This window comes from Lemur catta, chromosome 9 (genome assembly GCF_020740605.2).
Source record: "Lemur catta isolate mLemCat1 chromosome 9, mLemCat1.pri, whole genome shotgun sequence".
Taxonomy (NCBI): domain Eukaryota; kingdom Metazoa; phylum Chordata; class Mammalia; order Primates; family Lemuridae; genus Lemur; species Lemur catta.
This window is the reverse complement of record NC_059136.1, coordinates 45,486,230-45,774,587: the sequence shown is the minus strand read 5'-3', so window position 1 is coordinate 45,774,587 and position 288,358 is coordinate 45,486,230. Positions and strand designations below refer to the sequence as shown.

The 288,358-nt window shown below is 34.7% G+C and overlaps 1 protein-coding gene across 2 annotated transcripts; it reads right to left on the bottom strand.

Annotated features, from left to right (window-relative positions):
* Positions 1–46,380: 46,380 nt before the first annotated feature.
* On the bottom strand, positions 46,381–286,308 carry TRPS1 (transcriptional repressor GATA binding 1). Of its 2 annotated transcripts, XM_045561540.1 has the most exons (8): positions 285,376–285,513; positions 248,717–248,788; positions 241,697–241,854; positions 237,560–238,497; positions 223,250–224,379; positions 207,327–207,930; positions 50,802–50,924; positions 46,381–47,559 (listed from the first exon to the last, which is right to left on the bottom strand). In XM_045561540.1, the coding sequence occupies exons 3-8, from the start codon at positions 241,731–241,733 to the stop codon at positions 46,498–46,500; spliced, it is 3,894 nt and encodes a 1,297-aa protein (XP_045417496.1). In that variant the 5' UTR covers positions 241,734–241,854; positions 248,717–248,788; positions 285,376–285,513; the 3' UTR covers positions 46,381–46,497. The 2 variants fall into 2 exon arrangements, with proteins under 2 accessions (XP_045417496.1, XP_045417498.1); XM_045561542.1 differs by lacking the exons at positions 248,717–248,788; positions 285,376–285,513 and adding an exon at positions 286,170–286,308.
* Positions 286,309–288,358: the final 2,050 nt, after the last annotated feature.

Below are 288,358 nucleotides of genomic sequence, written 5' to 3'. Positions count from 1 at the left end.
CTAAATCAAACAGCCAGCAACTGGGCCTGAGACAAGGACAGAGGTCTTTAAAATTCATGTCACATTCTCCATCCCTTACATTGCACTGACTTTAGATTAAGTTTAAAAAATTCTGACAAAAACCAAGGATATACAAAGAGTCAAATATAAATATTAAATAGAGTTACTATTTCAGAATATTGCTAAAATTTGGATGTTGTCAACATTAACCTAAAAGATTGCAAAACAGTGTACTCATCCACGTAGAAATGTGTTTTATAAATTTAATTCTTAGTTTCTTTGATTGGATAAAGCTATAAGATTATATTTTTAAAAAGGTTTACGTTCTGGGTGCCTCTTTTTCTCCTGATACCGATAATATGGCAGCACACAAAACTCTCAGAAAAGTTTTTTAAAATACTATGTTGCTATCTGAGTTTTTAAAATCCAAACTTGGAAAATAAAATGCATAAAGGAAAAAGCAGAGGGAAACACATTTGTAAATAACCTGGAAACATGAAGAAAAGAGATCAAGCTGAAACTGAGTATCCAGCTGTGTAAACACATTTAGATATTTTTTAAAAATCTCAAATTGATGGTATTCATTGGGCCTCCCCACTGCCAAAATCATATACTTCACATTAATTCTTCTGTGATTCCACATCCTTTCCACACTGCATCAGTCTAAACTGTCTAGCTCAGATGGAACCACTCGAATTCCATGAATGTTTTTGTTTAATCATGTGGACACTGTAAACTGTTGTTCTTGGTCATAAACTCTACTCTTAAGTAAAAATAAGATTTTTGAAGATGAAAGATTGAGGTGCAGGTGTTAAATATTTGCAAATACTCCCATTACTCCCAGAGATTGAAATACAAGTGGAGAAGTGGGGCCTTCATTAGATTCAGTTCAGGAAAAGAGTACTAAATTCTACTATTTGAAAAGGAAATGATTTTCGATCAAAAAAATAATAAAATAAAATGACTGGGATTGAGATATTTGAGAAGAGTCCTTTACTACACTGAAAGTCAAAAACGGTTCTAGCTACATGTTGAAATTCCTCTTTCAATTAAATTAAATTGATGATAAGAAGGACCCACACAGTGTCTGGCATGGCAGTACGGGTTAATTTAGACCTTCATTGCAACCTTCATAATGATGTTGGGAACACTAACTTTGATAAAATTGATTACAAAGCAAATTCACATCTGAGTGCTAACAGGTGTAACCACTTTAATGAATCCAACACCTCTCTCACCTATCACTCTACTTTGGTCAACAGGGAAGTGCCCAGTGAATGCTAACCCATCAAATCCAGGAAAAAGCCTTGTTTGCAAATTGCAACAACTTTATTTTCGAGTTTAATTAGTTGGCTTAGAATTACACTTTTGACACTAAATATAGTTGAAGTCACAGTATTGATTTACCACAAATGTGACTGTGAAGCCTTTATTTTACCTATTTCAGGTGGAAGATTTCTGATCTCATGATTCATTAGGTCCATTCTGGCATACAAACAAACATATTCAATAAAAGCAATCACCTTATTGATCACACAAAAGTAGGATTTCAGGAGTTAGTAAGCAAAAATTCATAATTCCTAGTTAAATTTAAATTTAATTGTTTATTACTATTAAGTAAAAATTTTTAAGAGACAGGGTCTCACTATATTGCCCATGCTGCACACTGGACTCGAGCTCTTGGGCTCAAATGCTCCTTGCACCTCATCCTCCCAAGTAGCTAGGACTACAAGCACAAGCCACTGCACCCAGCTCAGCAAGTAATTTTTTAGTATATATCCCACCTATGTATCAGTTATACTTACACTCAAACATTATTCATCCTTTGTTGCAAATTCAAATGTAAGTATGTGTACTGTCTTTTATCTGACGACCCTGCTCAAAGGCATCACAATAACCAGTACTTATAGCTATAGACGATGTAAACTATTGGAATGAATCTATTCATCCCAGAAGTGTACTTTCTTAAATTGATAAAAATTCAATTTGCCTCCTTGTTATTTCATATTTGTGATCAAAGGGGACTATTAGATGATTTATTTTATTAAAATAATAATAATGAAATCTATTTATCTTTTGAAAGGCATAAAAACTATTAATTTTTTTAAGAAAAATAAGGAAGGAAGGGTAAGAATCTTTGCAATGTAATGGTATCAAGAAAATAAAAATGTGGAAGTTTATGCCAGAACTAAGGGACAGATGGTTACAGAAAGTAAAGTTAGTTGCATTTGTTTAGACACATACAATATTTTGCCATGTAATATGTATTTCCATATACAAGTATTTAATTTTCCCCCAGACACTAAAATATGGAATATCCATAATTAAAAGTACATATATACATAACGTATGATATAAGTCATGTTGACATACTCGGATCCATATTATTTAAATACCTTTGCTCAAGAAATAAGCATTATAAATCAAGAAAACAAAATACTTTATATTACACGACATCTAAGAGTAGCTACCAGAATTGTAAATGTAATAGGCAAAAAAAAGAACCAAGAAATAAAAGTTTATCAAATATAATTTCTAGTCAAAAAAAAGTGTACTATCTCTACAACCAACTCAAGTATATGTTATCAAGTGGGCTACTGGTGTCTAATTCCATGGTACCCTCACTGGAGCCTTATGAAATGCATGCTGGCACTTAGAGAATGGGAGGGGGAAGCATTTACCCAGCAGCTCTCATCCCCCATTGGTCAAGGGTGATCATGTAGACATTAACTCCACCACATATGTAGGTTGTTCAACCATGTATAAGGGCCAGTTTTAAAATCAAGTCCTAGGTCTTTAGACATCCATTTGCATATATTTCAAATTAAGATGATTTTATCCAGTAATATGAATATGTTAGACTAAGTAGATGATTATTTAAAGATTTTTTCAATTATGATTCTATAACAAGTGTATGAATAGTGGTCTTAATCAGAGGAATAAAGAAAAAGTAAATTGGGTGCTTTTCCCTTTTATAAAACAATGAGCAGATTGATTTGACAAACCTGAACTGCTCATTCTAAAGCTGGGAATACAGAATCTAAAATGGCTTGAAGTAGAAAATATATTTTCAAATCCACAAAATTTATAATTATAGTACTTCATAATAATTCTCAAACTCTGCAACTTTCTCAGAAATCAGAAGACATGTTAGCATGCACATAAAAGCTTCTGCTTTTAAAGATTAAATTTCAACTGTGGTTTAATGATGTATTGACAAGTGTCTGCATTTAAAGGGAAGTCCATGTTCTTCATTAAGATAAGAGAAATTACAGGTTCAAGTATAGATAATGACTTATTCTAATAAAAATTATGATGTTTATTACTAATCTTCTTCATAACATCATCATAACAACAAAACAAAGCTAGCAATGCTGAATACTTATCTGCTAAATATTTTACATTATTCAGTTACTCTTCACAGTAGCCTAATGTAGAAGTTTTGTACCTATTTTCCCTATTAGGACACCAAGATTCAGAAGTATATCAGGCACTCTTTTTTCACAGTTCCAAATCCTCCTCAACTCCTCGTTCTCCCTCCTGCCTAACCCCCCTACACATACTCTGGAACTTTAAAGTGGCCCCCACTTTACTCCATCTACTCCTGCAGAGACCAGTTCCAGGAAGGCTTTCACCATCTTCACACACCACCTCCCTTCAGGCTTCTACCCTCTGAGCTTCTCCAGTGTTGTAGTGGGACCCACTGTAATCCATGGGACTCTCACTGGGGCAGCCTACATGCATGGAGAGTTCATGTTCATGTGCTCACACTTGATCACTGGGGGAAGAGAGCTTTCTGACATACATTCTATAAAACTTTAGTGAGGGCCTCATTGGATTAAGTATTATTCTGTGGGCCACTGGATAACACATGTGTACTTGAATTGGCTTTCATTCTTTCACATTTTTTTCGCTCTCATCCTTTACTCCTCTTCTTGAGATCATATTCTAAATAAGCCACCTACAGACGAGCTTTTGTCTCAGGTATACTTTGGGGGGAACGGAGGCTAAGGCAAGAGACTGAACAACATTCCCCAGGATATTGAGCTAGTAAGTAACCACAGTAAAACTGACTCCAAAAGCCTAAGTGAGTAAACTCAGTAAAAACCAAGCTATTCTAGTTCTTTAAAAATATAACAATAGCATTTTGATTTTTACCACCTCCTATATTAATTCTCTGTAAATTCTCATGAAGAATGGACACATTTTTTTCATACATCATCATAATAATACAAAATTTAGATAGTGCACTACACTTACTTCCACCATCCCCAGCGTCACCTGCACATAGAACATGGCACTTCACACTTCTTGGGCTAAACAGAATAACCTTCCTCACTTTCCCACCTTCATGTCCTACCCTAGCCCCAAGTTATCCTTGGAATGTTAATGACAATGAGCAACTTATGAACTTTGCATTTAACTGTTGCAGAATTTAGGTCAAACATATGCATAATTTTCCTCCTCCCACAGTCCTCTCCGTCTCCCACATTACTACTTTCTTAGTGATGGGTGGTTTCACATAATGGCATGCTCATCTCCCAGAAGAGAGATACCCCTGTTGAACAACATCCCCTAGCACTTCAGTAAGCAGAATAGGATAGTGAGCAAAACCATTAACCAGGAGTTTAGACAGCTGAGTGTAGCCTTGTTTCTGCTTCTAACTACTTATTTGACTTTGGATAAGTCACTTGAACTCTCTAACTTGCCAGGAATTGTTCAATCTGATATAGCTTCTCTTCAAGAATTAAAAGTTGCCTTTAGAAAGTGACAAGCAGAATGGTAGATGCAATTTCTCACTGATTTATTTCCCCCATGTGAAATTTATACTAGCAATGACTAGAAACTCATGTAAGAAAAATTGAACATACATAATCAAGCTTGTTTTCTATTAAATACAAAACTATTTAAGTACAAAAATATAACTATGGGGAAAATGATGACATAAGTATAAATTTTCTCTAAGTGTTGAAACATTTATCAAATAATTCACATTTTCTAATGACTTTGAGTTTGCCAATTTATAAAAGCAGTCTCAGTTGTAAACTTGTAGATACAACCTGCTCAAGTGAACAAAAAATCTCAAGGGCAATTAAAATACAATGAAATTAATTTTTGTGTCTAATGTCTTATCTAGTTCAAATGTAATTGGTTTTAAAACTACATAATAAATTGATCTTGCTGCTTTTAAATTCAAACTTTTAGTACTATTTCATTATTTCTAAGTAATCTTGCTAATTGACAAGATTACTGACTCATTCAAGGTATGTTTTAAATCCACACTTTTTTTTGTTTGGCTTTGTTTGTATTTCAAAATATTATCGGGGTAAAATTGTGGTACATGTTTTGATTTTGTTTTGTTTGAGTCAGGGTTATAAGAGTGCCCATCACTCAGATAGTGTTCATTGTACTGATTAGGTAGGTTTTTGCCCCTCCCGTCTTTTCCTCTCCCCCCTGCTTCATTTCTGCTGAGTTTTACTTCCCTCTGTGCATGTGTGCTCATTGGTTAGTTCCAATTTAATAGCGAGTACATGTGGTGTTTGTTTTTCCATCCTTTAATACTTCACTTAGGATAATGGTCTCCAGTTCCATCCACATTTTTGCAAAAGGCTAAATCCATCCATTTTTAAACTCATATGTAACTTTTTAAAATATTGTCTGTGTTATAATTCCCAAAATAATACAGATCTCTTTTTGTACTTTAGCAAATGGATCTGTTATTCCATGTGTCACCATATAGGTGACAGAAATACAGAGATGAATAAGATACAGTGCCTTACTTTAAGGAGTTTACAACCCAGTGAGGAAAATAAGCAAACAAACAAAACCAAACAAACAATGAAAACCCAGAAGACTGCAACATTGATCCATTTAATTAGTATTCATTGAACACACAGTATTTGCCAGACACTGTTCTAAGTACCAAAGAGAGAACAGTGATCTACAACAATAAGAACAAAAAATCTCTACTGTCACAGAGCTTGTTATTATCACGGGCGGAGAGAAACAACAATAACAACAAAAAGGTAAAACATACCATATGTCTCGTGTTAATGTTAATAAATACTGCAAAGGAAACCAAAACAGAAGGAGGGAGGGTGAGAGTTTTGGGGTAGTCAAGGAGAGTGCTGAAAGGATCACATTTGAACAAAGACTTGAAGTGGGCAGGGAGCTAGCAAGGGAAATGGCCCTGCGGCAGAAGCATCTCCGATTTGAAGAAAAGTCTGAGGTGGCTTGAGTGAGTAGGTTGGTTGGGCAAGTGAGGAGATTAGCAAGAGATGAAGCCAGTGAAGTAATGGGGCATCATATCAAGGGTGCCCTTTTGGTGACAAGTGTATTAGTTATCTATTGCTGCATAACAAATTATCCTAAAACTTAGCAGCTTAATCAATAAATATATATTATCTCACAGAGATTCTGTGGGTCAGAAATCCAGGGGGAATTTAGCTGGGTGCTTTGTCTCAGGTTCTCTCAGGATGTTGCAGTCAGATGTTGGCTGGGGCCGCAGTCATCTGGAGGCTTCACTGGGACTGGAGGATCCATTTCCAGGTTGGCTCACTCATATGTCTGGCAACTTATTACTGGCTCTGGTCTGGAGACCTCAGTTCCTCACCACGTGGGGTGGATGTGTGTCCTCTCAACAGGGCAGCTGGCTTTCCCAGAGAGAGAGAGTGATCTAAGAGAGCACAAGGCAGAAGCCACTATGTCTTCTATGACCTCTTGTCAGGAATTGCACACCATCATTTCCATAGTGTCCTACTACTTACCTAGTTCAGCCTTATTTAATGTGGAAGGAAACTACACAAAGGCATAGATATCACTGGGGTCCCTATTATAGGCTGCTACCCTAGCAAGGAATTTGGATTCCCTCTGCAGGGGATAGAAAGTTATCAGAATATTTTGAGCATAGTATTGCCATAACTCAACTTCTAAAGGGATTACTGTGGTTTCTGGGCTGAGGACAGATAGTAGTAGGACAAGGGTGGAACCCAGGAGGTAAGTTAGGAGGCTGTTAAAATAATAGCAGCAAGATGGAAGACTAGATGGGAGTAGGGATAAGGGGGATGGCAGTAGTAAGTTCTGGTCATATTTGGAATCTAGAGATGTTTTGAAGACAGATCTGATAGGCTTTGTTAATGAATTTTATGTGGGCTATAAAAAAAAAAGGGTGTCAAAGATGAACATAGGTTTTTAACCTGAGCAACCAGAAATGTGTTTATTACAAAGATTTATTAGACATTAGGAAAGTGCAGAGATGGGCTAACTACACAGTCGAGGGGAGTCAGAAAAGTCCTCCAGGAGGAGATAAGTCTGAATTTAATGAATTTATAGGAGGTGGCCAAGCTAAGAGAAGAGAGAAAAGAACCGGAGACAATAGAACAGCATAAATAATGGCAAAGAAGCAAAAATTATTATGGTGTATGTACACAGAAACAAAGTAATTCTATGCTTCTGGGGTACCTTTTACAAGGTATTTGCTGGGAAGAAACTTTTATATGAAGTATATCTTTTCCATTTGATCAATTAAAAATATTTTATTTATTACACATCTACTTTGTGCCAGGCACTCTGCTAGCTGCAGAGGATATAATGATAAACAATTATGTTGTTTCTGAATAGGGTGTTGACGGTAGAGATGAGATGATTAGAGCTTTCTAAAAAATGGAAAAGAATATACAGATGTTGGCAGTGGTAGCTCCTGAATTTTTTTAAAAAACAGTTAGAAATGTTGATAGAAAGACCTTGTCTGGAAAACATTTTTTGCCTAGCCAGAATACCTTTTTTACTTAGATAGTGTACGTATGAGTGCATGCTTTGGGAAGAGAATGACAGATATTACTGAGAAGCTAAATAACCCCAATTCCATCTTGGAGTCACCACTGGATGGTTTCTGACTTGCACAGCTGAGCAGATATCGATGTCATTTAGTGAGGCAGTGCACTTTGGAAGAGGCCAAGCTCAGGGTGCGTGAGACACCATAAGTTAGATTTGGTGTATAAGAAAGGTCAACATGTAGCCCTTTACTACATAGTCCTTTAATCTTTTGTAGGTAGTTAGTAGTTAAGTAAAAAAGAGCCTATAATATTTTAGAGTCTTATAAAATAAACACACTTGATTCTTAATAAAATAACACTATATGACACCACTATTCTGACAAATACACTCTTATTTACATTGAGAAAAAAGCAAATTGACCTGTGCTTTCAGGATAAGTTGTGTGCTATATGTCTTGTCCACATGTGAACTTGATGCTACTGATCTACTTTCAATAAAGCATACACTTCCCATATATCCAAAAATAGTGATGGATTTATAGTAATTCACCAACAGTTTTCCCCAGCGGTTGTTGAGAGACGTGATAGTCCAGATAAAATCTCAAGCCGTGGACAGAACATAACTAATTAATCTAGGTGTTGCTACAATGTTGAACTGCTAGTTTTCTCTCGTCACTTGCTACTACTGACTTGGGACTTTTGGGGATTGTCATCTCCTATATAACATGGTGTATGTAAAAGCTGCCTAGTTAAAGCAAAAAAATTGACAAAGAACACTATGATTTATACAAGCAAAAGATTAATGTTTATGATCAGAAGAAATCACTTGCTAAATTTCCTTCTACCTGATAAAGAAGGTAGATCTTAGATCCTGGAGAGTCTTTTATTTGCTAGTAGCTTCCAGTATTAAGTGATTGGTGGGGAATTACAAGATTAGAAGAGCCTATCAAATTAAGTTATTCTGAATAAGGGAAAGAGAGAGAGTAAAAAAAAAATGTCCCCTGGGAGACAGGAGAATTTTAGAGGCTGTAAGGATAAAGGGGAGGAGGGGGTCATAAGAGACCAAATCTGAATCTTGATTTGGGGAGAGGAACAGACTGTGAAGGAGAGTTTAGGAATGAAATGCTATATGATAGGTGCTGTAAATCTTCTTTGGTCTTTCTGCAAATTCCTCAGTCAAATATTCAACTCTAGTGCCTTTTGGAATCAATTTTTTTGTTTTTGGGGATTAAGTGTTAAGTCCTGCTCCGTGCAAGTCTTGCATGGGCAAGAACAGCCTGGAGCCTGCTCCTGGGTCCAGCCCACATCTGTGGAGTTCGAATTTTCACCTGCCACAGAAAACCTTTCCCTGTTTGCCAGTCTCTCCTTAGAAATTGGACTCTTTTTGACTTATTTCTTTCTCTGAATTCTTGATTGCTGGTACCAATCTGCCTCCGTTTCTCCCCTATCCCTCTCATACTCCCAGATAGTTAAGCTCCTCTCCTCTCTTCACCTAACTCCTAAGTATTCCTGTTGTCTGCTCCTAAAATACCATATTCAGCTCCTGTCTACTCCTTGTCCTAATGAGGCTGCTTGCAACCCAGTATGGCTTCCTGGCTCTCTGTGATCTGTAAGCCGGCTCCTTTCTATGTCCTAGAGGCAGATTTAGCCAAAGGAACTTACTTAGAAGATGTATGCCACTGGATGGAATGTTTTTACAGTAGTAGCATTTTAATTATAATATTTTCTATCTCATTATTATATTAGTATTACCTAACATTATTATAGATAGCATTTATTGTGCTTACTAATCTGCAAGCATTCTGTCACTTAATTCTTAAAATAACTCTAGGAGATTAGTATTATTAGTACTATTTATGCATAAGGAACCCAAAGCCCAAAGTGGTGAAATAATTTGCCCCAAATTACAAAGCAGATCCAGTATTCTAACCGAGGCATGCTGATGCCAGACTGCAATTAACCATTACCATGTCCTAATCCATATTTAGCCATCTTTAAGATTCAAAAGTTTTAACAATAATTTCATTAAAATATAAAATACAGAAAAAGCTTATGTTGTCCTTTGCTTTAATAGGTACAAGAGAGATCATACAAACAGGATTAGACAGACTTGAAATATCATAAAAGAATTCTCAATAAATTGAAAAATAAGCTTACATTTTTATTGTTATGAGAAAATTCAAAAAGCTAAAACTGAACCACATGGGTAAAATGTAAAAAGTGAAAAACAGACATTCATAATTCAGGTTTTCAGCTATCAAAAATTTCATTTTAGACTGGGTATTGTAAACTATACCATAATGTCTTACAAGAACAAAGAAAAAAAGTTTTGATGACCAGGGAAAAAGTGAAGTAAATTTAAGTACAGTCAGCAGAATGAGAAAAACCAAGATCAGAAAAAAATAAAAATAAAAAAATAGAAGAAGAAGAAGGAGAAGAAAGAGGAGCAGGAGTTTATCTAGAAGCTTTTAAGTTCAGGAAAGCCTGAGGAAAGTGGCTCTGGTAACATTATTAATAGTGACAAATTGACATCATCGATTATGAAATTAATGGAGGTAGGAAGAACCTGTCTCTGAGCTTTTATCCAAAGATTTCAAATGTTTTCAAAGAGTCCCACGGTCAATTCTTTCAAAAGTGACTGATAAATAGAACATAATAAAAGCACAGATCAAGACCCTGTCAGCCAACATTCTGGGATCATGATGTTCTCCCCAAAGGATGGCCTCTCCACCCTGATAGGAGCCTAAAAGCTGACAGCCACAAAATATGACACTGCCTCTTCTGATCCCAAGGATGATGCAGCTCAGCTTCCAATCTAGCTTTTCAGTGATTTCCTGTGCAAAGAGAAAGTTAGCGTGGCAATAAATAACCTATTTGCACATAGCCAGGGAGGACTATTTGACAACTGGATGAATAGAGACTATTTTGAACATAGAGGAAAAATGACCCTTCATCGAGAAAAGACTGATAAATGAGTTGCTCACACTGGACTTGGTTAACATTTAAAAAGTAGGAACCGCATGAATAGATCAGTTGGTGGTTAGACATAATCTTCAAACCATCTGTAGTGTCAAGCTCTGAAAAATCTATGAGGGACAGACAGCAAAGCGAAAGGTAAAGTGGGGTATGCATGGCACGGGAAGAGCAGCTAGTGTTAACTGAGCTCAGTTTGAAACAGTGGGATGGTAAGATTTCTCTTGGTTTTCCAATCGAGCCTAAAATGACTTGGCTAAATACAGTTCAAATAGGAAGATGTCTCTTTTTTAGCTCAAGTCAAATCTCAATTGCACATGATAAAGAAAACAGAACAAAACTGAAACTCAGGCTAACTCACTGTTGTTCTCCATTGGATCTAGTCTTAAGAAACAGTCCTTAGGCCATCTGTCTGGGAGGAATGAAGTGGTGTGAGAAACACTGGTTTTGGGGGACTCTTTGGGGAAGGAGACAACCTAGTTTAAAAGCCTGGAAGTCTGTGGCTAATATGCTGGAACAATGAATATTCTGCAATTAAAAGTCGGTTTAGTAAAATTCCATTCAATGCTCATGTTTGGAACCAGATAGAACCTCTTGTAGGCTTTCTGCGTGTAGGTAGAGATTCCCACTGACTGTGAGCACAATCTGTCCTCTATTAGGCACCATAGATGCAGCTTGACTGGAGCTCTATAAATGTTCTGAAAGATTTGACCTTGTGACATGGAAAAGGAATACTGTATTTAGCAGTATGTGAGTAGTCACGCACCCCATAATGCTCTTGAAGAGATATAAAATACGAGTGTGTTTAACTAAGGGACATGATGACCCTCACTAATAGCAAAGAATTTTATAATGAGACATTAGTGAATAATATTATACTTATTAACAAAGATAATGAGAAACATCCTTACAAATAGTGCAAAGCAAGAAAATGAGGATTGTTTAAAATTTCCCCCCAACACCCTCCTTCCCCTCAACAAAACACCTAAACCTTTGATTCAGGATAACTGGAAAGCAACATTCTGAACCTTTGGGCAAAGGGAATATAGAAAGAATTTGTTAAAGTTAAAAAAAAAAGAGAGAAGAGAAAGATCTGACTCTCATCACTATTGATGAGAGCATAAATCAAAATAGACTTTCTGGAGGTCAATCAGGCAGTGTTTTGAAAATTTAAAATGTGCTTATTCCTTGACCAATAATTCTACTTCTAAGATTCTAACCTAGAGAAATATTTGCAGGTGTGCATAAAGGCATGGACAACACTCATTTTTATTATTTATTAAGCAATTGAAAAATTGGATTCAAACTAACTGACCAAGGCAAGTCACAAAGTCATGCTCAGGTTCAACAGGGGAGGGATGCACTAGCAACCCATACTAGGGCCCCACGAGGAGGGCCATGTTCAACAAGCTTTGGATAGTAGTGCAGCGCACAGTTCAGTGTGATTAAACTGGCTTCTCCTTCCTCCTTTTCTGCTTCTTAAATATGTACAAGGCTGAGCCCACTCACAGCCCAGCACTCCACTCTGGCTTCCAAATACTCCTCTCGTATCCCTCCACTCTCCCCTCTCCTCTCCTTTTTCCCCCTCCTATCCCTCCATCTCTTTCTTCCTTCATCTCTCTCTCTCTTTCTTTCTCAGACTCTCTCTCTCACTCTGTTCTTTCAGTTAGAGCCACAAACATAAAAGACAACTTAACTTTCTTTGCTAAAAACCCTCGTTTACTACAGCTGGGTCAATTCAACCTCAAAACCTCTCTTTAATCACCTGCCCCCAATCTATCCTTAATGCACTTCTCTCCACCCAAGTGCCTCCAAACCAACTTCATCGTCCTATGTTCTTCCTACTATAGGATCTACTTGGCATCTGGAATTACCTTTCTAGAATGTTAATCCAATCATCAGTTTTCTCCTTAATGTTCTCTGAGTCAGATTTTCACCTAAGGATAAATCCTTAACTCCTGAAGGAGATTTTTAAAGCTGTTTGTGATCTGTTCACACCCAACACGCTTCTCTCCTCTAGGGTGGCTGCTGGATTTCAGACTTCACACTGCAGTAATATCAAACTCCTTACTGTTCTCCAAATGTTTTAAGCTGTCTTTGTTTTGCAACTGTCATATCCTCTGCTTGAAGCACTGGCGCCTTCGTGAGGAACTCCTTATTCTGTAAGAATCAGCACAACCGTACCACATTTAATCTGCTGATATGCTCATGCTATTGTCGGTGTACCCTTAAAACTTTAGGTTTCTCACTGCCCCAGCATTTATCACAAAAGTTTGTAATTGGTGATGTGATTGTCTGCGTTTCCCATAAAGCATGTGCTACTTGAAAGCAAAGATTGAATATTTCATCTTTGTATTGCAATTTTGTACCCAGCTCAGGACCTCAGATGTTTAAGAAATGTGACAAACACCTTTAAGTCAACTGAATCTGTGTACTTACCTCTTGACAGATAAGTGGATTCTTGCATAGGATCGGAGGCAGCTGACATCATAAAGGCCTGATCAGAGCCCTGGCCCCCTTGGTCTGGGTCTCTGATCTTCTCTCCTTCCTTCAGGGTTGAGCTGCAACCTAAATAGGTCTCCCTGGATCAACATATCTTCAAGAATGGCCACTATTTAGAGACATTGACACTGAACCTCCATTGCCCTGGATAATTAAACCTGTGCTGATAAGCCCTGAACTTTCCCCTTCCACTTGGACACAGGCCATTTGCTCTCCTTGGGGTTCACCACATCAGCAGTTTAGGGTGCTTAGCTTAATACCGCTTCTTGGTCCATTGCCCTCACATAATGCCTAGGACCTGACCCAACTTGGGGCCAAAGTCATGCTTCTACTTAAAAAACTAATGATTTTTTTTCAATCCATAAACACTGTAAAATCAGAAAGCTTCCTCTTGAGAAACTAAGCTTGAATATAGGCCCAGAATTGGGAGCAGTTTTGTCACACTTTCCTGCAAATATCACCGTCTTAAGGGGCTGCATTTTAAGCGACTCCCTCCCTTTCCAAAAATTCAACTGCTTTACCCAGTTGACTTAGTTTTAAAGGGAATCATCCAAAAAACTTTAATAGCAGAGCCTTATGTTGATATTCAGCAATCGAATGTGGTTACTCACCAAATCTGTCTGCCTTAGCTGGGTTTCTTTCCTATTATCTGCACATCTAAAATCTATAAGGCTACAAAAGTAAGTGCTTCCTAGAAAATAAAGAATTCCTTGTTTTCAGAGTACCAATATTCAGGTTTGACAAGTATGTATGTTTCCTTAAGTGATATTTTATTAATAGCACAGGCTTATCTGATGTGGTGGTCAGAATAATAGCTCCCCAAAGATGTGAATGGCTTAATCCCTGGAACCTGTAGATACGTTACTTTGCATGGCAAAAAGACTTTGCATGTGTGACAAATTAAGGATTTTCAGATGGGATGATTATTGACACGCCTGGATTATTCAGGTGGGCCCAATATAATCACACACATTGTTATAAGAGAAAGAAGCGGGCAGGAGAGTTTGAGAAGGAGATACAATGGCTGACGAGAGGGTCAGAGTAAGATAGCGTTTTAAAGCTCCTGCGCTGCCGGCTTTGAGCATGGAGAAAGAGGCCGTGAGCTAAGGAATACAGGCAGTCTCTAGAAACTAGAAAAGTCAAGGAAACAAGATCTCCAACAGAGCCTCCAAAATGAACGTAGCCAAGGTGACACCTTGATTTTAGCCTACTGTGTTAGTCAGGGTTTTCCAGAGAAACAGAACTAACAGGAGGGACATATCGATAGACAGATAAGAGGGGGTTTATGAGGAAAATTGCCTCATGCAGTTATGGAGGCTAAGTTCCACAATAGGCTGTCTGCAAGCTAGAGACCCTGGGATGCTGGTGCGGTTCAAGTCTGAAGCCCTCAAAACCAGGTAAGCCAATGGTATAACTCTCAGTCTGAGCTCTTAGAATCCAGGAGGCCTCTGGTGTAATTCCTGGAATCCTAAATCTGGGCGGTGTGGAGTTCTGATGTTCAAAGGCAGGAGAAAAGTGTATCCTAGCTCCAGAAGAGAGAGGAAATCACCTCTCTCTTGTGTTTTTTGTGTTTTTTTAAGTGACTATATTTGTGGTACAGGTACTCCCCAGGTTACGGACAACCCACCTTATGGTGTTCCCTACTTATGAATGGGCTCCCAATAAGGATGATTTATAATTAAATAATTAAACGAATACATTGAAAACTAGTTTCTTCTGTACATGTGAACAAACCCGCATAGCGTAAGAGGTTCGTGAGTGCAGCATCTTTAAGCCAGTGGCTGGTCTCCTTGTTTATATGGTCACTCACACACAGAATAAATTTTGTCTTAACTTTTTAATTTGTTTTTGTGAGTCTGGTTTACCCTTATGACCATTCTTCCAAAGCGAAAGTCCACTGCAAGACCAAGTGAGCCTGCAGCGAAGAGACAGGTGATTACAATGGAAAGGAAAGTAGAAATAAGTGTTGGGAGAAAGGTCAGACTCCATCATTCATTGGGAAAGCATTAGGCTTCACTCGCTCGACTATCGGAACATTATAAAGGATAAAGTGAGAATAATGGAACATGTGAAAGGCAGTGCTCCAATGAAAGCATCAATTATTACTAAGCAGCATAGTGGATTAATTATTGAAATGGAAAGGTTATTGATTTGGTTAGGAGATCAATATAAATAGAACATTCCTATTAGCCTAGGAATTAAAAGAACGAGCACAATAGTTTCTATAACTTATTATTACAGTACAGGGGTATTATTATTACAGTATCACATTGCATTATTATTACCACATAGGAATCATTATATTAAGATAGTATTGTTATTATTATTATTAGCATATATGCACTGTGCATCAGGGATCCGAGCTACATACAAATCTGACCTAAAGACGTTCTCAGGAAAGTATCTCCTCGGTAACCCAGGGAGCAGCTGTAACCTGTTACTTCAGCAATAGGAAGCTAATACACCTGGTTGTTGCTTAGAACTAACATTCAACAATAAGTAACAGAAACCTGGGCACCGTGAATTAAACACATAAGCAATTTTTCCTCCTCATATTAAAAGCATCTAAAGTTTGGTAGCTCACAGGCATAATGGTGCCTCCCCTAAGTCATCAGGGATCCAGGCTCCTCCTGGCTTTTACTGTCTCCTGTGATTTCCTATAATCTCAAGATGACTGACTGAGTTCCAGCTACTGCATTCACATTTTAGGTCGCAGGAAGAAGAGAGAGGAAGAAATGCTCAATCTCATAGTGTGAGAGCTGTTGAGGAATCCCACACAGTATTTTCACACCATTTCATTGGTCTGTATGCGGACACATGGCCACACCTAGCTTCAAGTTTAGAAAACAGTTTTCCAGGTGGGGACATTGCCCAACTTCTCTGAACTACCACTTCTAAGTACCTTTGCAGATACTACCCTTGCACAAACACATCCTTTCTTGCCTAAATTGTTCAAAAGCTTCCTATCTGGGTCCCTTGCTTATCCCTTACCCATTTACAGTCAATTTCTAAAAGTAGTCAGAGTGCTCCTTTTGAAAGCTAAGCCAGACCATGACTCATCAGCCAAATGCTCTGTAATGACTTCCTATTCTCTTAGGGTAAATCCCAATTACCTTCACGATCGGATACCTACCTACCCCACTTCTCAGGTCTTGTCATCTACACTTGCCCCCTCTCCCTCTCTGTTCCAGCTACAGCAACCTCCTTTCCTCGGATTTGCCAGGCACACGGGCATCCTCGCAACTCGCTTCCTCAGCACTTTCAAATCCTGCTCAAATGTCAGCTTTCCAGAGATGCCTTCCCTGACGACTCTCCTTGAAAAAGCAGTGTCTCCACCCCCAGGATTTTCTAACCTTCTTCTCTACTTTATCTTCATAGCTCTTATTACTGTCTGACATAGTTTATATTTTGCTAATTTGTTTGTCTACTTTGCTGCCCCTATTATAAAATGTACGTTCCAAGAGGGCAGAGATTTTTATTTGCTTTGTTCTCTTGCATATCCTTGGTATCTAGACCATCATTATGTACATGAGGGAAAGATGTATATTGGGAGCTAACTAGCAATCTCTGCCATAAACTTTTATTCAGTTGTTGTAGGCATATAACCACATCTAGCTGCAAGTAATATAAAGAGTGGTATTTTTTTTAACTCCCGCAGTGATTCATATATGCAGCCATGTTTGAGAACCATGTTTCAAAAGTATGAGGATTGTTTGGCTGTTGTCCCTTTGGCAATCCCAATGTCTAGAAGAGTTTCTGTTTTTCTCCCTACCTTTGCCTCTTTCTCTGTGTAGAGAATCTTCTGGGCAGCAAAACCAATAAAGTTGGGGATGGAACTTGGGGATGGAGGTGGAGCCTGTTAAAAGCTCTTTAAAGAAATGTCATGAACTTAAATCAATCCAGTAAAGAATTTAACTAAGTAAATTATGAGGCATGATGACCTGTAATGACAAGCCCATGATATTTCCGCTTTTACCTTCTCTTTTGTGTTAATTACCTTACATTTGAAGCAGGACCACCATTACTTGGAAAGCATGGTGATCTGATTTTAATTTACTCTCTTAACTCATTTTTTTTTCCATCAAGCCCATACTACTCTTGTTTGTGTTGAAGAGAAAAGATTAAAGAAGCAGTTTAAGAGACTAAAAACTATGGTCTAGCCCCAGGCTGGGGCCTGTCTGGCCTGCTCTTCCACACGTGGGCTTTCTGTATTGAAGGATTATACCTCTCTGTGACTTCTGAAAATGGGCTTTTTCTCACCCTAAACATCCTAAAAGCAGCGGTGAAAATAATCTATTCCTCTTGAAACACAAAACAATAGTAAAAAGTTTATCCCCTTACTTTCTCAAAGTTTAATTTTTTAAAACTCTTTTATGGATTCTAGGAGGAAAGGTCACACATTATTCCAGTCATGTAATCTTGCCTATTGAATAAGATTAAATTTCTCTGCTACCAAAAAGGCATTTCTTATCATCTATAGCAGTTATGAATTTCAGTCAACAAATTCAGGCAGTATCATATTTTTTTTTCTGATGACATCCTGATGTAATATGTACTCCCTTCTTGCCGGTATGGCAGAAACTTTGACTTATTTATCTTGAGGTTTCTACCATCCTCAGACTCCTAAGTTTTGGGCCTTTTACATGGTACCAAACATTTGGTCAGATGAATTCTCAAGCCCCTCAGGTCTGCAGACGACCTGTACTGGAAAATGCATCTTAAAATCACTGAAGTAATCCTGCTGCCTTCCAGGTTTGTTAAAGCAAGAAAATACCTGAGAAGCTGTCCACATAGCCGTTTACCTAGACATACCACACCATTCAGCCATTTCTGAGATCTTAGCACTAGCCCTCTACTCTGCTGAGCTCAGACGTACGTACAGAGTTCCTGCCTCCAGGCTCCTCTGATGTTTTGCCTCTGAATACCTCTGCTTCATCTCTTCTCTACCCAGGGCAGAAAAATACACTTCTTTTGCATGCTTCAAAGGCTTCAAGCAAAATCTCCTTAACGGATTGACACTTTTGGAAACCCTGAAGCCACCACTTTTTTCTACTTTTTGACATGTTGCTTTTTATTTCCTAAGGCAATGAGCTCACTATTTACTTGAAGAAGAAGAAGTGAAAAAGAGAAGCACACACACACACACAAAATTCATATTTCAAAAATGCTATCCTCCTCCAAAGTAGATGGTAAAGCTTTCACATAAGATTTTTTTTTTCATGAAACTGGTAAAGTGTTTTTCAGTACTAGTTTTGTATCTAGATATGGTTTACCCATGTTGTAACTCCTAAGGAATGTATTTTTAAATTTTTTATGTGTTTATTGTAGAGATAGGGTCTCGCTATGCTCCCCAGTCTAGTCTTGAACTCCTGGCCCCAAGTATCCTCCTGCCTTGGCCTCCTAAAGTGCTGGGATTATAGGTGTAAGCCACCGTGTCTGGCCATATTTTAAAAAATTGTATCTTTTACTTACACTCACCCTCATTTGAACTTCAGAACCTATTGTTAAGTATTTAATAAATATTTTGTGAACTGGAATGTAAAGTCAATTTTATATACTCAAAAAGCAAAGAGGGGAAGATGTAAATAAGGCTGAAAAATCCAGATGTGATAACAGATGGATAAGTTATATAAAATTTATACTAACGCTCAGTTATTCAGTGGGTAACTATATTATTTAATCAGGAATTTAAATGATCAACGGAATGGTGCACTTTCTATATCAATATACACTAGTCTGAAAAGACATAAACATCTGTCTACTAAGACTTAGCAAAAATGGGTTATCATTTCCTAAATTGATTCTGTTCAGATAGTAGATGAGAAGGGAAATAAAGATTCCAATAATGAAAAAAGCTTAAGAAATGCTGCATATTATACTTTGGAAATTTCAAGTGCATATTAACATATCTAAAACCTCTGTGGGGCAAAGAGGAAAAGCTTCTCCCTTTATAATCAGAAGGTTTGGTTTGCTGAAAATAAAGTGACAAAAGGCAGATTAAAAGGCAAAAAAAGGCATACAAATTTATTTGAAAATGCACAGCACAAGGAAATAACAGGAGAAGGATCATCCAGTAACCCAGAGAGGTCCAGATGCTTACATGCCCTTTTCCATATGGGAAGGGAGGATGAAGTGTATAAGGAATAAATAATTTTTAGGGGGAATGAATAGACCCAATATTCAGGCAATGGTTTGTAAACGATTTGGGGGGAATTAAAAATGGGGCCTAAAAACAAACAAAAGTTTGGGACAAATTTTGTCTGGGTTCTTGGTGTAATATTTAATTTTTAGTCTCTTCCTGTGGACATGAGTTTTAATCTTCTCTGGTTAATAAAATTTCAGAAAGTGATCAAAGGCAATTGTGTTTCTCTGTGGTGGGTCTCGTTTCCAAGTTGATAAGGGAGATTTAGACAACAGCTTCATCCTGTGGTTTGGGAAAGAGGATTGACAGATTTTGAGGGGAAGGGAATCAGAGACCTTGAAGTTGCTGCTTCAGTTCAGCATGTCAAAGCACCATATTTGGGGGTATCATTTTCTGAGCACCAACATTCCCCTGTCTGAAACTTCCCGTAAAGTTTTACACACTAAAAGCTGAGTCGAAGGCTGTGAAGAGAAAAATCAAATTAGTTGGGTGGCAAAGTATCCTATTAAAGCAGTCTCTCATCCCAGGAATCAGTCCAATTAAACAGCTGTGTCTCACTTTTTAAAAGCTAACTTGCAGGTTGGCTCTCAAAGCTAGCCATCTATGTATGCTACAGTCAAACAAATCTTTAACAAGAGACATCTCTATAGAAACAGAAGACTACTGGGAGGCGGAGGCGGGAGGATTGCTTAAGCTCAGGTGTTCAAGACCAGCCTGAGCAAGAGCAAGACCCCATCTCTACTAAAAATACAAAAAAAAAAAAAGCTGAGTGTGGTGGTGTGCACTTGTAGTCCCAGCTACTTGGGAGGCGGAGGCAGGAGGATCGCTTGAGCCCAGGAGTTTGAAGTTGCTGTGAGATAGGCTGACGCCATGGCACTCTAGTCTAGGCAACAGGGTGAGACTTTGTCTCCTAAAAAAATAAAAAATAACAAAGATTAATGTATGGAGTGGCCTGTAAGCTGGTCTCTTTAAGCATCTAGAGGATAGTCAATTGAGATTAGTGGCATTCTGACAGATTTTTCTGATTTGCAGTTTGCATGTACAACGTTTGTCCAAACATAAACTGTTGTGATGATTTTTCTTCAAAGCCAAGTTGTCTAGCTTCAGCCTCAGAAAAAAGACAGTTTTAAATTTCAGTGATTCCTCCTCAGAAGGATGGGAGAAAAAAATATTGAAAACAGTTTGGAGACACATAGCCAAGTATTAGAGGAAACCATAAGAAATTCAGATCTAATTCAAAGTGCAGGTAAAGAATAAAATCAAAAACAATGAGCTGGAATCTAATCACAAGTGAATACCTCTCTTCTTGACGTCCCCAAAATATCTTGAGGTACCTGGGCCTTCCAGGAGTGATACTACTTACCCACCTTTAAGGCACTCATGTGAACTGCGTATTTAAGGTATCAGGCCAGTTTTTACAAGAGTGTTTTTTATCGGCTCCATAAAATTCAACCTTAATCACTCAAAGCAGTCCCAATACCTCTGAGGAGTTGTTCTGCAGAAAAGAAAGCTGTTTAACTTAGCGTTTTTCAAACTTATTTGAACATACTATATATATACACACACACATATATATATATATGTATATATATATATTTATGGAGGGAATGAATAGTATTTCTGTTATTTAATGGAACACAAACATTCTGTTAAAAAAAGCTTTGGGGTAATTTAATTTTAAGTCCATTATTTTTGCTTATCTTCCATTTCTTTTCTTAACTGTTCTTTAGTAACTAATCTTTTACCACAGAATGAATTTTTAAATGAGGAAACTGATAGTTAAATATTTGATGGAAATATGATGTGCAACTATTGCTTTAAAATACTAGTTTTTAAAAATGTATGTGTATGTTTGTTTATCCAAGCTAATGTCTTTTCCGTTTCTCCCTCCTGGTTTCTATGTACTCAGAATGAGTACTTTTTTTTTTTTTTTTTTTTTTAACACTCACTGGTAAAAGAAATGCCTTCATACTAAAGTTTAAAGACTTTGCAATCTTCAAGTATTTTTGAGATATTTGAAGCAAGCTCCTAGAAGAGACTACAAGAGATAGCTCTGGTTTGTTTGTTTTGGTTTGGTTTTTTAAACCTAACTATTGTATTGCAGACCAAGAACAGATCATGCGTCTTTCAGAATCCTGGTCAAAGAGGCCAGAAGGGAAAGCCAAGTCTACACTATAATGGAGCTGAGCTCCCTTTGGTCATTCACATTTTAATGAGAGTCAGGTGCCTGGATATACCTTAGGTTCCTGATAAACAGCCAATTTCTTCCCAATAAGAGCACTTCTCATCTCCACTTAAGCTTTCCACTTTGGCTTATGGACAAGTGAATTTTTTCCACTCTTCCTCCATCAAAAGAAGGGAGCTCATCTGATCAGTGAGAACCAGATATCCTCTGGGCCAAGTCCGAGGAGTGGGTTACTCGTCAGGCACAGAGAGCATGTTTGGCTTTCTGTCTTGGGGACTATGTGTGTCCTGTATTTCCATTCTCCCAAGTGTAGAACAGTGTTTCTCAAACTTTGATATGCACTAGAATTATCTGGAATACCTGATAAAACAGATTGCTGGGCCCCATTTCTAGAGTTTTTGATTCAGTATCTTAAGAATGTGGTCCAATAATTTGCATTTTTAATAGGTTCCCAAATGATGTTGATATCATAGACCCTGGAACACACTTTGAGAACCACTGTATTAGCTGGGTGTGGTGGTGTGCACCTGTAGTCCCAGCTACTCGTGAGGCTGAGGCAGGAGGATTGCTTGAGCCCAACACCCGATGAATGTTGTTACTATATGTGCACTTAAGTGTTGATCATTTAAAAACAATTCGATGATGAGTACGTATGGTGCTTGTTTTTCCATTCTTGGGATACTTCACTTAGTAGAATGGGTTCCAGCTCTATCCAGGATAATACAAGAGGTGCTAGATCACCATTGTTTTTTGTGGCTGACTAGAATGCCATGGTATAAATATACCACATTTTATTAATCCACTCATGTATGGCACTCGGGTTGTTTTCACATTTTTGCAATTGTGAATTGTGCTGCTATAAACATTCTAGTGCAGATGTTTTTTTTAAAGAATATCTTTTGTTCTTTTGGGTAGATACCCAGTAATGGGATTGCTGGATCAAATGCTAATTTTACTTGTATCTCTTTGAGGTATCTCCATATTACTTTCCACAGAGGTTGTACTAGTTTGCAGTCCCACCAGCAGTGTATGAGTGTTCCTACCTCTCCACATCCACGCCAACATTTATTGTTTGGAGACTTTTTGATGAAGGCCATTCTCACTGGAGATAAGTGATATCTCACTGTGATTTTGATTTGCATTTCCCTGATTAAAGATGTTGAGCATTTTTTCATATGTTTGTTGGTCATTCTTCTGTCTTTTGAAAATTTTCTGTTCATGTCCTTTGCCCACATTCTGATAGCGTTGTTTGATTTTTTTTCTTGCTGATTTTCCTGAGTTCTATATAGATTCTAGTTATCAGCCCTTTATTGGATGTCTATCATGTGAATATTTTCTCCCATTCTGTAGGTTGTCTGTTTGCTGTCATGATATTTTCTTTGGCTGTGCAGAAGCTTTTTAATTTGATCAGGTCCCTTTTATTTCTGTTGTTGCTGTGATTGCCTTTGGGGTCTTCTTTATAAATTCTTTGTCTAGGCCAATGTCTATAAGAGTTTTTCCAACATTTTCTTCTAGAATTCTTATAGTTTCATGCCTTAGGTTTAAGTCTGTTATCCACCGTAATTTGATTTTTGTGAGAGGTGAAAGGTGTGGATACTATTTCAGTCTTCTAAGTGTGGCTATCCAGTTTTCCCAGCCCCCTTTATTGAATAAGGATTCTTTTCCCCAGTGTATGTTGTTCTCTGCTTTGTCAAAGATTAGATGGCTATACGGGTTCTCAGTTCTGTTCCATTGCTCTATGTTGCTGTTCTGGTGCCAGTGCCATGCTGTTTTGGTTACTGTAGCCTTGTAATATAGCTTGAAGTCTGGTAAATTGATGCCTCCCAATTTGTTCTTTTTGCCTAAGATTGCTTTTGCTATACAGAGTATTCTCTGGTTCCATGCAAAGCATAGAATTATTTTTTCTAGATCTGTGAAAAATGATGTTGATATTTTAATAGGGATTGCATTGAATCTGTAGATCACTTTGGGTAGTAGAGACATTTTAACAATATTGATTCTGCTGACCCATGAGCATGGTGTGGTTTTCCACCTGTTTACATACTCTCTTATTTCCTTCGTCAGTGTTTCATAGCTCTCCCTGTAAAGGTTTTTTACCTCCTTATTTAAATATATTCCTAGCTATTTTATTTTCTTTGTTGGTATTGTGAAGGTATTGAGTCTTTGATTTGGTTCTCAGTTTGACTGTTCTTGGCATATAGGAATGCTACTGAACAGAACAATATCAAGTACCAAAATTGAAACAGCAATAAGAAAACCTTTCTAAAAAGAAAAGTCCCAGAACAGATGGTTTCACACCCAAATTTTACCAGAATTGCAAAGAAGAACTGATGCCTATCCTGCAGAAATTATTCCACAACATTGAGAGGTAAGGAATCCTCCCCAACACATTTTATGAAGCCAACATCACACTTATACCAACACTAGGAAATGATGCAACAAAAAAAGAAAACTACAGACCAGTATCCCTTATGCATATAGATGCAAAAATTTTCAACAAAATCCTAGCAAACCAAATTCAGGTGCTTATCAAAAAAAATAATTCATCATGACCAAGTGGGCTTCATCCCAGAGATGCACTGAGATGGTTCAACATATGCAAATCTATAAATGTAATACACCACATAAATAGAAGCAAAAACAAAGAACATATGATCCTCTCAATAGATGCAGAAAAACCATTCAACAAAATTCAACACCCCTTTATGATAAGAACACTTAACAAAAGAGGCATAGACAGGACTTACCTAAAAATAATACAAGCCATATATGACAAACCCACAGCTAACATCATAATGAATGGGTAAAAACTGAAAGCATTCCCACTGAGAACTGGAACCAGTCAAGGTTGGCCTCTATCACTGCTTCTATTTAACATAGTGCTGGAAGTCCTAGCCAGAGCAATCAGACAAGAGAAGGAAATCAAGGGTATCCAAATGGGGGCAGAAGAGGTCAAACTATCTCTTTGCTCATGATATGATCTTATATCTAGAAAATCCCAAAGATTCTGCCAAGAGACTACTGGAATCGATAAACAAATTCAGCAAAGTCTCAGGTTATAAAATCAATGTACAGAAATCAATAGCATTCCTATGTGCCAACAACAGTCAAACTGGAGAACCAAACCAAAGACTTATTTATGTCTGAAACATTCTTCATTTCATCTTTGTTTTTGAAAGATATTTCCACTGGTTATAGAACTCTAGGTGTTAGTTTTTTCTTTCCTTATTTTAAAGATGTTATTCCATTGACTTCTACGTATATTATTTCCAAAAAGTCTATTGTCATTCTTATTATAATTGTACATAATTTCTTTTATCTATGGCCTTTTTAAATATTTTGTCCTTTATTTGTGTTTTTAAGCAATTTCATTATGATATGGAATGCTGTTAAGTTATTTGGAAACAGTTCAATCCTTTCAGGTCTTGCTTTTAACCAAGTATTTAGTCTAGGGTTACAAGCCTTTTCTCCACTACCAACACGAAACCTTTCGGTGAACTCTATCTTGTACCCCATGAATTATGAGGTTTTCCAGTGAGACTGGTGAATACAGGAACTATTGCCAACTCCCTAATCATTTCAAATGGCTGTTTGTCTGTTCTTGGGTAGTTTCTTCACACGTACATGCTGATCAGTACTTAGCTGATTACTCAAGGAAGACTCTCTGCAGATCTCTAAAATATTCTCTCTCCCTCCCTCGGTGTCTCTCTCTCTTTCTCATTCTTTCTCTATTTCTCTCTTCTCTGGTACTCTGCCTACTAAATCTAATTGCCTTGCTATCCTTGGACTCTCAGCTCCATTTCTTCAATTCAGGAAATCTTCTGGGCTCTGCCTGAGTTCCCCCTCCCTACCCCATGGCCTGGAACCTCTCTCCAGGTGGTAAGCTGGGGAAATTGTAAAATTTGCCTTGTTTGTGTCCCGTCTCTCAGAGATCAATGCCCTGGTATTAAATTAAGTAAAAACCATTGTTTCATATATTTTATATACTTTTTAAACTGTTTCAGTAGGGAGGGTAAATTCAATCTCTATTATTCCATCTTTGTCCAAAGCAAAAATCTCAGAGCTCAAACATGTGGGTCCAAAACTATACTTATCCCTTTCTGTCTTTACTACTATTTCCCTACCAAAAATACACAAATTGTTGTACAACCTATCTTGGTGAATAGCCCCTGTGGGGTTTAGTTGGCAAACCAAGAATTCTCAGAAATACTCTTGATTTCTTCATATTCCTTACCCTCCAAACTAGTTATCAAGCTCAGTAGATTCTAAAATTAGCAAGGTCTAATTCACATACCTTTAGTTTGCCCACTTAAAGTGCACAAGTCAATGGTTTCTAGTATATTCGCAGAGTTGTGCATTCATCACCGCAGTCAATTTTAGAACATTTTCATTACCCCCAAAAGAAATGTCAAACCACTTAGTCATTACCCCCAATACCCTCATTCTCCATCATTTTTTTATTATAGCCATTCAAGTGGGGATAAGGTAGTAACTTATTGTGATTTTGCTTTTCCATATGAATGATAATATTGAGCATCTTTTCACGTATTGTCCATTTGTATATCTTCTTTGGAGAAATGTCTATTCAAATAAATTGCCCGGGTTTGATTAGGTTGTTTTTATTCTTGAGTTTTAAGAGTTTTTTTAAATATATTCTGAATAAAATAACCTTATCAGATATATTATTTATAAATATTTTCTCCACTTCTGCAGGTTTCACTTTTTTGATGGTATTGTTTGCAGCACATACATTTTTCATTTTTATGAAATTCAGCTTATTTTTCTTTGATTGCCTATGTTTTTCATATCATATCTAAGAACCATTGGCTAATCCAAAATAATTTGCATCTAAGATTTCTTCTGAGAATTTTATAGTTTTAGCTTTTACATTTAGGTGTTTGATAGATTTTGAGTTAATTTTTTTATATTGTGTGTGGTAGCAGCTCAACTTTATTCTTTTGCATGTAGATATATAATTATCCTAGCATCACTTGTTGAAAAGATTATTTTCTCATTTATTTGTCTTGGCACCTTTGAAAATTAGTTGATCATAAATGTGAGGGTTTGTGTCTGGATTCTTATTTCTATTGCATTGATTCAGATGTCTATCTTTATGGCAATACCTCACTGTATTGATTTCTATAGCTTTGCGATAAGTTTTGAAATTAGAAAAGCATGAATCTTCCAACTTTGTTTTGAATTTTTTTGTTGTTGCTATTCTGAGTCCTTTGAATTTTCATATGAATTTTAGGATCAGTTTGTCATTTTCTGCAAAGAAATCAGCTTGGATTTTGCTAGGAATTGCATTGAATCTGTGGATCAAATTGTGGAGTATTGCCATCTATTAAGTATTTCAAGAACATGGCTGTCTTTCTATTTATTTAGGTATTCTTTAATTTCTTTTAACAGTGATTTGTGGTTTTCAGAACAAAAATTTTATACTTTCTTTGTCAAATTTATCCTAAATGTTTTATTTTTTTGATGCTACTATAAATGTAATTGTTTTCTTAGTTTCTTTTTTAGTAACTCATTGGTACTGTATAGAAATACAATTTATTTTGTATATTGATCTTGTATCTTATAACTTTGCTGTTTTCATTTATTTCATGTATTAGCTCTAATAGTATTTTAGTGAATTTCTTGGGATTTTCTATATACAAGATCATGTCCTGTGGTAATAGAGAGATAGTTTTACTTCTTTCTTTCCAATCCGGATACTTTTATTTTCTTGCCTAATTGACTGACTTGAACTCCAGTGCAATGTTGAATAGAAATAGCAAGAACAAATAACCTTGTCTTGTTCCTGAGTTTAGGGGAAAGCATTGCCATCTTTCACTGTTAAGTATGATAATGGCTGTGGGTTTTCATAGATGCCTTTTTTAAGGTTGATGAAGTTCCCTTCTCTTCCTAATTTTTTGAGTATTTTTATCATGAAGTGTTGAATATTGCCAAATGCTTTTTCTGCATTTATTAAGATAATCATACAATATTTGCTCTTTATTCTATTGTTGTACTATATTATATTAATTTGTTTTTGTACAGTGAACTACTCTTGCACTTCTGAGAGTCTGGTTGCAACAGACTCTTAACTGGTTTTTCTTTCTCCCATTTCAAACCCTATATAGACATCATACTATTAGAAGTATCTTAATAAAATGCAATCTGATTTAGTCACATTTTTGCTTAAACTCCTTCAATTTCTCTTTATTGCCTTTAGTATAAAACCCTAACTCAGCATGGCATTGGATATTTATTGATATGGCCTACCAGAATCTTCATCCTGACTGTTCACTACTTCCTCCCTCCCAGCACTATGAACTACTTGTTCATCAACACAAAATTTGCCTCCAAGTTTATACCTTTGCACGTGTGTCACCTGGAATGATTTTTAGCATTTTTGTCTAGTTAATTCCTAGTGATATATTGCCAAACCTTATTTTACATCTGTTCTCCTCCTAGAAGCTACTTTGGATATTCACTGCCCCAATGTGGAATAAATGCCTCTCCTCTTCAATTTATTTTTTTCACAGTATTTATTGTGTCACATTAAGATGATTTCTTTACATGGAAGTATCTGAGGGAGACTGTGAGCTCCTTGAGGAAAGTATCATGCCCCAAGCAATTGGTTTCTGCTGCTCAGTCAGGGCCCAGACTATAAAATCTGTTGATGTTCATTACCTACATGTATGTACAATGGATGAATGATTGCATGGTATAATTTAAAGATGCATAAAATCCCCAAATATTTACCATTAATCTTATCACCTCCATGGAAATTCTCTGTATCATTTATTGCAATCCTAAGTGACTATTTGCTTGTGATATATTTAATATCAAATCTCTCACAAAAGCAGGGGCCATTTCTGCTTTATTTACCACTGTAAACCCAGAACTTAGCACAGTGCCTTTATGTAAGAAATCCTCAATAAATACTCATTGAATGTACAAATTAATAAATAATTATTTGTTTGCGTAAAAACTATAATGATGTTATCCTATTAAAAAATACCATATTTGAGGGAGGTAAAATATTAACAAATACTTCACTATCATCTTTCCCTCCTCAGATTAGGTGGGATTAGAAGAGTCGGAGTTCCAAAATAATTAGTGCGATTTATATAATGACAGTAACTTCCTATCCCGTTCTAAATAATTTGTCTAAAATAATTCTTTATTATATGAAATAGGTATGATTATTTTGATAACCATTACTGCCTTGTCATTGACTATTTCTGGTTAGTCTCCCTTTTGGGCATGGGGTAAGACTGTACCTTGGAGCCCCATGTGGCCAATGAATCGTGAGTGTAAGTCATCTGGGTCACTTCTGGGTGAATACACTTGCTTGAGAGAGAGCTTTCTGAGTGCTTTCTCCTCCAGCATGGCAATTGGCAATATTCCAGATAGTGACTGCTATATCTGCCTAGGTCCCTGAGCCAAGAGGACATAGAGCTGAGCCCCCAGTTGATTAAAGATGAGCATGGGATGTTAACAAGAAACATCCTCTCTTCTTTATGAAATTAAGATGCGAGGATTTTTACTGTAGCACAATCCATATCAGTGTGACAGATCAAATGATCTTCTCTATTTAGAGACAAGGAAACTGTGGGTAGAGAGTGTGCAACTAAATTGCTTCTGTCACGTTATCAGGAAGCAGCAGAAGTGAGTTTGCAGTCAGGCAATCTGGCCCCAGAATCTGCACTCATAGCCCTCTGCTGCTCAGTTCTGCGTTGACATTAGCCATCTACTGGCGGTGACACTTCTCTCACACACAGAAACAACAGCTGCGTGCATTCAAAATGAGAAGTGGATAATAATATAAAGAACCTGTTTAATAGGGCCAAACCTCAGAGAACCATTTTTCTCTCCTGATTGAGTATTCTGTCATTTTAATGGGACAATCATAGTTTCACAAATCATTTAGTTAAGACAATTTCTGGGATAATTACCTTGTCAGTTAAATTTAAAAATATTGAAATTAAGGTTGAAGTTTGAAAATTACTCACAGCTTTTGCTTTCTCCTTGTTTTATAAAACCACCGATAATGTCCAGAAATATGTGAATACCCTGATACTGTAAACCTGAGATCAAATGAAGTGTAATCAATTTTTCACAGTGGTTAAAAAGGCCCACGGAGAAAAGCCTGCTTCAGCTGACTACAGAATCCGGGTCTTGTTATTATAATATAAAATGACTTTAGTATATTTGCCAAAGTAAATTATTCAATAAATTTTTAAAAACTGATATTTTTTAAGTGACTCATTTTTGATGCTTTTAACATTAATTCACATAAAGTGTTTATTATTCAATACTAAGCATTTTACCATAGGAACAAAAGGCAAGAAAGGACATTAAGCTGCTGGTCTTCTTACTTTCCCCACAGTAGAGCAACATAACATGTAAACCCTTTCAGGAAGGGTCTCGGCTGCACCATGCAATACAGAAGCCACTAGCCATATGTGTTTTTTGTTTTTTTAATGTAAGGAAAAGAGAAGCACAGTCATACTAACTGCGTTTCAAGTGTGACTCTCATGTAGGGTGACAGACTATTTCAATACAACGTGAATGAAAAGATAGTCATATGCCAGGAAGTCCAGAGGAGGGGACTTTTCTGCACTCTCTTCAGGGAAGTCACGCTAAGAGGTAATTTCTGATTTTAGTCTGGACAGTTCAGCAATGAGAAAGGCAAGTGAATTTGGGAAGGACACTCAAATCAGAGGAAACAGTACAAATAACGATACAGACTTAAGAAGTCCTTGATGCGTTTGGAAAATCAGAACCAGTTTAGTGTTACTGGGGAGTGATGAGTGATGAGGCTGTTCAGGTGAAAGGGGGCAGCCATTGAAGGCTTCACTGTGCACAAACACTGGTGTTTTAGTCTGTAAACTAGGCAGGAAGCATGAAAAGTCTTAATGTAGGTGAATAACAAGGTCAGATTTGCATTTTATGTTCACCTGGCAGCTGTGTAGAAGCTATATCCAAATAGGAGACCATGGCCATGACCCTGAAGAAAGATGTTTCAAATGGGGCAGGAATAGGAGATGCAGAGGGTAGGTAGCAAATTAGAAAACTGCTTAGCAAGTAAAATGAGTAGGGCTGGTTCAAAGATTGGACAGGGGGGTGAGAAAAGCGAGACAGAGCTCCCAGATTTTTATGATGATAATATTATCTACTGATGTCATTTATTATAGGAGAAGATGTGTAGTTCCCATAATACAGATGATCAATAAGTGTTTTTCAACAAACCCGAATCAATTTTGGATGAAAGAAGTAGAAAATTATGTTTTAATAAACCCCTGAAAACTAACAAATTTTTATCAATGAATAAAAGAGAAAGATTGTTGAGAAGTCATACTTTCTGTCACTCACATCCAGATTGCAGAGAAACTTTGGAGGGAATTTTTGTTTACAAAAGCATTCCTATCATTTCAGCTGGTAGAGGCACATTATAGGACTTTGGTTGATTCTGTAGTACCTAACCCGTACGGTCTGTGTCTTAGTGCCTCTGTGCTACTGTAACAAAATATCATAGACTAGGTGGCTTGTAAACAGCAGACATTTATTGCTCAGACCTCTGGCAGCTGGGAAGTCTAACATTAAGACACTGGCAGATTCAGTGTTTGGTGAGGACTCGCTTCTTAGTTCACAAAGTGTTCTCTTTTCATTGTGTCCTCCTGTGGTGGAGGGGTAGAGGGATCTCTCTTCGGTCTCTTTTCTAAGGGAACTAATCCCATTCATGAAGGCTGTGCTCTTATGTCCTAATCATCTCCCAGAAACTCTACTTCCTAGTATCACCTTGGGGGGAAAAATTTCAACACATAAATTGTGGAGGGAAGTTACAGACCATAGCAGCCCACAAATAGAGAACAAACTTGGGTTTGGCAGTTTCTCCTTTGCACATTTTAGTGATACAGATTGCCCATCTGCATTCCCAGTCCTTGGTTAAATAAATCCAGTCCTTGACCCTTCATGATTTGATCAATAAATATTTATTCAGTGGCTAATATACTTACAATAGATACTAAATCTTAAAAACAGAAAGCGATAGCAAAGGGTTTTATTCCAAAATAATTCCCAAATGTTAGTTTCTTTTTTTATTAAAACCTCTTTCCCTAGTAGACATTTTCAGTCATTAGCAAATTATTCCATTGAATCTAAAAACTATTTATGAATGTCTACTATTCCTAGATACAGTGTTATTAAATTAAGAACAAAGAAATGAGCTCCGTTCTTGCTGATCTTGATGATTTTAAATAATCATTCTAATATATTTTTACCTCCTCTTCCCTTTCCTGACCTCTTCTGGTAGCTATATAAAAATGTTTTCTGAAATAGACCAAAGGCAAGTAGTTGGAGAAGAAATTCATTGGCAATTAGCACCTGTACCATCAGTCCCTCATTTAAAAATAATTACTAGAATTGTAAAGATAGGTATAAATAATGGTGGGTGGGAGAATTATTTTGTGATTTCCTAAAGAGAAATATAGCAAATATCCTCTGCCCAAAAGTAAATTTTTGGTACACTTCTTGATGTTTTGAAACAGAAGGAAGCTACAGTGACTCATAAAACCTTGGGTGAGAGCAGAAAAGCTTTTGTCTGAATTTTAGAGTCTGCTGTGACACTTCCATAAGGCATTACTCACTTGGAAACGAAAAAATGACATATTTATATTGTCCTATAAATGTACTCTGACTTTCCTACTTTTAAATCTTCACATTTTTTCCTCATTATAGCACTTCTTAAAATTGAGCATAAGCTAGAAGTAAGAATTTTTCTTGAGTAATCTGGTATTTAAATTGTGGATTTAATTTTAATTATGTCTAGAAAATAAAATTCATTCATTATTTTCTTTAAGAAATACATTCATGTAGTTTTATATAACTGTAATTCATAACAGCTCACAGGGAGAAGTTAACTTTCATTTTTATAAATGAAAGTTATGAACTGATACAAATGTTTTAATACTTCTTCAGATTTTTCTGTTTTGTTAAGAAAACATAACCAAATTTAGAAATAAGGCAAAAATGATGATTGCTTGACCTTTCAATGTCATACTTGACATGATCTAAAATATTTCTTATCCTAAGGGTCATTATGCTCTCTAGGAGAATATATTGTGATTATTTTACATCTCTAAAAAAGTTATCTTGTAGAAAACTGATCACACACAGATGATTTTATGTCCAGATAGATGTAAACAATTTCTATCTAATAATGAAAATAATTCAAAAGATTATGATCATTGCCTAGTAGGATATGAACTATGTTGTATCTAGTTTAGCAATCTAATTTCAGTGTCCATTCTTTTTCAGTCTTTCCTATTCTGTTTTGAACCAGCTTTGCCATATTGCTGGTTCCCTCATTAGTGAGTTAATTACAACTTTTGCATGTGCTCACTCTCCCTGTGAGAATTATGGTGTTGTATTTATGTTTTTTTATGTGAGAATTATATTTTTTCCATCTTGAGAGTTACATCTCAACAATCTAAATCTTAAATAATGATCTATTTACCTTATGATGGTACGCCATACATAAGGATCTCATATATAAAGATGTCACACATAATCAACAAAATTTCTAGAAATGTTTATAGATAAGCAGATTGATTTAGTCATTGTGGGAAATAGAAAATTAATGGGTGTGTAGAAGAATTTAATTTTTTTGTATGAAAAAATCTGTATAGAAGCCCTGAAAAGCCAGCCTTGGCTCTTGAACTTATAGTAAGATGATAGCCTAGATTGTCCTAGTTGCCTGATTTATAAACTTCGAATATTTGGTAAGTGATAATGGCTGCTGATCCTATATAAACTGACTTGCCACAATGCAAAGTAACACCAACCATGTATTTATTAATATTTCTATGAATAACATAGTTTACAAACAAACATCTTTACTGAGCAAAGCACACTTTGAAAAAGGATAACAAAGAATCTCTTTGATGGTTGATTGAATCATGCATATTCTTTATTGGTACTCAAAATTTTGATATTATGGGACCTATTTATAAAAATTTTCCAAGATTTCCCTGAAAATTGTCCCCAAAATAGAAGTCAGCATCTTGAAACAATTTGTAAAATTGTGACTTTGTTTTTTGTTGTTATTTTTCAAGCCACCAAGATCAAAGAAATTTAAAACAAAACGTGATGTATTAATGCTTAAAAATGTTGATTTTTATTTCCTTAGTCCATCTTGAAAGATCAATTATTTAAATTCATCATGAACAATGGTGTGTGCCAACAGGCAATACTCTTTTCCCTGGATGTTTATACTTTTAAAAATATTAAAAATATATTTCTTTGTAAAATAACATTCTAGGACTATGGTTAAATATTGATACAGCTTCATTTTGGTGTTAGTCTTGAAAAAAGTTTTTGTTAATTATAAGACATTTTAGAGTTTGTTTTTGAGGTTAAACTGGTTGGGATAGGAAGGTTAAAAAGAGGAAGATTTAGTGGCTTTTATACTTCAGTGCAAGTGAGCATAGTCTGGGAAGCAGATATTAAGGAGTGGGCTTAGTTAAAATGACCTCTTCATTTTTCAACTTAATTAATTGAATTGATACTTTACCCACAGTGTGTTAGGGTAAGGCCATTGATTGTAATTAAAGGACATGCTCCTGGAAGTTGAAATAATGTTTAAAATGCCCAAGAAAATGGTCCATCATCAAGAATCCAATGTCCTAAATGTCAAGTGACAATCCATTTCTTTCTGGACATTGAGATACTAGTGAGGTTACAGTGTTTGAAAGCAAATTAGATGGTGCAGGACATGAATGGTATCAAATGAGGAAGGCTTGCCTATGCTTTTGCTGCAGACAACTTAAACCAAGTTAAAGCTTAACTGTTGTCTTTAGAGTGACTGTCAGGGAAATCAGGATCAGCTGGTATCAATTCAGAAAAAAACAGATTTTCTACTGCATTTGGTAATGCTGAAGGCCCAATTGCTATCTTGGGTCAGTAATGTAAGAATACCAGGCAACCTACTCTAATTGTGTTTTTCAATTACGATGAGCATTTGTCATTGATGATGAGGTCACTTGCCTTAACTTAATGTCTGCATGAATGTAGAAAGTATGATTGATGGCTTACAATTTAAGGAGCAATACATGGTAGGAAAAGCTAAAGAAATTTCATTGTCTAAAATTTCTGTAAGTCATTGAGGTTCACTTGATTTGGGCTTTCAAGTTTTGAGTTTTACTTTATTAGATATCTAAGATAAGATATCTTTCCTTCAGCACTTTTTTAGGAGTGACTACAACTGTTATCAAATAACAAAGCCTTTCTGATAAATATATTATTTCATTTTTTAAAGTAACAGTGATATAAGAGATATGTTTCTCCCAAAATTCCAATAGAATTAAGATAATGAGAAGGTTTTTCTGTCAAGGGTACTCAAATGTATAATGAAATTAAATGCAATAACTAAAGCATCATAAAGTATCCCCAAATGAGAAAAGGTTTATAACAAAGCAACCTTATAACTTAATTGACTGTACCTCTGGGGAAAGATCAAGAGTATGTACCAAATTTTAATTCTCTTTTGTGTCTTTGATAGCCCTTGCACAGTTCTGAGTCTAAAATCAGTACTCAGCAAACATGAATGAACTCATTGAAAAAATCAGCCACAGTCACAAAGAACATGTATAAAAACCTGCGTTTTATTGGGCGCATCTTCTGGAATTTATAAGATGGTATTAAGAGAAACTGAAAATGCTTTACTTCCTATGGTGGTCTGTATTAGCATAACAAAAGTACATGCTGACTTTTTAAAAATATAATTATGAAAATGAGATAATATTTTGGACTAACTAAATAAAATGAATACATTGGGGCAGATTTTTATAGAAGTAATTTTTAAATTGAGGTTCAAATACCACCTTCAGTTAAGTGACAGTTTTTTCTGACTTTACCCAAATATTCAAATGCCTTTGGATATAACAAACAGTATTGACTTACTTATTGTGTACACTGCCTAGTTTCTGAATGGAGTGCTTTGGAGTTCTGAATGGGGTAATAAACAGAAGAGTAATGGCACGAGAAAAACATTTCATCAAGGAGCTTTCAGGGACCTCACCATCACATCCATGCATGTACCAATATCTGTGTCCCTGCAGTCAGAGCTGCCACCTGTGACTATGAATGTGAACTATTCATTTCTTTTCTAAAGTCGCCCTCTGCATTTGGTCATTAGATCCTATCTCCTTTCACCTGCTCACCTATTAAAAAATATAACTCCAACTATTTTCTGCCTTCTCTTTTGTGAGATTAATAAGTTGCTCTCTACTGCACCATTCTCCTTAGCAAAAGAACATGCTCTTATTTCTCCCACACTAAATGAAAACAAAAACAAACTTTCTACTAATTCAATGTCTCTTGCCAGCTATCACACCATTTTCTGATCACCTTTACAGCAAAGTCCCCCAAACACTTTTTTTTTTTTTCCTGAGACAGAGTCTTGCTCTGTTGCCCAGGCTAGAGTGCTGTGGCATCAGCCTAGCTCACAGCAACCTCAAATTCCTGGGCTCAAGCAACCCTTCTGCCTCAGCCTCCCGAGTAGCTGGGACTACAGGCATGTACCACCATGCCTGGCTAATTTTTTCTATATATATTTAGTTGTCCAGATCATTTCTTTCTATTTTTTTAGTAGAGATGGGGTCTTGCTCTTGCTCAGGCTGGTCTCAAACTCCTGAGCTCAAATGATCCGCCCGCCTTGGCCTCCCCGAGTGCTAGGATTACAGGCCTGAGCCACCACGCCCGGCCATATCTGTATACTCAGTTCTCCAAACCTTTCTTCCTACTCGCTCTTAAATTTATTCCATCAGGCTTTCACACCCACCTCTCCACCAGAATTGCTCTTGTCAGTATACCATTGACCAGGGCCAGCTTCATGGGCACGTATAAAATCCCCCTAATTTGCCCTGCCCTCTGCAGTTGCACAGGGCCCTGTCTTTAAAAGGGTCTTGAGCTTTGTTGAATGCTTTGTCACAATCTTGATATTTTTAATCCTTAAACAATGGGGCCCCACAAATGATGGAACATGCTTTGCCAGTGACCTACATGTTGCTAAAGCCAGTGGTCAATCCTCTATATGTATCTGCTACGGTGTGGATGTTTGTCCCCTTGAAACCTCATGTTGAAATGAAATCTGATCCCCAATGTTGGAGATGGGGCCTAAAGGGAGGTCATGGGGACAAATCCCTTATGCATAGACTAATGCCCTTCCTTGGGGGTGAGTGAGTTCTCACTCCATTAATTCCCATAAAAGCGGGTTGTTAAAAGAGCCTGGCACCTCCCTCCCCTCTCTCTTGCTTCCTCTATGATCATGTGATCTCTGCGCAGATGGGCTCCCCTTTGCCTCTGCCATGAGTAGAAGCAGCGTGACCCACAACTCCCCCACCAGAAAACTTGCAGGTGCTAGTGTCGTGCTTTTGTGTAGCATGCAGAACCATGAACTAAAAACATTTTTAAAAATAAATTAACCAGTCTTAGGTATTCTTTTACAGCAACACAAAGTGAACTTAGACAGTATCCTACTTGACCTATCAGCAGCATCTTATAAAGTCAATCACATCCTCCTTTTTGAAAAACTTCTGTTTTACGTGGGTTACAATATACCTTACTCTCTTGGTTTTCCTTCTATCTCACTCCTTTTTCTTGATTTCTTTGCTAGCTTCTCGTTTCCTTGATTTTCAAACACTGGGCTTATTTTTTTGTCTATTCACTAGCTAGATGATCTCAGCCAATATCACAGTTTTAAATACCATTTATATGCTAATGACTATCCAACTCCCTGCTCACCTCTGTCTACTTGAACTTTTTGTTTCGATCTTAAATGTAGCATGTCTAAAACATAACTTGTTTCCTTTCTAACATCAAACCTGATCTACCAATAATCTTCCCCATCTGTTTATGGCAGATATTCTTCCAGTTGCTTAGGCCAAAAATCTTAGAATTCTCAACCCTTTTCTTTCTCTCACATCCTGCATTCAGGCAATCTAGTTTGTTTCACCACCAAAATGTTATCTGGATTTTTAAAGTACTTTTCTGCTTCTCTCTTCTCTTACAGAGGTTACTGAATAGCTTCCTCTCTGGTCTCCTTGCAACTATCCTTGTCTACTTACCTCCCATGATTTATTCTAAGAATAGCAGAGATTGGTCCCATTAAAACATAAATCACGTAACACTCCTTTGCTCAAAACACTAAATTACTTCCCTACTCTAACAGAAGCTACAATCTGTCTACTGTAGAAACTGGCCTACAATATTCTAAATGATCTGACTTCCTGCCACCTCCATGCTTTATGTCTCTGTGTGCATCTCTAAATACCTTCCCCCTCCTTCACCCAGCCCCAGCTGCATTGTTCTCCTTGTTCTTCCTCCAATTTACCAGGTGTACTCTCTCACCTTAAGGCCTACTCTCCTTGTCCCCTGTTTTAAGTTTTGGCTCAAATGATGCTTACTGTTTATCATACTGAATATGATCCCATCCGTCCCACCTTGCCTTAACACTGCTTTATGTTTTTCCAGAGCACTTATCATTTTCTAACATGTAACGTTATTAAGATATTTGTTTACTTTGTGTATGTTCATTGCCTGTCTCCCTTCCATATAGGCAGGAGTTTTGATCTCTTTTCTTTCATTGATACATCCCAAATGTCTGGACTAGTGTCCAGCACATAGTAAATGTTCAATTAATATTTGTTGACTGAATGGATATTGTTTAATGAAGCCTTAGTTTGTACTATATATCAACACCAATGAACAACACAATGATGGCAATGATAATATCAATGGAGAAAAAAATCAAGGTAATTATAAAAATATAATTATCGAAAATACACTATAATATCCAATCATGCTTGACAAACTCACTGTTGTATACATATTCTTTTAAAAACACATTAGTTATATTGAGTAATACATACTATATAGAAAGAAAATATCTAAGAAAATTTAAGCTTTGAAGAAAATACTATTGGTTACATATTAATTTCAAAAACTAATGTGTAAACGTGATAGGCATTACTTTCACATAAGAGGTGGTATATGTTCTGAGAAAAAGTCTGACGTATTTGTGGGTTTGGGTTCATATATATTCTAGGGAAACTGCTTACACGTTAGTGCTTATGTGGTTTTAGCTTGGAAATTATCTTTCTGTTTATGGATATAATTTAAGCAATTTCTATTATATTTTCTTTCTTTTTATAACTCTTATTATCCCAGCCTCTCATCCTTACCTGAAGATAATAGTTAATATTTGTTAATGATTTTTGTTTGTTATTATTAAGCAGGAAGTTGGGAAAAGAATCAGCTGTTATGTCATGTAGTATGTTCTATATAAGCACATTTATGAAAGATAGGATTACTGACATCCTTAATATATTAGAGAACAATATTATAAAACTAGAAATAATATTTAATTTTAAAAATTACTTATTTTTAGAGAGAGTTTTAAAATTATTCCTTAGTATGAACAACTATGACATGAAAAATCCCTTTTCTCCCCATCTACTGTTATGCTTTTTTTCTGTCCTTAGCATTTCTCACTTTAAATATGACATGGAGAGCAGTGTTAATATAAGGGCATCTTGGGCATTAGTGGACATTAACTCTAGCTACTTTTAATAGTTTCTGACATTTCTTTGTTCATGAAAGGGTAAATTTGTTCATATCAACATGTTTAAGAACAAAACGAAAACACAACTCCAACTTACAAAGCTGGAGAACAAAAGTATAAAGTAATTTGCAGCATGCTGAAGAAATAGTTTATTTCTCTTCTTTGCTAATGTTTTTAGTGTTAAGCAAATTTGGCTCTGAAGGAATCAGGCAGGTGATGCAGCCACGATACCTTCGGGTTTCCTGGTAGAGCTAGACATAGGCTGGGACCTGAGACAAAACCCAGAGGAAAAACAACTAACCTCAGCCCTTAGCCCAATTTCTTCCCTGCCAGTTATCAGAGTTCACTATTGTTCAAGCTCCAGGGGTCACATTCTGGCAGCCTAGGGCTAGAATTTATTCTGAACAAGTGTTTTGTTTGGCTTTCAGTATTAAAAAAAAAAAGTCAGCTACAAATGCAAAAATTAGGAGATTTCATATAAAATTCCCTTTGTCTAGTTTTACTTGAAAACTGAAAATGTGGTAACACAAGTCAGCATTCCCCCTTGGCAATATTCTTAGAGCTGAGAAAAGACTACTTTTATACATAGGGATTGAGCTCTCCAGCTTCCTGTCACCACCCCGCTGGCTTCATTCATGTAGGCTACTTGCCTGTTCCTTCTGTGTCCTCCTGTTTTCCTTTTTCTGACCTTTGCTCTGCCCTCACAGAGATGGGAGACCAAAAGGTGAGAACAGAGACTGACAGTGGTGAGTTACTCACTTCTCTCAAACAATGGTAGAAAGCTGATGGCTACATATTTCTCCTTTAATGACATTCTGACAGTCCTAAGTGAAAGCAAAGTGTATTCAACATTATCTGAAGGGTGGTCCCTGATGGAAGAATCAAATCTATATAAGGAAAAGCAATCACATGACATGTTATTACTACATTCTTATCCAGAGAACGTTGCCTCCAGCTATGCAACAAGCATGGTACCATTATGAAAGCCCCTCAGAAACTCTGCTTATCTTCAAAACACGGGCAAATCGGAAAGAAAAAGGGAGAAAAAGTGATAAAAGGATTTGTTCCTTAATTTGGGCTCACAAAAATGAAGAATGAAGATTGTGCAAGGAGGGTAGATACTAATTATTTTAAAACTTTCAAAACAAATCTTCTGAATCAATTAATTACCCATATGCTCTGTGTCCTGCCCTTTTGTGGTTTTCCTTCTGGTTAAAAACACTCAGGTGAGTCCTCATGTTTTCTTATGTGGATTGCTTCTGCCTCTTTTCCCTTTCACGATCATCCTTCAGGAAACTTGCTCTGATTAATTCAATTTTAAGCAAACAAGGTATTTGACATGTTAATTGAAATTTTTGGAGATGATTTATCAGGATCTTCACATCATGTTCATGTGAGTGTATTGATTTCAATCAAAGTTAAGCTTCATAGGTAGGAGTTTTTACATATTGTAACATAATCATTACCCAATACTCAACACTCAATATTTGATACTCAATGTTTTTGAAATAAACACAATTTTTATTAATCTTTCTATAGAAACTAGTATAACTGTATATATATATATTTTACACAAATCTACCCATAAAAGATTGGTTAAGGAAAAAAAAAAGCAAAGCAAGACCAAACAAGTTGAGAGAATTCAGGCTTTATCAATCTAAGTAATATTTAAAAAATGGTGATTTGATTTCACCATCTCAATTCATCAGAGCCTGTCTATATGTTACAATGGTCTGTATTTCCTGTTGCTACATGGATGAAAATGAATCCATATAAACCATACCAACACCATTATGTATAACTGGTGGTAAAACTTTATTATTCAAGTTTAGATGTAACAGACATCTTTGCTGCCTGAAGATTGTTTGCATAAGAAATACACCAAGAACATGTTTGTGAGTAGAAATGAACATGCACTATGAAAACAAAATAAAATGAAAAAATTTCATGTGTTGTAAGAACAGAATTATTATAGCCAACATTCTAATATTCAGATCAGGACTACAAATTGAATTCTTAGCAACATGAAATCATTCCATATGAAAGACATTTTCTGCTGGTGAATATTGCTGTAAGTTAATTTTACATTGGCATTTTGAGATGTTTCCCACTCCCCTCCCTCCCCCCAAATTATCCATGTTATTGTCAAATAGTCCATCCTAAGGAATTTGGCATTTGTTATTGAGATATTTGCCTTGTTGGTAGCCATTAAGAAACTATGGTTTTTATCAGCCTTGTAATAGTGTGCCTCTTCACAGTCAACACTATAGCTGCCTATTTAGGATATTTACAGCTCATCTTTAACACAAATGACCCCAACCTTTCCTGGCCCATGGGAACTGAGAGTTTAAATAATCCCCTTGGCCACATAATAATACTTGACACTCTCATAGTGCCTTTCAACCAAGGATCGCAAAGTGCTTTACAAACAAGTACTACATTACCATTATTATTATTATTACTATTAATATTATATTTTTTCCACTTTACAGCTGAGGAACCTGAGGCACAAAAAGAAAAAGTGATTTGCTGCAGTTCATATACTGAAAAAAAAAAAAAAAATCGGGGGTAAAACCAGGATCGAGTTTTGGGACTTTTGGGTTTTGAAGGACCATTTCTCTGATGAAGGCTAAACATTATTTCTATGGTAAAGTTACTCTTGATTTTTGCTAGTGTAGGACGGAGTGCAGCTTTCAGCTCTACCCTTCCGTTCAAGAGAACAACGTGAACATACATTATCCAGTTTCCATGTGTGGATTACTGTTGAATTTCACATTTTCTTTATCCCTAACTTGATTCACTTCTGCCCTAGGATCTTCCTCCAGAGGTTCTAGTTACTGCAATGAAACGGAACGCTTTCTAAAGAACCAAACCACGATCAGGAACACATGAGTCCGCTGTCTGTGAAACAGCAATGGAAAACCAAAAGTAAGTGTTCTGCAAAGGAAGCCATGTCTCTGCCCTTGGCCAAGTCTTTCTTTGGGAAAATAACACTCCCCCTCAAAGTCCTGATATGTGTCTTTCTATCCTCTTCTCATTTGCAGTTGCCTGCTGATAGAATTCAACCTAACAGTACCTACCTTTGGTTAGCATATTTAGTTTCATACTCAGGTTGCATTTCAATTCCTTAGTTTTCTCCTGTGTCTAGGACAGTCAGCAAGCTTTCACCTGCTTGCTTGCTCACCAAAGATGCCTTGAGTTGGTTTTTTCATTTTTCTTTTTGCCATGGCCCTCAACCCAAAGACAGTAACTGTGAGCTCATCTCAACTTTAGGCAAAAGGCTGGCATACAGCACAGAAGCAGACCACCAGCTTCTTTACTCCAAGTTTCCACCGCTGGATGGCAGATATCCCTTCTGTAGAAATGCGTTAATTTCATTAACTAAACAGGCAGGCAGTTCACAGGTCTCAAGGCAGGTCACTTTGTGATGTTTTGCAGCCACACAGCAGGAGGCTAATAATTTAATAGCACTACCCAGACTCTTCAATTTATTAAGAAAAACATATTTCCTCAGGCATTTTAAAATATATATACATTTAATATTTTTTGGAGCTGTATTTGCATTAGATCATAATAGATTATGTGCACATGTGCAATCATAAACATAATGTGCTACCACAGGCTTCAACAAAGAGCTATTAAAGATAATCACTTTTATTCCCCTCTCTTTAATATTACCTTAGAAAAGAATCCCATGCTTGTTTTCTCTACAATCTACCTTTACTAAAACAGAACAGTTTAGAACAGAACATCACTATCTTAAAAGTTGATTAAAAAAAGAAAAACATCTCAATATGTCATGTAGAGAGTATTGGGCACACTCTTTTCCTCTCCAACTATAAAGTTAACGTTTAGAGCTCTATCCTTTTATCTTATACTTAGAGTCGTGTAGTGTCTCTCTCAATCCACAACCTTCTGAGGTGGGCTGGCTCTTCATGATTCTTCTATCCCAAACAACAGAATGAATATAGGACGTGTGAGAGTGAAAACACATAAGGTTTGTCCTGGTTTAAAGTTTGATCCAAAACTTAATTCAGAATATAGGCAAGTAATTTTAAAAGACCGTCAGTTATGGCATACAATGTTAGCTGGCATACAGTTTTTTATCATAGGGGAAGCCTTTTCCAAGAAAGAAAATTCCTAAACAATTGTGAAAGTCCTCACAAAAAAGGTTAAGTACTAAATATCTCATTTAAAATCACAATTTAAGACGAAATGATTCAGAAATTTTAAAACAAAACAAAAAAAATTCTATTGTAATATATTTTGAGGGATGGAACAAAGGCTTTTATAAGTCAAAAGTAAGAAATATTTTAGTGTTATAAATTTTTGTCTTTTTTTAAAAAGCCCAACCTCTTCTCCACCAAAATATGTATCATAATGAAAACAAAGATGAAAATAAAATAATTAATAATAAATGAGTATGGAATAAAATCTATCATGTCAATGCTATCCAAAAGTATTCTACTGAAAAGTGGACTGACCATAAGTATTCCAAGAATAGTGATATGTATTTTCCAACACTAGTCATTACTACTATGTCTGAGGAAAAAAAATTGCATGAAAAAAAACAAAGGCATACATGCCAAAAATGAACAGCCTATTGGTTTCTGACACACTGAAGAAACTGCATAATGAATAGTTTTGCCCAAAAAGTAATACCTGTAATATTACCCAAGTTAACCAAACTTCTGCTATTTTGCTGATTTGAGCAGTCTACAGAGAAAATGTTACTTGAAGGGATTGCCATAATGCATTTTATTATTTTTATTAAGAAAATTAAATATTGTTATTTGGGAAATCATTTTTTAAGATCTTTAATTGTCACCTTTCAAGTCTGGCCGTATATTTTGAGATGCATCCATCAAAATTCCTAAGAAAGATAAATTACATCACATAATTTAAAAGTCAAAGCTCCTTATTCCACCTCTTTATTTCGGTTTATGTGAATCTTAGAGCTACGCGACAGGTGAGATCAGAATAGGGCCCTTTAAACAATGAAACTGAAGCAGAGGACTTAGTCCTGATTTCTGTCTCTTGCTTTCTTTTTTTTTTTAATATGCAAACGAAAATGCAAGAATGAAAATGACAACACAACATCAAAAAGACATTTTTAACTTCATTCACTACAACAGTCATGAACTGGTTGAACTCTACCTGCCATCCAACTTTAAGAAAGGAAGACCGGGCACTGTGAAAAAGAAACAAAACCCAAACAAAACAAAACAAAACAAAATACAAAGCAACTGCAAATTAATGTAAAAATGGAGTGCAAATGCGACTACAGAATGCAATAAAAACATCAGTGTTGCAGATTCCCGCAACACTTATCAAAATAATTTCTGAAATGTTTCATCTGAAACATAGACAAAGCAATAAAAAGAAGATATATGTTTATCATCTTAAGCATAACAATGTGAGTTAAAAGCTTAAAAATTAAAAAAAAAAGTACTTGGAATGAATAGTGCTACCCTTTTTTTCCTAAGTAGGCATAAAAATATTTTCATTTCCTTGTTTTCCATACCATTATATCAAGAACTTTCATTTGTTTCATGTTACCGTTTACAATTTTAATGCACACACACACACACACACAAAAGATATCTACTGCAATAGAAATAGTTGCTTCATTACCTTGTTTGCTACATTTGCAAATGTAAACAGCTAGGCAGAGCCAGAACTGACTCTAATGCATGATGGAATATCTTTGTTGCATACGTACACTGTAGAAAATAATTATTCAATATGTCAGGCACCATTATTTGAAATGTAATACATTAATATTTACTAGAAAAATAAGTTTTTTTTTTCCTATTTGTTCTCCCAACTTCTTTAATGAAATAAGTTAATCTGACAGTGCATCCAGTAGCTTGTAATATCTTCTACATCTCCGTGGCAAAAAATAAACTACTGGTTGGGACAATATAATGCAAATTATTAAAGTCAGTCCTTGTACATACATCCTTGTAGCAAGCATTGAGGCTCGACTAACAGCACCTTTAACCAATTATTTAATGTTCAGTTATTTAGCCCTATTTCCCTGAGCAGTTATGCTGAGGAGCTTTCCCTTCATGAATAGTTTTTACAAAGCCTTAAGTATTAAAAGTACTATGAAGACATACTTCTAAGAATCCTATTTAATGCTACTTAACTAAACCTGTGTACATCTAATGAAGGGATTGACTGGTACATATACCAACTGTCAGTCTGTGGTAACGTAACCTTAGACGTTGCCTGACCACAAAGTTTGGAAATTATATTTAACCGAAAGAAAATAAATAAATACAGCAGGTTACCTTGTGGAGAAATACCATGTGTTCTAAACAAATTAAACCCATGGTCTGACATCTGTATCCACCCATTCCTTTGAACTGAGGGGATGCCTTTAGTTACAATGTGCCAAGTGAGATTAGTGACCAACAGGAGGCTTAAAAAAAAGCCAAAAAAAAAAAAAAAACAAAACCAAAAAACCAAAAAAAAAAAAAAAAAATCCAAACTGATTCCTCACATACAAGAAAGAAATATCTGGCTAAAATAAAATTACTACATAAGCATCAAGGACATTGTTTTTTAAAATGGATATATATGGACAAATGAACCTAAATTGCAAACCAAAGGACTACTGAATATTTGAACACCTAAAGGACAAAAATACCAGAGAGGGTGTGCATGTGTATGTACAGGCAGGGCTGGCCAAAAACAATGTGCCACCATCTGTCACGTTTCTTGCTGCTCTCTAACCAAGCCTAACCACAGCTCGCATTTCTTGGTAAAATCTGAAACATGGTCAAGGAGAGGAGACTGATTTGAGAGGGTGCTATTTGCCTTGCAGTGCCTTTCATTGCCCTGGAGATCCAATGTCTCCTAACTTGTCTAGGATTTCATGATACTTATAAATTTAGACAATTTGAGTTTTTGAACAAATGGGCCAATGGCCAGCCCAATACTGTTTTAGTATCATAATATGGAAACCCTTTCAAATTCTAGACAAACATTAATTACAGTCTGGTGATACTGCTTATGGATTATTTCCCCAGTACACATTAGCCAAGATGATTTTGACTTATCAGGCTTTAAAAAATGATTGTGCACCATGTTCTATTCTTTTTCACTGACCATTTGTCTCACTTTTAAATCTTGGTAACCTACTCATCAAAAGAAAGAATAATAAAAAGAAGGGACTTTCATGTTGGATAAGGCAGGCTCTATGAAGTATTTTTTTAATAGGTCTTCATAAGACATTACAAGCTATTGAATTCCCATCAAGAAAACCTATTTCTATTTAATTGTGCTAAGTGCTAAGGTTTTACTCTTTAGGTTTTCCATTTTTTTCCACTTGTGCATTGTTCCTATGCAGGCCCCTCTGGATATGTGTTGTGAAGTCATATTTGTCCGTGCAAAGATGCTGGCATATGCTGCACTGGAAAGGTCCACTGTCACCATGGCAACTCATATGCAAAGCATACATCACTTCATCCAGAAAGACAATGCCACAGTGCACACATTTTGTGGAAAGTTCATCTTGAGTACTTCTATCAACTTTCTCTGTTTTTACTACATTCAAGGGACCTTCATTTTTTACATTTGGTGGTGCCTTTGTTTTCTCCTTGGAGGCACCATTTGCAGTTGGCCCAGGTCTGGAATGCTTGATCGCCAAATCTAGAGGAATGTCATTGTCTGATCCAACAGCTGAAAAATGAGGAGGCAGATTGAAGGTGGGATAAGGCACATAGTTTTGGCAAGGATTTGGTAGGCCAGGCACGTGACTCAAGTAGTGCGGATTCCCAGGAACGGAGAGCTTATATTTACTCCAGAACCGCAGCCAATCAGCTTCACTCTGGAAGTCATTATGTACAAAGGGAAGTCCAAAAAGTGGGTACTGGTATTTTTCAATTGGGCTGCCTGGTGGTGAATAATTTGGGTGTTTTGCAGGTCTCATGTACTTTTCTATAGGACTGCCTCTCTCAGAACTTCCTTTCCCTTCAGATATGGATGAACTATTTCCTGGATCTCCAGTACTTTCCTGAGGACTTTTTATCTGAATGTGCAAAGGTTGCATCCTTTTGTGAATATCCAGAGTTTGGCTGACCAGGACTGGCTGTTGAGCAGGATGGCTTTTAGTCAATGAACCCTGGGCTTCGTATTTACTTAGGCTTGGGAGTGGGATTTCTCTCTGGTGACTCTCAGCTAAGTGATCTTCTGACCTCCTCTCTAATGGGCTTCCATTGACTTGCTCCTCACTGCTAGCTCTCTGCTGTTTGCTGAGCTGCTCAGCCTGAAGTGCCTCTGGGTTAAGGCGCTTTCTTGTTCTTCTCCTAATAATCTGCTCACCGTTGTTTTGTTTAATGATGTTTAAAGGCCTGGGAGTCTGCAGAGAACACACACAATATATAAAAGGAAAACATTAAAAATACATTAAAATGCATTAAAAATTCCTCACAAATATAAGCCATGCTGAAGTTCAAAGGAAGGCTAGGCTTTACGCTGTAGATTTACTAAATCTCCTCCTTTTGCCCTAAGCAGGATCAGAGGAAGTAACCAAAGTGCACTATTTTAGCCTAATTAAATCATGTCCATCTTTGCAGGGGGGACTGAAAACTTTAATCTACTTGAAAACAGCCCTTCCAAACTCAACAGATTTGGGGATTGCATCATTTCGTGATAAAACTATGTAGAAAGTTACTTGAAAAAATGGAATTTTTCTGAAATATTTTTCAGTTTTTGAGTTGTGCATTAAAATGTAAACATAGCTACATGGAAGATACATATTGATGACAACAGTAGAAAAATATGCATTGCTATGGGCTGAACGAACTCATCCATTGAAGTCCTTGCTCCCATCGTGACTGTATCTGTAGATAGGGTCTCTAGGAAGAAATTAAGGTTAAATGAGATCATAAGGGTAGGGCCCTAATCCAATAGGATTGTGGCCTTATAAGAAGAGGAAGAGAAAGAGACCTATCTCTACCATGTGAGGGCACAGCAAGAAGAATAGTAGTCAGGAAGAGAGCCCTCACCAGAACTAAACTATGCTGGCACCCTGATCTCAAACTTCTAGCCTCCAGAACTGTGAGAAAAACTTCTAGCCTCCAGAACTGTGAGAAAAACAAGTTTTGGTTGTTTAAAGTTACCCAGTCTATGGTATTAATATTTTTTTATGGCAGCCTAAGCTGACTAATACGTGCATGCTTCTGAATAACTGCAAATGTGAATATAAAATATTAATACGGCAGCATAAATAATCAGAGAAACTGACAGAATTATGAGGAAAGATATCAAGTAATCAAAGCCACATAGGAGGGATTTTTCCTCTGACTTTTATTTCTCTTCCTTTAATAATATTTTATATTCACTATGGAAGATTTTACTTTTTAATAGGTGAAGCATTAGTTTCATGTCGAAAATCTAAATTCATCTGTAGCCTTGGTTCAAATATCTCATCTGTCACTCTGTTCTCTACTTAAAGTGAATGCTGACTTTTATTCACTTAAACATTACATGATTGGTATTTATGTACATGTTCAACAGGTGTTTATATTATATGACTAAAATCCATGGATAAGACTATAATAGAAACTTTACTTGCAGTAAAAGCTCTGACTTTGATTTATAAAATCAAAAGAATTAGTTTAATAATTTAATGCATATATATAGATTAAAAATTTAGGAAAATCTTTACATGGGCTAAAGTCTGATTTTTCTAGAAGTTATTGAAAGCAGGAAATAACTGCTATGTAAAATATGAATAGAAACAGTATGTAATTTGTGAATTATTCCTAGAAAGGATATACTTTAATGCAAGGGTACTCCTTTAACATATTTTTTAAAAAAAGTACAACTACAAATCCTTTTTGGAATATTTCTGTTGTCACAAAGATTCTTTGAAAGAAGTAAGATAACACACTTGTTACTGAAAATTTATTAGTTTCAGAGAGAAAATGCCACATAGCTTGGCTATGCCATGTGTATTTATTTTGTTCAGAATGTTCAGGTTTACAAGGAACTTATATTAGTTTTATAACAATATGCAGTATATAATCTCTATACTACAAAAAACCCTGAAATTTACATCAATTCCTTTTTTAAGCTTTTATAACTTTATACACATTTATGTTTTTGACATGAAATACGAGCAAAACCTTTATGTATTTCAATTTATATAGTTTTACAAAAACTTAAAACTAAAACTATCTTGCTTCCAGAGAGATGAATACTAGAATAATTTTAGAAAATAGTTTATATCACAGTGGTTAAATCACCATAACCTCACAGAAGAGTAGTTTAATTAATTCTTGGCCTATGATTGTCCAGAGTTCAATTAAAATCATTAATGTCAGTACTCATTAAATGGAAGCTTATTGCTGTGCTTAAATGGTGAAGGTTAAAAAAAGTAAGGTGGAATGTGGTGGTGGTGATGGGAGAATCTTTCTACTAGTTACATGCCAGTGACTAAGGTTTTTACAGTTTACTACCAATTAGCATTGTTGGCAGCAAGGATTTTTTTAAGAGTGCTTCCAGTGGTCCATTTATGAGGATGTTTTGTTTAAAATTGTATTCCCTGTAGTTGTAATGTATTCACTGGCTTGTGCTAAGAGCTATGGTAAAATGCTAAACAAAATGAAAAAGGCACAGGGAAATAGATTTCTGTTTACTAAACGGGGTATTCCTGTTTTAAAGTCAGCTCTTGTCAGCAGATAAACTTTCTAAACTTAAAAAAATATATATTTCAGGAACTCAAATGCATATTCAGATGGGGGATTTGTGAGTCTAAATTTTGTTACAGAATTCTAAATAAAATTTTGGGGAAAGTAATTCAAAGGATCTCTCTGAGCAGATAAACTTTCTAAACTAAAAAATATATCTTTCAAGAAGTCAAATGCATATTCAGATGGATTTGTGAGTCTAAATTTTATTACAGAATTCTAACTAAAATTTTGGGGAAAGTAATTCAAAGGACCTCCATAAGCCGAACCCAGCCAGAGATGTTAAAAGGCAAAGCACATTTGCACCTTACTCTACCCTGATGTGTGTACTATTTAGGACCATGGGTGTCTCACCCAAATACCCACCGGAAGCATTGCCGAGCTCCACATGATATTCTTTGGTGCAAGATCAGTTAAGACCCACCCTCTGAATGTGTCCCTCCAGCCCTCAAAGCAGCCAAAACAACGCTTGCAAATTCTGAAGGTAAACTAGAAAATATGAATTCTTTCCCTGTATTTTATACTGAACATAGAAGAGTTCTTTCTTTTTTTTGAAAAAAACTTTGTGTGTTTTTGAAACTTTTAAAAAGATTTTTCCTTTCTACCTAAACTAATTTCACCGAATTCTGATGACCATTAGTTCAACTATCTGTTATGCGAAGTTCCCAGAAATCAATCATTTTCTCTTTTATATCAAAAGAAGCATAATGCATTACTAATGACCTTAAACGTATCTCCCCATAACATCTAAGCCCCTTTCTCCATAAATCACATGCACACTCAAAGTGACTGTATTAAACAGCCCTGCGGGGGCAGACACTACAAGCCAAGGAATGGGACTTATCACGCTACAGACCAGGCAGCACTGCTTTATAAAGTTTTTCCTGAAACTGGAACAAGTTCTTACCGAGTGAAGCTTCTGGTAGAGGCCACACGCGTTGCATACATATCCGCCATTTGCATTCTTTCGCCAGAGAGAGGTCTTTGTGGTCAGGCAATTGGCACAAAAAACACCGGAGCCTCTACGCCTCTGAAACAGAGGGAAAAAAACCAAGGTCAGAGGTGAGTCACATGATCAGTGGAGTTAGACCAAATCAACCCAGGAGTTTTGTCTTTAGACTTGCAACAATGACAGTATAAAACCACACTGCCCATAATGAGGTCAGGTTCAATTGTGTTTAATAGGCACCACTGATTTTCATTATAATTAACCCTACAGTGATGGATGAGGTGTGTGGAACACCAAAGGCTTTTCACAGAAACAGCTTTAACTTTTTGAACTTTGGGTTTTGTGCCTTTAATGATGGCTCCTAAATGCTGAACCCTAACATATACCTTCTAAAAATGTCAAAACAAAAGCCAAAAAGACAGAACATGGCAACATGTTTAATATACTTTGCAAAAGGAGGAGCACATGCTACCTGAGCTTTAAAATACAGTCAAGCTTGGCACAAAAGCAGCCTATGCACCATTTAAAATTAGCCCTGATTTGTGTGTTTTTGTATGTCATTCATGTAACAGAAGTATTAAGAGAATATAAGATGCTCGATTCTGGTCTTTCGTTTGCAATCGTAAAATCTGAAAGAGAACGCCCTCTATTTCCCAAAGCTGAGACGGCTCGTAGAAAATTCAGCCAAGGAGAAGTACAGTATTACTAATGAGAATCCTTACGAGGTGCCTGCTTAAGCTAGACAACATAGTCCCCTCAATGGCTATTTATTTTATTAGACTTAGACTTGGAAATCACAAGAGTTTCCGAATACAAATTGATTTTAGTGGCTTAAATTCTGTTATCAACAGATTCAAAAATAATCTAAAAATATTTAAAAGAAGATCATTAGTATTACTTGTTCCATTCTTGCTATCAAGGAATGATACCATTAAACTTCTCATTTACACAAAAGTCAGGCTGTGTTTGTAGGCACAGATACTAACAGGCAGGAAATGGAATTCTTTTGCTGAAAAAAAAAAAAAAAAAAAGCCTGAATTGCAGCGCAGCTCTCCTTTCTCTAGGAAGCAAAGCCTTTAATGATAAAATATGCATGTTAGATAAGCAGTGGAAAAAGTCTTGCTGGAACCTAATTTTATTATAAATTAAATATTACAAATGCTGTAAGTCAAAATTTCAGGGATTCATAAAATTTAGGCAATTTATTTAACTCGAGTCCATACTGTAGAAGAGTGGTCTCCCTGCCAAGAAAATACAATGGTTATAATTGTACTCTGATACATTTCAAATGGAAAGCTTTCTGCAGACATAATTTTGGCTTCAAGACTGGAACACTTTCTTGGCACTGAAAGGGCATTTGATTCATCGGGTGTTTCACAATGTATCACTAAAAAGACCTGGTGAGCAGCCAGTTCCCTATAGGGTAATTTTTCCATCCAGATGCAAGTGCTATCAGAGGCCCTCGTCAGCTAAACTAATTATGATCTTGCAATTGCTGATGCCTGCTCACTCTAACATTCGACATCCTCCATTAATCATCAATACAAGGAAAATGAATGAAACATAAAGAAATGAGGGCTGGTAAGCTGCACAGCCATAAAAATCTGAAATGAGAGCAATAACTTAACAAGATTGGGGGAATGTTTTTAGTGAGCACAAAGTCAGGCTAACAATTGCCCTTTTAAACCAAGAACACGATTTCATTAGTATAGCAGGTTGTGCTACTTTAGGTGATGTAATAAAAGCTAGATTTTCACAAAGATTATCTCTGGCTCCCCTTTTTCTCCCTCCCCACACCCAAGTCAGAACCAGGAATGCATAGAAAGTGTCTAGATCTCAGTAACAGCAACATGGAACACTGGGTGTCAGTCCACAAGTCCCGACTGGAACCTACTGCAAAAACAGATTCTCCTGCCTTCCCCAAATCAGTGAACTATCAGAGGTTGTGTTTATCAAATATTCTGGGGACCCCTTTACACAAAGTAAGCTGGGAGCCTAGTTAGGTTATCATGGTGACACTTTCCTGGGACCATCCTGTCATTTTCCTAGGTCTAAATAACATATTTGGCAAGTAAACACCAACTTGATCCACACAGAGGCAAATTAAACGTCCACTCAGAAACTAACCCACATATATGGCTGAGGCTCAAATGTGAATGTGTAACCATTCACTCCAGCCTGCTTTTCTTTGCTTATGCCCTGGGTGCTTGACACAGCATGCCAAAGTGGGTGTAATCCTGGTTTCAGTGAGCATTTCAAGCCTTGCACAATTTGGTGCTTAATTCTTTTGCAAAGAAAATACCCTTCATTAGTTAGAGGGAAAATCCTGCTATTACACCACTGGTTTCCACAGGCATATCTTGCTTTAAGCAGCACTTGTACTCCAATATAGTTTGCTACCTTTTAGGCAAACAATATATTTTTAAATACATCAGGGGTACTTTGAATTGACTTACTCAGAGTCAGTTTAGCATAGAGGTTAATAATCAGATTTAAGTGTCAGACAAACTTGTATTCAAAACCTGTCTCTGCCATTTGCTAGGTGCAACTTTGGGCAAGTCACTTAACCTCTTAGTTCTTAAATTTCCCTCATCTTTACAGTGTGAGCTACTGTGGTTATTATGTGGATTAATAGATGCAATTAAAACAATGCCAAAGTTGTAGAAAATGTTCCATAAATTAGCTATTTGTCATGGAGTTCAATTGTGATTTCTTTTGTATGCAAAAAATATTTTGTTAGCTTTGTTTTTATCCCCTTGATCTCGTTATAAACATTTGAGATATGCTTAAAATATATGGTTGTATTATTAAATGTATTTCATTTGTACCAATCTCATCAAATATGAGAATGGAAAGTTGAGTCAGAGTGAAATATCTAGGTGTTCACACATGAATTCAATAGGAGCATGCTTGTGTGGGGGTGGAGAGTGGGAGGTAGGTGAGAAATTTTTCACACACAAAGTTACCTCACCTCTAAACAATTTTAGCACGTTTGCAAGCCTTGTAGAACCTTATTTTTGGTGCACTCAAAATTTCTGGAAGCAGCAGGGAAGGTGGGAGAAGTGGATAGTGTCCCTAGCTGTGTGACCACAGGACCACATCTCTCTAAACCACAACACAGATGAGAGCCCCGACCTGGTCACACTGTGTACCGTGTAACCTGGTAGGGGACACAGTAAGGCATTTCCTTTGAAGTTATCAACATCCTCAGCCCAGTCAAGGGCAGAGGAGCAGTCTGTTGCCAAAGGAATGTGGAATAAAAGCCTCCCCTGCCCCATTTTTAAAAAACAAACGTCGGTCTTAACGAAAAAGAAAAGCACTAAAGACCTTATTTCATTCATAGTTTACCCTGGATGACAGAGTTTTAAAATATTTTGTCATTCTCCTTTGTACTATGCTTATTAAAGACAGAAATCATGTCTCCTAACAGTCATTGAAAATTCTATATAATAAGCTCTAGGACAGTGTTCTGTCTTGAGAGCCTAGTCATTAACAAAGTTGAAAATAATCTTGCTTGCTATTACTTTTATCATTTGTATTCACTCCTATTTTTAGAAAAAATAATTTTTAAATCCCTTTTAAATGCCTTGCATTCAGGTTGACAAATTTAGCTAGAGTTGAGCAGAGATGGCTGATGATGTAGAAAATAAAGTCAAGAACATTACTTGTCTAATCCTACATTCGACACTTATTTTGGAGAAACAGCTGATGCCAGGTACTTGCCAGGTGCTGAGGTTACTAGGTCAGGTAGAACAGGGCTCAAGTTTTCCTTGATCTACATCATTATAGTCACACATTGCTGATGAGTCTACGTGTGTATGTGTACGTTTAAATAATAAGTTTCTCCTTTTCTTACAAGCTGTTTTTAAGAGATAATAACAACTCGTACCCCTGTGACCTTGTGCAGGAGAGGGGAGAATTATGAGTCATGTGGAGAAGGTCAGTGCTGGGAGAGGAAATGTAGAATAAGCCACTACCAGATAACACCAATTGGCATTCCTGAGAAGCATATTTAGCACAAATCTTATTCTCTCAAACAATAGCTTTATCTCCGATAAAAGGTAGCAACCTGTCCGGCAGCCATTCCAACAGGTTGGGAAGTAGAGCCCCAGCCAGAAGCCAGGCACCAGTGCTTCTTCAAAGGAGAGGCAAAAGGCAACAGGATTTTATGCTGAGCAGGATGGGCAAATACACATATATTTAACAAGCTATAGGAGGAGTTCATGAATATTTATGAAGGGGACTCATACGCATGTCATTGTGCTTTATCTCTCCCATTCCATCCTGGCTGGGAACTCAGTTTTAAGGTGTTTCTGGGCTCCTCTTGGCCTAGAGGGGGTCCATTCAGTTAGCAGAGGGCTTACGATTTTATTTTTAGTTCACACTGTCCACTTACCCATCTAAAGCCACAGACAGTAGTTGAGTTCTCTGAACTTCTCTAAGTGCACCTTCTACTTCTATGGGGGTTCAGCAGAGGCAAGAGTGAAGGACATTCACATGAAAACCCAAATTTATGTGAACTAAACATCAGCTCAACTAAAAATTTCTACAGAGAAAATTCTAGAATCAACAATTCAAGAAAATGATTGATTTTTTTTGCACTAATTTTTTAATACTTTAACCAGTAAAGTTTAGGTTGCATTCGTGTTGCCTTCATGCCATTTCTGTTGGCTGGTAATTTCCTGTGAAAAGGAAGGATAATGGTAGGAGCAGTTAATTGCAAGGAGTTTTAAGGCCAATAATAATTGAGGCCTCCTCTTCAGATCACTTGTTCCCTTTCCACACCTCAAACGCATTATAACCACAATACAGATTTTCACAATAGCAATGTAGATGATGCATCTGAACAATCATCCATGCCAGAATTTGAAATAGAAAATGACTCACCTACCTTTCAATATAAGTACACTTTAAATCAACAATTCTTTTTTTCCTGATTTGGAGTATAACAAGAAATATATTAACTGCATAACTTTTTAAGACAAAACAAAACGCCTTTGGTCTTTAGGTTCACAGTTAACAACTATATGAGTGTCAAGACAGTGACATTCTTCTCAAAGCTTCCAATTCTAGTTTTGCTTTTGGGTGGCTTACATCCTCAGTCAGTTACACATTACTATGGGCTGAGTCTTGGCACATCGGTAGATAAACCCAGATGTGACTTGAGAAAAAAAAATTAATTTTAAATGGGTTCAGCTGTTTTTATTGCTTATTTTATTTTATTATTTGAGGATCAGCCAAAAATACAAATTTTAAAGTGTCCAAATTTCATTAACAAAGAACTGATTTCGTCTGATTAATAAGTAAATTTGAATTATTTATTCAAGTGGCTTAACATTTAGAGACATGGATCTTTATCTCCAAGATATTGAAAAATCTCCATTGCTGAAGGAATTTGTGCAGAAATGATCTTTTATAATAGTTTTCTATGAATGAGAACCATACTGAAACCGTGTAATTACATAACAAACCTTGATAGGCAGAGTATTTACTCACATTTTTTATGGTTTTATATCTTAGCCATTTTAAATAGAATCAATCTGAAATTTGATATACATGATGTTAGTATGGATGTACCTCAAACACTTTTAACTCTTTAAATATTTCCCGTGTTTATTTGATTATGTCAAGAATCCTTTGCAAACTTCATTTTAGGGAAATGCATAGGTGGCTATAATGGAAACTTCTGGTACAATTTTGTAGTAATAAAATTTTAGTGGTAAATTTAACTCCATTTAGTTCTGGGAGTAATTACTGAGTGACCACCATGTGCCTGCTACTGTGCTAGAAGCCAGGGTCACAACGTTGCATAAGACAAATATGGTCTGCAATTTTGCAGAGTTTCCAGTAGAATCTGCTCAAAACATACTAAGTGTAGAATTAAAGTGACACAAACTCAAATTGTTCATGAATATTGACAGTTTAGGTCATGTAAATTACATGGAAACTTATCTGAAGAAACCAGCATATTTCCCATGAATAAATCTCATTTAAAGGCTGAAAGTTATCTAATAATCAAAGGGCTTACTTTCTGTGCTGCTTTATAAAAATGCATAATAGTCTAGTCATTTCAGAAACAAGTTAAGACTTGTTTATTGTCACTTTAGTAATAATGTCCTATCAATAACACTGCCCTATTATCTACCAATAGAGTTGACATGAGTTAAATAATGTATTCATAACTGTCAGGTATCTATTCGACATTCAATAATTGTTGAATAAATGTTGAATGCTATTTTAGTCCTTATCACTATCATTCACCACTAAGGGACATTAAAAGCCATATCTGTGCCCCCTTCTCCCCAAAGTAGAATTAACTGGCTATTGGCACAACAAATATGTAGAATGCTGCAGGTAAAACAACTTAAAAATGATGGTGGCTTGTAATAAACACCTTTAGAGGAATAGCCAGAAAACTCACCAGACGCACAGGCTGGCCGATAGTTTAACAAGAGCTGGGGAAGAACTCTGCCAAAAGAAAGCAATAGTTACCAATATCCTGGCTGCCTGATTCCAAATAAAATTGTGAAGAATCAGTTGAAATGGGCTGTACAGCAAGTCTATGCCTGCTTTCAAACAGCCCTCTTTGCCCTCAGATTTCCTGCCAGAAAACTGAAGGGACTCTATAAGGTTCAGCCAAGCACCCATCTTATAATCACCGCAGAGCTTGGAAACAAAACCTGTTTACCCTGCTTATTAAGTTCACTTCCTCAACACATCAGCAATGATAATGGAGACCAGTGTAAACTAAACTGACATCTCTGACTGGGAGCAATGGAACGACTTCTGTTCCAGGACGTGAGGCAATACATGCTGTAGTAATCATACGTTGTACCCAGGTATGAACTCACCTAACACTTATCCCACTGACACGTCGCCACAAAGGGAGCTGCCCAATGTATCAGGGAATGCTAGTGTGCTAAACACATCAGCTCCGTCTCTTCTGAGATGCAACTGGTGACTCTTGGAAGTGGGACAGCAGGAAACCACTACTTCCCAATGTATATCCCACTCTTTAAATTATTCACACAAATTCTTCAAATCTGAGGATTTCAGAAATTTATCACAGATATAAAACCTATTTCGCAGGTCTGAGGACCCCACTGCCCTTCTTTGGCTTACCTCGTATTTGGTAAAGGAGTAAATCAAACATCCAATATCATAATCAAATTATATAACAGAATCAGGGTTGGAAAAACCCAGGTCTTTGGAGCTCTAACCCATACTGTTTCTGTAATAATATTCTGCCCTTACAGCAAGTATGCATTTGGATAGCTAAAAATATGGTTGAAAATTTATGTCTGCACTGTCTTTTTTCATTCCACGTGAAAGTCATTATTGTCAAAAGAACTACTCAAGTCTCTCACTGCTTCTATTTCTGCCACCATGTATCTGTTTTCACCTTTCCTTCAGCTACAACAATGGTTGGAAAGTTGTTCTACAGGGACTTTCTCCTATGTCAGTGCCAAAATCCGACACTGGAAGGAAAAAATATAATAAAAGCCTTTTTGGAGGCACAGTGAAACAATTTTAACACCTCCTAAACAAACTTCAGCTTGAGAGTACAAGAGTTGATACTTTTAATAAATTTATCACATATTTTATATATTTAGAAAACATATCTATTATGGGAATATTTCACATTACAAAAAGTAAAAATCTCAGTGATAAAGTAGAGAGGCCTATTCTAGAAAATCCCTAAAGTCCAAAGGTCTCAGCTTCTAGGCATTTGAGAGTCAGTTATTTTATTTTATGTATTAATGTTATATATTGAGGCCCGCCTTTATTATATAATGATAATCTTTATTTTGAAATAAACAGAAAATAAAAAATAATAAACAATGTTTTTCATATTACCTAACAGATAATAACTGGTCCATGAAGTCTTACCATGCTCAAGGCAGTTACGTATACTTCAGGGTTTCCTCACGTTCTTGGGAATCATAAAATCTTTTGATAAACTTTATGACACTCTCCTTAGAAAAAGTAAACGTGTAAAATATGTCACAAATAACCTTAGGATGTTCAAAAGTATGTCCTTCACAAAATGTATGCAAAGATTTCACATGGATCTGAGTGACCACCGATCCCGAGGTTAAGAACTCCTCACATATATTTTTCCAGTTTAGGTTTATGGTGAATTATTATTATTCTCCTATTACTGATGAAGTAAAAGAAACAGAATAGTTGTTTGACTTACTTATTTAATATCAAAAAATACATCCCGGTCTCTAAGTCTAGGTAATGAGATGGGACCGTATCCTAAAAAGCATTTTTGAATCACTTATCTGCTAATCCTCATTGGACTACTTTTTGTCCTTTTTAAAGGAATCACCATTGTACATCTAATATTTGCAAGATAATATGCTATAGGCTCAGTCTCATTATCTGGCATTTTCAAAATCATCCTAAGAGGCACATTATTATTTTTCATTCCCCCCACTTCACAGATGAGAAAACTGAGGCTTACAAACAAACATTTTCCAATTGCTGAATAGCAGGCGTAAGATACAAAGCCAGTTCTTTCTCACTTCAGAGCTACAGTTCTTAACCATGTTCCAGGCCTTATTATTATAGGAGACTGGGGAATTTTTACCAAAAATATTTCACCGTAGCCTGGCTTTAAAGAATCCTTATCCCTTCAAACCACCCTATAACAGCTGATTGAAATTATGCAAGTTTTGCGGTATCAGAAAGAAATGACTCATCCTTGATCAGATATGGCAACGAGATGTTTTGAGGTTGACAGACAGAGTCATAGCCAGAGGAACAGAGCATTTGGCTGATGGAGAGACAGTGGAAGGGGGATGGGTGTAATGCACGTGTTTTGATCCTGTCAAAAAAAAAAAAAATATATATATATATAAAGAGTATGTGAAATAAACCTCTGCTCAAAAGCAGAAGTTGGTGACACCACTGACTTAGCCTTTCATAATGCCTTCTGCCTAGGAGGTTAGCTGTGAACTAGGGTCTCTGTTTTTGCACGAGATGTGGTTTAGAGATGCAGCAGGAGAAATAGTACTGGGGTTTTGATATGTTCTGTAAACATACATATTCAGGTAACAACTCACTGGATTTTCTTTATATTTTTGTATGTTCCTAGGTAGAGAGCTTTTGCAATGTTTGGTGTCATTGTTATTCAAGATAAAATACTGCCAATTCTTAAAGATGAGGTTATTTTACCAAATTTCTCAAGATTCACATAATATAAAAATATTTACCATTATTTCCCCTTAAACTCTCTCCCCCTTTTATATACACATATTATATATAAAAGTTTATGTTCTTCATCTGCCTGTGGAGTTTACTTTTATACTTTTCATGTGAAATATACTTTTCATTTCATCACAGAACAGGAACGACAAACATACTGAACTCTAAATACTTTTTGGAGGAAATCAAATTGAGAGGATTTAGTAGACATCAGATGTTAAAAGATAACATTTAGTCTGCTCAGCACAAAGATGGTAACTACTGTTATTTCCATGTGAAAAACAATAACAAAAACTTACGGGAATACATAAATATACAGAGGTACAAAACAATTATTTAATAAAAAGAGTTAATTAAAAAAATTACAAATGTGTCAACAAAAGGACCCTGATCCCAAATATGCAATTTAGTCTAAATGTTTAACAGACTATATTGGGAATACTTCTTGTACCATTTCATTCTCTATAATTTTTAAATACACAGAAGGGGGGAAATGAACGAAAATCACCCTGCATTTCATTTAACTTTTGTATTTAAAAATTAATTTAAAATGTTATCTCATTTTTATTCAATTTTGTATTTCCTCAGGACACATAAAATCACAAGTATTTAAAGACACCTTTCCAATGATTAAAATACTGCCTAATATGTTATGTCATCATTCAAATGGAAGATGTGTCTTTAAATAAAAGCTCTGTGACTGATATAGGTAAAACCAAACATGAGCAGATAATTTCATTACAGAGGTACTGTGCAGACAGGGAACTCTAAGCTGATTTTTAATGTTTTAATAACATGATTTTTAAAAGACTACTTGGAATTATGAATTTCCTTAACAATCATGATGTAATTTTGTAATAACTGAAATCTTTCATGGGAAAACTGCTTCTTCAATAACTCACCCAGTCAATTACACAGGAAAGTCCTGTAATAGGCTGCAAACCACCCCCCCCCAACCGCCCCGTCAAATAGCTCACGTACACGACTTCCTTTTCAATTACCAACTTGTCTGCAGTACCATCTGTAAAAACGAACACATACCTTATGCTGCCAGTTTTTGCTTTTGCACGTCCATTAGTGGGACTGGCTGCAGCTGCTCAAGAAGAAAGCAGCGATTGTCTTTGTTTGTTGTGTGTGTGTGTGTGTGTGTGTGTGTGTGTGTGTGTGTGTATTCCTCCTTCAGTACCACCGTACTAGCTCAAGGTAATACATTGTCTCGGGTAGGGAATTGCACTCAATAGTCTTATTCGCACCCGGCTGTCTCTGTGATCTGGAGTTTATTAATCACACTATATCACATACCAAAGCAAGAACCACCTCATTGCATCAAGCATTCTCAAGACTACCCCTCGGTCATCCATGCTAAAAAGAACTGCTAAAAAATCATTTCGTACTTTGACATTTTGTACATCAAGCGGAATATCAGGAAACCAATACAGAGATCTGGCAGCCCAACTTGAGACACAAAACTCCTGGTGAGTGAGATTTTACTGCACGAGACGGGCTCTGAAAATATAACACTGTAACTTTTCAACAACTTTATTTTCCCCTGGTTCATGTTTATATTCCTTTTCTGTTGATATTATTTTTTCTGTAGATGGACGTTATTAAAAGGGTCACAATCTCTGCAGAAGATGTAAATAAATTACAGCAAGATATTACCCACGATTAATTTTTAAAAGTGATCTGCTTTAAAGAAACATTTCTCCCTATTATGAAATAATATGGATTCAAAAAAAAGAAAGGAAAAAAATTATCAAGCTCTTAAAAAATGCTTGGGAAAAAGACTCACAGAGAAGCTGAAATTTAAAACACAAAAGAAATAAAAGGAAAACAAACAAAAAATGGCGTTACGACTTATCCTGTGCTATGTCACATTTATAAATTTATACCAAATATATCAAAACTACTCTTCATCATAAGAGATACTCTGTTGTTAGTGTGTAAGCTTAGTTTTTAGGACATTAGAAAGCCAATTCTGCCTCAGCATTTCATATGTTTAATTGTCTTAAATCACCAAATAGCTCTCCTTTCTCAGACCTTAGGTATAGCAGATAGAATGCCGGATTCCAATTATTTACATGTGCGAGTAACCCTCAGGGGAATAGGGGCTTCTGAAGAAAGACCTATTTTTCCTTTAATCTTTACAATATCAGTGTGTTGCACACAGTAGGGAGTTAATTAATTGAATTAATTAAATCAGCTTAATTCAACTGACTTCGATCAGAAGAGAAGCTACTGCTAATTTTAATAAACAGCCATTCCATTAAAACGTATGTGCCTACATGTGTGTGTGTAAAACAATACAAACATGCTGTGACTGAAGGATTGTACTTTAAGCATAGCTTTATTCATGACATAAATGGCAGTCATTGTTACAGAAAACAGAACTTAGATTGAAAGCAGTTTCACTTTTGTGAAATGCAAAAGAAAATTAATATATTCTGGCCCATATTTAGATTATATATTCTATGACAGGAGAGAAAAGAAACAGGCCTTGTTTGCTTCAATTTCTTAGCAATTTGCAGAACTTGCAGAAGTGGCATATGTTGGTATATGTATTTGTGTATGTATTTATACATATACATACATACGTACACTTACAAATGACTCTATTGCAACATTTTCAGCACTCCCATGTAGTGAGATGTTCTTAGTTATTTTTATTTTCATTAATGCAATATCATATTTTATAAGGGGCTAAAATACCAATTATACTGTTAAGAAATTCCATGAGTTTCCTGCAGAGTTGAGAATAAATATAATTAACTATTAATATATGTGAACTGTATATAAAAGACTGAAAAAGAAATGAAGTGATAGATTACATGGCAGAATGTCTTATATGTCAGCCTAATAATTATTGACTTTAATAGGTGAAAACTAAGACATTGGTACCTTGTGATTCCTTTTTATTGCCAATTTAGTTTTATTACTATGTTAGAGTTCTCTCAAATCACATACATACTCAATTAACATAAATATAATTATGTATGGAAGACTATTTAATGCTATGCTTGACATGTATCAGGCATACAATGATCATTAAATTCCTTTTTCCTCTCTTAGTTTCAGAAAATATTGAATAATTCAATAAATATTAGATTTTGGAAGATAATGACACATATATAACTCAATATCTATATTTATGCACATACGAACAAAATGTATACAAAGGGGCTCATATTTTTACAACATAAAAAATGTGTGGATGATGACCCTAAAACTCCATTATGTAAATGACTATAGTAATAAAAGTTTATAACATCAACCATACATTTAAAAATATACGGATATCTCTTTCCTTTTTTATTGCTCTCCTATTTTTTACTGCATTCCAAAAGACCTTTAAGGCTTTCAATACGTAACTCCATTTGGTGGTGAGTTATTTTCTTTCAAGAGATTCATAAGTCTATCAAGGACACATATTTCTCACCCAAAAACTAAGGAGAAATCTGGGGGAGGAATCAGTGTGCTTTGAAATTTTCTAGAACATAAAGGAATGCTTTGTAGAACCTGCCCACTTATGCATAATATATTACTCATTTCTAGCTGCAGGAAGTTTTCTTCTTTCGTGTAGTGTAGCTACATAGATTATGCACATAAAATGCAACAATGAATATTTAATTCATAGATTACACACAAAGTCAATTCACTTAGATTTATATAGATCTAGACTAGAAATCTTTTCATAAGAATTAATTTTGGGCGCCAGTTGCAAACATATGCATAAATTTTATTCCATTTGGAATTTGACTGACATTCCCTATTTTATAAATATATATGCAGGTATATATAGTTAAGTACACACGCATGCACACAAACATACATTTAAAATATGCAAAAAAGCATACATTTCCTTTTCAAAAAAAGTGGCTTCAAGGTCCTCTCGTTTATATATTAAAAAAATTCAGGGCTGATGGTCTTATATTTTAAAGTGTCAACTTCTTAAAATGGAAAGTCATACTTATTCCCAAGTTAAGGTGTTATATCTGACTTAGAAGATAAAATGTTAATTTAATGAAAAAGTAGATGTAAAAAAATATAATAGCAGAATCAGTAAATCAATGAAAGTTATGAACCAGCAGGTAGCATTTCATGAATAATTAATTTATGTATGATTTTGAAATATTTACAGATACTACATGCTCCAAAATGTTGTATACTTTCCAAAGGAAAAGTTTAAGTGGCTATATCTGACTTAGGTCACCTTTGTTTTTCTACTAATTGTCTAAGATTTTATTTAATTAAATTGACTATATATACACATATATATACGTATACATAGATTAAATGCATATATACATATATGTATGCATACATTAAGTGTGTATATAAATAAATACATTTATATTTAGTGTGCCTATGTGCATTTTTTTGGCAAAATAAAAATAAAATTAATTTAAAAATTTTTTTGAAGTTTTATTTTTTATTTTAAATTCATCCCAAATAAAGGCAGTAGTTAAAAAATAAACAGAATGGACTGATGGGTACCAGACTAAAATTCAAAGCAATTCACATTAAATTAAAAAATCAGGTAAAGAAAACTATGCCTTATACATATAAGTCACAACTTGCTAAGAAGAAGAAAATCACCATTAGCAAAGGTTTAGCTAATTAGTCAATCTAATGCAGGACTTTTATGTGTATAAGTTTACAAATTTCAGAAAATGACCAAATTATTCCACTTATATCATTAACTTGACCCCTTCCAGGATTTGACCTTCCTAATAGATTTGTTTTATAAGATATGACATCGTTAACAGCTGTGCTATTCTTTCTCAGACTTGAATTTTTTTTTAAAGGATGAAAATAGACTGGATTTACTAAAGCATGTATATTCTCTGGTAACACTGGGGGAAGGGAGGGATAAGAAGTGGAAAAATAATGTTGAGTTCCTATTCGAGGAAGTCACTCTGAAACTCAGAGAAGATACTGAATTCTTATAAACATTTGTGGCCAATTAAAGAAATGATATATAAAGAATTAAGATATCACCCTTATTAATATTATCAATAAATTAATATAAAGAGGTATGATTATTAAAATGGAGAAGCAATACATTTGACTGTTCTGATCTTCAAACTCCCACCCACTAAATAGATGTCCTTATATGCTCATTGCAAACTGCGAAATGTTTAGTCTGGTTAGTAAAAGCCCTATCCAGGTTTTCACTTTTGAAAAGCAAACATAAATCAGGATTAAGTTAGGCAATTTCAGGGGGAAAATTATCCAAATTTCTTAAATGATACACTAACTTGCAGGCACATTGGGAATTTTAATCTAGCCTAAAAATACCTCTATATAGATAATATTTAATGTTGCAGCTAAATAATAAGTAGTTTTACTTAATCTGAATTCTGGTTTTATTCAGAATTCTCTATGGTAAAAAGCAAGACTGGATTTATAGATGGCCTATGAAGGGAGTAAACAAATGTTTAATTAGTCATGATCTCTACCCCTACTCAATTCAGTATCAAGTTTAATCTTGTAATGGTAGTTATGTTTAAGTGTTATTTTTCTACATTGGCTCCACAAGGCCTCTTGACGTATAATGCAAGAAAGTACTTCAGACAAGTAATAAATTGTAGTACAGTACTAAAAGCACCTATGAAAGCTACTCTTAATTTCAATTACACTTTTAACACATTAATTATCTGTTTATCTGATTACTGCTTTTGATAGGTCCACCCATTGTCCTACATCCCAAGCACACCGTTCTTTTCACTAGTGGAGGCATTTGGAAAAAAAATCAGACAACGCTGTTTCCAGTGTCTCTGGGATAATTGTTACCTTTCTCCTTTTCAACTTTAAAAGAAAGCAGTGTCTATTTTGCTCAAGGCAGCTGTTTAAAGCGCCTGCTGTCAGAATCTTTTCAACCTGAGGGGATTTAGAATTATTTAAAAATGATTATTGTATCACACTAAACCTTCTATTGCTGTTAATAATTGAGCATGTGAAATGTCCATACACAGCATGATAATTAACCCAGGTGACATGTATTCAGACTCACCTTGGTGTTTATGTATATACATAAACATATATTTTACATGGGGGATTCTAAATGGTTTATTTTGACTTAAGAAAAAAATAAACAAATCTTTCATGCAGAGTGTAAGTCTGAGATACAATTATTAAAATACTTGGCTTTACATTTACAGATCTGAAATTTGTATTTCAAAACAAATTCAGAAAACAATATTCACTTAAAACAGAGAGACTTCTGGAAATTGATCCATTCTTTTACTTTATTTTACTATGCAGTAGCTATTGTAATACAATCCCTGAATATTAGCAGAGAGGTTTTACTTTATTAGTCTAAAAAATCATTTATGTCAAACTATTATAACATTGGTAATATCCTTAGATTTTGTAAAAAATCATCTTTATCACTTAAAGTTCATAAAATTAAAATCAGTATTTTGAAAATATATTTTTTAGTTCCTAGTTTAATGATTAGATTTACTTCTCTTATCAGAGAAATTTGTAATTTTTAGCTTGGCAATATTGGCATAATTTTCCCTAAGAATTACAATTAAAATGCATTTTGATCCTAGCCATAAACATTGGTTTCTTTTAGCTGCCTTCTAAGTTGATTTAGATTTTCCTTAGCAACGAATGCACAGCCTTCTCTACCCCTTTATTTCTTTAAATGTTTATTACCTGTTGAAAATTTCTTGGCTTGTAGAAGTAGCAGGTAGGAAAGGAATAACCTAACAACCTAAATGCCTGATATTTAATCAATAACCAAAGGATTTTCTCTTTTAGGAACTCATTGCCTTGTAAACTCTATCTCCTCTTCTCTTTTAGGATAAGAAAGAATACTCTGCTTCCCACAAAATCAAAAACTTTGAGTCACTACAACATATTGAAGAGCAAGAGAAACGTTCTTATAAATTGTAATTTATTATCTACTATGTTTGAAACAATTGCTAATCGGTTTCTATTATACAAAGATGGCAAGGCCTTTGAGTTTAAACTCATACTTCTACTTTCAAAGCTTCTCAGAGGTATGTATGCAAAATATTCATTATATTCACTATATGGTTTCTCTGAGTAATAGAAAAATCTACTTTCCTGGGAAGCCAATCTGATTTCTGGAAAGAGGTAATATTTATTCAGAGTAAAGTCAATGAAGAAGGTGGAAGAATAACTTTGGTAGTACCCAAGGATGATATTAAACTATACAACCACAGTATGGCATGGGTACTGACTGATCAAAATCAGAATTAGTGCTGGCTATAGCGCAGGAACAGAACTCTAGAGACCCTTTGTTAGGTCAGGTGCTACTCTCTTATTCCTGGGTGGCAGCAGTTCCCAGGGAGTCTGCAGGGAGGAGTTAGGGGACTCAGGACATGAAAAATCTGTAGGAGACTTAGGGTGAGGCCTCGTCAATAGGGATTGAGGTATTCTGACTGGGTTCAATATTATTTCCAGTAGTGTCACTTTAAGTAAAAATCAGATGTGACTAACAAAGCACTGGTGTGATCTCATGGCTCAAACAGCAGTGCTGATCATTATGCTAAAGAGTTACAACAATGTTCTCTCCAAAGTCAGCAAAACCTGAATAAACTAGCAGCTTTCTCAGGTGGTGGTTTTGAAAGTCTGCACTCACTTAGTATAAGTTCTGGTATGTTTGTTTATAAACGTCTTATTACTTTAAATTATCGCCTCATGTAAGAAAAGTCCAGTGCCTTTGAAGTGTTTATAATTTTGAGGGGAAGCAAAATAAATATACATGAAGCAATTAAGAGACCGATGCAAAAAAAGTAGACGTCTCAATCCTAGGATTTTTATGATTTTTATGCTTCTAAATGCTACAGCAAAGAGAAACGGGAAACATACATGGACACCCACACACACAGCTTAGCCCATGCAAGTAGGTGGTGAGACTCAAGTAAGTTCCTAATCATTACTTGTCACTGTATTTTTTAGTTTCTTTTGGTTGCTTGTGGCAGAAGATACAACCCAAACTGCATTAATATGAAGGAAATCTTCTGATTCATCCAGCTGAAAATGTAGGAAAAATTCTGACTTCAGACATAGTTTAATTAGGTCAAAAATATCCTGAGATCACAATTTCCCTCCCTCTGGAATGTATTTCTTCTACATAGATCCCAGCCTCGCTCAGAGCCCTGGATGCATATGGCTGCACATCTATTGCCGTATGTTCTATTGAACAAGTTAGGAAGAATTACTGAGTCCACTTTCCTGATAGCACAACCCAATGTCCTCAAATAGCGCCTTATTGGTGAAACTCGTCATGTGCCTGTCCCACTATGGCCAGGTGGACAGAATGCACAGATTGTCTCCAGTCTATAGTAATTTCTTAAACTTAAAAAAAAAAAAATGTTTATTTTAGAGATGCGGTCTCACTATGTTGCCCACACTGGCCTCTAACTCCTGAGCTCAAATGATCCTCCTGCCTCAGCCTCCTGAGTAGCTAGGACTACAGGCACACACCCTCTGCACCTGGCTTAGGTTCTCAAACTTTAATGTGTGTTACCAATTTCCTGGAATCTTGTCAAAATGCAAATTTTTATTTAGTAGATATGGGATAGGATCCAAGACTCAGCATTTCTAACAAGCTCACAGTCTGAATAACAAGAGGATGGAAGGCATACACTTTGGCCCTGAATCTAGGGTAAAATCAACTTTATTTGAACTAGATGAAATAAAAGTGAAGGGGTGTGGATTCTCAAGAGAAAATTAAGGGAGGTTATCAGAAGTAAAACAGTAAAAAATGAAAAAAAAATAAAATCAATGCATCTCATACACATACACAAGGTGTCAATCTTCTGCATGTTATCTGTCTAAAAGAAGAGTCTTTTATAAGTAGAGCATCTGATAATACTGATGATCACATTGCCACAGTCCATCCATGCCATCTAGTATTTTCTTTGGTTTGAATAATCCTTGAAAGAGTCCATCATTATCTACACTTCTCATGTAACTGTTTTGACAAAATTGATCCATGCCATTTTCTTTTTTCTACAAAAGCCACACTATGAGGAAGTAGTATAATGGTCACTCTACTGCACAAGAGTCTGTTTAGACGAACTTGGCAAAACCTTATTGGCACAAAAAGCAGGGACACCCCCATGACAGGTGCCATGGTCAACTATTTGAGATTCCATCAATGCCATTTCCTTAGTTCACAATGAACTTACAGGATCTGTTTGGAAGGTCCACAATAAAAGCCCTTGTGGTCAGCTCACATGAGAAAGCTCTCCTGAAGGTTTATCTGTACTTGAAAGGCCAATTGAGCTTTCAGTTGTCACAATGACAAAGGTAGCGTCAGATTTTTTTTCTGAATGCATATATTTACATCCTGTGGCAAATATCAAAAAGTATTTAATGGGCCAATAATTGTTCCCATTGGCACATGTCAGAAAAATAATTAACAAAAGTTATCATCCTTATCTTCCAGAAAGGCTAAATATCTACATGAACAAGAAGGAAGACTTGTCTTCTCTTCTATGAGGTCTCTAAATAGGACTGGGGGGGCGGGAAACATGTACCTTTTCCAGTAGTATGTCTAGACCTACTTCATATTTATATTGTAGATATTAAATTAGCTACTATTAATTCACATCCTTATGGAGATAGTATACTCTTATTTGAATTAGCATGAGACTGACTACTTTCTGTTTCAGATTCTTAAAGAAAAGCTCTGAGTTCCATTTTCTTCTATGAACTAAAGGCATCTTATAGCAAATGAATTTTATAAATGTTTTATGAGGTTATAACATGGCATTTTTTTCAACATCTAAATAAGAGCAAGTCAATGTCATCAAAAAGATGCACAGGAGTCAAACAAGACAATAGGAAATGGCACAAGATTTACTTACTCCCTAAAGCATATAAATCTAGCACCATGAAGTCTTAGATGCACAGGGCTGCTTAAGCATGAGGGCCATGGCAAATTAAATGTGATAATTAGGTGATATTTACTTGTAATTCATTTATTCATTTTTAATGCCATTCATTGAATATCTTTCCTGTGCCCAGTGCCATGCTAGATGCTCTAGCTATAAAACACATAGCTAGACACACAGCTATTAAAGACATGACCCAAGGTCTCAAGTTCCTCAGTAACTACCAGGGAAGCCACATAAGCAAAGACCTGGTAAGTGCTCTATCAAAGCCATGTACTAGCTTCTGCTTCAGCAGGGAAACAAACGAAAAGAGCAAGTGGCCAATCATTCTGAAGGGTTATGAATATCATGCACATGGAATGCCTTCAACTATGCCAGTAACATAGTAGGTGTTCAATAACTTAGTTTCTTCCTTCATATATATATGTGTGTGTGTGTGTATGTGTCACACACACATATATAAAGGGGGAGCAGAGAGTATTAGCAACACACAAATGACCTTTAAGGTCTCTTCTAGTTCTAGGACTCCAAGCATAGTTCATCTTTTTCTAGATGGTCTGGAGTAACCTCATGGGCTTTGAGACTCACATTTTCCATTCTTTTTTCCATTTATCATTTATAGACTACTCAAGTTCTCATCATTATACACTGGAAGTTCTAAGGAAAACTAAATAAATTCACAATAAAGCAAGCATTAGATTTATTTGTTTTGCTAAGCTTTGACAGTCAACAATGCACCTGAGTAGGAGTGTGGATGACAAGTACCGTACTGGCTTCAGTCATGCATTTTTCTGTAAACTAGGAATGGGGCTACTCACCTGCTCTATCCCTGGGGCATGGGGGAGGGGTGGTGATTCTTGCAGGATAGTGGTGTTATGATTTTCATTTCCTGGCATAACACAGCGATAAGTGCAGGAGGCTGGGAGTTAGGAGACCCACATTCTAGTGTTATTCTACCTGGGACTATTTTTTGACTAGAACAAGTTAATTGATTCTTCTCTTTCACTATTTATACCTTGTTTAGAAAAGGGGAAGTATTAATATAATCTCTGCACTGCCATTTACAGTGATACTAAAAGGATAACAAATTAGAACATGTGAAATGGACATGAAAGTAAAAATCATGTTACAGAATCAAGGGATTTTAAACAGGATTAAATGGAAAGAAACTGAACTGGTTGAAATGGCAAAGACAAACAGCAAAATTGTGATGGAGTCATTAGTTTTTCAATTGGCCTGCAAGTTATTTTCCATACTATCCTCTACAACAAATTTAGTTAACTATGTAATGTTCTTCAGATTTTTACAAAGTTTGTTTTTAAAGTAAATCATCAGTAAAACTGAAATTTATTTTAATAGCAAAAAAGTTATATTTAAAGAGCACAGTTTTTCCTCATTAGCCACAGGGGACGTTTTGTACCCTGTTTATGTTATTATTAGCACTTTGCAGCTAACAAGCAACTTTCAAATACTGCTCTGCAACAGCTGTAAAACTAAACCTTCCAGCCGTTTGTCCCTTCTGCTGAATGTCCAGAAATGCAGTGTTATGACATGCGAGAACATCACCCTAACTTCCTTTAAACTGAGAAAGCTCAGGACAGTAGAAAACGAATTGAATCAACAAGAATCTTTTCCCTTACTGTATACAGTATCTCACTCTCTGATTAGAGGCCCATGGCACGCTTGCAGAGAGAGCAACAGCTGTTTTCTTTCTTTTCATTCCCTACTCCTATTAATGTTATTTCAATTGTGTTATGGGCTGCACTTTAGATCTAAAAAGAAACATTTCATTTTATTTGAATGTTTAAATGATTAATGACCCTCTAGTGCAGTTGTCTTCTCATAATTGCCACAGAGTAAGCTGCGATTTACTTTAAAAATCCAGACCTCTGTGTACTAGGGAGAGCAAACGATAGCTTGGGAATTGGCCACGATGTTGAAAATTCATTTTTTTTTTTTTTTTAGTTATCATACATTTATTTTTAACATAGCACCCCAGTTTCACATCATGTATATTTCCCAAAGTTGAAGATCCTTAACTTACTTTCATGTCCTAGTAATCTATGTGGGCGATTTCTTAAATTTTTATGTCCATGAAATCAAAATTTTATTCTGGAAAAATCAGGGTATTGCTGCACCTTCTTGGTTAAGGGTTAGGTGCATGTCTGAGAAGCAGAAAACACAAGGAGAGAGAGGCTCACACCAATAGGAAGACTGGCTGAGTCCAGCCTCCATGTTCTTCAAAAGGAATTCTTGCATTTCATCCCAGAGCAGCACACAGCTGTACACCAAAGGGGAAGGAAGTAGTTACGTGCTCCTATCGTGTAATCAGGAAAAGGTGCCTGTAAGTAGTAACAGGACCATGTGAGTCTAACGTTTTTTGTACAGCTCAAATCCTCATATCCCAGTGAGAGTCAGGACGGCAGCCTACGTTAAACACATAACTCTAAAAATATAGATGTTTACATTTTTATAATGGAAAAAGACACGGTGTTTGCTTTCCAAGGTTTCAGCAATAAGTCTTACAATAAGTTTGTATTGCTATCCTTCCCTTTTTGTAAAATACAAAATACATTAAAGAATAAAGATTCTAAGGCATTCCTGCACAGTATATATAGTCAGACATATGTAGAATTTGGTAGTAGGATAAAAACCGACATTATCAAACCACAGTGCCTGAAAGTCACCTAGATAGTACTTGTCAGTTTGTTGTGCTTTTCTTTTTAAGTCTTCTGGCTAAAATGTTTTCTGACTTTTGTCTTGGCCAATTTTGGGCCACACTGAATGTTAAATAAACTATTATTTAATCAAATACAGGCATATTAGTCTCACTCCTGCTGACAACTTCAATTAGAATATTTTTGCTTTGTTAAAAAAAAAACCCTCATGATCTTTAAACTGTTAAGGCCTCCGAACAACATCTGGTAACAATTTTTGATATATCCAACCATCAAACTTCTATCTCCGTGAAGTGGTTTATCCAAGATTTGTTTTAATTAGGCCGCCTTTCTAACTTCACGTGGCTTTCAAAAGGCAGAATCACTCAGATGTTTTAAGCTGTAAACTTACTGAAAGGTTCAGAGGCTGTAATTAGAGCTTCACCAAGGTGGACTATTTCTGTTTATTAGCTAGATAGCTAGTTTAAATTCAGCTGCCTCTTAAACAAGGACACTAAACTATTTCTAATTTTAACTCATGGGTTTTTAATTTTATAAAACCTATAGTTTCTCCTTAACACCTTACTCTTTTTGTTGGTGCTCACATCAAAAGCAGTTTTGGTCCAATCTTTCTGTAAGAGCCCACATTCAAAATACATATTGCTATGCTTGACTAGCCCTAGTTCAGTTCTGAAAGTTTTCCATTTAAGCAAAATCCAGTTTAGAGAAACCTATCACTGGGAAGACAAGATCAGATAGAATAGCATATATTTGAACAATGAGTATAAAAATAAATCTCTATTTGTAGATTTCTTTTAATAAAGCAACGTCCCTCCATCAACCATAGCATCCTCTAAGATGCTGTTTTAGTACGAAATTACACTTACCCTGGGTGTTCGTTTTTTAATATATTTGCTTCATATAAACCTTTGGGAGTATAAAAATCTCCACTCATTTATTTGTATCACAGGCACAGATTAAAGGCAAAAAGTAATGTGGAAACTTAAACTATTTATTTTATGAGGTAACTATTTTAAAATCCACTGGGAAAATAATGAAAAATGGCCTCATTATCCCTGTTTTTTGGTGAACCAGGGTTTATACTACCAAGATAGGTCTCCTAACTGTAGTGTGTGTGTGTGTGTGTGTGTGTGTGTGTGTTTGAGGTGGATGCTAGCCTGTGGCTTTTCTCCACAAGTTTTTGATGTTATTCCCTTTGAAGCACTAGCACAACTTTATAGCTTTTTATTATTATAAAACTTCTTCACAAATACAGAGGTTTCTCACCACAGTTCACAAAGCCTAAGAATGAACCCAGAGGATCACTAATATTTTAACTTTTCTGGGTAAAAATGATTGTAGTGAAGTTCATTATTTAGTCTACGTGATGCAGTGCATGTGGATTTGGGAACACTTGGAGAGCTGACTTCAAATGTCATATTTAGATTCACTGGTATTTTATAAAGAGCCAAATTGTCTGAGTAGATGACACAGTGTAGGTGGCAACAAACATTTTTACCCATTGATTTTCTGAAGAAAAAATACATCCAATTTTCTATTTTTGCTTGCAGAAGTGTGGGAGAAAAGTATGTATGAATCGTTATCTAAAATTTGAAACTGTAGTGAGACTTATATTACATTTGAAAATCCACTGATTCTGTCTATGGCAAGAAATAGGGGGCTTCGCTAATATAAATGTAATGTATACAAGGATTTTTTTTCTTATTGTAAATCAGAATTATCTCCCTGGTGAATGCAGGGCTATTCCCGGGCAGTAAGTGTATGTGTGTGTGTATGTGTGTTTATGTGTGTTTAGGGGAGGGAAGAGGTTACACAGTTAGTACAAAAGAAAAACTTACATTAGTTAACATTTAAAAATCGGGTGCTTTCACATAAAAATCCATGCTTTTTCTAGGCTTCATTGATAGTAAAATCTCCTCCTACTACGTTCATTTTCTCAGCTAGCAAGACATAGCTGAGGTTGTTGTGACTGCCCCCTCTAGAAGGCGTCTTTGACACTTCACCACAGACCTCTCAGTCTTGATAGTTACACAATTTACTTGGCTTAAACAATCCTTTAATTTTGCTATTATAACTTTCAAGTCTTTTGATATTAATTATCCTAGGCCTTGTCTATCTGCACTGCCTTGATGATCTGGAGGTGCTGGAACCCAACTGCCTGGGTTCAAATCCTGCCTGCAATGCTAACTAGCTGTGTGACCTCGGGCAGGTTGCTCAGACTCTCCTTGATATATTTCTTCATCTGTAAAAGGGTAGGTACCGACCTGGCAGGTTGGCAGGAGGAGTAAGGAGTTAATTCAATGTTTGGATAATGTTAAGTACTCAATAAATGTTAGTTATTTAATATTATGGTTCCAGTTTCAGACTTCTGTCCTTTCCTCATAATCAAACCCAGCAGTCCTACACCTCCTGTGACTGGCTGACGATGTCATTTGGAGGATTATCTAAAATGTATCTCCGTGTCTAATATATCTGTAAATTAATACTTCAACTTGAACATTGTTACCTTTCTAAAATACAGATTTATAGTATCCTCAATATAGATCTAAAATATAGATCTTCCCTCTCCACAGATATTTAAATCTCCCTATCAGAGAACAATAGGACCTATTGCTCTCATCCCTTCCCAGTTTGTTCTAGTTTAACATTTACCATCTTATGTTCCATGAAGTCCCTCCATCATCATTCCTGTGATCCATCCACATGGGATCACAGGCCATGTACGTAGACACTGTATTTGCCAGTTCATGTTTTCTCTGACAGGGACTGTGATTCCTTCCCACCATGTCCAGCGCCCAGTACAGTACATGGAATCGAGTGAGTATGCAGTGATTTTTTGTTGGACACATGAATGAATCCAACTGATTTAAGTTCTTCTGATCCCACTTTTTAGGTCTAGCTCAAACCAGTTCTCCTAGCTCCTCTTCCAAGATATCTCTGTCTCTCTTATATTTGCTTATCACATTTTATTGGTAGTTCTAACATTTTCACAGTATACTTTTTCTATAATGTTTGTGAACATGACTGTATGTCCCACTAAACTATGAGCTTCTAGAGGGCAGAAGGTTTTTGTCATTTTCCAAATTACCAGTGCTCAAAGAATGATGCTTCATCGTCTCTCAAAACTCAACAATTGTTTAAATCTTTTATCCACAACTGCCTTCTTCCTTTTCCCATTATTCAGTGTAACTCCACTGTCTTGAAATTGACACCAACTTCTTCCACATCCGATGAGTCACTAAGTCCTACTGATTCTTCCTAGTGTCAATGTTTTCCTTCTAATAGGAATAGCTCCCTGCACTTGCATCTTTGTTTGCCCATTCAAAGATACCATTTCTAGGTTAAATTTCTGAAGACAATCTTAATTATATCACTTCCTTGTTTATAACCTTCATCTTTTTAAAACCCAGTGAGTAAATTCCAAAATCCTTTGTTCCACATTCATAAGACTCTTCATAACCTAGATTCCTCAATTACCCATCACCCTTCTCTGAACCCTCCCAGTCAAACTAGTTTACTCCAAGTTCCCTCAAACAGACCTTGCACACTCCCCACTCAGTGCACTTCATACATTGTTCTCTCCTCTCAACTGGCGAAAACCTGTGTAGCCCTTGAGCCTGGCCCAAGATTCCAGACGTTATGAAGCTTTGAATGTTAAAAGTCAGCTTCCAGGGTTTCTTCAAAGGGAAGTGCCAGGGAATTTGCTTTATTTCTATCATGCTGTCCAAGCCTACCCCGTCAGCTAAATAAACGTATTTTTTCTTCCTACTTATTATTTTCTACAACATCCAAAAAACCTCCTTCCACTGAGTCCTGTTGAACTACTTCCCTACTCTTATCAAACACTTTGAATTATATTCTTCTAAGTTGGTCCAGTGATGTTGAAACTAAATTACACCAGATTTCTCCCTCACTTAAGAAAACAAAGAGAGCCAATGAGGAAAAACAAGTGTGTGTTCCTGCACGAGACTGTAAATTCTAAGAGGCAGGAAGCTGTGACTTTTAATTGCTCAGAAAAACTTTGTTCACTAAAGTGAGAAGAATTATGTGACTCAATTTATAAATTTAAAAGGAGGCACACTAATTTAACTTAAAGAAAATTTTGTTTCAAAGTATTGCCTTAATAAAAGGCTAAAATGGTGTAAGGTGAGATGGAGTAACCAGAGAAAAATTACTAAAATAATACCTTATTGCGGCATTGTCACAACAAATGTAAGAAACTCACCTGTAAGGATCAATGTGCAATGGTTTTGATATAAAATGTAACATATCATTAGCCCCAATTTCATGTGTGGCTACATTTATGAAAAGATGAAAAAATACATTATGAATATATTTATTATGAAGGTTTTTCCATTAAGTAAATTCAATTCTTTTCTGCAGAACTTGTTTTCTTCCAATCACCGATCACTTCTTAAGTCTAAGTGTGGATACGAGCACTGTGAAATGCACCATTTCGGTTTGCACACATTTGGATTTCCTGATAAGGTGGATGCGGGTATACGGGCTGCAGCTTATTTTGACTTTGCAAAGTGTTTCTTTGCAGAGTTCATTCAATATTAAGGATGTGTGTAGCAGGAATGTTTAAAACATCCTGATAAGTGTGTTCCCAAGCTATTTTAGAAAAATCAATTGTATAAAAAGGAATGTGATGTGTACAAATTACTCCTATATGTTTATTACTCTCTTTGCTTCCACCACAAGAAAAGATTTTCTTTTCTATCAGACCAACAAAAAAAAAAAAAGAAAAAAGAAAAGAAAAGGCTGCTTCCTCCATCTCATGCTTTTCACCTGTGCCAGCTGCTTCCAATTACCTGCTTCCACCTGCAGGACCTTGTGTAGTTGTACTGAGATTGGTTCCTGTTTCAAAAACAACCACACAACTGACCTGGGCCTGAGGCAGAAGGCTGCTTCAGTTAGGAGCAAGAATCTTGCATCAATTTCGTTTCCTGCTGTTTGTCCTCGGAAATTCTTGGTTCCCTACTCTTGGCCTGGTTTCTGATCAGTTGTACTTTTCAGTCCCTGATATGTGCATCTTCCTAATTTCAGTCCTACCATGCATTCTCTATCCATGAGTATGTCAGAATCCTTGAATGTAAAAATAAATAAAAATATAGATGAAGATCATGACACGGCAAAAGTTATGGGGATTACAAAACGTCATTAAAAATGTATTATAGATTGGGCTGTATTCGATTGAGGTTACCTATTTAGGCTTCCTTTCTTCCTTTCTGCTCTACTCTGATGTCTTTATACATTTCAAGTTCAGTCTCCATATCTGTTTTCAATGTTTAGTCGTGCTCTGGTATTATATTTGGGACAACAAATTTCTTGATCTATAATAGTGTTTTTCAGAGTGTGATCCATGTATCACCCTTATCAGAATCACCCAGGAGTACTTGTTTAAAAATATGGTTTCTTTTACCCCACCCCAAGACCCACTGAATCAGAATCACTAGTTGTGAGGTCCAAGAATCTATATTTTTTATCAAGGTCCTTTATATTAATTTCCAGCCATGCTCCAGTTTGCGAGTCAATTCCAGTCTCTTAACTTCAGTTGTACTATGACCTTCTGCTATAAGTTCTTTATCAAATTTATTGACTACACCCTCTGTCCCATCCTTGTTCCCAAGAATCTTAGTTGTGTGACTGAAACATGAGACAAAATGGAGCTTCTCTGATTTGCTACTGAACATACTGGAGAGTAATGAAGTTTCATAGGTAAGAACATTGTTTAGCAGTTGAGACAGATTTTTCCATCTATATATTGGTTTATTTTATTTATTCATTAACCCTACAAAATAAAAATAAAAAACAAGTGCCTCCTTTATGCTGTTTAGAAACTCATAGGCTCATGAACTTTGGAGTGAAAGAAGAAATAAAAACTATAATAAAATAAGCTAAAAACAATAAAACATTATGCCCAGGTATAAACGTGAGCACAAATGGTTATCAATCAAATCCAGTTGGGGTTCTTATTGGATTAAACCAGCCTAGTTTAATTTTTATTGTAATCTTAAATTCCAGGTTTCTTTTTAGAGGACAAAATTACAATTATACTTTAGAAATAGTTTGATGTTCTTAGAATGTCATATATATATATATATATATATATATATATATATATATGAAACATAAATGTCAGTAGTACCATTCAAAAATAATTGAGCAGATTTAAAAAAATGTACAAGTATTTTAACTGTTAACTTTTGTGATTAAATATTTACAAGAAAAGGAAACTTATGTTCAATGTCACCTACTATGAAATCACTGTACAGAGATCTGAGTCCATTCACTTACTTTCATAATTGTTGTCAAGTTAAAATGTATTAAACCTTTGAAAACAGAAACTAAAATGTCTCAACTTTCCAAATCACATAAAAGAGAATACATTTTATGCTTGCTTTGCAAGCCTCTGATGTCTTTTCCTTTCAAGTATACTAAATTACTGACTTGCCATGATGACTAACATAAAAGGACCAAGTAAAATACTGTTCACTTACTGAATAAGATATATAGACTCATTATAACAAAGTACAATTAATTTTCATGTATATAAACTAAACAACAATGCTAGCAAGAACCATCTTAGCCATGCTCCAAAGCTTTGTTTAGGAAGAGCTCAAACAAAAGCAAGTTCACAGAATTTCATCAGTATTTTATTCTTTCCTATCAACCACATTGCTCATATTGTTTTAGACATTTTCATTATTCTTGTGATGTTTGAGAAATGACAAAATTAGAGAAGAGGAATCTGATAAAGATACGGCATGGCACAAAAGCTATATGGATAATTGCCTTCACAAATGTATTTCAGTTCTCATCTCTTCTAATTAGCCTCATTACCATACTTTAAGACAGACTAGCAGTCACTCAAGACCCTGCTCTTTCCTGTCAGAACGAGTGCTGACAGCCAAATGGACAACATATGGAAAAATACTCTCTTTCCGGCTATTCTTCCATGCTCTTTGGTAGAAAAGCCAGGCCAGAGAAAGTTTCCTAAACTCCATCCTCAAATAGGTGTCTCTAAATCAGAAATACAAGTGCCCGAAATGCTTCCCTTCATCCTCCACCTTATCATAACTTTGGGAGTTTAGGTTATGCATTTCAACCATTTTCTATGGCAGTTTGGACCATTCTTTAAAAAATTTAGAAGGCACACTAATTCTGCTAGACAACTTTGCTTTTTGAACCTCTTTACCATTAAGCAACTATAATGAAACTCCGATTCTTGGATATCCCATGTGATTAATTTGCCCTTCATATAACTGTGATGCCTCCTGAAATTCCTTCCTAGAGGCTAAATGTAAGGACTTCATCGATTCATTGATCACCCTTTGAAAGTGAGTTATAAATATTAATTTTAAAAAGTGTCAAGCAATCCTTCATTGCAACATAACTGTCAATGCACACTCATTTGCTATAGGAAACACACTACGGAACCATATATATTCTACTTTCTAATTAATTTGCTTTTATTCTTATTTACTTTTATTAAAAATAAAATCTGACAGTATTTAAAAGGTATATTCAACTTATTATAATTTTGGAAAAGGTCATTACATGGTTACATTGGTCATAATTATTACAATGTGATTAATTTCCTCCATTGTACAGAAAGCAAAATATTTCAGTTATTTTAGTGTAAACAATTTAACTCTTCAGGTCTTCTGTAGAACCCTGCTAGGCCATTTGTTTAGACAATCACAGGTACCTTTCTTTTTCCTGATCACTTTTCCAGTTCTCCAAAAGAGAAATTTGCTAGATTTTATTATTTTGCCTTTGCAGTACAAAACCTATGATGCAACCTCAATGGCAACAAAATCAGGGAAATGGATTTTCTGCACTTTGCAGTTTGGGGAAACTAACAGTCCATTCGGCGTGACTGAAAAATACCCTGAAGGCCAATATTTACTAAGCATGGCACACACACACAGGAGCCTTGTTAAAAATCCACAACAAATCTCTCATTGCAAACAAATCCAAAGGCTTCAGAGCTTCTGCAACTGTCTGAGTCATGTTGATTCTGACAGCAGAAAGCTGCTTTCTTACTAATCCAGCAGCTAGCTAGAGGTCTGTTGGCCCCACACCAAGATTTCATGATTTCTTCTCTGTATTCTTTGCTACATATTCCTTTTGTAAAAATCTACCAGAGATGAAGAGCATAATACTATGATGAAGTTTTCTTATCTGCCTGTTTAATATTCAAACAAGTTTGATAAATACCAACTAGGTGTTTAACTTAATCAGGCCAATAAAGGCATAGATAATTAATGCTGGGTTCCCATAAGACTGTTGGAAGAAAAATAATGGTCAGCAACATTTCCAAATAACAGGAAATACTTTGAGCTTCACACATAACACTTTAAAATGCATGTTGCCTTCCATCATAGATGCCAAAGCAATATGTGATTTAACACACACACACACACACACACACACACACACACGTGTGTGCAAATATCTGGAAGAGGAAAAAAGTGAGGGCGTTTCTTGTATGAAAAAATGAAAGTACATAGGAATGTGATGTAACTATACACATGCATATCCTGTGCAGAGCCACGAGGCTGTGTGCAATGGACAAGTCTGAAAAGTATGATTCCAAAGTTTTCTTGCAAAAATTTGATCATAAATTTAGTGAGTTATTTCTGAAATCTATTTCTTGCACCCACCTATGCAGCCTGGGAAACATCTGTTCTGATCGTGATATGGAGCCAGAAAGTAAATTCCAAAGCCAATGAGATTAGATGATCAGTATTCAGAATCCTTCTGCAACTGCAGGAGCTGCTCTGAATGGCACAGGCCTCACCGACCATCTTAAATGCTTTGAACATGCTTTTCATTCTTCACGCTATTTAACTTTCAAATGCCTTACATTCCATTTCCAAAAATTAGATAATACAATTAAGCGCCAATGATTTTGTGGGGACCACTTAAACAAAAATCACTAGCTGATGCTCTGACTCTTTTAAAAAATAACTTTTAACCCTGAACTGGAAGTAACAGTACACACATTTTTCTTTCCTACCTCTCCTTTTTACAAGCCTAGAATCTTGCGGCCTGAGAAGATCAGTGTCAGGAACTTCTTTCTTCTCCAGTTATAAACTGTAATTCATGTGACACCCATGCATCCCTGAACACCGAATATACATGAAAAAACGGAGCAGTGAAAAGTGGTTGCACACACATGTGCCTCATTCTTGCCTCCCCTTCAATAAAAACAAATTAACAGCAGAGCCTTGGGACAGCTTTTTAGTGTTCACACCTTACAAAAATTTCATAGATCCATAACACGTCCTTTTGGGAACATAAGTTATATGTGTTTGAGACCGTTATGAAAACCCACAAAACAAAAGATAGCGATCAGAATTCTAAGGGCACAATACAGATGAAATTTTTTACTGTTACTCCAAAGGTGTACAAAAGCGTGATTTGAGTGACCCCCAGCATTCAGTAAATTATTGCCTAGTGTATTATTCTTCACATTCATACTTTTAATTTTATTTACAAGGAATACATGATGTAATATAATTATGCAAAGAAGTTAAAAATTTGTATATTGATGTTAATTGATATATGTGCAATGCTCCACGTAGGTGAATGGTGCTCTGTAGATAAACGTGTGGCATGCTGTGATCCTACCACTTCTGAATAGTATAGAATCCAAATTTGGTTACATGCCTACTTAAACGTATTCTCCTTTACTACTCATTTCTCATTCATTCAACATTCATTGTCTTTTTTAAATTAGTACATTCTATGTACCAGACATCGTGCTAGGTGCATCATCTCGCATTTTAAATAGCGAAGGGGGATCAAAGGAAGAAAAGTGACCTATCTCATGCACTGATACCACATTTCAAACAGGAATGGAACTGACGAACACATGAAAGAAACAGGCAGCAAAAAATGCAACCACTTTCGCCAATAAATACTAGATCATTTAAGGGAAGTCCCTCAAGAGTTACTGCTTCCTGATTGATGTAATCCTAACCACAGCCTGTGGTCCAAAAATTGCCAATCAATCATGTATACATTACAGGAAAAATTGGGTTAACATGTCTGCATGCTGGTGCTTCAATGACATTCTGTTCAACCCTGGCACAAGATACCCTTTGCAGAAAATCAGCCCGGTGGTGTATCGTTCATTTGTTTTCACCTCACCATTTTCTTATGATGTATAGGCAATGAGCCTCATGTGGCCTTCCTAATCTGAAAATGAGCCAAGAGAAAGAACGTGCTCAGAAGTGTTGAAAGAAAGGCCCATTCTCTGCCCAGGGAACTGCATCTAATACAGGAAATGAACACAAGTTTGCTGTAAGCTGTCCAGCTTCTGAATCAGCTGTTCCCCACTCAGAATCCCTCTCCTTCCCCCACCCCCACCTCGAAAACCTAAGCACTAAAAGCCAATATTAAAGTTTTGAAAAATGTGTTTTCCCCTTCTTCTCCCATGTTCTCTCAAAGCTGTGTAAATCTAACTTGAATAGTAAACGGCTTTATTTTAACAAGTGTGAGTTATCAGAGTTCGCATATCAAATTAAATCCAATGAATTCTGGACTTGTTTTAAATTTCAAGCCAGAGGCCCTAACTCCCTGCATTTCACTTGGCGGCAGGCCAGACTTAGTAATAAAGTGCTAAGCAGAAGACAGGAAATACTAGAGAAGTCGAACAATGTTATGACAATGTTTATAACTTTTACAGTCAAGCCTCGCTGCACATCTGCACAACATCAGACTCTGGTCAGACCCGCAGAGAGGAAACCATTCCTTAGCTGGCAGAGCTTTGCTCCAGCCAGATGTTATCATTTTACTGGTATCTTTTCACCAAACAAAAAAAATATATATTATATATTATATATTTACATTTCTGAGAAGGAAATGGGGAGGGGTCTCTTGTTTGGAAGAAATGGTATGTCAAATTAATTCTGTCTCATAACTGATTTATTCTGACAGATCTAAGACAGTCTGCAGACAATGGCATCTTTCCCTTTGATGTGATAACGTTCAAACAACAACGTTTGCGGTGGGTGTGTATGTGTGTGGGGTGCCTTGTTTGATGCCATAGACTGAAATACAAAGGAATTTTCAAGTACCACAGCCTTGGGATGCTTGGATAGGACTCAGATGCCTGTAAAATTAGGCAGTCACCTGACAAGTATTTATATAAATGAGATGACATTAGTGGTATTTCCTTGAGCACAGATGTAACGTAAGAATTTATCATTTTAGTTGAAACTGAGGAAACTAATATCTCTTCTACCTAAATCATTTCAAGAGCCTGACATATAAAATGTCACATCACCATCAATAATGCTCTAGATGTATCAGTATGAAAATAGATGTTTAACTAACCTAGGCTAACATGAAACAAAAAACAAAAACGTTCAATGAGTATCTGGAAAATAGTAGCACTGGCAAAAATATAATTTTACCTGTTCTCCACCCTCAATTTCTAAACCCAAAGTTGGATACAGTCACATCAGTTCAGTGTTATGTGGCAAAACACAACACACACACACTCAAGCAAACTAAAATTCTGTCCACAATTTTTGAAGCCATGTCTCAATTGTGCTAATAGAATTGTCTGTATTTGCACATGAGTGTGTATATATGAGCATATGTGTGTTTGTATATGTTATGTGTCAATATCTCAATGCCTCCTGTCCTATACCTGCCTTCAGACAATTCATCACGAGTCTTAGATAAAGATGAAAGCTAGTTCCAAATGTGAAACATGTCACTGGCTTGGCATCCTGGGAAAGCCATATTAGCTCTATCAACAACTACTACTGGATACATTAAAATGAACGTGGTTTTCAAGGAATTCTGTATCTACTATGGTGTCAATTATAAAAAAGACTGCCAAATTCTAAAGTGCCCAAATGATAAACAGGCAATTGATTTGGATGAATTTGACTAGATACTAAGTGCAAATCACTGTTTATACAGGGAAAGTTTTCATTGTGGTATGCACATTTGGCCTTGCCCAAGGTGGCACACTTGAAGCTTCTGGATGAGAAAAATCTTTACTTGAAAGGGAATTTATTCACTTGGCCATTCAACTTGAGTTAAGCTGAAATAGGCTGTGAAATCCAGTGGTTTCCACACTCCTGTTTATTAGTCTCCACTTGATTGCTTTTAAAAAAGCAAATATATGCCTGGGCTTCATCTCTAGGTCAAGAGTTCTATGATGGTGCTCTGGAAACTATAGGGAACTGGGGTTGACTTACCTACTTTTTAACCTCCCCAGACCCCACGATTGTGCAGCGTGGATGTGCACTTACGCTGGCCTGAGATGTGCTGCACAGCATGTCTTGTTGGGGCCTTTGGTACCAGTCATGCTGGCTATTCAATACAGTATTTTGAATATCACCCTGGACACAGCCATTCAAATTGGCTGACCTAAGAAAATTCAAATAGTTTTCTAGTACTGTTTTAAATTATTCCACTTATACTACTGTACTTCTATGCTATGACTGTTTGTCTTTTAAGTTTTTCAAGTTTTTTGGCTTTTATGCAAAATAAGCTCCACTGTGTATAAGTTGTTTTGACATATTTAATTCCACAAGAGAATTTGAACCACTATTTCTTTCATCAGCATTAACACTAATGCAATGATAGAATGATCTATTACTTAATATTTTTCTCTGAGCCCAAGATACTGATGCTTGATTAACCTCAATCTGATGGAGTGATATTATTATCGCTGTATTTTGATGGATTGGATTATTTGTAAATTCTGCAACATTCCTCATTAACTCTATCAGTTGGAAGCTTGTGGAGTTCAATTTTATGTCATTTTCATGAAATTTACAGAATTATCTTGAAATACAGAAACCTTTCAAGAAAGATTTCTATATAACACAGTATAAAGATGTTAAAAGACCCTGCTTTCCCAAAATTGTTATAATGTATGAAATGTAAATCTTTCATAGTACAAACATTTCATCTTAAAACTTTGTATACTTTAAAAATGTAACTCCCCAAATTTTTCATAATAATTCATTACTAGATTGTTGGTGGAGATATAAGTGAGGTCTCTATCAGCTGTAGGCTTCCAGATACTGTATGGATTTTGTTTTTCTTTTTAAGAACTCATGATATCTTGATCAAATAAAACACTCTCACTTCCTGCCCAAGTTCCTATGTATTCTCAAAGGGTCTGAGAATTCATTTCTAACTTAAATAATGAAAAATGTCTGTTGGTATTGTCACATTACCTTTCTTGCATTTTAAAGCATATAATATTTTTTATAGTGTTCTCATTGCTCAGTTCCTAATTTAATAGACACACATTGCCACAAAGGCTAAAGAAATTTAAATAATGGTGGAAAAATCTCGGGTTGTAGCACTGCCTGCATCAGGCTTAATTCCACAGAAGGTGTGCACCTCTGCAGGGCATTTTGTCCAGGTTACCTGAAAGGTTACTATTTAGTAATAGGAGGTTCACATTTTTAATGTTTGCTAGGGTTTAGCATGTATTGCCCAATAATAGAAGCTATAATTTGAGTGCATGCTAATTACTAGTTTACCTACATTGTTTCTGTCATTCTCAAACTTTTTATAGCGTGAAATCATTTTTTTGAAGCCTTGAATGGATGTCCAATGTTTATATTTAAGTATAATTGAAACTGTTAGGGTAGGTCCGATGAAGTCTCAGGACTCCACTGGACTTTATGCAATGAAGATAGTTTTGGGGAATCCAGGCTGAACACCAATGTATTATTCACAAACTTAAACAGGTGACACTAAACTCATTTTCCAGATTTTGAAATAGAACTAAGAGACTACATAATATACCTAGTAAGAGGCCATGACCAGCTTCAAACTAGGGTCATATTTTTTTTTTCCAAAGACAGAATTATTTTTTTTCTGTGTAATATAGCTTCTTTTTGAAAGAAAGGAATACTTTCTTATACAGTTTCCAATATATTTACAAAGTACTTTTGTAAATAACTGCAAGCTTTTCTATTAGGCAATGTATGACCAAATTAGGCAAGCTATGATGAACCTCTGCATAGATCTTATTTTTTATTGTCTCAGACTTTGTGTTAACTTCTCTGGGATCCCCCTATTACTTTGGAATTTTTAGTCCCTTTCTTTCTTGAATATTCAGATTTCATATTGCTTTTTTTTCCTGTATTCTTACTCTGACCCAGAACTTGAATTGTATTTTAAATGTGTAATTAACCTACAAGAGATTGTTAACTTTTAAGATGTTTTCTACATACTATTCTATAGGATTCAAGGATTAAGAATCAAAATATTTTAGAAATTAAGTGAACTTAACATCTTGTCTAAACTATTCACTTTGTCAAATGTCATCTTAAGATTTGTACATTGGAAAATTGCCTGGAATACTTCTTTAGTATATTTAGGAACAAATAAGTCATAAAAATACACAAATACAAAAATATATAAAGAAATAAGAAAATATCTATCTTTTCTATTTTATTCTCTCAAGAAAACCCAAAGAAATGTGTATGAACATACTTCTTTCTTTGAAACAATAAAGTCCTCACCATTTTAGGCCATTTGGTTCAAAATTTATTAAGAAATTTGCCAAGAGAATGACTTTTCAAAAGCTTAAGTATAAAATACAAAGAAGTATATATTTCCAATAATTGCTCTGTTCAAATCTGTACAATCCAGCATCCACTAATGAGCAAACTAATTTGCTCATTTAACAAGTTTTTACTGAGGGTGTATGTGCTAGGGACAGAGCAGGGAACAAACTAGACAAAATTTCCTGCTGACATTCTAGTGAGAGAGAAAACTCACTATTGAAATGTGGTGAAGAAAACAGATTGCATAAAATAACATTGTCTTAAAAGCACCACAAAAACAAAAAGTGGGGTATGAGTCAAAAACAGTTTCAATGCAAAGATGAGGAAGTGAGTGGTTAATTTGGGCTGATTAGATAAAGAATAGGTAGCCTTGTCCATCCACAGATGAATGGATAAACAAAACACAGTATCTATACATAATGGAATATTATTATACACAGCCTTAAAAAGGAAAAAAATCTGGCATATGCTGCAACATGGATGAATCTTGAGGACACTACGCTAAGTCACAAAAAGACAAATACGGTATGATTCCACTTATATGATTATTAGAGTGGATAATCATAGAAAGAGAGAGGAGATGGCGGCTGCCAGGGCCTAGAGGGAGGAGAAAATGGGAAGTTTTTATTTATTTGGTACAGAGTTTCAGTTTCAGAAGATGAAAAGTGTTTTGGAGATGGTGCTGATGGTTGAATAAAACTATGAATGTATTTTATACCACTGAACTGTACACTTCAAAATGGTTAAGATAGTAAATTTTTGGTTATGTGTATCTTACCACAATAAAAGTAACAAACTAAAAAATACATAGGTAGTTTTACTTTAGAGGTCAAAAACACAGAAACACAAATAAAAAAACAAACTAAAATACCACTGAGGCTGGCCAAATTCCCCATTTATAGACATGGGAATGGTGAATGGTAGATTGGCACCCACTGGGGAAGGCGGGGCGGGGGGAGGCGTCCAGAATGGCACAGTGAGGGAATTGGTGCTGACTGCTTTAAGCCAGGAGAGCCAATACAGGGTTTTCAGTTGGACATCTGTGTGTTAGGTATATACATCTGTGTGAAGCGTGGAATAGAAACTGGAGAAGTAGTAAGTACAGTCCCTTTAGGAAGCCCATAAGGTTCTGATGAATAAGCAGGGACAATGAGGTGACCAAAAGGAGAGGTCAAATTCAAGAGAAATTTTGGCACTAGATGAGGTCATATAACCTCTAAGTTTCTTTTCAACCCTGATGTCCAGTGAGGGCATGAGAGGAAACAGAAGGGGGATACTCAAAGATGGGATTCCCTAGGGATATGATCTGGTAGATAACAGAGTGACTCACAAGAGGCCGTGCTCTTAGATTGTTTATAGTGTTCCAAAAATAGAAGCACTATTCAGTTGCTCAGAAAAACTTTTTGGGAAACGGGGTATGTTATATTTGAATCTAAATCTCTCTTAAGTAAGTACTTAGTCTAATTTAAAGGTGGTGCCATCGGTGCAGCCTTCTTATTATTCATAAATACATCTAATTTCTAATTATATCACTAACAACAATTTGAAGTGACCAGTTGAACCAAATGGTCCAAGTCTGTCCTGTGAACAGTTGCTGTGTAATTCAGTGCACTTTTGTGAGTCTCTCTGTAAAAAGACAGGGTTGGGTGCATCACATTGATGGCCCTTTTATTCCCAATAGGCTATGATTCTAGAATGGTTTTACCATACTTTCATTCAAATTTTAACAATACCCTTGTAGGAAATTAATCAAATGTGACTGAGAACAGGAGTAATGATTTATTTACTAAGCATGTGGACAACACCTGATATGGCATCCAGCACCAGGGAAATGTATTAGACCAGAGCTTAGAATCAGCATGGCAGGCTACAGTATTCAGTGAACCACTGTGGCATGTCGTTTTTATGGGGAAGGTTCATAATTATGTTCTTGTCTTTCTGTTTCAATAGGAAAAAAAAAATTGGAAATATTTGTCATAGTTACCTTTTATTTCTTTGGATCCAAGTTAATATTCTGCATTATATTTTGAAATTCTTAAAACCAATACCTCAAAAAGTGTCCATCGTATATGATTAAAGAGCTGTTTTGTTTTTCCACAATAACTATCTATAATAACTTTTAGAAGATATTAGATATCTTTAATTCATTTCTAAAATGGCTTTCTGGAAATGAAAACACACCTTGACTATAAAATACTAGATCTAACTTATATGTCAAATTTTTGTTATCAATTTTCTATACAGCCTTCCTTGCATTATTTCATGATATTGATGATTCTAGGATTCTCAAATAAGCCTTTTTTATAACAATTTCAACCATGATACGCACAAAAATGAGATGCTAAATCCCTTTTTGTTTATGGAAGGAAAAGAGTAGTTCTCCCCACTCCTAAGTCCAGATTATTTTTAAATATGCAAAAAATTTATTTTTCAAATTCTTTACTTTTCTTTAACAAAGTATAAGATAGCAAAGATAATACTTTAGAGAAGTTATTATAAAGAATAGAGTACTGATTAACTATGGCAGACATTTATAATTCTATTTTAATACAAAATCATTTATAGATAATTGAAAACTGTCATTAAAAAGACAATAAATCCTTTAACAACTTTTTAAATCACACTTTTAGAATACAGTAAAAGTGAGAAACATTAAATTAATTGATAGGGCTCGATTTAAAAAAAACTATTGAATTATTAACACTGGCTTGTACTTTTTCAATGCTTATTTATTTATTTATTTATAGAAACAGGTTTCGCCACTGTCAGTGCAGTGGCATCATCATAGCTCACTGCAACCTCGAACTCCCAGGCTCAAGTGATCCTCCTGCCTCAGCCTCCCAAATAGCTGGGACTACTGGAGCACGCTGCATTGCCTGGCTAATTTTTTTATTTTTGTAGAGATGGGGCTCTCTCACTATGTTGCCTAGGGTGGTCTAGAAATCCTGGCCTCAAATGATACTCCCAGTTCAGCCTCCCAAAGTGCTAGGATTATAAATATGAGCCACTGTGGCCAGCCTCAACACATACTTTAATTCAAGCTAACTATTCAAAAAGTAAGACCAAGTATTGGTACTATCCAATGAACAGATTAGATTAATTTGTAATTTATAATAAACAGATGGTTAAAAGGCTAAGCTCCTAAAAACTTCTTAAATATCCATCTATTGCCTTGTTTACATTACTACCTTACTTACATTCCCTTCTTTGTCGTAAAAAGTAAAATTTTAGAGCAATGTAAGATGTCAGAATATCTGAATTTGAAAAGGGAAAAGAAATTAAAACACTCTAAGAAGAGTTAAATATATTCCATGAAAAACTTTTTAATTTTCAGAGACAGAAGAATTTATGTCCAGAAAAAGAGATGACACCTGCAATACAGCATGACTGCATTACCTTCAGAATGCATTACAAAACATATTAAAAATCTTGTCAGCAGAACTCAAAGAGTAAGTTGACTGTTTATGGTAATAAATAAACAACAGTTTACTTCAACTAAATGTTTTATTATTTTTATATTATGTTATTTCTAAAGATTAAAACAAGGAAAGACACACATTGCACAACAAAGTAGAAAAACGGGGACCAACTCAAATGTATTACTCATTGTTCATATAGTGATTAATTGTTTGAAAAACTTAGGGCAATTTTTGATGAATGGAGTTAGTCTAGTATACAGTTTGTTCTCTTTTTATACTTTATGAAGAAAGAGAAAAATGAAGCCCTAAAGCTTTCCAAGTGTGTGCCTTCGGTATAATTTAGTTTTCTTTTTCCTGGCCTACAACTTTAACTCCAGCATGGTAAGATCCTTAAAATGTCACTGTGAGTGCAACAATCAATTAATTTGTTGACATTGGTCCTCCAAATGGATTTTAAGTCATTGTAAATCCATTGGTCAAAATAAGTACTTACTCACTACAGGTATTGATTCATAACTAAAGAATGAATTTTGTTCACAAGACTTATAGATTTTAAAAGTTGCCTTTTCATTTTTAACCAGTTCATATTTAAGCACAGCTTGCAATGCACTACCTTCTATTTTCCAAAGTTCCAATAGGTAATACTTCTAAGATGGCTTCCCATTCACCTAAGTTTTGAGCCATTCTTCACACAGGAGTGATGCCTCCAGACTGACACAAGGTTGAAGAATTGAGTAATTTTCTTACCATGATAATGGGTTTGGAGAATGACAAAGTTAAACGAGAAAGTTAGGGAGATAATAAAACTATGATCCCCAAAGACTATTAGATTGCTGATTTAGTGATCTTCTAAGTGGAACTGCCTGCCTGAAGTTTTAAATTGTGAACAGGTGTTTAGGTGTGCAGAGTTCTCTTTGCTTTTAATGTAGTTACACTATGAAATCCCTATACATTACTTTGACTGTTTCCCATATGTAGAGCATAATCAAATTCAGACTATTAAGTTATTCACATGTCTCTGAAGTCAGGACTTTGTCAGCATATTGGGTTATACAAATGAATATCTATGTCTTTTCTGTAGACCAGTGAAGAAAATGAAAATTGTCCAAAAAGATGGTCAATCACATACAGACATCTTTAAAAACGGTACATATGTAATATAGAATCATGTATGTAGTAAGTATGTAATAATGTACTTGAATAACACATTTGTGAGTTCTTGTCAAGGACAGATTTAGCTACTCATTAATGACTGGATACTTTTTCAGATTTAACATTAAATTACCAGGAAGATATTGAATAAGTAAGGACCTCTTTCTCCTTTGTTTACTGATATATTTCAAGTGCCTAAAATACTGACTGACACATAGCGCTCAATAAATATTTGATAAGACAGTGAATGAATTTCAAATAACGTATCCTGAAATATAATCACCTGCTCAGTTACATTTATGATCAACCAGATTACAGATTAAAAAATATTTTTTTTGAAATGTCACTATTTTAGTTTATCTAGTACATAAAATCTCACACAGACACACATACCATAGCAAATTCAAAACATGATAGCTTACTGAAAGTTCAATGAAAAGTCCACAATCAGATTAAGGTTGATATTTGGACACTAACTTCAAGTTTCTGTGGAGTTAAAACCAAAAATCAGGTTTGTTTTTTTTTTTTTTTTTTTTTAGACAACCTTAGAGCTCATAAAACCTCTAAATAATAGATAAATATTTTCTCTTTATTTTCATATGGTAAATATATTAGGGATTATATTTACTATTGCAAGAAAATTATCTTAGAGCAGACTTTTGCTGCTAGATTACAGTAACATCCTGTCTGCAGAGAAAACATAAAAGCAGCCACTCACATGATATAGAAAGAGTTTTTTCCTTACAGTTAAGCCTCATAACCATGACCATGATATTCAATTTTTACAAGCCTCAAAATTGCTTTGATTCAAAGAAAAGTCTACAGAGCGGCTTGGACAACTTACCCCTCTTGTCAAAACCTTTGTAGGATGCATTCATTTAAGCAATAACCAACCATTTATTGATCACCTATTATATTCTAAGCCCTGGGCATACACATATGAGTAAGACATAGTACCTGACATTGGAATAAGTTTATCTCATAGTTGAAGCTAAATTATGAAATAAATAATTAAATTATGGCCAAATATCTGTAGCCACAAAAGTATTTACAAGGCCCTACAATAGCATAATCATTGACAGTTTTGCCTAAGAGATTGAAGGAAGGTTGTCTCACAAACGTAAGAGTGACAAGGCTGAACAAGTAGCCCTATCAGAATTCTCTAAGCATGTCATAAAATAGGATAAAATATCTAGAAATTATAGGTAATAATAGTTACTATATAAATACTATCTATTAAGAACTCTCTCTGTACCAGGCACTGTGCTAAATGTTTTATATATGTTAAGGATAGATGACAGAAAGATAAATAGATATAAATAGATACACAGATACATATATACACACACACAGGTAGATAGTTGATAGAGATGATAGACAAATGATAGACCATCAATTACATCTTTTGTTAAGGCAATCAGTAGTTTGTATTATAAGTATTTGTTTACACAAATGCTTTCCCTCTAAAGACCATGAATCCCTCGTGGACACTGTCTTATTCGTCTGTGTGTTCTCAGTAACAGCTAAGGTTTCTTCCCCATGGTAAGCACGCCATGAAGGTTTCTTGAACTAATGAACACCTGAACCAACTATCTTTGTGGTATCTCCCAAGTCAATTAACATTTCTAAGCCTAAGATCTTTTTCAATCTAGTTGGTCTCTAAGGGCCTTTTGAGTTAAAAAATATTATGAAGTTTTCTCTCTGTGTTCTATATTGAGCAACTGATTTCTACAAACCTCAGAATACGGTTGTTTCAGGCTATGACTAAAAGCTGTATGCATATCCTTTATTCTTGAATTCACCAGGTCCAGGGTCACAAAATGTTGATTGCCTAGAGGTCCAGATCTATTTTATTTGCCTTACATTTAAAAAATTTATTTTGAACACACGAATACAAAAATAACATAATAAAAACAAAACCTAACAAATTCAAACATTAAAACAACATACATAAAACAAACCCACATCAAATGGAGTGGAAGCCTCCTGTTTACCTGTCTCTGATATCTTTCTTCTTTCTCCTTTCCAAGAAGTAACTACCATCCAAAATTTAATGTGTACCTTTCCTATGTCAAAAGAGCAAAGTCTATGGCTAGAAATGAATAAAATTCATAATGAGGGTATTCTGAGGAAATATGATCACACTCTCAAAGTCACAACAATGCCCCGGGTGATAATAACTGACTCCCAAGGAACAAGACAGTTCCCAAGCAACTCCGGTGCCTAGAGAGGATGGCAAAGAGATGGTTGCAGATAATCTATCAGTTACGGGAACAGAAAAATCATTGTGACCAGTCATCACCTCTTCATACGATGGCTTACACTAACAGACTGAGAATTTATAGTGTAGCAAAGGGCAGTCTACTGCAGTAGTTACTAACTGAAACTTGGACCCACTGTTGCTGTTTTTTGACCTTGGGCAAGTTAGTTAACCTCCCTCACACATCAATCTTTTAGTCTATAAAATGGAGATGATGATGGTATCCACCTTACAGCGTTGTTCAGAATAAGTGAACTCATGAATGTAAGATGCTTTAGAAGATATCTGGCACATGGTGAGTGCACAGTGTTAGCTATTTATTAAATTTTAGGCCCACAAACAAAATTTTACAAAAGGAAGAGTTATTTCCTTCTCATCATCTTCAAAAGCCGATCAAAGGCATGCAAATGAGAAAAGAAACCATACTTTTGGAGTCTTCTAATCACTAGGGATCTATATTTTGTAGCAGTCCTATAGTGTGGGTGTTAAAAGAAGAAAACCAGGGAGCCCTGTTTCTAGTCTTTGTTCATTCATTTGGTGCCCTTTTTGAACACCTACCAAACACCAGTCAGTGCCGTAGGCCCTGCGGATATATAACATGGTGAAGATACATGGGACGCTGACAAAGAGGTCATACATTAAACTCATAATTGCACCAAAATTTGTCAAATATAGGATCTCTCTTTGCTACAACAAATGTTTTAATTGCTTTGAGTTTCCACTTCTCATCCTTAAAATAATTGCAGTATTACCTACTCCTTCTTGTTTATGTTGCTGTGAGATGAAATAAAATCATTACTATGACAGAACTTTGTAAAAGCTGAAACAACATCTGAGCCAATGTGTAAATGATATTAACACTTCCACTTGGCTTCTGGAAATAGATTTGTGAATAGGTCTAAGTGAACCTATCAAGGCAGGGAATGGATCATGGAAGCTCCGTGTCACAAAGCTTAGGTAGAAACCTATTCCATGAGTACAATTTTCCTAAACATAAGCGTTTAAAAACAAAAGCTGTATGTAAAAATTAAATTAGTGTAAGCAGTTTGAAAACTGTAGAAATGTTCACTTCCTTCTGAGAAATGTAACTACACTATCTTCAGAGGAAGCGTGAAATAAAATGCAATGTCTTTTGCACCCTCCTCGTAAATTCTGTTTGTCTAAATTCTTAGACACAACAATGACAGAATTCATGTAAATACTCCTAACCTTAGAGGTCAGATTTGGGGATCTCATGGAGTGGTGCAAGAGAGTCTGGCCAGCTGCTGACCAGTCAGCATGGGACACCAAATATCTGTCTCATGACTGGTCAACACAGAAACCATCACTATTTGCTCTGCTAGAGGAGCAGGTTAAAAATTGTTTCACTGTGTTCAGCTCTCAATTAATCCAAAAAGAGTTAAATTTTAAAACAAGATTAAATTTTAGAATAATTTAATGGATTAATATTGTAAAAGAGAATGTCCCCAGCTTGAATATTAACTTTCAATTTTCCTTATTTCCTTCCCTTAATAGAAATGTAATATTAATGATAGCTGATAAAGTACATGTTTTAGATTTTGTTTCAAAGCCAATATTTAAATAAAATACATAACAAATATTAACACTGAAATTAATTATATCCATCTTCCCATAAACTAGTTTACAGCTTAATGTGAATTACCTTGCTCCCCAATTTTAAACTTTAAGTATTGAAATTGCTTGCACGTGCTCAGGGCTTTCCCCTCCTTACTTCTATATAGTTAGCACCTGGGAGCTGTTTATTATGAAAGGCAAAATAATCAAATAGCTGTCCTGATATATTTTTTTGTACTTTAGAGTCAGCTAATTCATTAATTTCCAATTAATAAAACAGCAAAAACCTAGCAATAAAACATGGATTTTCCTACTCTTAAGTAAACTTGCTTTTCATTACAACATGTTTTATCCAACTGCTTTGTCCACCCTAACAATCAATATAACTATAGTGATACTATTTCCTATGTTTTGACTTTAGACAACGCCAGGTTACTGGGTCAAGTGTTCTGTGACCTGCTTATCGTTGGTTATTCCTGGATAGAATTCAGTAGAAAAATTCAAAAGCTATAATGATGAATTGACATCAGTGCGATGTAAGTGCACTCAAACTATTCGGAACCCATTTGAACCCTGATAGTGCGGTTCACTATTTGTGCTTGTCTCACTTGGGGACACTATTCTAAGTAATTTTTCATATAATATAAAGGGTTAGGTATGAAAAATTAGCATTACAAATGTCACATTTACTTCCAGCAGGAAATGTGCAACAGTATGTGACAATACTGAATAAAATGTTGAAACATGTTTTCCTTTTGTTTTACTTTACTCATTTTTGTAATACAACACTGGTTACTGGAAAATGCCTTACAGCTTTATTCAAAACACATGTTCAAAGAATTGAATGAAAAAACTTTGACTCTCTCTGGAACATCTAACCGATATATCATTTGTGTGCCTTAAATTTTTTCTTACTGTCAGGAACACTTTTATGTCTTTAAGATTTATTTAAACTAGTTTATTATATAATGAAGCTTGTCAGATCATAGGAACAAAGTCAAACAAGATGTGCTATATCAAAGTATAACATTTAACATATAGATTTAAGTATACAATATCAAGTACAATGCAATCAAGCAAAGTTTAATCTGAAAATGCAAATGTTTCAAATTATTAAAGCCACATCTGTCCTTTGAAGCACAATTTAGACTGTTTATCAAAAAGCTATGTGTAATTATTCTCTCCCACCCCAGACTTTGTAACAACGAACTTTTCTTAAGAACTTTTCAATTTTGCTTTAGAGTTGGGATTTTAAATATTTAACCACCAAAGAATATAAGAACACAAATGGAAAATTAAAAATCTTTACAATGTGTCCTATTATAATTATGTTTTGTTGGTAGATCAGGGTAATATTTCAAAAGGCATTACTCCATGGTTTAAGAAGAATTCTAAATGCCTTTGGAAATAAATTTAACATAGTTTCAGCATCAAAAAATGTATGCTTAAACAGATTATTAAAATTTTTTAATAGAAAGCTTTATAATACACTTGGCTATCTCTGTCTTGGCTAAGAGAAACCATTAAAAGCAGCATTTTAGCTAGCAAAAAGCAATTCTGAAGTACTAGGGAATTAGGATAGAGCTTTGAGTTTTAAGTACTTGAAGTTCTCAAGCTTTAAATTTATACAAAAAATAAGGTAGTCTCTGTTGTATTCTCTTATGTACAGCCATATGATCTATAATATTGTCTTAAACACATCCACTGAATTATCCACTGAAAAGATTCATAAACTGTCCTAGGCAGTATTAAGTCTGAACACCTGAGAATGAAGTGAGTCATTGCAATATTATTCTAGAGGACACCTAATTTCTGTGTAAAAGTATGATCTTTCATTGCACACGTAAGAACTGAATATGACATAAAAACTTTGGGCTCTTATTTACAAAATCTACCTAAATATGAGGGCTCATTTTATCTTAGATTATAAAGGCTTACATCTGTTAATATTAGTCTTGTTATAAATCAGCAATAGCTTATAAAATTAATTGGAGTGAAGTTTAATTAATTCATGAAGTTTAAAATTAGATATATATTTTAAAACAAAAAATACAGAGCAATTTATCACACTTGAAAGTAGAGAGTCATTGCTTGTGACGCCAGAGCATGATGGCTTCCTAAACAAACGTGAGTAGTGACAAACTCACAGTAGCACGGACTCTGCTTACGCACTCAAGCTCAGTCCAGAAATTTCAAATTGCTAAAACCATAAATTCTCTCTATATTATCTCCTCAACATGTTAGGTTTAATTTATCAATTATAATCTGGCTTCAGTAATCAACATGGGACAGAGGGAAAGTAGTGGCCAAAAAAAAAAAAAAACCAGACAACCCTTCTGCTTGACTTAGAACAATTTTTTAACAGATTTTTATACTTCTGTGACTCCATAGGCAAAGCAAACATAAAAACTGGTTGACAGCACTGATTTTATTTTATTTTTTACAGAAAACAGTGTCAACAGTTTCATTGAAAATCTAAAGGGAAAACATAATTCTGCAATATTATAAACTCTGTCATACTATACCAAGAAAAGGAAATTGTTGACAAACATAATAGAGATGAGTACTTTATTTCCTTTCCCTAAATGTTTAAAGCACTTGAGAATATTTCTGAAACCTTAATGAAAACTCTTCAACAAAGTCACGAAGGGCTTTGAATGAAACACAATCCAGTTTCAACATGAGAAACAATTAGTATGCCAAAGAGCTTATGTCCTAGGAAACATATGAATTCACAGAACCCTTCAAGACAGATAGTGGCTGTGGATGTAGAATCACTATGGATAAAACCGGCAGGTTAAGAAGGGAACAGGATGAAAGAGAACAGGAGGGCAAAGGGCTCAATTGACACATACGCATTTTAGTAGTGACTGCTCTTTTCATTTCCCTCTGATTTTACAAATGCCCAGAGGCATTTCTGCAGTGGAACATCTTTGCAAATCCTAAAAATAAAGTAATAAACTTTAATTCCTCAACTTTCATAATATTTTGACAGATTCTTCCAACTTTAATTTCCTTTTTGTAATGGTAGTGTGATTTGCATTATGTTACATTGCTTCATTTTGCCATTAAAAAAAGAGTTAATCTCTAGAGAACTGCTCTGGAAATTATGCAGTACTTTAATAGACATCCCCTCAGAATTGAATAAAAATAATTTTCTCATGGTAATCTTATCCTGTAATGGTTAGTAAGATCTCACCATAGACCTGTATTTGAAGCCAGGCTTGAATTTTTTTTTTATAGAAATTTTCAACGATATTCCCAGAACAGGTTCTTATTTCTCATGAAAATCATTTATGTAAAGGAAACAAGCAGAATAGATTTATTTAAAATTTGGGGAAGTTACGAAACCAAAAAATTGCATTCGAAGTTGCAAGTTACTTGATTCCTTCATATAGAGTGGCAGTGTCCTTTCTCCTTTCCTCTTTAACAAAAGCTGCTCTAGCCTGTGGAAGGCAAGTGTTATGGCAAAACCCACTCAATGACAAAAACTGCTCTAAGAATGCCGCTTTGGAAGGAAATCAGTGGTACAGAGGTGTGAACTCTTTAAAGGAAGGAATTTGGCCTTTTGTTAAAAAAAAAAAAGGTTTATATCTTTTAATTTGCCTTTTGTAACAAGTAAAGCTCATTTATTCTGAACTTTTCTATGACCTGAAATTCCACCTATTGGCTTTCATATACTGATATGTGAGTGTCCAAGAGCCAGGACAGAGAATAAGAGACATTAAAAAAAAGTAGGCTAGAAGAAGTGCAGCACTGGAAATGATGTTAACAGATACAAAAGGGGATAAAATGGAATGTGATAGCTGGCAAGCTATAAAGTCACTAAGGGAAATAAGTGTTCAACAGGGTAAGAAACCAACCTCGAACATAAAATTTCTTATCACTACTCTGACCTCGCTGTGTAAATAACCCCACGCTTCTAGCACACCTAAAACTTCTCTGCTATCTAATTAAAGAGTATAATCATTTTTCCCCAGACTGATCACAACTGAGCTTCCTTCTCTGACTGCAAGAAAATTTCCATAACCTTGGGCACTACAGAGATGTTATCCAAGTGTAGTCCCGCCATAGGACATACACAAGAATGGCTGAGGCAGCTTCCTCCGTAGCTGATGTTTTCTAGAGCTTTCGTGCCTATGGAAAGCCCCCATGAAGAGTCCACTGTTCCACACTTCACTGACAAGGAGTGACAAACTAGAGCACTGTTTTTGTTTCTGAGTTTAAATTTCCAAAATGCTAATAACATGGTAATTTATGTAACTATAACTCATCAAGATCCATATATATATATTTTCATGTTTTTAAATAGTCAACTTTCAATTATCTTCAAAGGATCAGATGCCCTGCAGTTTATTTCGGACAAATCATCTGTTTTATTGTTTCTGACCTCGTTACCTACTCTGCTTAATTAAACGGTTTATTTACATAAATGGGATATTGGTTTAATCTAATCCAGGATTTTAGGAGGGAGAAATGCTTTAGGAATAAAAATAATTTTCTTTGTGTATATGAACAAACAAATAGTACTTCTGTATGAATGTTGATAAAAATTAACTCCCAGAATAAAGTGGAAGTAGGGATAAAACTGATTAGAGAGACAGGGTGGAAAAAGTGGGTAATTTCCAGCCTTTCGTGAGTCACATATTAACTCTGTGGTTACTGTGTCTCAGTTATGGAGAAGGTTAGAGTTACTCTCTAATGAACAATAAAAACCCTTGCCAAAGCCAAATATAAGTGATTTTGAAAAAAAAAGTTTTATACTTCCCAACAGCACAAAAAAACACACAAAAAAAAAAAGAAAAGAAAAAAACTGAAGAGAACAGAGTGCTGACTGACTACTCTACCAGAGCATTCTTTTGAGAAGCAGAAGTAAAGCACTTGTTATACTGATCCCCCCCCCCCCACCCCAACAAACGTACATGCACACAGGGAGCAACTAGGAACTGCAGAACTCATGATACATTGTGGAAAAGGGATATACGTAGTCCATTACTTGTTTGCTTAAAAGTAATCAGACTTTAGTTACATACACACACACACACACACACACACACACATGCTAAACAAACAAAACTCCCAATTGACAAGATGAAACAGCGTGAAGTGGCCCAAGATTCTTACTCACAGTTGCATAACAGGCTCCTTGATCTGCAATATGCTTGGCAGCAATAGCATGAACAGATATTGTGCAAGTTACAAATTAACTAGGACGTCATTAGCTGGTGATAAGAAGACAGAGCCTGGTGTTGTCTGCAGTAAATTAGCCAAATGGGAATTTTTTTTCCCTAGCTATGGCTTTTCCCATAATGCCCAAATGAATATTGCCACAATCATATCATCACTTCTCTTTCAAAAATATCAATGGGTTTTACTCAGCTTTTTTTGTTTTTGCTTTTGTTTTGTAAAATCAACCACTGCACCACATCAATGCTACCCATTGGTTACAGCTGAAGTCTGCTTCCTTTGAAAGCTTTGAGAAAAATAAATCTCTCAAATAATTTCATAAAAGATTATTACTGAAATCAGAGTGAATATTTCCATGTCCAGTCTTGTATGTGCCTTGGTCTTTGACAGCTAGATTACCTCTCTGATTGAGCAACAAGGACAGGATTTTAAAGGACAATGTCTCTTTACTCTTTGCTTTTCTAGCCACAAAGAACACTAACTTCAAGAACTTTTTAAGGACTTCTCATTGATACATTCTCCTTTTTATTGTTCTAGCAGCATTATTGCCGTTTCTACTTTAAAAGTGCAATGTTCTATGGATCAGAGACCTTAAGTCAATGTCCTTTTCCGTCTTTCACTAAGACACTGAATGAGAAATGATATATTTCTATGTAAGATCTGATAGCTATCCAAATTTGAAAATATGGAATTTTGTTTACATATCCATGGATTCCATTTATTTAAGCACTCTAATGTGTGTTTTTAGATATTAATAATACAACTGTATATGTTGGTATACAACTCCATAAAAGATTGTTGCCTATATTATTGTTGCCTTATCTGTCAATTTTATGTATATAATATGAGCAGAATAAAAAGTACTTATATATTATTATAATCAGATATTAGTTTGGTTTAAAAAATAAGTTCCTTCGTTTTGTCTGGCTAATATGGTTTTGCCAAAGGCCAGTCATTTAAGGTGTGTTATCATGACCACTGAAGTGGAAGAATCTTTCTATTAAATACGACAATAGCAGTATATCATTTAAGAACAACAAAAGGTAACCAATAACCAAATGGGTAATAGGTGGCTGCCAAATTAAAGGTAATAACTAACATATCTATGGTTCATATTCTCTGTGCCACAAGATGTGAAAATACATTCAGTTTTGCTACTTTGTATTCTGGGGAAAGTACCTTTCAGATTGTATTTTAGATTGTTTCAGATATCTTAAGCTTTCCTTTAGATGGAGTTGATCTTTAGCTCAGTTTCTAACTTTTCAGAGCTTATTTCTAGGCGTAGAGTCTTTGCTTTAACAGTGGGCAGCAGTTGTCTCCACAACATAATGTTCTGCTCCTGTGATTAACCCAAATATCTCATAAAGATGCAGCTGACTTGAGCCAGGGTCTATGGACTCCAAAGGCACTAGGTGTATTTGTTTGTAGAGCATGATGCAGCTTCATGGGAAGTCAGGTCAATCAAAGTTTTCAACACATATCTAGCTTATCCTCAGGCTGTAGGGCATACACTACACATGACATTCCCTTGTAGTTACTATGGGTCTTTTCTGCTGTATTTCTTCACATATTTAGAATAGTAGGGAAGAAAAAACAAAAATCAAAGCATCCTTAATTAAAGCATTCAGGATGATAACTGACCTTTCACTTGTGTTGACCAAATGGTTTATGCTTATTTCAATCACTGCCATTTATCACCCTTAATTAGCATCTACCCAATAAAACAGCTCACTTCTGAAGTATATTAATTACTGTTTTATGACTTTGGTTCCCATTATGCTAGCTATACAGCAACAATCATAAAAATCATGGCATTTTCAGCACAAAGGGGAGTATATGTTATGTGTGATTCATGTAAGTTGCATTAATACTCAGAGGAGAGGTCTGGAATAAGCTGCTTCATTCTGACTTCATGCCCTAGGAGTTGGTTCAATTTTCAGAACTAGAAGCAAGTTTTTCTCAGTGAGACAAGGAAGGGAAACTTTCTGCTATGTGATTTTCCAAATCATTGATGTTATGAGTGGCAAATCTGAACACCAAAGGAAGACTCCAAGTTTAAATGAAATACACTGTTCTACAAATTTTATAACCATAAAATGCAGGGACATTCCCTTTTGTGATATTTGTGAGTAATGAGGAGAATTTAGAATCATTTATTTCCCTGTTATCATTTAAATGAATGATTTTAAATTATTTAAATGATTTGATCATGTGGAATACTATACATAACAGAGTCTTCTGTAATATTTACTGACAATTGTTCCCTCTGAATTGTCAAGCGTGTAATATTACACAATTTTACTAAAATCACTATTCAAAATTCTGGTAGCTTTGGGGAAATAAATGTAAACTTTCACTCCCCAAAAAAGAAAATAAAAGAGAAACAATCAACTGAAAAACTTTAAATTACTGAAACTTCTCAGAAGTAATTAAAAAAATGTATTTTAAAAATCCTTTCAGAGCCTAGAGTTTATCTCAGTTACTGTATAATCATAATGATAGAACCTCAGAAGTTCTGCTACTTGACTTTAAGACTATAAATGAATCTACTGTGACCATGATAAAATACTCTGAGATGGAGAGATAGATGGATGAGAGGAAAAGATAAAGAGAAGACTTTCTAGAGGAGGAAAATTCACAGTACTCTGAAAAAGCTCTTTCTAGAAAGTCATACTATTACAGAATTGGCTGGTGCATTTTACTTCTCTTATACTGCAGTTTAAATTTTTCTCTTGCCATTATCAGTGAGAAGAGAGAATAGATTACTGTCCTATTAGAGCAGTGAAAGTGTCTGTATTTAAAAGCAAGCAGAAGTGTGTAATATATTAATAATATACAATGGTATTGCAAACTAATCAGCACCTAAATTTTACTTAACGAAATATGAAGAGAAAGTATTTGTTATTTATATATGGAAAGTCAAGGCTAATTTTCAATTTCAAGTAAAGAAAATTTAGAGAAGCAAAACAAATTTGAGGAGGGGCAGGTGGGAGTATTTTTCAAGCTGTCCATGTGGATTTAATACTCTACTTTAAAGACTAGAGATAAATATCCTGTTTGCCCATAAGTTATGAAAGCAGCAGACCATGATCCTGCAGGCTTCTCTGGTCACTAAGAAAAAAGAAAAAAAAAAATAATGGCTTCCCAGAATCAAAAGAAAATTAAAATTAAATATAGAATGAACTTGCTTTCTTCCTGAACTAAAATATGGAAAAATAAGGACAATAACTTTTACTGCAGAATGTTTTAAACTCTAAGTGCATAAAGCAGAGGATTAAGTGGAAAACCAGGTTCACAAAATGTATAAATGGTATTTAAAAGAGTGCCATAACAAAAGGCATTATTTTATAAACTTTTGTTACCATAAGACCCAAATTTAGTTATGTTAGTTATTTACTATAAAGTTAGCATGGAGGTGAGTAACTTCTAGGGATATGGGAAGGTAATTTTATTATATATTTTTGAATTATAGTAATATATATATTTATTACAATAAATAGAATTATACACATACATGCACACCTCCTTCACATTTTCCCTTCTTGTAAAACCTGAATCACTTTCTTTTGCGATTGGTTAGTGCCAATTTGAAATTCTTCTTGGAAATGATCATAACTGCATAAGCCCCTTTAATTTACTGCACAAAAAAATCAGAAGCCTGTTAAGGTTCATGAAAATTGAAAAGAAAGCAGTTCAGTCTCAGTAAATGCATGGTTATTTGGTGAATACGTAATTTTTTATAAGGGAAGCATTATTCTAAGATTCTGTTATTCCCACTTTAATGATATGGGAAGCTTATTAACCTGGGAATAATAAAATTACATTGCAAACCACAGACATATACTTTAGTGGTGCTATCGTAACAATTATAATTTAATACTAGGAATGTGCCTTATAAAGAAAGCATATTGGAGACACTCCATGTAATTCTTCACATTATCAATTGCTAATCAAAAGTAGTCACCTATTTCACTTCTATGTGGAAAGAGTTCTACATCCATCACCTTTTCCACATTTGCCATCTACGACGTTTTATGCTCTAGCTCAGAGTTCAATAAACTTGAAACATGGAGAGTTAAAAAAAATGAAATAAAGCAAACAAACAAAATTGTAGATTTTTAAATATACAGTACACTTTACCACAAAGGGGTGTCCAGAAAATATTTTTATTTGTTTAAGTATAAGGAAAATATACATAAAATATTGTGCCTGATTCATAAATAACTATGAAACAATTGATGGCAATATGGAGCTCAAATTGGGACTAGTAATTAGCACAGTAAAATATCAGAGAAGGAATTATTTCCCTAGGAAGCATGGCAGGCTCCCCACTCCTGAAGTTTGGCCAACTAATCAACCTTCTATTCAACATATAGCTGGTGGCATCTCTTTTGCCTCAGAGTTTCTATTTTTGAAGAAAATCATATTGTAACAAACAAGTAATTCTAATTGAAAATGCAAGGAAGAGCTAGGAGGAAATTTGGTTTCTGCCTAACCAGCAAGTAGCTCTTGGTTTACATAGACTTTGCAATTTTAGGTCCTCAATATTTGCACAAAATTATGAATTATTATAAATGTTTGAGTTTCAAAAGGACCAACATGATCAAGCTAAAGACAGAACCATAAAAATATTGGGAACCACAGCTGATACGATGATGCCCTTGATTTCCAAAGGCTTAACAAGGAACAAAGACTACTACTCTACATTTTTGAAAATGCCCTTTAAAAAAGTTCTAAAAAGGACTTAACATGCTTATATGCTTGCTTATTCTCTAGCTAATAAACATTACATATACAATAATTCCTTCACATATCCGCATTTCTCAAAAACACAATAATTGTAGCCTTTATCAAAAAGTCACATAATAAATTAAGCTTAAATTTTATGGTCTTTATTTTATGTTCACCATTATAGAAATACAGTAATATCATGAGGTTAGTTAGAACAGTGTCCTCAGCAGCCACATCCTATCATAGGTTAAAAAAAAAATGAAAAAAACATTTGAATGGATTAAGAGACATGTGGTACAGAAATATCAGTGTGCTACTTACCATTTTTAGATACACAATAGAACAAAAAGTAATTAATATATGAGAAAGCATGAAACTCGGAAGAGTAACACATTTATAATAAACAAGTATGTCATAGACAGAAAGTGACAAGAGCATTAAGGAATGTATTTTCTGAGCATAAAATAATTAGAATTGTGCCAGAAGGTACCACTATCCTATTGTAATATTCAAATGGAGTATGTGCCATTAGCTCTGGAGTAGTAGGGTCCCTTTACATCTTGCAGAGGCCCATAAGTGTCTAGAACTGCCGCTGTATCTTTACCTTTTAGGAGAAGGTTTTGCAAGAGTCTCTCAAATATTATTCCACTACTTCTTTGTAGCTGATTAGAAACTCCAACTGAGGAATGAATTGTAAATTCTATAGCACAGAGAAGACTTTCCAATCTCCAACATAGGTCAGTGTGGTAGATACATTGATGCTTCTCCAGCTTAGACTGGCAATCTTGGACCAAGTCATGTCTTTGGGGTGTAAAATACCCACTATCATCTCTTTAGTCTCAGAGTTATGCAGCAGTAAGTCCCATTATAGAACACAGCCTCTTGTTTTCTTCTTTGTATCTTTAGTCCCCTATATCATATAGCAGAGACTCAAAAAGGCAATAGGATCTTACTACACAGGCTGTTTCTTCAATTTTCATTCTTTTTTTCATTTAACATCATTTCATTATCAATAAAGATAGATCCATCTACACTGTCTTTTTCACGTGTGCACAGTTATCCATCCTATGGTATAACATGGTATGTTCAGGCAAAACCATGCTGTCACATTTTGATTCTTCCAATCTTCCTCCCTCCCTACCTCTTTTCCTTCTCCTCCCTTTCTCCTTTCCTTTCTCTAATATAATCAATAGTATGATGAACATACACATATTTGACATTTCTTTTGACTAAGTTATTAGACATGGTCCTGCTGACATAAAAGTATGCTGATATAAAATTCTTCTCTATATTGTCAAGTGAACCTCCAAAAAGATATACCAATTTACATCAAAGTACTCACTAGCCCATATCTATGAAATATGATAGATAAAATTTCATTTTTATTCCAAATTTATACTCCTTTCATCAATAATGAGGTTGAAACTCACTTAATATACTTATTGGCCATCTGTATTTCTTTCTTTGACTTTTATTGACTCAAGTTTTAGTGACAAATCTCCATTTTTCAAAAAAAATGTTTTAAGCACATTGTAAATTGAATCATAAAGGCTATAAATATTACTAGCCTTTTTGCATTGTTTGCTTTCCCTATGCTTGCTTGTAGGTAAAGCAGTTAGATTTTCAACATGAGCACAAAGGGTGTGTTAGAAAATTCTACTTTAAAAATGTCATTCAGCTAACTTTCAACAGTTTTTGAACACATACTATGTGCAAGGCATTAGTGTTTTGTGGGGATAAAATAATAAATCAGGCATGATTTCCTGATTTGGCTTTATCTTTTCAAGCTAACTTCAAAAACATTAAAAAAATAAGTATACTACTTTACATAGTCAATAAATTTATTATTAAAATAATAAGTACTTGTCAGTTAAACAAATATTAATTGAGCACTTAGCCAAGACTATGATTGAATTAAATGTTTATCTTTCCCTATGTAACTTGTAGTCTAGCACAGAGGTACAGTAAGCCAGATATAACTATAATTCAAGTGAGAAAATATTAATGAGTTAAAGACTACTTTCAGTTGGAAAAGTTCTGTAGAAGAAATGGTATATGACCTGGAACTGATATATACCAGCAATACATAGTGGTCTGTATAATGAAAAAATAAAATATAGGAAAAATTTCTTTTCCCTACTATCTAATCCCAAGAATGATAATAATCAATGGGGTAGGGGACCCAAATTCCCTATAGAAATCTCAAAAAACAAACTATGATTTCCATCAATTTCTTAAAAGAATTTGGTCTTTTATAAAATCTTGTGCCTAAATATACTCCTTTTCATATTAATATCTCTACATTTAATGATATCAGAAATCTATGACAGCTAGGATATCAGTAATGGAGCAAACGGGTAGCAAAGAAAAGTTCTAATATACAAAGCTGTAAACTCGTTAAAGATTTTGCTTTTAATAAATAATTGAAGTCAGAAAATTGAGCAACAACAAAATGAAATAAACCTCAAATATATTTCTTAGAAGATTCTCCCCCCCAAAGCATTTGATCCCAGCATCAAAAAGTCCTTAGAAGAGTGTTATATGTAAAAAAGGACTAGATAATTGTACAGTTCCCAGACAGTATGATGGTTTTTCACTTCCCAATGAAGCAGTGGCTAGACACATTTGGGTGGTGGGAGAGACCAAAGTTCATAGGGATTTAGTTATATTCATATTTATATACTCACATTACATAGTATTTACTTTAATTTGCTTTATGTATATGATGCAATTCAAAGATGTTCATTGATTTTCTTTTGTTCAGACTGAAGATGACTGTGGAAGTCAGACAGACCAAAACTGCACACAAATCCCAATTCCATTTAGTAGCCTGCGATGTCAGGAAATTCTCTGAGGTGCTCTGCCTAATCTATAGCTTTTCAAAGGATATTAAATGAAATACTAAACACTTAGCAGAATGTCTGGCATAAAGGAAGAACTTGATAAATCATAGCTATCATTATCAATAATTTTAAACACAAGTAGAGAAATCAACATTAAAATGGCTATCAGAGCGTCTCTAATCTTTTATTATACAGTATATAGGGGACAATATCAGTTTATAGATTATACTGTGCGATGGGTGAATTTCAATATGAAGAATATGTTGAGTTTTTATCTGGCAAGAGATTGATTTTATTTTCCTCCCTTTATTTTACTTTATCTTTTATTCTACTTAATGCTATATAGATCAGAACTCTATTAGAAGACTACAACAAATTGAGAAACACTCTCTCTCAATGTATGACCTCTCACTGGAAAATACGTGCATGTGAAGGATGGCATATATTATATTCAGGAACAATTTTTACACACATATATCTCTATTTTTTAATCCTTTTCATTAACAAGTTTTAAAATGGAAGGCTTCTTTTAAAAGATTCCTTTCTATAAATGATAATACTTGAATGTGATGAACCTCTTCTGAAGTGCCAATCTAGCATAATAAGTTAACAAGACTTGCTGTTGTGTAATTTTTCATGCTAATGACTCGATTCAATACGAACACTAAATTTATGTGCATGTCAGCCATTAAGTCGACAGAATTATTAACACTGGTTAGAGAAGAGGTTTACTACAAAATATTTAAACATGTTTTAGATAAAATTAAAATACTAAATGCTACTCTCCTCTTTACCATTACAGAGAGAAAGTATTAGTATTATCCTTTGCAATTTGTTGATATTCTTTCCTATAAATATGCTGTTGATCTTTTTCCAAGTACCAACCCCTTTTTCAAGTATCAAGTGATGAAACACTCAGAAAAAGGTAATGGTTTGGCAAATAAGATATATACACAGATTTGACTTGTTTGTCAGTTTACAGATCAGAAGTTTTAGGTTTATAAATAGCTCTTCAAAAGGCTGGTTGCCACCAAGAATTAATGAAACTAAGAAGCAAAGTGTGACCTAGCCAAGTACTATTCATCAAGCATACGAAGTTTAAATTTCAATTTGTCTCAAAACGTTTGTGGTGCTAGCTAAAGAGCATGTAACACAGTTCACCAATCCCTCATTTTACCACAAACAATGCTTTGATCTTAATCAACCTCACCACTGTTCTGCAACAATTCCAATACCCAGTAATTACATTACTTACGTGTCTTTAAAAATCACAGGGGTTTAGAATATTCTGGAAGTGAAGTAATATTGTTTCATAATTCAAACACTAGAGAGCCTCATCTAACTGTATCAGATCATCAAAAAACTAGGGCATAAAAACTATTATGGGAACTCTGTTCATTCCCAAATCTGAGCAACTACTTTCAGTGTTTGAAGAAGCTCCTATCTGCTCATCTCAAATAAAGGGAATAACTATTTGAGGAACAGAGATTGGCTATGTTTAGAAATGCTTTCAGGAACACAGTGGAAACCTGGACAAGTATATCTGCTGAGAAAGTGATCTTTTTTCCCCCATCTGGGTTTTTCTAAAATGTTTCGACATAGCTCGCGTATCAAACTTTTGGCTTAAGGCCCCAATTATGAAAAACTCTACTGAGTACCACATCAGATGAGGTGCTGTAAAGGAGCTATGAAGAATAAAGAGATGAAAGACAGTCCTTGTGAAATTTCAGTATGATTAGGAAGAGAGTATAATGGCACAAATAAATTAAATGCAGGGCAGGATAGGACAGTGCTTTCAGATGTCTCTTGTAAAATGCTAAGGGAGTACAGAGGAGGAAAGGAATCCTTGAGGTGAAGGAGATACTGGAGAAGTGACACCAGATTCAGTATCAAGAGGCTTAGTCAGATCCTCAAACTGACATATTTCACTGGCCCATTCCCCAAATCAGGTCATTAGTTTTGCTCTTTGAATAAGAGCATTTAATGACAACTAACCTACACAAAAAGATAAAAGTCAAGTGATTTCAAATAAGGGTCACTATGTGTATGTTTAGACATTTAAAGTCATAGCTTGCCACATTTTGGTGATGTATCATAAAGATGGAACCTAACCTATATATGAAAATTGATGCTACTGAATCATCACTGAACATGCAGGTCAATTTCGACTTTGCAAAATGTTATGGTTACAAATAAGTGAATTACTTGTACTTTACAAAGCAGTTTTCCTTGCTTTAAATTACTAAGAATATCTAGAATAAAGCAAGAAAACTATTAAAATCATAAGCAATGGCTATATCTTCTCTTGCAAACATCATAGTAGCAGGAGAGCACAGCTCCACCCCCACACTTTTAAGTCAAAACTGAATAAACATGGGCCTTTTATTGTGTTCCTTAAACCCCAACAAAGTTGGGATACATCAATTTGATAGAAGAAGGAAGTCCCTAAGGCAAGGTAACTCCTTTGAATTTTTTTCTGGCTCTTTTCATCAAAGATCAGATCTAGAGAGAGTAGGAAAATAGCTTCAGTTGACCATTAACATGGTTACAGCAGCAAAAGAAACAAGAATATAACTTCAATAGCCAGGATCCATATCCTGTGGGCATTTTAGATAAAAGAACTTCATCTTCACTAAAACCAAAATGCACAGAAAGCCATGGGAAAACCCAGAAAGAAAATTAATATAATTATTTCCATGTGATCAATATAACTGGTTATATAACTTATTATCTTCTGTATTAAGCAGTAGCAATTTGGCATTTTCATATGAATATTATTTAACTGTCTTTGTAAATGCATATACGTTGCTATTCCATATAAATAAGTCTTGCCTTTTGGGGGACAGAGGCTATGCCTTATTTATCTTTCCATTTCCAGCATGTGACACAGATCCTGGCACAGAATAAACACTCAGCACCTTTCTGTTGAATGGATAAATTGAGAGACGAGGTAGGAAACTATCATTGTTGGTGACTATAATATCCTAGAAATCATGTTAGGTAGTTTACTTACGTTTTTTTATTTAGTTCTAAGTATGCTACGACAAAGAAATAATTATCTCCATTTTACTAATGAGATTTAAGCTCTGAGAGGTTAAGTAACTTGCCCAAGCTCACACAGCTAGTAAGTAGCAGTCACTATTTAAATTCTAGCCTGTCTGATTCCCAAACATTTGTAGACAGATACTGCAAGCATGTGTGAAAAAGCACTACTTACCTCTGTTCTAAAATTGTAAGTCAGCTAGAGGTACCCACACATATCAGGTTGTAAATTTGATCCATATAACTAAATATAGCAAAGAATTTACACTATAATCAGCTCATAGTAGCCTCAAAAAAATGAGTGATTGTCTGAAAGGCATAAAAATGACACAAACTGGATTTCCTCCCGACAGGACACTACAGAGAACAAGAGGGTATTTCTTGGTTCCAAACATGCTTTCATAGAAAGGTGTATGTTTATCTCATAGTTGCTTTGTAAAATATATGTTTCTCCCATTAATCACTGTAATGCTATAACTCTGGAGAAAAATATAACAATCTTATTCTTGTTATATAATTGGATGAGATATCATAAATAAAATATTTAGAATAGCAAAAGCATCTCTTTTCATTAAAACAAACCAACAGCATGTATCTCAAAATGAGGCAGACTGCCTCCAAACTAGAAAGTCTAAGCATTCTCCCCATCTTAATCACTTATAACAATGCCGTATGTCTTCATTAGCTTCAGCCTGAAATAAAGTTCTGGCAGAGAAAATACAGGTGAACACAGTATCATAATATGACTATTATATGCATTTAAAACATTTAATATTAAATATTTAAAGATTTTAAAAAGTTTAAGTATTCAATATTTCATATAGATTTTCAAATTTTAGTCTTGTGACACTAATCTGAGAGAGGCAAATCAAGTATAACGTCCCATAATAGAAGAATTATATTAGTACTGAGATGCCAAAAACCTCTCGAGTATGTCCCACAAGAGGCAAATAAGGATAAGAAGTCAGTTGTCCTTTGTCCTTTTTCCTGTCAGTTCTTTAGTTTCTTGCTTCTATGTTTGGAGTTTATCATCTGTTTGGTAATGTATTATAAAAGTATTCTTTCTGAGAAGGTCAGTTCAACTAAAATAACTTTACAGATTACTTCTTCCCTGGAACCCCACCAACTCATGTGGGATCCTACAATGCCATATTCAAAATGTGGCACAAGGGGAAAGATGCTATGTTAATTTCCCAATTTTATCTCATTGATAGAACATGTAAAAACTTCTAAATTCGTACTTGATGCAGTCTCAGAGATCTTCCAGAGTATTGATTGGATGAAGAATAAAATATTCTTCTACCACAAATCTTGAAGAATCAGTTGTCCTGAGGCATCACCTCTACAATTACAATTCCTTCTGAGATTATGGAATCTGGAACTCCTTGTAGTAGACAGAATTGTAAGATGTGCTTCTGAGATTCCTGGCCCTTGGGGTACACACACCTTATGTCAGTTATTTAAAACACTGATTTAGGAACTGCTGTGAAGGGATTTTGCAGATGGAATTAAGCTCTCCAATCAGTTGACTTTACAATAGGAGATTAACAAGGTGAGCTTTATCTAATCAAAGAAGCTCAGAATGAAGAATTTTGTCTGGCTGGTGTCAGCGAAGAAGTCAGAGAGAAGTGCCTCACCTGGCCTAGAAGAACGCAAACCACATGACAAAGAATTGCCCATAGGAGCTGAGAGTGGTCGCTGTCCAACAGCTAGAAGGAAAATGGGGACCTCAGTCCTGCAGCTACAAGGAAATAATTCTGCCACCAACCAATAAGTTTGGAAGTTGACTCTAAGCCAAGATGAGAACCACAGCTTTAGCTGACACCTCAATTTCAGTGCAGCAAGACCCTGAACAGAATGTCCAGTCCTGCTGTGCCCAGTCTCCTGACCCACAGAAACTGTGAGATAGTAAGTTTGTGGTATTTTAACCTGCTAAATTTGTGGAAATTTTGTTATACAGCAATACAATATATGCCTCTTTAGTTTTTCAATGTATCCCATGCTCCCTAAATCATCTTATGTATAAGCAATGTATTTATTATAAATTACCAATATATATCATTGATACTACATACAGTCACTCCATGAGGGCAAATAACTTTGTCACAATCCCTGCCAGAGTTTACTGTGGGGTTGAGGGAGGAAGGCACAGATACAGGAAACAGTTCCATGAAAACCCAAATTACAGCCTGAGTCATAAGACAATTTTGAGCTAAGACATGATATGAATTAGGAGGCTTATCCTAGTAGAAACTGCAGGATGGACAGGAGACAGGATAGCCAGAGAGCAGGAAGACCAAGTGGTGACCAAAGGCACTGAATCAAGGAGAAGGAGTGAGAATTCTCATGAGCGGTCAGAATGAAAAAGGCAAAATCAGGCATGACACATTTGAAGGTAGACTAGATTAAATTATCTTTCTTCCTTACACTGTTACAGGTGTACCTCATTTTATTGGGCTTTGCTTTGTTGTACTTCACACATATTGAGTTTTCCACAAATGGCCAGTTTGTGGCAAGCCTGAGTCCACCAGGGAGTCCACCAGTGCCATTTTTCAAACAGCATGTGCTTGTGTCTCTCTGTCACATTTTCGTAATTCTCACAATATTTCAAAACTTTTCATTATGATTATACCTGTTATGATAATCTGTGATCAGTGATCTTTGACTATTATAATTGTTTGGGGGCACCATGACCTGTACCCACATAAGATAGGAAACTTGATAAATGTGTGTGTTCTCACTGCTCCACCAACTGGCTGTCCCCTCATCTCTCTCCCTGTCTTTGAGTCTATTCCCTGAGACACAACAGCACTGAAATTAAGCCAATTAATAACTCTACAACAGTCTCTAAGGGTTGAAGGAAGAGTCTCAAGTCTCTTACTTTAAATCAAAAGGTAGAAAAGATTAAGTTTAGTGATGAAGGCATGTCAAAAGCCAAGATAGGCTAAAACTAGGCCTCTTGCACCAAACAGCCAAGTTGGGAATGCAAAGGGAAAATTCTTGAAGGAAACTGAAAGTGCTACTCCAGTGAACACACAAATAAGAAAGCAAAACAGCCTTATTGCTGCTATGGAGAAAGTTTTAGTTTGATAGAAAATCAAACCATTTAAAAGGTGAAAGATTTATACGATCTGAAGAGAAACCAGAGTATAATCAAACCACTTAGAACATGCTTTTAAGCCAAAGCCAAATCCAGAACCATGGCCCTAATTCTGTTCTATGAAAACAGAGAAGTGAGGAAGCTGCAGAAGAAAAGTTTGAGGCTCGCAGAGGTTGGTTCACGAGGTTTAAGGAAAGAAGCCTTCTCCATCACATAATAGTGTAAGGTAAAGCAGCTAGTGCTAATGGAGAAGCTGCAGCAAGTTATCCAGAAAATCTAGCTAAGATAACTGATGAAGACAGCTATACTAAACAACAGAATTTCAGTGGCAACAAAAACCACCTTCTACTGTAAGATGATGATGTCATCTAGGACTTTCATAACTAGAGAGAAGTCAATACCTGGCTTCCAAGCTTCAAAGGACATACCGACTCTCCCGTTAGGTGCTAATGCAGCTGGTGACTTTAAGTTGATGCCAATGCTCAAATTTGCCATTTCAAAAATCCTAAGGCCCTTAATAATTATGCTAAACCTACTCTTCCTGTGTTCTATAAATGGAACAACAAGGCCTAGATGACAGCATATCTGTTTACAGCATGGTTTACTGAATATTTGAAGTCTGCTGTTGAGACCTATTGCTCAGAAAAAAAAAATTCTTTGCAAAATATTGCTCGTTGACAATGCAGCTGGTCAACCAAGAGCTTTGATGGATATTTATAAAGAGATTAATGTTGTTTTCATGAGGGATAACACAGTATCCATTTTGCAGCCCACAGATCAAGGAATAAACTTGACTTTCATGTCTTATTATTTAAGAAATACATTTCATAAGGCAATAGTTGCCATTGATAGTGATTCATCTGATGGATATATGCAAAGTCAATTGAAAACCTTCTGGAAAGGACTTGGCATTCTAGATGCCATTTAAGAAACACTGGTGATTCATGGGAGGGGGTCAAAATATCAAAATTAACAGGAGTTGGGAAGAAGTTGATTCCAACTCGAATGTATGACTTTGAGGGTTTTAAGACTTCATTGGAGGAAGTAACTGCAGATGCAACAGAAACAGCAAGAGAACCATAAATAGAAGTGGAGCCTGAAGATGTGACTGAATTGCTGCAATCTCATGATAAATCTTGGATGGATGAGAAGTTGATTCTTAAGGATAAGCAAAGAAAGTGGCCTAAACATTGTTTTGTGAACACTGGTGAAATGACAACAAAGGATTTAGAATATTACATCAACTTAGTTGAAAAAGCAGTGGCAGAGTTTAAGAGGGTTGACTCCAATTTTGAAAGAAGTTCTACTGTGGGTAAAATGCTATCAAACAGCATGGCATGCTACAGAGAAATCGCTTGTGAAAGGAAGAGTCAATTGATGCATCAGACTTCACTGTTCACTTATCTTCAGAAATTTCCACAGCCACCCAACCTTTAGCAACCACCACCCTGATCAGTTAGCACCCACCAACATCCAGGTCAGACTCTCCACCAGCCAAATGATTATGACTCATTGAAAGCTCAGATAATTGCATTGCATTTTTTAGCAATAGATATTTTTAAATTAAGATATGCACATTTTTTTAGACATGATGCTATTGCACATTTAATAGACTACAATTTAGCATAAATCCAACTTTTATATGCATTGGAAAATGAAACAAATATGTGTAACTTGCTTTATTTTGATACTCATGTTATTGTGGTGGTATGAAACCAAACCCACAGTAACTCTGAGGTCTGTGGAGTTAAATATAATACAAATATCAATCTAAATATGAATAAGACAACCAGTACATCAGCCATTTTTAAAAGAGCTCCTCCAGAATATTTTAAAGACTACATTTTTCCTTCTCACTCAAGATAACTTTGGATAAATCATTACCGAAAGGCAGAAAACATATAAGGATAAAGTAAACATTTGTATAATTCAGAATTTAAATAATCAGCTCATAACTAGTTGAAGCTTATTATAAATGTGGTTTGGTTATGTATATTTCAATACTTTAAAAATGTTCTTGTAAAAAAGCAAAACATATACTCTTTTTAGCAGGTCACAACTACTTCTATTTATTATTATTATTATTTTTCTGTCTTCTAAGAGTACAGCTCTAATAATTTTTATACTCCCACCTCATCATAATAACACCCTTTGTCTATTAAAAACGATCTATATGACTTAGTTTGGCCTTCCCAACCTCAATATCCTGGCCCCATTGTTATCCAGACTGGAACACGTAACTGATCTCAAGTGAATTACATGGTATATACATTTTCATTTAGAAACAGATATAATATATGGGCTACTAATAAAATGTTAGCATGTTTCATCACCGTATATGAGAAGATATTTTCTCGTATCATTTTTGTGTAGCCACATTGCCTAGTTACTCCCATTATACAAAAGCAAAACTAAAACTCTGATTGAATCCTAGTCTTAAAAAGCAGCAAGCTTTTAGGAAAAACAAATTAAAGTGTTTTTTTTTCCTCTGCTTTATAAAAAAGACACAGAATTCTTCCTGCAGCATCCAGTCTTTTCCAATTAAAAAGTTTTATAGCATACCATTGTCTGGCAGAATTTGGTTCAGCTATCACATATTTCTTGGTTTACTAATAAAGAGTTGAAGTTTTAAACATTAATTAAAGAGCGTACATTTTGTTTTCATTTATTTGTATCAAAAGATCAGGAATTATGATGCTCTGAGGCCACATTATGTTCTAATTTCAAAGCAAAGAGTGGCTTTAGGCAGGATGAAAAAATATGCCTATGACATTTTGGAAAGGATGGTAAATGTTATCAGAAATACACTTTATTAGAGTTCCTATTAGCATGAATTTGGCTTTTTAAAAGAGCTCTTTTAAAGTTATGACTTCCTGAAACACATTCAAATCAGTTTTATAAAAACATTCAAGGAACAAGTATATAATATTTTACCATTTTTTATGTCTCTGGTCATATTCAAATATAAGATCCTTGATCCACTTGATTTTTTAACATGCCATTTCTTATGCTATACATAAAAATATATTGTGTCGTTTGTGTCCTTCCTTCCTTTGTTAAGAAAACAAAAGTTACTGATCCTCCAATGTCCCATTTCTACCTAAATGTGAGAGTAGAAAAAACAAGAATGAAATAATGTCTGTGGTATTTGACTGATGGTTATCTCTTTCATTCCATTTTGTTTTACAATTGTATTTTTATATAGATATCAGTGCAAGGCACACGCAGAGATTCTGTCAAACAAACTTTTTATCTTACCAAGACAAGGGAATTTTACTGGGGCAAAACTAAGTTTTACAGGAAATTTTTAAACGTCTCAGTCCTCATAAAATTCAAAAATTTTAATAAGCAAGATAGTAAGACTGTGAAATAACTCCTTGCATCCCAATTTTCCATAAAGTGAAGAAAATTTAAAATATCTTTAAGAGTAGAAAGAGGTACAGTTAAGTATGCCATAAAACTTGTTGAAGTTCTTTTCAAATTATAATTCACACCTTAAAGTCCATACAAAATCTACTATATTATACACACGTACATGTAATACATGCACTTCTGCATGCATGCAAAGATAACTTTTTCCTAATAGGGCTAATGAATAATATTCTAACAATCTGGAATTTCAGAGTACAAATCATACTTCCACTAGAAGCAGCTATAAATTTAGTAGATTAAGTAGTATGTTTCAGTCTTTTATTTTGTGTCCCTCTGAGTCAAATGACTACCTTTCTGCTGTGATTTCTTTTTTCTGTTGTTGTTGCTAATATTCACAGGTTGATCTGCCCAAATAATCCCATTGTCTCAGACCACAGAATTAATCTCATGGACTTTGAAACTGTGATTATCCTCTTAAGAATCTTTCCTTTAAGTTAATATCAAGGACGAAAGAAATATTTTTCCAGAATTTTGGGGGTTGGTTTGTAATTTTGTAAATTGTAAAGCAATTGTTCCTCCATTCAAAGTAAATCCAGGTTAGAGGATAGCTCCTTGAATGCAAAACTGACGGGATCCTTTGCATTTAAATAATGTAATTCTACAATTATCTGAACACACAACATAAAGGAACAACAACAACAATAAAAATACTGAAACATATACCCTGAATTCTGATTTTTCAGAAAATTCTTCAATTTTTTACTCAGGATGTCGGTTTATGGTGACAATTCTCTTGTCTTCTGAAGTGCTAACTGGGAGATAATGTAGGCATCTGACCCTCTACCTTGTAATAATTAGACTTTGCCAAAGATGGTTCCAGTTTCCCTCTTGTGCAGTTGTTACTCACTATTGCCTTTCTTTTTCTCTTTTGGAATGTCACAGGTAGCTGATGTTGCCAGATTTTATCTCCAAATAAGAGAGAAGGGAGTTATTTTCATTTTCTTACATGAGATTTAAATTCTAAGATATTCCTCTAGAAAAAGCAGCGATAATATGTACAGACTAGTAGTACATTACATCATTAATCATTTCATCTTGAAGTACAACTGGCTTGCTTTTGTCCATTTAGCTTTGGGTTGAACATGGTATCCTTCCCTATCCCATTGCTAATAAAAAGGAATCATGGAAAGCCCAGTGGTTGAGAACACAGTAGCAAGGAGGCCACTGGAATCATTATATTAATAGAATGATAAGTATCATGATGACAAGTTAACCAAACCTAAAATGCAACTAAGAGTAAATCCATATACAAACTATTAAGAGTTAATTCAAATTTTTATGATAAATGAAATTTGGAAATCAAATATTTTTGGTATAACAGTTATTTTTTGTAATAAAACTTTCATAAATGAAATATACACAGGAGGGCTTGATGATTATGAAGGGTTAAGGGTCTTTTAATTTTAAAACAGTTCCCACTTTGCTTCTAATGTATATTTAAAATTTTAGGCCAGGCGCGGTGGCTCACACCTGTAATCCTAGCACTCTGGGAGGCCGAGGCAGGTGGATCACTCGAGGTCAGGAGTTCGAGACCAGCCTGAGCAAGAGTGAGACCCCGTCTCTACTAAAAAATAGAAACAAATTATCTGGCCAACTAAAAATACATATAGAAAAAATTAGCCGGGCATGGTGGCGCATGCCTGTAGTCCCAGCTACTCGGGAGGCTGAGGCAGGAGGATCGCTTAAGCCCAGGAGTTTGAGGTTGCTGTGAGCTAGGCTGACGCCACGGCACTCACTCTAGCCTGGGCAACAGAGCAAGACTCTGTCTCAAAAAAAAAAAATTTGGAAAAAAAAAACTACTGAGATGAGAAATGAGAAAAATTTAAGAGAGCAATTAGTTAGGAAACACTTGAAATATAGTGAGTCTTAAAGAAAATATTGACCCTCGGCAGAAAAGGAGAGGTGGAGTGTTATTGATTGGAGACTTTGCTAAGAAGGACTCAGAGCTGAGAATGATCATGAAATATGTTTGGAGTGTGTTCGGGGCAATAACTAGATACATTTTCAGGAGTTAGTTGGAGGGGCAGATAATTTTGCAGTAATAGCCATCGTTCCAGTGTTAGAATATCTAAACATTTTGTCAGAAATAGGGAGCTACTGAAAGTTTTTGAATGTAACAATTTTATTTATTGGATGCCAAGCACCATGCTTGTGTGTGTGTGTGTGTGTAATTTAATTCAGTCCACAAAAAGAATTCTATAACGTGGGTGCTATTGTCATTCTATTTTATAGATGAGGAAACTGAGGCTTAAACAAAATAATTAAATGGTCCAATGTCACAGGATCAGTTAGTTGCAGAAACATGATTTGAATCTAGGTCTCTCTGAAAAGAAAGTGAACAAAACAGTATTGTTAGTGGGATAATGGAACAAAAGTGTTTTTGATGAATAGGAGGGGAAAGACAAAAAAAGAAAGCCTGGTCCAGTCTACATGTTCTTTTTGAAGTACAGAACATTAGGCTTGGCTTCTAGCCTGCACTTAAACTATTAGCAAAAGTCTGACAGTGATAACGTTTTGTCACTTTCCCTATGAACTTCACGGGTTTTTATTCCATCACCATAATAAACCACTAGTCTTTAACTTCCACAAATTATTTCCAGTTTTAAAGATTAAAATCTACTGGATGTCACACAGTATATAGCCCACCTTTAAAATATATTGGTAGCTTTAATCTACGTTATTCTATAAAGCGTTTTTAAAATGGCACATCCAACATATGATGCTATCATCAATTTAAATTACTAGAAAGCATATAGGCATGGATCTTATAACAATTTGATTTGTACATTAGAAGTATGATATGATTTTTTTATTTAAACAAAACATAATTTTAAAAGATACACTATAAATGGGAATGTAATATAAAGGTAACTAAATATTTAAATAGATCTATGTATTAGGTTTCAAAGAGGGCTATAGCACGGGATTATTTCATTTTAGTGGAAAACACTGATTTATAAAGGAAACTCTCAATTCTATAGCAAAAATATATTTCACATATCTTTCACAAGGTTCTGTCACAGCTCTGAAAAAATATATTCCATCATTTCATTAACAAAGCTTGAACTCATGCTGGGACATCTCATTCTGAAGCACTAGATTTAACAATGGGACTGTGAACTCCAGTGTCCATGGCAACAGTAGCTAATTCTTCTTTCCAATCATGGTGGCAATTCTCTCCCATGGCTTGAATCAGTTACAAAACAGAATACTCTCAAAGACTTTTTTGAGCCAATAGCCTTGCAGCTAATCTGCTAATAGGAAATAATCTGCAGCTAATACACACATTCCAGGGCAGCAGTGTGTTTTCTTAATACTCTGTTTCGTGGGCCTCTTTCCAAAGAAAGCACAGTAAAGAATAGAAAACAGACATTCATTAAAAATAGTATTATACTACCTGGCCACTATTAATGCCTAAAACTTGCTGCAACTTGTATGGCTCTTAAAGAGTTTGTTAAAAAGCAAGTCGAGAGGAGGCAATGTAGCAACAAAAAGAACAAAAGAAAATTGCTTATGCCAAGAGTGTAAGAGCTGAGTTAAAAGAAGGCATATTTAAAACAAATGATTTTAGCAAACCTTCAAAGTTAACAAATTTATTTTTCTTCAATCATTAGTATTTATAGAATCAGTCACTGGATGCTCTCCAGCAACAAAAGTCTCAACTGCCTCACAAACTTTTTTAAATTTTTTGTTCCTACTGTGGAATAATGGAAATGGGTTAGCACTGAATTAGTTTTTCACCTCAAGAGTCAAAGTTTAACCTCTTGAGCAACCATAATGACCTAAATCATTCTAATTACAGAGAAGAAGCAATCTTCCCCAAAGCCTGATACAGTTTGATGAATCGGCTCCCAAAGCTCAATACTGGTTTTTGTTCCGAGGAAGATTGGGATGTTTTTGCTTGAAAGAAAAGCTATAAATAATCAGAAAGAAAGATGAAATACCTTTTCAACCCACTTGGAGTGGAACTTCCTCCTGCTCAATGTCGGGATGTCTTGACACAGCAATGTATCTGATCCCACTGTGCTCCAGAGCCTGAATTTTACCTGGCTCAAGGAGAATGGGATGGCTTAGACTTTCATGCTGCAACTCTTCTTTAGGGAAGAAATACAGATTCCCATGATTCCCTCCAGCCATGTTCCTCTTCTACATTTAACAAACCGAAGTAGAGGAGGGAGAAAATCTTTCAAGCTAAAGGAATCACAACACCAAAGGGTATCTCTTCATCCTCTTTAAATTCGTTTTATAATTCTGGTTGCTATGACGACGTGATGCAACTCTGTATTACCATGACAATCTGACACAACTTTCAAAAAACAGTAAGCACTGTTTTATTCTGTTGTTCAATTGCTCCCAAGGAAACATGCTGTTATTTACGTCTGTGATGAAACCTGTACTATTGTCTGATAGATCTTATGTCAGAAAAAGAGAAGCCAAATTATGGTGGAAATTAGAGGAGAAAAAAAGTATATGTCTAAATTAGTCATTTACTGAATGGTACCGTTCTTCTTATTCTTAAAGAATTTAAAATTGGAACTCTTTCCACTTGAAGAGTGGAAACTACTTTTTTACACTAGAGGGTGACTGCTCACACAAAACAAGAGTGGTTTACCCTTTCCAACTACTAAATATCTTTTGCCACCACCTGTGCAACAGTAAAATGAAAGTCTTTACAATTTACAAGCCCAGTCTTCTGCAGCACTAAAAGGCTACAGGAAAATACACAGAATCAACCAGAGGACTGACTACATTAAAACCCATGTAATGGATCATACTGAGCTAATCACACTATTCAAACAAAATTCTACGCAGCCGAAGTTTTTGTTTGAATTGAGCATGGTGTGTTCTTCAATCATTAGATATCTTCTAAAAGGGGATATTAGGTCCCCATCCTGGATGATCATATCCAATTGTCACTTTATACTAACAGTAAAGTCAATGATTTGACTTCTACTACCACCAGCACCCCCTCAACTCACTCCACTGCTTTTCATGGCTCCTAAGATAAATGAATAGCTACATCTGTTGGACAATTAACTACAACATGGCAAATCCTGTGCTGTTTCTGAAAATCCACTAGCTGTCATCCTTACAATAATTATGCAATAATAGGTGCTATTTATACTAGGTTGAAAATAAAATTACAACCTAGAATGCCTAAGAAATGACCAATAGGACCCAAGTACCAATGGGTAGAACTACAGTTTGAACCCATCTCTTTGGGCTCCAAAGTTTAAGCTCTTTTCAACCAACGGGTTGTCTTTAGAAACATATCTAAATATGAATAATATCCTTATTATTCATATATACTTCTTGTATTATGACAATAAGTGATAAAGTCTTTGACTATAATAATAAGCAATTGTTAAATCAAAAACAAAAGCCACAGCCTACAGCTGGATAAGGTGTCTCTCCTTTGCAAAGAGAAAACCATTTTGTTACATCAATGTCTATATAGAAAGAAAGAAAAATAAATCATTTTCACAAAGGAAGGGAAAGACTTTAAACATGATTAATATCTTATAACAAGTTTGTGTTTATTTTAAGAATATGCAAGCACTTTGTTTTTTCATTCTGAAACATCATGGCTATCATTTAATATAAAGAGCTAGGGGAGGCCGGGCACGGTGGCTCACGCCTGTAATCCTAGCACTCTGGGAGGCCGAGGTGGGTGGATTGCTTGAGGTCAGGAGTTCGAGACCAGCCAGAGCAAGAGCGAGACCCCGTCTCTACTAAAAATAGAAAGAAATTATATGGCCAACTAAAAATATATATAGAAAAAATTAGCCGGGCATGGTGGCACATGCCTGTAGTCCCAGCTACTCAGGAGGCTGAGGCAGGAGGATCGCTTAAGCCCAGGAGTCTGAGGTTGCTGTAAGCTAGGCTGACGCCACGGCACTCATTCTAGCCTGGGCAACAAAGCGAGACTCCGTCTCAAAAAAAAAAAAGAAAGAGCTAGGGGAGAAAAAATTTAGTAAATTCAATTTTGCTATTAGCAATTTTACTGGTTATTTCAATTCTTATGAGAAACGTAAGGTAGTGTGAATTTCTAAATGTTGTAAATAAAGGATAAGGCTAATTTCATAACCAAAAAACAAACCCCACTGAATTGTGACTTTTTCAAAGTATAATAACTAGTTGTAGTGTATATACACAGTGAAGTCTCCAAATATTTGTTACAACAGTTAGCAGTTTCCTACATTTGTACCTTAATTTTAGGTCAAGTTTTTGAATAGCTATCTATGTGTTTATTTAAAGTGTATTTTATTCCTGTACATACCTTCTACCCCAAGTTTTGCTGCTTAAAGTCCTAATGCTAAAAATCAACAAATTTTAATCTCAAAAATACCTTTTGTCTCAAGTAATGTTTTCACATGTCCATAGCAAGAGGAAAAACCCGATAATACTATAAAATGAAGGTAAAAAATATGAGCATCTAATATTATCTTTACCTTGCTCATGGGAGTGCTCCTCTGAGTGAACACAGTACACAAACTCAGTTCTCATACACGTCTTAGGAAACATCCATTCCTTCCATTCACTTATCATATTTGCGGCTTATATCAAGTTCAGATATGGGTTTCAGTGTCCTCAAGTTCTAATTCTTCTGATAAATTACACAATAAGACAAAAAAAGTGATTGAAGAAGAGGGGATAAGTCTACTAGTTCTGTGTAGGAAATAACCATGTGTCCTGAGAAGCTCTTCCATTTCATGTTGCTCATTTTCAAAGAAGAGCAAACCCATCTGCTTGCTCAATTTTTGACATTATATATGACACAAAAATATCAGGGGTTAAAATTATGTTACATCAATAAGTCTATGTAAAGGGCTTCCATTGTAAGCTTAGGTTTTGATCATGCGCATATCAATAAGGTGTATTTTTGTGATATTATTTAAATGCAAATTAAAGCAATATCTATTAAGTGTTTATAGGTGACAGAGATACCAAAAGAAGGAGATAGTCTCAAAGCTGTCAAGGAACTATGAGCCTGGATAAGCTCAATCAATATCTGAGTTTATTCCACATAGAAATGCAAATGGTCTTACAGTATAGATGAGAGAAAAGAATTCATTAGGAATAGTGTTTGCTACTGTTTGGTCTTTTTCAGTTAATTTTATAATCTTGGTCTGAGTAGAAACATAAGCATTGAAATAAACACATTATATTCTTGGTGATGTCTCAGCACACCAAAGAGCTACAGAAAACTGAAGATTTTTTATTCACTGTATCCCCACTGTCTACCTAGAACAATGTCAAACAGTAATGAATGAGTTTGTTAAATATCCAAATGTGGAATTAAAAATTCATGACCTCAGGGCGTGCTTCCATCCCCTAAGTCTGAGCTCTACTAAGATGGATGTTTTGAAATCTAGAAACAACTAAAGACAAAGTTGGTAGATTATTATGAAAACAAGTAAATGCAAATGCATTACCTGATACTTCTTTGCTCTTCTGAAAGCTGATATAATTGTTTGAGAAGAGAATTGATTTTAAGACCTAAAGTTATATATTGGTTATCTAGTCCTATTCTTGTAGGAACAATCTTGAAGTTCAAAATCAAGGATGAGACCCTGATTTGATCTCTATACCTGACATGAATGTATTAAATTATCACATGTAACTGAAAAATACCTATAGCTATTATGTATCAATAAAAATAAAATAAAAGATGAGAATAAATTTCTTCCTTCCAAATTAAGATAAATGTCAAAGGGATAATACAAAGCTTCTCAGTCAAAATAGATGGAAGGAAACCCACGAACTAAAGATGATGCCCTTTATTAATAATAAAATGGACTGTGTCTTTGATCAGGTTCTATTTTTCCCTTACTTTACAGTTTTCAAGTCCTCCACAGATCAGAGGCATCCGAAAAGAATGAAAGGAGAGGAACAGGCAAGGTCATTTAACAACACCAGGGACAGAGAAATATTAGTCAGATGTTGAGGAAGGAGGTTAGAAAACTCTAAGAGACAGAAGAATTCAGAAAACATAATGGACAAGTGCAATGTAGACAGAGTAATGGGCATTACTGTCTTATGATACCAAGGTTCAACAGAGTCACAAAAGAAATTATACAGGGTGTCCCAAAAGTCTCCATACAAAGACAAATTTTGTCAAATTTTATAATGAATATTTTGTAAATAAAGGTACACCTAGTTATGATTTCCCATTTTCCCTTACATCTGGTGACTTTTGGGACACTGTAGTTGATTCAATGACTTCAATGAGGCATACATTTACTGAGTATTTTAGGAACATTTCCAGCAAACTTTTTTTTTTTTATGTTTGTTTGTTTTCAGTTTTAAGCCTGGAGAATAACTGCAGGATTTGGAAAATTTACACATTTATATGGAAAGTGATAAGCCAAAAAACATGATATAATGTAGTGGACGCCATGCATATATATGTGAACCCTGTCGATGTAGGATTTAATGTATTTGTAACAAAAGGTTCATGTTACACAAAGTAAAGAAGAGCAAACTTTGCCTGAAAATACTAACAGAACTTTATGCTATGTGCTTCTTTGAAGAAATGCCCAGGTTGACGAAACCATGATTTATCATAACACACTTCTTGTCACTAAAAGAAAACAAATATAATCCCAGACAGAACTGAGCTAATCCTGGTTGTTTACTGAAGTTGTAATAAGGTAACCTGCTTCTATCATGAGTGTTACCTCCTGGGAGGTATGGTAGACTTCAGAATAGATTCCCTAAACTGGAAATGCTCACTCACCCTTTTAATCCATTTATTAGGATACTAAATGTTTTGAAAAGTGAAACACTTTTAAATCTGAACAAAGACAAAATTTCTGAGAAATCATATAATATTTTTGGCATTTAATAATATTCTTGTGTCTCAAGCAAAACTTGTGACAGAACTACTATCCTCATTTTTATTAAATAGAAGAGTAAACTAAGGAATGGATGAAGAGCTATTTTGACACAGTGATTATATAGGTTCAGAGACCACAAACTTCTTGGTTATTTCCCAAACTGTAATTATGCCGATAAATGACAAAGGGCAATTGATTCAAATTCATTACAATTTACCTGCCACTAAAATTCCTCTTTGTTTGTTTATAAAGTGTTTTATGGTTCTTGAGCAAAAATTCCCAGGAAGTATAAGGTGCTATGTACATATTATTAATGAATCAATACGCTGTACTTCTTTAGAAAAACAAAACACTATTTGGTTATTTTCATAATGATACACAAAAATAGTACTTCCCACAGCCAGTATCTGCATTGAGTGTTAATACCAGGTTCCTCTTTCCTTTCTTTTCCTTTCTTATGAGCATCCTAACATCAAGAGGACACTTGTTTTAGCTGTTGAAGACAAAATTTTCAATTTTTAAAAAACTATTAAATTTTAAAATTAGGATATTTTTACAGATCAAGTTGTACTTCTAAACAACAAGAAAAAAAAGTTAAAATAAACAAGAATATAAGAAGCAGCCCTAATCAGAACCACAAGTTAGGAGTGTCTCCTGAAACACACAGTTTTCTTTAGTAATGGAGTCAGTCTGTCTGAAGTGTTTCCATACCATTTCCTCAGGGCAGAAGAAATGCTGCTTTACTGTTCTTGTAGGTTTTAAAAAAAATTAATGAACAGAGATTAAGAGAAATTCTTGAATTTGTTTGATGTGTCTGAGCCATATAACTGCTTAGACAGTGTAAAGATATTTTCATACGATTGGAAGGAATACTGGGAGCTAGGCTATGATGCGAAGTTATTTGTAATACTGGGTTAAGGCATGATGACATCTGAAAAAAAGTTGAATTTATTTCTTAAGTTACCCAAAAAGTTCAATGTCATCCTAATGTTATAACAAAACAGTCAGGGTACGATTTTGTCCAGTTAGATTTGTCTCAGGTGTCTACCTCCATTATCACAAAGCAACTAACTAAATGCTCAGCATGCTATATAATACATCCTCACTGAATTCTGCAAAAACTTTCAGGCTGAACAACTGTAACTTCAAATAATTTCTGAAGACTGGGAGATAGCATTTTTAAAAACATTACCGCTAGTTTATCACTTGATGGGTGGAAGGGCATCGCATAAGTTTTCAGTCATTTATCTGAGTTGAATATAACCATATGATGAACTTGGTTTTAATGACAATATAGTTCAGTTATGGCATATTTTCTTGACAATGATAAAGAAACTCAAATTTGAAGCAGATGAACCAAACACACTCCCCATGTGTATGGAGATCTTGTTATAACGTAATTTCTTTCATTGCTTTCTCACAGAGTCATGGGTTTGGGGTGAGGGTAGCTAAATGAATCTCATGACTAGTAACTCCTAATTCTGTTACTCACTCCTTCCTCTGCTTCAGCAGTACCCACCACTCTCTTCTGGTTCTCATCAAAGCTGTCTGACAACTCCTCAGAAATGATACTCAAATCTCAAATCATACTTTTCCCAGAGTTTTGTCCTTATCACTCTACATGCTTCTTTGGTTTACTCGTTTATTTTCTTATTTATTCAGTCACTGAACACACAGCTGAGCAGGCACTAGGCCTACATTTCAGGTACTATGTTAGATGGCAGAGAACCTGAAAGGAAGAGAGACAATTCTGTCTTCAAGGTGTATACCAGCTATTAAGGAGGTAAACATGCAAATAGAAGAGATTAGGTATAGTGTGGTTGCAATCATCAAGATATCCACAAATGTCAGTGGGAGCTTTGAATGCTGAAAAATCTCATCTATGCCCAGTTTTCAACTAATACTTAAAAACAGCTAATTTTCAAATCTTTATCACCAATTTAAAAATATCTCCTGTAGCGACATTCTCACCTGCTTGTGGCATTAAAGTCTGGTCCCCAAACTTGAAATTCAAAGTGTTTATTAAAAAAAAAAAAAAATCACCAATCTGAGTCCCAAAGATCTCAACCAAAAACAAACAAACAAAAAAAACTCTTGTTATTTCTTATTTCTGCCTTTGGAAATGGTAAGATTTTTCATTCTGTCAGCCAGAGCCACTATAGAAAGTCATTTTCCTTTTTTCTCACATGTTGCATTTAATCTTCACCAACTCTAGGTAACATAACCTCCTAAATTTCTAAAACTGTGCCCCATACCCCTTCCCTAAATCTACCCCACTACCTTTATTCAGGTCTTCAACTGATTTCTAACTCTTCTCTTGTATCTGGACTCTGTATGCTGCCCACCCAGTCCAGCCTCTTCACTGCCAGAATAAGCTTTCTCAATGGTGCATCTGATCTTGTCTTTCCCCTGCTTGAAATTTTCCATGATTCACCATCAACCAAAGGTTATCAAGTCCACCGTCTTGGCATTAGAGAGTCAACACATACTTAACTATGTGGGAAACACGTCCTCATATATGGTTTAAAAGTGAGCTAAGAATGGAATCCTCCACACCCTTATGCTGAATTTGAGCCAATTTTTTTCTTGATAGAACAAAATACAGTCGCCGGATCAGGGCAAGATCAGTTAAGACATGATGCTCTCCCCTGAGGTATGGTTTTGATTTTCTTAAGCATAGGGATCAAAGACAGAGAAAGCCAACAAAGAATAGAATCCAGCAGCTTAAAACAGATGAGAAAACCTTGAACACTTGGGTCCTAATAAGCCTTAACTTCAAAAACTAGAATAATGAAAGGCTTATTACCTCCAATTGTCAATTCCCTTCCCCTTGTCTCTTTGATGCAGGATCTAGGCAAACATAAGGATATGAAAAGAGAAGCTACAAGTACAGAAATGTACACATTTACAAGACTGTAAGTGTCTGAACAACTGAAGGCTATCTGATACCACAGCTTGTATGTTATCCATGCAAATAACAAAATCCAGAGCTGAAATAAAGTATCCAGAAACAATACACAATATTTGGCCCACAGTAGCTGCTCAACAAACATGTGCTATGTGACTTGTGTGAGTGCCTAATAGCTAACTAGGAACAATTGAGACGTGGCATTGAAAGTTAAGAACAAAAGGCCAGTTAACCAGCTTGGGTTATTTACACACACACACATATACACATGCATATACATTTTTTGAAAAGGCATTACATTTATTTAACATTTTAATAAAAGGAATATTTATTACTAGTCACTCTAAAGATTTTTTAGATTATTTTCATAATAAATCTTCAATATAAATACCCAGAAATAATATGACTTCCTTGCTACACAACCTAATGATAAACACTAACTAATGAGGTTCCCCTCTTTGTATATATAATATTTTAGAATGACACTTAAAGATACCACACAAATGTGGGTGAATTACTAGACAATTCACCACTGTTCAGTGCTATAAAAATTGCAAAGATGTAAAATCAACCCAAATGCCTATCAACTCATGAGTGAATTAACAGAATGTGGTACATGTATACCATGGAATACTATTCAGTCATGAAGAAGGATAACTTAATGCCTTTTGCAACAATTTGGATGGAACTGGAGACCACTATCCTAAGTTCATCTAAAGAACGGAAAAACAAACACCCTGTGTACTCACTATTAAACTAGAACTACCTGATGAGCACACATATGCATGAAGGGAAGTAAACCTCAAAGGAAATCAAGTGGTAGTGGGGCAGGGGAGGGGGGAGGGGATGGGGCAAAACCTACATACCTACTTAACAGGTACAATGAACACTATCTGGGTGACGGGCACACCTTTAACCCTGACTCAACCATAACAAAAGCAATCCATGTAACCAAAAACATTTATACCCCTATAATACTTTGAAATAAAAACTGTCATAAAACAAAAACAAAAACAAAAACAAAACAGCAAAAAGAAAAAAAGTCATGGATTTGGATAAGCCTCTCTTGATTTATTTTCTACATTTTAAGAGAAGCCCTTTCAGAATTATTAAAAATACAAGAAGATGAACCAGAAGGGAACAAATTAAATAGTCTGAAAGAGCAAAGTATACGGTATCTTAGAACATAAACCTCCAAATTAAAATATAAAACAAAATTATTTTATTAAAAAGTTAGTTGGCTAGGCCAGATTTCTTGAAGTTCCCTCAGCTATAGAAAAATTATAATTAATGTTGACAAAATGAAATGGTTAGAATAACTTTGAAAGAGAGACAAAGTATTCATTTGTTAACAAAGATGCAAACCTATACACAATGTGCATTTTGTCATCATCTTGATTGATTCTGGAGTGATTTCTAAGTTGACAGAAAAAAATGAACATTCCTTTCTTAATATGATAATAGTGTAATTTGTACCACCAACTTGTCACTGCATAGAAAACCATGTTTCCTCCTTATTTGGTATCATGGTGGCTGTGTTAAGCACTCTCATTATTATAGACAACAACTTACGTATCTTTCCAAGGGCAAGTGGAAATTCCCCAAATATGTGTTTCATTAGTTTGTTCAACTGAAATCTACACACTTCCCACCCAGCTTGCTTATAGTCCTGGGCTTCCAGGCAGAATAACTTTGTATTCTTTTTGCATCCCCCAAACCCTTCGCACTTCCCGCTGGGATTCAATTGGTTATCAAGTGCTAGGGATTCAATTCTACAATATTCTGACTTCAGAAGTGTATTACATCTTACTTAGACTATTTAAAAATATATATACTTAGTCTGTTTTTAGCCTGTTTTGTAGGAAGAAGGAGTATAGAGCCCAGATATCCAAGGATAAATATAATGGAAACTAAGCATAATGGGTCCAGAAACTCTGGAGTGTCTGAGGGACTTCTATAAAAACAACCATTGTCCACAATTTTTTTAAATCAACTATAGAATGATACAAGGGTGGAATGAGGCCAGAAGCTGTGATTCTTATTGCCTAATAAATAAAGTTCAAATTATTTCAGAATATTCAAGACTCCTCTACAATTAGAACTTGAACATATATTTTTTTTAATTAATATCATTCAGTGCTCTCAGGCACACAACCCAATGTCCCCAACTTTTCCTACCTTTAAAGCATTTGTTTTTTGTTTGTTTGGTTTTTAACTGGTAGAATAGGCAGGTTCAATAATCTTGTTAAGGGAAATACTTTTCTTAGCATAGGTCAGGCCATGTGATTATGAGGCATATTGATAGCATTGAGTGTGAAATTATAATCAGTTAAGCATATTTATTCTGAAATCTACCAGAGATTGTTGCTTTTGAAAATACATGACCTTTTACAACAGGGGTTCATTCTGTAAATAGCTAATTAAGATATATTAAATTTATATCTGAAATAAAATAAAATTTAAATTAACTAAAAATGAGAATTTTTATTTAGGTGTGAAAAAATCTCTAACACCACCACAGGATAATGTTTTATTTTAATACATAGCAGCCCTGTGAGGGGCTTTGGCTGGCATTTTTATAAGGCACAGGATATATATCTTCATATTCATACAGAGAACCACATCATCTGTTATTCTGGCAAAAATATGTCTCACCGTATCAAACAAACACTCTTATATAAGTAAGAGTGAAATAAAATGCAGTCCTATCAGGGCATCTGTAGAATGCTCTGAATGTTACTGTCATTATGAATTAGCCTTTACTGATGATTTAAATGACAGAATTATACCAAATTAATCAATACACAAAAAAAGACAAATAAAGAAGTCTCCTATGAAATACAAAGCTTTCCACACCATGTTTGATATATTAAAAACACACACACACACTTGTGTGATTGTTGTTAACATGGTTTCACTTATAGCATAGACAGGATGGTAAATTATCACGTGTTCCAGTAACAGGACTTGGCCTCACTTTGAAATCACAGTGATATTTTTAATATGCTAGAATTCTTACCTGAGACTAGTAATAAGAGATGGGAAAACCTATGTGTGCTAACATTGTTTTGATATATGAAACAATCACACACTTGGCCATTTTTCTAAAATGTCAATTGCATATGGCACCACGACAGTGTATCTTCTGCAATAGGTGTTATGCAAGATTGTGTCATTTAATGGTCTGAAATTAGAAAGCCTTTTGGTTTACCTATTTCTACCTAGACATATACCATTCTTTCTCTAAACTTTCTCTTAACCCTTTTAATTTTTAAAACTAACAAATAATCTTACTATCTACCAGAAAAATGCATCTATTCCAACATCTTTAGTCACAATTCTTTCAAAGTGATCTTGTAAAGCATTTGGCAAAAGCTCATGAGCTTTCTGTTTACCAAAGTTACGTCTAAGACTTCTGGAGACAATTTGAAAGACTGTGGAAAAATAGGACTTACAGACTGAATGCTTGTTTAGACTTAAAAGCTTCCCAATTAAAAAAAAAAAGTATATGTTTAAGTATTTGAAATTCTTTCCTCTAAAAGTTATATTTCTTAATCTGGAAAGTTGCATATAGTGGGAAGGTGAAAAAACTTCAAAACTATAATGCCTCTGAAACCTATCAACATTAATCTACAACTTAAAAATGTATTTTAGAAAATAAAACATTTGATTGCCATCATTTCTTTTGGAGTCAAATTAGGTTTTTGTGTTTGCTTTTTTTTTTTTTTTTTTTTTTTAGTGAAAGCAGTTTATCCTGTTAATGAATTACAAAGATTTATATCATGCCACTCAGATTTTTAAAATTGTGAAATTATTTAAGAGAAATACAAAGGAAAGAATTTGATAAATGATAATGACCTAAGTGATCAGAGAGTAAAATCAGCAGCTCCTGAAAGACTTTCCCTAAAGAAAACACATTTTTAAGTATATTTAATAAATTGATAGGAGAAAAACATGGGGGAAAAACATGCAGAAAAAAAAGAAGTGGAGTGAATTTTCATATACTGGTTACGAGGAAGGACAGCAAATTAAGTTCTGAGACGACTATAGTTGGGTAATTCATTGTCAGACATAATTTAGTGTTGAGAATCATTTTTAGAACTGCTTTTGTGAATCAAACTTATCATTTTCTTTCTTCTGCAGTAAGTACAAATCAAATAGTCTTAATGGAATTCATATCTTATAACATTACATAAAGACATTTATGGAACTGTTTTATTATTATTATTACATCACCTAGTCCATTATACATAAACCATTAAGAAAGACTGTTCAAATAACTCTTATTTAATTGGAAAAAAAATTAAATTTTGGTTTAGATACTTACCTAAATACTATTTCCTAAATTCAAAGTAAAAGAGTCTGTATCTTTAAAATTGTTTGGCAACAGTAATCAATTTTTCAAAGTACACTTTGACAATTATAGCTAGTGCTTTTCTTCAAATACCTACTGTTCGTACAGCACAGGTAGTTTTATTTGTACTGGGAAATTAAGGAGTGAGACACATTTGTAAAATGTTACAATCAACATCTATCCCGTTTTAAAATCTCCCAAGTTTTTCTTCATGATTACACAAAGCACAAAAGTGAAATGGTATGTGGTCATTCTCTCAGTTCCATCTCTGCTCTAATAAATGTAAAGTGTGAGGAGAAAGCAGAAAGGGCAAGAGTCTAATTCATTTTCAGTTTTCAAAGACATATTTAAAAAAAGAATGATTTGGGTTAAAAATAAAGATGGCTTAGTTTTATCTCCCTTACAGTAAGTAGCAGAAACTTGAGCTGAAAACCCATAGAAGCTGTACTCATTTCTATTCACAAAGAACTGTTCTACTGTCTGTCTGCAAATAAATCTCCTCAGTAAATAGCTCCAAGGTTGAGCTAACGAATATTGTATGGATCAAAGAATTCATGTCTTCCTGTGTAAAGTGAACAGGCCACAAGCTCACTCGTTTGTCTAAAACAATTAGGGCTAGTATGAAAAGAAGGGGGCTGGGACAAATAAGTTACAGCTGATTTTACTCTGCAAAATATTTAAGGGGGGTTTCAAATTAATAACTATCCAGGGCCCCCAAACAGCCTAATCTTTGTCAATTGGTGCCAAATTATGCAAGGTGCTGCCAATTCTGGTTGTCTAACAAATCAAGACCAGTGTATGTTACTCCTCGGCTGAAGCCTGATTGATTCTGGTCATTATATGGGCTGATCTCATTTTCACACATGGAATCAATATGTGAGCCAGATGTTCATTTACAGAGAAGCACAGAAACGACTCATCTACACACAACTTTATCCCAGACTGCAGAGCACCACAGACCCAAAGCCTCTCCTCACCCATACAAAGCTTCACACAGTACAAAAGTCTATAAAACATTCTGCTAATATTACTGTCAGCTGAATGACTTTTACAGTACTATATAAAGTTGACAGATAATACATGCCAGTCCTAATTTGAGATAGACCTTTTCTTTTGGGACCTCAACCACTGAACAAGCAAACAGATTGAGAAGTAACATTTATTACAACACATAAATCATTTTCTTACAACTACTATAGGTCTGGCCCGAGGGTGAAGCTTCTGCCTAGGCTGGGAATCCTAATGTACTGCTTAAGTCACTAAATTGTACTGTCATTCCATTATTGGTGTGCAGAGAAGAGCTAATCTAGCTTGTCAGAAACAAGTTCTAATCACGATAACTTCTGTACTTTGTTCCTTGAAAAAAAATGCTAACAACTTGCCTTCTTGAAATAAAAAAGTAGAATATTAATTTCTCTTGAATAGTAATGATCACTTTAACATACTTATTTAAATTAAACTGATATGCCCAGTATTTCAGTTTATGCAGAAATTACTGCATGGTTCAAACTGAGAACTAAACCTGAGTATACTAAAAAGATTTACATATAAGTTTTCATTTTGAAGACAAAACAAGAAATATAATATATCACAAATATAATGGAATCAATATAGATGGCATGAACTTTTTTGGAAAGAAATGTCATTTTAAAGATTGAACAAGGTGGAATATTAATAAAGAATCATCATACATAGTTTAAAGAATTCCTCCATCCCTTTTAGAACTGACAAAAATTCTCTATACCTCCTGTCATATACTGACTTAGTACTATTCTCAGCTGATGAATCAACATGCACTTTATGATGTAGTAAATTTCTCTAATGCATTCCCTATAATACTACTTTGAAAATGCACGAGTTACCTAACATGGTGAGCTCATATTTTTGTATTCATTTGTTTTCCTGTACCATTTTGGCCTCAGTGGAGTCTTCTCATTGCATTTAGTTGTGTTCAGTCCTGCTTGAGGATAATCCAAAGGATATCTGTTTTTCATCAGGTAAAGACCATTAGATATGGCTGTATTTCCTTCTAAATCTTGCTGAATGGCATAAGAAACAGAAGCTAGAAAACCTTTTCTTGTAACCCTGCTGCGGTTTCTGAACCTAGATCCTTCTAGAAGTTTTGCTCACCACTTAAGAACTCTGAGGCCACATATGTTTGGAAGTAGGTCTAAAGGGTCTCCAACCCTTGATCTACTGTCCCAGAGGTACGTATGATGCATTTTTCAGCATATCCTAGAAGGACTGGACATTATCGAAAGTTGATAGATAATTTTTTTAAAGTTTTGAATTGTTATTTTATGTTTTTTCAGCATTTGCAGCTTTCTTCCTCCTGAATTAAACAAAAATACTGGCCAAATACTCTCCCTCATATCTTAAAACTCCCCTCAATGACTCCTTACATCGAGTTAGGAAGGACCAGTAATAGACCTTTCAGAGTCATTTTTTTTTTCCTGTATGACATCAACCTAGAAAAGTAATGATAAATGGAATCCATGGGATGTTTTCCCTAAAACCAAACTCATTTTTTCATCTCTTTAAAGAGGTAGAGAAGTTCCTACCAGAGCAGGAGGCTTATGACAAACCAGGTAATGCTGAAAAATCATACTGGGCTTCCATTTATTCATTTAATTATCATTTTTGGAACATTTGTCAGGCGCTAGGCATGAACTTTAGGGCTAATGATATAGAGACAACAAGAAATAAATACCTGTTATCAATGAACAGACTGCCTAGTGTGGGGAAGGGCTCAGTAAATGCTGCAGGACCTAGCAGTGTATGTGGCACAGAGCAGGTGAAATACATTAGGTTAGGCTAAATGGTAAATCTAAAAGTATCCAATTCAATTTTTGCTAGTATTGTCATTTTTCTAATCATCTGCCTTGCAATAAATAGTTCCTTTAAGGCTAATTAAATTTCTTGTCATTTTAAAGAGAATGAAAAATAACCAAAATAGAATTTCCACTAGGGAAGTTTGAAAGAAGTTGGATCCATTTGGAGAAGAAGTGTTACAGAAACAAATAGGGAACCTGTTTGTCATAATAAGTAGTGATCAACATGAGGAATTCTTCGTTCTTTGTGTTCTATCACTCAAATATCAAGTGTTTCATGGGGCCTTGGGAATTCTCCTTCCATCTCTGTTGCAGCCTTGCCTTTCTCTCCAATGCCTAGGCTACTGCTCTATTCCCCTGCCTGCTTCAGGTTTTCGGGGGTCTTGTCCTGCATACCCGCAGCTCCCCCACTGATATGACGGTAGGATTAATCTGCATCAGACATTTCTCCCATTTGAAAACATCAGTGTCTGTACCTTAACAAATGAAATTCAGTTTCTTAGCCTGATATACAAGGTTTCTGCCTCTCTGTCTCCAACTCTATTTCTTTGATGGGAAGATCTCCTATATCCACACTAGACTCTGTGTATCCTCCTCAAGCATCTGCATGGTACATGGTGCATCTCACTTATCTTAGTCTTGCCCATCCGTCAAAGCCCAATTCAGTCACACGTTCTCATACATATCATAAGGGATGGTAAACTAGACTGTGCCATAGCTTTAGTTTTTCTTCCTTAAAGAAACATTGGACCTGCATAGCCATATAAACACATATAGCAGACTTGGCTTGTTATGGACTTATCCTTTATGAGGCATTTTCAGTGGCCAAAGAGGAACCTTTTAAGAGTTCTTAAAACTGTGCAGTTGAAGACACTGAACTGATTGATCACTCATGCCAAAGCTCAGGTCATCCCTCTATAATTCAGGCTTTACTCCAAAAACTGCTAATCTGTTCTTCATAAGCTATAAATTTTAAGCTATCTATTAAGAAAACTCAGTTCTGTGAGACTTTGTCTTTTAGGCCTCCAAAAGAACATTAAACTTCTAACAATGACATTGTTCCTCAACTGTCAATTTCTTATTGAAAGAGATTTTCATTAAGATTGAAAATCTTTTGCATTGAGTCATGCTTCAGCTTTGACCTTGGCTTTTCCCAATGCATTTCACATCTTGAAAATAAGCCCCTTCTTTTACCTTCTTACACAGCTCAACAAGTCAATTCAGAATTCAGCACAGATGTCACGTTGCTTTATCTATCAATATTAGATAATTCCTCTTGCCATATTGAAGCATTTTGCGGAAAGCTATCTATCCTTTATCTTCATTTTGAATGTCAAGGTTATCAGAATTAGTTCCAGACACAGATGTTAGAAAGCCTCAGTCTCTTGAAGAAATAAATGTAAAGAATTTTCAGGATGTAGTAAAGCAATATTCCATCACTAATTCCTGCACCTGTCTCAAGGACTATTAGTCTTATAGTAGTTTGTTTTATTTTTTCTTCCTTTACAGTTGTCCTTCATCAAACTGTTTGGTTTTCCTTTTAGGGCACTTCTGCTAGAGAGGATATATGTCAAAAGTTTAAAAAGCATTATCTTCTGCCAAATCTGAAATTATTGCCTTTCTGGTGGAGGAAAAGAGCCACAGACAGGTTCCAGGAAAAACAATGACTTTTGTCTCTTTCAATGTGGATTATCTGCTAGAATAAAATTTAGTAGGTGTCTATAAATTTTCTATGCTACTAAAATGCTGTTCTACTAGATTTTGTTCAAAGTAAATAATATATTGCTGCTTGAAAAATCTGTTTCTCAGGAGACAACCTAACCAAAATGGTATGCATGCATTTTATTGGTCTTTGTTCAGCAGTACTTCTTCAATTTTGTTTCAGTCCATGCAAAAATGGCCAGCTCTCCCTGCTGGGTGTCTAGATCATTCATTCTCTTTCCAGCACTGCAATTTCTCTGTGCCCAAAGCTTCAATCATTTCCTTTCTTTCCTTTTCTGCTCTCCAATCTAAAATCAACCCCTGGTTGCATTAAGTACAAGTTATCAATTCAGGAAGTGAGATTTTGATTTTTGGTTCCCTTGGCCTAAAATCCCCATGACAGAGTGGACCTGACAAAGACCCACTGGGACATGATAAAGATCTGACATATTCTGGATTTCCCCAAAGGACAAATGACCCTTTGGTTTACACGATAAAAGTGAGAGGACAATGGCTCATTCAACTTCAACAAATCTAACTTCCAGGGTGAATCTAAAAGCACACTTAGCAGTTAAATCACAAGTAAAGTTAAATAATATGTGATATATCAAAAAGATGGAGAAGACAATGACTTCTACCTATAAAGTACATTTGGATGAGGACAAATTCACTTTAAAAAGTTAAAATGTTATATCACATACAAAATATATCAACATATAGTTAAATCTGAACATGCTAAACCAATGTAACATATCTAACATACAACTAAACAGATGCTCTGTCCTTCAGAAAAACTACCACATCAAGTAGTTGCTGCCATCCCTAAATATTGAAAAGTTACCATCATTTTCAAAAAGTGGCAAGATTTGTAGGCCTTACTAAAGATGTGTAAGGATTTCCATTTAAAATTTTCTATTTTCAGGGGTTTATAAAGCTATAAAAATTCTCTCCAAGCTGAAACTTGGCAAACAAGAACTCAGCATGAGGACATTTTTTTAAAAGCCTAAATTTAAAAACAGTATGTTCATGTACTTTTTTAAGCAATAAGAGGACAAAAAAGGAGAGAATTTTTTAGGTTTTAGTTGCCTTCTTTAAAAAAAACATGCATTCCTTAAAAACTAAGGAATTCTTGTTTTTAAAAATGAAAATTTACAGACTATAAATTCAAATTTTGGCCTATTTCTTCTTGAATTTGATATAAATTAACATAATCTAAAAAGGACCTCATCATGAAGAGAAGAAATTCATTGTTCTCAGAAGACTGCTTCCAGAAATAACGGTACCATCCTTCTCTTCAAAATGGATATGAAAGATAGAAAATTATGCATCCCTTTTTTTTGTCTAAGCTAAAAAAGCCATGTACATGAGTGAAAAGTTCAATGAATCACCGTAATATTTTTGGTCAGAAAATACTATATATTCTATTTCTGCCTCTACCAAAAACTCGTAAAACTCCTATATAGAAGAACATTTATTTGGCATTATCTATCATAGCCTTAGATTTTGGACAAGATTTAGCTCTCTTAAAGGTTGTGTGTGCATATGTTAAGTTCCATAAATACATGGTCAAGTAAGATTACTATTACACTTCCGTACAAAAATATGTCTTAAATATAATGTCCTAATAAGATTGACCTACTATTGTAGAAAATACACTTTATTATACATGAGAACTTTAATTCCTATTTCATCTCCAAAAATATTTAACTGTCCTGTCCCAAATATTGTCATGGGGAATGAGAATGATACAAAAAATGAATAAGGAATGATGCCTATTCTTAAAATGTCCATAATCTAGTGGTGTATCTAGACACACAAAATGTAAACACTTGTACCCATACCCTCTTAGAGAAATGATCTACAAAAATATTTTCAAAAAAGGTAGTTTCAGTTTGCCTATTTTCTTACTTCCATACTTTTGGAAACATTTGAAATGTAAGCAAGTACTCATATCACAAGTATCTGCATCAGAATTAAATTTTACTTTTGTAAATACTATGTAACTAACATGAATTCGGTTGCTTTAAACTCATGTAATAAACATGAAATACCGATGTCAACAAAATCCCAAACTGTGGCTATCTACCTAAATTACATGGGAGAATGATCTGTGTTTCTTCTTCAGCTCCTTCCCAAAACTTGTATTTTTAGGTACCATCTTTATGTTAGACATCATCTTTGGTCCCTCCATTATTCACCTCATGATCTCACCTATGCATTTTGCGTAGCCTGCATTCAGGTGGTCATACCTTACGCTTCTTATAAAGAAAAAAAGTAAATAAAAAAAAAAGAGTGCCTTTTTGTGTGAGCTAGCTAGGTGCATCTTATTTCTATCCATTCTAAAGGAACAAGTATTGGCAAATTATGATTCCTGGGCCATGTCCAGCCAACGTCTATTTTTGTAAATAAAGGTTTATTGGAAGGCAGCAATGCCCAGTCATTTACTTATTGTCTACAGCTACTTTCACACTACAATGGCAGAGCTGAGTTGAGAGATACCATGCAGTCCTCAAAGACTAAAACATTTACTACAGAAAAAGTCTGTGGACCCTGGGCTAGAGAATTATTTCTGGTTTCTTTCATAGTTTCCCTTCCAAACCAGAACTCTTGAGTCTCTTGCTCCTCTCGATGGCACATTCCTGTAAGTGCCTTATGATGACAGTGCCCTATAACGGGCACATCTATTTAAGTATGCTCATATAAAGAGCTGTGTGATAGAAATAAAAGTGAACAGGTAATTACAGCTGGAGAGATCAGATTATGCTTCACAGAGGTATCTCTGTAATTATCTGGTAACAAAAGTCTAGAATTTCTCTCAGTGAGCATAAAGAATATTGAAATAGCGTACAGATTGAAGAATGTCACTGCATCATTATAGATTAAGTATGACAGATGTCCTGGGACATTTTGTCCAATCATACCTGTTGGAGGGCACATTTGGTTCCATTCTTCCGTCAATAACTGAGATAACTGACTTGCTTCTCTAAGATATTCTCTTCCTTAGTGTCTATGAACAATATTAATTTTGGACAGAAAGAACTAAAGGAGATTTAGCTCTGTGATCAAAAACTGATTATTAAATCAGCCTGCAAGACTTTTTTATGTTTATGCTTAATTTTACTTGGGATTCAGTGTAACATAATAGTAAAGGGATTACTGAACTAGACTGAGTTGAATCCTGGTTCTGCCACTTACCAGTTGTGCAATGTTGAGTAAGTTTTATAATCACTCTACATTCCTGTTTCCTTATCTGAACAATGGGAATAATATTACTATAACTATTTTATTAAATAAGAGCATACAATTAAATATATAGCATATATTGCCCTTTCTTAATTATCCCACAATCTATTCCAAAAATGTTAGCAATTTTAGTAGCTTTTTTATGTACAATGAATTATTTTAAAAATTTCCCTAAATCATTAACATAACTAAAGCTTATCAGCAAAAGATATTAATATTTTGCACAATGAATTAGAGTTTAACATACTGATGCCATTTCTCATTAACACAGATTAGTTCAATTTTGCAATGAACTATTGCATGACACAATTCCAAACGCATTCCACTTCAAATAAATGCATGGCATACAAAAAACAGTTTAATAACTAAAATTACTTTTTAGGATAGGAAATATTTGTGGTTTCAAGCTGTCATTAATATACTCATATTCAAACATAAGACTTCTACCATCACAAGATCTTTACAGTGTCATGTGTCAATTCCAATGTACAAAAACCAGAATACATTTTCATGTATTTTTTTAATGGTTTTCCTGTATGACAAAGACTATTAAAATCTAAGACTAGAAGGGAACTTCCAGAGATGATCAAGTACATGCTTAAGATAATTAAGATGGCATACTGTATAAAGAAAATTTGCTGGGGACTCAAGAGAAACAAAGAAACTTTCCCAGGATCAGAGAGTAACTTGGAGAGTGTCATAGCTAGAAGACATATATTCATTGTCCAAACTCATTTCACTACTCTGTGTGGCCTAAATACTACTAAGATCTTCATTGAAGTAAAAGGGATTTGATTTTCTCAAAGAGTAGACTCCTTTCTGGAAGTCGTTTTCCAAACAGATTCAAAACTTAATGCAGTGACATTAACAAATATAGTTAAAAAGTTAGAATTAGCTCACCATTTTATGTGGAAAGAATTTAAGAACCTGCAATTACCTGAACCTATACATTTTGGCATGAAGTATAAATTAAGTCAAATGTCAAATCTTTTTCCTATGACTTTAAATATAATTAGTTTGGCATGCAGCATTAATAAGAACAGACAGAACAACATCTTCTTGAGATAACTGACCTAAATCAGGTTATAGAGAGTTCATTAAGAAGCTTACATTTTCTAAATAGATGACCAGGAATTTTGTATTGATAATACACAAAAGTTTTTTTGTAATTATAAGAAGTTATGTTCTAAATGCTCTTATATTAATATTCTTTTCCTTGAAGAACTAGTTTTGATTAATAAATGTCATATGTGCCAATATGACGAAACACCTGTTCTGTAATAATTATTGATAAAAAGTAAAAAACAGAGCAGCTGCCTCATGCTTGATTGCTTTAATATTATCTTCATAAAGTACTAAAAGAGGATACACACACCTGCATTCCCACTGTCTTTGGTTATCACATATAATATTGAATGCTAACTTTAGCTGGACAGACATTAAAGGTTCAGGTCCTTTACTACTCGTTATTTGTTATTAATAATAAAATCCATGACAGAGTAAAAATCAATTTGGGTTCTGAGACTATTATCTTCTTTAGCTCAGTTTTCTCTGATTCCCTCAAAACTTTTCAAAGTCTTCCCAATTATGTTGTATAGGACAAATAAACTTGGTAATCATTCTTTTAAAAAATTAATCATTAACCCAAGCATGCTACAGCAGCAGTCCCCAACCTTTTTGGCACCAGGGACTGGTTTCATGGAGGACAATTTTTCCACGGATGAGGGTAGTGAGAAGGAGGCTGAGCTCAGGCAGTGATGCATGGCCCGGTTCCTAACAGGCCATGGACCGGTACCGGGATGTGGCCCTGGGATTGGGGACTGCAGCGCTAGAGCACACCATTAAGCTACCACATATACCACTGTTTTCTAAATCTGCAGTGACACTTATTAAGTCATTTAACAAAACTGCATATACAATGCGGGAAAAAGAAACAAACACAATGAATATCTTTTATTATCTATGGGTTAACCATGTTACATCAGATAAATTTTAACAATCGTAGTAGGCATTTGAAAAATATCTGATTGCAGCATGAATGAATCTTGCCATAGGTACTGAAATTATTTGAGCTTCCTTTATGCAAATGAATCCAAAATATTCATTATTGAATCTTAAGTATAAGACTAGTCAATACTCCCAAGAAATTTAAGTCAGTAAATTTTTTAATCCAATATCAAACAATGTGAGTGAAAAAGGTTGATATTTTTATGAAAACCAAGTTGAAATCTTTGGAAAGACTTAAAAAAGATGAGTTTCTACAAAACCAGTACTGGTTTGGAGATGGCTGATATGTATCAAAGATTGAGAAACACTATAAAATCTAGATGACCTTCCACCCTGAGATTACTCATAATTGCATTTATATTTTGCCAAATTCTTAAAATCTGAAACTAGAGAAAACACATTAAATTATTCTTTTAGGAAAAATGAGGAGGTAAGGCTCTAATCAATAGACTCAAAGAAAAGGCTCCAACTTTAGGAAATGAACACTCATGTACTCTTTATGTTTCAGTTGCAATAAAATGCTTACGGTATTTACTTTTTGAATGGTTGCCTGCTTTAACTAGTTTTTTTGATTGCCTATTCCATAATCAACTGATTAAGACCTTCAACTGTATGGTATTCTAGTGGTTCTTAATCAAGCAATTTTGCTCCTCAAGGGATATTTGGCAAGGTCTGCAGACATTCTTGGTTATCTTAAGAGAGGAGTCGGGTGCTATTGGCCTCTAGTGGGTAGAGGCATGGGATGCTGCTTAATATCCTACAATAGATAGGACTGCCCCACAACACAGAATCATCTGCCCCAAAATGTCAGTAATGCTGCTGTTAAGAATTTCACTATAATTTAACAAGAAAGAACTTTTCTTTTTAAAACAAGATTTAAAACTTTAATCATTGTCTAATGCCTTTATAACTAACAATAGTAATTGCAGGGATGACACATTTGCTTGTCATTTTCACGTACATTTTATAATTTGATTCTCCTAACAAACTTAGAAGTAGGTAAGGTATGTATAATTAGCCACATTTTAGAGTGCAGGTCACAGAGGTTCATAAAGGTTAAAGAACGAACAGGTCACTTGAGGCTCAGACTAAAACACAGTTTATCCTAATCCCAAACCGGTGTTCTTCACTATATAACACTGTATTACTGAATTAAAACAACCTTATAAATATTTTACAGAATGCCTAAAAACTTAACAGAATTCAATATAAAAAAAGTAATGAGTGAGAAAGAAAGACCTATTGTATTCTTAATTTTGCAGAGAGAGAGAAGTGGTAAAAAAAAAATTCCTTTTCCTTAGTCTTTGATATATGCATTACTAATACAAGTAGTAATCTGGGGCTATTTTGTGCTTTTTAACCAAAATATGATTATTCATGCAAATCTAGAACATTCACCTTGTTCATCAAGAACAAGGAACATTTTCTGCTTTGATATTCCTAACAAATGTTTTTGAAACATAAAATTTCTATGTTCCTATAAGCCTCACAGTGGAAGTACCAGTCTGTACTCATTGAGTTCTTATTATCATTTAGATAGATATCCTAATTACTTTCTTATTCAAACCATATAAAAGCTTCACTTTTAAAAAGCCCCTGAAAGGCTTTCCATAAATACGCATCTTCCCCGGAAGACAGTTTAACTAGACATTTCTCTTATGACCACATAAAAAAAGTATGTTAAGTAGATCAAGGTACTTGGGGACTTTTTTCTCATGCATTTTTTTATACAACAGTTATTATTAAGAAGAGAGAGAGAGTAAAGATTCCAAAGGATGTCATAAGGGTTCTGAAGAGATAATTAGCAAGGTGACATTAAAACAATAAAAATAATTATAAGAAGCAGCTTCCATGATTCAATACGCAGAGAAAAAAAGGTCAGATAAATGATACGAATTAATGTTATAATATACTAAATATTATGTTTCTCTGCATGAAAGAAAACAACTTGAAAACATGGTTGGTATCCTAACTACACTAAAGTTTTTTTAAAAACTCCCAATTCTGATTTCCAGACTACTTAGGAGAGAACAAAAAGTCAAAGACCTGACAATCTTTCATCAGTTTCACACTTTTGTCAGTTTGACTCTGGACTCTTTGCTCTTGACCTTGGCAAAGAATGGACCTGGGTAATTGAAATGTTTGGCACATTCACTCTTGGTTGACTGAGTTTGTTCCGGAATTGCATTTATGTTCATTTTGATTGTTGTCTGAATATTTGGTATAACTTGTAAGATACCATAATAAAACTGGATCCAGTAGAATTATTCAGTGAGCTACTCTGGTGTAGGAAAGGCTTCCAGACATGTTCCTAGTACCTACTGTGCGATCTGGCAAGTGTGAGGACAGGCAAGTGAAAGGTCAGAGGTCATATCCCAATAAGAATCTTTCGGACAGTGTCTGGCACTGGAAGTTTCTTGGTAGTAGAGGAAAAACAAGGTTTGAAATGTACAGAGCCAGAAGTTAGCCTGTAGAAAATATATACAAACCTTAAGGCTCATATATGAAGGAAACTTGATGGAGGTGTTCCCAAATTGAATAACAATCCTAAAAATGTATATTACATACCAATAATGAGTTGTAAAGCTAATGGAAACTATCCTATACTATCAACAATACATGCAAATTTTGATTACTACAAGCTAAATCAAAAACTATTCTCTCTCTAGAAAACATTACAAAATTCTTATCATATGATCAAGTGATAAAAGAACAGACAGACAAAAATATGAGAAGAAGGAATTATAGAGGTGGTTAGGAAGATAATGAACACAATTATGTTATTTTTCTGGATTTTCATGATAGCTATGGTATTTGTCAAATTTTTAAATTCTGTAATTTGCTGTGATTTATGTTCTCATTCTAAATAAATATTAACTTTTAGCCATTACAATAGTGTATCTATAATTATAAATTATTTTTCCTTAAGAGGGATCTCCAAGTTTTATAAGCTTTAGGTTCACAAATATAGATCTACCCTTGTAGATGATAACCTATTAATAAATGGAGAAAATTATTAGGGACAGCAGATATACTCTTAAAAGTTAAGAAAAAAAAAACAAAAAAACCTCAATATGCCACAGCTGTGACTGGGAAAAAAATTAAGAGGTTAGAAGAGTGATAGTGATATTTTAATGGTAGTAGTTTTTGTCAACTCAAACTAAATATTCAGAAATTTAAACCTCTTTTTGTGTAGCATCAACAAACACAAAGCAAATGTTCACATACAGGCATGTGTTAAGTATGTTGGTCATGAACGCCACCAGCCATTTACAGTTGTCAAGGTTATCTATCTTATGTGCCATCGTTCAACACTTTCCTGTGCATTTTCCTAAAGGGCAGGGACCATTTCAATGGATGTGCAGTAGTTACACATGTCCAACAAAAATCTTAAAAATTCTATTAAAATTTCTTTAATGTATTATTTTCATAATATTTTAGAATTCTTTTCTTGTTATTGTGTTACTGTTATTATTTATAAGTAGTATTTTCAGGGGCAATGAACTTGTCAGGAGAAAGACAAAAAAAATCAAATGTGTCACGGAGAATAAATGACATTTCAGTCATAAAGGCACACATTGTGCCAAACTAAGTAGAAACACATCCTTCAGATAAACATAACTTCTTAATATTACCAGGGAGGATTTACCCTCATAAATGCTCATTATAGTAATCCTTTGAACTTAAATTTTTAATTAACTTTGAAATCTACAATGTAAATTTGAAATATGTTGCCTTTAGAAATCATGTTCCAGTTAAGGGGTAGGAATAAACTAAAATCTAATAAAAAGATTCTCTTTCAAGATAATTTATTTAGTGGTTCTAAGTTCATTTCAATAGATGATCATTAGTTTAAAAAAAAAGCTTAAGAGTTGCAATTTTAAATATGTGTATTTTGTTTTTTCCTATTAACACACAACAGATGTGAAGCCAACAAAAAATACTAAATTATTAATATTTGGTCATGAAATTCAGGACAAATGTTTTCTATATTGTAACTTTAAATTTAAAAGGTTTTATACTACATGGTACAGACATTTATAACAATGTAAAGAGAATTAAAAATGAAGCAAAATAAATAAAATTGTTATTTAAATTTTATATTTATTAAAAACATAGATTAAGGATTGAGGTTCTATGACAGTTAAAAAGAAAAGAAGGATCAATTGTAGTGGATATAATTTTTTTTTCCAAAACTGACATATTCATCATCAAACAAAGTAATCTGGAATTACTTTGTTTTGTGCTTTTCAAGAAATATTTCTTATAAAATTCATAACTGTATTTTGGCAGTAACTCATGACATTTCTAGTTCCAATTTGATTCTACCTAAAATATTCAACTCACCAAAGAGGGAAACACACATCTAGATTCTACACACTGATTCAAATACATACCTCTTCACTGTCAGTGTAATCATGATTGTTTTGCTAATTCATCAACAGAAGAGATGGAAACACTTTTTAAAAAAGCATCATTAATATATGTCCTGATTGAGATTGGCAGTGTTAATTATATGAGGTTTTTATCCTGTCAGCAGTTTCAAGACAATTATCCTTAGGTCTAAGTTCCAGATGAATGCTCTGTGCATATACATACACACACATTTTGTACCCTAGAAGATCACAAGAAATAGACTAAGGAGCAGGAGAAACATAGAAGAAGAAAGAACATAGAACTGGGTATTATTCATGCTTAGCTCATTTATTTTTCAACTCTAATTTTCATAACTAGCTATAGATTCTTGGTAAAGCCATATAACCTGCTAGGATAATGAACTAGATGATAAGCACAAACTTACTGTTTGTGTAGACTTTGAAAAACTAATTTTAACATGAATATTTTGAAGATGACATCTAAAATTTTTCCCCATCAGCACTGCTATGAAAAATTATGGAAAACTTGGAAATAAGACAAAATAATAAGTAGATAGCATGTTCTTTTAATATATACTGGGGGGTTATTTAACAGGTTCACATAAGGATTATTTAATTATCTGGGGACTATATTTGTGTTTGACTTTGCTATTTATGATTAATTAAAGTCTCAGACTCTCTGAAGTTACATATTAATTTTCTGTCCAAAAGAAATGATAACCCCAAACATTAAGGTTCCATTGCCCCATCGGACAGTATTAACTGGTTTTGTCTCTAATCAGAATGTCATTCCTGGTAGACTATGGAACTCATGTTTTTCTAATTTTCCTTTAAAGCAGCTTTGCCATCTTACTGGTTCCCTTAGTAATGAGTTAAATAAATTTTTAATATATGTTTATTCTATATTTGTACAAGTATGCTGTTTAAAACTTTTTCAAAGTTATTCTATGACAGTTTTGGAGGTTTCACTGTTACGCCCTCCAGAAATGGACTCACCTACCAGAAAATGTAAGCAAAGGCACACTCTTCTTTGACCCCAGGAATCAACCAGAAACAACAATAGAACTTAATAACAATAGAAATTGACCTTCAGTACCAGCTCTCTGTTTCCCATTCTTATCCTAACTCTGTGTTTTTGTTTCTGGTCTTGCCCTTACATGTTCAGTTCTTTTTCTGGCGTGCACATAGCACTTAAGTTATTCCCCACTGGTGACAGCAAGAAAAAAATCTTTAAATTATTATGACCATTTTGATAATTTTAGTTTGCAAACACTATATATCTTTCCCTGATTTTATTGAAGTTAAGTATAACCTAAGCTTAATGTTTTAAAAATAAAATTTGGTTTTGTGTCCTTATAGATTAATTAAATATTTAAACTTCTTATAAAGGTTTCTTGCTAACATTTCTCCACCATAATGTTTAGGATTGTGAAAATGTAAAATTATGTGTTCAACCAAAATGTTTTTATACCAATAATAATTACCTTCATTAGTTTGCCAAGTTAAACATATTAATAATTAAGTAGAATAGATAATCTTTAGGTGACTAGTAAATTTCTAGTTAAAACAGAGCATTGAAAAATTGATCACCAATCTATCAAAATTATAGCATGACTATGTATTTGGGTCACTGTAATGTAAGTATTCATTTTTCCTAGCTTAAGGAAGTGTAAAATCAATGAGTGTGACTATATGAGATTGTGTGATGGCATTTATGAGCTTTGCATGACTGTTAAAACGATTGTGAATGATAGGCATATCTCAAATATCTACATCTTAGCTCTCTCTGTTATCTCATATATGGGTGATTAATACTTTATATTAAGCCACAGGGACAGAAAAATTAAACTGTGCAAGTAAGATGTGGAACATGTTCTTTGTTTATCAAGGAGAAATTAAAAAAAAGAAAGCAGTTTTCAAAGTATATTGTCTGATTGCTTCATAATATGAAAAGATATAGTGAAAGATAAAACCTGAGTGTGTACTAGTTGTGTAAGGGTTGAGGAAAGTAAACTTTATTTAACTTCTTTTAATAATACCAGCAAATGATGAGCCTGAAAAGAAGTAATAAAATGTGTTAAATTTTGGCAGGTTGATGAACTTACTCATAATATAATAGAAAAGAGAGCTTGTAAATTCTTTGTTATGATATATTAATGTAAATTAGACAATTTTTAATATATCTTAAAATGATAAATTGGATTTAGTCTGTTTGAAACAAAAGTTAGTTATTAAAGGTTATTTTTTACTTTCTGTGTAATAAATGCACATAGCAGGGATTCAGTTTACCACAATCACTTTCTATGTTTTGAGTTTTCTTTAGTATGTTCTTGATTCTGAAAGATCTATGGTTCCTTACAATTATGTTACTTCTCTTATGTTTATTTAAAAATTTTCATTGTCCTTCTGATTAACAGGTAGCCAAGCTATTGTTTCTCAGTACTTTGATCCCATTTGAATCACTCAAAACCTCTACAATATTCCTTTTAATTTTGCTTTTCCAAGATCAGATCCTAAGTTTGGGGAGGGGGAAAATTGTACTCAGACCACCCCAACATAGCCCAGATATGCTGCTAACCACAAGCTTTACCCTTAACAGAAATATACAAAGAGTGTAAAGGACAGGGAAAGGCAAGAAGCTTAAAGGGCTTAAGGTGTTTTGGAAGTCAGGAAGGAGGTATCCAAGAATATCCAATGTTTGACTTACCCTTATGTTTGATGTCTGGGAGATTGCCATAGCCTAGAAAGATACACCATGGTAAGATCTGGGATATGTAATGCTTATGACTTTCTTTTCTAAAGTCGTTATGAATGTGTACGTGTGAATGTTTAGTATCTGAAAATCAATTCCCTTGAAGCTGTCCATGCAAACCACTTGGAAAGCTGCCTCAAATTACAAATTCAGGTTTGAAGGAGCACTGATCAATCCCTAAAATTCCATTTGGAATATTCAGATGTTTCTCTGGAGTCCAGGGCTTAAATATTTGGCAGAGCTAATCTTTAAAAAAAGAGAAAAAAAGCCTACCTAAAAGAGCATCACAATAATAAAATCTGCTGGTACATGGTTAAGTCTCTAGTTAAGGTTTGGTTGTAAAAAGGAAGCTTCATTTCCTGCCCATCAATTAACTATCAGGATTATTTAATATCATAGTATTTTTACAAACAAAAACTCCAGGGTCCAGAAAATTCTTTTTTATTCAAGTTTCCTAAGAAGCTACCCATAATTAAATTTATTGAAGCATTTCTATGATTTGGGTTGTTAAAATAATCAGATAAGTAGGTGAGAATTTATTTTACCTGCCCATATAGATGCTAAATATGCACATTAAGAGACAGGATTTGGCATTAACTGAGGCATTTTATTGTCTGTTCTTCAGCAATAACTGACACATGCTGATAGATTACTGAATTATTTCATACCATAAAGCTCTCATAATTCTAACATTTGTTTTGGTTGCATTTTCTTCTTATTTTCAAGAATAAGATCAGAAAGGTACATGCCATTTTGTATTAATATCAACTCTTCTTCTCAAACACAATTTGTAGTAAACAATGGATAGAAGGTTCTAAAACAATATAAAAATGACATTGAAATGTTGCCTATGTAAAAAAAAATGGTTTAACAAGTGTAATTAACTAGCACCCAATAACTAGCTTAATATTGGTCAACAAAATTTTATATGGCCAATGCCAGTGAACAAAGTTTCTTATAGCTATATATAACACAATAGTAGTTATAATCCCACTCCAAAATTTAGAATTTCTCTAACTTTTACAAGATTTTAGTAAAGCTGGTAATGAAGGAATCATAAGTTCCAACAACTCTCTCCTTTAAAGGTTGTTTTTTGCCAATATATTGAAGTTGATTTATTCAAGATAAAAATGTATTCAAAATTCTTTTGAAAGCATTGATGTATTTTGTTTGAGCAATAAATCTTTCAATTTTACCAGAAATTAAGTATTCAATCTTATTTAGGTCTTTTGTCATACTATGTATTTAGTGAAACCAGATCAGTCCATCTCCCTATATAGAAGTGGGGACTGTATAGTAAAATTTTCTCATAAAACATTGAAACATTGAAAACACCATTAACTCATAGAAAACACCATTAACTCAAGGCCCTACAAATTGAATTTGTACAATTTTAAGTGACTTGTAAACTCAGATACAGTAAGGATTTGTCTACATTATTAAGAAGCCAGGAAAGTAGAAGTTTTATTCTACCTTCAACAAGCTCACTCAGTGTTCCACATGGTGGTGTGAATACTACATTCATATTTAAGCCAGTATAGAAGATATCTCCTCCTCAAAGATAATAGTGGTGACACACGTAGCAGAAAAATGCAACAGGAACATATTTTATGGGTTAATAGGTATAATGGTAATAACTATTCGATATGATTATATGTTGGATTCCTAAAAACTATAGCTTTCATTTTCCTTAACATCTTAGTAGTACAGGAGAGGGTTAGAAACAAAGTTTCTGAATGCAAAAAATGATGGAATGCAATAATTATTCCTTTTACATTGTCTTTACAGTTATTTCTAAAATGCATACAAAACACATGTTCTATGGATTTTGACATGTTATGTCATACATACATCCATCTCTTATTGCCTAAGATTAAAATGATTTGATTAAACATGACAATGATTTTAAAATCAATGACAATTTATTTCTATAAATATATGAGAGAAACTGTAGTAGCTGGCCATTATAGTCACCTATTTCATTTAAGTTTTATAAATTAATATAGATGCTAACATCTTTGAAAGTCATTCATTAACCGAATATTGGACAACCACTCTTTGCTGCATGTTTCATAATTTGTCTTTTAGTCCATTACTGTTTAATGTAATATATTAGCCCATTTTCTCCTTAGTTCACCTGTTATCTATAGTTCAACTTTATGAACAGAAATTATTCTTTGTTTTATGTATGCAGAATAAAAATTAGAAATGTTAAACTGATTTTGAGGCTTATTTCAAAACTATGTCTTTTTTATTGCCCTAAGTTAGAAAGCATTGTGAGAAGGTAACATTTTTTGGTTCATTCACAAAACGGATTACTTCTTGCAATGAACGAGGCACAAAATTACATTCTGAGGCCATAATACACCAACATAGCCCTTGCCCTCATGTTACTTACAATCTCCTCTGAATAATACCTTTATTATTAGAAGAGAGGTTTTATTCTTCTAGGTGGAGTGGTAAATTAAGATATAAAGGAGAAAATGAAGATTCAGGGGCAGATAACTGATAAAGCAAGATCTCTGAGGAGGAAGGAAAAGAAAGAACATACAGTCTCATGGGAAGGAAAAACTTTGAATTGCTCAACTACGTTATGATACAAATATCATCCATATAACACAGATCAATGGGTAGTAAAAGTCCTCTGTTTCTCAAAGATGCTTAAAAGACCGAAATGTGTATTAGTCTGAGACTAACTAGGTTAGAACTTATAAACTTATACATTGGCTTCAATTTGTGATCAGTGCACTTAATTCAATATCATAGACATAAAAGGAATTGTGGTAATGAAGATTAACTACAGCTGTGCTCTCCAATATTGTAGTCACTAGCCTTATCTGGCTATTTAAAATTAAATTAATGAGAATTAAATAAAAGTAAAAATTCAATAGTACTAGCCATATTTCATGTGCTCAATGGCCTCATGTTGCCTGTGGTTACCATATGGACAGCATGTATTACAGAACGTTTCCAACATCACAGAAATTTCTAATGAAGGTACAGATAGAACTTAAATGTACTGAAATTTAGAGAGGTTTAAAGTAGTGGAAATATAAACAGTACTTTCTTTATGTGTTTTGTATGACTAACAGATATAACTTAAAAAACAGCAACAATGATGGTCTGTTAAGCAAATCTTTCACCTAAAATGGTAATGAGTCCACTGGCAAAATACACACTGAGAAATAATGTAGGGCAGGAAACTTAACAAAGTCTTTACAATATGTACTTGGGGAAGAACACAGTGTGAGGATAAATTAGGCTAAAATGAAAACATTTTAAATACTTAAGGAAAACCGGAATGCTCTACTCAACCCAATCTGGGTCTAGTTTTCTAAAATCTGAAGATGTTTGAACTAGTAGGTAACATACCAAAAACAAAACAAAACAAAACAAAAAGCACTAGTATTATTATTATCTTTCAACATCCTAAACGTTTTCTCTTTCTTCTACCTTTTAACAATATGTTACCTCTTCTATAACTTGGACAAAAATAAAAATGTTAGAAAAAGAGGTGTGTGTGTCTGTGTCTGTGTGTGTGTGTGTGTGTGTGTGAGAGTGTGAGAGAGAGAGAGAGAGAGAGAGAGAGAGAGAGAGAATGCCTAAGAACCAGAAATTTCAAAATAATGAAATCACAATTAAAAATTACCAATTCATGCCTTATGTAGGAGAAGGCAATAAACTATGTGCTAAAGACAAAACATTAGTTCTAGTACATTAGAAAAGGAATCCCCAGATCGTCCTGCCTTAAATTATATGGCAAAGAACCAGACTATTTGTATCTACTAGCAATAAATTAGATAGTCACATAAGGATTAATTGCAAAATTGACCCTTGAAACACTGCCCAGTAGCCCAATTTTGAACAATAACTCAAACTTGGTCTTCTACCAAGGAATTTTTAGTAAAGTGAATCCAAACAGTTTAATTTCTAGGAGAGATATACTGGTGTGAGGCTTCCTTTTTACAGATTTTTCCAACTACTTACCCACACTGTAATATGTGCATATCCTGTATTTTTCTCAAGGGTCCAGCACCCTTCGGGAACATAAGAAGATTGCACAGTTTGTATCCAAGTTTTCTAGGGATATCAGGTTTCATGATAAAATAAAATTTTCATTCCTCATGGGTTCAAGAATATGATGAAGAGAAGGTGTTGGTTATATAATTGATATAGATAGAGATTTCAGCCCTCGGCCATATTTTTTCATTTTGACTCTGCCTTCCTATTAATTTTTAGTAGTCTCTTAATCTTTATTCTCTAAGCTCTAATCTCCCAAGAAAATGTGTGCTCTGCAAAAGAATGACATCATTTAGGCGAGTACATTACCATCTATTTTTCATGCAAAATTACATTTAATGTACCAGGTGAAATAATTTAACTCCAAATGTGTGCAATGCTTTGTTCAACGTTGAAATCAGAAAACATATTTAAAGATCATACTATTTCTGCCAATTTAACCAATAATGTATTCAATTTCTTCGACATCTTTCATGCTGAGTTCCCATATAAAAAAATTAAAAGGAAAGAAAAGTTCAATGGCAGGATTAGAACAAAAAGAATAAAAGAACAGTTAGAATTCCACTCACTCTTTCACTTAGTTTCTAATGCACTAATGGTTGATTTATAATAAAACTGAAACTATGTGAGGTGAAGCTCCCTTTCAGCCAATTATACCTTCACTTGAAAATGGTCCTGAGAAGGAAAGACAACTTTAAAAAAAGTGTAGTTAAAAGATAAGGAGATATTTACCTCTCCAAACACTTAAGGTAATTGACCATTAATAAAAAGAAGCTTTTCTGGTATTTTATTTCAGATGACATTACCTCTTTTCAGCTAACAGGGTTGAGATAAACTATTTCCTCTAAACAGAAATCAAATGGTCACTGTTATCCATTCTCAAAGTGTCAGAATCCAAGTAAGGCACCCAAAATTAGAACCTTCCTATTCCTTTACCAGGAAATAAGGATGATTGTATTTCCAGCCATCTTAGATTTCAACGGATAGGTAAAACTGGAAAAGATCAAAGCATAATCAATTGCTTGTTGATATATCCAAATGGAGAGTTTTAAATTGGTCTGCTCTCCTTCTTGCTCACCTTCTCCCTGCTTTTAGCATTAAGAAGCAATTGTTGCATTAAAAAGTTAATAAGTAATTTAAATAGGCACCATGAAAGACAGATATGCCTTTTCTGGGAAAGTAAAACTCAAGGCTAACTATTTACTAAACTTTATAATAATTTGTAAGCTGGGCAATTCAGGTGACAAAAGTTGTTACACTATTCTTTTTTTAAACATCATTGTAAAACTACTGTGTATCTCTTTATAAGAGGAAATTAGTTTATAATAACAACCAATATGTATTAAGTACTTAGTGTCAAGAGAAATGACATTAAAGTGAGTTTTATACACAACACCTCCCTTAATCCTCACAGCACCACTCAGAGAGGATAAACAGCACTCATATAGCTAAAAAGCGAGGGTGTCAGGATTATAACCAAGAAACTATGACTCTACAACAGTATGAAAGCAAAACTGAATTTTACTTAAAAATGATAATAAAAGAGTCAAACACTCTTGACCTCCACTTCAATATTCCTGTGATATGTTCATATGACATTTTCAACTTCACTGACCAATATCAATCTCAGAGTGGTGCTAGAAATTCTAAGGAGAATAAATGATAATTTTAAAAAACACATGAAGAGATTTGGATGTCATGTTGATAAGAAGCAAGTGAAGGGTTTTAAGCAAGAGCCAAACAGGACAATAATTTGATTTCATAAAGGTGACTCTGTTGGCAGAGAGGAGGATGGATTAGAGAAAACAAATCCAAAGGCAGGAAGCTATTGTGAGAGTTTAGAAAAGGTAACAGGGTCTAAAACAAAGAAAAAGAACAATAGATAAATTAGTGACTGATAGGATGTGAAGTGTGAGTAAGGATAAGGAAGTAAAGATGAGTTCCAGGTGGTCCGCACTTTAATTTCCGGAGGATGTGAAATTTTATACTGGAGCAACACTGGTGAACGCTGGGATAGGAAAGCAATTCTGGCCTGAGCAAACTTTCATCAGCTTGCTAAAGGCTCAAAAATATTAGATAGATAGTCTTAGCTGTGAGGTTATCTACTAGGTTATCCACCATACGATGTGAGTATACCCCCCACATCCTGTCCGATCACCCTTTTGTGCATAGAGGTCAGGAGGAAAACTAATGCCAATCTTTGGAATGGTGCCAGTAATAGTAAAAACTATCTATAATGCCACACATGGAGTTTCTATATGAACACTCTGATTTTGAACAGGACTAAGTTTTAAGGGTCTTTCTTCTTAAATCTAGCCTGTCTCTTTTTCTTGAAAATACATTTCCAAAAGACAGTGAATGGGATAAAAATAAATATTTTAAGTGTTCAAATTTTCAAGAGGTTACAATGCTTACTCAATTAGGATAAAAGACATAAAGCTTTCCTACAAACTCTGCCTCTGCTTTTATCCCTAAAATATCAGAAATAGTTATACTCTCTTATAAAATTTAAAAGTAATTTTCATTTTAAATTCTCTCTGAAGATGGTATTTTAATCTGCTTGAACTGCCAAAACAAAATACCATAGACTGGGTGGCTTAAAAAACAGAAATAAATTTTCTCAGAGTTTTGGAGGCTGGAAGTCCAAGATCAAGGTTTCAGCGGATGGCTGCCTTCTTGCTATGTTCTCATATGACCTCTACTTTGTGTTCAGGGGAGAGAGAGAGCAAGCTCTCTCCCATTTCTTCTTATAAGGCCACTAATCCTGTCAGATCGGGGTCCCACCCTCATGACTTTATTTAACCCTAATTACCTCCCAAAAGGCTCCTCCTCAAATATCATCACACTGGAGGTTACGGCTTCAACATATAAACAACATTTGGTCTGTATCACAAGAATGGAAAAACAAACGCCACATGTACTTACTATCAAATTGGTATTAACTGGTCAACACTTGTGTGTGCCTACAGTGGGAACATTCATAGGGTGTTGGGCAGGTGGAAGTGGGGCGGAGGGGATGAGTAAATTCACACCTAATGGGTGCGGTGTGCACCGTCTGGGGGATGGACATGCTTGAAGCTCTTACTTGGGTGAGGCAAAGGCAATATATGTAACCTAAGCATTTGTACCCCTGTAACATGCTGAAATAAAAATAACAATAATAATAAAAAAGACATACAAAAATGAAAATACTTTCACACTTGCTTTGTATCATGTAAAGGAAAAGAGAAACTCCCCCAAACTCAATCTCTTTCTTGCCTTTTCTTTTCTTTTTGAAGATCAAGATATATTAAATATATCAGTAACAGTGATATTTCAGAAAGCATTAACGATACACGATGCTAAACTGATTTGGAATGAGTCTCAGGAATAGAGAAAGTGGAGAAATAAACTGCATTCCTTCCTTTTCAATTATCACTTTAATAATTATTGGGCCCAAAAATACTCTTTTTAAAGTTAAAAATACATTAGGAACTTCCCCTACTGCCTTCTATAAAATAAATGTTTAAGTTTTAGAAGGTGAAATAAAAGTATGTTTATTTTTTAAAATTTAAAGTAAAAAAGTTATTTATATATATATGAGTCAAGATTCTTGTTTCACATGCTTGGGATACCAGTTAAAGTTAGTGATTCAGCTCTCCTGAAATGCTAGTGTTAAAAAAATTGCAGAGTATTACAATCTGAGTAATATCTCAGACTCAAAAGTATCACTGTTTTCAAGTGCTGATGACATTGCCTACTACTACACAAATAAATATACTCAAAAGCTCTAACATTTCACATCACAACATAATTTGTTAAAATTGAATTCTAAAATAATAAAATTAGATGATTGTTACTCAAAATATGAAATTAATGAGCCAAGCAAGGAAAGCACTAAGGTATCACTAACCAAAAATCTCAAATGTATTCAGGTGTATGATATAGAAGAAGACATATTTTTACATAATACAATCCATTTAATCCTAAACATGTAAAGAATATTTAAGAATTCTCTAGGTTACCATAAAAATGGTATTTTACAGCATTGTGAAATGGTGTTTATATAATTTCAAAACAACTCCTCATTTATACCAATAGTATTTTGGGTGTCTGCATTTTATTCTCATTTTCATTATATAAAAATTAACATAAATTCAATTGGCTAATTTGCCAATCTTCTCATTAACTTCATATCAATTGGTACTTTACTCAACCAAACAATGATTTGTATTGTAATGTTTGGGACTTCAGCGAGTGCTTCCAAAATATAGCTAAAGTTTCTTTCCCTCTTAGTGGTGAGAAATAGATATATTTTAATGTTTTCATAATTTAAGAAACATTAACACAAGTTTGAAGGACAGAATTTTACATTTAGAGGGCTCTTCCTTTATACTGTATTTAAATAAAGTTATAAATTGCCTGAGACAGGTCAATTTGTTTTGACACATTAGCAAAAGTTTCCATATCACATCATATATCATGAAAAAAAATGCTATGACAGAGGAACAAGAGGAGGCTCACACATATTTGATTATCTTCCTATCACCTCCCCGTTACATAAATGAAGCTTGCTTTTAGTTTTCTATTAGATGGCTCACCCCCACCCCCCAAAAATAATATAATTTTAAATAAATATGGATGTTAACTTCAAGTACTTCTGTTCTTTAACTCTAAATTTCTTACATGTAGTTTAGTTTTTTCTTTTTATAAAACTTATCCAAGAAATGCGTTCAGAAAATGTTCATAGTTATGATTCATGCTGTTTACTACATTGTGTGTTAAATAAAATGTGTTCTCAGAATTATACATGTAAATGTTTGAGAATGAGAATCAAATCTCGTTAAACACAAGCAGTCAAAATTTCAAAATCAACTCTTGCCTACAGAGAGCTATACAGAGATCTCATTAACAACCACAAAAATTAATAAAGCAAGGAAACTCAATCATATATAAAAAGCCATCAGAGAATATAAATAACTGCCACAAAATCCTTAACTGAGTCTAGGTAGATCAATTATGCATAATGCATTTAAATTCCATGTTTATTTATTATAGAAACTTAACTCCTGATCATGTTTTTGGGGCTCCAAATTAGTCTCCTATTAAATAGACTTGCCCTAAGACTCCAACATAAAATTTTAACGTAGAAGAAAATATGTATGTAAGATAGTAAAATATAATACAGAAACATTCATAATTTCATTTTGTAAATTTTTTTAAGAATTAGAATATTAAAAAGCATATGGTATCAAGCACATAGTATGTTCTCAGTAAATTTTTTAGAGATAAGATCTTACTTGGTCGCCTAGACTGAAGTCCAGTGGTGCGTTTATAGCCATTGTAACCTGGAAGTTCTAAGCTTAAGTAATCTTCTCACCTCAGTCCCCCAAGTTGCCAGGGGTATAGGTGCACATCATAGTACCTGGCTAATTATTTTTTTATATTTTGTAGAGACAGGGTCTCACTGTCTTGCCCAGCCTGGCCTCAAGAGATCCTCTTGCCTTGGCCTCACAAAATGCTGGATTACAGGTGTAAGCCACCATGAGTGGCGAAAAACTTTATTATTTATTTATTTATTATTATTTATTTTAATAGATTTAGGAGGTACAAGTGGTATTCTGACACATGGATAAATTTTTATAGTGGAGAAGAGTCAGGTTGCCTGAATAGTATACATTGTACTCAATAGATAATTTTTTATCCCTCACCCCCCTCTGCCCTTCTGAGTTTCCAAAATGCATTATAACTCTGAATGGCCATGTATACCCATCATTTAGCACTCACTTGTAAGTGAGTACATGTGGTATTTGTTTTTCCATTCCTTAGGTACTTCACTTTATTATTTCTTTTTAAACAAAAGTTCCAGGCTTTGTTGAAACCTGAAGTAATAAGTTACTGAGCTGGACTCTGAGTAACTTAAAAACTGGACAATCACCCTTGCTTCTAATTTGCTCCTGGTTTAATCTTAGTCACATTGTACAAAGCTAACACGTATCCTCTAGTGTTCTACTAATTGCTTGATGCTATGTTGACTACTGGGAATGAACCACAAGATGCATCACTGTAAACTGCAGGGAGTGCTTCAGTGATCATGAGGTTAAAAACTCCCCATCAGCAGAAAGGGAGAATTCTTTACTTAACTCCGTGGTACAAATTATTTCCAGGTGGTGATAATTATCACTTGCGGTGTTTGATATTCCGGACTTTGCATCTAAATTTATACTTGACAAGTTAAACTTTTCATCGTGTGCATTTTCCCGTAATCTCTCAAAGGCCAAAGACAAGGATAGACGGATTAGTGATGGGTGAAACCAATTCCACCCAAAATGGCAACACTTAATTACAAGTCTTGTTGTTTATAATTAACTGTGTAAATCACTAACTTGAAAGTTTCTTTTCAAAGTATTTAAAACCAACTCTTTTCCCAGGGGGATTTAATACTTGTATATTATTACAGAGTTAAGTATTACTTTGTTTGCTCTATGAACAAGATGTGCAAATGACACATTATATGGACTATCCTGCCAACAAATTTGGAAAATGTTCATGAATTGCATTACTAGGACCATTTTGAACTTCTTAGTATTTTAGGACATTCCTTGCTACGAAAGCCATAAGGAAGACGACACAAATACCTAAATGACTATGAGGAAGTAATTCCTGAGAGTGGAGAATGAGTATCAAATTCTCAATTTTAGAAAATGAAAAAGCAAGCTTCCAAATGTATCTCCTAAGATGCATTTATTTCTCTGTGAGCAATATTTAGAATCTGAACAAATTTGCCGAGAACATACTATGTGCTTGACACTGTATGCTTTTTAATATCCTAATTTAGTATTTGCTATTTATAATATAGTATGATCACTCTTATTTCATTGATGATTAATCTGAGGTTCAGAAAATGTAAGTAACCTGTTCTTGGCCACTGAACTAGTAAGAGCCTGTAGATATACAGTTTGAACTCAGTTCTTCTAAGTTTAAACTTTAGCTTTTCTGAACAAGCTTGCCAATATGACATCAAAAAAGTAAATTAACCACTTACCTTGCAGATCCACGTCAAAGGAAACCACAAGGCAAAGAAAATACAGATGCCTATGCAATAAGTTCAAGATGCCTAAAAACATCACATCATGTTAAATAAAAGTAAGGCTGCAAAAACAATTCTCTAGTTCCTGACTTGTCACTGCATTAAGCTAATATTTATTAAGGGCTTATACTACCTCAGATACTACAAATTGAAGAATAAGAAACAAAAAACTCTTCTCTTGTCCAGTGCAGATCTACCAGCAAAGTGATAACTATAATTCAGCATAATGGGTATCAACAAAAGTTTCAAAGAAAGGTTAGAGATTCAAGATGAATTTAATTCTAATTGCAATCTGGGAAAAAAAAAAGAATTCTAGACTCTTGATAATTCAATCTCTTTAGCTTCAAAACTATCCAATTTTTGCCACCATTTCCAAATTCAGTCTTCCCTCCTCACCCCCCAAGGTTCTGATTTTGCCGGATAATTCCTGCCATCTCAACCATCCATCCATCATCTATCATCCGAAAGCCTATTCCTAAAAATCACGTTTCTCTCATTATTCAAAGTCTGTGTAGATTATTTTTCTGTTGAGAAATTGGGTATGGTTTGGCAAGAGAAACCATCAAACTTTGCATACCACCTCTTGACAGCAGTATGTCTCTTCTATTCCTTGCACCATCAATCTTTCCTCATTCCTCAGAATTTAGAATTTCTAATCTGGTTTTATTTCTCTTGGGTTATAAATTCCACCACGGACGAAACTGTAACATGTTTTTTGCACAAAATAGCAAAACAGCATAACGAACACTCTAAACAACATCAACGAACACTCTAAACAACATCGGTACTTTAGAACATACAAATGTTACAGTCAAATCAGAAAGCTAATTGGAAAGTATAATTAGTAAGAAAATGTAGTAAAACATTGGTAAGCATTAAGTAATAGAGTAAAGATCAGCAATATTATAATGCAAAGTAAACTCAAAACAACCTATTGCTGACTGCTGGTTCTATGTGCCTTCTTATATAAATAAACCACAATAAAATGTAATAAATTCTATCTACAAAAGATTTAGATAAGATTTTTCTATTCTAAAAAAGAAAAAAGAAGGATCCTTGAAGGAGTGAATGAGAAGACCTCTAATAGCTTTTCTTGATTTGTATCACTGTAGAATTTAATCAGTTGACTACTCAGTAGTCAGTTAATTGAAAAAGTTGAAGTGGGGAATCATAAAAAAATGTCATACATAGTATCATTACCTTAATCATGTATGATATTATTTAATCTACTTTATTTAATCATTAATTATATGTCAAAACACATAAAATATACATTTTAGCCAATGTTTGAATTATGTATGAAGTTTGTCTTTCTTACATAAACCCATGTACATAATGGATCCTCTAAAATTTCCAAATGCTTATCATCTTTCCCCAATCTCTTACAATTGTCTTGCCCAAACTTAATTTTATACTTTAAGTGATGCATTTTTATTAGACCTTTCCAAAGTATCATTTTCATAGTTACTATAGAACTTTCTTTTCATTCTCAGATTTCATAAGTTTATATAATATTTAATTTATTTATGTAAGTATATTAATAAGTTCAAATGCCATAATAGATTTGGAATAATCTCTACCAACTCTTGGTAAACAGAAATATATATGATAGGGAATTAGAGAATAGAGTCTACACACAGCATACTGTGGACATCAGATGGTGCATTTTACAGAGGGTCCAGAGAGCACTAATTAAATGGAGGTAGCTTAAAAGGGTTTCTACTATTTTTTCATAATATACATCTTTCTTTATCATCACAGTGCAAAATTTTCAACTCTACTCTCCACTCAATATACATTAAGGCTTTCACCATGGATGATTATGAACAGAAAGCTGTAAGTAATTTTTGTTCTAAGGTGACCAATTTTCATTGGTTATGCCAAGGCAACCGAACATCTTCACATTATCCACTTAAAGAAAGTAAACTCTAAATGTAGACACACTTCCAAAATTATATGCACAATGTATTTGTGTTTTAACATGAAAACTCAACAATTAAAAAATTAAATAGGTACCGAGGTCAAGCATTCCACTTGAAAACACTACAGCTCTTTAGAAATAACAGTTACATAGGCTGCCTTATATCCAAAAACCAATCTTTATTAACAGCATTCAATCCCAGGTCCATTTGTAAAATCAAAGATTGGACTAAGAACCTACTCATTCTTGATACATTTTATGATTCTGATATGGATGTTTTTCTGAGGACCACATTCCATTTTAAGATATACTTGACACAGTTTAGCTAAAATTCTTGAATGTAATACAATATTAAGTGAGCTGTCAGGCGTAAACTGTTCCAGAACCCTTATATCCACACACAGCAGGACCCAAAATGAGTAGCACTGTACTGAATTACACCAATAAGAAAAGTCAGAGGTCACAGAAGCCACACAGAGCCCTGCAATAGTCAACAATGCAACTTAATGTCCTTTCCATGTCCAGAACAATTTGCCATACAGCTTCTGCAAAAGAGATTAATGGTCATAGTAGCAGCAAGTAGAGAAGAAATGGAAGATATGGAAGCCTAGCCAATATTCCATTTGTAATTTGTCACATCACAGCACAATAAGACTACTGCAATTTATAATTTGCAATGTTGGCAATTTACAATTCAAATGAGCGCCTTGATTTTTCAAAGAGTGGACTGTGTACACATCAGTCAGTATGACACAAAAATGCCTGGTCAGGTTCATTTTAAATGCACGTTTTATTTGGTACTGTTAACTAATCACTATCATTACTTTTACTGTTTACGGATGCAATATTTATTAGGCAAAATGTAATTTGGAATCCTTTCTTGCACCCAAACCTAATTCATTTCCTGACTTTCCGAAATATTTATATCCTGATTAGACATATTAGGTCTTTAAAGCTGTTATACTAAGATGATTTATTTATTTCTGGGGGCAGTGTTAAAAAAACTACTCTGTAAGAGGAAGACCAAAAGGGAAAACACCAGACTCCCAGGACTTTAAAAAAAAAAAAAAGAAAGTAAGAAAGATAGGGAGATGGGGAGGAAGAGGGAGGAGGCCTAATTTACGGCTAAGAAAAAGGCACTAGGTGCCAGCCACTCCTGAGTTTGCATCCTGCTTTTAGACTCTGACTTCCCACTATGGCCTATGGCAAGACTCTTAACTTGGCTTCCATCAATTTCCACATCTGTAAAATGGGGATGATGATACTTACCTCACAGGCATGTTGTGAGAATTAATTAGTGCTTTGAAGATGAAACAAGCTATATAAATTCTAACTATTATTATGTGAGAGCTGTCAAATGCTATAATTAAACAATTTTAAGTCCCAAAATATCACCTACTCCAAAATAATCGTAATTCCACGAATAAAAGCATGAGCTCTTTCTCCTTTCAATTTATTGAACACAAACAGAATGAAAACCTGCATCTTTTATTTTACATTTGCAACAAGCAGAGAATCTCTATTCCCCTTAATCTTGACATAAACAATTTCATCAAGTCATTATAGCAGTTTTGAAGCAGGGTGGTTGTCCTAAGGGGTGTTAGAAGCCCAAAAGAGAGAGGGGAAAAAATAAAAGACTAAAGATATTTTCAATACCGATTGAAGCACAAGGGGAAAATAAGCAAGCTGGATGTTGTTATTGTCTTCATTATCACTGTCATATGGAAGCGGGCATGGTCTTACAGAAAAGATACAGCTTCAAGGATCTTAGTATACCATATACAGACAAAAAGGATTAAATTAACTTCTGGCTCATGTCAGTTCTGTTGCTATTGTTGTGTTACGTATATCCACTTTTAATGTCAAGTTTTCATCTATTTTGTTTATTTCAAGATTGGGGATGACATAAAAATTGCTAAGTCAGTAGCTTTCAAAAGATCCCTTAAAATTCTTTTTTTTTTTTTTATTTTTTAGCCATCTGTGATTTTTCTTCTGAAAGAACCAAGTGTTTATTTTGTGTAAACTACTAGGTCTTTGATTTTAGTTTATGCAAGTGAGCATAAAAACAAATTTACCAAAATAAAAGTTTAAAAAATTGAGGCTAATTCTTTAGGAAATTGAAAAATGATGTTCCTATTTTTTCTTTATCCAAGATTTACTTTTAGTACCTTGTTTAAGCCAAAAAATTATTTACTCTTTTTATGTACCATGAGGTCAATTAAAGTGAACCAAAACCAAAACAATACTATAAGACAAGAGTCTAGCTTAATTTAGTCTGATTTTTAAAATGGCCCTGTCATCAGTTCATAGATCATTTACTTATCTGATAAAATCCTTAGGAGTTGCTCTGACAAAAATAATACATAATTTCTCCGAAATTGCTCTAACACCATGTCTTAGATGCTCATGTCTGTTTAACATAGTACTAAAAATTCCCTTAATAATAAAACATGAACACCAGGTGGGATGGCTCATGCCTGTAATCCTAGCACTTTGGGAGGCCAAGGCAGGAGAATTGGTTGAGCCCAGGAGTTTGAGACCGACCTGAGCAAGAGCAAGACCCCTTCTCTGCAAAAAAGAAAAAGAAAGAAAAGAAAAGAAAAATCAGCCAGGTGTGGTGGTGCATGCCTATAGTCCCAGCTACTCAGGAGGGTGAGGCAGAAGGATCATTTGAGCCCAGGAGCTTGGGGTTGCACTGAGCTATGATGACACTACTGCATTCTAGCCTGGGCAACAGAGTGAGACTCTGTCTCAAGAAAAACAAACAAACAAACAAACAAAACTCACAACCATCCTACATTAAGACATGAATTTTTCAAATTGTTACTTATAATTCATCGAGACAAAAAGGAACAAAAATTTATCTAAACATGAAATAAAATCCTCATAAGACATCAAGAAATTTAAAGAAAATTTAAGACCAATAAGGAAATAATTCCAAATCTGTGAAGTGGCACTTCGGTGGGCACAACAATGGAAAGGAAAAAGAAGAGACTAGTAGTTAAGAGGAGGATCTAGTAACAAATCTCAAATTGTACCAATGCATTAATTTAATTACTTCATTCTCCATTAATTCTTCGCTACAGTGTAACTACTGTAGGATCCCAGTTTATGCTTTTGTGAAATAGGATAGTGGATAGACTTCAAATCTTACAAGTAATTAAATCTAATTGGAAGAGAAGAAGGAGGGGCAAGGAAAATAATAGGAAATAATGTTTTTGTTCCCATATTTTAATATTTTGTTTAAAGTTCACACTATTAAATAGAGTTATTTAAAAATGCAGGTTACAATTCATGATATCCAAACTGCATATAGACTGTCCCTTCAGGTAAGTCAGAGAATTTTATTTGTTAATTTTTGGACAGTTGTATTGTTAGTATCCTCCAAACAAAATCCTCTTTATCAAGCTCATTATCACTTGCAGCTCTTATATGTAGTTTCCAACCTGGATGCATGCTCATGGTTAGAAAGCACCCTTCTTGACAATGCTTTTACACTTTGTCACTCTATCAGAATCTATCAAATCCAGTCAAGCACACGTTAATGACCAAATATACTGAAATAAAGAAACATAAGATGCTACTGTCTAAGAATCAATATTAGAGTTTCTTCTACCAGTGTCAGTGCTATAACCTGTCTGATAAAACCTCATGAATTATGCTTTTTCTTCTTGTAGTCAATAATACTTTTGGCTGAATGGTCAAAGAGTTCAAGTTCAACAGTTAACACTGTATTTCCTTAAATATGTCTCTCTAATTCCTATCTAGATAATTCATATCCCTTCTTCATTATAAGAGCAGGGACATTACCAGTTGCTACTATTAAATCATCTTACAGAGTAGAAAGTCATTAAAATACTACAAAATATTCAATGTATCAATAATTCTATTCTTGAAATGATTTGAGACTAAGACCAAAATAAAAACAACTAAATAGATCCATACAATTTACAATACTTAATAAAAGAAAGATAATATTAAAACTAGGTAGATATTTCATTATTCATATTTTACATGAAGATTCAGTTTAGATTTATGAAAAAAAATCTAACATGCTTAATGATTTCTCATCAGTCACCTTCATACTATTGTTTAGTTATACTTTATAAGTACATTTTCAACATTATTTTTAGGACAAATGGTTCCACTCTTTTAAGAATAGATTCAAAGAAATAAAAATGAATATAAAGTTATCTGAGTGAAATGCATATATTACAACTCACATCACCAATTTTGATTCTTTTATCTAAGATATCACAGAGTACAATAAAACTTGTTAACAAAAGGTAGTTTATAATCTGAAAAAAATGTATATTACAATGTAATGATAATGCCTTTAATTTATTATCATCCCTTGCCTAAAGAAAAAACAAGAATGTCTTTTCTAATTGTCCAAATTGTGAAGTTGACCTGATTTTATATACCAGAACATATTTAGAAAATGCTAAGAGTGGACAGTAAGCAACTTTCCAAAGAAATGAAATGCTATAAATTGAAATATATATAATATAAATATATATTTATTATATAAAATTAAATCAATTTAATTAAATGCATATACATACGTCTATGTATATACTGTATAAATATATATACACATATCTATTTAAAAAGCATTTTCAATGTTTTAAAAAAGAATCCCAATGCTAGCTACAAAAACATAAAACAAACAAAAAATATAAAAATCTTGTACCAACAGGTGACTTTCTGTAACAATCAAATCAGTATTCCAATATATTTAAGTTATGCTCAGTATGTTATTTATTTTTAATTTCAAAGATATAATAGCTATAACAGGATTTGCTTTCATATGCAACTGAATTTGACATGTTCTTATCCTTGGTGTTTCAAGAAAAGGAAAGAATATATGGTCAATGGATAAAGCAGGGGAAAAAATATAATTGTAACTCTCTGGCATGGAAAAATGTGACACACATGCACACATACACACACACACACACAGAGTTTTTAGTGTTTAACTACATTAACATTTCCATAAATTACTTTAGAAAATATTTTCAAATTATCTACTGTCATAGATAGATACAGACACTGGTGAACTTGGACAAAACCGTTTGCATAACTATTCATTACTGTGAGCTGAATAAGCAACCTTGATTAAAATTTGCTTACTTTTTAACACAGAGCAGAGGTTCATCTGCGATCCAGGTTGGTAAAAAAAAACAAGGGGGGTAGGCAGATGTCACAAGTACAAACAAGAGACAGTTATTAAATAATTTTAAGAAAAATGTCCAAATCCTATGTTAATTTTCCCCACAAAGTCCAGCTCAAATGCTGAAATAATAAAACTGCCATTACAGTTGTCAACTACATTTGAAGTTTATCACTGACTTTGTAATTTCCTAGAAATTAGCTTTTTAATCTAGCATCCAAATTATGGGATGTTTATTTAATTTTACTTTTTAATTATATTAGCAAATATATAAAATTGCATAACTCATGCCTGTTAAAATCATAAAAATGCCATATCAAACAGCAAACAATTAAAAGATGCTTTTATTACCCATACTTTGTTAAACTGACATTCTCTGAGCGTCACTCTTTTATATGTATAAGTCAAGGAAGAGGAAAAAGGATGTTCCAATTCTTTCTCTCTTCTCCCTCTCCTTTTCTCTTTTTATTCTCTGTGCTAAAGTGAAATAATCCAATGAGTCTCTAGCTTTAGGTGGGCCAGTGAAGCATGGTGTTTAAACTCAAGGACTATGCTGTAGCAACCTCAGTGTGAATTCCCGTCCCTAATTCTGGGATCCTAAGCAAGTTATTTGGTGCTCCGGTCATTAAAAGGATCACAGGTAGTTAAGTGCTCCAAATAGGAAGCAATCTCCATAATTAGCTTCAGGGCAATCAGAACTTCTTTCCTGGGCCTCTCTGCTTTCTCCCACTCTGATGCCTCTACAGAGAATCTTTACCACCTTGCCACAGTCCCCAGCCTCCTGAACTCTCATCCCAGGAAAGGCTCCACTCCTGAGGACTAATCGCCTTTATGTGAGCCATCTCTGCACCACTCCTATACTGCACTGAACCTGAGTTTTCCTTTTGCATCCTGCTCTCTGCTTTGCACAGCAAATGACTGAGAACTAAACTCTGCTGCGGTCTAAAACAAGAAATAAATTAACTTGTGGCTACTCTAAGGATCACTTCTATTTTAACAGACAACTTTTACTCAAAACAATCCTAAACTGGAGGATGGACACGCTCAAAGCTCTGACTCAGGAGGGGCAAAAGCAATATATGTAACCTAAACATTTGTACCCCTAAATATGCTGAAATAGAAAAAAAATCCTAAACCTAAAGGAATCAAGTCTTAATGGTAAGCATTTTAGAAAGCAAACCAGCAAAATTCCTTTGGAGGACCGAGGAAATCTGAGGATTTTAGAAACCTGCAAAGCAAGATGCAAAGGGAGAAGGAAGCCAGAACCGCATTGAAACCGCTTAACTCTCACATTAAACTCGTATTTCTAACTGGCATATTACTCTTCTGTGGGTCTATAATTAAAGTTTCAGGTATTGATAAATAAGACTATATTCAAATTCACAAAAGAATTAGTAAAGGATGAAGAATATTCCCAGCATAATCTCTGATGTGTCTTATTCAGAATGCCAGTCTTAATCACATAGGCTTCTGATTGCTAACAATTAAAATCCCAATCTCCTTTTTCCCCCCTAATAGATGAAAGCCTTTGTGAGGAAGATGTAAAATTTACCCTGTCATATTACTGACAAGTGGCACTGAGCTGGTAAAGCAGTGTATTAATACTGATTACACTGATTAATAGTACCGTAAAAATTGGTTCAATGGTGCTTTAACATTTTTTAAAGAAACAGATGAGAGACATTCTAGCCAGAATACATAATTGGTTTAGATTATTCTATCACAAAAAAATCTTTGAAATGTATGAATTAAGGTAGAAGCTGAGCTGTGTCTAGTGTTAACCAAAAAATTCATTTAAAAATGAAAATGTCTAAACATTCCCGCCCCTGCCCCCCAAACCCCTGCACTATCAGGAACCTTTAAGAAAATCATGCTCAAGGCTTAGGGCAGATCCTGTCAGATTCAAGCACTGTCAATCTTCTTCATGCAAATGAGTATGTATTCAGCATTATATCATTGTCACAAGAGTCAATACTGATTATGTTTCCAACCTGACAGGTCTTAGGAAAACATCATATTGTATAAGATGATAATATCTATACCATAAATTCTTCTAAGCAAGACTAAAAAGTTTCAATATATAAACTGGTAAGCATGTTCTCATATATGGTTCATTTTACTTCAATATCAACACTAGAAGATTAGTAGAAAAGGGATTCCCCCAGACCCCCTCTTGTCAGCTTAAAGGGCTATCTTCCTGAAGGTGTGTGGTTCATTCAAGTTTTTTCAGCTAGTCAGACAGACTCAGGAACTTTGGCCAAGTAACCTTTCTACTATGACACCTTGTTAAAAAAACTGCCCTTCAGAGTTAAGATTTAAGACACAGGAAATAGTAAATGTGAATTAGAGCATTACTGGATCAACTCAAGGAATCCATTTATTTTGGGCAATGCTTTTCATGTCACTACTTTGTAGCAACAATAGGATGGGCAATGTTGTCTTCATAAGCCTAGATGGAGAATAAATGTTGCAAGAGTCTCTCCCTTGCCATATTAAAAAACAAACAAACAGGCGGATGGCTTGAAGCCAGGAGTTCGTGACCAGCCTGGGCAACAGAGCGAGACACCATCTCTACAAAATGTTAAAATATTAGCTGAGCATAGTGGCTTGCTCCTGTAGCCCCCACTACTCAGGAGGCTGAGGTGGGAGGATAGCTTGAGCCGGGGAGTTGGAGACTGCAGTGTGGTACCATTGTGCCACTGCACTCCAGCTAAGGCAACACAGTGAGAGACCCCATCTCTCAAACCAAAAACAAAAACAAAAAACAAATTTGTGAAGGTTTTGAGGAAGGTAATCAAAAATAGCTTTGTAACGATTGAAAAAAAAAGAGGGGGGGGGGGGCAGTGTTGGCTTAGAAGCCCAGACATTCCAGCTCTTAAGCCAGATACAGGAGCCTCCCATGCCAGTTCAGCCACTAATGAGCTGTGAGGCTTTGGGTAAGTCACTCAACCTCTCTGAAGTTCAGCACACTTATCTGTAAAACAGAGATAAAAATCAGTGCCTAAATCTTGAGGATATTGTAAGGACTAAACTATAATCCATTTAAAGTACAGCTCTTTTAACTGCTATTTGTTATTATAAATCGGAGTTGCCCAATCTAGAAACTGCTTTGCAAAGTAGTGACCTCTCTGATACCAGCCATCTTCTACCAAGCCAGGAGAGAGTCTGTCTGTTAAAGAATATCATGTAAGGAATTTTTGGCATTGGGTAGGAAGTTGTTCTATTTGACTTCTAAAACCCTGGTATTCTTGGAAATCTATAACTACCCCTGAAGGTCTTTTCTGCACCTTGACTAAGTTTAACCAACCTTTATTGAGCTCCAACACTATGAATGCAAACATTAACAAGGATCAGCCCCTGCCCTTAAGGGACTTCGTTTAATTGGAGGAAAAAGAAATATAGACAATTTCATGCTAACAGGGAGTATCAGAGATATAAGCTATACAAACTTCAGGTTCAGGAAGAGCCTCCTTGAAGAGATAATATCAAACTGAATCCTGAAGATACACACATGGAGGACCTTTTGTGCTGAACTAAAGACTCGGGCATTAACTCTGAAATCTTATCAAAGGCACATAGATCCCCCCAAGTACTGTATGAAGGATATATTTAACAGTCACAACAATGAAAGCAAAAAAGCCACTTCATCACTACAAAATGCCTTTTTCAAAACCAGATTATAGAAAAATATACCCAATAAGTTAGGTCTTAATTTTCCAAAAATAGTAGGATATTTAGATATTCCATGATTGTACGATGGTTTATAAAAATTGCCTACATAAGGCAAACTTCATAAAAAATAACAAAAGCTTCTCAAGGCTTTATAATCAAGTTCCCGTATCATTCCAGTGCTAAAAAATTATGGACTGTTCCCAAAAGCCCATAGCTTTGTTCAAGTTGTGATAAACATAAATTTTACACTTACTATGTGTGCTCTTTTTTTTTTTTTTTTTTTTGCTAGGTTTCTCTACAGTCAATGCTTGCATTCTGTATGAGGTTTAGTTCACATTAAATATACATTTAAAGATTCCATTTTTACAAAGTAAATGTGACTAATGCACGCCACTCTAGTTTTTATCTTCAAAGCTAGATAATTCACATGTTTTACATGCAGAGTACTGAGAGTTCAAAGAAGCAGAGCAGAGTTTGATTATTATGATGCTTCCAGTAAAATGAATGAAATGATTACTAGTATAAAATTTTTTTCAAAGTGCTTTTGAAAAGACCTGTATCTATTTTCTAAAACTTCTTATATAGTATTAAAAACATAATTGAGCAGACTATGATTACATGGCATAAAATTATGTTCAAAGGCAGAAGTAAAATGCATTTTACAACCTAAGTTGGGGAGAATACATTTGCAACACTTGATTTAGTGTATCCCCTTTGGAGCTGATTCGCTAACACAGCAGAAAAGCAAGCCAGTCCGTCTGTCTGCTCTCACCTCCATGCAATGCCTGCCTTTTGCAGGTGTGCCTCAAGGACTTCCTCTTATTTTTTGAATCATCTTGCAGACACTAATGAGCATCGCTCTTCAGCTTTAATTATTGGCCCCTGACAAGTCAACATAATAGGAATCAGCTTAACCAAGCATACTCCCCAGCGACATGTTCAATTACTCAGGTTGTACTTCTCCAAGAGAGGTCTGAGGGGTTGCTAATTTAACACTGTCAAAAAAATAAACATAGGTATCACTTACAGTTTATCTTTTGACCTTTATGTCACCAAATCTAACAGGATATGCTTTTTTTTTCCTCCTCCCAGAAAGGATCTGGAGATTAAGTGTGCTACAAGGCCTTTCCAAAAAATTAAAGTATCTGTCGAAGGCTGACATGATGAATGAAGTTACATAATGTGCTTTACAATCTAAAAATGCTGGAATTTGTTGAGGGAGTCACTTCATCTCTTAAAAATAAAAAGATGTTCTGATCTTCTGCTCTGCTCTCTTCTACCACTTTACCAGTTCACGTCAGAAGAAAGTATTAATCCGGCTATTTTCATGTGATGATTAGTTATGATTGGAAAATTAATGCACATTAAACTAAGCATTTTAAGCATAATTTTTCAAAAGAAATTTCAAAGTATACTATATAGCAAACGATGGTAGATTACAATAAGGGATCCCTTTTTTATAGTATGAAAATAAATTAGTATTTTTAATTCAAAGCTATAGCACAGTAACTTTCTTGGTAAATTAACTAAATACAACCAGCAAACTCCATTATATTTGAGCTGTGCCAATAACACTCTTCTTTTAATTTTTGTAACAATTTGGTTGTTATAACAAGGGCTCCCATTAGGTCTTACAAAACTTAAATCTCCCTTTTATATAACCAATTGAAGATACACTATTTCACAGCACTTTCCTCCACCCCCTGCCCCTTCAAAGCACCCTTCCTTCAAACTTTAATCCTGGCAATATTCAGAGTGGAAGTTCCATCCAAAAACTAACTAATTAAACTTGACCTAGTACCATGGTCACAGACTGCACAGTCCTAGAATGCTTGAATGTAAAAATGCATCACTACCTAACAGGGAGACAAGGTGTCCTAAAGAATAAGATGGATCTTCACAAATGTTACATCTGCTGCTAAAGGAACTCAAAGCATGTGTCCTAATGACAGTGGGTCAATTATAACTTTACATAAAAACTTTGTTTTTAAATACTATTAAAATTATATATATGAAATGATATAAATCATAATATATTATATTTTAGTATTATGTTGAATAGTCTTTTTTTTTTGAATAGTCTTTTACCAAGATTACTGAGACGTAACCTTTGAGAGGGCAGGGACATTACATATTTCAACTTTGTCATTGCAATGCCTAAAATCAGTTTCTGGCTCATTTAGAGTAAATGCTCTATAAATGTTTGTTAAAATAAGAAGGAATAAATGAATAAACAAATGAATTATTCATATTCCTGATGTTTAACTCATTCTACATACCGGTATATGTCAATTGTTCAAAGAGTAGTTTGTATTTCTTCCTTTCTTAACACACTAATATATTAACATGAAGTTTAAGGTGACATACTGTTAAACCACCTTTTTAGAATAGCAAGTCATTTTTGCTGCTTATTTTTTTTGTGATGATATATGTTATTTTGCAATATTCTATTTTTTCTCTTTTATGTGAAAGTAACTTTTATAAGTAAATAGTAGTAAGTAAATAAACAATAAACTATAAATTTAGGAGAGTACAAATGTCACTACATATATTAAGCAGTTTTGTTTTCAATTCCATTTATTTTTTTGACTGCAATACTCTGATGATAAGTATTCAGAAACATTTATTGCTTTCCTTATTTTCACAGTAGCATAGAAATAAATTTATATTAGCATTATTGAATCCTTTATCAAGTAATAGCTGAAATTTGGAAAGCTATCTAAATTTCTAATCTGATTATAAATGGAGAATATGTGGGGTTCATGATATTTCCCATAAAATTGATACTTTAATTAACTTATTCTTGTGAATAACTGTCAGTTTTCCTTTCTTGTTTTTAATTATTACAAAGGAACTCAATGTTGAAATAAGAAAAATAAATCTTGAAATATTCTGTTTCATTTACCTTATATGCTCCCACATTTGGAACATGTAACCTTGCAATGAGTTACATGTTCTAACATGTTCCAGAGTTATATTCCCCATGCAATTAATACTTTAATAAAAATAAACCTCACTATCAGGCTCTGACAGTTTTTAATAAACTCAATTTCCAAATGTATAAACTTTACTGAACACTCATTTTCCCCTAAAATCTTCAAAATTTATTTGTATAGTACATCTATGAAAACCTTTTTAATTTTAAAGAAAAAATTTTAGTAGCATGGAATGTTTAATAGTGTGGAATAGTAATAAATATTTCTATAAGAGGGCATATGCATTGTTCCTAATCCACCGAACTAGTTCCTCAAAAGCATTCTTGAAGTTAATGCAAGAGCAAACGAATGAAGAAAATCTGTAAAACTGGCTTGGCATTCCTAGGCATTAACGAATAATAGAAGAGGATTTTTTCTTCCTTTCAAATCCTCAGAAATGACCTAGGAGTGGAGTCCCACCTATTTTAAAAGGGCGTTTTTCAAAATGACAAGACAGTCAGCCCTCCTGGCCCTACCCAGAGCCCCACCCCAAACTCAAGACCCTTGAAAAGTAGAAGGATATTTCTGTAGGCTCCAAATTCAACGACCCACCCCTTTCCTAGAAGCAACCTTTATTCCCAAAACGTCATGCTAAAACAACGCTCAAAATAAAATGATTGCTTCAGGGTGACAAAAGTGCACTGCGCTTCATTTTCAAACTTGAAACAGCGATTCCCTCTTACGTCCAAAATAAGCCACACATTATGGCCAGTGAGGATGGCACCACAGTCCCTGATTCAAGATTTCTATCAGTTCAATAGCACTTCCCTCAAAGTCTGGCTAAATGTTCGATTTATCAATGTAATAATAGAAGCAGAAATAAATGACAGTGTGGAGGCAGAAGAGATAAGGCTTCTAAAGAGATTAGAAAAGGGGGCAAGTCAACGGAGCCCTGAGATAAGGGGCGTCTGCTCCAGATGGCACAGGTTCAGAGGAAAAGGCCCTTTGAGAGGCGTGCCAGTGTGCACAGGGAAACAGGAGGCAGGGGGTAGGCGAGGGGAAGGACAAAGAAAGAACAGGGAGACTGAGACCAGTTTGACAATGAGCGTGAGTGGAACAGGGCAAGAGGGTGCAAATAAGTGGTTCTACCTCAAACAGTGAGTGACTCTTCTTCCACTTCCTAGTTACAGATACCTTCCTATCTCTTCCCACAGTATCTGTGGCAGCCTCATTCCCCAAACGCCCAAACCCTAGAAGCTATTGACTGTCAAAGGCAGACACAGGACAACAGGCTCTTAACAATCACTGAGTTTTCACAGGTAAGGCTCTCCTGAATGGATGGTTCTTGAGCTACAATATAGTTAAAAATGCACTTTATTTTCTCCTTCTCTAATTTTGCTGTTAAAACTTTCAGTAAGATATCAAGTAGAATGTCAAGCAGATTCTTCATTACAAGGCTGTGTGTTCCAAATGGAGGAGGATATAAGGTAAATGAAACAGATTATTTCAACATTTGTGTTCCTCATTTCAACATTAAGAGTTCGTTTCTAATCATTAAAAATAAGAAGGGAGGCTGGGCACAGTGGCTCATGCCTATAGTCTCAGTCCTTTGGGAGGCTGAAGCAGGAAGATCACTGGAGGCCAGGAGTTTGAAACCAGACTGGGCAACATAGAGAGACCCCATCTCTACAAAAAAAAATTAAAAATTAGCCAGGAGCGGTGGTGTGCCCTGTATTCCCAGCTACTCAGAAGGCTGAGGCGGGAGGATCGCCTGAACCCAGGAGTTCCAGGTTGCACTGAGCTATGACTGTCCACTGCACTCCAGCCTGGGTGACAGAGTAACACCTTGTCTCTAAAATAAATACATAAATAAATAAATAAAAATGAGAAAGGAAAACTAACAGTGATTCACAATGTTTTCAATACATTATCAAGCCTTAGGAACCTTTTCTGTGGATTTCAGAAGTCAGATTTGTTTAGCAAGTATTTTTTTTTCACCCCAACAGCCCTATTCCCTTCAGACAAGACTATGAGGACCAGAGAGAGGGCTGATGGAGCAGGATGAGGACTTCAGCCTGTGATCAGGTGAGCAGAGCTCAGACCAGTATATTTCCACTACGCAAACCAGTAGCCAGCACACAAGTAACACCTTCTGCTAAGATGATGCTAAGCTTGCCACAGAACTTTAAAGATTATGTGTAATTTCAATATATCCCAACCACTCTACGTGTTAATCTCAAATAGAGACGGTAAAAGGTTAACCATCTTAAAGGCTGAATGCATTGGCAACCTCTGGGTGTCAAGGTTCATATTGGCAACCATTGCTTCTCCCCTCAAGATGTTTTTTGTCTTTTAAATAATGAAGCCTTTTCGTTTTTTACAAACTACAGAATGACAAAATATTTTTTATTACAGACAAACTGATGGTGGGATATAATTTTTCTGAATGGTTGCTTTCAAAAATTATGATACTAAATGCCTAACATTTTTTACTGACATAAACAGCACACTTAAATTGCCTATTAACACTCGTACGATACCTCCATATCAAGTTACTATAGACTGATCTTAGCTATAAATCTTTCAGAGTCAATTGTGCAGGTCTTGAAAATCAATGTCCTTTTGTGGAAAATCAATGTCCTTTATTTATTCAGTGTCCTTTTGCTATTCATATGGTGTACTGCTACCATATCTGTCAAAAAGAATGGCAACTGCCACTCCTGTGCCAATTCATGTGCCTGTGTTCTGCTTTCCAAAACAGACTGCATGCTTTTTTGAGCCAGGAAGCACATCCTATTGTTATATATTTCTAATATTTTTTGGTCCTTTACACACAAACATCCATTCAGCAAATCTGGCAACCTAAATAAGTTGGGAAATCTAAGATCTCCAGAAATTTAATCATGTCTAGTGGCATTTCCTATCTCTTTTTTTTTTTTTTTTTGAGACAGGGTCATATTGAGTAGAGTACAGTGGTGTTATCATAGCTCACTACAACAGCACACTCCTGGGCTCAAGTGATCCTCCTGCCTCAACCTCCTAAGTAGCTGGGATTACAGGTGCATGCCACCATGCCAGCTAATTTTTTCTACTTTGGGGGTCTCACTCTTGCTCAGGCTAGTCTTGAACTCCTGAGCTCAAGCAATCCTCTCAGAAGGCTAGGATTGCAGTCATGAGATTTCCTATCTTTTATGATGCTAAGTATGCCTATCTGCCATATCTCCAAGTTGCCTACTAGCTCAGCCCTACTATCTTTGACCCTGGTAATTTATAAGTCAGCCCATGTAAAAGACAGATCCAGTATAGGGTTTTACTGGTTACATAAGACCCTGTTTCTCATCCTTTTTTAAATTTTTATTTTTTTAGTTTTCATTTTTTTGTCATCCTTACTGTGTCCCAAATTCAAAAGATAATGAACTATGACCACACCGGAACTCTTCTTTTCCCCTCAGATAATGTAAAAGCCTGCACTGGATCCAAGAAAATGAGCAAACATGACCCTTGAATGTCAAATGCTATTGCCATTTCCCATCCCAGTATCACAACACATTTCAAACACCATAACCACTATCTGTCCTCCAACCCAGAGCTGGGGAAGAATAATACACTTCTAGGTAGGCTTTTGTTTGTCATTGACGCTAAGATACACAAAAGCACTACTACCACTAAATCCTAAAGTAACACTAGTAATTAAGAAGTGATGTTTTCTTTAAAATCAAGAAAATCTAACCTTAACACCCCTAGTAACCAGATTCCTAATTATGAATGCAGTCCTAAGCTCAGTTCACAAAATATATAAAAAGGAATGGCTTTGCCCTTCTTAGTGACACAAATAAAATGCTGTGTTTTATTCTTAACATTTCTAAGATACACTGTAAAACTGTAGTCTAAGACCAGGGATAAAAGGACACATGACGGTAAACAATATTAGAGAAATTTACCTTATTATTAACAAAGACAGTTGTCATTTACTGTTAATAGTGGGAAAGGTTGATGAAATAAAGATAAAATCTCCCACTGGGTTTTAATAAAAGCTCTTGAATTTTCAGATGATTATAAATGGAAATCAGAAAGGAAGTAATTGGGGAAACAATCAGTCAGTGCTTAATCATAACTATTCTACCTCCCCTACCTATATAAAGAGAAAACCAGACCGAAGACCAAAGACTGAGCCACTCCAGTGTCCTGGCATTAGTCTTACATAGAATCCAAGGTTAAAGTTTGGCATAAGGAACCTCACTTCTCAATATTTTTCAGTGCTGCAAAGCATTTAAGCAATTAAGTATGAAAAAACACTTAACTCCTGGTAGCATAAGATTTACTTTGTGGATTTATCTTCTCCCATTATTGCCCTGTACTTAATCACTGCTTTTTATTTTTCATCATCTACTCAGTGGGGTTCTATACAATTAGGATTTTTCAAATCCATAATTACAATTGTATTTCTGTAATACAGTTTTATGACAGATTGCATAAACTTTTAGAGTTATCAAATTATCTAGAATCAAACCTTCTAGATACATGAAAGCACTGTACTAATGATAAAACAACTGCTATAACTAGAATGATAAAGAACCTCTGGAATGCTAATGTGGTTTAATTTTTTTAAGAAAGGATAGGGAGATGAAATTTACAACCAGCTGTTTTTACAAAGACACTCTAACTAAAAAAAAAAACTTAATGTATTATGGCTGATATTGCTATTGGAATACCTGTAGTCTTCAGCTGCCTCGAGCTTTATTTTAAATGTACCCATATTTCAAAACCTACTAAACACTATAAAATTTCAAGATAAAGTCTGCTATCTTTTACTCTTTAATGTTAATGCATCGGTATTACAAAGTATATTAATATTTATGAATGACACAATCCATTATGCAATCATATGAAGACGTTTCCCCATTTATCCTATCTAGTTCATTAACATGAATAAAAATTCCATATTTATCATCATACATGGTTGGTGTCAGCATATCAATATGTTACCCAGCAGCACTTGAAATATTGATACAAAAAGTAAGAGTAAGTTATTCACTGGCTTTTTAAAATAAGCTTTTAGCATTTTAAGACTAGGTATTCATCTTTGATATTGCATCATTATTTGGATAACACTAAATTCATAATGTGTCAATCTTAGGGCTATAATAAGAACTAAGTAGGTGTGAGCTCATTCTGATTTATTCCTAAGTCTCACGCACTACAAATATTTTATGTTTATTACCCTAGAATGTTCAGATATACAAGAAAGAAGTAACTACCATAAAAGATATTTCTGTTTGGTTCATTGCTAACTACCCAATACCCAGCATAAGACCCTGCTCTCAGTAGACATTGATATGTGTTTACTGAATGTGTGAATGAATTCAGCTTCAACACATTTGATGCCATCTGAGAGCATTATTTTTAGGGCAACACAGAGTTTATAAATGAAATAAATTTTGACGTCAAATTTCCAAACATTTTCTTTAAAACAAAACTTCAAACTCCTGTAAAATCTTATAGTTGCGTTTGTAATGTACTCCATATCCCATGTGTATATCCTTCACATGAAACCAAATTATCAAATTGTTAATTTTCATAACAGCCAGTGGATGGATAAACTGGCCTTTCAAGTCTTTTTACACAATTCCTTTAGTAACATTTTACAATTATTTATAGTGCCTTGAATCAGAAATGTATAAATGTTGAACATTCATTTGACTGTCTTGGGAGATACTAGGAAACTAAGGTACCCAAAGCATAAGAATAAGTTACTTATACTGTATGAGAATTTAAAGATGATTCTCTGATCAGCCCCATCCACTTTCAGGTTGCTATTAATCTGATTTATCTGTTTGTTTTCAAACTAGAATAAAGGTAGAGTTTACATCAAGGCTCAAATCATTTCCCAAACACAGAAAGAGGATTACTGTGGGCATTCAAAATTGAAAAAGGCTACTTCCACAAATTATAAAATCGGTCAGGAAAATACAAGCACTAAAATCAGCGATCAATATCAGGGATGCCCAAAAAGCAATCCCCGAAGAAAAATTTTATTCAGAGTCCTTACAACTTTAATGAGGCAGAGAACTCTTTGCTGACTAAAGCCAGAAGTTAGTAGAGAAAAGAAACAAAGACTGTTTTCATAAAATCATAACAACCATGTTGCTAAGGTGTAAAGAGGCCATTTAAATATCTAGGTTACTTTGTGCCTTGAACTATTTCGAACATTCCAGGGAAATGCTGCTGAATCCATGTTAGGGAAGTCCCAAACGCAAAATTAGCTGCACTGTGAGAAAAGTTAAAAGAAACTTTTAACTTAAGAAATAATTCGTACACTGGTGTAAACTGGTCCTTAGGCTATAAAGTTTACTTTTATCAACTATCAAAACCTAGGGGCCTTTCAGAAACTATATTGGATGAAGGGCCTGAAGTGATACCCAAGGCACATTTATGTTTTTACAGTGCTCCCTGGCAGACAACATGGCGAGGAAACAAATAACTATTTCCACTCCTCTTTTGACTGCTGAAGTATTAAGCACCATCAGTTTATCATAAAAAGTCCCTGCTGAGTTGGTAACAGCAAGTAAAACCTCAGCTTAAAGGCAGAAAGCTTGTTTTAGGAGGTAAAGAATATGGCTCTAACTCTACTGATTACCATTTTAACATTAACATTCTCTTACCTCATTACCTCTAACGCATTTACTAGAAGTCAAAGTATAAAAGCCACAGCTTTATTTTCATAAAGACTAAAGGAACATTAACATTAATCATGGATTGGTGCTACGATTACTTTGTACTAACATAGCCCTTTCTATCTGAATGTTTCAAAACATTTTATAAACAAAACCTCTGTGGTACAAAGTAAGATTAAGTGTGAATGTTACACCTATTTTCGAAATGCTTTTTCCTTGCTTTTGCTACTTACCAAATATGAACCTACAATTCTGGTCATCTGTGTGCCTGCTTCTCTTCCCTAATAGACTCAAAACACCACAAAGGCACGAGTACATGCAGTCTCTGCCACACACAAGGCAGGCAGGAGTTACTTCTACAAGGCTGTGAAGTTCAATTTTAGGAAGCCGATCTGAATACAGGACAAGCCACATTCTTCAATATCAGCTGTATCAGAAGAAAGGTAATATTTTGTTTTCTCAACTTCCTTAAGCTTGTTTTGTTTTTCTTTCTCTCTCTCTCTCTCCTTTCAGAACCCCAGCAGCAAAAAAGGGTGTAATTTTGGAGTATGTAAAAACAATAACAACGAAAAACCCAACACTGTTAAGTAATAGAAATAGAATTTTACCTTTGGTAACCTTTGAAATAGAATGGATTAAATAAAACCTTCTACAAGGAGAAGGATAACTGATAACCGGAAGAAAGTCTAAAGATCCATCTATAGTAAATATGCATCTTTAAATTACAGCTCAAATCATGCAAAGCTACTTAAGCAAGCAAGAAAAATGCAGTGAAAATTACCCAACCTGCTCTGATTACCATTAATAATACTACCAAAAGCATGTATTGAAGTACTGAAAATATACACACCCATCTAAAAAAGAAAGTCCTCAATTGCTAGTAAAAACAAAAAACTGGTAGTTACCAACCTAAAACTGAGCTTGCCAAGAGAAGAGAAGCCAAGTACCTTAATCATGTGCAGATCATGATCAACAGATCCAAAAATATTTTGCAAAACTTAATCACAAAGATTTAAATTTTCCTGGTGCTTGTGTAAATGTTCCTTGAGTAATAAGCAGAGATAATACATCAAGACTGTAGCAGTTAGGACAAAAAGAATACAATAATAAAAAGGGTCCAAGAAGGTAGGTATGAGAAGGTGGGGTTTTTTTGCAAGTATAATTCATGCTCTTAAGAAACATTATGATGGTATAAATAGCCCAATGATATTAAAAATAAAAACCCTAATTCAGTAGAGCCATTTAAAAGTACTTATGTGAAATAGAAAGACCACTCCCGGTATTCTGAAGCTCTCAATAATCTCTTTATTCTGATTGTTCCAATAGATAAAGAAAATGCTTTTTTACTTTTGTCAATTTTCCCAACCTTTTTCAATACTGTTTTTAAAAAAAATTTTAATAAAAAACCATATTTTTAAGTTTTACGTCTTAATATAAATCTGTAATTAGAATTATCAAGAATTATTTCATCTTCTCTTTCTCCAAAAAGATCTGAAACTCAAAACAGTTGGTCAGTGTGATTGCCAGAAAAAAATGTTTAACCAATGCTGAACTGCAGTTCATATAAGGGGAAAAATTTTTTGTGGCTGGATTTTAGAAATATGATTTATTTAAAAGAACTTTCAGGTGAACTGAAGATAAACTCATATTCAGGACTAAACATAATTTTGAATATCTTTTCAAGTTTTCAAGTATAAGGCACTTCACTGATTAAAAAAATTCTTGTTCTATTTACAAATACTATAACACACTTGCTTAAACAAAAGGAGGATAAAAGGAATTAGATATATCAAAGGAGAGGAAGCATATAACCTTTCTACTCTTTAAGACAATTTGGACACAAACAGTGAAGGAATGTCTACATTTATCCACCCCCTACCCCTGTGTGCTTGTGTGCAAGTAAGTGAGTGTGTGTGTGTGTGTGTGTGTGTGTGTGTGTCTTTCCATTAGTTTTATTAGATTGGCTAGGATTTACATTAAAGGTTGCTGATCACCTACGGCAAACAGCATGATCAAATAGATTAAATGAAAAGCAACTAGCCTCAACAAGCACCACACAAAATGTGGATTCTGTGAATGAAACACTGGTCTACTGTATTGACATACTGTACCCACCAGCAATGACTGGATCATTTCTAAAAATGCAAAAGGCAAAAAAAACCCACCCAACAAATACTGATCACTAAAAAGAACTGTAAGCCCTTTTAAGGTAGACAATAAACCTTTCGGAAGTGGCAGGTGAGGGTGTGCTTAGGAAGATTTTTTTCCCCCTACTTTTTTCTGTTGTCTGCATTTTCTTATTCACCACTCAGGGCCAGGCAATTTGACACTAGTTTCTGTAACCAACCTGGTCCGGCAGGATTTCTCACACACCCTGCACAAAAGGCTAACCCCTTACAAAGTACTTATTTCACATTTGTGTCAAGGTTGAGTGAATTGCAGCCAGGAAACTGAGCTCAAAACCTAATATGAAAGTCTCCTCTGCTAATCACTAAACCGATGAGTTTAGCCAGAAAGGGGGGTGGGATGGAATTAAAACACCATACTGTTTCATTTCCTCTTATGCAAATGTAACAAAAAAAAGAAAAAAGAATCTCAGAGAAATGTAAAGAGAGTGATATGCCTTTTGTTCATTAACTTAGATGGAAAAATCTAAGACTTCAAAGCGACCATACAGGTTTACTTTAACAATTTAAATCTTCTATGGGAGCCAACCACGTGAGCTTTAACTTGTATTCACAGGCCCTCCTAAGTCTTTACTGTACTCACTTTAAGTCCCCAAACGGTAATAACGCTTAAACTCCAGCTGAGGTATGAGGTGTTAGGAAGACAACTCATGCAATGATAATGGGTATTGCTGGCATATACACCTCCAAGCGGAAACCGATGCAATCTTGGGTTTATTTAACATTGCCAGAGGTAAAACACACTCAGGGACCAGTGAATCAGTTACCAAGAAATCTCCTGATTTTGCCACCATTGGAGAAAACTAATGTGTACTTTCCTATTCAGTTACATCCCCCCTTATATTTCATGAGAATCTCAAGGGAATCAGAAGCTTCCTAGACACTGTTCAGATCTTGCAGAGAACAGTGCACAAATCTCGCTCCAGTCACCCCCATTTATGAACTAAGCTCGCCAACATTACGGAAAGATTCAGTGGCCAGGAATTTGTGTCCAATCACACATTACACAGTGAAGAAGAGGGGAGAAAAATATCAGGTATTGAATACAATACTATGAGGAATATTACTTGGATTTACAATAAAGATACAACTACACATTTTTTTTTTACTCAACTGTACACATTAGAAAAGAAAAGGTATGCTGTAGCTTTCACAAGTTATTTTTTAATCCTACATTAAGTGCCTTTAACACTTAATTTTAATTTTTTTATGATGTGGCCATCTGGCTATACCTGTTTTTGTTTTTCAAATAAGAAACTGTACAATAAATTACTGGTAGGGGAAACCAAAACAAAAACAAACAAAATAACACACAATAGATCTTGATGACACAGGTCTATTTACACAAAAGTCTGAGGCAAAAATCAATTAGGATGATATCAGTTTATACAAAGAGATATGACAATTCTATTTCATGTGACTGGACAATATGGTGACAGATGGGTTTTGAAATCTTGAAAATAATTGGTGTATGTTTAAACAGCTGACAGTGCCCACTGCACATACCGTATGGGCCACCAATTATTTCTTTCCAGTTTTAGGTGCCAAAATGCTGAATTCAAGCAACCTGATCACTATGTTGGTACCCCAAGATTTCTGTCCATTCCTGTAGCAGACTTGAATGAAGGGAACATGTTTATCTATAGCAAGGGGTCAAACTACATGAGTTGCTTACACATTTTTGTTCCTCTTTTCAGGAAAGGTTATTCTCATCACTGCCCATACCCATGGTGCACAAAATGTAAATAATGGTGCACACACTTGAAAAGAGTGTCATAAAAATCAAATATTTCTTTATACCTAACTCTACACTATATAAATGGGGGTTTCGGATATATATGTGGGTGTCTAGAAGCAAATCAGTAGATGGAGAATACTTGGGGAAAAATAGTATTCTACATGTTACTGCCCCATGGGGATAAGCGGCCACATGGAACTCCTAAATTGGCTTGGTATATTAAAAATAGCTTCATTTGTTGAAATTTGAGTTAGAGGCTTGGGCCTTTAATCTGACTTCTGACATGACAACCGTCAGTTATAAAACAAAAACTCCTGCTGACAAAGAGAAAGTAGTTAAATGATGCATAGCAATGTGAACTGTTCGCTGGAAGCAGTGCAGGCAGCCACAGGTGTTTTTCTTTTTCAGGTTTGGAAGGCTTTCTCAAGTGGGTCTCCAACACCACCTTTTACACAGACTGTACAGACTAGTCTGTACGAAGATTCAAAACTATTTCCAAAATCCCAACGATGTATTCTGTTGGTGAAGTCTAACAGTAAATATACCTCTCTAAAGAAGTAGATGAACATCAGGGATGGTTTATATTGCAGAGACACTAATTAGATAAATGTAATATTAGTGGTCTCTTTTTATTTAATTGCATTGGAAAAAATGACAATTTTTTCTTGTTTTCTTTATTACTAAACATACTGGAGTTTCCTGTTTTGATTTTATTTTCCATTTGATGAGCTTGTGCTTTCATACATATATTAGTGAGCTCGCCAAAGTACTACAAAGTAAACATGTTTTAAATAGAAACGAAAAAAAAAATTCCACCCAATTTTCTCAGCTTCTGTAATTTGGTGGAAAATGTAGAAGTTGTATTTCCAAGGTACACTAGCTGAAAGAGTGATCCTATGAGCAAAAGTGATATAAATTAATCATAGATTTACTGGCTGCACTGACAATTGAAGTAATTCAGCAATGCCAACTAAAATACATATTTGCTACAGTAAAATTAGCAGCACCAAGAAATGAGAAGCATCATGTTTCATAACTCTGATTGCACCAAAAGCTAATATTTCTTATCATGCCAAATTAAAAGGACCAAAAAACATCAAAACATTTACTTGAAACTTCAAGGGGAAGGAATTTCTGAGTTGTCATACCAATGCTATTTACCTAATCTTGTATTGTTATTTCATATAAGTTCTGAGACTTATACTATGGCATAAATTTTGATAAATTCATGGCCAAATCCTACTTTAAAGCAAGCTGCATGTACTGATTTATGGATATATGTAACTACCCATATCATCATTAGTACTAATGTATGTGTTTGAAAATGAAACAGAGAGGTGGAGAAAGAGGAAGAGAGAGAGAAAGAAAATATTTGTCTACCTATAGCCCGTTCATTTAAGGTCTTAGTGGATGATCAGAAAAGCTGTATGTAACAGAGGGTCCTGGACAACCACCAATCTACAGACAGGCCTGGTTAGAACAACAAGATAAAGTCATAAAGTCAGCAATCAGATTGTCTAAAGGCAGAGGGGTCAGAACTGTGGAAAGAAGCTACCCTACAGCTCCTCCAAGTCTGGAGCAAAAAGGGGAAAACTTGACCTACTGCCCAAGGCCAGTTGGAGGAATAGAAAACGGAAGTGGTCCAGGTCTCCAGAGCATCTAACTACACAGCAGAAAGAACTTGGCTAATGTGCTCCAGGCTATATGGCACTAAGGGAAGGGCATTGCCAAGGGTCCCTGAGCCCTAATTTCTGTTTTTTTTTGTGGTTGTTTTTGCCTCCTTCCCTCCCTCCCTTCTTTTTCTTTCTTTTCTTTCTTTCTTTCTTTTAAATAGCCAGCTGGCATTCTTAATGGCAGAGAAAATGTGGAAAATGGCAGTATTCCAGAAATCAGAAAACAGTGAAAGATAAATCGAATTTCATCACTTTTGCCACTCATCCTTCAAAATATGGACGATGACTCTTCATTAAGTAGTGACAACTCTATCCCTCTATCTGTAAAAATTTAAGACAGCTACAAAAGTTATGATAAAATCTAAGATAATCATGCATTTTTCATTTGTCTAGAAGTTTAGTTAGAAAACAATTTTTTTAAACAGATAAGTAATTAAAATGGATTAGTATCTACAACTTTATCAAATTGTTCTGTGAAAGGAAAGAAAGAAGATGGAAAATGGAGAGAAAATTTTTGTTTTCAGGAAACTAAGACGATTCCATTGCTTCAACACCTGATAAGGTATATGCAATAATCACTCTAATACCATCTGTATGTTTGCAGCATTTATGTCTCTGCTTTTTATTCTAAACCACTCTACACATCTTACTTGTCTGAGAAAATTTATACTTTTTCCCCCTGAATATTTCTTACCAACTGCAGCAGTTTATGCCTTTGAAAGGAAAGTCTGATTAACAAGTTGTATGCATCAGGTGTATCCAAGATATACTTGTTCCAAATACAGAGAGCTAGACAGATAAAAAGATTCACCACATGTTGAAAATAAGTGATTCCAAAAATGCCATCAAGGGAATTATACATCAACATGGACAGAAAAACTCAGTACACCAATTCCTAGTTACAGACATATTTTTTCCACATGCTGATTCTTCATTTCTACTTTCATTGCCTAACAAAATTCTGAATGGACACAGTTACTTTTCAAATCATTTGCTGATATTAGAAATGGGAGAGTAATCTGGCATTACCTGTCCACATTTTCAGGAGCATGTTCTTTTGACAAAGCAATTCCACTTCCAGGAATTTGGACAAAGAAGGGTCTGCAAACACGATATCTTTGGCAACACTATTTGTAATGGTGGGGGAATAAAAATAAGTTGCTTAGTTATGAATACAAAATATTAAAAAATTATTTTTACTCTCTATGCCAGTACCAAATCTTCCTACATATGCAGACATATGTATTCAAGGCATATGCAAGAAATACAATTTGGAATAAACACTGGTGCAATGATTTAAAAGTCCTAAATGGCTTGATAACATAAAATCTTCCAAATACCTGAAAGCAAGGAGTCTTGTCACAAAAGGTGCCACCCACCAAGTCACACCCACATGATCTGGGCAGAGAAGGAGACCCCATGCCAGGCCTCTCTTATTACCAATGTGGACTTCTCATGTGACTCCTGGTCCATTTCTGTCCTCACTATGCAGCCACGATGTTAATATGATTCCCTGTACTTTCAGCATCTCTTTCAGGATGACTGTGCAGAAGAATCAAATCCTCTTTCAGCATTCATGATGTAGCAGGGATTAGAGAATTGAACACAGTGACCTTCTAGTTCTAAGAGGCTATGGTTTAAATCCTCCCATACAGGGAGTTTTAAACCAGCTGCATTATTTTCGGGCAACTTACTTAACTTTCCTATACCTTAGTGCCTTCATTAAAATTGAATTGCAAATGCCCAATATTATAGTGCTGTTCAGAGGATTAACTGAGATGATGCCTGTGAAAGTGCCTGGCATAATTCTTGATATACAGGAGTACCTTTTACTGTACTTCCCAGAAGGCAGATAACATGTATTAATCCTTGTATTCTCCCAGCCAAAAATTATATGCCAGACACATGTTTTATGAAAGAATGAACAATTATATTTGAACAACAAAAATATACCTTGAGTAAAGGTTGATCTGAATAGTATATACATACACAAGTACATACATATATATGCATATGCACATATATTACTCAGATAATATATTTCATCATATCATTTTTAATGGTTGACTCTAAACTCTCAACATTTCAAGTTGAAACATAAATATGGTATAATTTAGACTTTTCAGCACTACATGTCAGCAGTTTATCATCATAAAAATGGATATTCTCTTTTTCTTTTCCCCAAAGTTAGATTTTTAAAAGGTAGTTTACCGTAAAACTAATCAACAAATGAGCATCGAATAAATTGTTATTTATTTCTAGTTAATTTATCTGGAAAGTTGATGTTTTATGTTCTAATTTCTGGCATGAGATATAAAATGTACCATTACTCTAAAAAAAGGCATCAGAGAAGTTTTCCACAAAGGACTATTTTAGGGAAAAAAAAAAACTATAATTAACAGAATCAAAATGCCACATAGCCCCACATCTCTAAACTTATAAAAAATTTAATGATTATATAACTTCAACCATATCAGCAAATATACTCCTTTTACTAACACACATCAATATAATCCCAATTAAAATACTATGTAAGATTGCCTACAATATTTCAGATCAAAATAGCTTCTACTAAAATAGACTTTTCTGCCTCTCCGATTTAGCATCTCACTTTCCCTTATCAGCAGATGGTAAGCCAAGTTCTATTTAAATCCATATGTCTTCCACAGGCATCATACAAATTCTGAATAAAAAGATGAACAAATGTTTTAAAGCTAATCAGATTAGCCTTTAAGTGGAGTTTCATTTCCTGCAAATGACTTTTACTGCATCACAGTTCGATGATTTAAGAAGTTATATCCCTGTAAACTACCCAGACAAAAATAACTGTGTAAGACAAGACTAAGCAAAAGACTTTCCTAACTTTGATTATTTTTTCATGAATCCTTCCTCTCTGCATGGATTCCAATCCTGACAGGCAATGAATCTGGTATCAGAGGGATACCATAATGTAGGCATGGTTCAACATCAGGGCTAAGAACAGAATAATTCACTAACTTTATTTCCACACAGCTGTAGCCTTTTTCCCTCCTTTCCCTCCACTATTTTCCTAAGGGGTCAAGAAAGCAAGTAAGACCTGCACTTGAAGAAAAGAGCTCCCTGCCTTTACAGATTTCAATTTCAACAGATACAACCAGTACGTTTATTCCTTCCTTCCAGGCAAGAAGATTAACAGGATGAGGTTGGGTTTATAGCACAAACATCATCAACATTTCTGAATTCACAAAAGCTTTCAAACTCTCCTCTACACATTTGTCTCTAGCGAGTCGAGGCTGCAGGATCAAGGAATAACATCTACTGATATCATTCTCTTCCTTGTATCACACTCTCTAGGCTCTAAGCCTTTGATTCTCTGATTTGGTCACAAAATAATCTGGGTAAATGGTTCCATTACACATTTCCTCTTTTCTTGAGCCCAGTAGCTAATATTCGACAATATTTCCCTTCTTTAGAAGGGAGGAGTGAATCAATATGATGAATCTTTCTTCACATTTTAGATTCAACAGTGGTCAGCATTATGCTCTATAAACTAATAACCTTAGCTATGCAAAAGACTAAGTTCAATCAAAATTAAATCTGGAGTTAATTTTTTTTCGAAAGAAGTTATATAAAGAAAATGAATTTTGGATTCATGATTTAAAAAAAAAAAAGGTAAACTGTTTAGGTTTTATTGGAACTTTTCAAAGCCTAGAAAAGCACTGTCAGATTGCTTTCTAGATGCCTGTATCAAAAAATTCTATGAACCTCAAGAAATTTTTGCTTTACTAGATAACTCAGAAAAAATATTAAATTTTAAAATGTTCCAGTAAAGCTCAAATATTTTTTATTCTCATATGAACACAAAATTGCTATAATTGATTGGTTTTTGTCCAGAGTAACTCATTTAATCATATTTTATTCTAAAGGTTATTAAAAAAATGCACATAAATAATAATTTACTAATCCTTTAGTTCTAAAAAGAGTATTCAAATATCATTTTGTATACTCAATGGTAGAAAAATTATACAAGCAATATGGCAGCCTTACACAGAAATTAAAATGTGGTTTTTCAAATTTTAAAAAAATGCATATATTCTCCTACAATTTTATTCAATTAAAACTACATTGATTTTAGACCTCCTTAGAGATAAGCAGTATGACAGGGCTAATGAGAAACGGGAATGTGAAAATGGCACAGATCTTCTCTCTTGGGAGATCACAATCTATTAAAGGAGAAAAATCAGCAAATGGATAAATTATAAGATCTACTATTTGTTGTTTCTCTCATACCTTTGCTCTACTATGTCCCAAACTTGACCAAAAGCCCCTTGCTTTTAGAGGAAAAACCTCAATCTCTCTCTCTCTCTCTCTCTCTCTCACACACACACAAGTATTTCAACAGACTTCAATGTCAAGTCCAAAGAATATACACAAACCCCAACATTGCAATGAAATTCATACATTAAAATCATAAGGACTGGAAACTGAAGGCATGCCAACTCAATCCCATGCAAACCAAAACCACCATGTTTGAAACTCATCATGTTTGTTCATTAAAAATAGAACAACCAAGAATTCTGACTGAACCTGAATATTATGCAGTCAATGTCTCCAGCCATGGAAAGGCTGGACTAGCTTGGGCTGGTCATATAGATCTAAGCTTTTAAGTCCAAGTGTAAAAACCAACTGCATTGTGGCTGTAACCTATTTCTAAGACTTTTATCCATCTATAGTTTGATTAGCTATTATATTATGAAGCAAGTGCAGATTAATTATGTTATAATTAGAGTTCATAGTCCTACAAGTTGAGGTAAACTACTTAAAAGCAGGCTACATATAAAATTTGAAAGATTTATTTTAAATAAGGGAAAATTGGTACATTCAGGGAAGCTTCTTTATTTTTAAAATGGTTATATGTCTTCAGTGAATTTTCAAAAGAACTACCATAAATTCTGTGATTATCACACAACAGAGTGTGGCTGATTTTTTAAGAGGCATTTTAATTTGTATTTATTACAACAAAACTAAAAAAATACATAATTTTTTCTTAACATTAAATGGGTAAATAGACTTAGTAAAAAGTCATAAATAGGTCTGTCTCTCAGATCCAAATTGTTTATAAGAACTGAAAGCCTTAAAGCTTGGAAGATTTTAATCAAGACTTCCATTAACCCCCTACCAATATCCCAGGGATTGTAGGAATTTTAAACAAATGGGAAAGTAGAATGCTTTTAAAATGACTTAATGTGATACAGTATTAAGATATGTAACAATTTTGGCCATTAAACAACAGGTGACATATCACAGGCAAGCATTTTTCTTTCTTCTCAATAATAAAATAAGACATTAAATAAGACATGAAAATGAACTACTGGATTAAATCTAAGAGGCATGATTAGTGAATAAATCAAAATACCAATCATGAAACTAAAACGATAGTTCTTACACACAATGAATCAGATAGGCATAGTACATATGGCATATATTTTTAAATGGGTATTCAGAATTTTTCATGTACATTTTTATTTGATCATATGTGTGTAATGACCCTAAGTAGTACAGTTATTTTTAATTTATATTTGAATAAGAGCTATTTACATATACATACTATATATATATATACACACACACACATATGTTAAAAGAAAATAAACTTTCTAAAGCTTATTTACACTAATGAAAGGAATTATCATATTTTAATTTCAGACTTTGATTTAAATACCCACATTCTGTTCTAAAACTTACTCTTTCCTTTTGGCTTATCCTGTTATAAGGCACTTGAAGCAGGCATGATTCTGAGGTATCTCTGAATTTCATCAATTAGGAAAATATTTGACATACACAGAGGATGTTAAAATCTGGTCTCACAAATGTCAAAGTAGTAACTTTTCTGCAGAGGGGGTCTCGCTCACATAGTTGGAGTAACAAAGCTCAACTTCTACTTAGATTCTCTTTAGACTTGTGCACTTTGATTATTCCTTAAGCTTTCCAAACACTACTTTTCAAGAACAAAATGATAAGCAACCTCTTCCAGAATACCTTCTTTGATGGATGAATTAAGACGGGATCATTCCCTTTTCTAAAATACTACAATATTTTGTTTGCTTCACTCCATGGTACCTGATACTTCTTTTCTTGTGCCATAATCATTGTACTAAACATTATCTCCACTACTAGTATGCAAAAGACTTAAAGAATCAGTGTCCATAGCTTGACCATGTTGATATTGCTCCTAGAATATTTTGAACAAACTAGGCTTTCAATATATATTCAATTATTAAATGAATGTCAGCTCATTTAGAAGTCATTCCAACTCCTCTCTTCCCTATGAGAGATGCCATTTCCAGCTATCCATTAGATATTTTCACCTGAATCTCCTATAAACTTGGTAGGTATAAAACCAGCTTCACTATTTTACCCTCACAAAATAGTTGACTCTAGAGTTCCGCTGATGCTATCATTCACTGAAAAAAGACTATGAAGTTTGAAGTCAGACTACTTGGACACGATCCAGTCTGCCAGCTATCTACCAGCTAGGTGACTTTGGGCAAGTGACTTAGCATCTCTAGGCTCTATTTCCTTTCTGTGAAATGGAATTCAAGATAGCATCCTATGTCAAGGGATTATTGTGAGGATTAAATCACTACAAATAAAGAGCAGAGCCTGGTCCATATTAGTTTTTATCAAACGTTAGCTATTATTTTGTCTCCTCTTCCAGTTGTCCAAGCTCAAAGCCCCCTTTTGGCCACCTGTACATATAAACTTTGCTAACACTTCAAGACTCTACATCTAGCATACCTACAGAATACTTCTCATGTTCATTATCCTAGTGTACACTCCTTGTTATTCCTCATAGTGTAAGGGATTAGCCTACTAATTAATCTTCCTCATCCCAACCCTGTCCACCTACCTCCCTTCTAAGGATCTTATGTAAAATGCCACATTAACCTTATTAAAGATTTGATCAAGTTATCCTTGGCTCCAAAACCTAGGATGATTCCCTATTTTCTCCTGAGATAAAATTTTTCAAGTAAGCATTTAAAGAAATTCTTCTAACCTATATGTCAAGTCTCAGCTCCCCAAACTATACACATACTTTTCCATCAAGCTTTTCTATGATTTATATCTTGAAAACGCCCCATGCTAATCTCACATTGTTTCCTCTATACAGCTTGTTCCCTGTGCTGTCATATTCATCTGCTAAAAGCCTACTCATTTTTTTTCAAAAACCATCTCAAAAAAACCTTTGGGACAACTAACTTTGTTCTCTCAACTGAATGTTAATTTCTTCCTCTTTAAGCACCCATAGTCACTCTCCTCTCCCCTCAGCTTTTTTATGGAACTCTTATTTGTATTATGGCTGTCAATATACCTGTCTTACCACCTGTACCTGATTCTATATTACATGAGGACAGAAACCTTGATCTACTTATCTCCATACTTTTTATAAGGTCTTCCATGATTTCTGGAAGCTATAGGTGCTAAATTGGTACTTGTTAAATAACAAGAAACATTAGCGACCAGAATATGAGGAAAGGATTCTACAAAGTTATCCTTTCCTTTTTGGATTTCTATTTCTTTAAGTCTGAGCCTAGGTTAGTTTGGTCTAGTGTCCATTGGTTCTTTGAAAATAAATCCTAAACCCGCACGAGTATTAATATATTTAAATTCAGACACATGCAAATATGCATTCAGACTCCATAAACATAAGAGTATTTTGTTGAAATTTCATGAACTATAAAATGTAACCAATCTCTATTCTTATGAAAGGACTTTGCATATAGCAGTGTGATGCTTGGAAAAGCAACTGAAAAGAGATGGGGTATAGAATGGTTTTCCACACTTCCCTTTAACATCTGATTTTCATTCTTACAATAAACTGTGTAAATAGCCATGAGCAAATTAAAATGAATGTAAGTATTTCAAAATTGAGTTTGTGTGTGAAACATTTCACTGAGTAGCTGTTGGCATCAACTTCATATGATCACCGAAACACATTAAGAAACTTTACATGTTAACTTTATGAAACTTTTTGGAGATAGTTAAATATCCATGTATGTATAACCTTATAAGATTTATTTTAGTACATTACACTACTGAAATAATCTTTTGAATGTCAAGGGGACTATGGAATGTAACTTTCAACAATAAAAGTGAAATAGATAACTGATATTGTTTGTTGGTACTTCAGAAATGCAACTCACTCAAACCATCTTAGTAACTTTTTCCCCTATAAGAATGTTTAAAGAAAATGTGAGGGTTTCTATTTTTTAGCTATCACTGTGAGACAATTCTAACTACTAAAAGTCAAGAAATGATACCGTTTTCCTGTTTCCCAGGATCATACGTGCATGACCTGGTAGGTGATCTATATTTGCCAATAAACTCCACTACTGTGTCATTCCATAGAGGAACCTGATTATAAGGACACCAATTCTAACAATTTAAAATTACAAGTAAGATGTAATTATTTATCTACAAAGATATTCAATGTGGCCCTGTTTATAATAGCAAAAATTGGAAATAACTTAAATGTCAGACAATAAGAAATCAATAAACAACTTTCCTAGGGCAACTAGTACAACATATAATTAAATATATCATGAAGTCAATAAATATGATACAGCAGAATATACATTGATATGAAATAATTTCTCTAATTTATTAAAAAGTAAAATTTAAGGTTATTTAATAATATGTAAATCTGTTTGTATGTGCATGTCTATGTGTGTGTGAGTGTGTGCATGTGTGTGCATGTGTATATGTCCAGAAAAGGCTACATTAAAAATGTTGAGCACTCATTTTCTTTTGTTTTTTTGCTTACGTGTATTTTCTAAAATGTCTATAATGAACATATATTTTTAATGGGAAACAAAATGCCAAGAAATACTAATTTAACACTTTTTTCTCTTTTCCTAGACTCTTTCCAATTTCTTTCTCTCCTTCATCCCCAGCCTTACCCTAGAGGCTACCTCCTGTCCTGAAATCCACACGACCTAAGTAGAAATACGGTCACTTTCATCATGACCACCCATACTTCAAATAATTCATATATGAATAATGAGATATTAACTCTGAAGGAACATAAAGAACTAAGACAGGTTTATAGTTTTAAGATTTTAGTGGGATGAAACTGAATTATTCACATCCATTAAATAGAGTTTGAATGATTCACAGCCAATTTTATTTTTATAATTGTAATGAAACAGCTGGGATTAGAGTCTATTCATGGACTCATAAGAAATTTGCACCCCACCTACTAAAATTAGTTTCTGCATACAAAATTCTGATTTGAACATCTGACTGTGAACAAAACAGGCATCTTCACTCAATGCCAAGAAACTGAGGAAATATAGACTTTAAGCATGTCACCTTCTTACCAGAATTATTTTATTTCTCATTGTGCATACTTTCCTTTATCTCTATTCATAAGCAGCCACTTAACAACAGGACTCTTTGTAACAAACTTAATTTCAAAGAATGAGCTCTCTTATACAAGATAAGCTCAAAGAATATTTTTGAAGATTTCACTGTATGTATGGCAGCTGTTTATAATTTATGGGTTCTCAGCCACTAGATACAAATCATATTGAAAAACTTGTAATTCAAATATATGATATCTCTTTGAATCTCTAAGTCTAAAATATAAGATTTTTATCTTAAAGTTGCCTCAGGTATCAATTCACAGATCTCAATGTTTAAGATCTTATAGAAAATTTATTTGGTCCTAGATTTGCAATTTTAAAGAGATTTGAGTAATTGCATACTTCAAACTCTGTATCTTCCAAAGCAGAAAACAGTGCATAAGGATTAAGGGACTCACCCAGGGTAACAGGGCTAGTTAATCACTAAGCGAATCTAGAACACAAAACCTCCTTTCCTCCAATCCAGTGCACTTTCCACTACATGAAAAAGGAAGAGTAAAAATAAAACATGAAATCTAATTTTACTAGAAAACAAAATCCATTGAAGCCTAAACCACAGCCAGATTTAAAGGTGGAACATGCCCACCTGCAAGCCCTATTGCAACCTCAAAGGGTTGGACATACTACTAAGAAAAATTAGTATATATTTTGGAGTCTTTAAAAATATTTAAATCCCTTGTGAATTTGAAGCAAGTTCTGATTTCAAAAAAAATCCTATAGTCACATAGCATAAACTTAGGAGGGGCATATTAACTGGATAATTAATTTGTAGACCATAAGACTGCCCATCACAACAATTCACATTTTAAAAACCATCAATTTTCTTCAAATTACTATATAATTCAAGCAAAGTAGATGAATTTTCCTGACTTACCATGAAACTTTTGGGTTGTAAATTTCTGACATTAAGAAAATTTGGATAAGCCAAATGTGTGTATATCCTAAAATATGGCCAGCATTGCTTTCAAAACAGATATGCTTCTTAAAAGTAATAATAAAGGAGGTTTTTTCATTTTTTAAGGTATGAGGAAAGAAATTTCAAAAGGCCCACACTGAGTATTTTTTAATTAAAAAAGCAAATAATTATTTTTAAAGCAACGTGAATAGCTCTGCCAAATATAATATTTGTAAACTTTTAGATTCCCACATATAACGCTGGCCTAACTTGCCTGGCTCAAACATATATAAATGACATCATACATGTTTTCATAAACAGTAATATTTTCAATGTATGATGAAGAATGGCCTGAGACTTAGTATTTTTAGCATGCAACAAGCACAAACACGATGTTAAATGAGAAAGTATTCTTGCCCCTGTCCTTTCAATACCTCATTAAGAAACCATAAAGAATATTCCATCTGACATTCTGAAAATCTTATGAAAGACATACTTTCTTAATGGAATCAATATGCATATTTCAGCAACAAATAAAAATAAAGATCACTAAATGTCACCTTTTCAAGAAAAAAAAAATCAAGTTTTTCTCTCTTATATTCCCTCAAAGTCCACCCCATTGCTCATACACCCAACGTATATGCAAGAAAGGTAAAAACTTTAAAACTGGTTGAGAAAATGTAAAGGGTAGCGAAAGGCATCATCCATGGAAGCAAAATAAAAACAGGCAAGAAAACAGAAATCCCTGCCTCAAAAAAGGCAAGCATGACTGAGTAGACTGCTTTCACTTAAAACCCTGGACTCAATTCTGCTTAAGAAGATTAGCTCTTCTTGACAATAAATTTCTCTAAAAAATAAACTGTGCTGTACATGTAATATAAAGTAAGCATATTATATCATATACCTTGCTATTGGGCATGTATTATATCTATGATAAGAAAGCTCTTAAACATTACCATTTGCTTTTCTCTTAATTCTTTGCATTCCCCATTAAATACATCAATTTACAGTTTAGCAGTCAATCCTTAAATATTTCTAGGATAGTATTCCCTATGCATTTTTATAAGCCAATTTATATCTTAAAATTAATCCCTTTAGATGACAGTGACTTCAACATTAAATACCATTAGTTATTAGTCATGTATTTTCTCTTTTGAATAACTGGTATTATGCTATAAGAAATTATCACAAGTATATGACAAAGCAATAGAATAATATGTACAAGGAGGTTCAAAATATTCCTTATAATTAAAACCTGGAAATAGCCTAAATGTTCACCAATAGGGTATATCTTAAATATATTATGATATAGCTGCTACATGGTATATTAAGGCACTAAAATGAATATTGTAGGGTATATTTGTCGATGGAAAAAGATGTCCCCAATATATTGCTCAATAAAAAAAGCAAATTATAAAACAGTGGTTCATGATTCTATACTTAAATAAAATATATATATATTTGAATGTATATCAAGGGTAAATTAGACATCAAGATATGAAGAGAAAAATATTTGGGGGTTGACATCTATAAGCCATTTTAATTTTCATTACAAAATATTGTATTAACTACCTCTTTTACAATAAGCATGCATCACTTGCATAATTTCAAAAAGCTGTTTTTCTGTTTTGTACATGCATACATAAAAATGTGTATGTTTAGAAGAAACAAATTAATTCTGAAATTGTAGAAAGTCATCCAAGCATTTATTAAACAAAACATGGTGCACCAAAGGAGGCCATGCAATGGTTACAGGCAGGCACTCTGGAGCCAGATCACCGACGCTAGAATTTCATCTCTGCCATCAGAAGCAATGTGACTGGCAAATTACTTAATCTCTCTGCCTCAGTTTCCTCTTTTAAATAAAAAGGGTAACAAAAGTTTCATCCTCAGAGAGTTTTGGTGAGGATGAAAGGAGTTTTTCCAGTAATAAATTAATGGAAAGGTGGAAAACTTTTAATCCTAGGAATTGAAATGCTAAATTACTGGGCAATCAACTGTAAATATCTATTTTAACCAAATACTTTATTTCTGAATGTTTTCCTGTACAATCGTTCTAAAGTAATTTTGCCAGGTTTTGTCTAACTCATGAAGAATTCAGATTAGATAAGTAGTGATACCCTATGTATATCAGCTAAATTCAGAAAGTTAATTCCCAGAGAACAGATTATTTTATGGGCCCTTGTCTAAAAGATTTTTGCTTCATGATCTAATATAAGTCTCGAATACAAAATTTAAACTGAATAAAACACTACAGACAATGCAATTCAATAAGTCACATTGTCATGCATCTTATCACTTTCTCCACACAAAATACTGTTTTTACCAAAACCTATTTTTAAAATCTTTAAATTTGTATCCAAATTCTCATAAAAGTTTCATTTGTGTTCATTATCCATCCTTTTTTTAAAAGCATTAGCAAAATTATAAAGTGCATTTTGCCTCCTAAAAATATATCTATACTCTATATCGTTAGTATTTTCTGGTTAATCATGATGTACATATAGGTAAATTTCCATGGTATAACACAGTTTATCTCTTTTTTTAATTAATACACAAAATTAAATCTTCAAACTTGAGAAACTACCTTTTTAAAGAAGCAAGTTAACATGTAAAAGTATATTTGACCATTATGACATGAATAATGTAGCCAAACAACCAACTTATCATGTGTCCTGTCCTTAGAAAAACAAAACTAAGATTCTTTTGGCTCATTTCTAGCCACCAATAACAACATAAACAAAATGTACTATAAAATATAGTTGAATTTTTCCAAAATATAGTCATATTCCACTCTGTTGTATTTATAAATTATAGCTAATTATAAAAGTCTATAAATGACTTTGCTTCTCTAAAATAAAAGAAAAAGCCTCTTTTAACTTCACTGAAATGATTTTCATTTCCTTGAACCAATAACACAACTAGTTACAGTAGTACCCAGCTTGCCAAGCTTTCTTGAGTTAATTGGTAGACCAGCCTAGTAATCAATGGCCTTGCCATAAACACTGAATCAAAGCTCTTGAACAGAGAGAGTTTAAGGGAAGGCAGAATAAAAGAACATGACAACAGAGACAATATTTACTTGTTTGGTGGGAATAAACAAAATCCACAAAAATCCAAGATAAAAAAATTTTGTGGCACTTTAGGTAATCAACACATCTGTCAAATCCATCCATCAGAATGGGCTAGGCTAGAAAAATACTAGATTCACATCAAAACTATGTTACTCATGGCTGACACACTTTTAAATTATTCTGCACCTGTGCTCCTGAAACACGCCACCTTCTGCATACTCTTCACTTTCAACATCTAAGAACGCTCAACAATGGGTTCCTATGGGGGCCCTGTTATCCCCTGGCTCATGAAGTCTGCAGAAAAAAAAGGAGCTGAGCAAAAGATAGTCACACAGGAAATAATTAACAGATACAGTGCTAAACGATACCATTGCACAGTGAGTACAAACCTACAGCTCAATTCATTAAGATACATCTGCTTTCTCTGCCTTAGAAACCTGGGCCAGCAGAATGATGCCAGACCTCTAGGCTATAAAAGTTTTTTTCTTTTTTTTTTTAAGTGCTTTAAAAAAATGCTTGAGCTAATGGAACTGACTTATAAAACAGAAATTAGATTACTTGAAAATCTCATTAGTCAAACTAATAAAACCAAACTTACATACATATCAAATTGGTTTTAGTTGTTTTCTACCATCAAAAATGGTGTATCAATGTAAAAGATGAATAATGAAGACAAAAAACTTAAATTTTATGTAGTGAAAACAATTAAATGATCATGTTAACTATTACATATAATGAATTCAATGTATGGACTGTATTTTTTAAATAAAAACTAAAATTTTTTGAGATTAAATCATATCCTTTCTCAATAGATGACAACAGAAATACATCTATTAAGGGCGGAAGCACAGAGATGTATAAGAATTGTTAATCTCTGGATATAGTCAATAATTTTTAATCATTTATTTTTTTTCTTGGGCAAATAAAACATTCAACTGCTACCTAAAGAGAAACTTTTATTAGCAGGTCCTAGAATAACTGCTTCATAGCTACTGATTAGAGAGGTACATGCTTCTCCTTTTTCCTGATACAGTATGATCTCTTTGGTATATGCACACGTAAAAAGTTCAAATAGGGTGAAGAAAACAGTTATGTAAACAAACATTACGTTAAGTCAATATGGTATACCTATATGATAGCTGAAATTCTGTTTTTATTTTAATTAAATAGGAAGCAAAACAATGGATATCGCTTTTCACTTCAGATCAACTTTAGTTAAAAAAAGCTCCTGCAGTCTTCTGTCAGTGGTTGTAAAGGCATTCAACATTGTCACTTGTTTGAACGTCTGTTTGGCTGCCAATGGACTGTCCCCAAAAGAACATTTTTGCATCTCAATAGACTGTCTGGTATCAACAATCTTTAAACTATAAATTTAACACCACTAAAGAAAGGGGGAAATAACATTTGCATTGTACTATCCTGGTATCACATTTACAAAATGAACAAATAATCAGACTACTTCCACTTATCTAGCACTCTGCATCTGAGGATCTCAAATGGCTGACAAACGTTAATTAACTAAGCTGCACAACACTCCTGTGAGGATGGCAGGCAGTATGATCCTCTCTAAGCGACAGATGAATGGAGATCCTGGGAGGCTCTTCCTTTGACAGTCAGAGGTTCAACTTGGAACTCTACTCCCACAGGCCCAGGGCAGAACATCTCCATTGAAACCAAGCAGTGTAAAATGTAGATGTTAAAACTGGCAAACCTTCCTAAATAAATTTACACTGGAAACCAAAACTAATCTCAAAGAGAATTACCTTTCCCCTTGGTGCATGAAATAAGTGGTCCAATGACTAGAGTGTTTGAACCTATGGAAGAATTTTAGCCTATGAGTTATATGTGACATTCTGTTTTGACAAATAACACCGAGGAGTTTACCTGCATGTTGATTTGCCATAAGCTCCCCCTACAGATTTACCTGCTAAACTTAATTATACTTCTACATTTTACTAACATATGCAAAATATATGTGATACTGGCAAAACCTTTGTAAAATTTAATGACTTATTTTGGGTCCCTATTAATGTGGTTATCAGGTAAAAGTCAAAGCTTTCTGCATTATAAAATCCAATCTAAAAATCCCATTATAAAAATGAAATCCAGAATTTCTTATCAAGAAAATAAGATGACTAGTACAGTTGCATCTGCATAAAAGTTTAATCTAAAAAAATAAATAGATACTTTTGTGTAAATCTATATTATAGAAGAAACTGGTCAGAAAAAAAGTCACAGGACTGTACATGAGTCCTGACTATACAAATTTATTTTATGGGCCCAGCATGCTTCCGCTGCGCAACTCTGCTATCTTACAAATTTATTTTAAAATGAGAAAGAAACATCTATTGGAACATGTAAAACTAATTGGATTACATTTTTAGCATAAGCAATGTTAAATATGTTAACCTCTTCACAGAGTGAAACTTTAAATCTAATACAACTCTGGGTTTTCTAAATATTAAATTTTGGTGACCATTTTCCAGAACTTATTCATGTTTTATAAAACTTCTATAAGTTTTAGGAGTATAAATGAAAGTTTTCACATAAACTTTGACTATTTATAGCAAAGATTCCAAAGGCTTTAATAGTTCTTCCAACTAAAAAAAGAAAATACCCGGCGATTTTATAGAAATATTGTGTAGTTAATATGCAACAAAAAATCCAACTTTCCTAAAGTATTTTATAAGCTAAAGCTTATATGAATGTGCCCTTTGTCATACTCAAAGCACAATGGTCTACACAGGTGACATATACAACTTAAAATTTTTAAAAACAAGATCAATTTCATACTAATAACAAGGGAAAATATAGATATTCACTAAATGAAAATATACATAAATGACCTGATATTGAATGCAAAACTTAAAGCCAAGGAGAAGAAAAAAAGAAAAGTACTAATGCTAATGAAGAGAGCATTTTGAAATTTTAGCTATTCTCGTGATTTTTATATTTCCTTCCTCACTTTAAGGAGTACAGCAAACTTTCATCATTAAAGCCACTAAAAAACCATGTATTAGTAAGACTGATATTCTGAAAGCAACATTATAATTATGTGCTTTGTGATACAACCCTAACTACATTTAGCCTATTCCTTTAAAATGTTTCCATTATTTACCAGCATAGTGTTGAACGATTTAAAATCGACATTTTCTGTTGGACAAATTTCTCATACTTAATTCTTGATATCACTCTACAGTATTTAAAGATGATTACCATTCTTTTTTACTGTTAGTATTAGAAACTACGTAAAAATGTATTTATTATTAACAGTATACTTGCTCTGTTAATGCTATGCTGAATGCACTATTTAATAAAAAATTCACTTTTAAAATCTCCATTTCTTAAATTGCTTACTATTTGTAAATAAACATGCTAAACAGCAAGGTAGATCATTTCAAGTTCCATTCAACTGTTTAAACTCAAATATGAATACTGTATTCTGGAGGTATATATTTATACAGATCTACTACTGTATTTTTATTCAAAACATAAATTATATTTGTATATTTCTATTGTGTATTTATAAATTATTACAGTACACTTTCACTAACAACTAGACCTTTACAACCACAAGATTAAAGTACATTGTTTTGGCCTTTCATATACAGGACGGCAAAATTCTGCTGGGGTCCTTTCTTATTGATGGCAGGGTAATAACTTGAGAAGTGTGTATTTGCTATGATAACTTGGGAATACAAATTTCTACCACCAAGTAGAATTTTTGTCAAATTCACAGTCAGAATGGGCTCTGCTTCTTAATTAGTTTAGTAGTCTTAAAAAGCTCATCAGATAAGATATGTACACATCAAAAATTTTATATTCACTTAAACTAAATGTGGCACAAAAAAACAAATTGGCTACCCTTCCTATTCCAAATAGCCAATACAATTGGTGGTTTCCAAAAGCATTATTAAAATACAAAATGAGAACTTTGAACATTCAAATTTTACTAAAATCAAAGAAGAATGATTCAAGGCTCTTTCTAAAATATATATATGTGTGTGTATATAACTAATATATAATTTTGTCAGCTCTCTGAAACTTAGTAGATGATAGCCTGTAAGATAATAAATCATAGGGTTAGGAATTTGGCTATTCATTGTAGAACAGGGCTAAGGAGAGTGCTCAAGATATCCTACTTCAGCAGCTTATGCAGAGGAACTGAAAAGACAGTTGAAATGATGCAATAGAAACTTGAAGTCAGGGAATTAAGGAAGTAGAAGAATTGAGAAAAACTATTTTTTAAGAAAAGCATTATCATACCCAGAATGCTCAAAAAATATTAACTACTGTGCTCAGGTTTTTGATACCGCTGCTTAATAAATTACTTGCCATTCCAAATTCTTTGACTATATAGAATGGTGGCAGAAAAAGGTAATATTCCAGTAACAGTTTAAAAGAGTCAAACAATTTGGCATCAAATGAAGATGTCATGGATGAAAACAATTTTAAATGGAAAAAAGAAGGAAAGGGGGCTCTGGTGATACCAATGTAAGGCACCCAAGCACTCACAATCACAAGATGCGGTATGAAATCAGTGAAATGTAGGACGTTTCGTTCCTGCCTTTTAACCAGAACCCATGAGTCATTGAGTCCAGAAGAGTACTGACATGCTAAGCAAATGATGAGCATTTACAATTATAAAAATGCAGTTCCATATATATGCATTTCAAAGAAGCTCCCTGAGAACCCCATCTTGAAAGGCACAGGAACTATTTCTCTTCTTTCCAAAGTTACTCATGATAAACTTGCCCTTCCCTGCAGGAAAGCTTCTTTGTTTCTCAGTGTACAGCGGGCATCCCCTCTTCTGTATTCAAGCCTTTCTCTTGCTCCCGGGCATGACTACAGATGGGAAAGGTAACAGCGTTTATAATTAACTGTGCCCCTCTAAGGGGCGTTTTTTTCAACTCCACTAGAGAATATCTGAGAAGCACAGACAGGCTTCAGGGAATCTGCAGGAAATGAGAACAGAGAAGCCAAGCAGACATCGGGAAGAGCAATTTTTCTTCCCACTATACATCCAGAGAAACCTCACTGGTCTCTGACCCCCAGGTCAAAGCACTGGGCTGACTGAGCTCTATTTCCTAACTGGATCTTTTGTAAAAGTTAGCTAGTTTTTGATCCTACCTTCCACGCAGGAACAAAGCTTCAGAATCATCCATAGAGCTCAAAACTTTTAACAGAGTGAAGGTGAAATGTCGAAGAGGTGATGCCTTAGGCAAAAAGCAAGTATCATTTATTGGCAGCACGTGAAGTTTCAAAATCTTAAAGATTTCTTAACAATGCTGATTCTATACATCATGAAGATAGCAATTGAGGATCTGGTTTGGTTTTCTTTTTCCACCTGGTGCTTTCTCCCTAGAAGATCCATATAATATAAAGTACGAGGTACTCTTCTTTGGACTTCACACAATTCACATTTAGGCTTTTCTTATTTTTTCCTCCTCTTCTTGGCAAAGTAAACAAGTATTGCCATTTGTACATCATTATACTATGGGTTTTTAAAAACACTACATTTTTGTATTAACATCTCACCAAGGACATTATATTCTTAGTGACTTAAATCTCTGCTAACTTCCTTATTAACCGGATACTGTCATACCACCTTAAAATTTAAAAGTCATTTAGTTATTTTAATGTAACAGATGTGCATCCTTCTGGGATTCTAAACCTCCCTTCTCCAAATGCAGCCTTGTTGTTTTGCATAATCACCAGAAATGATTAACCAACATTCAATCTGAGCTAAGAGCAAAGACAAACAAGTGACTGCCTGACACTGTACCAAGTAAGTGTACAGTACACACAACACACGTGAGCGACTTTCAGCCACTTTAGCCTTATAAGGATAAATCCCCAGAGGGATAAGGATGATTAAGTTTAACTTCATAAAACGATACTGAATATAGTGAATGTGTGCTCCCCCCCAACTCTTTTCCCTGCGAAATAAATTAACTATTTAAAAATGAAACCTTCCTACCCGTAACAGGGACTGGGATTCATCCTTGGACTTGTTTTCTCCGGATGCAGGGTACTGCTGGGTGAGGGCCCCGGACTTCTCTCCGCCAGCTGGCACCCCCTGCAGGAATCCCTTGGTCTCGACAGCCAAGCCATAAATAGGCCGCGCCAGATGGGCAGCTTCTACATTAGGGCTATCCCTAAGAGTCTTTGTCTGCTCTTGGGTGCCAGTCACAGGTGTGAGCAGCCCCAGGCTTGCTTGAGTATAGGACGGGCTGCCCCGCAGGATGTCTGCCCCTCGCCAAGTCACGCTGCGAAGGTCATCACTTGAACTCTCAGTCCAAACTTTCTCTTTGAGCCCCTCCTTATCTTCTAGCTTCTCCCTCTTCACCACACTCTCGGAAACTGGCTCTACCATTTTAGAGTCTGGATTTAGCAGACTGTAGACCTTGAGGTCAATTTTGGGCTCCTCTTTGATGGTGGATACGGCATGACCGTCCTCTTCGCCGTTGGCTGTAGTGATGTCCTGTTCCTGGCAGTGAACAGTGTTGAAGTGCTCCAGTAGTGACTGAGTATCAGCAGCTGTAAAACTGCACTGACGGCATTTGTAGCAGCTGTGTGCTCTCCTGGAGAATAAGAAAACAGTCATTGCAAATACAGCATTCTGAAGGTTTTTTTTTTTTTTTAATAGGCTTTAAGCACCTGAATTTTATCTCATGCAATGTAGTAGGTAGAATGAAATACAATATTCTCCACACCAGGAAATTGGAATGTAATTAACTGGCATTTTCAATTCTGTAGAAAGAATGTAAAGTTCCCTGTTGTTATATTAGCGGTAACAGGTACACACACACACACACACACACACACACACACACACACTCTTGTGTGCATACATTCCAGGTGATCAGCACTGAAACTAATTGGTTTGCATTATTATCTACTGCCCTGCCCTGTTCATTTTACCTTGATGGATAATCATCAATTAAATCATTTAAGTCGCTATCCATGTTTTTCACCTGATTTCTTCAATGCCCTGGTCTCTGTTATTTAAACTAAATTCAGGTGTTTTTTACTCCTAGAAATACACTTACATTTCTAATGCTGAAGTGCTTTGTATAGCTTTTCCATATATTAAAATAAACTAAAAGAAATAAAATGTTAATAATTATTAAATTATTGAAATAAAAGAAATAAAATGTATTTTTCAATCATTGAATTTAAATCCATTTAGTCAATTAAATATGGTTTACTGATCTACATAATTTGGAAAATAAGCTCTATTAAAAACCCAAGATTTTTCTAAACAAATTCTATCCATCTATAAGGACATATATACATTCAACAAATTTGAGTCTGTTGGGTGTCAAACGGCATGATATATGCTTTAAGGACATACTCACTAAAAGGATTTGTGTGTTCTCTTTTAAATGGCATAAAACAAGGCAAACGTATTGTCAAATTTCATAGCATCAACTGCTGTCAAGGAACAGTAACTGCTATATTAGGACAAATGTTTGATTAACAAAGAAGAATAGAGGTATTGCATTGTAAAAAGCATACAAGAAAGATACACAAATGATTTGGAATAAAATATACTTTCTTTAGTTATAAAAGCCTTGTATGACTCTCTAAATACCATGTGAAACACTTTGTACTTGTCTGATATAATGTGTTATGAGTTACTGTAAATTTAAAGTAACAAAACAAGTTTTGTGAGCTATTACTTAAAGCTATGTAAGATATCGACAAATATATGTAATTTTAGATAATCATCAAAATATTTCTTTGCCAGGTACTGGGTACACATTGGCAAATCAAAGATTCATAGTCCTTGCCCATCTGGTGCTTAGAGTCTAGTCAGGAATGACAAGCTTCACATAAAGACTATAAATAAATCTGTAAGTACAAAGAGGGATGTGTGCTAAGAATTAAATGGAAAGGATGGCAATGCAGGTAGGAAGGCTGCTTAGGGTAGTCAGAAAGGGCTTTCTGAGGTAGATATATAATATCAAAGGATGGAAATGAGCTATCTGTCGAGGACAAGGAAGGGAAAGGAAGCACATTCTAGCACATCTGAGATACTGACAAGATGCCGCCATGCCTTTGAGGAATAAGTAAGAGGAAGAATGTCAATCCACATACTGGAAGGGTCATCTAGAGCTTAAATATTTTTGCCTTTTATTATTTTTAGTGATAATAAATGTACATATTTGGGGGGTACATGTGATAAATTGATACCATTGTATAATGTATAAAGATCAAATCAGGGTGATTAGGATATCCATGACCTTACATATTTATCTTTTCTTTATGCTAGGAACATTTGAATTATTCTCTTTTAGCTATTTTAAAATGTACACTAGATCAATGTTAACTACAGTCATCCTACTGATCTATCAAACACTAGGCCTTTTTTCTTCTATCTAACTGTATATTGTACCCATTAATCAAATGATTTTGGGAATATAATCATTTCTGTATTAATAACTTCATTCCCTTAGGAGACATGTCACATGGTTGAAATTCCAAAAGAATGTTCCTTTTTTATGGAAATGAAAGTCAAAGGTATAAGATATAACAAAACCTCAGCAAGTATCTGTGGACAATACTTAGTTAATGAAGCACATACTTAAGGCTTACAGTTTCTTGAATAAATACGGGTATTTAACTTTTTACAGAAGATTTCTTCCAAATTTTTCTCCTATTTCTTCATTGTTCAAGTAGTAAAGGTAAATACAACAAATGACAAATAATTTGAGGATGAACAAACCATAAAAGTACAATAGTAAGATTAAATTTCTCAAGTGGAAGTAGCCTACTCCTTAGGGCTCAGATATCTATGGCCAAGAGTAAGAATCTCGCCACCAATACCGAAGCCAGAAAATCCAAATATAGGATTAATATCACAAGGGGCTACAGACAAAACCTAAAATCTAGGACCTAGAGCCCCTGGGAACCTCATCCAAAGAATCTTCTTACCAAAACCACATTCTAGCAGAATCTAATGAGAGATAAGCTTGTAAATCCAAAATTACCTTAATGATGATATTCTACATAATCTATTTAGTCATGAAAATTTAAAAAATAAAACAACTGATTGACCTTCACCCCAAGATTATTTCTAATGAATTCACTTTCCACCTTGGGCAGTGAGTTTGTGGTTCCTTGACATGGTGAGACCTCTGCTTGATATCTCTAATGGGATCCCTGCCTATGAATTAAGACTATAAATTGCCACTACACTTCTACCAAAATCAGTGGCTCTAGTGCAAAAATTCCAAAGGATTATAGTCATTCTATTTCAAGAAATAAAGACTGTAAATACTAGCGCAACAAGGAGGAGAAAGTATCAGTATATAAGAGAAGAAATTCTACAGCACCGCACAGCAAAATTATTTTAAAACAGCAGACCCTCAGTTCTCACTGGAGAAATAATTTAGCAGGCATAAGAGGATACTTGAACCAGATTGCTGGCGTTTCAATCTTGGCCCTGTATTTTACTAAATATGTAACTCTGAATAATTTACTGAACCTGTCTCAGTTTCGTCATCTGCAAAATGAAAATAAAAGTGCATGTTAATGGGGTTCTTGTGAATATTAATTAACACTTGTAGTAAGCAACTAAGTAAGGGTTAACCAGTATAAATCCTAAAATTAAATAAAGCTCCTCTGTTCCATGTGAACCTGCATTTTGTACTCCTTCTGCAAGAGTTTAAACTTACAAACTGGTATTTTAATATCATCCTTTTCCATTCTCCCATGTATCCCAACCATGACAAACAATATCTTTAAAACCAAGCTATTTTCTATTAATGGAAGATCTTTTACTTTAGGGCATTGCCAGGTAGAATATATCCTATGCCTTTCTGCTTTACCTAGTTGTGTTCAATGACCTGAAAGATAGAGCAGTTTAGCATTTTACTACTTAATTGTCAAGTTTTACTCTCTTTTCACTAATAGTAGTCAGACTCAGAATCTTAAGATTCCAGAAAGCAAAGATAGTAAAGGCATTACCTATGTTTTATTAGTCTTAGGAGGTAGAGGATGTTTTGTGAGTGTATTCATTAAAAGAGCTTAGAACATGACATATCTAGCAATATATTTAAGTAATTAGGATTATGTAGCTTTGGTATCTACTTCTGCAATCCAGAAATGTTCTTGAGCTACCCCTATCCCTTTACCAAATGAAGATGAACACATCCAACCTTTATCCATTAACTGACTTGTACTTCCTCCCAAATATACAAAGTCCTGGGCACTTGCCCAGAAAATGAGTTCATGACAACACATCACACCCTGAGACAAGGTGTCTGAGTCTTCTAGGTTTTCTAGTTTGAAGTTCCTGTCCTAATAGGCAACTCCCTGACTCCTGACAGGTTTCAGCAAGAGCTGCTCTGATCTTCCCCATAGAGAAGCTCTTGATCCAACCGACCTAGGCAAAACCATCCATGACACGGGGGCTGTAGAACTGTCAGAATGCAGAGGACATTAGGAATAGGTACGAAGCACAAAGGAGAGAGAAACTGCAGAAGTAAGTTTTCAGTGAGAACCAGGTTTTATGTTGAAATAAATACATTTTAAAAGGAAGGATGTTAAAATAAGGTTGTAAAAACAAGCTCAATTCACGAATATTTTCTTTTGAAAGTTCAAAGCACTCATGCCAATATGGTCTCATAGTCCACTTAAGTGTAAGGCCCATTTTACAGATAGTAAAATGGAGAAATAGTGTCTCGTCCATTTAGTCTACATTAAGTCAAGAATACAGGGCATCTAACTTCCAGATCAGTGTTTTATTTTTCTATTCTCTGCTGCCTAAATTTCTAAATTTATACAAAAATAGATGAAATTACTGACAATATACAAAATGAAAACATGGAAGATATAAAAGGTCTTTTAAAAGAAAGGAGACTGACTATAATAATGGTTTGCAAAACGGGCTGTGCAGTTTTGCAATGTGAGGAGTTTCTTAGAAATACAAATTCCAAGTCATCCTCACCCTCCTCAATCAGAATGCCCTGGGCATAACCTGAGAATCTAAATTTTTAATGAAGTCCTCAGGTAACACTAATGCAGGGACCAGTATCTATAAGCCATATTACTAGATATATCATGATTCTAAACAACTTAGTGAATAAACTCAGAAGACATTCCCCCAACTCCCAAAACCTTAATAAAACACAAATAATGCCCTTACTATCTTTGCTATCCAGAATCTAAAGATTCTGAGTCTGACTACTATTAATGAAAAGAGTGTAAGGCTTGACATTTAAGCAGTAAACTGCTAAACTGCTCACTCTTTCAGGCCATTGAACATCACTAGATGAAGCAGAAAAGGCAATTTGCTACAAAGTACTCTTGAGACCTGAAGAACTCCTTTCTCCTTATCAGTTCTAAATAAATGATAGAAAACATTAAAAAGAGAACATTACTCTCAAAAGCCTGAAGCAATATAAACTTTTCAATAACCTAACTAACATCTAGAGCAGCACTTCTCAAGCTAATGCAAAAAATCACCTGCAGATCTTGTTAAAATTCAGATTATGACTCTGGAAGGCTGGGATAGGATCTAATATTCTGCATTTCTTACAAGATTCCAGATGATGCTAATGCTATTGGTCTCCACTCCACACAATGAGTAACAAGAACCACACAACTACGGTCAGAAATAACTTCAAGATGGGTATAAGATCTCTGGGGAGGAACTCACAAAATACCTGTATATATTAATACTCAGCACTTTTAGAACATTCTCAAGTGAACTTTCTATGAAGAAAGGCAACATAGTTTTCACTCTTAAATCATGTACTATCTCACCCACTTCTAAGAGCCAATATTCACTGCTTTATGAATTAAAACTATAAGCCCTCAACAAACTAGGCATAGAATAAATATATCTCAAAATATAAAAGCCATATATGGCAAACCCACAGCCAACATCATACTGAATGGGGAAAAGTTGAAAGCGTTCCTACAACGAACTGGAACAAGACAACGGTGCCCACTGTCACCACTTCTATTCAACATAGTACTGGTAGTCCTAGCACACAGGAATCAGGCAAGAGAAAGAAATAAAGGGATTCCAAATTAGAAAAGAGGAGGCCAAACTATCACGTTTCACTGACAATATGATCTTGTACCTAGAAAACATCAAAGACTCCACCAAGTGACTTTGGAAATTAATAAATAAATTCAGAAAACTCTCAGGTTACAAAAATCAATGTACACATACCAGTAGCATTTCTATATTCCAATAGCAGTCAAGCTGAGAGTCAAATCAAAGACCCAATACCATTCACAACAGCTACAAAGAAAATAAAATACCTAGGAATATACTTAACCAAGGAGGGGAAAGATCTCTATGAAGACAATAATGAAACATTGAAGAAAGAAATCACAGATGACACAAATGAAAAACATACCATGCTCATGGATCGGTAGAATCAGCATTATTAAAATGTCCCTATTTCCCAAAGTGACTTACAGATTCAATACAATCCCCATCAAAATACCAACAATATATTTCACAGATCTAGAAAAAATAATTCTGTACTTAGTTTGGAACCAGAAAAGAGCCCGAGGACCCAAAGCAATCCTAAGCAAAAATGACAAAGCTGTAGGTATCACATTACCAGACTTCAAACTATACTACAAGGCTATAGTAAGGAAAACATTACCGTATTGGTACAAAAATAGAGATATAGACCAATGGAACAGAATAGAGAGCCCAGATACAAAATCATCAACCTACAGCCAACTGATATTTGACAAAGCAGACAACAACGTACACTGGGGAAAAGTAGCCCTATTCAATAAATGGTGCTGGGAAAATTGGATAGACAAATGCAGAAAAATGAAACAAGACATCTCACCACTCACAAGAATTAATTCAAGATAGATAAAATACTTAAATGTAAGGTATGAAACCATAAGAATTCTAGGAGAAAATGTAGGAAAAACTCTTCTAGAAATCAGTCTAGGCAAAGAATTTATGACTAAGACCCCAACGGCAATCATAGCAACAACAAAAATAAATAAATGGAACTTGATTAAAATAAAAAGTTTCTGCATAGCTAAGGAAATAATCAACAGAGCAAATAACCTACAGAATTGGAGAAAATATTGGCAACCTACTCATCTGATAAAGGGTTAATACCCAGAATCTACAAAGAACTCAAACAAATCAGTAAGAAAAAAACAACCCCATTAAAAAGTGGGCAAAAGACATGAGCAGAAGTTTTTCAAAAGAAGATAGAGAAATGGCCAACAAACATGAAAAAATGCTCAATATCACTAATCATCAGGAAAATGCAAATTAAAACTCCAATGAGATATCACCTTACTTCTGTTAAAATGGGTTTTATTAAAAAGTCCAAAAACAACAGATGTTGGCACGGATGCAGAGAGAAAGGAATGCTTATAACATACTCTTGGTGAGACTGCAAATTAGTACAGCCTCTATGGAAAAAACTGTAGCTATTCGTCAAAGAACAAAAAGTAGACTTACCATTTGATCCAGCAATCTCACTACTGGGTATCTACCCAAAGGAAAAGAAGTCATTTTATCAAAATGACACCTGCACTCAAATGTCTGTTGCAGCACAATTCACAATTGCAAAGATCTGGAATCAACCCAAGTGCCCATCAACTCATGAATAGACTAAGAAAATGTGATATATGTATACCATGGAGTATTACTCAACCATAAAAAAGATGAATTAATGCCTTTTGCAGCAATTTAGAAGGAATTGGAGACCGTTATCCTAAGTAAAATATCTCAAGAATGGAAAAACAAACACCACATGTACTCGCTATTAAATTGGAACTAACGGATAGGCATACATATGCACAGAGGGAAGTAGAAGTCATTGGAAATGCAGCGAGAGGGGTAGAGGGGACGGGCAGAAACCCATCTAACTGGTACAATGAACACTCTTTGGGTGATGGGCACATTTTTAGCCCTGACTCAAGCCATGTAACAACAACATTTGTAACCCCTTAATATTATAAAATAAAAATGAATAAATAAATAAAACCATAAACATGAAGTTGTCAAGAATAATCTCAAACCAATTCATTTTTTCTATTTCACTGTTGAGGGATTATCTTTCAATATTCTTTCATGCTAGGTCATGTATATAAATATTACCCACAAAAATCACACAAAGTATATAGTCCCATCCCCACTTCACAGATGAAGAAACAGAAATTCAGCAGGATCAACTAACCTAAAATAATGTTGAGGGCAAGATCCAATATTTTTGCTCTTGTTTATGGTTACCATTTCATGTGTGTTATTTGGTAGTTGATGCAATGTTACTAGCTTATTCAGGAATCAGTTTCCAAAAGATTTGAGCATATTCTCTGACATGTATCATTCTCTCAGTAATAACTGGCAAGATCTTCAATATAATGCCATACTTGCAAAGAATAAGCATAGATTATTGCAAGCCCTAATACAAAGAAACATTTCTCAAGAATAAAACTTTAGTTATCGTGAAACTACATTAGTTTGGATTTTCCTCTAACCTACTAAATGCAATTTATTTTACCAGCATTAATATGAAAACCTCAAAGGCATTGATAGTATTTTTCCTCCATTTTTCAAGACCCACTTTAACCATCCCCTCATCCATAAAGACTTCCCAAATGATTCAATCCAAGAATAAGCCTGTGTCCTCTGAATTACTCTAAAACTCTGTCTACCTCTTAAGATTTTTTTACACACCCTTTATTAAAAATTGTATATGTCTTACTTTCAAGTTATATATAATTGCCCTCAGAGTAAGACCATAGCTCACGTCTCTGTGGTCCCCTCACCACACAACATCCACAGAAATAATAAATATCTGCTTAATAACCAAACAAATGCACAATTACAGCTCTGAGGATATTCACAATGCTGGATTTAATATGTAGAATCACATAGCTGCAGAGAAACATTAAGCGGTGAACAGATATTTTGAAGTTGGTACATTTTCAGTGGTACTCTGAAAAACTTTTCATTATCGAAAAACTCCTAGAACTTTTGGCTACATTAAGCCAAACTAACTTAAAAGACATTACAAACATATGATTTGCATTAAATTTAGATTCTATATTCTCCTGCCAACAGGATAGCTAACACTTTCCTCATGCTACCTGAGGAAAAAAAGATGTCATTTTGTCATTTTGTAGGATTCCTTAGCACAAGGTTGCCAGATAAAACACAGGATGCCCAGTTAAATTTAAATTTCAGATCATAAATGAATATGTTAGTGTATGTCCCACAAAATATTTGGGATATATTTATATAAAATTTCATTATGTCCCACTCAGTATTTAACAGTGAGGAGATAAATCAAAGAAACTTTGATTAAACAGCTAAATCAACCTTCTCTCCAGGCAAAGGACATCAAGCTGCCTAAAAAAAAAGGCTAAATTTGTACTTAATACATGTGACTTAGACTTTCCGTGAGAAAAGATATTTTATTCCTTATCTTACTTTATAGACTTTTCATGTGCTATAAAAAAGCATTTATTTTTGGATCATCCATATTTCAGTGCACAGTGGCCTTTTATTCCAATAGTAGCATTTCATTTGTCAGTAGAGATTATTATATTTTCATAATTCATAAAGAGTTGAGGAATGCTTCTGGAAAAAATTAGCTAAAAGATGCTACTCATTTGTTATATTCTGATAATATTTCTATCTTCATAATAAATCAGCCTACAGTATATGGGAAGTACAGCTCTGAGCAATGCTTGTTTTTATCCTTTAAATGTTAACTTCCAGAGATTGATGCCATCACTTGAAAACCTCTTCTTTACCAAATAATTGTATTTTACTTTGAATAGTTTTAACTATAGTTCTTCTTCTTCAGTGACTAAACCGAGCATCAAAGTAAATGAATAAATCATAAATATTGATTAATCAGACTTTGAAAGGCATGTTTGGTAATTAAAGAATCAAACAACTACAGATAAATTATCACAGAAAAAAATAATTCAAATATTTAAATTTAAATAAAGTTCAGTAGATATGACATCTAATAAAGTTAGTCATTTTTGTAATATATGCACTGTCTGTATAAAAGTCTACAATTTGTGGCAGGTGATATTACTACCACTGTAGAATGATAAAATAACAACCGGGGGAATAGAGTATCTCAGGGACAAAAACAAAAATAAAGTTATATATGGAAAATCAGATCAATCCTTTAGAATTGGAAATAGTTAAGTGGGGAAGAACAGTCTACAGAATATAACCTAAGAAAAATCGAAATTCTGAGTGAATACAACATTTCCATTCGGTCTACTCATCTTGCATTTTTAAGTTGAAATAGTCTTATTAATATTTACTCATTTGTAGTAACTGGCTTTTTGAAGGAGTGGGATGAGGAGCTTTCATCTTCAAGAGGTAGAAGAAAATACTATTAATATCTTATCTGATAATTTCCAACTTATGAATCATTTTCAAAAGGAAGACATTCTCTACAAAGTGTTCAAAATAGATAAGTCATCCCATAAAATATAAAGTAAACAACAAATAGGAAATAATTTATACAAATGAATATAAAATGAAACTCATGGCTACAATTTATCTTATTCCAAGACTTGATAACTTGGTAACTACACAAAGAAAATTTCAGGAAAATTTATTCTGAAATTTCTAATAAATAATGCATACAAATAAAGGTAAAGACTTTGTGAGTTACTTTTATAGTGGACTATAATATCCTGGGTAACTTTTTGTCTCACAATGAGAATCTTCAAACTGAACTATTATGTCTATTTCAAAGTATTATAAATTATAGTATTATAAATACTGATTTATTAGGATTATTTTTAAAAAATATAACATATACCATATGCAAATTTAAGTGTAATCATCATGGCCCTCACTCTTTTAGACTCTCTGTACTAATGCACTATGTACTTGGCATTTTCATGTGTTGATAGTACTTATCATAAGATCCTCTTCTTCAGAATTTAGCAGAGCACACAGTCTATGTTCTTTCACAGAGTGCTTTTAAGATAGAAATCAAGCAGTAGCTACATTAATTTGACCATCTACTGTATCCAATGTTAATACTTTAATCCTGAGTTTACATATTTTATGTCTAAAAGGTACAAAAACTGTATAAAATTTTAAAATGCATTCACAAATCTACTAACAGATCTTTTGTCATCACATATCTTACCAAAAACTGTGTGCATTTTTCTACATTCTAGACAACAATGGACATTTTAATATTTGTAGGTAGACAATAATTATATTACTGATTTTCATGTACTTATTTAATAGTAAGGGAGATTGAGCATTCATTCACATATTTACTGGACATGTGTACTGATGAGAATCGATACCTCGTTTTTTATTTTAAAATGTTACAATTTATTATTAGTGATGCACAAATAAATGAATATACACATATATATGTTTGCGTCTAAGTTCACAAATTAAAGACTAGAACATAACCATAGATTCATGAAATATGATTTTATATAGATAGGTAAATAGAGATCTATATATATGTGCAGAAAGAGAGATATCCATAGATAGATACAGATAACGATAAATTATATATGATAAAGAAAGTAATATTTATGGTACAGTAGAATATATGTACATGAATATGTATTAAAATATATGGCATATATATGACTATATATGAATATCTGTATATAGTTTTTATAGTTATTAAACTAATAGAAAATGTTATCTATCTAGCTGTAAATAGTCTTCCTCATTTGTTTTTATTCAGACAAAATTATGCTTGTAAGATTCATCCATGTTTTAGTCAACTGTCATTTATTCAAATTCACTACTGTATAATATCCCACCTGTATGAAAATTCTATGAATTATCAATCTCTTATGGACAGATATTGGATTTTTTTTCTATTTTGGTTGCTTTATTCTATCAAAAAATGCAATTATGAACATTTTTCCACAAGTTTCCTAGCACACCCATGCAAAACGCTTTCTTCTGAGGAGTAAAATTATGTAGTCATTAGAAATATGAACATTTGATATTGCCAAAATTTGCCAAATTAGCTTTCTAAAATCATATGTACTGACTTTTTATACCTTATAATGTTTTTGTCTTAAAGTCTATTATTTTCCAAGATTAATAAGGTGATCTCATGTTTTGTTGGGTTAGGATTTGCCTTGTATAATTTCATCTATCTTGATCTTTTTGTTATTGATGTCTAATTTACACTGAGTCAAAGGATATGTTCTACAGGATACTGTTTTTGAAATCTGATTTCTTTTTAGTTTAATATGTGTCAGCTTTTATAACTAGTCTATACCTTCTTGACAAGCATGTACCTTCTCTAATTGTTGGGTACAGAATTTGTATATTTTTATTAAATCAATTTGTTAATTTGTTGTTCAAGTCTTTAAAATTTTGAAATTTTTTTTGCTTAACTTTTAATAAGAAGTTTCTTAAAATTTACCACTGTGATCATGTTTTCTCATATTTTTCCTATAGTTCCTCTATCAACTTCTGTTGTATCTATTTATATTTACTTATGTTTATATTTAATGTGTTCAGAACTATTATACCTTCCTAAAGAATTAAATCTCTTATCAATCCATAATACTTTGTTTCTTTCCCTCGTATGCCCTTTGTCTTAAAGTCTTTAAGTTGTATGTTATTAATAAAAGTACCTCAATTTTCCTTTGATGTATATTTGCTAGTATAACAAAAGTCTATTGTTTTCTTTCAAACTGCCCAGAGTCTTATGTTTTAGTTGTATATCCTGTAACATGATATAGTTGAATTTTAAAATATAGTCTGATAATATCTTTTCAGTAGAAAATTTGATCCACACATGTTCATTAAGGTTTTCGATATCTGCACTTTTTTTAACCATCTACTTTAGAACAGTGGTCAATAGAGAATGGGTATACTGTTGAATTAGATAATAAAAGAAATGCAGTCAGAAAAGCAAACTCATGGGTGGAATATAATAACTTACTAATTATGATCTTAATTAGGGGTACTATAGGTAAATATGAAACATCAAGAAAATTGACCAAATCCCAGTTGCTGGTTAGATAATGTTTGCAGTTCAACCAGGTTAAACTTAGTTTTGAAGGAAAATACCTATGGAATGGAATCCACACAGGTTTTTCACTCAGAGTTCTAAGTCAACTCTATTGCTTCTCAGCTATAGTTATCTTACACCTAGATGATTTTACATATTATACAGTTCATGGCTTATGCTGATTTTTACTACACTGCAAGTCTTATATATAAAACATTCAAAGGCCTAGAATGTTCCATGGCAATAACATAAAATTATGGCAGAATTGTCCCAACATGAATAATATGAGTAAACAAATTTAATAAGAAAGATACTATTATGCCAAGGCAAACTTGTCCTCTTATTGTATCTTCAAAATGTGGCATTTTGGGAAAATGCTTTAGTAGTAGATCAAGTTTTAAACAGCAATGTGACTATTTCCTTTCATATCCCTGGGGCCTCCCTTGTTGTTCAACTTTCAGTAGAGTTTCTTATTACTTCCTACCAAGCTGTCACTCCTGAAATTATAAGGCTCTGAATTTCAAATACTTTTATAAGAGCTCATAAACAGACTGAAGCTAAACTACTCAGCACCTTAAAGGATCTCTGATCAGCCAGACTACATCAGGATTTAAAAATAAGTGTAAGAGTATTTTAATGCCCAAGGGACAAGTGCAGTTTAATTTTTTAGCTAATCAAATGCTGAGAGTTGACGTAAATTCAAAATGAACAGACAACTGTCATTTGGTGAGAAGCCATAGGTCCTCAGAAGGGTTCCAAGGCCACGTAATAGTGAAAGATTAATATGTAACTCACCTTGGAGATCTCAGATTATTCATAATGACTGTGAAGTCAAAAACTCATAGGGATCTCATTTACATAAAGATATTCACTGAGCTCCTATGAGGCATCCTGCCACTGTGTTAAATTGTGCAGATACAGTGCCGAACAAGAAATGAATAGTCTCTTCTCTCTGGAGCTTACTTTCATCATTGAATATTAACTAAATCCTGACATTATTCAGTAATATTTTTATTCATACTTTTACTTCTTGAGGGGATTATTTTGTTTACCTAAAGCATGTGGAAACCCTTTTTTCCCAGACAGGTTTTCAAGCAATGACCTCAGCTGCCTTGAGAAAAACTGCTTGCCCAAATGATCTGGTAGCTACATGCATCGGAATGAGTGTGTGTGTGTGCACATGTGTACATGTGCACATGTGTGTACTGGCTGATTTTTTCATGATTAAAGAAAATCATGAGGATTTCTCAAAAATATTGTCCCTTTCAAAAAAAAAAAGAGAATGGATTACCTAATGTTTACATCACTTAACAAATGTACATGCATGATATGCAAATAGGCACATATCCACACTAGTAAAGCTCAGAAAGAAGCTGATGTCTGCTAGCCTCAGAAATAAATTAACATGCAGCTAACATCAGAGGAGCCAGAAATACTCATTGCAAGTGTGAACACATATTTGATTGCAGGACTGTGTCTTTCCTAGGGCTGACCTTATAAATTAAACAGTGTAAATCTCAAGTAAGTGTTTTCTGAACATTTTGATTCACTGTGAACATTAGGATGCCCTTCAAATTAACATCTAACATTATTAGCCTATTGTTGGACATGAATTTGCTTCATTACTGGTGACTGAAAAAACGTGGACACACTCGCACTAACACATAACTTTTAAAAGGAATGAAAGGAAGCGTTTAAAATCTTGGAATGTAAAAATTGAAATAACTAGGTTTTTAAAGCAGGATAGTGAATCTACATGTAGAAAAACACTTAAAAACAGTAAATAAAGCTGTTTACTTTGATGCTCAGAAGCCTAATCACAAGAAAACACCCAATAAGTGCTAAGTAATACCTGAACACTATGTACTACCAGGGCTTTGCTGAACTAATTCCTGCTTACAACCAAGTCTCAGTTTAAATGTACCTTCCTTGGGGAGGAATTTCCTAATCCACCATATTTGGGTATGTTATCATTATATTCAAATGTACTTTATCTTTTATGACGCTCATCACTCTCATCACGATGTGTTAAGTGCCTTGTCCTCCCTACTAGACTGTAAGTTCCATGAGGGCACCGACTACGTTTGTCTTATTTTCTCTTGCATATTTAATGCCTGGCACAATGTATTTTTGGAATTAATTAATTAATCAAAATATAAATGAAATAAAGGTATGTATCCTAAACTCATCTTTAGAAAGTACAAAAGATTTACTTGCAAAATTAACTTTTATGAGAAGAATAGGGTAAAAGTAGAAGAAAAACACTAACATACCCTGCATATATTTAAGAATTTGGAATAACTTAAGCAGTCTTACCTGCTCAGAGGAGCAAGTATACACCCAAAGTCACACATATTACAATATTCTCACCTTCAGATTACTGTTTGGCTGCCAAACAGGATGATGGACAATTTTTCAAAATTAGAAGTCTGTCCAATCTCATTATAAAAGAAAAATGAGAGCATGTTCTCAAGATGATTGTTTCTCAGTTGGAACGGAGAACAGTATATACTATAACAGCCCCTTTAATTTGAGACCTGCTCTGTCAAATTTATGAGATGTTATCATACTTAGCAAGGAGAAATAAATGGATTGTGGTAAGTTAGTATACTCATCAGTATTATCAGCGTCACTGTGAATTTAAAAAAAAAAAAAAAACACAGTAAATGGTATAAAATCAGTATGAAACATGAGTACATGATCTGAAACAAATGACCAAATCAAAATCTGTGGTCATCACATCAATCAATATATTATCTGCAAATCTATAAATGATCTTTTATGTGACCTGGCCCTGTAACTCACCGAAGTCATCAAAATTACTCCCAACAATTCCTGGTTCAGCCCTCTTTCTATCTGTGGATTCTTTCCATCATTTCCTTGGTGTCCTGCCCCTCATACGGCTTACCTGTAGTGTCGGGAAATCTCTTCTTCCACCTGGGTAATAAAATCACATTTGGTACATGAGTGTTCTTTGCTTTCCTTAACTGCTTGCTGCCCATCCGATCCTGGCAGATGATTTGCTTCTTGTTTGACATCCGATGCTTGGGACTCATGCACACTGTCATAGTGAAAGAGGAGTACATCTACATCAGGGGTAGTGAATGAACACTGGTGGCACTGGTGTTTGACGCGTGAGCTTCCAGCTGCCCCCGGAGACAAGTGCAGAAGCAAGAGTGCACAGTGGGAACAATTACTTTTTCTACAAGCAAACGGATAAGTAATTTCTCCAAGGTGCTTTTCTGGGCTGCAAAGACCTCTGGGACAGAATGGACAGTGTTTAATGGTACACTTGTGAATGTTATGGAGCTGTTGATAATGACGGAGAAGTGGCCCCACTACAATTACATCGGGGCCATGGCTTTTGGAGTATCGAAAGTCACAGAACTGACAGTTATAGCTTGTTACCATATTATCCTCTGCTCCTTTGCTGGAGAAGTCCTTCTTTTTCACCCCACTCGAGCCCTTGTCTGCCTTGGTCATTGGCTCTACTTCTGCACTTTTGACTAGATCATTCTGATTAATGACAGAGCCCCTGGAAAGCTTATCGTTCAACTCGGGATTAAGGCCACCTGACTGTACTGCTCCATGCTGCTTGCCATAATGTTCTAGCAGTTTAAGTGAGCTAGATGACTCACAGCTGAAACTGCAAAATTTACACCAGTAGTAACTGGTGGCCTCTGTACCATTTTGTTTTGAGGAATCAAGGGGCTTGATGGGCACTGAGTAGCCAACAGGAGTGTCATCTCCTGCCTTGACTGTGATCTTGTCTTGCCATTTTCCCAAGTCTCCAGAATCGCTGGATCGAAGTGCAGGGATGGATTTGTTAGAGTTTTTCTCTGCAGGTTTTGCACCCTCAGACGAGGGGAGAGAAGCTTTTATTTTGTTTGGGTGAGTCTGAAGAAAATGTTGTTCTAGTTCAGTTGATGAATTGCCCATATAAGTGAAATTGCAGAATTTACAGCGGAAATACTTGGTGTTCCCTTGGCAATCTGGTGTTTTCCGTCCAATGCCAATGAACGTTCCACCTGAAGTGACCTAGAGAGTAAAAGAAATGGATGTTACTTTAAACATGTCATGAATTCAATGGCCTCCCTGCAGAGGGGAGGGGAGATACTGACAAGTATTCCACATCAAAAAATACAATAGTACTTCTGCTTATTATGAAATCACTTGAATAATCAGAGCCAAATAAATTCACTCTTCGTTTCTCAACAGCTACTCTCTGAGAGGTTCATTATGCCAAACATTTTAGGCCAAAGTAATAGACGAAGATAAGTAATAAAAGCACTATAACTAATTCAAAAGATTTAACAATATGTACTTTAAAAAAGCTAAGAAAAAACAATTTTCAACTGAGTAGGTTTTACTACTGCCTCCTTGAAATCACATTCCTACAGAAGCATCCAAATCACACGAGATTTCTTTTTGAAAAGCTAAGGGTGGCTATCAAAACCAAAGGCAGTTTGCTCAGAGATTACTCAATGCAGATATTCTCCAAGGAAATCTTCTGTTCAGTTCCTATGGCTATGAGGCTGCTGGCAAAGATGAGGTCTATCTTTTGGGTAAATAAACGTGCCAAAATGACCACACAAAATGGCTTATAATCAAACTCCAACCATGCACCATGACACAAAAATAAAATGAATTGGAGTGAGCAGTAAATCTTGGTAAAAGAGGACCAACGTAAAGAGTTTCAAATGTTTCACAATCTAAGACAAATGAATAGGAGAAAACCTTCCAGGGCCTTATTTGATTAAGGCTCTGTCTCATTGCAATGGGCCCCAAGCTCCCATGAATAAATCATGTGGATGTTTAAACACCAAAATAAAATAATTCCACCATAAAAATCATTACAGCTCTGCTTTCCTTCCCAAATTGTGAAAATACATGGTATCAGGGCTACAAAGGCCTTCAAAGGGCACTTTATATAAAACTCTTCCTCCATTCTCAGTGTGTACCTCAACAGGCAGCTCTATTAAGCACCACCATTGAGTAGGCAAAATTCATGGTTTAAAAAAGAGTTTTTGAATGAAATGCTCCAAAAAGGGAGAAATTTTCCCTTCCAACCACCAGTGAATTTTTGAATTTTTCCAGCAACCAGATGTAATATATTAAGCAAGTGGCATAATCATGTTCTGCCTTCTTCAACAGCTGCTCAAAAATGACACGTGTGATCACTGCTCATATCCAAATAACTCCATGAGAAAAGTCTCAGGCATCTCAAAATCACTTAAAGGCTCCACTTAAAATGCAAATAATATTCCTGTAGTGCACTGAGAGATATGTGTGTACCTCTATTATATATACAGGACTAAGATCTAAGGTTTCCTTCTGCTACTTAAAGAAAGGTGTGAAACTGATTGAGTTATTTAACCTCTCTAGCCAACAGATTACTTATTTCTCAATTGGGGCAACCTCTAAATTTATGTCCAGTAATTATAGTTTTAGGAAATGTGCATTCATACATAAACAACTTTTATTTACTATACATTAAGATAATAGTTTATGAAAGTCTCTCACAGCCTTTAATCAAAGGATTAAATCCTTTAATCAAAGGATTATGTTTTGCATTAGATAATGTCTATATCCACCATAGAACACATAGATTTCACTCTGTCAATAACAGAGTATCACCTAATCAGAAAACTAAGGACAGGGCACCCTCCCAGGCAGCAACCTGACAACCAATGGCATAAGAGATGTCAAAGCCATAAACTCAAAGGTACAGTCTAAAACATTCTAATCTAGCTTTTAAGTGACTAACACAACTAAATGTTGCACTGAAATGGAATATATAATATTGTATAATGTCTGCATATATTTTCCAACTCACTGGAGGTGAGGAGAAACTTTATTTCCAAAAAAACAAATGATTGAAATGGACAGCCATCAATCAGGTACTTTGTTCGGGGACTTAAACTTCAATCAAAAGGGACGAATTCAGAGGTATCCCATTCTTCTTTAATATAGACAAAGAAAATGTGTAAAATCTAAAGATGAAAATTTTCTTGTTTCAGCTTCTACATTGCTTCAGAGTTGTTGAGCTTCCCTAATATAAAATGCTTTGAACTTCTGGTTGTAAAATGGAGATTCCCATGAAACCACCACACATCATTACTATTTCTTTGATTTTGCAATCTTTAAGCCTCGTGTGCCATGACCACGCTGAAAGGGCTGAATAAAGGGTGCACATATTCTTAAGAAATCCCTGAACATATGACTTTGAAGTGAATTTTAAATTATTACTAAGCATATGTACATCCCTTCCAGCCCTTCCAGGTTGTTGACAATAACCTTAAGAATCAGAAAATCCAGGCTAAGAATGACTAGGTGAAGAGACTACAAAAGAAAGGCAATTCTGTGAAAAATTATCAGTAAAGCATTTTGGTTTAGGATTAGCTAACTGCATTAGGTATTTCAATTTGGTAGTGTTTACACCTTTCTTTTTTTTTTTCAACCCAGCGAAGATCTGTCCACTCCATTATTGATGATGCTTGTAATGGCTAAATATTTTAATTATGATGAAGAATAAATACCTTCATACTATTGACTGCTCTTTTAAAAGCCACCAAAGCAAGCAAACAAAAACTCAAAGATCTCATTTAGTGACAAGAACAACAATACCAATGCTTATATAGGTTACGTATTTGCCTTCTTGGTTAATATCAGTAAACCACATTAGTATTATATATTATTAAAAGCCAATATAATACTAGAATCACATATTATAAAAGCCAGTTTTGGAAAACATAATTACTTAGTACTCTACCCCTTTCCTCTTTCAAAAGAGGAAATCTATATTTGTGGCAATTTCTATACTTTCTATAGTAATAGATGTGCACTTCAGTCATAGTGAAATATAACTGATGTACATCATTTAAACACCATTTTAAAATAAAACATAATTATTTTAAAAGGCAGTACCCAGGTCTATTGATCACATTCATATTATTTTCATGACCCATAAATGTTATTTTAAAGCTACTGTTTTGTAGATTAAAAACAAAAACACAGCAAGAACAGCTATGCCAGATAAGTGTTTGCAGCAACAGTTTATTGAAACTTATTGCTAGGAAACAGTGTCTACACACTCACAGAATTATTGAGAGCCTTTCAAATGGTTGAATCCAACAAAGAGTAGAAAAGTTTATTGTTCTCTAGTTATGATTATACTAAAAAGAGATCACAAGCAGAATAAAGAGTATATAGCTTTCAATCTTTCCTCACTTGCTAACCAGAACTTCAATTATAACCTATCAACCCAGTAGTTCCTTTGGTATAGATATACATGTTTTAAAAATTATATTAAACTTGAAGTTCTTCTTGGACCAAAAATTACATGTATTCATTCATTCAATTAGTAATTAATAAGTGTTTAGCGTGAGTCAGGCTCTGTGGTAGATATCAGGGATAAAACATTGAACAAGCTACACCACATCTCTGCTTTTCAGAGTTTAAAATAAAAAATGGTAGACTAAACCCTTTTTTTATTTGTATTTACTTTTGCCTGTATTTGTTTGCTCCCAGAGGAGGTTCTCTCTAAGTCAAATTCTGTGAAAAGACATCCTATTTAACCTCCTGGAACTTCAGTTTCCTCATCTTTATGAATATAAATAATATTGTACACTTTGCCATTTTATAGGATTACTGTGAGGAACAAGTGAGAAGTGTAGAACCGTGCTGTCCAATTTGAGCTTTCCAAGATGATGAAAATATTCCATAGCCTTCCTTGTCCAATATGGTAGCCACTAGCCACATGTGGCTACTGAGTACATGAAATAGGGCCAGTACAAATGAAGAACTGATTTTTAAATTTATTTTAATTTAAAGTATTTTTCTTAATTTCTCATTAATTTAATCTGTAATTAACTGAAATTTAAATAGCACATGTGTCTAGGGAATATCATATTAGATAGCACATTCTACAGTAATGTGCACATGGACATGATTATCATTTAATAAAATGAACCATCCAAGTAAATTTCTCCCAACAATGGGATGAACAGACTAAATAAAGAAGTGGCAAAGTCATTCAGTGACAAACTCACATAGACGTCACTACCTGTATTTTTAGCTATAAATGAAAACTTTCAATTCTGCTATTACTAAAGGGAATGCATCTATTTATATTCCTTCTTGGGCTATAGAAATAGTATCTTATTCACATTTGGAAGTAAGCAGGCATTCTGGTTGAATGAATGCGTGAACTGAAGGGAGATGTGAGCACAGATGGAAATTTCTCACCAAGGCCCGTGAATTACCTGGGATAAGGAAGCCATAGTAATTCATGGCTCTATTATCATGACCTAACATATATGAGCTTCTCCAAAAGAGTAAAAATGCATCTTTCACCCAAAAGCAAATGACTATGGAGCCATTTAATTGAGAATTAAAGTCCTATAGAAACACTCAACACAACTGTTAAGGCATGAAAAAGAACAGATTTTAAATTTTCACTGAGTACTATAATGGCTTTTTATTGTATTTTAACCCTAGTTATAAAAACTATTCCTTCCCTGTAGTATGTTCCATGGCTTTTATGTATAATTTATTTACATATGTCTTTTCATAAAAATGTAAAACTTCTGTAGAAATGAAAACTATAAAAGAGTTGACTTTTTTCAAGGTCATTAACCTCAATTTATTTCTTTCCTCCTAATAATATGGAGCAAAAACTAATAATAATATCTAAAAGAATATGTCAAAGGAAAATATTTTTTAAAGCCTCAGAACTATTAAAATGACACTTTAGCACATGTACTTATTTTCAGTGTAGCAAAAAAAAAAAAGAGTTGTTTGAACTAAACACAAACCTCTTCTCAGATGTGGTTCATTTTCAAGTACTATAATTGATAGCAACAGAGACAATTATGAGGGTACTAATTTAAGAGGACTTGAGGTTATGGGCTGATAGTCAAAAAAGTAAAACCTTAAAAATAAAAAGCTAAATTGTTTTAAAAAAAATCACTATTCAAATATTGAAGTTTCAAATAACGAAGAAGAAATCTGTAAGGTCTTATCTTGGCTGAAAATAACTACAGCCAGAATTACTTTGCTAATATATTATACATACGGAATGTTTCTGCACATGTAGTGCTTCAAAAAAACATTCCAGAACATAGAGTGTGCTTCAGTGATATACTTTTAGTGGAGACTAAATGTTTAAAAATCTCAGCAACAAATCTAATTATATGGCAATCATCTCCCTCTCCTGCCATGCATAGCTTATTCTTGTAGCTTATTCCTATCAGTGTCACTGTAATAATTCCCTTATTTGGATTTATAAAAGCCATCCAATGGAGGGTGGTGGGCGGGGAGACCAAAACTTAAATTGGTATAAGGGGCACATTTAAAGAAAAAATACTGCATATTCTTCATCATGCACATTTTTATAATTGGCTTTTGGGATTACAGCAATAAACAGTTTACCTTAAACTGGTTTCTTCATTTTACTCAGTATAATTCTGAACTAATTTTCTGAATCTGGTATTCGGGATGACAGAATACCAATAAATCTTAAGATCAGTCTTAATAATTTGGAAGGCAATCTTTCATAGGAAAAAAGACAAAAGAGAAAATGCAGTGCAAGTGGATTATAAAGCTAGGTGGATTCTCCATAGCACTCCTCTCCTGCATCCGACCTGCAGTTGCCACTGGCTCATGAGGGAGATGTATAAGAATTGTATGTGTGCTCTAAAGAGTATTTGAATGAGAAAATGGAAAGTCTAATCCCTGAAAATGTGGAACAATCATCCCCCAGGGAAGGGTGCTGGGTTGTACATCTACTGCCAAACACTGGGAACCCAAAAAGAAGTGACAGAGTCTAAAACACTAATGTGTGGTTTAGCACAAAAAGCTCACAAGTAAAGAGATGACGACAGCAGTGGAGTTCAAGCTTCCACTGAGAGACATAGCAGGTTCCCTGACAAGACAGAGGAAGAGCACCTAACCCAGAATGACGGGTCAGCAAAACCTTCCAGAGGTAAGCAACTGAGCTGTGGATAGATGAGTTGACATTTGAAGCCAAGCCTCAAAGGCAGTGACCATGGAAAGACATTTCAGGCAAAGGAAGCACAATGAGAAAAGCTATCAATGAGAGTAAAACAATGCAAGTCGCCCTCAGGAAACACTGAGAGGGATTGAGGCATCACATCTTTAAATGGAACCTGCTACACATTCGCACCTGCTATGCAACAAGTAATGCAAATGTGCCAGCCTTATTCTTACTATTACGCCTTGTAGAAGAATAGTGAGAGAGAATTTAGAAAAGTACTGTCTTATTTGAGATCCTATAATTCATATATGTTACAAATATGATTAGAAGATACGCTTTTTAACAGAAGTAGAACTATAATTCCTGTAAAATGTAGGATGATTGATCTATAAGTAGAATTTTTAAAAATTCTAAAAAGGATGAAGGAAGAAAGGGAAGAAGAGGGGAAGGAAGGCCGGCAGGAGAAAAGGCAGGCAGGAAGGAAGAAGAGAGGAAGGGAGGAAAAGAGAAGGAGAGAGGAAGAGGGCGAGAGGAAAGAAAAAATAGAAGAGGAAGGAAAAAGATAAAAAACTAATAGAAGGGAAAAGAAACAAAAGGAAAGGAGAGGAAGAGGAGAAAGGAACAGGGAAGCGAGAAAAGAAGGGAAAGAGAGAGACCAAAAGAGAACAGAGGGAGAAAGAAAACAAAGAAAAAAGAACAGTAAGAATTTACTAAATAAACATGAAGGCACTGACAGTAAAAGACTAAAGACAGGAAGAATGGGAGAAACTATAACTGTTTGGGGAAAGATAATACCAGAAGGAAACCCAGGGTAACTCCAAGATATCCAGTCTGACTGAATTGAAAATGGGAATATCGAAGAAAGGAAGCAAAAAAAAAAAAAAAAAGTTGTTTGGGGGAATTTCACTTTTATGGATGTTGACTTTGAGGTACTAGTAGAATATCAAGCTACCAATCAGCTGGAAAAACAGGTCTTAGAACAAACCATGGTTCATTGTAAGATTCCCAAATATGTTACTGGACACATGAAAGAATTCAGGTGTTCTTTAATCTTGCATCAACAGGTCACCTAAATATGAAAGGAGAAATGCTAGACAGATTATTTGAACTCTCAAGCAGCTCGCTGTACCCTATACTTCTCTCACTTTCAGAGTCCAGTGAAATCACACAGCTCCAAGCATGGCTGGAGTGTCCACCACACTCAAATTAGATACTCCAAAGGCTTGCTGATTTGTTCTCTGCCTCCATAGTCATGCCTGCGCTGAATGTAGGCCGGGGATAAAACCTTAATTACACAGCCTTGGAGAACATAAATGGGAACAGGGTGCATCTGCTTAACATTTAATCTTCATTAAAAAACCAACCTAAATTGTGCCTCATAACTAGAAGAGCAGAAGACAATCTCAGACTATCTATTAAGTCATAATTTCCTAAACCAAAAATCCTTAAATGAGGGGAATACGAAATAAATCAAACACATGGATAAAACATCCCTTAATTTGGGGATAAAACATTGCACCTTTAATTGATTAAATCAAAATTTGCCCCTAACCCGGCCTACCAGAACTAGTTTCTGCAGGGACAATGACTCCTAACAATTAAAAAAAAGAAAAATCAGCAAACTTAATTTTCTTTTCAGTGATTTCAATTGTAAGCTTAGTAAGTTTAAATAAGGTAGCATTACACTACATGGAGCAGATAACAGATGATCTCAAAAAAAAATCACAAAACTCCCCAAATTCAATGTGATTCACAGAGTATGCATCAAACAGCCCAGATTTATTAGTCTTCCACCTCCTCCCTTACATGCAACTGGCCTGTCTTCAATTGTTTTTCTACCTGCAGTAAACTCAGACTCATATTTGGGAAGGCTGTATATCTGCACGACTGTAAAGACAGGCTTCTGTAGCCTATCTCCCCTGGTGTGGATCCCATTCTCTCTACTTGTACACCTGGGTGATACTGGGTGGGTTCCTTTAATCTATCTCTGTTTCCTCATTTTTTTTCAAATAGGCATAATGTTATTATCTACTTCCAGGGTTTTTAAGAAGATGAGTTGACTAATATGTGTAAAGAACTTAGATCCACATATGCACTTAAGAAACCCTTAATAAACATTAGCTATTATTGGCTGTGAATCTAAACTTAGAAAAAAACTGAAAGATGCATGCAATTTTTGATTATGTAAACTAAAAGATGAAGGAAGCATGAATCAAATCAGAAGTAATACAGAAGAATAAATTTTACATTTGATCTGTCTGATATTCTGAAAATGCCTAACACTTGTTTCAAAATTCAGAATCATCTAATGAGGAATTCAAGAGGTTTACTGATTCTCAGAACTAGAGTCCAGGAAAGCAATCAGAATATGGAAGGGAATGACTTTCTCTCTCCAAGCTGTCCTGGTGTTGGCGCACTACTTGTGTATCTGTGTTTCCAACAGCTGCACATATGCTGTGATTACAATGACCCAAGAAATAAAAAATACTGAATAATCTCCTAACTTGATATGGTTAGCAGAGCAGGCCCATTTGGGAGATAAAACTTTTATTAAGAGTTGAATAATGCTAAATTTGACTGGATGCCCCGATAACCATGATTTCTTCTTCTAAACATTCTGCCTGGAGAGAAATACTGATATTCAACAAAATGACACATGTTCTTTAAATGATAACAAATAAACTGAAAATCAAAGAGGGATTGACATTTATTGTACCCACTCTCATGTAACAAAGCCAAATGGAGATTTAACTGTCATGCAGGTAAAGGGATTAGTTAAGATAGTCAAACTACTCTACTCCGGTGGCTACATTATCCAGCTCGGCCATCTCCACTGATGAAAATAACCTGGCATATGCCAGAACTTTGCTTTGCTTTATGGCCTTGGGGTGAGCATATGTTTTATTTTGCACACTTTATTACTTGTTAAAGAGACACAGTCCTGAAAATAAGCATGGGTTCATATGTCAAACATTCTGTACTCTATATAGACAGTCTGAATCGATTAAAGTCTCATTCACCAGTTTTTCTAAAGTGCTATTGTCCTCAACTCAGAAAAACAAAGAAACAGAACCTGCTAAGATCTACAACTTCCCTCCTACTCCAGATCAAAGGAAAAGCCAAGGCAAAAAATAAATGTTTGGAAGTAAAATCCAAGACAAGTCAAAATAAACCACAATGAGATTAATGTTCCCTGATTTTTTTTTTCAGACCAAACCGAATCCTCTGTTCAAATGATTGTACTAGTATGTGCTGAAGATCTATAAACCTCATACAGTTAAATATGTTAAAAATACAAATTCAAACGATGACTTCCTCTCTCTAAAATCTGTTCTTCCTGCTTCTTACATGACATATTGTGCAACTCTGATAAAAATATTTACAAAACAGAAATGTGGCACTCCTACCTCAAATACAAGATAGACCCTGGTAAGTTAATAATATGATTCTTCTATTAACCTTAGAATTTCATTAAGGGTCGAAATAAATTTAATAGCTGGAATCAAGTAGCTACCTCCTTGGAGTCTTGAATAATGCAGAGTAATAGAAAAGATTCACTAATATGAAAAGACAACACATACATCATGAGTATATAAACTTGGGACAGTGTAAACACTTTCCCGTGGGAAGCACAACTTGACAGGAGTCCTACTTTTATAACCTGATCTAAGAGCTAAAAGCTCCCCCATAAAAATGATGCAAACGCCCTAATGCACAGCACATTAAGCCCTAATGAAACAGCAAAGTCCATGTTGTTAATGCAGGCCTCCATTCAGTGATGGTTTAAATATAAGCTTAATAAAGCAGAAATAAAAAGAAAGAAGCTGTAATTACTTTTTTAAGAACTCTATCTCTTGTCTTATTATTGGTCTATACGTGAACCTCAAAGGCTGAATACAGAGAGTAAAAATTATATGAAGGGCTTACCAATCGTGCCGCATCCATTATTTTTAAGTATTTAAGCATAACAAATTGATAAAACATGCAGGGAAAATGAAAAATTGGGAAACTAACATCCTGGTCAAATCAATTAGCTCTTGGCTAGCCATTATACCTTCTCTTGTTTTCCTTGGTAAAGGATCAAAATCTCTTCTGATTTCAGGGCTGAGCATGCTACCTCAAGGTGTGTGGGGGAGAATCTCGTGAATTCGACAGACTTAGAAAAGACAGTCCTGGCCTGATGGTGGCTTTTTACAGTGACTTCCATTAATCTGCTGGGTCTCCATGTGCTATGCAGCACAAAGAAACATTGCTGTTTGACACTACTTTAACAAATTTGTAATTCTTTGACTCAGTTATTTGTGATATAATTTACACAGAAGTGTACATTATCGGTATGAGTATGTCTAAATTTCCATTATTCCTCCAAATCTATGGGAAATAATCTGAACCTAGAACTGGAAATATTAGAATTTGTTTAAATTACTGTACTTCTTTTTTTCCCAACTGTATATCTCATATTTGCACTCAAGTCGGTTCAAATTATTTAAAACCATCCATGTCAAACCAAAATATAGATCAAAGCCACAGAATTCTTTAAGTCCTTTGCTTCTGGCTTCTGTTCCTTTTTTCTTGGCCTAAAATGTCATAAATCTATCATTAGCCACCAACTGTTCCGAATGTTTAAAAAAAAAAAAAAAAAAGGCCAGTTTAATTGAAAAAGATTAATGAATTGTTCATCTATTACTTCGGTTAGTTTAAATTATAGATTTATATAAATAATTCCTGAAACTGAACGATTATTTGTCTGTAATACACATATTTACCAACTATCTTTTTATCAGAATACACACAAGCCATTAACTTACTATGTATTTCTGACAAAACCGCATTAAAGAAATCCTATAGTCAGCAATTTATCTCCCACAGCTTTATCCTCCACACAGTTCAAGTGCCAAGGAAAGAATCTCTCAAATAGCATTTCAGCAACACAAACTGGTGGGTAAAAAGGGAAATTTCACATGTGCTTTTATTCAGTTTACACATAGAGAGAAGCTGTTCAATATTTATTTCAGCATAAAAATATTAATAAATTACTTATCTTCACAACATGTTTCTGCATCAATATCTGGTGTATGTACAAAGCGTTCAAGATTAGCATTGGGCCTACACATACATTCAGTGTTCTCTTCATCAACTGAAGTTAACCCTTTAGACTTGTTTCAAAATCTAGTTGTTTCTTTGAAATAATCACCCCTTTTCTCAGATTGCTTTTTTCCTATTTTTAGCAATATTATCTTGTTTTGGAAAAAAAATTGAATTGATCTTAACAAGGTTATCTTCCTGTGTGCTATTTCCTACCACTTTTTGTCTTCTTTACTGTGTGCTGCAAGGATTTAGTAGACAGCATAGTCTGGATCAGCTGTTTTATTTCTAGTTGTATTAGTTCAAACTCAGAGAGCTCACACATCTGTTTTATTTCTAAAATCACTGCCCAGGAAAAGTGTCCAGCTTCTTCTACCCAAACATAAACTTTACTATAAATAACTAAGAACCTAACAAATAACTGTTTGGGGGAAATGGAAGTGTGTTTAAATATCTGAATTCTTCCAAACTATAGGCCTTAGTAATCTTCGTTTTAGAGCCTTCCTGACAGCCTAGATCAGCCTCCCTCAGAAGTTGTCCCCAGAGTGCACAAACTGAAACTCCTGCCGGAAATCCAGGTATTAACATCATATTACTTGCTAATTATAAAACACTGTTTCACATACTGACATTATTCACTTCCAACCCTTTTATCTAACACACGTATTTGCTTTCCAATCATAGTTTGATAGCAGAGTGTATCTGACATAAGACAGGGAAATGATCTTTAATAAGACAGCAGTTCAAAGCATGTAGCTTTTATGCATAATAACTACATTGGCTTAATTTGCTACTCCACAGAAATAATTCTATTTGTGGAAATTCATAAAGGAAGATGGAATTTTTAGAGAGCTTTACCAAAATGAAACTAGCTTTTTTAAGAGTTCTTTATCTCCCTTAAAGCGGTAAGATTGCCATTCTGACATTTAAAGAACGCCGAAATTTCTCTTCTGATTCTTCTCACAAGTATTGCAAAATACGTTCACTACCTGTTTTTTATAACCCCTTTGCCTGTCTTTCTTAATTGACACTAGGTCAATAGGGAGGTCTAAGACAAATGAGCTGTAGCTATTGAGTTGATAAAAATGACTGATATTTTAAGGGATTTAATAGGTCAAATAATTGTGATGTGATTTCATTAGTTCTCTGGTATTTCTAATCATTCCTAAAGAAGGTTAATATTAAACCTAATATATTTTGAAATCCCCTGGCCTAATAATACAATAAAAAGCTACAGACTGTAACAAAAACTAATACTCTTTCTCAAGCTGACAATGAGTTTTGACGATGATAAAAACTGCTAAAATTAAAAGACTACACTTCCTTAGACTAAGTTCCATGTTTCACTCTATTTGAAATGGTAAGGTTTATTTTTTTTTCCATTTCACATATGCCATACACTAAAGACAAAAAAGTTTATAAAAAAGGTATGCTGGTTTTAATAAAAGTATAAATCTAAATTATTACTAAAAATGCTTTCGTAAATTATCGCCATTTTCCTTAAATGTAGAAAGGAATGTTTTACTGGCCCGCACCAAGGCCATTCTGGTGTCCCTAGTACTTACAATCACATTGACTTCTTTTTAATCAATGTAAAATGTTATTCCCAAATTTTCACTTGCAATTAGTTTGCTTTTCCAGAAGTATATCTCTGCAACCATCAATATGACCCAAATCTAGTCAAAATGAGTATAAAATCAAATCCTAATCCAAGACACAGGAAAGACATTCACTGAAGGAAAGATTATAGCAAAAGCCTTATAATCTGAAACTAGAACAAGGCATGAATTATTATCATGTATAACTGTAAAGATTAGTGTCATTTTTAGAAGACTGTGAAAACATCAAATTACCATGAAATATGTACAGAAATATGAAGCTTAGTTAATTCCATAAAAAATAATTTTCCCAAACTAGTAGAGATGTTGAGATTGTTTTCCATAAAAAAACGCCAAAGACAACTCTGAATACACATTTGGATGAAGTAGCTATGGAGTGTGCCCACCTCTTCTGCTGGATCTAGCAGGCTACCTGTCTCATATTGGAACCTTGGTTTTAACATGCATGTAAGAATTCACATTCCATTACTAATTACTTTTTTTTCTGTACAAAGAAATCACAAGACAAAGCACAAACCTGCACATCATAGGTCCCATTTAGTAAAACAGGCCTTGAAGAATTGATGTCCTGCAGCACACCAGAAAGCACAGAGCGGTTGACCTTCTGGAAGTCTTTGGAATGGCTGAACTGCACCATGTTATGAAGGGCCAAGATTTTGCTGTCCAGCTCAGCATCCTGCCTGGTGCGGTTATGCAGTCCTAAGTGATACTTTCGGAAGTGCTTAATCAGATCTGTGGGGTCGTTGCCATAGTAACCATATCCACAGATATTGCATTTAAAGTCCTGAAGCTCTGGAGACAGAGGTGCCGGGTCTGGGTTCACCAATAAGTCGTTCACCAATAAGTCAGTTTTGGATTTATTCATTCTTACACCCCCATCTGAAGGCACTTGTGGGTTTTTTGAGGCCACTGAAACTGGGCTCAAACCTTGACAATTGGCTTGAACACTCTGCGCTTGCCCTGTTTCCTCGGTAGCCTTTGGTGACATCTTCTGATCTTCCTTTGTCTCCAATGAGTCCCCTGATGGGGTGCAAGCCATATCTTGAGGGTCATCTGCCTCTGCTCTTTGAGGAGACTTCAAGGGCTCGCAGACTCCCCCAGCAGCTGGAGATGAGAAAGCCAACATATTTCTGTCTGTCACCTCATCATGTGGAAAGGAGGGAAGGTTTCCTCCCTTACTGGGGCTTTCATAATTAAAGCCAGCCTTCTCACTCAGGACTGAACTTTTTAAGTCCTTTTTAGTGCTAGAAGATGGATCTTGAACATGCAAGCTGTGTTCCTCCTTATTATTTATTTCTGCAGCATCGCTCTGATCCGTATTTTCTGACATCTGATCTGCAGAAAATTCTTTGCTCTTTCCAGATACCTTGCTTTCTGTACCTATAGGCTCCAGGGTCTGGCCCTCGCCGTCACTAGCAACGTTTCTCAGAGGGGGGTTCTTTTTCCGGACCATATCTGTAAAAATACACAGAAAAGGCAGATACAGAGTTATTGGGAAATTACACGTAATTAGTTGAATCTAGAATATTTTGCTTATCCTATTCACGTTTTTTAAGGTACGTAATAAAATACTTGCTCTAGGAAAAAACTCAGTTTTAAAAATAGCAAAACTTTGAGACTAAAGCAAACAATTTGCATTTAGAATTATTTTTGTCACATTTATTATTTTAGAATTGTTTTATGAATATTAAATAACTCATTTTTATTACTCAGCCTAGCCGTCCTATTCCTTATTCTTGCCTGGCAATTATATTTTTGCCCAATTTCTTTCTTCAGTTACAGTCAATGATATATATACACACACACTCTTATATATTTATACATGTTATATGTTATACATAATATGTACACATGTTTACAAAATATATATACATGTTTATGTTTATAGAATATACATTACATGTTTATTTATATGATATGTATATGTATATATAAACGATATAAATTGGAATTCAATATTGTTATACTGTGTAACCAGAATATAAATATAGTTTCAACCAAAACATCCTAATACTCAAAAAGACAAACAGTCATGTTATAAACAGAGTGAAAACTGCCCCATTACTTTCAGGAAAGGGAGCACAGCAAATATTTCATTTCTGATCTACCAATAAATTTCTTTAAACCACACGTGGAACTTGCCTGAAAATTAGGAGGAAGACCCGGTGTGCATCACAGTGGTCAGGTCAGATTTTACTAGGGCTCCATCTAGCATAATGGGAAACCTAACTAAGCCCCGGATTTCTATGCATATAGTCTGGTGAAAATAGTACCACTTCCACCATCAGAGGCACTGAAAGTTGAGTAAGGTGAAATATTAAGTTGAACCATATGACGTTGTCATTGTTTTGCTCAAAACGGCAAAACATTAACAATTTCCTATGGTTTACCTTTACATGCTAGCTCAGCTGTGCCTTTCAAGTAAGTCAGTGGCATCAGTGACAGAGGTCAAAAGAAGAATGCTGTAACAAATTCTTCTACTAGGGTCTAATGAGTCAGAACTCTAAGAATATAGAGAAATAGGAAACAATTTGTATCATGTCAATAAAAGCCTGCATTAGCAAAGGCTAGTCGAGGGCTGGGTTCCATTCTGTGGCCTGTGTTCCTTAATCACTTAGCTGAAAAACTGGCGAGTGCTTTTTAAGTCATCACCCCAAATGTCTCTTGGAAAATTCCACCTGTTACATTCTAATAAAACAAGCCTTCTTTTAGCCAACTCTGCCATAGGGACCGATTTAACAGAGTTAGTTACACCACAATTATCCAAAACGCGCTGAGAAAATCCAAATTAATAACATGGTTTCATCGTTTTCATCTATACTTTCTCACAAGTGTTGAGGAACCATACTGGCTTTGTATATACGGTTGTACCTTTGCTTCTGAAAAGCTGGTCAAGCAGAATTTTTATAATATGAATCACTGAACAAGGATAATGCACCAGTTAGAGTATAAAGAATCCTTTACAAGGTAAAAATTCACTTTACTGAATATGTCAAAAATAGTATAATTGTACTTAAGACAGCACACTGTTCTTATACACCAATAATGTTATCAAATATCCATACCATCTCCCTCTTGGAACAAAAAAAAAATTTATATATAGGAAGAAAGACTAAAGTTTCAAGTGCAAGTGACAATGTTCATGGGGCAAAGTAAACCTGCCTAGCCTCCTATGGGAAGGAAGGAGAATATTCACGTCACCTTGGTGTCATTCCATTGGGCCCTAAAATTAATTAAGCTGGGTAACCATCATTAAAAAAGGAAACACTAGTTAATTTTTTTAATGTTTGCATTTCAATCTCTTATTTGTTAACTTCAACATTTTAGGAGTCCTCTGTTCCTCTGTCAGAAGTGACTAAAGTAGCCTTGGGAGGGTGTAACAACACATGGGACTGAGGGCAATTTTACTGGTAGGCAACAAAGGGAAAAATAAAAGAGGAAAAAAAAAAAAGATGGGGATGTTAAAGAAATTATTTAAAAATATAAATTTAAGCAAAATATACACTGTTTTAACTTGGCCTACAGTAAAAGACATTCTAGGTTACAGAAAATGAGATATTGCTACATATAAAAATGTGATGGCTTGGTACAGATCTCTTGTCTTTCCCTCCAGAATTTCCTGATTATTTTTTCCATGACACATAATGTCTTTAGTAACTATTTATAATAAAATCTGTCCTTGGAAAAATACTGAATAACTACTATATCATTTGTATTTGACCATCTCCTTAACATAACTAGAATATAACAATGACTCACCTAAATGAAATGGATATGGTTACATGAAAAAGATAAAAAATCCTATATGGAAAGGAAGGACTCATGAAGAAATAAGAAAGAACTAATTCAATTCATTAAGGTTATCCTTCCATCAAAATGAAGAGGAAATGGCTTATGCTCATATATTAATGTCAAGGTGATTGTAAAAATGGAAGCATTTTAAATAGCAAAGGAAAAAAGATAAAATACTTAAAAGTGAATAGATCTAAATACATTAATATTGAAAAAAACTTATATTTTTCAGCACAAAGGAAGTTTTAGATCTTGCTGATTTATTGTTACTATGAAGAGATGTAATGGGTCATAGTTAAAAACTACTCAACTAGCATCATTAGTGCCTGAGAGAAACTATGATTTAATTAGATTATCATCTTTTCAAATTTCAGTTCCTTCTTCCACTCAACAGACATTTAGAATGCATATGACTCACTGGACTCCTTATGTTGAATAGAGCCCTTAATAATATACATTGCAAAGAATGTTAAACTGCTAAAACTTCAAAGAAGTATCAAAAAGGTCATTTGGGTTTTAATTTTTGTTGTGGGGGCAGGGGCATGTTCTCTTTGGTTGCTGTTTTTAAAAAATTCTGCTTAATTTAGTTGACTCTACTTTGAAGTAGCTATAGAAAAAATAATTTTTTACTGGAACGATATCATCATAATTTTTCAGAGTGACATATTATGTAAATATAAGCACATTTGCAATACTTCCAAGTGGAAGAAACTCCCCTAGCAAGTCATAAGTTAGATACCGTTAAGACCATAGCCACCCTCAAGTTATTATCTCTAAGACAAATAACAGATTGCACGATGTTTTACTGTGTGCCAAGAACTTTTCCAGTTAACATTTTCACTTGAAAAAATAGATCACATACTTGTAAAATCATACCCAGCATTGACTTCATAAGGCATGTGGCTTTAGAGTGCTTTTTACAATTATTAATTCTATTAGTCAACTAGCAGGAGGCTAATGCAATTGTCTTAGAAGAAGCTCGGAAGACACAGAAGACATTTTGAGAGCTGATCTGTACATCTGCAAAACAAAGCAAAAAAAATATTTTCCTTCCTAAATGATGTAAACATACCTTCATGTTTCACACCTAAAACACATTAATATGCCAGCACCATAGGCTGCTTGAAAGATATCTGATAAAAGCATGAGCAGATGAGCAAGATCCTCTCCCTCCTCTGGGTTTTAATAAAGCAACGGGAGAAGGAGGAACACGATATAAAAGATTACAGGACAAGAAGTCATTTCCATAACAGACTGCGATGTTGGTGAAATTATTTAGCCTCTAAAACACCCTCAACCCTAATGACCATAATACTTACCTACATTGGGGGGGGGGAAGTTCTTAATTTGTAAATACCAGCAATGGCTTTTATAGGGAAAATTTTAAACTGTTAAAACATTTAATCAATGAACTTTAATCATCAGCCTTGGCAACTCTATTTTAAACTTAGCAATAATCATCATACAGACCACAAAAAGAAAAAAGTTCAAAAGGCCAGTTAAGGTAGGTCCACTATAAACTGCCCATTTAGACAATGGGGCTAAAAGCAATTGGACAAAAGGAGTTGAAGAATTTAAACAAGAACTACAAGGCTCAAAATTGCTAATTTAAGTCCTCTATTTAATTGTGAGGTAAATAATCATCCTCTTGGGGGTAATAGTGAGCAGATCCACATTTACATTACTCTCCACCTATACAAACACACGAATGCTCCTTAACAGCCCATACAATATGAATGCATATTCTTTGCCAAGATATTTAAGCAGGTTAAAAAATATTTAGCTTCCCCCAAATGCTCTATTTGTATTAATTTTCATTGTTGAGATATAAGACATTCCAGCTGCAAAAATTATAAATTTCTACTCTTAATTAACTATATTTCTTTATAAATTAAAACAAATCTAAAAGCTTTCTGTTTTCTTAGCAAAAGCATTTGCTATTATTAAAAAGTAGGAGAGTGCACTATTTCTATGTTACAGTATCATTTAGACAGATTTAGACAGTGGAAATAATCAGCATTAGAGGTTAAATTCTGATAACTACTGTTTCTCACTTAAATATATAGGAAAAAAATTCTTCTATGGAAGACTGAATCATAAACTCAGGAGGGCACCCTCACAGCAAAAGGGATTTTTAGTTTTCTATTATTACCTAGATATTGTGAATTGTCCACTAATAATTTAGTTATTTTTCATTCGTGTGTGTGTGTGTGTGTATATATATAGTTATATTTTCATGTGTGTTATATATATAATATACAACTATATAAAATATATACACACATACATTTATGAAATATTCTTGTACCAGATAACCTTGCAATAGACAACCAAATAAATTATTTAACCAAAGAAATAATCAACTATTATAGTAATTTACAGAGCTTAGATTACACATCATCCAATGCAGATAAAAACTAGGATTTATTTCCATTAGATGAGAAACTCCTTGAAGATAAGAGATGTAAGTTCTATGTTCTTTGTAGTATCTTGACCCTAAACACAGTAAAGAATCAAAATCTAAGGAAGAAGAATAGTATGAATGTGTCCAGTTGCTGGATCTAATTCAAATCACCTGCTGATGTGATCAAGGGCTAGTCCCTTTGCTTCTCTGAACCTCTATTCTTATCAGTATAATGAGGGAATTAAATCATTTTTAAACTTTCCCCCGTCTCTGCAATTCTATAATGGTTCTTGTTAATGGAATTTCAGTTTTACCTTAGAAAACCTTTGTCCAATTTCGTTGAAAGACTATAAAATATTAAACCATTGAGTACTAAAAGTGGCCTAAATACCACGGATGCCTATCCTTTACTCAGTTATTCATTCTTCTAACATTCACTCATTCAATAAATATATATCCAGTATCAGCTTATCTGCCATTAAAATGACTTTAATTTTATTAGATGTCATTAATTTAAGAAAGAAGGATCTGTTTCAAATGCAAAGAAAATGATTATAAGGAACTCTTCATTCTCAAAGAAAATTAAAACTTTTGAGTATTTTTCAAAATATGATTTCATATATACGCATATATATGTGTGTATATATACATCCAGAAAAGACTGTAAAAAATTAGGGGGGCAAGATTATGTAATTTGACCTCAGTTTCAGATACCACTGAGCATGATCTTTATTATAAGTAGCAGTTCTTATTTTCATAATATATAATACCAGATGACATTTTCTTTTTTTTTCTAGATAATAAAACTTTGAAGTGTTTGAAATCAAAGCTTAACACAAAAATAAAAGTCATGATGGGCTTCTTAATAAACATGTTTTCTTCCATGCTTGGTTGTATCATCAGCATAGGAAAACAGTTATTAATTATATATTTCACGAAGCTTTTATAAAAAATATTTAAAAGAAAGAAAAAAACTGCAAAATGTTTCTTTTGATCAAAAGTCCCCACAAAGTATTTAAAGAATTAAGCAAGTGATAGCAAAATAAAAGGAAGGTCAAGTCTTGGGCCTATAGCAAACTAGATAGCTTCCATATGAACAACACATAAACTTCAGTTTTTAAAGAACATATGTGTTTTCTCATTGGTTTAGAAGGAAAAAAAAAAACACTTGAATTCTGTCTCCTCCATATATACAGATCAAAATCAGATTGCTTAAGTGAACTATAAAATGCAAGAGAACATTGTTTATCCAATTCACAAACCGAAGAATTACTGAAGTTTAAATGTCTTCTATTTCTTTAGATTCCAGGGCAATACTTCAATGGTAGATCACTTTTTTTGTAAACTGCTTCAAACTTCATAAACTCAATGTCATATCCTGTTCTTTGCTATCCATTTCTGTTTAATTTGCCCTCTGAATTGACTGTTCCTGAATCTTTAAAGGTAATTTTGGACATCTTAAATCCTGTTGAGATTTAAATGTCATCACCTTCAAACAACTCCCATCAAATAAATCTCTTATTAATTCACATCGAATTAATCCAAAATGATCACTTCTATTAACATATGCTTCAGAGCACAAAGCCCATTAATAGTCATCTGGACATTAGAACTAATCCAAGCCTCTCTGAGATAAAATGCACACTATTTAGATATCCTATTTCAAAGAGTTTTGATGCTGGCCCAAACACATTTTATTTGGCTTTTATTTCATCATACTATGTTCTCTATATTTTAAATATCTCATTTCAAATGCTCTTGTCTAGGTAAAAGGAGATAGTGTGGTTAGTAATAATGTCCTATTTGCCAAAATGGGTCTTCATATATCCATGTACATGTTAGAAAAAGAATTTCATTAACCATTTTACTTCTATAAGAAAACTACAAAACTTTTCATTTTCCTTCAAATACTTTAGGCTAGAAGTCTAATGACACTGTAAAATATAGCTGGAAAAAATGAAGAAGGCACCTATTTCACTAAGTGGGGGAACTAAAATAAAGCAAGTATACATCATGGAGTACCTAAAGGAAAGGGAAATTGATTATTTTTCCTTTCATAATCGGTGAGAGGCAAATGTATTAAAAACTCTGATTTGAATAACATCACAATTTCACTATGCAAATTAAAAAACGTTACCATTCATTTTCCCGTACATAGTTTTTTTTTTTTTCAATTTCCTCTCAAAGGAAAAAAAAAAAACAATTAAAATATCTACAATGGCAACTGTTGATTCAGACAGGCCAATCTGACTTTACATTTGCACATGGGCCAGTCTCAACTTCATCTCTTACTTCTTTGTTAAACTCAGAATATTTCAACTGATCCCTGGGCAAACAGCCAAGTATAGCACTTGAGTTCTAAGAGTATAAATGCATCTATTTATCTTGATGGTTATGATGTGAATTGACATTTTATTGTATGTAAATTAGATTTTCACTGATAACAAAAATAGCAAGTGGTGTGCTTTGTAGAAATGCCTTTGACTATCTTCCCAGAATTTGCTGAAAAAAATCTTTGTATATGAAAGGTAGTTTAATTTTTATGTATTGATGTTTTTTGTTTTCCAATCTGTTATACAATAGAAAAGAAAATCTCAATTTTATTAAGTCCATCCACCAATATAGTTGGCTTGAATAAGGTATCTGCATGTCAATACTACAAATCCATTTGGTAAATTGACACACATAGATAGTATAGTGAATCTAATGGATGCTTACCATGAAGATAACATACTTCAATTAGAATACTCACTGTCTTTAGAGCACCAGTAAGCCAAGTGTATTAGGCAAGGTGTTTTATTATTATCACCATTATTAAGAGTGCCAACCTGAATATAAGATTAAAACAAATGTTATGAAGACATATTGAGAACTTATACTGGTAATGTACTCTGTGTGTGTGTGTGTGTGTGTGTGTGTGTGTGTGTGTGTGTGTGTGTGTGATTCTCCAAAATGAAGGGAAGTAAGTCTGGGCCTTCCTATGCAACAGTTCTTCCTCATGAAACTAGGAAGTAACTCACAAACCACTGTGCGCACCACTACCAATGAACTAAGGATCAAACCACAGGGAGCATTCAACAGTTAGGGGACAAACATCACAATGAGTCAGCCAATGCATTCCCGCAACAAAAGGGATTTAGAAATAAGTTCAGAGTGTCAATATATGTAAGCTCCACAAGGCCAGAGATCTCCGTTCTGTATGTATTTCTTAAATTCCATTTAAATTAATAAATGGGACTGATACTGATATATGACTTTCACACTGTGAAATAAACACACTATTGATAGGAAATTTTGTTCAGATATCACCCTATTTCATGCCAACTGCTTCATTTAACCCACTTACCATCATTTTTCCTCCTGATAAAACAAATTATAAACACACATACACTGGAGTCATTGTTCACTTTAGTTAAGTACTATGAAATTTTCCAAAGAAAATTGATCTTTAAAAAAAAAAAATCTACATTGGAAAGCAACTTCTGGTAGTAAGATAGACTGAACCACTTTTTCCTGTCTTGTAGGATGAGAAAATTTTATGCATGGAAAACAATTATAAGGTAAACACAGAATCCGTTCATAATTTGGGTAACAAGCTTAGAAAGCTTCAGCAATAAGAAGCTTTTTTAAAAATCTACTATGATATTTCAATACATTCTGCCTCTGTTCATTCCAAGTTGAGCTAAACTCTACCTGGGATTTTAATATGGTAACTGTTTAAACATAGATGCCAAGAAGTACAAGAATTTTCTCCACATTCTTCCAATGATATTACCTTCCAAAAAAATAAATAAATAAAAGTAGGTTCCTTGGTCAAATGAAGTTTAATGGAAACTGTATACTTTATATACCTCCTAGAGATCCACAACGTGCATTAGCAATTACAGCTCTAAGAAATCCTAGGGACTGTAGAGGGGGGGACTCTGTTCAATGTAGACTGGAATTTCCCAATCTCATTTGGCTTTATGTTACATAATGCCATTTACCCAACACAACTAATGTTCTGCTGAATACATAGGGAGATGATGCTGTAAGATAGTATTGTTCAAGAAAGAAATATAACCAAGATTTTAAAACATGTGTAATATTTTTTAAAAAACCAATATCCCTTCATTAACTTGGCAAGAAAACTAAGATGTTTTGTTCTAAAGTGGACTGTTTTAAAGGGTTTGTTTTTTTGGTTTTGGTTTTTTTTCTAGCATAGTTAAAAACATTAAAAGATTAGGATGTGTCATCACAAGATTAGGAATCACATTTTTTTTAAGAATTTGTAATGGTAAAGGATTACAGACAGAACACTGAATTTAAAAAAGGTAGAAGATGTTTATCTATGTACAATAAAATCCCAGATGTCCAAATTATACATTCATAAACATATATCGGTATAAGCCCAATGTCATTGCTCAGCTAAATAGATTATACAGATATCACTGCATAAAGAAGCCCTAACTTTTTTTCAGTTGTTTTTAATGCTGTCCAACTACAGTGATCAGTTTAAAATCCTGTCTTCTAAATTGTCTCATTCTTTTATAATAAATTTTATATTAAATTTTATTTTATCTTTATCTTTTATATTAAATTTTATCTGATTAAAATTAAGTCAGGAACCAAAATACAGCAAAAAGTTTAACAAAACATGGAATGTGTAAAGATGATAGAGAAAGACCCAGGATTGCATTATGGAACTGTAGAGTTCATATAGTTACAATCAGTAGCTCTCAAATGTTTGCAGATACCTAAGAGAATCTATCTAGTGCACATGCCCCTTCCTGGTTATTAATAAATCCCTTTCCTCCAACTCTACTTAGTCTGTGTCCCCAGATTCATGCATACCAATAACGAAGGATAGAAAACCAATACCTGGAATCAGTCAATATGCACGTGCCTAGTACAGAGCCAGTCTACGATTGTGTCCCTAAGCAGCATAGCTTAATATTAGTCTGGCTCATGTTTCTGGGTGATGCAGAAGAAGAGAAATTATGTATAGATGGAATAGATTCCTATCTATCTCACTCTTTCAAATCTCAGGCAGATCCCATAGCTTTATGGAATTTTGGATTTTGTTTTATTGTTATTGCACTCCCCTTACCCCCAAAGATTAAAACAAAAGATTAGAAAGAAAGATATATGATGTAATAAAATAAAATAGACTAGGTAGAAGACAAAGTAAATCTGAAACAGAAAATTAATCTTAAATCAGTGTTAAACACAAATCCAGACATGGTGGTGAGGCCCCAGTGAGGTTTCAAGCCCGAGTTGATGACCATATATCCAGGTTCCTTCTGGGCCTTCACAGATTCTACTTTACACATTCACATATTAGAGAAGGAATAGTGATTTTATATCTATCATTGGAACTACAGAATTAGGACAGAAATTGGCTCACTTGTTAAGTATTTTGTGTAGGTAATCTTCACTTTCAAGTTCAATATAAACTTAAGAATCCATCTAAACACACACGCAGATATACACACGCACCTTAAGAAAAGATTTTCACCACCTGCAACCCAATTAGCAATTTCTTTTCTCCATCAATCTTCTCGTGGACATCTGTCATAACAGAGTAAGGGAAAAATATGTATATAATTCCAGATTCAGGTGTTTTACAAATAGTTTCTCCAAAATCTAAATGAATGTTGAAAGACACCAAAAGTCAGAACTAGACTTTTTTTTAAGGCTCACAATTTTCAATGTTAATGTAATTCTAACCTGAATCTTCACTTAGTAAGAAAAATGTAACCATGTTATTGTTACCATGAGCCAGGCACTATGCCAAGAGTGCATTATCTCATTTGATTTTAATTTTAATTAGCAATCCTTTGAATAAAGTACTATAAGCATCCACATTTTATAGATAATGCAACTAAGATATGGAGAAGTTAAACCACTTGCCTAGGCATGGACCTAGCACACAAACAAGTTGCAACTGAAGGAGTCTAAAGCCATTCTAGACCACTTGGTTTCTCATTACATTTCTCTTACACTCTATAGTGTTTCATAAACAACAGTTAAGCAATGCATAAATTGCATAACATTTTAAGAAATTTAAAAGAAAATACAATCTACATGACATCATTTTACAAAGACTACTATTGGGCACACTTGTGTGGTTCTACAGTTGTTTCAAGTGAACAGACAATCTTCCCAGCATTCTCAAGGACTACTAGGTTATCCTAACTTTTGGATTTGCCTCGTAACACCTAACCCATCACTAAGATTACCAAACCATACAAGTCTCTAAAATGGATTCACTCCTACAAAGCCCTCTACAATTTTCACAAGCAAAAGTTAGTCTTCTACACTATCATGTGGCACCTTAGGTATATCTCCTTTTAAGATATTTGCCACACTACACTGTAATTATGAGTTGATGTTTTAGCTACCCCACTAGGCTGTGAAGTCCTCCAAACCATAAAATATTATTATTAATATTATTATTGCCAATTCAAGATGTATTAATATATTATAGATCCATTCATATGTATGATATTCATCAAAATATTGATATATAATATTCAACATACATAAATAGCTATATGTCATCAATAATTCTGAAGCCTTTTCCAGGTGCAGCACATCTGAGGCTAGAACAGATCTCCATCATTAACACTGTCACACTATGATGATGATTATTGCAGGGAAATAATAGCATAGTAGCATTCTGGTACACGGGCATGTCCGTTTTTAAAAAGCCAGATGATATTAATATGGCCCTCCCCATAGAGACAAGCAGCTAAGATACAGTAGGCACTCATAAAGTTCTTACTGGATGGATGGATGTCAATAAACTTTGAAATTTCTGCCTATTGCTTATCTCTTAAAGGAAGGCCTGAGTCTCTTGATCTTAACTAGACTGTGATAATAAAAGCTAGAATAATACTAAAGTCTCATCAGAATAATAACAAATCAAATAAAGACATACAGGTTAGCAAGGCATTAATTTTATCTTTATTTAGGCTGAAACAATAATTCAATATCATAGCTCTAGATCTATGGGCATAGAGTTACTAATGCACAAGTAGTGAGAATTAAGAATTATTAAATTTATTTTTTAAAACTGTGAATCACAACCATGTTGGTTTGATTTGGGTTCTTTAAATGTCTATATAACTTTATATCAGAAATATATGTGGACTGATTATACAATTAGAGGAAAGTTCATTTAAAAGTCAGCACACTTTGCATCTACTGATAATTCTACAATAATGTTATTGTAATCAGTAAAATGAACTTTTATAAATTAGTATATCTGCATGATTATTTATATTCTATACACAAATGCCATATGGTATTTAGTATGTTTATCAAATACATAATACTATAAACATATGCATTTATATATACATAAATTTTATTTATAAATTTTTCACTACGCATTCTCTAACATTCCAAAATTCAAAATATTCTGTACAAGTAACATAATGTGTAAAAATAAATGAAAGTTTATCCTTTAAAAGAATAGCCTAGAACTTAAAAAGAACACAGAAAAGCCTCAAACATGAGAGTTAGACTCCTAGCAACTTAAAACATCTGGAAGGACACAAAACCAAAGATTTAATTTTAAAATGCACACACACACACACACACACACACACACACACACACACAAATGGTCAGAGCATCATTATCTGAACTGTCCAAACTGGAAACATACATCAACAGTAGAATAGATTTTTCTTAAAAAAAATTGTGGTATATGACTGTACAATGGAATACCTGGTCATGTAACAGAATAGTATGCTACAATATAAATGAATGAACTATACACGACATGAATGGATCTCACCAACATGATGTTAAGTGTGAGACATGAGACACAAAACGAGACATAATTTTAATGCACATATACCCTGTACTTTAATCTACATAAAGTTTAAAAACAAGAAAAACTGATCTAAGGTGTTAGCAGTCAGGAGAGTGATAGATTCCTGGGGGAGAAAAATCGAGACCAGGAGAGGTACAAAGGACTTCTAGAGTACTGGCAATATTGTCTTTCTTGACGTGAGCAAGTCACACAGGTGTACAGACTTAAGATGTGCACACTTTTCAGTTAGTGCATGTATGCACGTGTGTGTGTGTCTGTGTGTCTGTGTGTGGTTTTTCAGTGAAACAGCAGTTGCTCTGCAGAGAGCATGGAGTAATATGTTGAGAAGAAACCTTTCAGCTGCTATACTGTGATGAGCAAACTCGGCAGTTCAATGGAGTTGAATGTTGTCATTGGCTCCTCAGGCTGAATTGCAGGGCAGAATGGGCCAGGATGTGCCAAAGCAGGCAAAAAGGTGGTAAAAGAAGGAACAGAAGAGAAATTAAAAGTGAAGAAAATAAAGAGCTCTGGACAAAAGGAATTTGGAAGGGTGGAAAATCTGAAAAGAGATGAAGGACAAAAACAAGAGCAGAAAGCAAGATAGCTTAATAGGGGAGGAGATAATCCCAGACAAGGAAATAGGAGAGAGAAAAGGCCTGTCTATTTCTGGTGGTAGTGCTGGTGGTGATGCAAGGGGTGAAGCACAGACACACACCAGCAGTTATTAAATCTATCATAAGGCTACACACTCCCTTAATTACACTACAAGGACAAACTAAGTAAAGTTGGAACAGAACTAATATTTGTTAACTGCCTATTATGCACCAGCCATTTGCTAACTGGCTCACATAATTTCCCCATTTAATACTCACTAAAAGCCTGCAAGGTATCTGTGAGTCTCATTTTATAAATGGGAAAACTAAAGGGGTTAAGGTAACCTGCTTACCTTAGAAGACTAGATGGAATAGATGAAAACAGCCAATAAAACAATACTGTGAGGCTTTTTCAGAGAATTCACACATCTAAGTTCTGAATATTCCTCTAAGGCTGAATAAATGCTCTGTTTTAAATGAAGTGTGTCAGATTCTACCTTTATCTAAGATAGTTGCAGTAAATCTATGTAACATGGTAGGCCAAGGTATTTCATCCCACAAATAGAATAAGGATGTGTGGTTGCTCATCCTGCATGAAAAAGACAAGTTAATAGGTAAAATTCTATCCATTTTAAAACTTTCCACTTGGTTAATGTTTTCTTAAGACTTTAGCTTCTATTATCAAATGCCTTCTAATGTGTACTAGTAACTGACCAAAAATAGATAAATAAATAAAAAGAATGAACAGGCAGCATACAAATGTTAACCAAAAAAGTTATTATTCTTTAAAACCATTTCATGTGGCAGTTACTCTGTTTTGTAGACACAAGCAGACATACAATGTAATCACATTGTATTGTACAGAATTTGCTCCAGGTTTGTATGATACGATAATTTAACCTTATTCCTTGGAGTTTCTCAAGAATGCAGTCACCTAAACAAGCTTGAGAATGTGTGGTTTAAGCAGAATTAGTTGACTGCTCCTACATTCTAATGCTTTATGTGTTCTAGAAGTCAAAGCATTAATGATGCTCTATACATTTTACTGCTGACTACAGGAAATAAACTTATACGTGGATGGAAAGAGATGTCTGTGAAAGGAGTGACACAGTGCCTAGAAAAGACTGGTCCTCTGTAGTATTATTTAACCACTTCCATGCTCACCTCAGCAGCACATAGACTAAAATTAACCACTTCAATTATTCTTTCGCACTTTTAAAACAACATTTCATTGTAACATTTTTACTTGATTATTTCAAGACAAATTACTATCGCGTTCACCAGAACAAACAGTACTTGTATCTAGTAATATTATCACCATCATCATACCTGTAAACGATGCCTTGTTTATTGACCCTACAAACCAGGATGCTATCCGGAAAATAAAATACCATTACAGAAATGACTTCATTAAAGAGTTAACATATCAAGAGGGTACCACCCAGTACTTACAACCTTGTTATAACAGTAAGAATGACCTGTTTTAATGTTGAAATAAAACAAGTTATATTAAAAGCAAGAGATTAAGGAAGTCATTAAAAAAGAAAATTGTAGCCTACTAAGTGTTTACCATCTTCTGAGATAAAAAAAAAAAAAGAAAAGAAAAGAAAAGAAAAAACAGGTTATAGGTGCCAAAATATCTTGCCCTGTTTATTGAAGTAAAAATGGAATTCTCCACAAAGTATCACCAATACGTTCCGAATGTGCTAAAAGAATAGGTGGACTCTGGCAGATAATGCCTGTAGACCAAAGTATGAATGGTGGGGAGGGGAGGAAAAAAAAACATGAAATACTTTGGATAGTGCTAACAAGTTAAAGGATGGCACCCTTCAAGAATATTTTCTGATGACCAGGAATACAGCTTGAGAAAGGATTGCTTTAGTCTTTAGTCTTTGGTTCAATAACTTAAACTCAGAATAAAGTAGGTCATGTCAAAATGTCCCTTACTTTATCCATTTGTGCATCTATCACTTCACTTTCATGAAAAAATTGCAAATGATTACCCAAACAAGCTGATATCAGGATTTTTTCCCAGAAACCAAGGTGAAGTGTATCTGCCAGCATCAGGACCCATTTAGCATTAAGTCCTATTTTTTGTGCAAATATCACAACACTGAGCAAATGCTATAATGGATGCTTATAATCAAAACGAAATTAACATCATATTTACTCATTCAACATATTTTTGGAGGGCCAATTATATGTCAGGCATTGAGTTAGATGCTGAGAATACAACGAGGTAGACAAGAAATTTATCCTCAGTGAACTTACAGTCCAGCTTGAGAAAAGAAAAATAAACAGGGAAGAGTGATGCTGACCCAGATTTGGTATAACAAGGAGTCTGGGAGGAAGAAAGGAAGGATACGTACTGAAGGATAGCAGAAACTGGCCAGATGGAAAGAGAGGATCAGAAAAAGCCCAGACGAAGAGAAAATGTGGCTTCTGAAGGGAACTGAGAGAGGTTCAGTGTTAGCAATTTCACTGGTGTTTGTTTAAAATTTTCAATTCTAGGAAATAAAAACTGAAACATAAATTCTATAAAAATTTCTATTTTCTTAAAAATATTAGATAATCATTTCTGATATATATTCACAAAACTTTAGATGAAGTTTTCATGCAAACTGTTTACTGCTGGATTATGAATAGAATGTCTACATAATTATGTCAAGTGAAAAGCATTACTGAAACGGAAAAAATAACTTAAAATTTAAAATATTGTCTCTGATTTTGATATCATTTTTTTTACTGTCTGAAAAGAGTACCAGTAGTCCTATAGTTTTTATCATAAGGGATTAAATATAACCATGCAAATATAATTATCTTTTATATATTAACATATCTGACATCAAATGTCATATACACATTCTACTTGTAGGCAAAAGCATTTCACACAAATTTCCAATCAATTAATTCATTCATACACTATTTATTGGGCATAAAGTATTTTAAAAGTCTAAGAGAAAATTATTGCTTTCTCAGAAGCTAGCTACCTTTGTCAAAGAAACAAGGCTCACAGTAAACATCTCAGTGGCAATACAGGATGAGATATGATTTAGCACCAAAATGAGCAGTATAAACAATAAGCTCCCTTGAAAGCAAACAGTGAGTACTAAATGCTTGCTGCTCTTTTTATGAGAATGATTATTCCTATTGTTTCTTTCATTCATAATAAAATAACCAATGTAGTCCATAGCAGTAAAAACACTTAAGAGATGAGAGCAAAGATGATCTTGAGGAAGAAATAAGAACTGCACAGCTACAAAGAAAGGGGCATTTCAGTAAACGAGTAACAGAAGCCAAAGGTTGCTGACAACATGTCCACATGCCAAGAAACAGGGAAGAATCTGAGTTTAAAACTAATGGATCACATGGACGATGTGGTTGCAAAGGTTAATAAGACAGAATCTTGAATCCTAGTGGATGAGGCTACTTGTAGAAAACAGAAAGCCATTTGGAGTTTCTAAAAAAGAAGAGATTAGGAAATCTAAACTAGATGTGGTATGACACGTAGACTGAAGAAGGAAAAGGTGAAAAAATGAAGAAATGTTATGCATTTCAAAAAAAGTTTCAACTCTGATCATGAAAGTGGAATTAAATCTCACAGCTATCTTATAGTTTCAGATGAAAATATGGAGTAACTGATAAATATTTATGAGACATTAATGACAAGGATTCTTTAGCCATTTCTGTGCTAAGATTATCTTGATATAGTCAATCTGGAGTTAGGCTATCAATATTTCATTTATCTGTTTCATTATTTGTATTCCTGCCTGGATAGTGTCCTCTCATTTTCATTCACATTGATATTCTCATGCCTTAGTATGATACCTGTACATGAGCACGTACTGCTTAATTAATATTTGTTAGATGAACTTATCAGAGTTATTGAAGTTTAGTGAATAAACTTAGCACAACTTATTGAAAAACCAAAAATAGAGTTAATCAATTGACTACCTTAGCTACTTGATACTCAACTCTGCTTGTTGCTATTGCCTGCCTGACCTTAATTACTGTTTTGTTCCAGCCCTGTCTATCCTGAATCCATTCTAATCCTTAAGTTCTTACACATGTAGCATTTTATAAAGTTTTCAAAAATAATTTTAAAAGCACAAAAGTAGGCCTTCCAAAATGAACCCAGACCTTCCTAGTCCCGTTGGGAGCTCACTCACAAATTGGTCAAAAAGTCAATGATAATTCCTACTAATACATTCTACATAAATCAGTAGTTAAAATAATGGCAAGGAAGCCCTCACCACAACACACCTCTTTATTTCAAGTCAGATCTGTACAGACAGGGACTTGGAAGACATCAGATTAGGTGCTAAAAGTTTCATCTAAAATTTCATTTTAGACTAATACCCCCTGGTAACTACTCAAGTCTCCCAGTGGCTCTCCATCCAGATAGAATTTGTTCTTGAGGAAGCAGCACTATAAAGCCAGGGCACTTTTAGACAGAGGTTAGTCCTCTTTGTGTCCATTCCAAAACAATCATTCTAAGACTCTGTAGTGGACAGCCTGAAGACAGGAGCACAATGACTAAAACATGTTGACTTGTGAATTTGGGTTGAAGTTATGAAGGTAGCTTTGGGCATAAGCCAACACTGCTTTTTAGGCCAAAAAATTTGACATTGTTCTCAAGTTTGAGGTAATAATAGACCTTGTAAAAAAAAAAAAAAAAAGTGTGGGCAGTGATCTCCTTGTACTTCCAAAAGCAAATCCTGGCAAAATTGCCTCTTTTCCAAGGTTGGATAGGATATAGACATGCACACAGTTACACACACACCCAGGAAGCACACGGAGTCAAAGAAAGATACAAGCATTATTAACCAAAATCAATACTGGTTTTGGCCAGGTTTTTATCCTCTTCGTTAAGTTTATCTGTAATTGTCTTAATTCCTACAATAATATGTATAACTTGTCTATTTTATAAAACTATTTTTAAAGAGAATAAAAGAAGAGAGTACAAATTAAATGAATAAAACAATATATACTGGAATAGATTGTAAAAGGCAATGTGCTACAATTTTTGGTATACTTCCCACTTTTCCCCCACTAGCCTATTAAGCTCCTAGAAGCACACAAAGTGGCCACTTTCTATATATTGAAAGAAGACGTCAGCAGAGGAGGTGGGAGGAAGAGGTACTTCTTACACAGGTAAATTCAATCATTATATGACTTAAAAAGAAGGTGGCTATACATTTTTGGGTAGAAGGAAAAAAAATTTGACTACATTTCTCTTGTTTTCAATTTCTTTAAACATTCACTGATTTTTATGTTTTAAATCAACGTTTACACGAAAAAATGCAATATAAATCAAATTGTGGCAGTGTAATGTGTGTTGCCCATGCTGCTTCACGAGGTAAGCACTCAATACAAGAGCAATGTCTCCTCTGACAAACTGAGAGAGCTTAACTTCTTAAAGCAGCCAATACTAAGTAGTAGTAACATGTATAGTGACAGTACAGTGTATGTCCAGTCTGTTACAGTAGTAGTAGCAACACATACTTGTGCAGTACCAGAACTCCTTAATTCCATAAGTCTGTTTCCACAAAATGTCTTAAGCAACAGAAAGACTGGAAAATAATGTAACTATCAACTTTATAATTGTTTCCAAAGAAAAAAATATTCTTTATAAAACGCATTGTGCAGAAATTCCTCATGATGGATTATTAATTTTATGTACCTTCCTCTACCTGAATTAGGTCTCTGCTAATATCCAACTATGTATGTTAATTGGAAAAAGAGAGGCCTGCTTATTACTGGAATGATAAAACCATATTCCCTAAATTTGACAAAGGTTATCTTTTTTTAGGATGGAAAATATTCATTCTTTTCTACATCACTGAAGGAAATAATAGCCTCTCCCCACTCCACAATTCCTCCTCACGCCTGCTTTTAAGAACCTTTATAACAGCAAAATGACAAGCATAGAGTTCTAGGAGTTCTAAGCGTTCGAAGAGACATAATCAGGTCTACTATTGAAAATTGTACCTGCCAGTTTGTTAGAGTTCATAGGAGCAACAAAATCATAGTGCTAATATGAACACACAGAAGAGATCAAGTCTCTGGGAAAGGCCTTGGAAAATGAATTGTTGAAAACAAACAAATCTATAGTACCAATACCTGTCTCCAACAGGTGTTTCAAAGGATTGAAAGCAATACATTATTCCGTTTTCTTGACTCCTAAGGTGCCAATGAATGTTGGAGGATGTAGTTTATGTTAAAATTAAGAGTGGCTCTTACTGAACAGTAAAGTCACTGAAAAATAAGTTTTGGGTATTTAAGGTTCGAGAGATAACACTCTAGTTCATGCCCTCTCTCCTAGGAGGCAAGGTTCTGAGGTTCAGAGTCTAACAAGGAGATTTACTTATTTATCCAGGTATTTAGGAGCAGGCATTCTGGAGCAATTCAATTGTTTAACTGAATTTAATCTTCCTGCCTAACTCGGGGGCGGGGCGGTGCAGTGGGGAACAGTCTGGATTCATCTGTGGCGAGTTTGCTGTTTTGTAATGTAACTTAAAATATTTTTGAAGAAATATGGTAAAGTGATTATCCTTCTGGAACTAGATACACCGACACTGTCACATTAACTCACAGCTTGTTAAATACTATGCAGTCTTTCTATAACATTCTTTGTTATGAGACTAGAATCAGCATATGGGAATTGCTCTTTTCCTGCTAAACTGAAGTCATTACTAACTACTCATCTGTGACATGTACTCCTTCTTGTAACCAGGGATTTTAGCTTCACAAAATTTAGAAACTGCCACATTGTTTCTTGGCATCGCTTTCAAATATGACATCATTTAAATTTTGGAAAACTCCGCTTTAGCTTAAATATACTAGTGGGTGCTGGGTTAAAGATTGTCCAAAAGGGGCAGCAGGGTCTCTGTAGGGACCAACCACAGATCATTCTTTCAATCTATACCGTCACATGCCTTTCATTAGAGGCACATGGAATTACAATGAGCTCAACAAATGCATTTCAAAATGGGTTATCAAATTACCAGCATATAGAAATGGCTTCCAGTTACTGAAAATCTGAATTGAAAAACAACTGTGATGTGAAAACGAAAAGCTCCATTTTCAGTTTCCCTGACTTCCAAAGTCTAAGGAATATAAGTATGTTTTCTTTTTAAAAAATACATATGAACAAATGCTATATACATACATAATAATCATAAATACAATATAAAAATAAATACAAACACAAACATACATATGAACCTGCTGACTCATTTATTGCTGAGCAAAAAATAGGGAACTGTGTCTAAATGGCAAAGAAGTTTTCAGAGAATCGGTATCATTCAGAACCTCTGGGTGTCTTATTTTGAAATTCTTGAATGATTTCTAAAATTTCCCCAATTATTGAAACCTTAATTAATAAAAAGAGAAATTCTAGTCATCTCATCAATATACTTCGCAAGTCCCTAGTAATGAAAACTTGTGAATTTTGTAATCCAAGTACAGTCTCATAACAGCAGGTGCCAACAAAAATTTTGAATTAGTGTTCTCAGTTAGGGACATCTTTTCTATCAAATAAAACATAATTCCAGAAGTTCATAATAATTTCTCCTAGAAAATATAAATGACAACTCTGTGTCACTGCTAAGAAAACGCCTCAAGTGCCAAAACTTAAAAAAAAATATTAATTTTAATCAGTTATTTCTTAAATAGACATATTTTGTTAATGTTTTTATCTCTGATGTTTATTTTTTAATTTTTTTTATTTCAGCATATTAATGGGGTACAAATGTTTAGGTTATGAGTATTGTCTTTGCCCCACCCGAATTAGAGCTCCAAGTGTGTCCATCCCCCAGATGGTGCACACCACACCCATTAGGTGTGTACATACCCATCCCGTCCTCCCCGCTCCCATCTGCCCGACACCCGATGAATGTTATTACTATATATGCACTTAAGTGTTGATCAGTTAATACCAATTTCATGGTGAGTACACATGGTGCTTGTTTTTCCATTCTTGTGATACTTCACTTAGTAGAATCACTGTTATTTCTTAAATAGACATATTTTATTAATGTTTTTATCTCTGATGTTTAAAGCATGTTTATTCTTGATAAGAAAAAATACGCACGAGTACCTCAGAGATATAGCAAGTTCAGTTCCAGACCACCACAATACAGCCAGTATTGCAATAAAGTGAGTAACAAAAATTTTTTCAGTTTCCCAGTGCATATAAAATTTATATTTATACTATACCGTAGCTTATTAAGTGTGCAATAGCATTATCTCTAAGAAATTCATATACCTTAATTTAAAAAAATACTTTATTGCTAAAAAATGCTAACACACATTAGTCTTCAGTGAGTCGTAATTTTTTTGCTTCACTGTTGATGTCTACTGACTAATCAAAGTGGTGGTTGCCGAAGACTGGGGTGGCCATGGCAATTTCTTAAAATGAGACAACAATGAAGTTTACCACATAGATGGATTCTTCCTTTCAGGAAAGATTTTTCTGCAACATGCAATGCATTAGATAGCGTTTTACCCACATTAGAATTTCTTTCAAAATCAGGGTCAATCCACTTACTCCCTGCCACTGCTATATCAACTAAGTTGATGTAATATTCTAAATCCCTTGTTATCACTACAACATTCACAGAATCTTCACCAGGGGATTCCTTCTTAAGAAACCATTTTCTTTGCTCATCCATAAGAAGCAACTCCTCATCCGTTCAAGTTTTATCTTTTACCTCAAGTTCGCAGCAATTCAATCACATCTTAGGACTCCACTTCTAGTTCTCTTGCTCTTTCCACCACATCTGAAGTTACTTGCTCCACTGAAGTCCTGAAACCCTCATCCATTGTGGGTTGGAATCAACTTCTCCCAAACTCCTGTTAATCTTGATATTTTGGCCTCCTTCCATGAATACTGAATGTTCATAATGGCATCTAGAATAGTGAATTTTTCCAGAAGATAATCAATTGGTTTTGCCCAGATCCATCAGAGGAATCACCATCTATGGCAGCTATGGCCTTACAAAATGTATTTCTTAAATTATATGAATTGAAAGTCAAAATAACTCCTTGATTCATAGGCTGCAGAATGGATGCTGTGTTAGCAGGCATGAAAACAACATTCATCTCTTGGTACATGTCTATCAGAGCTCTTGAATGACCAGGTGCATTGTCAATAATCAGTAATATTTTGAAAGGAATCTTTTTTTTCTGAGCATTAGGTCTCAAAAGTGGACTTCAAATATGCAGTAAACTACACTATAAACACATGTTCAGTCATCCAGGCTTTGTAGAACACTTATATAACACATGCAGAGTAGATTTCACATAATTCTTAGGGTCCCTAGGATTTTTGGAAAAGTCAATGAGCATTGGCTTCAATTTATAGTTACCAGCTGCATTAGTCCTTAAGAAGAGAGTCAGCCTGTCCTTTGAAGCTTTGAAACCAAGCATTGACTTCTCCTCTCTAGCTATGAAAGTCCTAGATGGCTTCTTCTTTCAATAGAAGGCTGTTTTGTCTACATTGGAAATCTGTTGTTTAGTGTAGCCACCTCCATCAGTAATCTTAGATAGATCACCTAGACAAAATGCTGCAGCTTCTCCATCAGCACTTGCTGCTTCCCCTTGCACTTTTGTTATGGAGATGGCTTCTTTCCTTAAACTTCACGAACGAACTTCTGCTAGTTTCAAACTTTTCTTCTGTAGCTTCCTCACCTCTCTTAGCCTTCACAGAATTGAAGAGAGTTAGTTAGGACTTTGCTCTGGATTAGTTTTAGCTTAAGCAAAATGTTGTGGCTGGTTTGATCTTCTATCCAGACCACTAAAACTTTCTCCATATCAGCAATAAGGCCCTTACCATTTTTGTGTGACTGGAGTAGAACTTTTCATTTCCTTTAAGACCTCTTTGTTTTTTTGCTGTTGTTGGGTTTTTTTGTTTTTGTTTTTGTTTTTGTTTTTGGCATTCACAACTTGGCTGTTCGCAGCAAGAGGGCCAGCTTTCAGCCTGTCTCAGCTTTCGACAGGCCTTCTCTCACTAAGTTTAATCATTTCTAGGTTTTAATTTATAGTGAGAGAGGTGTTAATCTCCTTTCACTTGAACACTTAGAGAACACTGTAGGGTTATTAATTGGCCTAATTTCAATATTATTGTGTCTGAGGAACTAGGAAGGCCTGACAAGAGTGAGAGAGACAGAGGAATGGTTGATCAGTGGAGCAGTCAGACCACACACATTTATCAATGTTCACTGTCTTATATGGGCACAGTTTGTGGAACCCCTAGAATAATTACAATAGTGACATGAAATATTACTGATCATAGATCACCACAACAGATATAATAACAATGAAAAAGTGTAAAATATTGTGAGAATTACCAAAATGTGACACAGAGAAACAAAGTAAACACAAGCTGTTGGAAAAATGGTGACGACAGACTTGCTAGATGAAGGGCTGCCATAAACTCTCAATATATTTATATATATATGTATATGCACATATACATATATGTATATACAGACACATATAAAGTGATATTTGTGAAGCTCAATAAAATGAGGTATGCCTTTATGTGTCTATACACACACACACACACACACACACACACACACACACACACACATACACAGACACACTTAGCTTGAAAATTTAGAATAGGTGGTTGTAAATCATAACTCAGAATTACCATGTCACAGAGTAGACCCTACAGTGGTTATGGAATCACATGACTTCTATTTATTACTCTCCTGCAGAAAAACTAGGTGACCTCAGTAATTAAAAAAAAATCATTTTTATTAACAAAGTGCTTATGATCATGTGGCATATACTCCACATATGAAAAAACAAGATAAGTTTTAAAATATCCAGAGAGAACCACAAAACATTATCTCTTAGATACTACCCCTCAGGAAAGGGTCTGATGTATTCAGACAAAGTTACCACAACCTCATGACAACTAAGACAGTGATTAATTCTGAAGGGGAATTTTGTAAGACTCATTTAGGAGAAGAGGAAGAAATTTCATGAAACTAATGCAGCAAAAAAGCTTACTATTAAAAGTCATGATTTTAAGTCATGTATTAAAATTAAGTACTAATACTAATACCAAAAAACGTTACAATGATGTCATAGGTCATTAGTGACCCAAAGAGTAAAAAGATGTAAAAAAAAAAAAAAAAAAAACCCAAAAATCTTTCAAGAATTTTTACAATTCAGAGTGAGTTTGAACTCAGCACTCTTGAACACTAAAGTTTATAGGACAAAAATTCATACATAAGAGAACTAATGAATTAAGGCATGTATATTCTATCAAGGGAATGACATCAAGCTAGCCTTTTAGAATAATGTGATGCCACTCTTTCCTACAATAGCTGACATCTAGAAATCTTACTTTGTCTATGTATATACCCTAAATATAATTTTTAAAACTAAAAGATAAAATGAGGCCTTACAAACACCATTTTGAAAAGTCTAATGAGCACTCCCATAGTTAATGACACACGGAAATTACAACAGTTAGAAACAGAACAATTATTATTATTATTATAAATATTCACACAGCCCTTTGGCACTCACCAAACCTGTTTTACATATCTTACCGAAATTGATTCTTCCCCCAAAACCAGTACCTGCCCAGGTATTATTATTCACAGCCTACAGGTGGAGGGACTATAAACTAGAGAACAGACTTACTTTAAAGTTGATTGTATTCCTTCGGCGCCACACTACAGAAAGGAAAACATAGCTACAACCTATCAAATCTAAACATGGCTGGACATAAGCCTATTCCAGACAATCGCACGTCCCAAACGGCACTGGGATGCCTGAGTCTTCTTTATTTTAATTTGTACTGTGTATACCTGCAGAACAAATAAGCTTGTAAAGATGCCAAAATGTAGAAAACTGTAGAAACTGTAGAAATTGTAGACTTGTAGAAAAATGCAAAACAAAACAAAAAGATTAAAAAATATCGTGATACACATTTATGACCACTGAAGTACTAAGTACATCCCATTACTCTAGGAATGGCTCCTCCAACAGTGAGAAAAATATATGGTAGACAGACTCAAGTCTTTATTATTTGTATATTAGAACCGGTGTTTCTCATACTGTGCCTCTAGAACCTTCATTTTAACAGGGTAATTATTCATTTAAAATGTTTGAGGAAAGAATAGTACTCATTAATAATTGGTTTAGTATTGTTAATATTTTTATCATGAGGTTATGATTTCCTTTAAAGCATATTATTTTAAAAAAGATTTGCTATACGAAATCATTTCATATAGTCAAGGGACAACTGCTTTTTTTTATAAAACATCTCTAGTCTTTTATCTTATGAAATCAACTCAGGATATCAATTTAAAAACTCTCCCTATGGAAAGCAATACTGGAAGTTAAACTATTGCAAATTAAAAAGAAGGATCTACACTTCTTATTTTGTTTTCTTTTTGAATTTTAAAATTAATGAAAATGTCAATACATAAACTCCATCATCTACAAGTTAAAATGATCACTTCACATTCAGTTATATTATCAGCTATTTTCCTTACCTACTGTTAGGCACACTGGAATCTTCAAGGCAAAAATGAAGCAGTTGGATGTTAATTATACAAATCAATATATTTCAATCGTTGCTAAATAAGTCTTACATTTAATAGTAAGAATTTCGGAGTAGCTCTAAGAAAAATAAGGATGTTCCATGATATTCATGATACAGCCTGACTAATATGGACTTCTAAAAAAGGACATTAATGCAGAGGGTGTAAAAAGCATGTCTTTAACAAGAATTAATTTTAAACTAAGCTTGATAATGTAAAGAAGGAGAAAATTTGGATAGGGATCCACATACAGCAACTGTCTTAAAATTTGTAAGTTAAGAAAAATATAAAGACTTCAATTCCCAGAACACCAAAATTATAGAAGCATCGGCCGCTCCAAAAAAAGGCTGCACATGCTCATAAAAGCTATTAAATTATAACATAAAATTTGACTTAGAGCACGACTTTCTTATGTTTATTTTATTCATAAATTTGACTGAGAATGCATGAGACAACGCTTCCATCTACTCAAGGTCTGTGTAATAGACTTCAAAACATCAGACATACTTTCAACAGCCCCTTGTAAACTTCATATGAGAAAGTATGTTCCCGATTTAAAGACTAATAATACTTTTTTAATTAATTTTTAAGAGAAACCTAGTACTTTAGTTATCTCAACTGGCAACTGTCCCTACAGTTGGCACAGCGATCACAGGGGAATGGTAAGATTTGAAGACGAGTCACCGCTGCTGAACCCATCTTGGGATCTGGCAAGAGGAAATCAGCGCGTCAAAGCAAGCAAGGCCAGGAGCCAAAGAGGAAGCAAGGGGGAAGAGGAGAGGAAAGAGAGTTTGTGGAGAGAAGAGACCGCGCTGGGAAGCGGGGAGGAGGGCAGGGTGGCCGGGGACGCGAGCAGAGCAGCGGGAGCGGCGGGCGCCAGGCGGGCAGCGCGGGAGCAGCGCGCGGAGGCGCGGGAAAGGCGGCGGGCGCGGCGCCCCAGCCAGGGGACGCGCGAGGTGACGGGGAGCGAGCGCGCACAACTGCTTCCGCGGGACTTCCCGCGACAACACGCCCACAGCCAGGGCGCCGAGCACGCGTGGTGGCTGCCGCAGGCCCGGGGGTCCCGCGAAAGCCGACCCCACCGACGCGCACGCGCGGCTCCCGGCGTGTCGCCACGGCCACGGACGGCAGCCCTCCTCCAGGACACGACCGGCTCACTCTCACGGGGGCCTCTCCAGGATCGGGGAAACGAAAATGGAATCCTATTTCTGTGACTGACCTGCAGTTCTGATTTTTTTAATTTCTCCTTAAAAATAAAAGGAAAAACAATGTAAAGAAATTTTGCGCTTGGGTTTTACTTCTCTAACACTATCTGCTAAAGCACGCTGGGTCTTTAACGCTCTTTCATAAAATACAAATGACTTTTAAGGAAAAATCCAACTTAGACAAGCCGGCTGATAACTGATAAAAGTTTTGATATTTTTAAGGCAAACCCAAACCAAGTGTCTACACATAAGCCGCGTCAGAATTCCAGGCTGTCAAGACCCCATTTGGGGAAGGGGTTGCTCCCCAGAAGCGCAAACACATTTAAGAAACACAAAGCCACGAGGATTAACAGGACAGTACCACATCCCATGTCATTCAACAACTTCCCCTTACAAGAGTGTGCTGATCACAGCCTTTTTACTGTAATGGAGCCAAGAAGAGGCAGTTACTTAGACTAATACACATTTTTTTTTTACAAGAGATTGCTGCTATCCCCACAGAAAGAGCATAAGTTGGATGTTTCTAGAATTATTACTAAAAACATTTTTTAAAATGTCTCATATATGAAGCTGATGGCTTTATCTCCCTGACAATGAATTAGGGCCTAAGAACAAAGCAGATTGGGACAGTTAGTATGAAAAAGTCCTTGAAACCCTATTACTACCCTGGAAGGCACAGCAACTCAAAAAAACCTTGCTCACTCACTCACCAGGTGAGAAACAAAGTAGAACCACTTAGGGAGTCTCAGGGTGCAGGCCAGACTGCCTGGGTTCAAATCCTGACTTTGCTACTCGCAACCTGTTGTAACCTAGGTAATTTATTAAACTTCCCCAGGAACAAGTTCCCTCCTTTCTGTAAAATGAAGATGACAGCAGTTTCTTTCTCAGGTGAAGCTAATATACTTAGCAGCATGTTCAACAAATGTAAACCATGATCAGCAGTTTCAGGTGGCCCCTAGTAGAAGACCAACCTCTTGGTAAAGCAGCCTTTCTCCTGTAAACCTGACTCACCTATGGTCTGTGGTTGCTCTCGCTTTTATTTTGTGATCGGTGTTAGCTAAGCATCTACCAAATCAGTTGTTACTACACGTAGCTCATTTCTATGCAAATTGTGTCCAGCCTTTGGGCAAAGTTTGCATGCCCTCTGCTCCCTGATTTTCACAAGTGAAAACACTAAGCCTGACACATTTAATAATGTCCTCCTTCCCATCGTTAAAGGGCACCACACAGCTTTAGCAGACAGGAAACCAGCCCAGCACACATGCTGTGCAGCTGGCAAATAGAAGCATCTTCAACAGCATCCCCTCCTACATACAGTCTGATAAGGAACATTTGAATGGAGCCAAAACATACATTTTCTTCCTCCATTTCTGCATTTAGCAGACAGGAGAACTGGACAGTCATGTCAGGGATTATGAAACGGCAATAAAGAGATTTTTAAAGCCACCAAGGCTACCAGAACAGCAGGACTAAATTTCGCCTACTCACTTTCAACCAAAAGTATGCACCCCTTCAGTTGTGGAAAAGTACAGAGGATTTAAAAATCCCTACTTATTAACTAGAATGTATTCTTCAGTGAAACCCTTTCCACTATCACTTAAATAGTTTGCAAAAATCAAGCAGACAATACTTTTAAATACCCAACTATCTCCTTCAAAGGGTTTGTAAAGTTGCTGATAGACATAAGGTGACATCAGAAAATTATGTTTGAAAAATGCAATTAGCTAAGGTTTCTGGGAAGCTTTGGAATGTTTTGTTTTATGGAAGAAATAGATAAATGCAAGTTCTACAAGTAATGAACTGTCCTAGAAGCAAAGACATTCATTAAAGAGATGTTCTCCCTGATTTCTTCTTCATGATTCCACGTCCATACAGATTTGGGAATGCACAAAAATAGCAAGTCTTAATAATTTTCCAGAGCCGTTTAAAATAATATTTAGGTGCTTAACAGAATCACATGGTAAATCAAAGGGACTTCCCAATTCTCAGACAAAAGAAATTTTTTTTAGTTAAAAAAAAAAAAAACACTACACAAGGAAGGCCAAGGATATGGTCTTAAAAAAAAAAACAAACAACTAAAACAAACAAACAAACAAAAAACTTCAAAATAGTTCCTAGGCCTTTAAGATGCAATTAAAAGTGATTAGTAAAAATCAAACATTCAAAGAAATCTCAGGCATTCTTGTCCCAACATCAAAAATGTCTCAGCAGCTATTATTCAGTTATCATTTTATTACCCATCTCTCAGGGAGACATGGATATTAAAAAGAGCAAAAGGAAGTCCAATATCCTTTCACACTGCCATAAACCTGGGCATCACAAAGCAACATCATCTATGCTTCTGCTCAGCTCCTAACAAACCCTATTCATCAATATTCTTGTTAAATCTTCTACCTCTTTAGCACTGAAGCGCTGGACCTGCTCACAGGTAACTTTCATCCTGAAACTAATACGCAAGCCATTGTCCTCAACCATCAGAACAGAACATTTGGGCTGAAGTACACTCAACACACGTAAGTTAAAACCGCACGTTTCTGAGTCATGACCTTAGAGCCTAACATCATTATCCTTAATGTTTATAATCTTGAGTCTTTGATTACTTCAAAGTACCTCAGATATAATATCAGCAAAGCACAACAAGGCAGTCTATATTTTCATTTTTTTATAGTTTTCAAATGTATTCAGGCCTCCCTTTGCCTCAGTTTCACCAACACTGTCCCACTTGGTTAGATGGCATTAATCAGTAAATGGCAGGATTTGAAAGTACCCTGTAAACTACAACATAGTAAATTGTAACCTGCAATACTATACTTCAGGAACAATACATGAGGGCAAATTTCAAGGAGCAACCATTACATACACAACACCAGATAATCCTTTTCCTCTCTGAAACCTGACAATCCAATTTCACGATTTTTTCAATACCTAAAACTCCTATGTTTTGCCAGCCAAAGGCTTCTTCCCCATGTGCCCATTTAATGCAACATTTTTGAGAACAACTATATATATCCAAGGCATTTGTAAAGAGAACAAAAATGAATGGGGTGTGCTCTCACTCTCCTCAGGCTTGCGATGTCAAGTAGATTTGGATAGGGGCTACACTGAAGCCACAGATAAATGTGAGCAAAAGGCAGGGATGTTTAAACCTAAACGAGTGAAAGTATAAGGCTTCAGGAAGAAGAATTACAGAAGTTAATATTCTAAGGAATAGGTATTATATAGACTCCCGATAGTTAAGGTTATATGAAAGGCATTTCATAAAGAGGGAAGAACATGAACAATGGTTGGTTTGGGAATGTTCTGGGACTAGTAAACACTATATTAAGAAGAGACAACACGGTGTAGTATAGAAGGAATATAAACCGAGGGCAGATGGAAGGGTGCTGAATGCAAAGCTAATAATGATAAACAAGTTTATAAGCAAGTACTTACGGAGGTTGAAAGCCACTGATACTGGAACTCAGAGCCAGGTTAGGTCTAGAGGTAAAGGCTGTGGAGTTATTTCATTTGGATTAAAAGCTGAAAGCATAAAATCCTCAAAGAAAAGTCCAGAGATTAAGAGGAAATTCAAGGACAGACTAGAAAAAGTGTGGCAGAGATGCAGTGCCCAGAAGCCAAGCCAGGAGAGATACTCAAGAGAATGGCTGGCAGCATCCAATTCATCTGAGAGATGCAGTCAGATGGAAAGACCACTGGGGCTTGGCTTCCATGAGGCCACCGGTGACTTCCATACAGCAGTGTCAACAAACAGAGGAGCCCTGGCAGATTTCATGCAGTTGAGAAATGGAGATTTACAAGAAACAAAACACAGATTCAGGCATTCAATATCTTCTCCACTCTGAGGTTATTTTTGTATCGGAGTAGGTTTATCTTTTATCTGAAAAAGAATGGACTCCATATCCAGCTTAAAAACATTCTAATTAATAAATCTCAAAGAGCAACATTTTGACTTTGTGCCATGCCACATACAAGATGAAATCCATCTGGAAATAAATAAAAAGTACTCTTTTGTTTTGTTTTACCTTGTATTTTTCTAAACTTTCAAAGGAGCTGTAATTCAGTATTTCTTGATTATTACCTCAAATCCATCCAGTGCTTAAATACTAACTTATCTCTCAGCTTTATTAGCCATATATTAGCTACAGAATTGCATGTGGACGTTCCCTAGATTCCAAGAATGGCTTATGAACAACTGGATTATAATCCAAATGGGGAGACAATAATACCATTTAACTACCTTCATAAAACATCCAGGATAGTCTTTGTTCACAAATACGTGCCATGAGAACAAGCATAACATAGTTTAAAGAATGTCTGAAAAGGGTTTACCAAAAGTAAGTAAGTATGTTAGCATAGCTATCATTCAGAGGAAGTAAAAATAAGTGTATACTGATTTAACGGGAAAGCAAATCCCTTAATAAGTGGAAATAAAAATAAAATACAGCAACTCATCTGATTTAAACTTTATCTGGGTATGACCTGTTTTAAAAATCTATAAAAAAGTACTCTCTGATAAACAAAGCTCACAGTAAGAGCCATTTTGCCTTATTTTGATCTGCAATGCCAAGAATAGATGGTAAGGTTCCAATCTCTTAGAGTCAAAAACGAAAAAGAGATATTTGGTATACAGGAGGAGAATCAAGTAAAAAATAAATAACATCAACAAAATCATGAAAAAAAACTAGGACTAGGTAAGCATTAATAGGATTTTCCTCTGGTTCTATCAGGTACACATTGGATAATAAATTATAATTCACACTCGGGGTGAAAAATAAATTCAGCTATATAGAGATAATAGCCATAGAAAGAGAAAGGAAAAATTAGATAATTATGTATTAATAATGGAAGTTTTCAGCCTTTCTTCATATATTATGCTCACCACACCAAGAAAGAGATTTTATGTGGGATGATCAGCATAATAGCCAAAATGGTTCCTTCACCATTTTAGAAGTGCTTTTTAATGTTAAAGATCATTTCATAACTTTCTGATTTAATTGATTTTATCGAACTGATCATTATTTTCCACAAGCAAACTGTTCTATTTTAAAGGAATAGCTATTTATAAGCTATTTATGATAAAAGTTTTTCACTTGCAGGAAACATTAATGAAATAAAACAGCCAAACCAAAAAAAAAAAAAAAACCAAAAACAAGCAAAAACCTGCCTTCTGGCTAAGAGACAGAAAGGAAGACCGATGTAAATGAAAATACATTATCTTCTTCAACTTGCAACTCAGGATGAAGTGGATTCAAATACAGACCCTGGACAAGCCCAGCCCTTTTTCAAAGCCTGACACACCTCCTCCTGCTTTCCAAAGTCACTTGAAGGAGCTGTCATCAGAAGGAGTTTGGGGAATGTCTTAAGTTCAGCATCTTTCTGCATGGTGTTCACCACAATAAAATCCAGGAATGGAAATGACAGTAGCACTGGGGTTATAGACTGTAAATTTCACTTCTGGGGGCTTGCATTTATCCTTTAGATTATACAATATAACTTTTAGGAGCAAAAGATAAGAAACAAGAGGTTTAAGTAAAATACCTCAGAAGTCTAAGATAGGGATTTCTCCCTGTTTTTCCACTCCACCAAATGATTAAAATTAGCTTAACTATAATCAATTCAAAAAATAAATTGTATCCATGTCATGTAGTAGGGTCATGGCTAAAAATGGAAAGTTAAAAAATTCTAAAAGAAAAAGGGAGACATTAAATTTATATTTTAAAATATTCCATTTTCACTACATTTGAAGCTGAAATTTATCATTCAAAAGATAGGATTAACAAGAAAACATTTAAAATAAATGAAGTTCTTTTATTTTTCTTTTGTTAATTTATTTTTATAAATGCTGAGTTTATCTAAAATGCCATGAACGGTTTCTCAACATTTTAATAACTAATTGCACATTTCAGGACTAATCTCACAGATGCCTTCCACAGTTTTTAAACCTGCCAAGGGAGCTATGGCTACTATGAATAAAAAATAATACAGTTTCCTGAAAGATTAAAAAAATCCTCAATTCAAATGGATTATTTTTAAAAAATTGGTCTCTTTATACATAAATGTTGGAGATATATTAAGCTAAAGGGAAAAGAATAATACAAACTAGCTTCTTATTAATGACCATTGCATAACCAATTTTTCAGCACCAACTAGATTTTATATAAGTGAATCCAAAGAGGCTTCTCTTGCTAAAGTGTTTGAAAGAAACATTAAGCCTAGATTTAACAGTAAATTTTTAACCTTCCGTGATAACATTTCACTCCCATATCTTCATAAGGTATTGATAAAGAAATAATGTATCAACTAATTCTTTATATAATCATCAATTTCTCACTGCATACTAATAAATGATGTTTTAATTCTATTCTTGTATCCATGTGCAAAAGAAAAAATAGAGATTAATGAATTTCATATATGAGGCAGATTTCCTTAACAAACATTAAACCATCTAGTTTTTTACATATAAATTAAGATGGTGACCAGACACCAGTTCCAGTTCCAAGTATGGGAAAGTCACTTAATTTTATCTTTAGTTTTCTCCTTTGTAAAATACGATGGTTATACTAGCATGGATAGCAGCTCAACTCCATTCTATCACTCAAAATAAAATATGACCCTATGGTCACTCTGAATATACCCGAATTAAAGAAAAACAAAGGAACAAAACCAAATTTGAACAGCAGATTTCAGACTGACCAGCTGAGGAAAGTTCAGCCATTGAGAAAAGAAGTGCTTCACTGGCCAGGGTCTACCTCTCGGTAACAACAGAATGTTAGAAGTATCTCAATGCGGGACCCATACCCTTTTGTGGGAAGCAGAACATTATACACTTATGCACACGCAATGTGTATACCAGCAAAATAGATGGTGGCCAAATTTTATAGCAAAATTACAGAACTAAGAGAATTATCTCAAAAGCTACACCATTCACCCTACATCTGACCTCAGAAAAGTGATCTAATTTATTTTTCTGTTTATTTCTTTTTGTACGTGGTTTTATTAACGTAACCTAATGAAATAAAATGTACACTCTGTCGGACTCTGAAATTTAGCTAATATTTTTACATAATCATCTTTTGTCAAAATTAAGTTAACCAATTATTTCTACAATGATGTTTGTGAAAATAAACTCCCATTTTCTCCGACATTAGGAAAAGATGAAAGGAGCTGTTGAATTTTTCGTTCTTTATCTGTATCTAGAGGCTTTGAATTAAATCCAAAAACACTATCCTGGCTCTTCTGTTATATTCCAAATGGGTAAATTTTTTAAATTACACTTTGGAAATAACACATTAACATGATTTGAAATCATCACATTATCCTAATTCCACAACACTGTTGTGATTACACCGGACCAAAGGTTTTGGCAATATGTTTGCCTGACATCACGGGAACCAAACAAGGAGGTGGTGCGTTGCAATGCCCACATTTTTACCAGTGGAGACACCAAAATACTGTTAAATACACTCAACTAGAAAAGGGAATTATGTGCTTTCTCAGAGCCAATTCCCTTTTCCAAGGGACAGTAGGGGTGATCTGTTAGGGGTACTAAGTTTGCAATTTGGTATCTATTTCTTTAGAGCCTAATTCATTTATTCCAAAGGAAACTCTTTCAAAAAAATAATCTTTAAGATATTTGTGCAGAACTAGTACTGCTTTATGGTAACAGCCTTATTTGTTTTATACACAATTATAATTTAAGAATGCCGATCATCTTAAGAAAAGCAGCTGTCGGCAAAAAATAAAATAATATAAAATGCAGGTGAACCAGAGAAAGTTTTCTTTATACCAAAATGTCTTTACATTAAAATATGTCAGGTTAAAGTTTCCACTAAATACAAATTTAATTTTAATCCTGTGCATTGACAGTATTTTATATTTTCTTATTATTTTTGAAGAATTCCACAGAACTATCTTAAACTAATTCCAAAGCTGGGTAACTTTTTTTTCTTTTTCCTTCACTCTAATTTTCAGGTACAAAATGCCTAATATCTAAATGAGAAACAACTAAATGTCATGTAATTTACACCATTTATAATTTTCAATTAACTACAAAGAATACTGTATGATTTTCCAACACCACTCTTTTTTGAAGTAAAAATAAAAATGTGAAAATGACATGTGAAAGGATGTCCCTCCAGTGACTGCTTAGAAATGACCAAGACATTTTATCACAAAAAAAGTGTGGCACACGAGAACTAAAATCACTGATATGTAAATTTCTGATGCATCAAAACAAGTTTCTGAAAAAAACACCACAAAAGAAACCAATACAAAATTAATGCAAAATTAATTTGTATTGTATGTGAAATAATAAGCGTTCTATAATAAGCAAACCCTAAAAAGATGAAATACTTCCTCTCCTTTCTGAAAAGCTTTAACAAAAACAAAACTAAATATTTCAAAATCAATGGACTTCAAGCAATCCAAGAGAATTTGGAAAACAATTCTCTAAAAACCAATCCAGAACACAGGATGTCAATTTGGAAATAATGGGAGCATATTTCGTTTTAAAAATCTAAACCTTTTTAAAGACAAAAATTCAAGTTAACATCCCAGTGATTAGGACTGCTTAGCCAAGAACAACTTTCGGCACTTAAAACATAAAACTGTCAGTTTCTTCTGCTTGGAGACAAAACATACAAAACGTAAACATTCACTGTTATATTTTCCTAGACATGAAAGATAGAAGTTAACTTTTATAAAAGGTGATCACTCTGAATATTTCTACCTATTATGATATTTATGTCATAGCACCTTAAAATTAGTTACAACTTCCAAACCTCAGAACTATCCTTGGTAGATGGTTACTATTCTAGTTTATGTTAATGCTACTCCCTAAACCTTGATGGAAATACAATCATTTATTGAACAACACTAGCTCAACACACAAATATGTTAAGCAGCCTGCGCTTGACGTTATTGAATATAAGCTACCATAAACAACAACTAAGCTCTTTACTAAAGACCTCAAAGGGTAGATAACATGATACTTGGCATTCTACTTCTTGGGAATCTAAAACATACTAATGGTGACAATCTTTTAAGTTCTCTTATTCTCCAAATCAAGATAACATGCATTTCAAGCATCATCCATGATTGAATGGTCAAACTCATATTTATAAACTTGGAATACAGAATTTGGTGGAAGTACTGAGTGACTAAAATTCACTTAATTTTTTTGCCAGAAATATGTCACAGTTGGTGTTTATAATTATGCCAAAATTATACCACAACTTTATTTACTTTCATTCAATGCATTTCCTCATGGAAATGGAATGGCAAAGTCCTATTGAACAGCAAACAATAAAATGAAATTACTATTTTACAGTACATAAGCTTCCTCCTCTTCTTATACTGCTGCCTCCAAAATATAAATATTATAAAGAAATGTTGGTAAAAATCCTACAGCTGGCACATTTTTTCACTAAAAGGGTAATCCTTTACTCCTCCAAAAACTGAAATAATAGATCTCAAAGCAGGGGGAGGAGAGTAAAGGGAAAAGAAAAAAAGGAAAATATACTAAAAAGCATGGCAGAATAATCCAGAGGAAGCATGCCTGGTCTCAGCATAATTTTCTTTAGCATCTAAAATCAAGGACATCACGCGGCCCATGATCTCTGCTTACTCTTCTGAAAACCATCCAGAAGACTTTCAAAAGGAAAGAATTCTAGTTTTGCTTCCAAATGCCAAATTAACTTCCAGGATCTTCTGCTACTGAAGGAAAACAGCACAGTAGCACCCCAGAAGCTAGAGAATGCTTTTTGTCACGCAAAGCCGGAACTGATGAGTGTGACCCCAATGGCTTTATAAAATTCCCCAAGTACCACAGGCAAAGAGGTCAAAGTTTCCTATGTCAAAAACATATAAATCAATAAAGCCATATGCATCAAGAGTTCCTTAAGTTATCATGGATTGTACAGTATCCTAGTCCCCCTTCTGTTCAGATACATATCTATGTCTATATATATCTTTTTAAGAAGGAACTGAAAATGGGAAAAACAAAAAGGAGGAAAACCTGCTTACACTAAGATCTACCTCCAATTCTCCAGTTCTAATTATTGGTCTCAGTTTTTAAATTCTATTATTACCAGTGATATGCTGAATTACTCAGGGAGTGGGAAGAACATGTATATACATAATTAAATGTTAACAATAATACATTGAATTATTCTAGGAGTAAAAAATGCAAGACATGTGTGTACATACAATGTATACAAATATGTGTAACACTAAAGAGTTAAATGTTTGGCAAAGTGAACATGCAAGATTATGTACACATATTTACATACAAGATGTGTACATTATGATTTTTACTATTGGCCTAAAACATTCTGAGTGACAACATTCTTAGTTAAAGCTTATCAAAGTACAAAGGAAAAATAAAATGTGTTGTAAATCTACAATTAAGACATTCTTTCAACAGCATAAATTGTCAAATACAGGACATTTAAAAATAGAATAAAGTGATGGGATAGAGTAGCATAAACAGTTTGCTATAATTGAGGTTTAGATGACAGTGATTCTTATAGAAGTTTACTACATCTTATATCCAAAGAATGTAATGCAAATTCATTCTAAATACAAAAAAGAAGCATCTCTTACTGTTTGCTTATAAATTACAGAAAATAAAATTTTACATTACTCATTACTTTTATGTCTAACTGCTTACACTAGCCACTCGTACCTAAATTATTTTCTAAAACTTTCCTAAGTTTTCAAAACTGAGGAACAAATTTTGCAATAATCTTTACAAAGAGTATGTTTCCAATGATTGATAAGTTAAAGACGGTCTTAAACATCATCGTTATTATTTTTTTTATAATTTAAATTCATTTATTAAAATAAAAATTTAGCAGTCAAATATAGAAGAGACATAAGATTTTAAAAGATCTCAAAAGTACATCAAGAAATAATTGATAAAGAAGTATTACTCATTCAACAATTAGACTAATATGTATTGAGAAAATTTAGTAATATGGGCCTTGATTAAAGTTAAAATATATATAACCAAACTTGCATCAGTTAAATAGTATCTTTTAAAAGTAAAGTGAGCTAGATTCTTTTTTAAAAATATTTAATGGCATCAAAAAGTAAAGCAAAAACAAATTGCAAACTCTCTTTTAGGAACTTTTTATACATTCAGATCTACTTAATAATATTAAAAGGAAAATGGGCTTATGTATTGATTTCTACATCTTGCAAAGCTAAAAATGATGTGCAGATAGTGACATCACAGACTAGGCACAAGTAGAATTCAGTTTTCAATTTGTTTTGTCATTCATGCTCTAGTTTCAGAACCAAAATTATAATTAAATTAATCCTAAATAGGTGTCGGGATGCATTAAGTAATTAAAATGGACATTACAAAGACTAAAGTCATTTCAAAAAATACATAATATGTTAAAATTCCATGTAGTGCCTGTCATGCAAAAACATTTTATACAAGTGAGAATACAGATATGTGCACGTACATGTACGCATTTAGTTAATATGAAGTCACAAACTCATATGCTGCACTTGTGCATAGCTTAGAGAGGAAAAAAAAGCTAAAACTAGATTAGTAATGCTTGCTCCTTCTACACATGAAGTGTATCATGTAATAGAGAAACTAGATTTCGCAAACTAACTTCTGTTGTATATTTTTACAAACGTCTCTGATCTTCTACATAATATATGGAGAAATTAAAATCGCGATTCACAAGAATTCTCGGAAAGCCATATTGTAGCATCTAATCAAGAAGCACGTGTTATGAGTGTTTATTGATTTGTAAGCTTTATACATTTTGTCCAAATTCTACAAGTAAAAACAGTTCTGAGGCAAAATCCTTTTGATCTCTCTTTTTCTACAGCTAAGATATTTTTAGTGTTTCAATAGCAGTTGTGGTGTTATCTGTCATCCTATACAGTGTTAGCTTTGTTCCTCATTATTTTAATACTCAATTTAATATTATAATAATATTAATGTTTTTTTAAAGCTTGGGACATATACATTAGATAATATAAATGTTTATTATTGTTTATAATACTATACTACTCATTATCATAAATACAAAGTAATTAACAAATAAACCTATTATTAATGCGAATAAGAGAACCATGCTCTCTTCAAAAAGAAAAAAAAAACAAAAAATAAACTGGACACTTGGACACTTGTATATTTCCTTCTAACACTATCTATCTAATATTGAAGGCTTAAATAGCTGGCAGTAAGTCGCTTGTTTATTCAAGTGCTAAATAAATTGAATATATAAGTTAACTTCTGACTTACTTAAAAGTATTTGGAACATTTTCTGGGGCTATTTTGACGGTGTCAATTACCTAGATACCAAAGTTGTTGTATTGTGTTGCTTGATGAAATAGGACATACAGCAACCTTCCAAACCAGTCTTACAAGCCTGGCAAATAGCATCACATTTGGGTGACGCACAGAATCCATCACCCTAGGGAAAACGCATTGGGTCATAGTACAGAGTCTTTACGTGTTCCATATTATTTCCACATAACGTTTTGAGATGATAAAAGTGTAAACTACAAAGTGCTAGCCCATAAAATGATATATTCAGAAACAGGACTGTCACTTAACTACTCCTCTCAACAGAAATGGGACTTTAAAAAATGACCTCAAAAACACTTATTAAAATAAGTGAAAGGTGTCGTTTTGATATACAGGTTTTTTTAATTCTTAAAAATTCCTTAGTAAATTCAGAACAGATATAAGTATTATAATAATGATTGATTCATTATGTTTAAACTCTATACTCATTTTGAACTTCTAGACTTCATAAAGTAGATCATGCAGCTCCTTAAAAGATTCATGTTTAAAGCGCAGAGTTAATAGTTTAGCATATTAAATTCCACCATCAAGGCATATCTAAGTATTATCTGTCCACATACATTACATACATAAAACACACCTAAAACAGCATGCATACATATCAGCAATAATTTAAACTTAATATAGCTATCATGGATACATCAAGCACTTTCAGGCATTCCCACTGCTAGGATTCCTCTAAGTATCCTATTACTACCTGCTAAAAAATTACAGAAATCAAATGCGTTACCTTTATTCAAACAATACTGCTGTTCATTATATAACAGAAAGTGTCATCCTTAATCTCTCAGGAACCACAATAGCGGTGGATTCTTGGAGCAGAGGTGGTGCAGAATGGTTTGAGGCAAAACCGAAACGTATTGTTTAAGTAAACCTTAAGGGGAGGGCATCATATGCGCAACTGATGGATTTTTTTTTTTTTGTATCATCTTCCACAAAGTCTGCCCCAACCCCTCCTTACCACTTAACAGCAAACACACTGCTTGATATTAAAGGATCGCAGCTCTAAACACCTCCCTCTGCCCTTTTTTCTTCTTGCTAAACTTTATTACTTTTCCCTCAGTTTTGAAGTAACAAACCACCATTTATTAAATAAAAATTTAATGACAGACATACCCATAACTTAAAGTATATGTTTGAAAACTTTGTAAAAAATAAAATAAATCCAGACTTACTCCAAGAAACCTCTACTCTGCTGGTGTGAACAACGTATAGTTTATGTTTCTAAAGCTTTTCCTGACAAATCTTAAAGAAGCAGTGAGCAAAGAAGGAATGCCTCTGATTTGAACTAAATTCTGTAGCTCTCATAAGAAAAACTGAGAAACACATGAAGTAAATCAAAACTGTCAAATTTCTAACCAGAGAATACTTCAACTCAACGGCACGGAATATGCAGAATGCTTTTTATGATAATTATAAATGCCTTAAAGACTATACTCCTCCTATGCATAACACTTCATTTTCGATATATATTATTCCTTAAATGCATCCTAGGTAAAGAAGGGAAAAAAGCTCTCAGGAACAAATGTGGGGTTAAAAGCAAAGTCCAGGACAAGGAACCATAAGATTTAAACCTCAGGAACAATTCCCAACATAAATGTCGATACGGTACTCAGTTCTGACCCACCAAATGGGGCGGAGGGCCCCATTTCAAAGTGGAGTATCCTTCCCCGAGGAAGGAAATATTGGCACAAATCTTTTTGCCCCCTAAAAAGATTTTCCCACTTGCCAGCTTCTGAAGCTGCCCTGATGTCAATCAACAACACCAAGATGTCTCTTAATTGGAGAAAGTTCTGTTTGCCTGTGCAAGGTCAGAAAGAGAGAAAATGACTTTTTTTAAAAAAAAAGAAACTAAAAAATACTGTGTGATAAATAGGGTTAAAAATTATCATCTAAAATTGTAGGGAAAAAAGGAGCCACTGGTGGAAACACACTGACCCTTAAAATTAATGCTTTCAATCTAAAACTGCATTTTTGTAAAGTTTCATCTATTTTCCTTCCTCTGCACATAAAAATGATTAATGTCACAATTAAACTTCCACATTTTAGGCTCCTGCTAACAGGTGTAGCATTCTTTATATAAACATATTCATTGACCTGTGGCCATTGATAACCTTAATTAATTAATCTCAATTGAAACAAAAACAAATGGATTTTTTTCCAAATAAAAAAGAAATAACGCAACGTAAATACCCACTGTCCTCCAAACCCCAAAACTGTTTAAGTTAGGGTAACCTGAAATGCACCAGCCATCACAAAGAGCAATTGGAGAAATCCAGCAGTGCTCAGCAGGAAAGATTTTTAATAACAGATTGAAAAACAAGAATAAAAATAACTGCATCAACAGAGCCTTTCTTCCTCAGGCCACAAGCCCGTTCTTACTTGAACTTTAAAAAAAAAAAAAAAAAATGGCATTTTGGCCACTAAAACCAATCCAGAACATTATTAAAAGTTAAAAGCTACCAATTACTTCTGTCTGTTCTTTTAAAGCAAAGTTTGGCATTACGTCAGTAGGTTTAAAGAAAACAAGAAAGAGAGAGAGAAAGAGTAGGAGAGAAAGTTTCCTGCTTGTATAAACTAAACCACCAGGGAAGGTGTCTAGCCACTTGTAAAGTATTTACTGCAGGTTTTTAAAGAGCTAGAAACATTTTAAAAATTAAAAGTTTTTTAATTATTATTTTTAGTAAAACTGAAGAACGACAAGCGTACCCTTAATGTCTTCTTTGGGGTGTTTCAATGTTATTTGTATTTCAGTTGCAGCTTTGAATCAGAAAACGATTTCCAATGATGCTTCAAATTTGAAGTACATAGATAATTTCATCTTTGTTTTTGCTACTTAGAGTTATGCTCTTGAGGAAGAAAAAGTGGAATAACAAAAAGTAGACATCGTTACTATAATAGCTACTATACCTGCAGTGACCAGTCAGTCTTCTCCATCTAACTCTTAACAATTCAAATAATTTTCACTCATAGATCCTACTGCAAATTCAGTAAAGGAGTTTCCTTAAAGCCAAAGATCTCTTTCTAACCCACACTAAGTTTCAGATTATTATGCCCATCAGAGAACCAATCCAAAGACTAACAAATTCAGTTCTCCGGGATATAAGAACCACTGAGTGATATGACAGCTCAAAAGGTGACCATATAATAACACTAAAGATATTTATAAAGGTCATATATAATTGATACAATATTCTATACAAATACACAAATGGCTTTAGACCTACTTACATTTGAGGATAAATTTTTAAAAGTGGTTATTCCCTCTGCAGCTGTTTGCTACTAAACTAGTATAAAACAAGACTTGGTATTTTAGCATATTTACTTTAATCCACAGCTTAAAGCTTTTAGGAGGTAAATTATTTTGATTATTATAAAAAAATCTGCCCAATTTTTCAAACATAAATAATTGCAAAGTGTGTTAGTCTTTTCTATACGTGACAAGCACCCTTAGAGAATTAGATTAAATATCTACTTGGCAAAGGCTAGAAGAGCATCTTCATATTATGTCTAAGGGAGACACAAAAATTCCATAAACAATAACTAGTACAGTAACAAAGAATTCACTTCTATCTGTATGATATCAAAACAAAGAGGTAGTTATCACATAATTAAGCAATCAAAGTAATATCAAGTCTAGATAGGCTGTCATTAATTTCCCCAAATCTCAATAAATAGTAAATAAGGAAGAGAAATGAGTAAACAAGACTCAGAATTAGTTATCAACGGTATTAGTAGGCATAGCCGGCAAAAGAGGGAGAAAAAGAAACCTGTTACCTGAAAGCTTGACCAAAGATGAACAACAGAAAACAAGCCCATAAAACTTGCCTGTTGTTATCAAATTGATTGTAACTTGCAAGCTGCAAAATTTGGGACAGAACTGTCTGAGTTTATAGTTTTCTACGCCTGCCAAAAACAGATGCAGACTACCACACTAGCTGTCCTGCGGAAACTAAATTAAGCAAAGGCAAATACCAAGTGGAAAGCTGTCAGTCTGTTGAATGAATGGCTTCATTTTACACACCAGAGAAATCTTAATAAGAATATGTTTTAAATGAGCCAGTCATTTTATTTTGAGTACATCACTTATTACAAAAATAATAATTTTCCCTTTAAATCAATTTTAGACACCTGCCCATAACTTTCTTAAAGTCTATTTTTATACACAATAGCATAGTGTTGTTACATTCTTATTTGCTATCAAAAGGAGCACTGAAGTAAAAAATAATAACTTTTAAATATATGCATTATGAAAAATATTTAAAGATGAGTTATCAATATTTATCCCAATTTCAGATATGAAGTAAAGTTATAATTCAAAAACAATTTGCTGCAAGTCCTCTTAAAACTCTCAGTAACATTTATTTACTTCCACAAAGAAGGTAAGACAAGAGTTTATTAAAACCTAACACACTTTGGCTTGGTTTGTGAATAAAATGTGCAGATCATTAATTGCAAATTGTGGTCTGTATCTCTCTACACACACACATACACATCTAATAATAATAACAATAATAGAAACATCATGGAAGTACTAGAATCTTAAAATCAGCTTTTCCACAGATGCATTTATTTCCCTGTTTTGAAGGTTTTCCTCATGAATGAAGATTTCCTTATGTGTGTTAGAGAGACCAACACGGTAGAAATCGGAATAAACTCAGGTGTGGTACATGACTTAAATGATACCAAAAATATGGTAGGAGCATGTATAACTCACTTATGATTAGCACCCTGGATTTGGATCCTAAACTGGTTTTTAAGTAACTATGTAGGAAATTTTCTAAAATTATTTAAACTATTAGTCATCAAAATGCTGAGCTCTAAAATCAGCTCAGACTTCACAGCTATTACGACACTTTTCTCCTTACCTTTAATGTTACCTTTAAGAGACAAAGGACAAAACCTATATAGCAGACAGACCCTTACAGCATCTAGAATTCAAAGGAGTGACAAACTTTTTGTTAGGAACTTGCTAGGTTCCACCATTTATTTGGAGAGTGTCAGACTTAGTTATTATGTGTGTAAAAGTATTCTACACACATATATCCTAACATATAACAGATATATTGGGAAGTTATAAACATCAGCTTGCCGATAGTAAATAATATTTTGCCAACAGAGTACTAATGAAACTCCAGAATGCCCACATTTAGAGAAATCAAGTTAGAATGTTGGCATTAAAACTCTAATTCCCCCTCAAGTTTTATTTTCACATTATTAATATCCAGAAAGAATCATCCAAATATAGCATGTACATTTAACTGAATCTAGAGATGTTTTTATCCAAGGACATAGCTTTAAAAGGAAGTTATGAAACCCAAGGAGAGATAAACTCTAAGAATGATATGTTTGACTTGTTAAGATTAAGCACATCATTAATAAACTTTCACTTAAAGGTAAAAAAAAAAAAAAATCCTCAAAATGTTGGTATCATTTCCAGACTGTCCTGTCAGCATCATAACTTACAGGAAACGCTTCATCTTCCCATACAAACCCTGTATTTATTCACAACCCTGGCATACTTGGGGAAAGAAAAAAAAAGCCCACACGATTTTAGATCTTATTTGCTTTCTTACGTTAACTGGTGGAATATCTGAGAAAACCTCCTAAGCAAATGAGCAGCATATAAAACTTCACAACAGTGAGTTCAAGAAACTTTCATTCTCATTTTGTCCACGTCAAGAACTGGCTGCCCGCATTACTTTCCTTTGCTGTCCCTTGCATTTTTAACTCTGGCAGCCTTTTCTAAATGATCAACTTTTCCTAAAACCAGCAGGAAAGTAACATGATGCCAGCAAGATCCATAGGTTTTAGCTTCAGAGCTGGAGGACTTTGAAGAGTTGTTGGAAGGTTCCTATTTTATTTTTGCTTTGAACAATCAAATTTTAGCCAACAACCAGGCCTAGAGTTATCATTTCTTTGTAATTCTGTCTCAGGCCCTATCTGTATTTTCCCTTTGTACTTATTATCTCTCCCAGACCCTTTCCTGTTCACCTGGTGCATTTACAAAAGTTCAATGAATCTACAAAAGTTCAATGAATCGGCCTAACTTGTCTGCGATTTAACTTCTCCGCTTAGCTTCTCATTTTCACTTACCTCGCTTCAACTCTAGCCGTGATTTTCCAAAATAGGATAGGAATGAATATTCTATCATGATTTGGATTCATCATTAAGATCCATCACTCCTACCCCAAAACTTTCAAACTATCGATTCTGAGGCCTAAAAAGATACGGGGAAGTAAAGCAGGTCCTAAAATTTAATAAGTCCAAGATTGTCTCTGAAACCCACCAGTCCCTCTAGCACTCTAGCTTAAATTGCTTTAGAGTCGCAGGGCCATAAAGCAGTTACTGACTTCCCTGGGGAAAGGGGGAAACACCACCATCTCAGACAGGTACTAACAAAAAAGCTTTCCCAGCCACAAAAACAGCTTTGCACTTCAAACAGCTCCCACCTCCGCCTCACCCTCACTTTATTCATGGGGTCCTATAATCCTGGAGTTATTTGAAGGCACAGCGGTGTTTGCCTTGGCCTTTCAAAGATGCGTTTCTCTAGATCCCAAACAGGAACTAGACGGAAGGCAAAGCGTCTGTCCGCCTGGATGTCCCACCGCTGTCAGGCCAGTGTCCCCTGACCCGCGTGACACATGGCGCATCAACCGCACCGCAGAGGAAGTCTGCCCCTTCCTCAGCCCCTACGGAAGCGCCCTGGCTGCAAGGCCCTGCCACATGGTACGGACAGGGCACAGACTCCTCCGCCAGGCTGCCCTGAGCTGCTCTGAGGCGGGTGCATCAGGGGATGCGACACCCTTCTTCTCCAGCCCAGCTGGGCCTTTAAGGGAAAAAGTTTGAAGCCTGGCTTTGCAAACTCTTCAAAGCCAAAGCCAGTCCTGTGCTGTTTTCCCACTTTGGGGACCACACGAAGGCCCCTCTCTGAGACCCTCCCGACTCTCCCAAGTTCGCCCAACTTACTACTCTGCATGCTGGTGCCTAGTCTGCTCCCCGCTTGTCAGGAACCCCCAGAAAACTTGCAGTGGCGGTGGCGGCGGCGGCCCCTCGGGTCCAACCACCTCCAGCTCCTCCGCTGCGCCCGGTAGGAGAGAATTAAAATCAGCCAGAAAGAGACAGCGAGGGGGGAGTGGGGCTGCGAGGGGGAGGGGGCACCGGCCTGAAACTTCTTTTTTTGGCAAATGGGGATTTGTTTTTCCTCCTCCCCGGCGGCTGAACTTGACCCTCCTGACTCCAGGGGCTACTGCAGTTTGAAGTCGCTCGTTTCCAAGGCGCAGATGCCTTAGACCCACCAAAAGGAGGAAAAGAAGAGGGGAAAAGGGAGCAGAAGAGAAGAAAGAAAGAAAGAAATCACACGCGCAAAAAGGAAGAAAGAAAATGCATGTGAAACCCGAGAAGCCTGCGCTTGGCTTTCTGCACACTCTCCCTCTGCTTTTTTTTTTTTTTTTCAAAGAAAGTCACTTTTAATTCCCAGGGCTCCCCGCTCGCGATCGCCCACATTTCGCGCACACACGAGCGGGCGCTGCACTCGCGTCGCGGCGCCCCGGGCCCGGCCGAGGGGAGCCCGCGCCCCCCGCAGCCCCGCGGCCCCGGCCCCCGGCCCGCCCGGCCTCCCCTCCTTACCTGTTGATTAATCGTCAAGAACACCCTCGGCAGCCCGAAAGATGGTGGCGCGGCGGCCAGAGCCATGAACCGTCTTCTGTTGTTTGCAGAGTTGATCTTGGATTATTTTGGGGGGGGGGAGAAAAAGGTCTTTCCTGCCTCCCCCCCTTTCCCTTCCCTCCCCCCCTTTATAAAAAAAGAGAAAGAGAGAGAGAAAGAGAAAGGAAATAGAGCAAGGATGTGCCCGGTGCCGGGTGGGAGAGGGGAGGGGGGGGTGTTGTTTTTTGTTTAAAAAAAAAAAATAGGAAGGCGAGAGAGCGATCGAGAGGACGCGAGGTCTGGAGAAACGAGCAGCACCAAAAAAGAGGACGCTTGAGATTGCAGTGAGATCGGGTCTTTATCAGAAATGTTATCGCTTGTCAGGACCTCAGTCTCCGCGCATTACGTCAGTTTCAAGACACCAACACTATTAATATCAAAGGAGCCTTCGCGGAGGAAAGCGCCACCCCAGACCGAGCTCCCTTAAAGAGACAGCGCGCGTCCCCGCGCCGCCGCGGCCGCCGCCGCCCCGCCCGGCTCCCAGCACCCGCCGCCGCCCGCCGGGACCGGGCCCGGGCGCGGCGAGCCGGCTGCGCGAGAACTTCGCCCGAGTCGGAGCGCCGCAAATGAGAGCGGCGCGGAGCGGGGACCCGGCTACCTTCCCGCCCCGCCTCTCCCCCTCCTCCCGCCCCCACCCCCAGGGGTGAACGTGCGGGCTGGGGAAGAAGGAAAAATGCGAAAGCTTTAGGAATAATGGGGTGAAGACGAGCACCTACCTTGCAGGAGTGGGGGGCAGGTGGGGGGCAGTGCGTGGCGGCCAAACCGGTGTTCCCCAAGCGCTCGGAGATGCTGCCGTGAGCAATCAAAAGAACTCTAAAAGTGCTTTTACCTTGTCGGTTGTTACTTTCCCTTCTCCCTCCCAATTAAACGACGCAGGATGTGTGTGTGTCTGTGCGTTTGCGTCCCCTCCCCCCGCCCTTTATCTGTGGCAAGAAGAAGTCTTAGGACACCTAGTTGGTGGTCAGAGTTTCCCATGCTTTTCATGGCAAGAGGGCTTGAGGAGAACAACTTGAACTCTATCCTGAGTTGGAGAAGTGCAGACAGAGGTTGCTATGGTTTTCTGAGCTAAGGAGAAGCCGGCAGCTCAATGGGTGCTTTAAGGGGGTACCACGAAATAGATAAAATGCTGCAAGATTAATACATGCTGCTCTTTGGGGTTTTAGTAGCAGATAAGCAGCTCTGAATTAAGCAGGACATTCTGTTTCCTACTTCACATCTCCACATCTCTCTCATTGTTAAGAAAAAATTGCCTCAACATAAAGCTCACTGAATTGAGCGGTTTTTTTTTTTTTTTACTTCTAAAGATCAACAATGCATAAAACATTACCATGACAGGATTCAAAGTATAGTAGGTGTTAAAAACTAAGTAAACATTTCTTGAGCGTTTGGACTTCATTTTCTTCAGTTGGGTGACTTTAAGTGGCATGTTTTTCCACTGGTGAAAGTCAGTTTAAACTAATTTTGTACTAAAAGGAGAAACGTCCTTCCTTTTCCAAACTACAAAATGATTAAAATTAGAATTTTAGAGAGGTACAATCATGAATCTGTGAGCTAAAGATGAAGTAATTTCCTCCAAAATATTTTTCACGAAATGATTCTTGCATCTTTTTAGAACAAAGAGGGGTACATTTTCCATTCATGCTATTATCAGAAGTGAAAAAGCCAATCATATAAAAAATTTTGAATTGAAATATGTGCTTCTAGTACCTTACTCCTTGTTCTGTATGATTTTTATTTCAATTTAATATAGCTAGTCAGGCAGATATGTGATTCCTTTTTGGAGCACGTTTATTCCAGAAGTATTTTGGTAGCGTGTCCCATACACTCTTTATAAGTAGAAAAGCAATAATTCTTTTGCAATAGAGAAACCAGTCAGGTGACAAAGTAGTCAAAATACAGTTTCACAATGAGACAAATGATATATTCCCTAAAGGACAGGGAAGACAATGAACCTCATATGCATGGAGTTATTCATATATTACCATCAATTTAAACTAATTTGGGAACAGAGTTAGATTTATATATAGTCCTGCATGCAGGGAAAATTAATATCAAAATCTTCAGTAAATCTCATAGTCAGCTACTAATGACCACCTGCATATTTCCACACTGGAATCATTTAATACTGTCTACCACCGATTTCCACTGTAAAAAATATTCGTATATGAAATATAGACCTTTTATTTTCTTTTTAAAGTCATAAATTAACTTGCCGACTTTTATGGAAATATGCACGGCACAGTGAGAAGCATTTTTATTCAGAAAAAAAGTATCTGAGTGAAACATTCTTTGGTCATGACTAACTAAAAATATTAGATCAAATAAATTTTGAAGTATGTATCCAAATGGTCTGACTATATTTAAAGGGTTAATACCAGCTAAAACTGCTGAAGCTGGTATCCTTAGTGATAAAATCTGAAGCTGTAGCATCTTAGCAAAGTTAAATAGTACAATTTATCACAAGGATTAGTACCCTAATCTCCTTCTGCTCCCCAAGATTTAAATGACATTTTAAAAGGGGAAGTGATCTTCCTCTCCATCACCCTCAAATCCAAGGCAATCATCAAGAGTGTGAATTTATTCACATGAAACAATCATTGATTAAATTGGTTCAAAAAAATTAAATTACATGCTTTTGCAAGCACAAAACCCTTGAGATGGCTGGTGTTTTTCCACCTGTAATAATACAAAATTTGACCATTAAGTGTACCCAAAATTATATATTATATGAAAAATTAGAGCCAAAGGTCTGAGAGTGAATTATGTCCTTTAATTGAAAGGATAAAGTTACACTTCAGGTACTGAAGCCAACAAATTCATGGTCACTTAAAAATTTAATAATGAAATTTCACGGACTCAATCTTGCTGAAGTTTGCCTGAGAAATGAAGAATCTCTTCTTGTTAC

Coding starts and splice junctions, on each gene's coding strand:
- TRPS1 (XM_045561542.1), bottom strand. CDS start 241,733: ATGCCTTATGAAGTCAATGCTGGGTATGATTTTACAA. Junction 224,380..237,559: donor ATGGGACCTATGATGTGCAG/GTTTGTGCTTTG, acceptor TTTACTCTCTAG/GTCACTTCAGGTGGAACGTT. Junction 50,925..207,326: donor AATCCCAGTCCCTGTTACGG/GTAGGAAGGTTT, acceptor CCTCTGTTTCAG/AGGCGTAGAGGCTCCGGTGT.